We start from the raw sequence: 287,205 nt of genomic DNA on the forward strand, positions 1-287,205 counted from the left end.
GCAGAGATGGTAATTAAACCCATGAGGGTTGATGAGGTCACCAAGTAAAACACACACACACACACACACACACACACACACACACACACACACAAATGTACCAAGACTTCCACTCTCTTAAGTCACTGATACTTATAAAATGCTCTGCAAACTTTGAGGTGCTATAAAAACGCTATTATTTTCTCCAAAGAGTGAAAAAATACAGTTACTTATGTGTTGGCTCTTCCCCCAACTCTTTCTCCATCCTGCTCCTTCTGAACAAGCAGTGGTATTTCTAAGTCTACTTTACCCCCTTGGGTTAAGATCCCCAATCCATCTTGCTGATATGTGATGCATTTATACACAGACAGAAGCTGGGGCATCTGTGAGCATTCATGCCAGCTCCGTTCTTGGATATGGTTTCCTGTGCATTTCAAGACTTGTATAGTGTTACTCTTCACCCTAACAAGTTAGCAGAGCTAACTTGGTGCATATACATAAGGAATTTTTCCATTTCTTCTTCTGATTAAAGTCCTTTGGATTTTATTTGCAAGTCTTTGAGAAAATGCATTCTTACTAGCTATTCTTTGATGTGCTCCTGCCTATATTTTCAATCATGGTCCAGAAATCCAAATTCCATTCTCAGGCATCGTCTTCTTGACCAATTGTTGAAATTTCTCCCTTTTATGAAGCTCTTGTGTTCTGTGGGCTGCAGAGATGAAAATACCACCTGCACTCCTAAGGTTTTCTATTTCTTACCCAAGATTGTAATTTTTAAGCAATGTTTTCTGGGTTTCTTCAGGCGGCATCATTTGTGACCATATGGATCACCAGAATGAATGAATGAAAAATGTATTTATTAAACATTTATTACATGTCAGGCACTGTGCTATCTGAAAATAATAGTGCTTGCCCTCAAGAATCTTACATTCCTTTTTTTGGTTTTGTTTTTTAAAGAATCTTACATTCTTTTTTTTTTGGTGGGGGGGTTGGGCAATGGGATTTAAGTGACTTGCCCAGGGTTACACAGCTAGTAAGTGCTATGTGTCTGAGGCCGGATTTGAACTCAGGTCCTCCTGAATCCAGGGCTGGTAAGAATCTTACATTCTAAGAGGGAAAGATGATATGTATATCTGGAAAGAAAGGAACACACAAGAGTGTATGAATGTGATAGCATTCCTGGAGATGGCTGGGAAGGAGGGTGGAGGGCCCAGGTCCAGGCAAGATAGTCAGAGCCCAGAGTTCAGGATCAGGAGCCTGAGTTCTCATGGGAAGAATCTGGAGTGTTGGCAGAATATCCTGGAGATGACTAGGGAATGACATGGTGGGCCCGGGTCCCAGAAAGAGAAGATGAAAGCTCATTAATCAGAGCTCAGGGTGCCAAGGGCAAGAATTCTGGTGGGAGGAGGAAGTGAGTATGTAGGCAGTGTGGCTTGGGGATGGATGGAAAATGGATGGCAATTATTTGGTAAATTCTCTGCCACTGGATGTGTGCTCCAGGAAGAGAGCAGACCTTCCTGTCACCAGGTGGATAAAAAGTGATTTAAAAGAAATAGCAAGTTACACATAGCAGATCTGTAGTTTTATGGGCAATCATCTTTTTTATTACACTATGTTACAGAAATGCTTTATTCCACAAGCTAAAAATAAAATACTTGTTAAAAAAAAGTTGTCCTAGTACTTCATCAACCATCACTATTCTTTTCTCTTTCCTTTGACCCTGGTGGGAAGACTGCTCCCCCGTCAGCACAACTGGTGGACCTATAACCCAGAGCTCTGGGGGAAAGCAGCTGCTTTCACTTTAGAGACAGTTCCCCTTTAGCACAAGTCTCATCATTTTTAAAAAAATGGAAATATCCAACTTTTGCAGATAAACGAATATGCCTGGTGATGTTTAGCTGGAGGGGTGTCTACACAGCACACGATTCCAGTTTACCTCTGGGTCATCCTCACAGAAGGCTGAAATAAATGAGAAATAACTACTGCATTTCTGATTGACCGAGAGCTCATTAGATCTCTTAAATGGCAGCCCCACATCACAAATTGCTTATTCGACATCACTGAGAATCCCATTGGCACCTGAAGGCCTCCATGTCCAAAATGAAGATCCTCCTTCCTCCTTAATGTGCCGCTCTTCCAAACGTCCCCAGTCACCAATGTGAGCAGCTTTCACTCATTACCTATCACCCTCACCCTATACCATTATCCAATTGATTACCAAACCTTGCAGATTCTACCAATGCAACTCCAGAAAGCATTCCATTCTCCCCATTCCCACAGGCACTACCACTGCTCAAGCCTTCATAACCCCTTGCCTGGATTTATGAAACAATCTTCCATATGGGGAATGATAGAACCTTCCTAAAGCATAGGTATGACCAGTTAATTTCCTAAAAACAAACAAAGGAAAAAATAAAACACCTTCAGCATTTCCCTATGGACTCTAGGACAAAATATAAATTCAGCCTGGCACTTAAGATCCTGCACAAACTGGTCCCAAATGATCTTTCTACTTTTGCTTCACAATACTCCTCCCCATTCTTCATGTACCACGTGTTTTTGGCAGATTGAAAGATACAACCCCCAAAGTCCACATCCCATCCTTGCTCCCTCCTTGCACAGCACAAGACCATCCCCATGCCTGGAATATACTCATTCCTCACTTCCACCTCTCAGAATCCTTTTTATTCCTTTAAACCTCAGCTCTGGTTCCACCTCGTCTGTGAAGCCTACCCTGATGTTAACCATCTGCTGCCTCCTAAGATGACTCTGTATTTCCTTTTTCTGTATGGACGTCTTATTCCCACCCTCTACCCCTAAATAGAATGTAGGTTCCTTGAGGGTGGGGACTCCTTTTATTTTTGTATAGTTAGGCACCAGAGCCTGGTGCACAAAAAATGCTTAATAAAAAAGAGACTGAATTAATTTAAAGCTCTTGCACCTCAAACCTTATATCATTTGTTGGAAATCAGTTTGATGAGAAGTTTTAGCTAATAAGTAAAGGATGTTTCTTTTCAGTGCAATACTGACACTCAGACATTAAACCTCTTGGTTTGCACACAAATGCTACAGCTTACATATTTTATCAGTCAATAAAGTCATTTTAATTTGGCCAGCAGGTTTGCCAGAGCTAACAGGGTAATGTCAATGGCATATGATTATTGTGCATGTGAATATAATTATGTGTTATCTTTCCAAATCTGATTGGGTAAGTCTATGTCACAAATATCTCAATACTGACACGGAAGCATGCTATCTTATGCTTCAAATCCAAAAGTAATACGTTTTGAAATAAAAGACAAAGAGTTACACAGTATTTCCAATAGAGATTTTTAAGTCAAGACAAAGTCTTGATTTAAGTCAAGACAAACGTGATGCCTGGTCTGATGTCACTGGGTCATCTCTAATCTGCTGATCTCTAGAGTACACATCCAATCTGCTTCTATAATTTTCCTGCTCATTAAATCAACTAACCTACTTTTGGACAGTCTACCTTCAAAATCTAGCTATGATTCTGCTCAAAAGATTAAACACAACCCATAGATTCAGTAAAACAGCAGCTACATACCTCAACAACTAATTTTTTTCTATTTAACAATTTTATTTTCAGTTCTGAATTCTTTCCCTGAGCCCTCCCTCTTTCCTGCCCATTGAGAAGGCAAGAAAAACAAAACTCCTTACAAATATGTATAGTCATGCAAAACATTCTTGCATTAGCTGTGTCCAAAAATAGAAAAAAGAGAACAGTGTGCTTTCATGTGCACTCTGAGTCCATGAGCTCTCCTTCTGGAGGTGGGGAGCATGTTTCATTGTAAGTCCTTTGGAAATTCGACTGGTCACTGCATTGGTCAGAGTTCCTAAGTCTTTCAAAGTTCTTTATCTTTACAACACTGCTGTTGCTGGATACATTGTTCTTCTGGTTCTGCTCACTTTCACTCTGCATCAGTTCATATGCCCATATCACTTCACATCAAGTCTTCCCAGGTTTCCCTGAAACCACTTCATTCATCATTTCTTACAGCACAACGGTATTCCATCACATTTACATATCACAACTTGTGCAGTCATTCCCCAACTGATGAGCATCCCCTCAATTTCCAATTCTTTGCCACCACAAAAGCTGCCATAAAGATTTTTATACTTATGGATTCTTCACCCCACCTGGCCCTTTCACTAATCTCTTTGGGATCTAGTATTATCAGTATTGCTGTGTCAAAGGGTATGCATAGTTTAATAGCTTTTTGGGCATCGTTTTAAATTGTTCTCCAGAATGGCTGGACTGTTTCACAGCTCCACCAATAGTGCATTCGTGTACTTGTTTTCCCCCCATCCCTCCCGCATCTATGATTTTCTTTTTTTGGTCATCTTAGCCAATCTGATGAGTATAAAATGGCACCTCAGAATTGTTTTTATTTGTATTTCTCCAATTATTAGTGATTTAGAGAACTGTCATATGGCCATATACCTCTAAAGTTAAAAGCAAAAATGCATTAACCCTAGAAGCAGTATAAGTAGGAATTCAACTCCTTGTGTGGTTCAATCTAACAATCACTGATTGTTACCATCTACTATGTATAAGGCATTGGGGGGGAACACAGACAACAGCAAGACAATTCCTGCCCTCAATGAGCTTACGTTTTTTTGTAGGGGACACATTAAAGACACAGATTTAATATAAGACAACATAAAGATTGATAAAGGACCAAGGACTGAGGTGGTGGTGACCTGACTTAGGATCCAAAGACTTGGACAGATTAGAACGATGGGGATAACTGTCAAATCCTGTATGTTAGTTTTTTTTTTCTTTTAGATCAACCATACAAGTAAATTCTGGAGTTTAAAACCTGGGTAAACAATTCACGTGAAAGAGATGTGAAAGGTTTAGTGGACTATAAAGTCAAAACAAATCAAGAATGCGATATTGGCGATGAAAAAACCCAAGACAATTCTGAGTCACAGTTACGTTTTAAAGGGGGAAGTGCTACAGTCTGCTCTATTTTGCCCTGGTGAGATCTCAGTAAGGACTCTAACTCATGGGAGCTGATGATATCATAGATAGTGACTGAGAAGGGACAAACAAAGATGGCCCAACATAAAGACCTCAGGCATACCTATGCACAGACGGCAGGACAAAGATAATGACCCACTAAAAGAAATGGAGGAACAGCTAGCTAAGGAGGAAGAGTAGGGTCACAAACGCCCAGGGAAGAGAGTGTCTCGAATTGGGCAACAAATAGCTTGGTAAAGCTTAAAACCCTGTGTAAATATGAGTTTTCATTCTAGTCTGGGGAGGCAGGGGGAAGAAGCAACATAAAGGTTCAGGAATGAGTTTGATAGAAAGCCAACCTTCCCCTATTGTTGTAAGTGGTACTATACTTCAAGGCATCTGTGATCTTTGATGTGGCTATAATCTCCACCAGAATGCAGATGACAACCTCTCCATACCTTCTCATCCTGTGGGTATAGTCCACGTTCTCTTCTAAATTCTCAAAGGGGCTTGATTTAACATGATTTAACTCACATGGTGTGGGTACCCATTCAGCACTCAGGCTTGAGTGTGATCACTTGCTCCCATTACATGACTAGGCCACATTTTTTTTCACACAGCTCCTGGATGATATCCTGTACGCTATTTCTGGCTAGAGGGTGGCTCCTATTTACATCTACCATACATCTCTCCATTTCCCTTTGGGTCATCTACCATTTTGATACCTGAAAGGTTAAGGGTGTTCCATGAACCAGACAGCATCATTCAGAAAAGACTGGTGTTTTCAAAGCTAGGTTTCTTTCAGGAAACAGTCTGGGATTTGTTGAAAGGACTGGGCCAGATCTCAAATGCAATACAACCCACTCTCTCTACCCAGCTCACTGTGCATCTGTGGCATCAGTCCAGGACAACTGTACATGAGCTCAAAGGACTGTCCATCTAGATGCTTATCAGTCTGGATAACAGGCATTCTTCATCCCCTTGGTTTTTCCTGTCTGGCTTATTAGACTAAACTCTTTTGAGTGGTGGTATACCTTATTAGGAAGGCTTTGTAGTATTCCAGGACTTGACACAGTTCAATATAATGCCAGCAGAAAAAAAAAATCTGGAAGATTTCATCTATCGAGAATCCCTTTTCCAACTGAACGCTGTGCAGGACATCCTTCATGATGGTGGCAAATAACTTTGATGAATACATCTCCATTGTCTTATGACGTGTCAGACAGAAATAATCAGAGGGCTGTTGAGGAAAATTCCCTCTACTGATGCATGTGATAGACAATATGTGGCATTTTAACGTGTACATGGCAAACACCTTGGTGAGTCGTAAAGTCACATTTTGCTCTACTGAATCAAAAAAACAAAACAGAACAAAACACAGTGGGATCTTGCATTTTCTTCACCTTTCCATCCGTTGTGTGTCAAGGCAATAATGTGAACCGAACGTCAAATTATAACAGACAACAAATAGGAGCACACTAAATTCAGCAGCTCTCAACTGCACCACCAAAAGATAATTCACCACAGTCAAACGGACATGGCCCTTGTTCAATTTCTTCACCCACCCTTTTAGCCCCTCTGAAAGAAAAGAGGAGACTCTAGGAAGGTTCCTTGTGAATGTAGATCACCATTTATTGTAGTTCAAGAGTCAGGAATTGAACAGAGGACACTGTCAGTGGAGAAAAAAAAGAAATAGGAAAAGAAAAACAAAATTTTTTAAACAGGCTTAATTTCTTTAAAACACTTCGTGGTTTCAAAATCCTTTTTTCCCCCCAAAGGAAATTCAAGAATTCAAGTATTGTATGCAGGGGCAGTAATACAAAATCTTCTTGCGTGTGTTGCTGTATAGAAAAACACGCTTTTAACATTTCCCACACCCTTTCTGCTTTGGTAAGGCAAAGCCACAGACAGAAACTAGTTTTCAACATAAAAATGACCCCTGCTCCCAAACTCGCAAATTCAAGAGTTGAGGAATTTATTTACCCTCCTGGAGGTAAATAGGAAAGATTTAGAACTGTCCCTTAGCATAGTACATCACCAGTTTTAAAATTAAAAAACAAAAACAAAAACGAAACAAAAACAAACCCCAACATTTCATTTAAGTCCTGATGTACTCAAACACCTCCTTTTCTGCAGCTGTTTTCTTAGATTCCTATTTCAGGGCTTATTAAAAGGACCAGAGCAACAAGATTCTCTTCATTTAGTTCACAATAAAAAAAATTTTTTAAAGGGACATTTCAAAAGAAAAAGAATCCAAATCCTGAAGATATTTTGCCCTTTTTTAAAATCATGTGTCACCTAACACCAATTAAAAAAACAAAAAAAAAAACCCAAACCAAACCCAAATATGTGAATATGATATAAAAATACGATCCCAGGATTAACATTTTGTTGCAGGCACAGTTATTTCATAGAATATATGTGTTTAGAGGGCCAGGGGAAATAGGAGTTTATTTTCTCTCTTTTTTTTTTTTGCATCACTTAAAAAAAAAAAGGAAAAAAACCAAACAGCAGTGCAAGAGGGGGCAGGGAAAAGGAGAAAATAAGATTCTTTAGCAGCAAAATGTCCAAAGTTCTAATCACAATCAAATCAACGGATATCTGTTTGTAAAAAATAAAGTTGAAGGGATGCTGCCCAGATCCATTCATCATTGCTAAAATGTTACAGCTGCAAAAACCCCAAGTGTGACACTGAAGGACATGTTCTGCAACATGAGCAACCTCCTAATATGTCCTCAAGCTATTGACCATCTTTATCACTTAAATATATGTACAAGAATTAGGCATTTCCTCTCACTGATGTCCTTTCAGCTCTCTGCTGTAAGTCACTGCTGGTGGGTCCTCTGCATCCTCTGCCACCGCCATCCTTTAATGATTAACCAGCATCACTGCTGCCAAGGTTGCTTCTGCTTGCCTCAAGAGGCCTGGCTATTTCAGGCTAGAGGAAGCAGGGCAACCTAATGATCAGTGTTCTGTTTCTCTCTCATCCAGGCTTGGATTTGTTCTTTCAATTCTGGCACTAAAGGAAAAAAAGGCAAATAAGGATTAATGCTCCAAACAAGAGGATTTCTTCTCCTAAAGAATTATACCTACAGGCCTCCAAAACTGGGAAGAAAAAGCCATTCTTCTGATAGACTGTTTGGTGAAAGTACTAGGGAGGAAAAAACAGGGCTAGGAAAGGGAAAAGAAAGAGGCATTATGTGGCAAAGAACAAGGGGAATTTTCATGTCTGAGACCAGGCACTGCAGAGCTTGTGGAGCTGGTAGAGTTTAATTAATCTCCATTACAGAGGGGAATTTTATTATGATCTTCTGTAAGTCAACAGGTAGGAGAAGCTCAGCATGTTCTGCCCTGATATTGGCTCTACCCCCTAAACTGCTCAGTGAAGTAAGTACCTGGCTCCAGCATGCTCTCCGTCAGCATCTGTCGATTGAAGGGATCAGTGGGTGAATTCAGCAGGTGCCGAAGAATGATTGAGCGGTCCATGATGGTGCCAGAGGGCAACCTCACAGGGTCAGTCATTAGGGTGTCCATTAATGGGTCTGAAAAGATAATGATATCGCCATTAAAAACCTGCACCTAGCAGTACAGGGCACAAACGAGACAAGGATTCTTTCCCAGATACTGGAAAAAACAAACTTCAGAAGGAAACCAATTTAAATTTAAGTCTCTGTAATTAATCCAGTTTTGCACAAAAAAAAAAGAACTGGTTCAGATCATGTGCTTTGCTCTTTGGTGAAGAAAACTAATCTTACGACAGCTGCTGCTGAGAAGAAGGGAATATAATGTCAGATTCTCAAAGGCTTTGCAATAAAGATGATAGGAAAGGATCTTCACCATAGGAATTCTCAAAAATTTTCTTTTTAAAAGAGGAATTCTAATTTGTAAAAGGGCTATTTGGTTAGTCTTAAAGAGAATGGATTAAACAGGTCTTCTCCGGACCCAAAGGGTAAAAAACTAGGGAGAGGGGGTGAATGTTGCAAGAGGTCACTTTAGAGTTGATGGAATGAACAACTCCCTAACAATTCCGGCTGTCTCCAAATGGAAAGGCCTGATTCAGGATGGAGCGGGGTCCCCCTCTCCCTGAAGGTCTCTAAGCAAAGGCTGAACGCTCATTTGTCAATAGATCATAGAAGGGTTTTGTTTCAGATGTAAGCAGGACTATAGGGCCACTGAGATCCCCTTCAACTGTGAGTCTGTGAAATAAGACTAAGGGGAGAAGGGGAGAACACATTTAATGCTAAGGAAGCATTGCTTCAAAAAGAAATCATTGCAATTTTAAAAATGTCATAAAATATCTTTAAAAGTCACACAGCTATCACAAATAATTTCACTTTCATAGGAAACATAACTTGCCTCTGAATTCATCTGGAGCATCACTGTAATCAATTTCGGCCCGAGCATTCTTGGCCACTATTTCCTCCACCTTCTCTGCCAGCAGCTTAAACTTCTCTATTGCTATTGTGGACTTAATTCCTGCTTTGCGCATCTTCAAAATCACCTCTTCAAATAGCTCCTTGCTATATGATCTCTGAAAAGGAGAAATTTCCACGTAGGAGGTAAAGCAGATTCAATCCAACGTAGACTACCAGATTCAGAAAGTATTCATAGACAGAAATGTTCAGATGCTAGAAAGGGCTGTTCTCTCCCAATCAAAATCAATTCCTATTTCAGTATTTCACCTTATGTAGTTTCCCTGGATTTGAAAGGCTCAGACCAGGTAGATGGACTGGCTGCGGGAAATAATGGTCAAAACCCATTAACTGCTCCTTTGGTTTTGATAACTGCTTTAATTTAATCACATAAAATTCAGGCCATAATTTACTGACACGGATACAGACTACAAGAATAAAAGTACTAAATCAAGGAATCTCAAAGGCCAGGGCAACCTGGCTTAGAAGTACTTCAGCTGACATCTAACCAGGCAACGTCATTGAAACATTCAGAATGGCTTTATACCAAAAGCTGTACTCAATGGCTAACAGGCAAGAGTGGCTGCACCAGGCAGAGATGAACTAATCTCTGTGACAACTAACTTGTTTATTCCTATGACACCACCCTTATTGTGGAAAGGAGGAGGCATACATCTGTTTCTCCCCCTGGGAGCCGAATATCTTGCTGAAAAAATTAGCAAGCATGCAGTAGGAAGAATGCTGGGAAGCAGCCAGTTTGCTGCAGCAAACTGCAGGAAGCCAGATCCACTCAGAAAATTCTGCAGTCCCCATAGGCAGCATAAATCAATTTTTAAAAAAGCATTTTCTCTTTTATTTCCTGACCAAAAAATAAAATACAAAGGGTACAAGTTAGGGTATAGTGCATATTCTCAAGAAAAAGCAGCCTCTGCTTAGCTTTAGGGTGGTGCCACTCAACTTGGCAGTGTGGACTGAAAGGCTGAATCTCTTTTCTAAGAGCCCTCACTCGCATGTTCTCTAGTTTAGAAGTTTTCTTTTGAAAAACCTAATATTGCACACTTTCTCGTTATGCCATCTGATAAAAACATAACCAAAATCCTTGCATAGGTTTAACCTGAAAAAGGCTCAGGAGAGAAATTCTTACTGTATACTTTTGGAAAAACAATCAAAATTCAGAAGGTTTTAGCTTTCAGCTCAAGAAATCGTTGGTTTATTGAACCTGGAGTTCCATTATTTCTGATTCTCCCCTGTCTAGTTATTCATTGATCTATTTCTCTATTTTTAAAATCAATATCAAATGTTTTTGAGGACCACTTTTTTGTAAGACACTTGGAGGAGTGAAAGTGCCATCTCCCCATTCTGACCTTTTCTGTATTTCCTGTGATATTCTAGATAATCACTTTCTTCAAAGGAATTTAAAATTGAATTAAGTACTGTAAAGTATTCCACCCATAGTCTGACTGGTGTAGTAATCAAAGTTATAAATTAATTACAAGGGAGCTGCAAAGAGTCTTGCATCTGGGGTCAGAAATTCTGCATGGAAATCCCGGCCCTGCAATCTAAAAGTTGTGTGACCCTGGTCATTTCCTTTGCAGTCCTGCAGTCTCAGTTTCTCTATCTGTACATTCTCTATGCTGAATACAGTGCCTTACGGAAAGACTTACACGAACCAATACAAAGGTAAACTAATCATGGCCAAGAAACAATATAAACAGTGACCACAAGGACGTGAAAGGGAAAAACCACAAAGCAATCAACAACACACGTGGCAGAGTCATCCCTCCCTACCTGCAGAGACGAGAAGACACCTCCCTGCATTCCTGTGGGTGGGTGGAGGGGCTTCAACCCAACCACGAGAAGTAGCATAAAAGCATCCTACCAGAAAGGGGATCTCTACCCCTATCCATTAATTCTCACTCTCTGTCTCTCTCTCTCTCTCTCTCACACACACACACCCACACACACCCCACCCCCACCCACCCACACAACACCCCCCCCCCACACCCACCCACCCACACACAACCCCTCCTTGCAACAAGAAGTGGCATCAAGTAAAACAAATCAGCATGTGAGTCGCGTCTGAAAACCTAAGTTTCATTCTGCATCTCTGGTCTAGCATCTCTCTTTCAGGAGGCATCTCCACCAACAATTTTTTTAAAGTCACAACTGATTACTGCTTTGATTCAAGTTTTGAAGTCTTTCAAAGTTGTTTTTCTTCATAATTTCTTTATGCTTACTGTGTAAATTCTTGTTTTTCTCAGTCTTCCCAAGTTTCTTTCAATCTGTTATGTTTGTTATATCTGTTCAATCTGTTATCATTTCTTATATCACAATATTTGATTACATTTATTACATTTTTTTCAGTTATTCCTCGAATGACTGACAATTTCTTTGTTTCTAAGTTCTTTGCCACAACGAAAACTGCTGTTCTAGTGAATAATAACAGTCAACAAACATTAAATACCTACTATGTGCTATGCACTGTACCAGACACTGGAGATACAAAAAAAGGCCTAAGACAGTCTGGAGACAACATAAAAAGAAACCAAAGAGGTGAGGGAAGGCTATAGGGGCATGATGAAGTCCTGTAGCTGGGGTAGGAAAGGACCTGAGGAGGTTTCAGAGTTGACTTCATCTTGCAGCATTGTGAGTTTCTAGAGATCAGCCTACTGGGAAATCATCAGTGTCCTCTATGGTAGAGGACTAAGGAGGAACTCTCCAGTGTGTTCAACCTTCTCCCTCTCCAATAAGAGAGAAGGATGGGTCTCAAGGTCAGGGGTGCTGAGCAGATTTCAGAACTGTTTTCAGCAGGGTGGGAAATGATGAGCTGAATTCTCTAGTTGCCCTTTTCAAACAGAGGGTTTGGAAGGAGCTCCCAGATAGCCATCCCCTACTCCTTCCAACTGAGTTTCATGGTGGATTTAATCATGCAGACTGATGAGTTTCTAGAGATTATGAAATCCAAGAAGTCAGGCAGGTGGGAAGCGTTATAAATATTTCTGTACGTAAGGGTACTTTCCCTCTGCCTTTGGTTTTCTTGAAGTTTATGCATAGTAGAGCCATCACTGAGTAAAGAGCATGTACAGTTCAGTGCCCTTTTGGGGCACAGTTCTAAACTGCTCTACAGAATTAATGAATCAATTAAGAGTTCCACCAACGGCACATCAGTATGTCTGTCCTCTCCCAACTCCTTCTACTGCAGTCATTTTCTGCTTGTGCTATCTTTGCCAATCCAATGGAACCTGAGAATTGTTTTAATCTACATTTCCCTTATTTACAATGTAAATAAATAATTTAACATTGCCCTCATTGTCATTCCAAGAAATAAGCTCCTGCTATGTGCCAGGGATACAATTATTAAAGACAGTCCCTGCCCTCAAGGAGTTTACAATAAAAACGGAAGGAGAGGGAAGGACAGGGACTCAGGAAAGGGGCTAGGGGTGGACAGGAGTTGGGTGGGGAGGTAGGACTACAGGGTATTTTGTTCTGTGGAGCTGTAACCAGGCAGGGCAGCAGATGCAGGGTAGAGTGAGCTGGAGCATTTTTTTCATATATTTATTGACAACCTGTGTTTCTTCATTGGAAACTCAGCTGCTCATACGCATCACTGGCTTTTCTATGTGAGTCTGACTTGCTTTTGATGATTTTTTTCATTTACATTGTAGTCACTGTATATACCATTCCCTCGATCCATTTCCCCCCCTCTGCTTGTGTTCACACAAATCTTCCTAAGTTTCCCTGAATTATCACATCCATCGTATCTGATTGCATTGCACAATAATGCTTGATTACATTCACGTACCATAGGTTTTGCATTCTTTCCCCAAATGATGGACATACACTTTATGTCCAGCTCTTTACTAACACAAAAGTACTGCTTTGAATATTTTGGTATACATTGGACATCGATTCTATCTGGTTTCCTCAGTATGTAAGCCCGGGGCAAATTTGGGTCAACAGGTATGAACAGTTCCTGGGATCTGTGACTTTTAAAAAATATTGTTATTACTGTATTTCAACATAATTAGTTTCTTTTGTAAACTTATGCCTTTAAAAACATTATTCTAAGAAAGGGTTTGCAGGATCACCAGATTTAATACGCAAAAGATTCAGGATCTCTGGGATTTTCGTTTCTAGACACGATGGTTTATGAAGCCTCTGAGGTCTGCTAACTTGGAGACTATGTCATTTCATGGAGTAAAAAAGTACTACTTACAAACAGGTAATCTCTTTTCCATTGATGTAGATTCAAAAAAAAAGGAAATATGGGGGTTGATGAAAATGATTGAAAAATAAAAAAAAAAGGAAGTTCAATGATAGGGTAAGAAGGAGATGAAAACTCTGTTTCCGTTTTCGGTACAGATAGTATAAATGAATCCATATTCCGTGTCTTTTTCTGTGGGGTCTTTTAGTTTCAACAACACAAAAACCCTATCTCTTACAGCTGAATTTTTTTTTGTGAAAAAAGTGAAACAGTCTAACATATGCTTTTCTCTCATTCCTTTACCAAAACAAGCAGTTCTAGGAAGTAGTGAGGAGTTTCTTGCCATCCCAAAGGCTATAAACAGAAGCTATCTATTGTAGAATAGACTCTTTCTAAGGTATAGGATGGGTTAAATGACCTCTGACATGTCTGAGTTCTAAGACTCTGTGACTCGCCCCGTAACATACATGGGAATCAACCCATGAGCATGTGTACATGTTACTCATTACCATACTGATTCATATGGTACCATTTTGCCAACTGTCATTTAAAAAACCTGCTCCTCTTATTTTTAGGTGGAAAACCTTAAGAAAAGAACAAGTGAGTGACACACTGCCAGCCAAGAAGTGAGTAGTGAAGCACACAGGATACTGAGCTTTCTCAGTAAAGAGCTGGGCTTCACCCTCCAGTACTCACCTGGTCATCCGCAATGGCCTTAGCAAAGCGGGCACAGTCTAGCTGCAAGTAAATATCTGTCAATTGGTCCAAGAGCTTCTTTGGTTCAAACCCATATTTCTCAGGGTTTTCCACTTTCAGGTCGCGGCACTTGGGGCCACAGAGTTGCTGAAGATTAAAATTCAGCATAGCAGCCAAGCGTGGTCCAAGTTCCTAGAGGACCAAAGTAATATAGAAACTGATGGTGCTGAGAGTAGTGAGACAAAGAAAAAAAAAGGTATTCTGCATTTATGAAGGAGGGATACTATTAATCTTCGACTTTTACAGCAGCCGCATTCATTCCCCTCAATCCCTTTACTCTGCCCTCAAGCTGGAAAGAGACAAATCAATTTGTAATCCCCAATGACCGTACGAATGCTAATGTTCAGAGAGCTAGAAGCCTACATTTCTAGGGTTTCCAACCACCACCACTGAATGGTGACTATAGAAAGAGCAACCTGGGAAGTGAATACAGCAAACAAAGAATCTTTACTCACAGGTCTGAGGAAAGGCTTCTGGACTTGCTTGGTGAGAATATGAAACATATCCACCGTTTCTGTTGCTAGTGCAAGATACGAGCGAGACACACGCTCGTCCTGAGCGAGCTGAGACTGACGGGCCTGCTGCTGGTCCTAGGAACAGGCAACTAATGTCAAATAAAGTGTCAGCATCTCCCCTCTGTTACTCACCAAAAGGCCATGGAAATTCCAGAGGCAAATGAAGAGCCATTTCTACTCCAGAGAATTTTATCAGTTAATAAAAATGCCAAAAGTTTACTTTGACCATTTTGGAAAGAAATGTTTCTGTTATGATGTAGAATAAAAACAATATATAACTTTTCATTAATAATTTGGTTATGAAAATTCTTAGCTAGCCCCATGAAAACAGGACCCAGGGATAGAGACCATTTGCCCCTACTCTACATGGGCCTACAATGATTTTTTAATTCTTATATTTGCTTTCTATGGCTTTTCTCTTCCCTCCCTTCCTCTCCCTCAGGCTGTCACTTTTTCATCTCATCTCATCAGCCTGACTCTAGTAGACTTCTTGCATTTTCTAAACTGGACCTCCTAGTCTGCTATGAGTGAAGTAACAGCTTTTTGGAACTGTACATAAAGAGTAATTGGGCCCTGACTGGGAACCTAAGGGGCTCTTTCTATGAATAACGAATCTGACTAGGCATTCATCATAGCAAAGCAATCCTCCCAGTTCCTCCCTATGGATTTCCTAGCTAATGCCTCCCCGGAAGTGACTGCAAACTGCTCCTCTCCTCCCCTCCCTTCTCTGTCAGCCGAGGCCTGCCTCATCCTCTATGAGGAAATGGAGGTGTGATTTGACGAAAGCCCCTTAAGTGTGTCCCCTCCAACACTCTCTCCCCTTCCTTGGTCTGCAATACTAAGGAGGCCCTTCTCCTTGTCAAGGCCAGCCCCTCTGGAGGTTCTTCTCCTTAAAATCACACTCTCCATCCCATCCTTAGCCCTTTACTGGCTCCTAGTTCCACCCTTAAATAGATTCACTCGACCCTTCGGACACCTTCCACTGTTACTCTAGAAAAGGCTGCCTGTGCTTGGAAGGCTTTAAGCCCTCTCCTACTGTTCCCCCTTCAGTCTTCTGCAGCCTAGCTTCTGACCTCACTCAGCTAAACTACCCTCTCCAGTTACTGGAGATCTCTTAACTGTCAAATTTCTTTAATCTGTCAAATGTCTTTTTTCAAGCCTCATCCTTCTGGATTTCTCTGCCACATCTGAGAGCTGCTGCTCTCTCTCTTCTCCCTCTACTCTCTGGGTTCTTAGGACCCTACTCTCTACTGGCTTTCCTACTAGGTTCCCTCCTTCTCCAAGTGCTTTGATGGTTCATTACTGAGATCACTCCTTTAATGTTGGGTGTTTCCAAGGCTCTGTCCTGAGCCTCTCTATACTTTGTGTTCTGCTGACCTCATCAGCTCACATGTCTCTGAAGATGACTCCTACATCTATATATCCGGCCCCAGTTTCCTTTATGAGCATCAATCCTGCATCATTAACTGCTAATTAGACATTTCAAACCAGATCAACTCTTGCCTGACCCACTGCAATCGTGTCCTGAGAGAACCTTCTGCCTCCATTCTCCAGCCCATTGCTGCCCAAATCATTTTCCTTAAGCTAAGGTCTTGATCTTCAGCAGCTTCGGACCTTAGAGAGGTCACAAAGCCAGAATGGCTCAGAGATGGGGCTCATCCCCAGCTCGGGTTTCCACTGTGCTCTTCTGCCTCTCACTGCCTGCCAGAATCAAAATAATGAATCACATGTTTATGGGGCTTGAAAAGTTCACAAAGTCCTTCCTGCACACCATCAAACAAGGAGTTAGATAATAAAATGATCATTGTTCCCATTGTACTAATGAAGAAAAATCTCACTTTGACATCATGGTGGTCCCTCTCTTCCCATTCATGCAAGTTTAGAACAATAACTGAGAGACGGAACTGGGAGGGACACAGAAATGCTGAAGGATGAAGTTTAGACGCATCAGTGTTGTATCTGACTAAAGGTGATACACAAGTTATTTCTAATAGTCTTAATTAGCAGACCTATCGTTTCTTCCATCAGTACAATGAAGTAAACGCTGACAATATACATTCATTCGTTCATTCAACAAGGATTTATCGTGTACCCACTACGTGCAGGACACTATGGTTACTGTTGACCAGGACACAAGAAAACGTCCCCGCCTTCAGGGCACATACAAGCTAATAGAGACATGTATAAATATCTCCAGTGGTCATGTCATGTCTGTGTGGAGTGTTTGCCACAAAGGAAGGAGAGGCTGCTTCTAAATGGGAATGATGAGGCAAGCTGCTGTGGAGGTACGTGGAGGCCCGGCACGGGAGGAAGTACTTGAAGGGTGGGTAGGAGGGGGTGAGAGAATGACTGTTTATTCTAACTGGAAAAAGGGAGAAGGGCATTTGCATTCTAAGGCAATGAGGCTGAAAGTGCGCTGTGTGCCTGGCAAGTCGTTCCCATGGGCTGGACAAGAGGTTCCTACAGAAAGCTGGTTGGAAATAAGGTTGGAGCTACCCTGAAGGCTCTGGAAAGCCAGACTGATGGGTTTATACCAGGTTCCCCATGCCTGGCTTACACGTGGTAACCCAGATGAAATGGGGAACCACTGAAAGTTTTAGCTGGGAGAATAACATCTGGCAGAACTACGCAGAACAGCAGAAGGGTAAAACTATTAGAGACGGTGAGATGGGCCAGAAGGAGTCCAGGCATGACTTAAATGCATGAATCCTGACAGTGGTCATGCCAAAAAGGGAGGACACGCAAAGGTAGAAAACACCCAGCTGCATCTCATTTCCCATATTATTCAAAAGGTACCATTAAGTTGGGGGGGAGAGGGGGGAAGGGAACATTCAAATAACAGCAGCTAAATACTATGATCCCATCATGCCTGCAAAACTTTTACTGAACAAATCTTTTCTCCATTTGCCATAAACTCTCAGACTTGAGCTACAATTTGGCTCTGTCACAGTAGAATTCTTTATCCTCATTTGGAGAAATCTTTACAGATGTAGATTTAGCAGATGTCCCCAGTTTCCCACCAAGAGGGGACTCCAATTTTGGACAACAGTCTTGATACCATACAGAAACCCAATTCCAAAGCAGGTTTTGATGTGGAATAATACTCAAAGGCTTTGTGGGTGCATTGGTTTGGATCATCACATTAGAACAATTCTACTACCTCAGTGACTTAACCAAATCTATGTTAAAAGAAGCCTATGATGGTGGGAAGAGACAGATTCCCCTCATCAACAGGGCTTCTACATGGCACTGGGCAAAATAGAGGCCTTTTCCATTATTACCTTAATCTGAAACAAAGATCCATCCATTTCTGAATGACTACCACAACATTTTGAATATTTTAGACACATCGAGACAAGTGTGAAAAAGCATCAAATTCCTCTCCAGCAAACAGAATCAAAGAGGTGTGCTCTTTACTTTCCTTCCCAAATATAAGTCAACATGGTCAAACAATAAATTTTTCTCCAGAAAAGCTCTTTAAAAACTAACAGGCAGATAAAGTTTTCAGGATGCCTTCTGAGAGATCTCAAAAGCCAAATCGGTCAGTGCTCAGCTACACACCAAATCCATAATTGACTCAAATCAACAGGTGGTGACCTCCCAGCTGAACAGGTGAGGGAAACGAATGCATCATCTACAAAGAAGACCAGCGAGGTCACAGAAAGGCCACAGGGGCCTCTGGGGACACATCCTCACCCGGGGCAACAGGTCCCACTGTTCCTTGTTCTTCATTTCTTCTTGCACTTCATGGATCCGCTTCAAGGACTCCAGACTCTCATCCAACAAAAACGTTGTGTCATTTATCAGCATGTTTATGTACCGAACAAACTGCTTCCCAGAACTGGAAAAGCAAGCAAAATGCACACATGTTTACGTATCACCCCCAAGAAGCACAAAAGGCTCTGAGAGGGCAAAACAGACCTCCTCCAGAAGAACAGGAGCTACTCTCTAGATGGTCAATACTATTCCCTATGACATCATCATTCCTGGCACAAGCAATCTGAGTCATTCTTCACACAGTTCACAGATTAATTGCTTCACTGGATCTTTGTTTCTCTTTTTTAAAAATACGTAACTAACACGTGACCCAAACTTCTTATTGTACAATAGAGGCTCTAAGTTTGGGAAACATGGAAACATGTTAATACTCAACTGAGGCCCAAAAGCAAAAAATGTATGAGGAAACACTACTCATTATATAGAGGATAACAGAAAACTACCAGCAAAGACACTAACCAAAGTGATTAGGAACTTCAATGAAGTAATAAGAGAGAAAATTCACCTGCATCTCTATACAGCGCTAACAAAAACAAAATAAAATTCCATTTAAAGAACTAAAAAAATGCACAAAATATCCACCATTAACCTTCCATTCTGGGGTTACACAAGTACAAAATACACTTTATAGAAATGAAGGAAGTCTTAAATAATTGGAAACATTCACTCATGGTTTGGCCTGGCAATATAATGAAAACAACAGTTCTATTTATATTATTTTACAGATTTCACGCTCCGTCAAAGTGCCGATGCTTTATATAACCAGCAAACACAATTCATTTGGAGATACAAAAGGTTAAGAATCTAAAGAACGTAATGACAAGAGCAGGAATGAAGGGGCCATTGGCAATACCAGATCTCTTAAGCTATGTCTTAATGCAGCATTCATCTAAACTATTTGGTACTTGTTAGAAAACAGAACAGTAGAACAAAGTAGGTAAGTAGGACCTATTAACAAGTAAGCATGGTGTGTTTAATGAACTCAAGCATACTAACTAGATTGAGGACTCCCTATTTGAGAAGAACATTGGGTAAAGTGGAAAGAAGTTGGGCAGTGACTATCTTACATGACATCCACAATAAACTTCAGGTAAATATAAAAGGTCACATAGAAAAAAAATTAAGAGGTGCCTCACATAGCTATGACTAGTGGGAAAATTACTTAAAAAAAAAAACCCAACACAACTTTATTGCCTTTTGCTTTTAATTCAGTCAACAAATTACAAGGACACATGGTTAAGGAAAAACCAGCAGAGTGAGACTGTATCTGACACCATCTATGCTATCCTGCCCTGAGACTGCTGGCCTCGGGAGGTTCAGTGCCTGTTTTCTAGGACCACAAATGCCTTTTCTAATTACTTAGAACATGCCTTTCCATTTACACTGTCATAGTTACTGGGCAACCTCTTCTGGTTCTGCTTATTTCACTTTGCATCAATTCACAGAGAAAAGGATAGAATTCTAAACCAAAGACAGAGATGATTATAAGACGAGAAAAAAAAGGACAGGAATAACCATTTAGTAAGCATCTAATGTGTGCCAGGCACTGTGCTTTACAGATGCTATCTTATTTGATACTGGCAACAATGCTGGAAAGCAGGTGTTATTATAATCCTCATTTTACAGTTGAGGAAACTGATGCTGACAGAGGTTAAGTGACTTGCCCAGGGTCTAGGCCCAGCTCCAGGCCTAGGCCCTATCCACTAAGCAAACTGAGCTGACTGTAGGAGAAATACAAACTATCAAATATAGGAAAGAATGCTCCAGCTCACTCATAGAAATGCAAATATAAAACGATTCAGGGTTTTCTTTCATCTCATACAAACCCAGACTATACCTTAGGCAAAGACAACAAAAGATGGAAATGGCAAATACTGGGAGGGGCTGGGGAAAGACCGACTTCCCAGTGGACATAGTCGGAGCTGGGAAGAGTTCAAGAACTTTGGAAAGCAATCTAGAATCAGACTAGTAAAGACACCCAACTGGTCATACTTATTGACTCAATACTATCACTGACAGACATACGCATTACTCAAAAGGAAGTCAAAAACAAAGGGAAAGCCTCCATATGGACACAAATATTTACAACCACATTTTCTATGCTAACAAAGAACAGGAAACAAAGTATATGCCAGCTGATGGAGGAACGGTGGGACTAACTGTACCCTATGAATGTAAAAGAATAGGAATGTGATATTACTGAGTTGTAAGAAATGAGTTTTCGTGAATTCGGGGAAACTCGGAAGGACTTGTATGAAGTACAGAGGGAAGTAATTAAAACATCTGCATAATGAAAAAAAAAATTCTGAAAGACATCAAGACTTCTGAACTCTGATTGATACAATGATCAACTGTGGCATCTGATGGTGACTTCTGACAAAAAGGTGGTGTATTATAGGTGTAGACTGTGGTATACATAGTTTAATATGGTCAGTCTGAGGATTTATTTGCATAACTGTTCTGTTTTGTTACAAAGGAGAATTCAGTGGGGTTCATGTGGAGGGTGAATTCACTGGGAAACAGTAGTGATATTTAAAAAGGTATCAATAAAACACTGACTTTTTAAACAGGTATTACCCAGTCCTCTTTTGAGCCCATTCACCAGGGCCCATTTCTATGCTAAGCAGTCCAAGTGCAAGCCCTCCTCCCCTGACCCGGCTTCTCCTTCTGACCTGCCCAATTCTGGCCAGGGTGTCTGACTGGTCTCTAATGCCCAAACTTGACCTTCACCTCACTGCTCTCATTCCTCTCTTACATGACATCAGTTCCCAGTCCTACTGATTCTACTTACGCCATTTTCTCTCTCTCCATTTGTACAGCTGCCAACGCATTGCCACCCGCAAGAACTACTTTGAGGTCCTTCTCGCAGGTCTTACAGCCACTCACTCTTTCTTCCATCCATTTACACTATCCTGCTACCAAAACACTCTCTCATGCATGCTCTCCTTCATGGGAAAATACACTGCTATAGTTTATAACCACCTATGACCTTTCACCTTGTGTAACAGGTTCAATGGATATCAGTGCAATATGAAGTCTGTCCATTTATTAGCCCTCAAACTCATTACATGACCAGTCTTTTCACTTCATTTGAATGTCATTGCTGATAATAACTGTCTGCTACTTGTACCTATCATACTCTCCAGATTACCTACTATTTGGATTATTCTCAAACTTCTTTCTGTTAATCTATTCTCCTATGAACCCACTACTCCTCATCCGTGTAACTTTCTGAATAAAGCTGACCCACACATTGGCCTCTGCTCCCCATGGGTGTTGTTTCCTCCAACGGAAACTTCTCCTCCAATTCAGGTCCTGCCTTTGCTTTTTGTATTCCCAACACTTAGTACAGCCCTTGGTACACTTGGTAAAAATAAATGCTTTTTCATTCATTTGCTCACAGCCATGACATCCTAGGAGAACACTGGTGTTAAAAAAAGAAACTGGCATTGGAGGCAGGGAATGGATCAAAACCATTGAAAGCACGGAGTTCTCTCCTAATTAGTCAACTGTCAGCCCAGATCTAGCCCATAAGACCGAGTACCTTTGGTGCTCGCACATGTATTAATAATCAAAAGCTGGTAAAACAAAATCATCTCTGCTGCTGCATCTATCTAGCAATCTTACATGATCTTCATGTCAGCACATTTGTAGATACAATGTTGGAGGAAGGCCTTTAAGAATGCATTCTGCTCAATGAAGTCAAATGTGTGTGTATACATATACGCACTACACATACACACACACACACACACACACACGTGTATTATGTGTGTGTGTTCATTTGTAACCAACAAAACAATAAACCATAGGATTTTATTTCTGCTGTATCTCTATCAGTCAAATGGCTGACTGAAAATGCTGTAGAGAAGTGTTACAGATTATCTGGATGGTGGCATACGCCTATAATGCCTGCTACTAGGGAGACTGAGGTTGATGGGTCCCTCGAATTCGAGAGTTCTGAACTGCAGCGGGCTATCTGGAGGCTGCACTATATCTGGAACCAATGTGAGCTCCTAGGGGTATGGGGACATCAGGATGCCTAATGGAGGTCCTGAGGGTAGGGAACTAACCTAGATCAGAAGTGGAATGGGACAAAGCTCTCATGTCAATTAGTGGGATCAGGCTGTGAGTGGCCACTGCATTTCCAGCCTGGATGAGAGGAACTGAATCTCAAAAAGAAATAAACAGATAAACAAAGCTTTGCTCCTATTTTGATTTTAATATATGCATACAAGATCTTATAAAGAAAAGAAAGTAGGTATATGAGTCACAAATTATTAACATCTTTTTGATTTAAAGAACAATTTCTGGAGAGGAAGTTAATATTATTATCTATGATCCATTTTTTTGACATCTCCCAAGATAGCTTCAAAATCAATCTGAGTACCTTTAAAAACTGCGCTGCCTCCACGAGAGATTTCTTCAATGTATTTAACCAGAGTTAACAACTCCCCTAATTTCATTTGCACCATACCAGGTTCTAACGCTTAGTGTTCAAACGTGGTAGTTACACTATAATTGATGATATAATTACATCAAGTCTAGAAATGCTGGCAGATTTGTTCCATTTCAGATCGACTTCCTGTTCTATAGGCAGTTTTATCTGTAAAAGCTCAAGATGACAAGACTTAATTGGGTATCATGCCTTGCTTTCTACAGTGTTGTTTTCCCCTCCTTTTTTTAAAAAATTATTTTATAGAATACTACTTGTATTCTTCCATCATCTTCTTAGTAGTGTTTTGTAAATGAGTTTATCTTAATTAGTGTTGTCCTTGGTTTAGAAGAAGGGTTTGCTTGTGATGCAGTTTCTGGACTGTTTAGGTCTCCTCCTTGTCGTGATGGAACATTGCCATTTCTTGGAGAAGACTGACCAACTACCCATTTCTCATACTCATTGGCTTATTTAAATAGGTTAGGTTAAAGATTTCATCATTTCATGTAGCATCTTGTTTCCTTCTAATCTGGTTCGTTTTGGCTTCTGCACCAGCCAATGATCTAACTATACAGCTGATTCAGACAGAAATGATACCCATGTCAATTAATACACAGTCCATTTCTTCTTTGAGATTTTGTTCAGTGCTTGCAAATCTAGTATTCTCTTCTTGAATAAAATATTCATCATTTATGGGCATGAGGCTTCTGAATAATCTATAAATCTAAGACATCTTTTATTCCTTAATCACGAACCAACATTCTCTGTTTATCCCTTCAAAATGAAATCACATCATATCCAAGTGTATGTTGGCTCATTCGGACATTCTTGCCAAGGTCTTCATTCAATTTCTCTATTTCTTCACCCTCAGCAACAGATGCTTGCTGCCACTATCTTCATGGTGGTCCTTTTACCTATTCTCACTATGAGCACTACAAAGTAAGATGACCAAGTGTCTGTCCCATCAAATACTTCTCCTTATTCTAGGGCACACAATGAAACCAACTCTGCCCACTACCACTACTAGTACTATTGCTACTCCAAGGAGAACCTGAGTCATTCTTCCATTTGTCTAGAGCTACTTTATGTCTTATGATTTCCATTTTAAGGAGAATATCCATCCATCCATCCATCCATCCATCCATCTTTCAATAATGTATCATTTGTTTTTTATGTGGGAAATAGTTCATATTGAGGGTTCCAAATGTTTATGTTGGGAAATAGTCCAAAAACTATGCAACACCTAGCACTTTGCCCCATTTTCACCAACTATTGAAGTGGAAGAGGCCGGCACAGGGCTGATGGCCATTTTGTATTTTTATATGTTTCATGAATGGCAATGCCAAAGACTCTAACTTTATGGTGACCTACCGATGATGCTTTTTTCATCTGGTTCTCTAATAAAAACATTCTGTCACCAGGACTGTACTCAGGGATTTTCTAGCTCTGTAAAAGCTCTCAAGAGCTTATACTCCACTGGCATAGCCTTTGAAACCTAAAACCACCTCCATGTCACAATAAGACACAAGGATAGGACTTTTGTATTTCTGATAGAAAGAGAAATTCCATTAAAAATGCAGGTACGATTATTTCATTTCTGTGCCAAAATTTCAAGGGCTTGCTTTTGCCTTTCTTTCTGTACCCAATACTTAAGATCCTCCAAAAACTTTTCTCTTACTCGACTCACCAAAATTTTTTTGCTTTTACCTTCATAGCTTTGCTTACATCATAGTCTTAATAAATGTTTGCTGACTGAATAAATACCGATTGCCAGATAAATTTGATTTTATGAAGAGATTTGATCACATCATTTCTCTGCTCCAAAGTCTTCATTAGTTTACTACTTCTACTGAATAAAATTCAATTATACAATTTCAAGTTAGAAGGAACCTCAAACTTGGTCATGTAGACCAAGCCATTCTCCACAAAAAATACTTACTACAATACAACTAACAAGCAGTCAGCCCAACTCTGCTTTAAGACCTCTGGTGAGTGGAAGCCCCGTGGCCTCCAGAAGTGGTGGCTGCTTCCCCTCTAAATAAGCTTGAATGGCTGGCAAACTCTTCCTGATACCCAGCTTAAACCTGCCTCTGCAATGTCTATCCATGGTTTTCTTCCTTCACTCTGGGGCCATAAAGACCAAGTGTGATCTATCCCCTCAATCAGCTAGGGACCCTTCTGTGACTTAATGATCTGTCATGCTACTGTGTTCTCCCCGAGTCTTCCATGGACTCTCACAAAGGATGATCTCAAGACTATACCACTATTGTCATGGTTCTCTGAACACTCTCCATTTTTAACAGAGGCTTTTTCCTGAGATGTGTGGCTAAGAATGAGCTTAGTATTACAGATGCGTTCTGATCAAGGCAGATAATAGAAGCAATATCACCTCTTTATACCTACATACTATACTTTCTCTTGGTGAAGCCCAAAACTGTGTTAACTATTATGTGCCTGGCACAAAGCACACCCTTAATAAATACTTCTTGAACTGAATTCCATTAGATTACTTGGTTTCTGTGACTGGCTAATAGGATGCTCCATGTCCTGGCCCCAAACGTGCCCTTCTGGCCTTAAAAACATCATCTCTACTATGCCCACTCCCAAAATAAACCACTCTCTGGTCCCACAGCACACCAACGGATTTCCTGTGGCCTCTCTGGGTTACTGCAGTACACCAAGGCACAAGAGTCCTCCCACACCCTTATTCACTTCCTAATTTCCTACCCAAACTTTAAAGTCCAATGAAAAGGCCTCTTGCTGTATTAAATCAACCAGGATCTCCTGAGTCAAAAAGTACCCATTTCAGTTTATTTTATACCTCTCTAATATCTTTGTTTATTATAGTTGTGTGCATGGGGTATCTCACAGATCGTATATTCCATGACGACAGATACTCTTTCTTAACAAAACTTCCTCTTCCCAGCATCCAAAAGAACTCTTTGCAGAGAAACCACTTTAAAATGTTGTTAAACTGAACTAAAACGGCTTTTATAGTTGTTCAGCAATACAGTCCAAATTCAGCAATACCCAGAAAACTATGCATCATCTGAGAATCCCTCAAAATTGTTGCCAAATGAAGCCCAGACACAGGAGAATTCCTATTCAAGGTTTTCACGAGAGTAAAAGTTGTAATTCCGGAAATCCAATACTCACTTGAACTCTTCCATAAAGGTGCCATGATGGGCTATGTTTTGCCAAAGACTTTTAAAAATGGTGCTGATATGATATCGGATTGTAAATTTGTCATAGAACTCGCTGGTGGCTCCAGTGTGTTCAACATCTAGAGAAGAAACAGGGAAGGAAGGTGCAGTCAAGGCCACATGTTTTCATACAAAATCAGTTAGGGCTGCTACCATTTGAAACTTAAATATATAAATCTGCCAAAAGGCCCTTTATTTTAGGAGAAATAGCCAGCAAGTTTATCCTTCAGATCCCTATCTCTTCAAAACAAACAAAACAAAACATATCAGGATAGCCCAGGAAAATGAAATCAACGATAGCAATGAGGATTTGGTTTCATCTAGATAAAAACAATTTAGCAACAGCTAGAAACTAAACTTTTTCCTTCTTTTCTACCTCCTTAAAAAACAAACAAACAAAAAACAACAACAACTTAACATAAGCAATTCAACTGAACTAAGTCCTGCTCTAGTAGAAGGCACAGATCAGATTTATCAGTTGGCTTTTTTTAGACTATACCTGTGATTTCAGTCTATCAATAAACATTTATTAAGTACCTCCTATCTGTCAGACACTGTACTAAATGTTCCAGAAACAAAAAGAGGCAAAAGACAATCCTGCCCCTCAAAAAGCTCAGTCTAAAGGGGGAGACAATGTGCAAACACACATGCCAACTAGGTGCTCAGGGTAAGAAAACAACTCTAGCCCTGGAGATGGGAACCTGCTCTGCTCATCTGAAAGAGCGGCTTGCACCATAATGAAGTTAAATGACAAGCAAAGGGCCACAGAGTGAATGCATGTCCAAGATGAGCTACAAATCTGCGTGTCCTAACTCTGAGGTTCACTGAAGCTCACCTCTCCACCGACAGGTGTCAGGCTGGAGTAAAGATCAAGTTGGGTTAACTAGGTATTATTTAATCAATGAGAATGCTACTCACATTTATGAAACTACTTTTCAAATAACTTTTTTTCCCCCTGTAAAATATCAATCAATAATCATGTATTACATACCTACTATATGCTAAGCACTGTGCAAAGTGCCAAAAAGAAGTAAAAGATAGCCTCTGCCCTCAAAGGGCTTACAGTCTAATCGGAGAGACAACATTAAACAGATACATATAAAGAAAGCTACATACAGGATAAATACGAAATAATTAACAGAGGGAAGGCACTGGAATAAAGAGTTGGGAAAGGCTTCCTGTAGAAGGTGGGACTTTTAGTAGGAACTTGCAGGAAGCCAGAAGGTCAGAAGTAAATAATGATCAAAGAGGGAATGACCTAACAATCATGATATACAAATACTGCCGGAGCATAAGAAGTGATGAAGTGATGTGGCAAAGTGAGCATAACCCAGAAAACAAGGGCACAATGCCTAAAAGGCTATAAAATAGAAAAAACAAAACAAAAAGAACTTGTGAAAATGTACCTAGTTCTTTTTATTGTAGGGGAGGAAGGGAGAACAGGATGACAGGTGTGAAGTGTTACATATACTGCTGGCACAGGTAATGGTATTGGTTAGATCTGAATTGCCCCTTATCTCCCTGCCCCAACTCTACCTTCCTTTTTAAATCTTTGTTACAAAAGAAATGGCTCATTTGGTAGGGGAAGAGGTAGAGATATGTTTGGAAATGAAAGCAATATAAAATGAAAAGACAAAGAAAAAGAGGGAGTAATGTCTGGAGTTAAGGAAAACTTCTGTTTAAAAGAGAGGAAAGACATAAAACAGAGTGACTTACGTCAACAGCTCTGATATAAAGATCTAAAGATGCTTTTATGTACATAAGAACAACATGCCTACAAGAAGGATGCAGATATATGTACTTTATCAAGGGACGGGATAGCCTGGGCCCTGTGGACTCAAACAAGGTTTCCATCAGAAAGACCCATGAGAACCAGGATGGCCACTTCTACATCTTTTGCAAATCCACAGCACCTACCCATGGTCAATGTTTAATAAACATTCTCTCTGCCTTCCTTATTTCACTCCAACATACAACCAACCTCTATTACTAGCAACAGCGCACCAAGTCCCAAGTCCCATTAGCCACTGTTCTCAGTATGTTTATCTGGCCCTCCTTGTCTTTGTCTGAGTCTGCCTCACAGGGCATCCTCCTGTCAGGTAACCTGACTGGTAACCTCTGCTTTGCCAAGTTCTCTTCCACACTGTCAGAAAGCAAAAGAGTTCACAGATTAAGGCACAAAGCAACTGCTTTTTCTTCAAACAAACACACATACACACACTCTCTCTCCCCCATATTAGCCATGTTATGAAAGAAGATACGGACCCAAATGGGAGAAAACGCAAAAAGTGAAAAACAGTATGCTCCAATCTGCGTTCAGAGCCCATCAGCACTTTTTCTAGAAGTGGACAGCATTTTTCATCATGAGTACTTGATGGAATGGAATTGTCTTGGATCGCTGTATTGCTAATAAGAGCTAAGCTGTTCACGGCTGATCATCGCACAGCACTGCTGCTATTGCATACAATGTTCTCCTGGTTCTGCTCCACTATGCATCAGTTCTTTCCCAGTTTTTCTGAAATCTGCCTGCTCATCATGATAGTATAGTAATATTCCATTACAATCACATAGCACAACTCGTTCAGCCATTCCCCAATTGATGGGCATTTCTTCAATTTCAATTCTTTGCCACCATAAAAAGGGTTACTATAAATATTTTAGTACAAATAGGCCCTTTCCTCTTTTTTCTGGACCTCTCTGGGATACAGACCTAGTAGTGGTACTGTTATATCAAAGAGTATGCACAATTTGATTGCCCTTTGGGCATAGTTCCAAACTGCACTTCAGAAGGCTTGGATCAGTTCACAACTCCACCAACAGTGCAATAATGTTCCAATTTTCCCACATCTCCTTCAACATTCATTATTTTCCTTTTCTGTCATATTAGCTAATCTGAAAGGTATGAGGGGCTACCTCAGAGTTATTTTAACTTGCATTTCTCTAATCAGTAGTGATTTACAGCGTTTTTTCTATGACTATTGATAGCTTTGATTTTTTCATCTGAGAACGCCTGTTCACATCCTTCGACCATTTATCAACTGGGGAATGACTTGTATTTTTATAAATTTGACTCAGTTCTCTATGGGGCAGCTAGGTGTCGCAGCAGATATAGAGCAAGGGCCCTAAAGTCAGGAGGACCTGAGTTCAAATCTGGCCTCAGATGCAAGTCTTAATTGCCTCACAAAATAAAATAAAATAAAATAAAATTATATAATCAAAATTATCCATTTTACATCTAGTAATACTCTCTATCTCGTTTGGTTATAAATTCTTCCCTTCCCCATAGATCTGACAGTTAAACTATTCCTTGCTCTCCTAATTTGCTTATGGTTATCACCCTTTATGTTTAAATCATGTACTCATTTTGATCTTAACTTGGTATATGCAGTGTAAGATGTTTCAGTTTTCCTAGCAATTTTTGTCAAATAGTGAGCTCTTGTCCCAAACCTGGAGTCTTTGGGTTTATCATACACTAGATTACTATTGTCATTTACTACTGAGTTTTGTATATCTAATCTATTCTACTGATCCACCACTCTATTTCTTAGCTAACACCAGAGAGTTCTGATGATTACTGCTTTGAGATCTGGTACAGTTAGGCTATCTTCCTTCACATTTGTTTTCATTAATTCCCCTGATATTCTTGATTTTTTGTTCTTCCAGATGAACTGTGTTATGACTTTTTCTAGCTCTATAAAATAATTTTTTGGTAGTTTGATTGGTATGGCTCTGAATATGTAAATTTAGGTAGAACTGTAATTTTTATTACACTGGCTTAGCCCAACAATGAGCAATTAATATTTTTCCAATTATTTTGATCTAACTTTGTGTGAAAACTGTTTTAAAATTGTGTTCATATAGTTCCTGGGTTTGTCTTGGCAGGTAGATTCCCAAGCATTTTAGATTGTCTACAGTTACTTTAAACAGAATTTCTCTCTCTTGCTGCTGGCCTTTGCTGGCAGTACACAGAAGCCCTGACGATTCAGGTGGGTTTATTTTATATCCTGCAACTTTACTAATATCGTTATTTATTGCAATTAGCTTTTTAGTTGATTTCCTGGGATTCTCTACGTATACCATCACACCATCTGCAAAGAGTGACAGCTTTGTTTCCTTAGTGCCCATTCCAATTCCTTCTATTTCTTTTTCTTCTCTTATTGCTAAAGTTAACATGTCTAGTACAAAATAATGCATGACAGTTGTGACAATGGGCATCCTTACTTTACCCAGGATCTTAACGAGAAGGCTTCTAGCTTATCCCTATTACAAATAATGCTTGCTGATGATTTTATATTTTTGAAGTAGTATTTTATTTGGCCAAGCACTTCCTAACCGTGTCCTCAGTTAAGAATGGATCAGGTTTCATGCTACCCATTGTAGGCAACAGCTTCATTTTGCCACCCATGATGAGCTCTTGCATAAGGGAGTGGAAAGAACACCAGACTTGGAGACAAAAGACATTGCAACCTTGACTCAAACACTAACTTGTTATGCATGACCTTGGACTAGTATCTTAGCCTCTCTTCGTTGGTTTCCTTCTCAGTCTCTCTTGCTGGCATGTGCGCTGCATCCCTGAAGTTCAGTTGTATCCCAGGACAGAGTCTTGGGCCCTCTTCTTCTCACTGTCCAGATTCTCTCCCTTGGTGACCTCACTGGCTTTCAAAGCTCCATTACCATCTCAATATAGATGCACAAGGCTTCTAGAGACCTAGTCCGATTCTCACTCCTGCAGTCTAATCCCACCTCACCTGCTCCCTTCTGGACACGTCCACCTTGAATGTTTTAGAGGCATCATCAACATAACATGTCCAAAACCAGACCTGCTATCCTTCCCCCATGCCCGCCAGGCTTCTGAATGGTCTTTGGTTTTTCCAAGTGCACCATCAACCTTTTAGTCACGTTATGTTCACAACTTTAATTTTTCACTCAAGTTTCCACGTTTCCAATGTGTTGCCAAACTATATCTTCCCCATCTGATCGTCACCCACATCTGTCTCTCTCTTCCACGCACACAGCCACTGACCTAGTTTAGGTCCTCAGCAACTTTTGTCTGGCTAAGTGCAATGGCCCCTAACTGGTCTATCATCTCTCTCCACTCCAATCCATCTTCACCAGTTAAGTGACAGAGAGACAGTCCTCACAGCAGACCCCATCATTCCTTTACTCAATCGATGCAGTGGCTCCTTATTACCTCTAGGATAAAATAAACTCCCTTTAAAATTCTTCAAACCTGGCTCCTACCTTTCCAACTTTATTACATATTATTTGCAATTGACAATCCATTCAGACTGACCTTTTTCCTGTTTCAAAGATATAATACTCCATCTCCTATCTCTGAGCCTTTGCCCAAGCTGTGCCTCATGCCGGTTTTGCACTCCTCCGTCACCTCTACCTCTTGTAATCACTGGGCTTAAGTGATGAGTTCTATTTGAAACTGTTCCTGACCTTTTCTCTCTGCTTTCCCCGCCCCCACCCGAGCCCTGGGCAAACACTTGTATCTATTTGTACATATTGTTTCTCCTTAGAGGATTTGAGCTTCTGAGGGCAAGGACTGAAGAACTGCTTGGGTTTGTCTTTGAATCTCCATTACCTGGTGCACAGCAGGCGCTTCATAAACACAAATGCATCATGTTACAAAACTATGTATGCATAAAAGATCTATTCAAGTGCAAGAGAGACCGATGGATTTTAATGTAACAGTATGAAATCTTCAAGGACACAGCTTCAAATTTCACACAGGGGCTAACCTTTAAGAAACTAGCACCAGTCGAGTATTGGTGTGGCATAAAAGAAGAATATCTTCAACTATCTCAAATCTGGCCTCACACAGATAAGTAGTTGGAAAAGGGAATAGTATTTTATTTGATTTTTTTTTGAGGCAATTGGGGTTAAGTGACTTGCCCAGGGTCACGCAGCCAGTAAGTGTTATGTGTCTGAGGCTAGATTTGAACTCAGGTCCTCCGACTCCAGGGCTGGTGCTCTATCCACTGTGTCACCTAGCTGCCCCTGATTAAGTATTTCTTAAATATCTACTCTGCACTAGGAACTATGAATCTAAATTATCTTACCCAAAAAATTAACAAATAAATACTATTCCCTTTTCCAACTACTCATCTTTGTAAGGCCAGATTTTATTTTTATATTTCAACCAAACAACAGATTAAATGTAGAAGCAGATATGAGAATCTACCTTTCTTTTACTAAGCCAGACGTTAAAGAGACTGGCAAATATATAAAACAACGCTACTGTTCTCATAATTTCTTTTTTAGTTTGGAAATAGCTGCTTTTATATATATAATATATATATATATATATATATATATATATATATATATAATAAAGATATAATTAAATATTTTAGAAATTCATTGACTTTAATTTATAATATGGTAAATACTGATAGATCCTACAGAGTTCTCAAAAATTTTTACTCTAACTCTACTCCTTAATTGTGTTGTCCTAATAATCTTATGATATGAAGACAATCTTCCCTAAAGATACCTCCCTGCCTCTCAAACTTTCAACAAAGAGCTCTTACTAAGTCTTTTGGTGACACAAATGGTCAATTTATTTCAGTTTGAGGTCCAGTCTTCCACGGACATTGGACTAAATGAACTATGGAATCTGGTTCTTTATTCCTTGTTTCTTTGGAAGACCACTTTCTCCTCACAAATCTGGACTTACTTACTGATTGTTGTTTGCTCTCCCACTCAGCCTCTTCTTGAACTCAAAAAAATCACTTACACTGTTACATCAATCCCATGACCACATCCTTCCCTTCCCTACCAGCACAAGCCCCCGACCTCCATCAGTAGGCCACTCAGTTGAACACTCCCCAGGCCCTCACCACCCACGTACTCTAGTTTCTCTCTCTTATTGGTCTTTGGGCTTAGCTGGCTCGATGACCTTGGGATATGGTATAAATATGGACAGAGTGGCAGATTTAAGATCTAAATTAACCAGTTAGTTTTATGAGGAGAAAACCTGCTATAACCACAAACTGGATTCCAACTGTAGGTAGATGACCAGTAAATGTACACAGTGGGATCACAAGAGGACTGGGAAGTTCAGTACATTACTCAGGATAAAAACATCACCATGACCGGAAAAGAAACATGGTGCAAATGCCCCCCAAACAGCCATAAAAATTCCCAAATGAAGGGCAGTGAGGTGGCACCATAGTGGACAGAATACTGGGCTGAGGCAGGAAGACCAAAGTTCAGATCCAGCCTCAGACAAGTACCAGTTATGTGACCCTAGGCAAGTCACTTAATCCTGTCTGCCTCAGTTTCCTCATCTGTAAAAATGGGGATAATAACAGCACCTACATCCCAGAGTTGTTGTGAGGCTCAAACAAGGTAACGTTTGTAAAAAGCGCTAAGCACAGCACCTGGCACGTAGCAGGCACTATAAGTGTTAGCAATTGTTAGTGCGAAAAACACGAGAGATGAACTAACCCCATTAGAGAACTATAGACCACCTCACCTGTATAAAACTTCATCAGTGAGGGGACTAGCAGCTTGGTGGAAAGAGGGTGGTTCTCTATCATTTCAAAAAACTTCTGGGTCCGCGGCTGGACAGCAGGGTTGGTCATGAACATGACCTCCACCAATTTGGCCACCAGGTATGGATTCCGGATATAGTTCTGGTTGCACAGCATCACAACAAGGAACATGGCAATATCCTGAGTACAGGGCTCATACAGCACCTGAGGGGAGTATCTTAGCAGAGAGAAAAAAGAGAAACGGCCAATGAAGCCTCGCCATTGGTAGCTAGTTGGGGCGCAAAACACAAGCACGTAAATAATATTACCGAGCAGCTGAAGACCTACTGCGTCTATCAGTCAAAGCATAACTTCTTTACTCCTAAATTCTGGCACTGAAGTCAACTTATGATTCAATCAGGTAAAGAGAATGACATAAGTGCTCCTCACCCTCACAATGATTACTGAAGACAAAAGACATTCTCTTTCAAAGTTCTCTCTCCTTTCACACGTGAGGAGATTTGTTATGGAGAAGGTGGTACCTGGCACAAAACCGGAGAACCAACAATCCAAGTATTTCTAGTTCCCAGGCCTCCACTCCAAGGAGATTTATTTCCCATATCACCCTCTGTCTGTTGCCATCACCCAGCTCTCCCTCTGCCCCATCCCTAACTAGATACACTCACTCTCATCAAATCCATCCAAGTCTCCTGAATACACTGAGGTCTCTGCTACTGCCCTCAGAACTCTTGCTAGAGCTCACTCTAATACCAGGGCTGGATTTGTTTCCAAGATGGTCTGTCAAGGAAGCAGCAGGAAGTGTTAAGCATGAGATGGGAGTCAAAACTGAAGCTTGTAGTGCTGTTCATTGAATGCCGTGTAGTTTGTAGGTGTAAAATGAGTGACAGTGAGAGCCCATGAGACTGTGGAAATATCACTGAGGTAGGGCCCTTTTCTGTGCCTTAGCTGCTGTGGGATCCAGCACAAAAACTTCATCCGTCAAGCGGATGGGGTCTCGCTGGTGAGAAGCCAGACCTCAGCAAGCCGCTGTAAGGAGAACACTTGGCATATGGGCCAAGGGCTACAGCCATCTGAGCAGCACTAAGGTCAGAAATAGATTTTACTTACTGTACAATAAAAAATAAAAATTCAGCAACGTCTTCCACGTAAAACTCAGGCAATGCTGCAAACACCTTAGGGACATCTGGATTTAAAGGCAGTGTGATACTGTGAAGGAGAAAAAACACAACTTCAAACAAACACACACATATACAGCACAGGCCCAGAAATGGAAACAGCAGCTCCTCACCCGCCCCCTGCCTTCTCAGCACCAGCAGCTGTTGCCTCGACTGTTTTAAGAGTAGCTCACAACTAACAGAGGAGGCCAGAGGCAGGTCTGGTGACTGCCACGTCTCACGCTTAGACCCCCTGGAGCCCAGAACACAGGCAAGGACACAATCTTGGGATCCTCTGATTGTCAACTTATGATTTCTCTTGACCTCCTTCCAGGGGATATAAAGACACCAAAACAAGGTGTTTGGTTTTTTTTTAAAGAAATTATACTTAAACACATTGCCTGTGCTGTCCTTCACCTAGACAAGCTATTTAAAGGCCTAACGCCACAAACTTCCAGGATCTCTAAGTCAGACTGCTAATGACAAGAGAGCAAAAAGAAATCTGCCCAAAGGCAGGGTGTACTTACTGAGGATAGGCAGGGTCAAGGATACGCAGCAGCAGCTGGATAACGATGCCATAGAAATTCAGACATCTCCGCAGGAAGTTTTCGTCCAGCAAGCCTGCATCAGCACAGGCTTTACATCGCACCAATTTCTGCAGAAAAAGGGATGAAATGTGCTCACATACACATAAACAGGATGGCTTAGACCAAAGACATCAAACTAGGCATGGCCTGAACCACCGTAAAGTGTGCCTGTGAGATGTTTAACAAAATAAATAAAAATACAACACAGATAATGTTAATTCGTGGTTTTCTAAGTCAACAAGAAGCCCTGTCCATTTCTATTTGAGTCTGACACCTCTGGCTTAGACTACAGAGAAAGAGATTGGCCACTGAGAGACAGGAGCTACTTTCAACCCCCCCAGTGAGTTGTGTGTTCCCGGTTACTGTCCCAGTCTTTTGGGGCCTTGTTTTCTAAGCCTCTCAATCAGAGTTCTGCCCCTGTGACTTCACAGAGTCCCCTCAGGAGAATAAACAGCTCAAAAGCTAACAAATTGAAAGACAGTATTTGTTTATGCAGCTGTGATTTCCATTTCACCCCTTTCTCTAAATCTTGCTCTAATATTCACCATATTATCTCTATATTGCTAGGGTGTATTTGGGGATGAAGACCATGTAAGGACTTATCATCTCTAAGGAGGAAGTCTGAGGATTTGGCTAATGGAGCTGCTTCCAACCAGTGTGTGTATCCTGGCTAGAAACACAAGCACCTCATGTTGCTGGCCAGAAGTATAACAAGTTTCTAATCTTCAAATAAAGGTCAAAAAGGCCTGTCTAGTTAACCACCCATGTTTTAGTTATAACCAAGCAAGTATTTATTCAGAAATGCGGAGAAAAATTTATGCAGAACGAACAGAATGTGAATAAACACAAATTAACAGCAGCAGCTGAATACTAGGTGTTGGAAGACAGGCACTAGAAGATGGGGGAACCAGGAAGTGTTTCAAGCAGAAGATAGTGCTTGAGCTGTATCTGAAAGGAACAGGGGAACACTTTGAGGAATAAAAGTAAAGGAAATATATGTAAAATATGTGTGATTTAGCTATTTGTGGAAGGATTCACCTGACTCTATGGGCATGCAAATTTCCCTTCTCAATCAGTCCACTGTGAACCCTCTTAATACAGTTTAATCTGTAACCTGACTTAGTTTACCAACAGTGTCTGTTTATCCAGGTTTGTTTACTTAGGGGATATATGACACTATGATTCTTTTTAATTTTGTTAGGACATAGAAGATTGCAATACACAAAAGAATTTTCTTTCTCTCTGAGGTAATTTTGTCTATAAAATGCCTCATCTGGCTTCCTACAGCTGAAGAATGTTAAAAAGTCTTCCTTTAATTTAATCATTTTGGGAGTCTAGTTTTAGCCAAGTAAGATTAATATTAACAATAAACAATCATACAAGTATGAGAAATGGCAAAACATAATGTAATAAAAGGAAAAGGAAAAATGTCCATCACAATAAAAAGCAGACAATGGGGCCTAAAACAAAAGACCTAATCTTCAGCATGTGTAACTCAAGTATATATAAATAGAACAATTCATTAATTTAACAATTCTACATTAATCAACATTTGTTTTTATCCCTCAGAGTCGAGATGCAAAAAGCCACGAATTTGTAGACTGGGAAGCCCCACAACATAGGACCTATTTATTGACAAGAAAACAGGTCCCCAGAGAAGAGACTTGTCCACAGAATTGTGTACCCTGATCACCTTCGGGACTAAAGTAAAATTCATATTCTACTCATGGGAAATGGGAACCTTGGTCTTTGCTGGGGTCCCAGCACGAAGGTTACTAATTCTTTGATGTCTTAGGGACCTTGAGATATGATAAGGGGGAGACAGGGAAAGATGGAACCCAGGGCCTGAAGCAGCCTTCCCAGGGCTTCCAAAGACCCATTCTTCAGGTTAGGTGAGTCCGGGAGGCCCTAGGTCTTATCAAGTACAAAAATCTACATCTTAGCTGCTGAGGCTCGGCTCCTTTTGGTAGCAAAGGCCTGAATCTACATGTGTCCAACAATCAAAGCTTCTCTGGCTTCGAATGGAGGAGGGAACTCGTTTTCATTAGGCTGCCTCAGCTGCCTGATGAGATAATATACATGTACATGTCACGGTTGAGCCCCCTTCCCAACCGATCACAGAAATCTCCACTGAATCAATCATAAGTAAACAAAATATGAATAGGTCCTCAATCAATCTGAAAGGACCATAGGAGTCTTGTGGTCTTTAGATGAAAACAGATGAAGCCAACAGGAAATATCTTATGACTGGTTGAAGGAATGAATCAGGCTCCACGGGAGCTATGTATAAAAATGGCCATAAGGGACTCCTGAGGAAGAAGAATTTGTCTTCTGGGGGAGGAGAGAATTTTCTCTCCACCCTGCCTCTCCTTGACCGAACAATGGCCTTCTGAATTTAGAAAGGTCAGACAATCTGGAGTTTCCATCAATTTCAGTAGCAACGTTCCCAGAGCACAGGGGCTATGGCAACCTCTACACTGTAAGCTGAGACACATGCCAAAGACAAAGTAGACATGCTAAGGTCTCTCCAAGGACACCATCCCCCAGAGCCCAGCGGAAAGCTTCACCCAAAGGAAACTTCATAAGGACTCCTAAAAGAGAGAAATGACTGTCAGTATTCAGGAGCAGGGAGCACACACAAGCTAAGGTTGCACCCACTCTCCCCAGGGACCCTGTGTGCATCAGGGGAGAGCGTGTTCACACTCTAGAAAAATGTCTCCATACCCATAGAAGAAAAATCTGATCCACTCTACAGAATGACTATCATTTTACATGAACATACTCTGGTCTGAAGGAAAACATGATGTTACTGGGTAAAATTATACCAACTAAATAGTGCAAACCTTGAGTTGAGTTTTGCAACGTTTCAACATTTCCCGATGTCTAGTTGCCAGTGGGGAATCTTTCCACTGACTTTCGTTGTTTTTAAGATCTTCTACAGTTCTGTAATCGAAGAAAAAGCAAAAAAATCAAACAGAGGGAAATGTACTCATTTCATCTATTCTATCTGAATTAGGACATCAATCAGTCTGTGCAGAAAGTAGCATTTTATCATTTTATTACAGTGATATGGGATGGATGTGTGTGGGTGGGTCGGTGGGGGATATTCTGGACCATAAGCATTCAGTTTCCTTATTTATCTTCCTGGGATGAAAAGATTTCTTTCATCAAACATTAAGGCTCCGCTGCTTACTTACTTGCCAAAATCAAAAGACTGTGTTTTCAACAGAACTGTTTCCTTCTTTATTATCTTTGTTATTAAATAAAAGCTCTAAAAACTCTGAGCTGAGCTGCACACTTTATCTAGGTACAAGAGGCTAAGGGGAACAATTCCCTTTTTCCAAAAAAGGAATCTCCATGAAAAAACTTAAAGACATCCTCAAGGGATCGTGGAAAAAAATGAACATGCTGTTGCATTTGTGACCTCACTGATATGCACAGTACTAGCAGGGGTGGACTGGAACCCCGATGCAGCCTCGAAGCAGGCTCGGGAGGCCACTCACCATCCCAGGTCATCCCCCTGGATTCTCTAACATTATGTGGTACCAATAGAATGTGCAAGGTCTCCATCAACTATCTGTAGCTCCCAACCCATCTTCTTTTCTAGTCATAAATTTTCTTATCTTTTGTGCTGCTTTTCTTTTAAAAAATGTATTATAGATACTTAAAACAATTAACACTGTCAGTTCCCAATAACACCAACCTCTCCCAAAGAGAACCCTTCCTTTCAAACAAAGGAAAGGTTAAACAAACAAACTGATCCACTGGCCGCCTCTGACAACAAAGGCCTCATCAGGTACCTGCCCGGCACCATTCTCAGACAACAGGAAGGAAGGAGGCCTATTTCTCCACTTATTTCTAGAGTCAAGATTGGTCACTGCATTGATTGAGTTATTTTTCACCCATGTGGTTTCTCTTATGTGGGTTAAGGCAAGCTCTTGAGTAACTATAGCTCTCACTCAGATTCTGAAATATTAAGAGGGCTGGAAAAAATCAACACAAAGTTAGCTACAGACAGGGACATGTGGGCGATGTCACCATCTAGAGGGAACCCCTCTTCCATCTGGACTCTGAGCTGAACACTACCTCAGTGGTGTCAAAGGCAAAGAGAAATAAATCCCTGCCGGCCCCATATTGACTTGGACACCACAAATTAACAATGCTTGTATTGTACTGTATTTTTATTAAACACTTCCCAAAGACAGATGAATCTGGTGTGAGTTTGACACCTCTGCTCTAATTGACAGAAAATGCCTCTGAGGAACAAAAGCCACCCCCTCCCCATAATTTATGCCTCATTAAGAACTCTGATCACTAGCATTTTGTAAGTGCCTATTACCTGCAAGGTCCTTTGGAGGGTACTTCCTGCATTCAGAGAGCTTGCTCTACTGAGGAAATATAACCCGTTTCACATAAGGAAAACCACTAAGAACTAAGCATAGGGGTCAGGAAAAGTTTCTACAAGGAAGTGACTCCTAGGCCGAGTCCTGAAGACAGCATGGAAGTGAGAAAGGAGTTATGTGCCAGGCTCAGAGGGATGGTCTGTGCAAAGTCACAGAGCGGGGAGAGAGAATATTCAACTTAGGGGATGTGGGAAGGAGAGTAAGTCCACAAAGTGAGTCTGGAGCTAGATCTTATTTTATTTATTTAGTTTTTCAGTGAGGCAATTGGGGTTAAGTGACTTGCCTACAGTCACACAGCTAGAAAGTATTAGGTGTCTGAGGGCAGATTTGAACTCAGGTCCTCCTGACTCCAGGGCTGGTGCCCTATCCACTGCACCACCTGGCTGCCCCTTGCAGCTAGATTTTAAAGGGTCTTAAAGGTCAAGGTGAGGAAAGGGTATTTAATCCTAGAGGGAAAACGGAGCCATTGAAAATTCTTGACCCGGGACAATGAAATTAGTGTGCTTTAGGATGATTATTTTGGAAGTGAGGTGGAGGGTGAACTAGAGAGGAGCGAGATCAATTAAGAGGCTACTCCAACAGTTCATACAAAAGGGAACAAAAGGCTGAACTCAGGTAGGAGAAATATAAATGGAAAGAAGGCAACACAAATGGAAGAGATTAGAAAAAGTAAAACTGATAAGATTTAGCAACTGACTGAATGGAGGTGGAAGGGAAGGAGAGGGAACTGGGGAACAATTTCAAGATAGCAAATCTGGAAAACTGAAATGATGGTCACACCCTCAAGGGAAACAGGTGAGTAGGCTGAGGAGGGGAACAGGAATTTCATTACGGACATGTTAAGTGTGAGAGACAAACAGGACAGCAGGGGCATAAATCCAGTCACCAGGCTCTAATAATGCAGAGCTGGCTCCATCTACATAGAGCTGAACCTACAGGAGCTCATGAGTCCAGTGAGAAAGGATGGACGAAGAAGAGCAGGCAGCCCAGGACCAGCCCCCATGATCTCTTCAAGCCTTTCCTCACATCCTCTAAAGGAGATGCCTGCTTTCTATCTAACCCCCCTCTCCCACCAAAAAGTTGCGGTCATTTCCTAAGAACTGCCTCCCCATTTCATTCTCATGTCACACCATCCAGAAATCTTCCTCTAACCTCCTCATTCGTTGCATTCTCAGACGAAGCAGCAGCCACCCTGCTATACGAACCCTGGATCTCATACCCTTTCAATTTCTCCCGCAAACTGCACCGTTCTGATCCCCTCTTGCTTTTTTTATTGTCAGCATCTCTCTTGATAGCAGATCCTTCTCCAAAGCCTACACACATGTCCACTTTGGTCCCATTCTTAAAAAACTCCATTTGATCCTACCATCCCTGCTGTCTGCCATACTTTATCTCTCCTCTCCCTTCTGTGGCTAAACTCCTTGAGAGAAAGCTGTCTTCTACTACTTGAAAAAATAATATTTTCTTTCCTCAACCACCTCTTTAATCTACCTTCCAAACTCATCATACAACTGAAATTAGCCACCAAAGTTACCAATGATGTCTTAAAATTTTTTTTTCTTTTTCAATCAACAAAAAATCTGTCTTACCAATGATCTCTTTTGCAAAATCTAATGACTTTTCAACTCTCTCCCTTCCTGACTCCTCTACAGTCTCTGATACCATGGATCGCCATCCCCGCCTGAGTTTTCATGTCACTGATCTCTCCTGGACCTCCTCCTATTCCTTCTCAGTCTTGTCAGGCCCCATAACTGTGGGTGTCCCACAAGACTCTGTCTGGAGCCCTCTTTTCCTATCATGTGGCAATCCTGTCGACACCCACAGGTTCAATGAACATCTCTACGTAGAGCATTCCTAGATCTACAGATATTAGTCTCTCTCCTATGTTACAGTCCTGGGTCACCAACTGACTTTTAAACTTTTCTAGATGGATGTCTGATAGGCAACTCAAACTGAACATGTCTGAAACAAACTTTATTTTCTTTTACCATAAACCATCTTCTCTATTACTATCAAGGCTACTGTCATCCTCCCTCTCTTTTTTTTTTGTTTTTAGGCAGTTGGAGTTAAGTGACTTGCCCAGGGTCAGACAGCTGGTAAGTGTCAAGTGTTTGGTCTGAGGCCAGATTTGAACTCAGGTCCTCCTGACTTCAGGTGCTCTATCCACTGCGCAACCTAGCTGCCCCCCCCATCCTCCATCTCACCCAAGTTCACAAACTCATGTCATCTTGAATCCCTCACTCATGACACACATCCAATTCACTGCCAAACTTTGTCATCTCTATAGAACATTTACTCCTCTCTCCTCACACAACCACAATCCTAGGTCAGACCCTCGTCAACTCTTGCCAGAACTATTGCAATAGCCTTCTAAGTGGTCTCCCTGCCTTAAGTCTGTCTCCACTTGGCTGCCAAGGTGATTTTTCTAAAGCATAGGCCTGACCATGTCACCTCCTACTCCAGAAGTTTCCATAGCTCCCTATTAAAAATAAGCTTTTCATAACCTGGTCCTTTCCTACCTTTCCAGTCTTCTTCCCCTCCATGTTATCTAGGGTCCAGCCACACTAGTTAACTCATTCCTCTAACATGATGTCTGCTGTCTTGCCTCTCTGCTTGGGTACGGGCCGTCCTCTATGTCTGGAATGCTCTATCACAGAACGCTTCTTGCCTGATTTCCTTGGGAAATGGGATAATGCCATTCCGTTGTGTACCAGTGCTTTTGAGGTAAGGGAAGAGGTGCCAAATAAATCTGAGAATCATCTATACAGAGATGATAGTTGAAACTACGGGAGCTGATTAAATCACCAAGAGAAACAGTATATAGAGAGAAGAGGGCCCAGGATGGATCCTTGAGGGACATCCACAGCTAATGGGCATGAGGGAAGGATGGGTGGAAATCCATCAAAAGAGGAAGGAAGAGAACCAGGAGAGGTTGGAGTGTCATAGAAACCTAGATAAGAAGGTTTCAAGGAGATGAGAGTGACCGACGGTGTCAAAGGCTATAAGAGGCCAAGAAAGATGACTGAGAAAAAGCTATTAGAGTTGGCAATTAAGAGATTATTGGGAAGGCTGATTTTTGTTGATAAAAAAAGTTTAAGAAAAAATTCATGGGTAACTTTGGAGATGCTAATTTCAGCTGAATAATGAGTTTGGAAGGCAGACTGCGAATAATTAAGACAAGAATGAATGAGAGGAAAGGAAATGGAGGCGTCCACATAGATAGCCTTATCTAAGAGGTTAGCCAAGAAGGGATGAAGAGATACAAGACGAGTCCAGCTAAAATTCCACCTACTATGAAAAGTCTTTCCTGCTCCCCCTGAAGGTCTTTCCTCCAAGATTATTTCCAATTTCTCCCATGTGTTCCCTTCGTACATGGCTGTTTTCTTGTCTTCCGCATTAGACTGTGGGCTCAAGAACAGAGGCTGCCTGTGGCCATTCTGGCACCTGGGGCATTTAGCATGGTATCTTGCACACCGTCCTTAAGGAAGATGGAATAACTTTCCCTCCTCACTGCTGCCTCTTACAACCTGTGACTTCCTTCAAGATTCAGCCTAGGAAAAGGCAAGCGGCCTTGTCCAGGTTCCTCCAACTGCCAGTGCCTTCCCACCTCGGACTGCCATCTTCCATGTGCCAGATGGCGACACATCTCTACCATTATAACAGATGCGACTTGAAGACAAGGACTGTTTTCTGCCTGTCTTTGTAGTCCTAGCACTTTGCACAATCACTGGCACACAAAAGCATTTAATAAATGCTCAATTTGCATCTATACCCAGAAAAGCTATTAAACTGTGTATACCCTTAGACCCAGCAATACCACTATGACGTCTATACCCCAAAAAGATTAAAGATAGAGGAAAGGTGGGCAGCTAGGTGGTGCAGTGGATAGAGTACTGAGCCTGGAGTCAGGAGGACCTGAGTTCAAACCCAGCCTCAGACCAAACACTTGACACTTACTAGCTGTGTGACCCTGGGCAATTCACTTAACCTCAACTGCCTCACCAGAAAAAAAAAAAAGCAAAACAAAGATAGAGGAAAGGGACCCACATGCACAAAAATATTACAGCAGCTCTTTCTGGGGCAGCAAAGAACTGAAAACTGACAGGGTGCCAATCAATTTGACGAATGGCTGAAGAAGTTGTGTTAATGCAAATGTTAAAGAATACTATTATGCTATAAGAAATGATGATGGCTTTGATTTCAGATAAACCTAGGAAGACTGTATGAACTGATGCAGTGACATGAGCAGATTCAGGAGAACAATTTACAAAATAACAACAACATTGTAAAAACAACTCTGAAAGACTTGGGAACTCAGAACAAGATGAAGACTAACTATGATTACAAAAGAACCATGATAAAACGTGCTACCCACCTCTTGAGAGAGGAGTGATGAACTCAGACTGAGACATACTTTTTTTGGATATGGCCAATGTGGGAATATGTTTTGCCAAACTATTTATTCATGTTTGTAACAGGGACTTGATTTTTCTTATCTTCTCAATGGAGGTGAGATGGGGGAGGGAGAGGAGGATCTTCGTTTGAAAATAGAATACGGTTTTTAAAAATGTCTTTTGACTTGCTATATCAAGGAAGCTTATATGAAATATCATCATACGGATGGGAAAGGCTTTGGGAGAGGAAACATTCTGAGGTTGCAGTTTGCTTCATACTTCATGAAAAGCTTTTTTTTTTTTAAATAAACATATCACAAGCACAATCAGAGTTTTTATTTTTTGCAGTTTTGCATTTTATATCATAAAATGAATGAGAATTCAGACATGATGTCTAAAATGACAGATCACCTGAAATAACAATTTCCCCATGCAACATACTAACTTCAGGTATCATTTTTCAAATCACATTTCTAGTATATTGGTCATATGAACAAAAAGGAAATTGTTATAATTTTTATGGGGGATATTTCTAACAACCCATACTGAAACTTCCCCAAATCAAAAAGATGCTTCAGGTATCGAGATAGAAGCCTTTAAGTCATCGTTTGGAAAACGAACAACAAATATTAGAAGGCACTCTAAAGCAGGTCATTAAGAAACAAAGTTCAGTAACACAGTCGACCCAGGATGTCTTCCAAACCTTGCAGTTCAGAGATCACATTGGATCCTCTCTTCAGAGACTCTAAAGAGACTCACGGATATTCAATGGAAGAACTAGTGATCCTACAAACATCCTGCCTGTCAGAACAGAACAATGCACCAGATGATGATTAAGTCACCCTTATTCTTACTGGAGTCTGAATGCCTGTGGCCAACAAGTGTGCTGCAACACGGACACCTCCTATACCCAAGGTCATCAGGGACATGGATCGTGTATAGGAACACATGACCTAGATAGTGAGTAAAGCCAAAAGCAATAAACAGACGAGGCGGGCAGAGCTCTAACCTGTTAAGCTCCCGGATGGCCCGGAGTCTGCGTATATAACGACGACAGCTTGGCAAAATAGAGAGGTGGTGGGCATGCAGCGTAAGGAAAAAGCATTCTGTAGGGAATTTCGGCTCAGAAAATGGAGACTGATCTCCATCTATGGAAACATAAAAGGGGAGAGTCAATTTAAAAAACTAAAATGTATTTAAATACTTCACGCCTTTGCCCTTACAATTTCACTGCTATCACAGAAAAGTTTTTAAAAAGAATTATGGCATAATGGAAACAGTCCATCATATAGTCAGCTCTTCATTGAAAGACCCATCCCACCCCCACCCCCCTCAAAGACGGGTTCCAAAAAGATAACTATTAACAACATACCAACTCAGCAAAAAGTATTACTGCTAATAGAAAATTATTTAAGAAAATGTGAAAATATTGAAGTTAATTTAAGAAAATGAAACTAGATAAACATTAAAATGTCAGGTGACCAGTAATATTAGAACAAGATAAAAGTTCTAACAACCTCAGGGGCAAGAAACCAACATGATGGATGTCACTTACAAAGTTCAGTCATCCAACCAGTAACCTCCTCCATCGTTGCCTTCACTCGGGTCTCGTCGCTCGGAAGAACAATACGACACCGCGGATGGAATATATAGGTGGGATCTATCGTCTCCAGCTTGATCTTTGTGCTTAACTGCTGCAGCACCCAAAGGAAATTCAGCATAAATCCATCCGTAGATACCAACCGATCATCTGTCTGCGAAATAAGAAGAGATATACTGGCTCAGAACAGCAAAATCAAAGCCATGGTGCCTCCTGGCAAGCAGCCAACACTAGGGCTGTAGAAGAGAGTGTGCAATGTCAGCTGTTCGAGGCAAGTCTCCCACACAGTCTTATTCCTAGTTTACAAACAGAATAATCCAACAAAAGCTTCCACTTCAAGGGTCTTATCACTATTGCCCGGCTACCTTTGAAAAACCTTCCTCCCACACTAGGTTGGACTTTGGACCAAGTTCTCTGGTCGTGTGTTCAACTCTTACCTCTGTGTTGTATCGTGAGTGAAACGAGAAGGACATGCTGTCGACTTCTCATCAAGGCTCGAGGGGACAGTATGGGCCTCCCCAGACGTCCTTACCTGCATCTGCGCTTTCTTCATGTTGGCATTGACGATAGCTGCCATGTAACTGAGAGCTGCCTCACGAGTTTCACCATTCAGCAAAATACTATGTAGAATCTTGAACAATTCTTGCTGAAAATTGGAATGAGAATGAACAGATCAGTTGCCTTGAAGAATGAACAATTCTCCACCTACAACCCCTATAACAGAACGTGCTGAGAGCAGCACTCACAGTGGAGGTATTTGTCCATATCCAACTACATCATAAAAACTAGCTCTAGGGTGCCAAGAAGGGCGCCTGAGCAGAGGCAGACATGCCAGCTTTGAAGAGGGAGAGGCAGCAGAGTACTTCTACTGTACAAAGTCGCTTCTACCATCTGCTTGGCCCAACAAAGAAATAATAAGCATCACCACCAATCAGTGCGTGCACAACCCTGGGATTGCTCTCCTTGCCTCTGGAAGCGTGAGTCTAGGCTCTAGACAAAGAGGAGTCACACACTTTTCAGCACCGCGCTAAATTCACAAATGGGACCACGTGAGAGAATGTGAACGTTTCAACACAAACGTCTCAACACTGGAAAGGCAACTCAGCCTGCAAGCCCTCCAAGAGAACATCCTGGGAAAAGGCCAGCTCTTTGAGGGCAGGGACTATTGTTTCCCCAGGGCCTAGCATGGTATCTCGCATGGAGCAGACTACTGATGCTTGCAGAACTGAGTTTTTGCCATCATCCTGGAAGTTACTAAGAAACCACTTGGGCTTCTTTTGTAAAAAACTTCACTTGGTGGAACACTTACTCTGGCTGACTCCAAGTAATGCTGTAGTGACTGGCTGACCACTCGGGTGTTCTCTAGGGTAATGGCAGGCCCTGAGAAATACTTTTCAACCACCTTTGCCTGCAAGACAAAGAACATGGTCAATTTCCACGGAGTAACATTTGGAGGAGCAGGTCAATAACGTTCAGCCGAGAAGTACAGAGGGTCAGTGGTCAGGTACTCACATCATCCTCGGCAAAGACGGAGAGACTGAAGAAGGCCCCCAAATAAGAGAGTCTTTGCAACTCCCGCCCAGAACCTGGGCTTAAGGACTTCGGCAGCCACAAAGGCAAAGAGGCGACCTACAAAGACATTTGTAGATTCCAAGATAATTTAGATTCCATGGTTCCTGGTGCAGAGTAGGTATTTAAGAAATACTTATCAGGGGCAGCTAGGTGGCACAGTGGATACAGCACTGGCTTTGGAGCCAAGATGACGAGTTCAAGGTCGACCTCAGACACATAACACTCACTAGCTGTGTAAAGCTGGGCAAGTCACTTAACCCTAACTGTCTCATCACCCCCCCCAAAAAAATACCTATTGATTATTTAATAACACAGTATCATTACAAAAAAATTTATAATTACTCAATATTTGAAATTCAATCAAAAGTATCTGCTACTCAAGAAAAAAGTGCTTTTTATTTTTAACAGTTTTGTTATAAATTACTTATGAGTAGTTTTTAATAATCCTAGCTCACATTTACATACTGTTCAATGTTTAATCAAATGCTTTCCTTATAAGTAGCAAATATTCACATCATTATTTTAAGGAAAAGTTTTAGATCTGTGGTATGGTTACTGGGAGGAAAAAACAAACACAGAAACAAAAAAAACAATACTTACCAAACTACAAATGGGATGGGTTTTCCCAAACTTAATTTCACAGAGTTCACCTAATGCCTACAATTAAAATAAGATTTAGTCAAATATGGTTTATCTAATATATATAAACAGTTGCCTACTAAAAGACCCAAGCTACTCTAGCCTTGTTTATATCTTTAACAAGCACTAAGGAATAATAAAATGGATTCTGGCTAAAAAAAGGTGTTTCCCCTATATTTTAGATGTCAGAGTGGCTACCACTCCACGAAGGTATACAAAATTCCTACAAAGAAACTAGTAAAGCTAAACTTGAACTACATAAAGCCATGGATTCTGCCTAAAGCATTATCATGGCAAGAACAGATATACTGACTGGCATCTCTGACAAGTCTCCAAATTCTGCCTGAAACCTGCAGTTGCCCTTCCACGAGAAGCTTGTTTCCCCTACGTCATGGGATTACAGGGGTCGCTTAACACTAGATAAACCACAGTTGGGTGTCCTGATGTCAGCCAAAGTTTTAAGGGCTGGTGACCAGAGCAGCCTTTGCAGAGCACACATGCACAGTCACAATTCCTGCTAAGATGATCCGCACAAGTTGCACACCAACCAAGGCCACGCCCTCCTCTGGGGCAGGCGTCAATGATGGCACCTCATCACACTATTGTCCCCGGAACAGAGGCTTTTTGTCTTCTGATCAAGACCAGGACATTCTGTGGATATTTAACACCAAAAAGTCTCATCTGAAACAGCAAGTGAGCTTAAATTCACAAATGAAAAAGCTAAAACAAAAAAGAAAAGCTCCCTTTTGGGAAGGAAATGTTCATGTAATTTTAAAAAAGGAAAGAAAAGAAAAAGAAAACTGTTGTTTAGGAGGGTGCTTCCACCCTGAACTCCACGTCACATGAATGACTCCTTGTCTTGTACTCTTCAATGCCAACGACAGCGTCAATGATATAGCATGTCTTATGGTGAGTAATGTGATTGGACAGAACCACACAGCCTGGGCAGTGGTGGTGGTCCTTAACACAAAGACAGTACACAAGGACAATTTCTCAACAATTTCTCTAGTCGTATGATCCTTTTCAAATTTTAGCCTTTAAAATGACATTTCTGTTGTTTACTTCCCAGAAGGGGTCTCATAGACTCAGAGCATCTTGTTCAAACTCGTTTTGTAGAAGAAAACTGAGGCCTGACAGGTTTCCCCCAGAACATGCATATGCAGGAGCAAGGATCTGAACTCTGCTTTTCTGACACCCCATCTAGTCCTTCTCCCACTAGACATCTTGGGTTCCCTTAGAAGCAAGAGCCGCAGTTTCGTAAGAGGACAACAGAGCATGCAGGAGGAAGCCTTTTCTTATGTATATAAAACAAGCTTTTCTATTCAATGGCTCTGTTGAAATATTTTAATAAGCTGTTTGTAAAGGAGATTGTTTGACTCCATATTGACATCTTTTCAAATCTGTCTAATACAAAAAAGATTGCATTTCAAATACCAAAATATTTTTCTTCCAAACAGCCAATGTCACAAATTCCAAGCCTGGGAAATCAAGTTCTCCTCTTGGTGCCACCACTTAGAGTCAACCACAATCAGATGAGGATTTAGCTGACAGATCTGAGTATGTTGCACAATACTTTCTAAGAATTGTGCAGAAATACAGTAGAAAGGTAATGTCCTCTGCATGGAAAATAAAGTCTGAACATAAGGCTTCTATAGTGTCAAGTCACAAATGAAGGTGGCCCAGAGAGTTATTCTGAGGAGATTAGGAGCAAAAATATACTTTATAAATATGAAATGGAGTTATTCTCTAATTAAAATCATGATTTGCTTTAATTTGTGCTCAGAATAGCTTGTAACGCTAAATCTGCATTCCAAACACGTTATGCTCATTACCAGGTGACTCAAGAATTTAAAGTCATTGTAAGTTGCTTTTTTCCTCCTATGAAAAAATACATTTCAGTAGTAGCTCAACTCCTCAAACATTTCCCGATTAGGGACATGAGCAAAGTGCTATCTTCTGGGCTGCTAATGCACTCCCGTCATTCATCTCCCCACACGCCAAACATTCTGAAAAACCATACCAAATTATTTTAAGTTCTAATTTTAAACTAAGGAAAACAAGCAAAGATTAATTATCAATGAAAGGAGGGAGTTGGTAATATCAAACATAATCTCTGGGAAAAGAAAGCCATCTAGTAAAGGGTTAAAAATAAAGCTTTACCATAAGGGGGTATTTAAAGTAGTCACTATCAAGGGAGCAGTCTTTGGCAGCAAGAGCCAAACCTTGTAAAATAGGGATAAAGATCTGAAAAAAAAAAAAAAAGAAAGAAAAAGCACAATGTTAAGATAATGCCAAAACTGGAACCAGATGCATTCCATAAAGCCCCTTTTCTGGGCCATGGTCCTTAGCATACAGATAAGAGCAGGGCACCCCCCCACCTGAGTGACGCTCAAGGCTCTCCTCTAACAGGGCAGGCCCTGGAGCTCAGGAGCATCATGGAGTGAGCCAAGCCCACCCCATTTTCTCTGAACTCTCGGAGCCTCCTACGGCACATAGCACACATCTTTATCTTACTGTAATTTTCTGCATGCTAGTTTTATTCCTTCTGCTACAAAAAGTCCTTGAGAGAAGGGACCACAACCCAGGAGTCTCTGAATCCTCTAAGTACCTGGGGGCTCAAAAGACTCTCGTGGAACTTGGACCTCAACAAATGCTTCTCAGTACTTGACAAGTATGCGCTGGTTAAATGAACAGATGGATGGATAGATGGATGGATGGCTTTAATGCCCTTTAGATGCGCCTTCCAGGGGAGGACAGATTTCGTCCCCTGCCAACCTCACACAAAAGAGCCAGCTGAGCAGTGCTTCTATAGGTCACCTGACCAAACCATATGTGACAAAATCAAAGGTGTTTTGCCCACATTTCCTTAGATTCATGGACTTGGAGGAAAAAAAATGCTTACCAAGAAGTTGAGTTTCCCACATTTAATTCTGTTCATTTTACTGATTCAATTTGGGGACAGAAACAACAAAATCAATACCAGATCTACCCTATTAGTTTAAATGTCCAGTCCAAAGAAATATATAGCATAACAAAAAGGAAAACATAAAACCACATTAGAATAGCCCACTTTTGAAAAGAGTGAAATGGATACTGTCACCTGATAACTGTTTTGGGGACTGCACAAATTTAAGAAAATACTTCCCTAGAACATCCTGGGCATATGGCCACTACAAAGTTTATTCATCACATCTTGCCCTAAGGTTTCAATACAATCATTTTTAGTTGGAGCCTAGTCAAGACTATCAATGAAGAGTAGAAAGCACTGAAACTGGGTGTTTTGTAGCCAAGGTCTAAACATTGATGAAGTCAGAAGATATAGTCTAGGAGCTTGCAAGTAATACCTACCATAACCTTGGAGAATGAGACAATTCTCTTTCCTAAGAGTTTTGTCCCTCCTATCTAGTAAGCCCCGTGCCCACTCATCTTCTTGCAGGCTTTTAAAAAGCAGAGTTTGACAAAGGCTCCTCTGGTTGGCACTGTCCTTAAGTGATTTGGAGACGGATGGAAGCACAAGCTGGAGCTCAAGTGTTTAGCTTAGTAGCTACAATTGAACCAGCTAGAGTAGAAGGAACATATTTTTGTAATCATCTAAAATGGCAAGCTAATACTTACAATCAAAAAGCAAATCTCAAAAGGGCAGTTAGGAAGAAAACATTCAACAGCTATTTCATTAAGATCATCAAGAAAATCCTAAAGAAAAGCTAACTCAATAGCACTGTTTACATTTGATACTCTAAACTAAACTCAATTCTAGTAAAGCTTATCTAAGGAAAAGGGCAAAACAGATTTATTTCCCACTTTAGATTTTTAAAGCATTTGTTCCTATTTTTAAAAAAAATTCCTCCTACGACTTTGAAGAAATGCTATAGCTGTTAAATCCTGAAAATAATGTCTAGCCAACAGTGGTTTATGTTTTCCCTCAAACGTTAAAAGAAGAATTGGACTTTAATGCAAAGATTTTACAATTCAATCTAGCCAATCCCCTAAGTCGAAATTGAGAAAAACCTTCCCAAGCCACATGTATTTCAATTTACTATTTATTGCCAAACAGAAATTAATTTTCTAGAGAAAAAAAAATTCAATGATAAAATAAACAAGAAAGCAGCACCATTTAAATTACAGCAAAACTCTGGAGTTAAACTCTGGGCTAAAAAGATCTGGTCATCAAAAGTTTTAGTTTTCTTAGAGAAAAGCTAGGAAAAATATCACCGATTATTGAGCTGGTTTTGATCACACTTATAAAGCTGTAATAACCCCAGACAAAAGTGAGAAACACAACTCTAGTAAAGCTTGTCTCTCTATATTATTTCATAGTATATACATAAGCTGGTTGCTTGCAAGGAATGAATTTGATTCCTTCCTAAAGTTCCTTTATCTGTTAGATGAGGTTCATTATTCATCAGGCTCCTCTCATTCCTGTGACCCAACAAGATTAAACCAATAAGTGATATGATACAAGATACACAAACAAAACATACGTGTACACAACGTTTCAAGTTAATGAACATTGTTACCTCTGGAATTTTATCTCCCAATTTAGAAATACATAGAGCCCACAGTACCATAGTTCCACAAAACCACTGGGGAGAAGGACCCTTGTCACTGACTAAAGGTAGAATTATCCTCTACACAGATGGGCAAGGTTAACAGATTAACTGCACTGGGTGTGTCCCCCAAGGCTCTGTCCCCGACCCTCTTCACTCTCCATTATCGAGCTTCATGATCCATCATCCCCCACGGGTTCAATGAGCATTTCTAGGTAAATTATTCCCAGAATGATATACCTAGCTGTGGTCTCAGTCCTATTTCAGGTCTTCATCATCAACTGCTTTTCGGACATCCTCGAATGGATATATTGCAGGTATCTCAAACTTAACATGTCCAAAATAGAACTTAGGATTTTGCTCCCCAAACTCTCTTCTTGTCAGCCTCCCAGTTGCCCAGTGATATCCTAGACTCCTGACTCACAATCATCCCACACACGTGATCCATGGCCACAGCTTGTCATTTCTTCCTTCACAACTCTCTTATGATGGGCGGCTAGGTGGCGCCATAGTGCATAGAGCAACAGGGCTTGGAGTCAGAAAGATGCCTCTTCTTGAGTTCAAATCCAACCTTAGGCATTTACTAGTAGTGTGATCCTGAGCAAGTCATTTAACCCTGTTTGCCTCAGTTTCCTCATCTGTAAAATGAGCTGAAGAAGGAAATGGTAAACCACTCCAGTATCTTTGCCAAGAAAACCCCAAATGGGGTCATGGGGAGTCGGACATGACTGCCACGGCTCAACAGCAGCACCTCCTACTCAGAGCCACCACCCCAGCTCTGGCCCTTGTCTCTTCACCCTGCCCAGAGCCTTGGTCTTGCTTTCTCACCTCCCCCCACTATAATTCATCCATCATTTAGTCGCTAAAGAGATTTTCCTAAATGATGATGTCAAGACCTGCACTCAACAAACTGCAGGGACACTCCAAGCTCCCACGTGAAGTCCTCTGACATTTCCAGCCCAAACGACCTCCTCCCCAGGCTTCTCACACTTTACATCCTCCATCATTCAGCTACATCAGCCTCCTTGCTCTTCCTCAAACACAACACTCCCACCTTCCTACTCGACATCCACTGGCTGCCCCCGTGGCTAGAGCAGGGTCCTCCCTCCTCGCTTCCTTCACCACTTACCTCCAATCCCATCTTTCCCAGTCCCCTTCCTTCCACTGCCCAGATGCTGGTGCGCTTCCCTCTACTTTGTAGCTATGCTTCACGTACCTTGTTATTTACCTATCGTCTACTCCTTTCAAATGGGACAGCCTTAAGAGCAGGGACAGCAGTTTGGTCTATCTTTGTATCCCCTGTGTTTAGCATGGTGCCTGGCATACTTAATACATGCTTGCTGACTGACCTGATTATGCCAATCCAGGGTGACAAACAGGACAATGGATCCCTTTGTCTGTCCTAAGCACGAGTGGACTGTCACCTCTGAGAGCAACTTAGAAGGAAGAAGAAAAATAGCCTGCTTTGGGAGATGATGCTGTGTGTTACTAATTCTCAGCAAACCTTTTTGACTTCGAAACGTTCTAATGGAAAGTGCTCACTCTCCAACACAGGAGTGTCCATCAAAAACCAGCCAGGCTATGGCTCTAAACCTGAAAGCCCCCGAAGTCTCTTACTCTATCAACACTCTGTGCTTTCGTAACACTTTATACCATGATATCTTAAAAGGGCTTACAACGAGAGCAATATTATGGCAGAAAAGGCCACTGAGACATCAATATCACACCTAGGCTTCAGATCATTGGGCTAATTTGTCAACAGGAATGAAGCTTTCTCTGAACTGCAATTATCCTACCTTATGGTATCCTTGATACACGATCATATCACTGTGTAACCCTGAATGTATTTGATCCTTCTCAACAATCAGATTGCAAGTTACTCGAACAAAGGAGATCTTCTTTACTGTTAGATGTGCCTCTGAGATCACTTGCCTGAGGACATGGGCCAATGGACCCAAACACCCCCCTTGTTTTTGCCTTGGTAGCCTTAGCATTAAGTGCAGAACCTTGATTATTATAAGCACTAACAAGTATGCAATGAATTATGGAATTCGAGATCGTTTTACAGAAGAGGAAACTGATTCCCAGAGACCTTCTGTGACTTGTCCCTGCTCCCAAGGGGCACAGGGAGGCAGCGCTCCGCCACTTGCCAGGTGCATTTTCCACTCTGCTATGATGGTTCTTGGAATCATTCACAGTGCAACCTGGCAGAGGTGACACTTTCCAAAGGAAATTTGTGGACTGCCTGATCCAGCTCTCAATTCAGTAAACATTTACTAAGCACGTGATGGGTAAATGGGAAGACAAAGATGGAGAAAGAGAGCCATTACCTTCAAAGGGTTTATCATCCAAAAAGGAAGAAAGGTTATAGGTAGCATGTGGTACAGGCAAAGGGGGAAGAGCAAAGAGCAATGGCTCTAAGCTGGGATGAGCAAGGGGCTTCTCAAAGGAGAAGGGTATTTTTAAAATCCTGATCTAATAGTAAAATGTCTCTCCTTCCCAATGCAAAGAATAACTGCTAAAAATTCTTTTTGTACAACAACCACGTGATTTTCACTCTTCCCATGAAAGAAGGCTACTCATTACTGCGTATCTGGAAATGCTGCACACGCCCCATCCCATCACTCAGCAGTCAGGGTGCCCACTGAAACAGCAGAGGCCTCTCACCTGTTTGAACACTTCTTCATCCTGGTGGGTTGTTCTCACCAGCTCTTGGATGAAACCAAATGGGAGGTTCCTACACAGCATATAGGGTACCAAGAGAGACTGCTGCTGCATGGACCTTTATGCACACAGAAACCAAAAACAATGAAGGCCACTCATTATGATCCAACCAAAGATTACAAAATCTCATGTTAAAAGAAATAGACTTGGGTTTTTAGGTGCTAAAAATCTCTGGATAGTCTATGTTGGTCATTTAAAAGAAGACTCAGGAAAACCTGCTTTCTACCCGTATACCTATCAACTTCTCTGTGCCTTCTTTGGTGAAGGGTAATGGAGGTTTTCAAAACAACCAATGTGTCTTCTCCCTCTAGGAAAGGGAAAGGAAAAAAAAGGAAGGGGGTGATAGGAGGAGGGAAGGGGAAGGCAGAGGGGCAGAGGGGAGCGAGGTGAGAGGAAAGGAAAGAAAGCCACAGAACTTTTTTTTTTTGCAAGGCAATTAGGATTAAGTGACTTGCCTAGAGTCACAGAACTTCTTCCCAGATGTAGTTTATTAAAAATGAAGCACTAAAATTTAACTTTATGCCCATGAACCAGTCAGAGTCTTGGAAAATTCTGGGAAACATCAATAAGTAATTGAATTCATCTGTATAAGCCCCCTGTCTATGATACTAAGGAGCCTATGCATTTCATTTTTTACCAGTATTTAATTTTTAACAGACTCAGCTCACAGAATAGAGCGTCAGATTATAATTTTTTTTAAGCCTACAAACACCAAACATAGGAACACAAGAAAGGAGAAGGCAAAAAACTTTTACCAGCCAAAAGCAAGAATGAATTCTCTCAATCCTCATCTGAAAACGGGGGAGATGAATGGACACTAGCATATATTTAAAGCCTCTCCTGACACTGTGCACTCTAAGGGCACATGCTGGATGATATGCTCCAGCTACTGCTCCTGTTACTCAGAGAATGCAAGCCACTTTGAATCACGGCCTGAGCAAAATATAATGAGATAAAAGGCTAGGTAGGGGAAAGGAAAATTATATTCCATAATTAAATGTAAATAATTTGAATATTATTTAATGCTTTGGTCCATCCATGCCATCATCTTCTCCATTACTGGATAACCAAAAGCTGACCATGCCTGACTCTACAAAAAGTAGTCTCTGGCTTTGGGAACTATACAGTTCTTATTTTAACCCATGCTCATTCTATAGCTTTAAAAAAAAACTTTTTTTTAAAGGCAACTGAGGTTAAGTGACTTGCCCAGGGTCACACAGCTAGTAAATGTCAAGTGTTTGGTCTGAGACCGGATTTGAACTCAGGTCCTCCTGACTTCAGGGCTGGTGCTCTATCCACTGCGCCATCTAGCTGCATCCCCCCTGAAAAAATTCTTGACTCAATGATTCTGATATATTCCAAAAGGCCAATCTGTAGTTATCTTAAGAAGGTGTTACAAAGCTCTCAAAAGAAAATGAATTTTAATTTATTTCAATCTTTCTTTTACATATGCCACAGACCGCTGGGGAAAGAGGTGAGCAAGCCTGGGGTTGGAGGGAAAGACATAAAATAAAACCCAGGAATCCCAGGATTTTAGAGATGGAGAGGTGCTCTCCATTTATAGAAGGAAAAATCATTAGAGTTCAGCGAGGTTCCGTGGCTTACTAGGGCTTACAGCTACAACAGCACATCAATTCCCAAAAGGCTGCAAGTTATCCAAGTCAATGGCACTAATTCTCTGTTAGCCCCCCAGGAATTCCCCAACGCTCCACACCTTGGCTGCGTTAATGAGCCCTGTAACACTAACGCAGCGTGGGAGATGCACTGTGAGCGGATGTTACTCAGTAACTGGCTGACCGCCGGCTGGCTGCACATCTGAAAAAGAAAGGTGGAGGGTGCTATGTCAGAGACAAACGAAGTCTTTTTTACACTGAAAACTGTCCCAAGAAAAATGCTCAAAGAAAGGAAATTTTTTCCCTCCCCTATTTACAACCAAAGGAAAACACTCTGCAATAAAATCTCCTCTGATGACAGAACTTCTTGCTGCCCAGATGTCTACTGTCAGGGGAAGGAATGTGCAGAGCACAGCAGAGTCATTCAATCTAGCATCACCCAGTCCCAGACCCACAATGTCAAAGAGTCTTCTTGGACTCCCAGAGCTAGAAATGACCTCTGTGGCCAAACAGACTAATCCATATCACATCCCACTGGGCCCTTCTGTGGGTACAAACGGAGTGCAGCAACAGCCCATTTCTTCTGCAATCTAAAACTAGGAGGGGCATCGAAGGTAAGGGAATGTCCTTAAAAACAAGAATCTAAGAATGTCTGAGCATAGCGGGACCTCTGGTCTTTAGTCTCACAACACTTGGACAAGAATCCCTTCCGTAAAAAAGACAAAAGAGAGCCTCCAGCCCGGGTCTGTCTTGGACAGCTCTCACAGTTTGCCCCCTCTCCTTCCACCTGCACCACTTCTGATTTCTCCGAGCTGGGGCCCCCCAGCTGAAACAAAACAATTTAACTCTTCTTCCAGTGACAGCTAGGAGAGAGCTTCTGCCATCAGGTCTGGAGCTCTCCCCACTCCATGCCAATGCTGCCCATCATACCAATCCCTGGATTTGAGGGGCCCAAGGAGGAAGGGGCAACCACTTAATGTTTAGTAAGAGCATGTTTTGTTCCCTATCAGAAATCTCCAGGGCTCTAAATTCTTCTTGAGGCTGACAAAGCAGCACAGGCAGCTCTTCTGCCAGTACACTGCAGCCTACCTTTGGTGCTTTTCTTTCCTCTATTCCAACTCTGTCAAAACATTCGATGAGGTAGTTCAGCATATCTGTCTCCTTGCATGTTTCAATGGTGAAATGGTCACTGCAGGAATCAGAAGCACTTGCCCCACCAGAGGCTCCCAAACTTGGGAAATAAAGGCAAGAAGAAGAAAAAGAAAATTAATCTTCTTTATCCCATCTTTTTGATCATATTTTGTTTCCACAGCAGAAAGCCTGTTAGATTCCCTGCAGATCACACAAAGCAAAAACCACCATGCCACAACAACCCCTGGAATACCTTGTTTTGTGTGTTCCATAACAAACCCGTGGCTGCATTTTTGGTCCACTTCAAGAAGAAACAAGAAGGCATGTAGGCCTTCGATCACAAGAATCTCAGCTTCATCACTGCTGAAGGGGGAATGTTTACAGAAGCCAAAGGCCAGGGCTGAATAAACTTCTAGTCATCCAGATGCTGAAAACCCAGTTTGGAGTCACCGGAAGCCAGGCTTCAATGCTAACACTAGGCTACTTTCTGTTTGGAATGAAGCTATTAGGGGGTTGTGGATGGGAGACACAGTACTAGAAGAGTCTTAATTTCAACTCCCATTCTCTTCATTCCTTATCAAGCTTGGAGATTAGTAACTTTTTCTTATCAGTAAGTTGTGAGTTTTACATGTGGTATTGAGTGCCCAGTATTCAAAAAAAATTTCAACAAATCATAAAGCATTGTGTTGTGAAAAGAGCAAGGGGTAAAAATTAGAAGATCTGGGCTGTACAACAGCTAGGTCATTTAGCTGCCATGTCACACTGGGTCTCTGGACATGCAAGTATGTTCTCTAGCTTCAGTTGATTAATAAGAAAGAAAGTTGTAAGGAAGAAAGAAGGAGAGAGAGAGAGAGAGAGAGAGAGAGAGAGAGAGAGAGAGAGAGAGAGAGAGAGAGAATATATCTGCTCTGCTTATCTCATAAAGTTGTCAAGAGATAAAATGAGAAAAATGGATGGAAAAGTACTCCATAAACTGCGCAGCACTATAAAACGCAAGGAGCTTCCAAAGAGATCCAAAATATACCATGGATTATTGTGGGAAAAGGCAAAAGGAGGCTAGACCATTAATCAGCAAACCACAGACCAAGTTTTCTTTTCAATTCAGAAATTGATTTATTGATCTACATTGAAGGCACAAAGGTTAATGCTGATCCAGGAAGAGGCCAGGAAGAATAAAATAAAAAGGAACTGACAAATCACAATATAATGCAGAACAAAACCCAAAAAGTCTGAGAAAAGCTCCTGAGTGGCAAAGCAAGGTCAGAAAAGGGACCTTGTACATATCTGCACTTAGAACTTTAAAGTGAACCTTAGAATGGGTCTGGGTTTCTAGGAATAAGTATCCGAAGACAGTTCCAAACAAAGAAGATGACAATAATCCCAGTTTTGCATCTGAGGCTTCGTAACCCCAGTTAATTTGATCTGTAGTTTCAGGAATTACTGCACTATCTCAGTAAAAAAAATACTGACTTGACTGACAGACTAAAGAAGCAGGCACATATCCACTGGCCAGTCACCCTAACTGAGAATGTAACTGGGTGTGTTAACCATCTGGCTTCCTAAGAGGATTCTTTTCCAGCAAAGAGGATGAATCAAAAGAAAACCCTGAAAAGGGCTGCAGCATTCTTCCTTTTGCTCTTTATGTCAATGATTTCTGGTGCAGTTTGCCAGAGCTGTGTGTGTCTGTTTGGCAGTCTGAGAGCAGCGTCTCCGCACTGCAAAGAAGCACGAGATGAATGAGGGGAGGCGGAAGGTGGGAGAGGGGGAGGGGCTTGGCCGAGCACTGGCAGACCGTCGCCAGCCGGGGCTCTCACACAAGAGCGCGGTGCCCTTCTGCCTGCTCTTCCACATTTGGGGGAACAAGCTTGCAACTTTTTGTCTGCTCTAAGGCACTCCTGAAGAGCACTGCTCGATGGGCTTTCCTGTGCACCATTACACGATGAACAGGATGGAGAAAGAAATGTCTTTTCTCAGTTTCTATAAAATAGAAAACTAAAAGTAGGTCCTCAATGACTTGACGTCTGAAGTTTGTAGAAGTACTTAAGTTCTCCTGACCTTTCTCATTGGTGCCCCCTTCTCTCCTCTGGCACTGCCGCCACCCTGGGCTAGGGCCTCACCACCTCACACACCTGGACTGCTAAAACAGCTGGCGGTTGTGTCTCTGCCTCTAATCTCTCCCCGCTCCAGTCTATCCTGCAGGCGGCTCTCAAAGTGATCTTCCCAAAGCGCGGGTCTGGCCATGCCATGCCTTCTCCCCCACTCGATAACCTCCAGTGACTTGCTACTGCCTGCAGGAGCAAACAGAAAACCCTCTGTTTGGCTCTTTTTCTGCCCTTACTCTCTTGTTCCACCTTATTTCTCTCCCCACACTCTATCATCCAGTGACACCAGCCACCTTGCTGCTCTGCACACAAGATGTATTTTTCACTGGCTGGCTCTCATTCCTGCAATTCTCCCCTTCTTCATCTCTACCTCCTGACTTCCCTGATCTCCTTTAAGTCAACTCAATTTGTACCTTTTGCAAGGTCTTTCCTGGTCCCTCTTAATGCCAGTTCTTTCCCTATGGGATTATCACCAATGTATTCCATTTTTTTCTAGTGTGTATGTGTTTTTTTCTAGTTTTTAGGTTGTCTCCCCTATTAGATTGTGAGCTCCTTGAGGGTAGGGCCTGTTTCTGTCTTGCTTTGTATTCACAGTGCTTTAGCACAGTACCTGGAACTCAGGAGGTGCTTAATAAATGCTTGTTGACTTGAGTTGCTGGGTGACTTGTCCCTATTCCATTTTACATGTTTATCAATGATTTCGATGAAGGTAAATCAAATTTGGTGATGACACCAAATAGAGAGGGATAACAATAAAATGAATATTAGATTCAGAATCCAAAAATTTTTTGACAGGATAGACATTGGGCCAAATGAAATAATATGAAATTCAATAGGGGACAACTGTTAACTTCTAATATTTGAGTAAAAAAAATTAACACCACCAGTATAAGATAGGTCTAGGCATGGACAGACAAGAGTTGTTCAGAAAAGGATTTTTTTTGGTGGAAAGCAAACTCAATATTAGTCATTATTGTGTTGTGGAAGCAAAAGACCCTAACACAATTTTGTGCTAAAGGAGCTGCACAGGTTCCAGGAATACTTACTCCCATCAGATGAGACGTGATGACGAACATCAGGTCTCACCTGGAGGTTTTTTGTTTTTTTTAGTCAGGAAGACACAGCTGAAGGAGCTCACTGAGAAGCTGGAGAGTGGTCAAAGAGCAAGAGGAGGGTAAAGGAGCTGGAGTGCATATCTTCTGAGGGCTGGTCGAATGGTCAGGGAATACTTAGCCCGAAGAAGACTCAGGGGACACGTGAGCTGTATTCGGGTATCTGAACAGTTGTCACATGAAAGAGAATCTGCCCACATTCTGTTTGGACCAGAGAGCAGAACCAGGAGTAACAGGAAAAAGTTGCAAAGAGATAACCTGGGACTTAATGTCAGTAATCAACGAGAGCCTTCCTGGAATGGAATAGGCTGCTTTGAAGGGAGTCAAGCAAAAGCTTGATTCAAGCAAACCACTTGTCAGGATGTGATACTGGGGAATTTCTTTCATGAATGAGTTGGGCGAGACGGTCAATGAGCTCCTTTTCCTCTTCTGGGATTCTATGAAGAATTCATGAAAAACTTCTAGCTTTAGAGTCTATGTCGTAGAGAAGGTCTGTTGTCAGTGAGTCGTTTCAGTCACGTCTGACTCTTCATGATCCCTTCTGGGGGTTTTCTTGGCAAAGATAGCGGGGCGGGGAACGTGGAGAGAGTAACTGTTGCCAAGCATTTTTAAAGAGCTTTTATATGAAAACTGCTCTGTTTGGCCCCTGATAGCAGAACCAGGAACTACAGGTGACAGCTGTAAAGAAACACACTTAGTCTTGACTTATGGTAACACTTCCTCTCAATGAGCATTATCCAAAAGTCCAACGAGCTGCTCTGGAAGGTACATGGACTCCTGTGCATTGGGGATCTTTGAGCAAAGACTGGATGACCACTGCTTGGCTTTGCTCTAGAGGGGATTCCTGTTCACATCCAGTCTGAAGTAGCTGGCCTCTGAGGTCCTGTTAAACTCCGAAATTCTGGGACAGCATACTTTCCTGTGAATAATCACCTTCTAAAATACATATTTTTAGAAGGTTAGATTTTGTACATCAATTTTTTCTCAGCACAAGTTACATCTGCACTTTTTGGCAAGTTGAAGCTTTATGAATGGAAGTTATAAAAGAAAAAAAAACTCAATGTATTTGCATGTCACAAATCACAAAAACAATCACCACCAGAGCAAGAACAGCAGTTTCATATCAAAGACCTGCTCTGTGTTCTTCTAATTCCCCATTCGCAGAAGAGAATGGTATCTGACATTCAGACTCCCACCATGCAAGATCCAGGCAGGGATAGGTCCCTTTCCATTTCTTCCCAACCAAGAACTGGACACATTTTCCTCAGGATAAGCATCTGTCACATCACGGGGTCTAACTTCTGGGGACAAGGAGTGTCTCTACACTATAAAGCTCCTCTTACCTAGGATCTTGAATCCTTCCTAATATGATGTCACTGTCCCTTCCAATCCTCTTTCCTTTACTTAGTTTGACTGGACAAAAACAGAGGTAGACAGATGCTCAAGTGACTTGATTCACATTAGGTAAAAATCTTTAAAGTGCCAATTCTAAGGAAAAATAATAGACTTCACTGGTCTTGCCAAATACTGCTTTAATACAATCGGTGTGACTTCTAGCTATTCCTTTCAATCCTGCTTCCTCTAAACCCTGAGAGCTGGCAAAGACACTAGTTTCTAAGGCTGTAAAGAAGATCAAATCCCACAGCACTCACAATTTATTCATAATGAAAGTTTGTTATTATCAGCATCTTGCTGAAAAGTCAACGGTTATCACTAAACACCTACAGAAATAGTTACCAGGCTGCATCTCCACAAAGGTCAATATTCCTCTAGATCAGGGCTTCTTAAACTTTTTCCACTTGCAACCCATAGTTTAAGAAGCCATGCAGGCTTAGATGATGACTGTGGGAATTGAATTGGAAATACGGCCAGCAGCCTGGAGGCCCTACTATTCCTAGGATCTTTGGCTCAGGGTCTGGGGCTGATTCTATCAGGGTCTGAGGGAAACTAGTGGTTGAGGCAGTGGCACCGAACATGCCACCTCCAGTATCTTCTCCTTCAAGATGCCTTGCCTCTTCAGTTATGTAGGCTTGCCCTTTCTCTGGTGGTAGTAGTACTAGTAGTAGTAGTTTATGGGAACAACTGGCCCCTTCTCTCCATGGATGGCTTCCCTGGATGATGGCTTCAGGAGCCAGGCTGGAAGTAGGACCAATGGTCTTTGCATGAAATGTTGCCAAGATATTTACACAGGGATCTAACACATATCTAAGAACAAGAATTACTCCACATTGGCTAAGTAGTCAAAGGCATGAACAATTAGCTAAACAATTTCAAAGCACTACATGACCATGTGAACTACTGCCACTAATCATAATAAGAGTCAAATCCAAGCAATGTGGAAGTTTTCCCTCACCCCTGGCAGATTGGCAGAGGTGAGAAAAGATGGGCATAGTCAAGGCTGGATGGGTCATGGAAGGATAGGCCCACTGTAGGAAGATTAAGGATTGGTCTAGGAATTCTGGCAAACAATTTGAAATCATACTAACAAAGCACCTAAAAGATCTGTACCTTTTTAACAAGAGATCGCACTGGTGGGCACAGATGCCCGGAGAGGTGAAAAACAGGAAGAACAATGCCCACGGACACCCAAATATTTATAGGAGAACTAGAAACCAAGACGATCTCCCATTGCTGGGCACAACAATGGAGGAACACATTGACCGTGGTTTTGTTGTTCAGTCGTGTCCAACTCTTTTTGGTTTTTTGTTTTGTTTTGTTTTAAATTTTATTCATTTTATTCTGAGCTTAAGAAATAAAATAAGCATTTCCATAACACAGTAGAATAAAAAAATGACTGTACACAAAACTGCCAACCTATTATATACAATTTGGTGCTCCTTTTAAATATATAATCAAGCTACCGTGTAACTTTTTCCCCCTTCTGCCAGCCCTAGAGATGGTAACCCCGAGATACAAATATATCTATCTATATGAATCCATTCTCTGGATGCAGGCAGTGTCTTCCTTCATATATCCTCTGGAGTTAATCTGGGTATCTGTAACAGTCAAAATGACAGTTCCTCTGAGTCGTTCTTCAAACAATGTCTCTGTTATTGTGTGCCCCGTTTTCTTGATTCTACTCATTTCACTCCTGACTGTTTTGTGCGAGTCCATTCACGTTCTTCCTAACACCGTCGAGCTCACAGCTTCTTACAGCACAGGAGCATTTCACTGTGCTCACACACCACAACTTGTTCGGCCATACCCCATCGCAGGTTTTCTTGGCAGAGATACTGCAGTGGTTTGTCACTTCCTTCAACAGCTCATTTTACAGATGAGGAAACTGAGGCAAACAGGCTTAAGGGACTCGCCCTGGGTCACAACAGCTCATAAGCATCTGAGGCTGGATTTGATCTGAGGAAGAGGAGTCTTCCTGATTCGGGGTCCAGCACTCTGTGCCCTGCACCACCCACCTGCCCTAACTGTGGTCTAATGTAATGGAGTAGTACCAGGCTAGCAGAATCAATGCGTGTGAAGAATTCAAACAAGTATGGGAAGATACGAACTGATGAAAAATGAACGAAGCAGAATAAGGAAAGTAACACACACAAAGAGAACAATATTAATGGAGAGAACAAAAAATTCTGTGGTCTAATCTAATGCTCAAGTTCAGCCTGGAAGACAGCAGAAATGCCCTCCTCCCTCCTTCCCTGCAGAGGTGGGAGGCTCTGGGTACACTGGACACAAGGCCAGACTCCAGCGAGGCTTGCCTGGCCGAGCAGAACTGCCCTTTTCCCTTTCTTTTTATTCACTGCTATAAAAGACAGGCTCTTCACATAGGAAAGGGAGGAACAATATAACAGGAGATGACAATGATGTAAAAACAAATGACACTAATGAAGAGGGAAGAAAGGAAGAAAAACCACCAAACTATTTTCCAAATAAAACAATAAAAAACTGAAGAGGTCAATGTCCAGTTTCTCTGTAATGCCCAAGCAAATGCAATTAACTGCTGGCCTCTCTGTAGCAATACAGGCTGGCAGCTTTCTGTAACTTAGAGCCTTGGAGAATTACCTACAGCAATGGCGTTAAACTCAAAATGAACCCGTTGGCCACCAGTCTGTCCTTAAGGATCCCCGTATGTTGCAGACTGACTTAATTTTAAAGTGTGATGTCATGTGTTTATCACACTTTTATTTATTTTGCTAAAATATTTCCCAACTGCATTTTAATCTGGTTCTGGCCCACTTGGGAGTATTGTGGGCTGCAAGCAGCCTGGGATTTGGTGGCCAGGTGAGACTTGAGGCTAAGTCTTTCTGGCTAAGTGACCGCTTCTGGAGAGAACAAAACAATTAAAGCCGACTGAGATTAGACTGACCCAAAGGAGAAAGGGAGAAGACACTTCCTCATACTTCTTCATAGAGGCAGGGAAACAAAGATGTGGAGCACTGTATGTCATGTCAAACTTTTTTTTTTAAGTTCATTTGTCTTGTGAAATTTTTTTCTTTCTTTTAAAAATTCTTAGTTTTAAGAGAATACTCTCTGGGAAGAATAGAGGAGAGATACAGTAAGAAAAGTAGTTACTACCACAAAAAAATCAATAAAAATTATTATAAAAAGAAAAAGGAAAACAAATGTTCTAGCAGAACAAGAAGAAATTTAAGAAAGTTCTTAGCATATGAGTCCTGCCCCCCCTCCTTTTTTTAAAGGCAATTGGGATTAAGTGACTTGCTCAGGGTCACACAGCTAGTAAGTGTCAAGTATTTGGTTTGAGGCCAGATTTGAACTCTGGTCATCCTGACTTCAGGGCCAGTGCTGTATCCACTGCACCACCTAGCTGCCTCGAGTCCTGCCCTTTTGCTGGGGGATTTTGGATTTTAAGTGTTTGGGGTTTTTTTTTATTCAAGGTATGAGATATGACTGAGCTGAGGGGAGTTAAAAGTAACTGCTTCTTTACAGGGGTTTGGGAGGAAATACATGAATGACTTGACTCAACTTTTTTCTTCCCATCAATTAGGATCATAGAGCTAGAGCACTCCCCAGCACCCAGCACCAGGATAACTCAAATCCGTTATTAGAGAGAATGATTGTTACACATCAACAGGGATGAGGTAGGGGAAACATTGCTTCTAAAGATAATTTATCTGAACTGGAGTAACAAGAATACTTATAACAGAGACCATGCACCAGGCCATGGAAAGTGTATTGATTCTGCTGAGCTTTTACCTCATGTAAGCAAGCTGCCAGTTCTCTGTGAATTTATGGGTGAGACACACTGAGCCCCACACAATTAACGGTCTCTGGAGCCAACCAATGACCACTCCACAGCCTCCTCACATTCCCTCTTAATGCTTCTTTGCAACAACCAGATTTAACTAATCTGACTTCTACCTTATTGCTGACACAACTGTCTTCTACTTATAGTTTCAAGTCATTTTTTAGACAGTGGTGACAGGTGAATATTAACTTTGATGAGAAGAAATCTTCACTTAAGGGCAAAGTTATGGGTTAGTAGGTTAATAGAAAAAAGTTCTTAAATAATTTTACCAATAGAAACAATTTTTTTTTTTAAATGACTGTCTGGAATCTCAGGGAAGAATAACTAAAGAAGTCATGAAATGTATTTTAATTTATATTTCTATTACTGAAGTGAATGGCTTATGTGAGAGGTTCTCATTTGACCACAAATGTACTTTTAAAGAACCTTTAAAAAAATTCTTGCCTCCTGTCGATGTTGGCTTATTGTAACCCATGCATTAGAGGACTCCTTAATCGACTGCCTAAACACAGCTTGAGAAAAAATTGGCCAAGCTCTTCTTCCCCTCTGCTGTCAGTGGCTATTTATGCCTTTGTACTGTCAAGAGAACATGGCTTCTAATTTTTCACATATCTGATAGACAACAAAAAAGCTTCCACAATAGCTAGAAGGTTTGCTTATTCCATCTCTTCATGTTTTGTAACTAAGATAAAGCGCCCGTGTCGAGCTGTCTTTCTTATCTGCAGACACATGCACTAGCTCCTCATTTGTTCTCAGCACTGGTTTCTACACACACCTCACTTCCTCCACCAGCATGCCTTCCCAGCACCCCTAGAGCAGGGCTTATGAAGTGAAAGGTTAGTTCCTAAGTGCCTCTGCATGCAATAAAGCTCCATTCCTCTGATACCTGGACCCAAACTGGACACAAGCAAAATCATCATCACCACCACCTTCATCCTCATCCTCATCATCACCATCACCATCTTCATTTTCTTCATCACTACTGTCCCCAGACATATCAGAAAGCGCGAGGAAGAGGAAGGAGAAAGGATGGTCGTACGGACTACCACAACAAAAGTAAAACAGTGCCATCAGGGAGCGCAGCAAAGAAGGTAACAGAAAGTCTGGCAACAGCTTTTCCTCTGAACCACGAGAACTGTTTCCATCTACATGCAAGCACTAAGGTCAGCCAAACTGTGGAAATACGAGGCGCACACATACAGAAACTTACTGGGTGAAGAGAACTGTGACCCTGCTCATTAAGGAGGTCGTATTCGCATGCAAACACACACATATTAATAAGCTTCGGAGTTAGGTCGGCCCTTGTCTTTAGTAACTCGAGAGAAGGGATATCTGGCCACAATAATTCAAGGGTAGTTAACCCTAGAAACGAGCTGCTCTCAAAGCGAGATGCACTTCAAATCAATACTCCAGAAGTTAATCTAAAGTGATCCACTGACTATCGACATTCAAATTCTATGCTGATCTTCTATGGAGGTTAATTTGCCAACAACTAAAATTTCTGCAGAAGAGAACAGAATGAGGTCTACAAGGAAAGTATCATGATTCTGCAGGTCTCAGCCCTATGACATTCTCAAATCAAGGCTGGCAGAAGCATGGGATCGGGGATTAGAGCCTACCCAATTAGTTAGCCACACAATGAATTAATTAAACTCAAAACAGAAAAATAAGATGCTTGTATCTAAGGTTAGTGCTAAACCAATTTTTCCAAAGTCTGTTACTGCCCAGTCCCCAGCACTCCACACAGACAACTCTCTTCTGGAGAAAATACCTAGAAGGAATCCTTAGGGCAGAGGGACGCCTGCTCACGGGACCTGGAGAAGCAGGAAACAAGGGTGGGCCCATGGCTGTGGGTCTTTGTCTGGCAGGGCTGGTCGACAGGGCAGGCGGGCTTGGTGAGCTAGATAAAGCTGACAGGCTCGAGGACCTCGGGGTGGGAGAAGTCGAAAAGCCCCAGGGTGGGGCCACAGTGTAAGGGCGATACCTCGGAGACGAAGCCTGGCTTCCTGAAGGGCTTTCTCCTGGAATATGAGGACTGAGCGAAATGGAAGGCACAGAAATTGGAGCGGCTGCATCGGAAGCTGAGGCACAGGAGGAGCTCGTCACTGGCACATAGCTTGAGAAAGGGGTATTGGGAGTTGGACTAGTGTCATAGAGGCTAAAGGAATTGTTGAAAGGAAAAAAAGAAGAGAAAGGGGAAGAAAAAGGCAATTGAAGAAAGAAAGTAGGAAAGACTACACACAATACAGGAAAGCTCACTTTCCAACATCACCTTTCCCTCCTCTGTGGGCCCATAAAGCAAGGGCCACGCCTGTTTTCACACCTGAGCCTTGGGCATGTATCTGCCACGCATACGCTCGTAATGGGTTAAATGCTGGACAGCGTTAGATTCGACGTTTCTAATTCCTACATCCAAAGCTCATTATACTAATCAGACACAACATCTGTTTCCCAAAACTTACGCTTCTAATGGCCTAACCACAAACCAGAAAACCATGAGAAAAGATGGATTACCTCTGGTGACCACATCCACCCTTATGAGCGTGAGACCTCAGCCAACCTCATTAAAAAAGAACCTTGAAAGACAAGTTCTTCCTGTACATCATTCCTAGCTAGGTTTGGTTCAGGGTGACATTCAAATGGAACCATGCTGACCTGGACAGCGAGCTGGCACTGAAGGAACCCACGTTACAGAACATGGGGCTCGTTCCTGGATTGGATCCCGTACTAAGCATCAGGTTTCTGTCTGGCGACCGAGCTGCGGTTGCAATCGGCTGGGACGTCGCCGTCAGACTGGCAAAAGGATTTTCATCTCTGGTTTGAGTGGACATCATTAGCACTTCCATTAAAATCTGGCCAATCAAATCCTTAAAATCAGAGAACACTGTTGAGAAAGCAAGACAGAGGAGATTAGGGTCTGTATCACAGACCAAACACGGAACGACAGGAAATCAAAGTCACAGACAAAATAAAGTCCGTGTCACAGGCACAGGTTCCAACTCAGCGGGGGCTAATGATCAGTCACCACCAACGATGGAGGCACGGTTATTGGACTGCAAGAAAAGCAGACTGCCAGAAACGTTCCTTACCCTCTCGAGTCCATCAATTAATGGCGAACTGCGTGAGAAGATGGTTTAAGTCCCTAAGATTTTAGCGAGCACAGATGGAGACTTTATCCTGCTTTTTCACACTCACCAACATCCCATCTTCCTTGTACCTGAAATGCTTTCTTTCCTTCCCTTGGCTTACGTATCAGTGTGTTCATACTATCCGATACCCACTGAGGTTCTAACCCACGTAAATACTCCATGGTTTACCCATACACTCAGATCTAGTTATTAAAAAGTGCTTGTAAATAGAATATGGCCTCAGAACTACCAAGGTTTGTCAGGTGAACAGTGACATAGCAAATATTCTACTATTATGCTGACCAGGACTGAAAATTGACAGCTGCTGAGCTCAATTCTGGAGCCTAGGCTAAAGAGAAAAGCCCAGATATTAGAGAGAAATTAGACTTGCAAGAGGACAGAAGGATTTTTTTTCTTTTTGCCTTGGCAGAAAGCCAATCTCCTCTCCCAGGAAAAGCAGCAAGATGAGGGAAGAAAATATGCTTGGAAATCATAGAAAAAAGTTTTCCCTAATAATCCTCCCCTACCTATATTATCATATATGGTAACTAGTTAAACGTAGGGAAAAATGCTGAAAGCCAGTCTTTGATGGCTAATATTGATTATCTGGAGATCCAGGATGGGCTAGAGCTAGAGGACAGACAACAGGCCTCGAAGTCAGGGAGAGCAAGGTTCAATTCCTATCTCTAACACATACTGACTGGGTGCCAATGGATAAGTCACTTAGCCTTTAACCTTTCAATAACCCAGTAACCAAGTCGCTGACAATTTAGGGCAGAGAACAGTCACTGATTTACATCTGTATGTTAGGAAGTATCTGGCCCAGGCATTCCTACTCTGGTGAAATTACAGATCTGAGATGGGACTCTCCCCACAGTTAAAAGAAATATGGATTGCTTTGATGGAAGAAATGGTTAATGGAAAGGAAAAAAATTGGAATCCCAATAACACTGTATCAAATTCTACCAGTTCAACTAGTAAGTTGTATTGAAATAGTTTTAACCCAGAGTCCAAATCATGTCCTAAGAGATCCTTAAGAAAATAGAGATGACACCTTTTAAGCAGTTCAGATGTCATTTAACAAAATGCTGCAAAATAAATTCATGAAATGATGGGCCTTCTAGGGATATACATGGAGTGACAGATACTGAGGATGATGAAGACCATTAATTTATTTAGATGTAGATTTCTTTCACAGGAACCAAAAGAAAGTTTATTTTTTACGTTTTTTTTATTCTAAGTATATCTACCAATAAACAATTCAAATAAGCAAAATTTAAAAGACTGCATATAAAACAGAAAACTCAAAACTATTTACAATTCGTTTCCAAAAGTCTGTTAACTTTAACAAAACAATGACGCGATGAGAAGCAGCATGATGGCGAGGATGAGGACTGTCCTCCAATTCCACAAGACCTGGTCTCAGGTGCAGCCTCTCCCCTGTGCTGGCCATGTGACCCTGGGCAAGGCCTTTCATCTCTTTCTGAAGGACTGCCAACCTGCACTGGTGGATGGAGGTCCCCACATCAATAAAACCACCAGTTCAGTCCCCTCACTATAAAAAAAGTCCTGTTCAAAAGACGAGTTTATTAACAAGACCAGGAGAAAGGAGGAGAAGCGAATGGTTAATATGGCCTCAGCAGCAGATAGCTCTGCTGCCAACAACAAATGCCAAAAACCTGGGGCAGCTGGGTGGTGCAGCGGATACAGCACCAACCCTGGAGTCTGGAGGACCTGAGCTCAAATCCAGCCTCAGACACATAACACTTACTAGCTGTGTGACCATGGACAAGTCACTGAACCCCACTGCCCAGGTGGGGAAAAAAACCTAAGAGGTAAACGTAGATAACTCAGCACGAAAGTAACTCTCAGATCCTGCCTTACTTTATTACAATACACTGAAAGATAACAAGACGGAAATCCGTACCTTCTTTTGGGTTCTGCTTAAACTGTGCAGAAAGTGAAGTCAAAAAGATGACGTCTCTGTCCCGGTCTTTCCAAGAGACACGAAAGATCTTACAGACCAGCTGCAAGGCCTGTTCTTCTGATACCTCAGAACCTGAGGAAAGTTCCTTTCAGGAAGGAGGAAAGAAATATTTTTTTTTGGCATAAATTTCAAACGAAGTTTTGTGAAACATGAGTCAAACATTTCTATAAAGAATAACATTTTACACAAATCAAGGACATCATTAACAAAACACAAAAAAGAAATCATTTAAAAACATTAACTGACTGACAGAAGGAAACGATCTCATAAAGTTAATTACTATAACTTGGAGTTCGCATAAAATCTAGAGCTCCACCATTTATAACATATTCTCTGGGGGAGTATGACAGGATAATGACATCATCAGGCAATATTAAGGGAAAAAAGACCAGAAAGGACCTATACATTCCACTCACCCACATGTTGTACATATTTTCTCATCTCTAAAACAGATCAGCATTCTGAACAAAACCCATTTACCACTAAAAAGCGAAATATAACCCTTTCCTGACTGCTTAACGGCAAGGTTTGTGGGGACTCATACAGGGAAGTGGTGATCATTAATAGGCAAGAAGACCTTGCAGAGAACAATCCTAACCAAATCACTCACGTTTGAATTTTTTTAGAGTTATAACCAAGAAAAGCTAGAGTTAACAGGGCATCTGAATTTCAGCAAATCAGACAAAAAGCATCCTCTCCCAGGTGGAAGGACCTGCGGAGGTTATCTTCTTCCACTCATGCTGACCAGGAATCGCCTCTCTAAGAACCCTAAGAAGCAACCAGCCAGTCTTTGAATGAAGAACCTGAGGGAGGGAGAGAAGGAAAACCAACAATTTCCCAAGACAGCTCATTACACTTTGGAACAGTTCTAATTATCAGCAAAGTTTTCTTTACTGTCAAGGTGAAGCCTATCTCTCAGCAACGCTCAATCATTTTTTTCTAGTAAGTCTATAACCTCTGAAATGACAGTGCTCAAATGCTTTAAAAATTGCTATTGCACGGCTTCCCCAATCTCCCACTGCAACCTACCTCTAAGTCTTTTCTTTACAGGGCTACAGAGGCCAGCTTCCTTCAACCAACTTGTACCCAGCATGATCTAAGACCCACTGGCTTCCTGGACAATCAATGTGGTATGACTAAACACTATACTCTTCCACTCCACATATGGGGTGATCGAGGCAGAGTATAACAGCAATGTCTCCTACCTGCTTTCCAGACCTATGCCTCTCTTAACGAAGACCAAGATTAGCTGTTGTGGCGGCTATATGACACAACTGACTCACAATAAGCTTGTAGTCTAGCCATACCATTCTTCATCTTGCAAAGCTGATTTTTTTAGCCACATACTCCACTCCATCTAATGCTTGGTAAAGCTGATTTCTTTAATCCAAATGAGAGACATTAAATTCACCCCTAACTATCTATTATTTTATTACATTCAACTGAAGATCCTAACCCATCAAGATCTTTTTTGATCCTGACAGTTATCACCCTACACTCTATCTTCCTAGCTTTGGGTCACCTACAAATCTGACACCCATGCATTTATGGCTTTATCCAAGTCACTCATAAAAATACTCAACAGTACAAGCCAAGCACTGTCCTCTGGGGAAACCAACTAGAGACTTTCTTCCAAGTTGTCACTGAACCATGAATGAGTTCTCTTTGGGCTCAGTCACTCAGCCAGTTCTCAAGAGACCCAACTGTACTATCATGTAGCTCACATCTCTCCATCCTATCCACAGGAATAACATGAGAGACTTTGTCCATGCTTTGTTGAAATCTAGATAAATACCATCTATTCTCCACCATTCCCTTGACTTACAAATCCAAGAACCCTGCCCAAAAAAGGAACGAAATCGATTTGGCACAACCGATTCTCTGTGAAACCAAGCTAACTTTGTGACCACTGCTTCCTTTCTTAGACGCTCATTCATCATCCCTTTGGTAATACGTTCTAGAAATTTGCCAGCAATCAAAACCAGCCCAGAGTGTGCAGACTCTAATCTTCCTTTTCTGAAAATGAGTAACACATCTGCTCTTCTCCAGACCCTCAGCACCTCTCTTATTCTCTACAATACTTCAAAGATCATGGATAGCAGCACAGCTAACATGGACCAGTTCTTTGGGTGTGCTGGAATGTACCTGTTCTGGGCCCAGTGATCTGGACTAGTCAAAAGTAGCTAGGTTTTTGGAAAGACATGTATGGCCTGATGCTGACTGAAGTGAGCAGAACCAGGAGAACGCTGTACACAGTAACAGCCACGTTGTGCGATGACTCATATTGACAGACTTAGCCCTTCTCAGCAATGAAAGGATCTGAGACATCTCCAAAGGCCTCACGACAGAAAATGCTATCCACACCCAAAGAAAGAACTATGGAGTTTGAATGCAGATCAAAGCATACTATCAGCTATTTTTTTCTTCTGCTGTGTTGTTTCCTCTTTCTGGTGGTTCCTCCTATTGGTTCTAATTCTTACCTACAACATCACTAATGTGAAAATATGTTTAATAGGAATGTATATGTATAGCCTATATCAGATTGCATGTAGTCTTGGGGATGGAGGTGAGGAAGGAGGGGGAAAAATTTAAAACTCAAAAGCATATGGAAGTGATAGTTGATAAATCAGAATAAATTAATTTTTTTAAAAAGTAGCTAGGATTTCTCTTATTTTCTTCACTTATCTTGGACTTCAGCTCCCCATATCAGCCACTTTTGTTCCATTCCTTCCAAGCTTTTTCCTTAGCAGAGAAAACAGAAACAAGACAAAGGGCTATGTGGTTGTGTTTTATCTCATTCACCTCAAGCAATGGTCCTATTCCTTCTTGATCCTCCACTTGCTGCATACAGCCAAAAGGACACTTTCTGCTGGCTTTGGCTTTCTGTTCCAGCCTCAACTGATTCTAAGATTTACAACTCTCTCACTCTTTTTGAAAAGGCCATCAAGGTTAGGTGACTTAACTAGGGTCACACAGCTAGTAAGTGTCTCATGTCTGAGGCTGGATTTGAATTCAGGTCCTCCTGACTCTAGGGCTGGTGCTCCATCCACCACGCCACCTACCTATTCCTAAGATTTACAACTTTTAATGCTACCCTTAGAGGATAATGACAAGTTTTTGTATTCGTCCTGTTACCTATCACTGCTTCCACTAATTATAAATGTTTTAGAAAAATCTAATTTGACCAATGAGTTTCCTATGCATCCACAGCAGTCTCTTTAGACGATGCCCCCTTACCTCCTCTTTAGAACTGTTTCTCTTCACGTCTTCATGAATTAATTTTCAAGAGTTTCCCTTCCCTCCTAGGCTGACCACCCCTAAAGAACACGAGGCTATGGGATTCTACCCCGGCTCTCATCCAATCTCTATGGACTGGAATATACTGTACTTAGTCACATCTGCAGTTGGTTAAATGACCACACACAAAGAGCATTCTCTGATGAAAGGGCTGAAGACAACCTGGAGAGAAGTCCCTAGCAGGGTGCCACAGAGCCCTGCCCTCTTCAACCTCTTTACCCATCACTTGGATGAAGACATATAAGGCATGCTTATGAAATATGCAGACGACAAAAAGCTGGGAGATACAGCTAACAAGTTAGATGTCAAAAATCATGAGCGGGGGGGGCAGCTAGATGGCACAGTGGGTAGAGCACCAGCTTTGAATTCAGGAAGACTTGAGTTCAACTCTGACCTCAGACACCTGCCACTTCCTAGCTGTGTAACCCTGGGCAAGTCACTTCACCCCACTGCCTCACACACACACAAAAATAATAATAATAATCATGAGCTTAAAATATGATCTACCCTGAGAGGTAAGTGCTATTATTATCCCCATTTTACAGCTGAGGAAACTGAAGCAAGCAGCAGTTAAGTGACTTACTCAGGGTCACACAGCTACAAAGTATCTGAGGCTGGACTGGAACTCAGGTCTTCCTGACTCCAGGGTTGGGGCTCTATCCACTGCACCATCTGCTGTCTCTATATCTATTAGTTCATTCCTAACCATTTCCTTTGTGCTTCCAGATCAAAAGGCCCCCTTACTTTTTTCTCCTCAAGATAAGATGTAATATCTTGGTATAAAAAATTAATATAAATATAAGCTTAATGATTGTAGCGGGAGAGAAGGAAGGACTGGCTTCTTCAATCTTCCTGTAACAACTGGGATATTCTTTGCACTTCTGTGCCATCTTGTCTCATAGTCATCATAGACACGATATAGTTCCCGGTCCTACCCACGCTCCACACTGTAAGTCCTTGATGGCAAGGGCAAACAAATTTTCATGCTTTTCACTCCAGCACCCCCAAGCACTTAAGGTTTCTTACATCAGACTACATTAAGATAAATATGATGCACGCAGAGGTGAGGATAAAGAACAGAAGGGGGCAAGGAGAGAAGAAAAAGTAATGAATGGATCTCTATGTATCATACATCCCTGCCAGCATAAGTGTTAAATGGTACAAAAGTACTCCAGTTAAGGTTCTATTCCAATGGCAAATCATTGGGGAGTACAGTGAGCGCCAGGGTCTTCAAGTCTGTGCCAGCAGAGCAAAGCCTTTTTTGGGTTCGACTAATTTAAAAAGGCTGCGAGTCCAGGCCTGATAATGGACTTTGTCTTTTGTCTAAACATTGGCCTAGCTAAGCTCAGAAGGGAGCGTCACCAGAATAATTACAGACGGGTGATCTTTATTTGTGACAGTAACCTTAAAGACCCATCTAATAAACCCGAGCAGAGCCCTCATTGGCACTGCTGGAGTGAGAAACCGCGTTGTTAAAAAAGAAATTTTATGTTGTGGGCTTACTTGGTTTTCTTTCTGTCTAAAGTTAAACTGATAATAATTTTTTAAAACCAAATTGGCATCCAGACTGAGAGCCAATTTTCTTTGAGTCTGTGATGATCACCACAGATGGAATGTTGTCAAGAAAGGTGAGAAAGATTTGGGCAAGCTGGGGCACCTCCAGGAAAGAGTAAGCAGAACAATGAAGGACTCAAAATTGTGTCAGAAAAGGAACAGTTACTGAAATGGGGAGCATTTATTTATCTTGGAGAAGGGAAGACTCGAGGGGGCGAGGATATCTGTGTTTATGGCAATTCTTATATACAAAGACAGAGTACGCAGAGAGTAGAGAAGGCTGGCCTCAAAACCACGGCCACCTGGCTTCAAGTCCTGACTCACCCAAGTCACTTGACCTCTCTCTCACACCTCCAAGTAATTCTTTAAAACTATCATTTGCATTGGTAGAGGTAGTTTCCTCCTCTAGGAGTTCCTTATCAATGAAATCAAAAGTGTGAATTGCATGGAAACTGAATTACATGTACACTTTGTAATTTCACACGTTAGTACTGTGGATAGAAATTATAAGGGAGGCAGACTCAACATAAATGATACAATTTGACCCAACATAAATAGCACATTTCTAACAATGGGAGCTATTCAAAAAGAAAATATGTTGGGAGGTGGCAGCTTCCACATCACCAGACGCTGGATGCCCCCTATCAGGCAGGGCTCCCGTGTATGGACAAAAAGTTTTGAGTACCTGGACCCCAAACTAAGAGTTTATAATACTTTCATCCCTGGACAGAATTATCATTCATTTATAATTATAATTCCACCAAAAAACCCTTGCATTTTATTAATAAACATTGTTTAAAAAAAGTCTTGGGCAAGAACTGTAGATCTTAAGGTCACAGGTAATGGCTTCATAATTGCTACCAAGTGAGGTGATGATTTCAGAAGGGAAAGGTAGTTCAGTGTTCGCTGGTTATAGCACTTTTTAGCTTCTTTTGATCTTGTGATTAATTGAACTTTTTTTATTTTAATAGTAATCCACCTGTCCTGTCTTCCATTCCTATCCCATTTTTCATCATCAATAACTCCTTAAAAACAGGTTGGGCTGTCGTTGTTTTAGAAGTATGTCATATATTTTCCATTTTTAATTTTTCTTCTAGCTTTCATTAACTTTGATCTTTGCTTCAAGTGGTCTGAGTATGCAAAAACTACTGATTCAGAAATGACACACACATCATTAGTCATTTCCAGTCCCACATTCTGCAAGAAACCCTTTCCAAGTGGCTTTATTCTTTGTGCCTTTTCTCTGAGATTATCTTCAACTTACTCTCTATATGGTTACTTGTATATTGTCTCCCATATCAGACTGCGAGCCCCATGAGGGCAGGGATTGGTTTTTGCCTTTCTTTCCATCCCCAGCACATATCACAGTACCGGGCACATAGTAAGTTCTTATTAAATGCTAACAGACTGACTTACTGTCATAAATTATATTCAATTTCATTTTTAAAAGGTACATTTGAGATTCTCCATGCCCAGTATTTTTAAATTATTTTCTTGAACTAAATATACAGGAGGTAAAAGCATGAGGTCCTAGGTAATAAACACATCTTTGGCCTCTCTTACTCTTTACATAGGAAATGTATTTTTCACCCTCCTGATCTATCCTCGCCTTTGTCACCAAGATCAAATATGTTCATCTGGTCTGAGGGGCTGACTGAAGTCTTTTGTGAATGTCTCTCATCTCTCCACTCTCTTCAGGAGATGTCAGCGCATCACCCATAATTATCTTATTGGTGGGTCTTGGTCTGGTTTAGTCTTTTAGGAGAGAGGAAAGCAAGGAATTGTCTAATACCAACCCCAGAATTTTAGAAAGCAGATTCCAAATGTGGCCGAGAAAGGTGAAGGAGGGTCTATGAACTAAAATTCTACAGTTAGTGGGAGGGATAGGAAGCTCTCAAGAATGAAGACCTGAAGATATAAAGGCAAAATTCCTATGATGAGAAAAGGTGGGGATGTACATGAAACACGGATGTACAAGAAACTAAGTGACCAATTAAAAATGTTTAAAAACACATAGAAATATGGAACCGAGGGCAGATGATGGAGCATGAAACCTCATGCCTAAAAAATACTGTCAGGTTTATAAAGCGGTTTAGCTAGATTATGCTGTTTGGTTATAAGAATATGCTGTTATCGTCATCCCAGTTTTCCAGCTGGAGCAGTTAAGGATCTGAAAGATTAAGTGACATTCCCAGGCTCACAGGTAGCAAGTATCTGGAGCATTATCCAAACTCAAGTCTTGCCAGCTCCATGTCGATTTCTCTCTTCGCTGTGCACTGCTACCGCTCATACACGGACAGTGTACATACAATTAACAGAGACATGGAATGGGCCTGTAACAACAGAGCCAGAAGCACTAAAACTCAAAATGATTTGAGACTGAAGAGCCAAGTGAATGACAACAAGAAAGAAATGTGTTCAAGAAGATACCGGGCTCCTACTCAAAATGAATAGTATAATGGCAATGGACGGTGAAAAGAAATCAGAGGTGGCCAACTTTTGTTTTGATTCTGTTTTTGGTTAAAAATAAAAAAGACAAATAGTTCTGGATTAAAAAGAACAGAATAAACATGGGCAATACTGAAAGAGATGCCCAAGCTAAGCAGGGCAGCAGTAAGAGGAAACACCTAACTGCTCCTGAACAGTTTAAGACCCCGGAGAGGGTGAACAACACGCCTGAGATGCCAAAATTGGCCAGCAGGAAGGATGAGCTACTGCCACTGCTTCCCAATGAGAAAGAGAAACTGGGGGGTGGGGGGGGTGCAGTAGCATGAGGGAAGGGCAAACACTGCCCTCATTTTCAGAAAACGGGGAGAAGGATTTGCGAACCACAAGTTGCTGCATGTGACTGGGATTCTTGACAAAATTGGAAAATGTATTATATGAGTGATCCTTAGTGAAAGCCTAGAAAAGAAAGTGGTGATCACATTAAGAGCCAGCAGGGCTTCATGATGAACAGGTCATCCTTGCCTCACCTTTCCTGACAGGCTTCCTCCATGGGTAGGTTAAGGCAACTTTGTGCCGTTTTTGTAAGGAGACAGACAGGCTGAATGACAGACTGAGATGACCGGATGGGGGCCCAAGAGTCATTGTTAATCCTTCAACATCAATGCACAAGTGGGCCTTTCGAATGCCTGAATCTGAGCTTACTCATATTTTTCTCAAGGACCTAAAGACATAAGCAGCATGCTTATCCAATTTTCAGGTGACATAACGCTGAGAGAACTAGAGAGACTACATGAAAGAGGAAAGATCAAAAAAGATCCTGACAGGGTAGAATATATGGTCAAATCTTTTAGGACAAAATGTAATCAGAACAACGTATAAAGTTCATGTTAGTATTTTTTTTAAAAAGAGAGGAAAAAACCTCCAAAAGCCAAAAATGGAGTAGGCGGTTCTAGGCAATAGTATTTTTTTTTTAAATGAAGAGCTTTAGAAGATTTTAGTGGACCACAACTCAACATAAAGTAGTACTGTGATACAGCAGCCCGATAAGCTAAAGCAATCTCAGGATGCGATAAGCAAGGAATTATGCCCAGAATAAAGATGTTCATCCTCTTGTCTTGTACTTAGATGAGGCCCTATCTGGAGGAGTGCTGGGCTCAGTTCTCAACAGCTGAATAGTCCCAGAGACAGTGAGGGCCCTTTGGAAGAGGACACTGAGGGGGCCATGACAGTTGACGTTAAGTAATGGGCAGTCTAACACAGACTAAGGACTGCACTGGTTCTCCTTGGCCCCAGTGGGGAGAATGAGCAACATGGAGTATAACTGGCAGAAAGACAGCTAGGTTTAATGCCAGGAAAAACTTCCGAACAATTAGAGCTGCCCCAGAGTGAAGTGGGTTGCTCCTCATCAGGGACAGTGCAGAGGGATGACGGACTGTTCAGATAAAGCTGGACTAGATGGCCTTTCAAACTCAATGATTGTGGGCTTGTACTGAAACTCTCCATAGCTGTCAGCACAGTTACTGAAGGGAAGAGACAAGAAATTATCCACAATAATTTTCTGGCACATATATATTTTTAAACATTTTTATTTAAAGTTTTGAGTTCCAAATTCTATCCCTCTATCCCTTCCTCCCTTCCTTCCCCCTTTCCCTGAGACAGCAAGCAAGCAGATATAGGTTATACATGTGCAATTATGTAAAACATTTCTATATTAGTCATTTTGTACAAGAAGACTCAAATAAAAGAAGAAGAATGAAAGAAAGTGAAAAATAGCATGCTTCAGGGGAAACGGGGGAAGGTGAAAGGCAATGAGTGAATCTCATTCTCATCGGATTTGGCTTAAAGAAGGAATAACATACACACTCAATTGGGTACAGAAATCTATTTTACCCTACAGGAAAATAGGGGGGTAAAGGCGACAAGAGAGCAAGGGGATGATGGGGGGGGCAGATTGTGAGAGGGGGTTATCAGAAGCAAACACTTCTAAGGAGCGACAGCATCAAAAGAGAGAATAGAATAAATGGAAGGGGGTAGGATTAAGGGAAATATACTTAGTTTTTCACAACATGACTACTATGGAAGTGTTTTGCATGACTATATATGTATTACTTGTATAACTATATATGTATAACTAGTTGCTTGCCTTCTCAATGAGGGTGGGTGGGGAGGAAGGAAGGCAGAAAATTTAGAACCCAAAGTTTTAAAAACAAATGTTTAAAAAAATTGTTTCCACATGCACCTGGGAAATAAGATATATAAGAAATGGGGTATAGAAATCTATCCTGCCCTACAGGAAAACTGAAGGGGAAGGGGATAAGAGAAGGGGAGGGGGGATAGAAAGGAGGGCAGATTAGGGTAAGGGGTATTCAGAATGCATGCCATCTTGGGGTGGGGGGAGGGATGAGATGGGGTGAAAATTTGGAACTCAAAATCTTATGGAAGTGAATGTTGAAAATTTAAAATTAATTAATTTTAAAAAATAGCACGCTTCAGTCTGTATTCAATCACTAGCTGTTCTTTCTCTGGAGGCGGATGATGTGTTTCATCATGAGTCCTTTGGGATTGTCTTAGATCATTGCATTGCTGAGAACAGCTATGTCATTCACAGTTCTTCATCAAACAATCCCATAATAATTTAATTTGGTGGATGATAGGAATATAATTACCAGGTATAAACTAACACTGAAAGAAATGTTTCTTTCTCACAACAAAAGGTAATAATCAGTTATCAAAACATGAACCACTCATGTATTCAAAGAGGGCTCCCAAAAAAGGAAATCTACTAATAAAAGGGCCATCATCAGCCTCTCCTACCTCCTATACCTTCCTCAGATTCTTCAGCAGAGACATTTCTTCTATTTTGCTATTGCCTCCCACCAAGCTTACCCAGGCTCGATTCTTAATCTGCCTCCTCACGTTATGATAATAGGCATTATCTACCAGCCTGTTCACCTGATAAAGGATGTCTCTACTTAGCTCCAAGAAAAGTCAGCTTTGGGGGCAGCTAGGTGGCGCAGTGGATAGAACACCGGCCCTGGTTTCAGGAGGACCTGAGTTCAAATCCGACCTCAGACACATGACACTTACTAGCTGTGTGACCCTGGGCAAGTCACTTGACCCCCACGGCCCAACCAAAAAACAAACAAAACAAAACAAAAAAAAGAAAAGTCAGCTTGTAAAAGTCAATCAAATAGAAGCCTGAAGTACAGAATCCCTGACCTGGAGGGACTTGAGATGTCAGAAAGTCCAACCCAAATATGAATGCCCTCCCCAACATCAACACGCTGCCTTTAGATCTCCAGGAATAGAGAGCTTTTAAAACTGCCTGTTCTGGGAAAGGAAACGCATTAAATCCCTTCTAACAGGGCACATTTAGCTATCCCAACCTTTTTTCACAAAGTAATTGACTTAGAGGAGCTGTGGTTGTGTGTTTCTCCAATTCTATATAAAAAACATGGCATATAGTACAGAACAGCTGAAGGACACATTGGGTTTCTCACCAACCTTATCAGAGAGGGTCCTTTTTTCTCTGCGATCATTTTCATCAACCTCCATATTTTCAATTCCTGAATCTACATCCACCTGGGACATGCTTTAGGTAGAAAGAAAAACAATTAACCTTAGGAGATCCAGATAATTTTTAATACCACCTTTAACTGGGAATATGTTCAAAATCAGAAAAAATTATTTAGATAAAAGAACTAAAAGGGGAACAGGAAGATTTAGAAGGACATGTGGCCATTTACAACACTGGCCAGTAGGCGTTTTTATTTCATCTCTTGTTCTCAATATCACATTAAAATTGAAGCAGACAATCAAAATGGTGAACACTCATCTTTTCATTTTAACTGAGGAAAATGACCGAAAATCTGGACTTTCTAGGTTTGGACTAAGTTTGCATAATTTACCAACACAATGTGAGCTCCTCGAGGACAGGGACCATCTCTCACTATCTGTGTTTCCCTGCTTCGCACATAGTAGGTGTACAACATATGCGTGCTGACTGGGGCTCCTAGCTCCTCTTCAGACATACACAGACCGCCCACTGACATTACTGAAATGACCACAAGCCAGTTAAGCACATATATACGTGCATGATACATAACACGTGAGTGCTAAAGGAGACAGCTAAGGGCATAATGGATAGAGCACTAGGCTTGGAATCAAAAAGGCCCGAGTTCAAATCTTGCCTCTTATATTGAACCAGCTGTGTGACTCTGTTGTGCAGTTGTTTTTCAGTTGTGTCCAAGTCTTTGTGACCCCAGTTGTGGTTTTATTGGCAGAGACACTAGAGTAGTTTGCATTTCCTTCTCAAGCTCATTTTACAGATAAAGAGCCAAGGCAAATAGGGTTAAATGACTTGCTCAGGGTCACACAGCTAGTTAAGTGTCTGAGGCTGGATCTGAACTCAGGACAATGAGTCTTCCTGATTCCAGGCCTGTAACTCTACCACCTAGCTGCTCTCTGTGACTCTGAGCAACTCACTTAACCTCACTCAGCCTCAGTTTCCTCAACTGTAAAATGGGGATGATATTAATAACAACACCTACCTCAGAGGGTTATTGAGAGGATCAACCGAAATGACACATGTAAAATTTTAAACACCTCCCCATTAATTTCCACTGTTCTGCACATCTGAATGAACTCAACGAATTTAATTAACTTTTCCTCGCCTCAAAATCAATTTGCCCAGGCTCTCCAGGGACAAACTACGCAGCTCTGGTTAATCTGAGCAGGTACCACACCGCCAATGTTGTCTGATACCCAATAAGCAACAAGGGTCCGCAGGAAGCCCTCAGACAACAGGAAATGCTCCACAGGTGTTGAAATCCTATAGCCCCAAATCCCTTCAAATACACGAAGGGCTGTATCTTGGGCAACTGCCCCACATTCAATAGTAGCTTCACTCTGATGAATTAGAATCTTCTATGTCTACCTATAAAAGTGCTTACCTGGATATGCCAGTTCTATGGATAAGACAAAGGTATACTGTATAAAAAGTCAGTCTGACAGAATGATTACCAACATCACAAACATTAAACAATTCCAACATGCATAATTAAAAAAAAAAACACTTGCTATAAAGCTTGGAATCTGCTATAATGGTTAAGATGAAAGATCTTGTTCAACAGTTATCCATTAACATTTGCCCACAATAAGCAGGATCTTTCACCATCCTTTCCAACATTTACCAGCAGCACTATTTATTGCATGCACATGTGTCTGAGACTACTCAGAGGAAACAAGGCAAGGAGTTTAGGGAGATTTCCTTATAAGGATAGCAAAGACTTGGTATTTCCCACAATACAATAGCATTATGGAAAATGTGCCTCTTTTTACCTTTTCTCGCAGGAGACACTGTCGATATCCATGCTCTGTGACCGTGAGAGAGACTGTGACTGTGTTTCAAGGCTATTAGACGGTGAGCTGCTGAGTGAACTGACTCCTTCACTGCTCTGGCTTCGATGCGTGACTCCTAAAGAGGACAAAGGATGACACCGAGAACACAATGTTAAAATAGCAGAAGAGCTTCACCAATTTGATTCAAAGTGTTATAAAACTCAACAAAGAACAAATTTCCATCAAGTATTTTCTGCTGTCATTTTTTGTAGGAGGAAAGAACTGGAACTAAAGATGCCCACTGACTGGGGGTGGGGGAATAAACAAATGTAATGGTGTAAGACTCTTCTGTAAGAAATGATGAATGGGACAAATAGAGAAAAGCCTGGAAAGATCCACATGAACAGATGCAGGTAAAGAGGAGTAAAAAAGAACAATATACACAATGACCACAACAACGCAGACACAAAGAACAATCAGGTCTACTGAAAGTTAATGCTGAAAAATTACAAAGTAGAAGCTGAGTCTCAAAGAGAAATGAGACACCTCTGCCCCCTGTCTTTTGCCGGGGGTAGGGGCCACTGGTGTTGGAACCCCTTCAGATTTTTTCAGTGTACTGTGATTAGTTTTGATGATTTTTTTTAACTCTTTATCATCTTTTTCTTTTAAAAATAAATCCTTTATAATATGGAATGGCTCTCTGGAAGGGAGAAAGATATAGGAGAAATCTTATGTAACGTAAAAACAAAATGCATTAACTAAAAACTTGTTATTTAAAAAAAGAATTGTTATTCTGTCACCTGAGATGATAGTTACTGCAATCACCCAGGAAAATACAGTGGCATAACAACATCACCTGTAAGTTTATTTCATGCCTAAAATCATGGGAATTCAGTTACATCAGCACAGCACTTATTTTTTCCCAATACCCTCTCCAAAAAACAAAGTATTTTAGAGATAAGAAAATGGAAGTACAGAAATGGCAAGGATACCTCTCTAACGTGACCCCTTTTCTGCCTTCCCTCTGCTAACATGTTTATTCTGGTCCTCAATACCTCTCTCTCACTTAGATTATTGTAAGAGCCTTCTGACTGGTCTCCCTGACTCAAGTCTCTTACTAGGCCAGGTCATTCCAGATGCTGCTATTCAACAGACCCCACTGCTTTCCTATCACATCTGGGATGAAACAGCTTTTACAGCCATACACGACTAGGCCCCAACCTATTTTTCTGGCCTCACTGGGCATTACCTACACTCTCTTGCAATCTGCTCTCTCCAAAGCTTGGCTGCCATATCCAATGGTTCTTTCTCAAGCCTCATTCTCCTTGACCTCTCGGTAGCCTTTGACATTGTCGATCTCTCTCTTCTCCTTGACACTCTCTTCTGTCTACTTTAGGACACAGCTCTCTCCTGGTTCTCCTCCTGCCTATCAGACCAGTCCTTCTGAATCTCCTTTGTTATATCCTCTCCCACATCATGCCCTCTAACCATAATTGTCCCTCAGGGCTTTGTCCTGGGGTCCTTTTCTCAGTCTATTCTATTTTACTTGTTGATCTCATCAACTCCCAAGGATTTAATTACTATCTCAATACTCAACCTCTTATCTCCAACTGCCTTTCAGACATCTCAAACTGGATGTCCAGTAGACTTCCTATACTCAAAATGTCCAGAACAGAACTCATTATCTTTCCCTTAATCCCCACCCCCCACCCCCACTACCCTCCCTATTACTATAAGGGTAACACCATGCTCCCAGTCTCTCAGGCTTGAAACCTAGGTGTCATTTTAGACTCCTCACTATCTCTCACCCCCATATCCAAAGCTGTTACTAGCGCCTGTTGATTTCATCTTTACAACCTCTCTCAAATATGCCCCATTCTCTCCTCCGATACTGTCCCCCCCCCATTTGGTGCGGGCCTTATCACTTCACACCTGGACGATTGTAATAACCTGCTGGGGGGGTCTGCCTCAAGTCTCTTCCCACTCTAATCCAAAGCTCCTTAAACTGTGGGTTGCACCCCATATGGGGTCACATAACTGAATGTAGGTATCACGAAAAATTTGGCAAAAGTAAAAGGTTTTTGAACATGGAATGACCAAAAATTAATTCAAAATCAAATGTGTAATGAATCCAAAGTGTTTCTGGCAGCATCTGCCTGTGTTACATTGCGCGACTTTACTACAGCCTTGGTTCTGAACACACAACATGCGCACTTTGCACTGTGCGTGCCATCACGCCACACAATGCCAATGAACACTGCCAGAAATGCCTTGGCTGAGATTTGAGATTATTGTATGTTATGAACTGTACTGTTTTTACTATACATACAAAGTTTTCTGCTCTTATAGAAACATAAGTTTAATTGTGGAAAATAAAGACTTTTAATATTTTTCTACCATCATTCCTTAGAATGTAAGTATCGAATTAGCATCTTTGGATTGTACTGTGTTAGAGTGCTTGAGTTTTAAAATTGCAGCTATTTCCTTCTTTTACAGAAACATAAGTGTTTAATTGCTGCAAGTAAAGACCAAAGCCCTTTAATGTTTCTCTACCACACTGCTTATGTGTATGTAAGTGTGAACATCAATTTTTAAAATTAAGCACAAACAAATGTGATTTCATACACTAAAGGTAGTATTTATTTGAGAAATTATTACCAATATGTATTTATATTTTAGAACAAAAATATTTTTGGTTGTGGATAAGTGGCTAAATTTAGACAGAAGAGGTAAAAATACTGATGAGGCAGTCTTTGCTACCAGGTTGTGGCACACCTAAACTGACAAGAAAATATGTCAAATCATTTCTGCAATATGGATTTACTTCTAATACTGATGATGATGTGGAAAAACCTCTTTGCTTAATTCATAATGAAGTTTTGGCTGTGGAAAGCATGAAACCAGCCAAACTAAAACATCTTAATACCAAGCATGCGGTGCACTGCAATACACCAAAGGAATATTTTGAAAAACTTAAAATCTTCAAATGAAGGAATGATATTTTGAAAAATTTAGTAGTGTCAATGAAAAGTATTTGCTTGCATCTTATGAAACGTATTTGATTGTAAAAACTAAAAGGCCCTACACGATAGGAGAAGATCTTGTGTCACATGCTGCTATCAAAATGTCAGAAACAGTTCACAGGAAAAAATATGGAAATGAAATTCATAAAATTCCTTTATCAAATGATACTGTTTCCAAAAGAATTTCTGAAATTAGTAATAACCAATTACAACAGCTTATTACCAGGCTTAAGGGCAGCCAAAGTTTGCAATTCAGTTAGATGAAACAATATTTCTACGATGGCACATTTGTTACTTTATGTAAGGTATGTTTATGAAGGAAGCATACATGAGGAATTATTGTTTTGTCATCCTTTGGAAGGGCCCTCAAGAGAAGACAGACATAAATATATATGTGTGTATGTGTGTGTGTGTGTGTGTATATACATATATATATATCTTAAAGACGATGAATTTTTCACAAATGAAGGTTTATGGTGGAAAAATTACGTTGGGTTCTGTACAGATGATGCTGGAGCAATGATGGGTGAGAATGTTGGATTTGTAGCAAAAGTTAAAGCTCGTGGCAATGAACTTATCACTCTTATTCACTGCATGATCCATCAGGAGTCACTCACAGCCAAAAAAATATCACTAGAGTTAGATGTTGTGCTTTGCAGTACCATCAAAATCATTAACTTCACTAAAAGCCAGGCCCTTAACAGTCATTACAAAAGCTTATTATTACATGCAGAGGTAAAGTGGTTCTCAAGAGGACAAAGTTTAAACAGATTACTAAATTGAAAGATGAAATTTTATTTTTGATTAAGCAGAAATCCAATTTTATTCATTTTTTTTTCATGACCTAGGGCTTTCAAAACTGTTATTTGTTGGATATTTTCAAAAAACTCAACGATTTAATAAACACACTGCTTCAAGGAAAAAATATATTTATGTTAAAAGATAAAAAAGGAAGTTTTACTAAAAAAGTTAACATATGAAAGAATAGGACGGAAAATGGTTCTCTAGAAATGTTTACAGCTACAGACAATTTGGTAATTGAAAATAACCTTCCCAAAGATTTAATTGTTAAGAGTTATAATTGATCTTCTGAAGTGCCTGGAGACAGTTTCAGAAATACTTCCCTTCAAATTCTGGTTCTAAAAAACGAAGCTGGTTTCATAAACCAACTCAATTGAAATAAAAAATATCAGTCACCTGCCATTAAAATTTTGTTCAAGAAGAATTTGATGAGTTACTAAGCGACAAAGGTTTAAAACTTTAGTTTCCTAAAAAATCATTACATGATTTTTGGCTTAGGATTATTTCAGAGTTTCCAACAATTTCTGAAAAGGCTCTTAAACATACTTCTGCCATTTTGTACTACATATTATGTGAAGTGGCGTTCTCAGCACCGATTATAAAATCAAATATATATTGATTATAAAATCAAAATATTGATCAACTCTGAAAAACAATGAAGATGCTCTACATCCTACAGTATCAAATATTCTGCCAAGATTTAATTTTTTATGTAATAAACAAGTACATCCATCTAATTAGTATGCAAATTTGCTTCTTCTTTAATACATGGAAAAATTATATGTACAGCAAAGAACTGTTTTAAAATAAATTTCATTATGATTTATTTTCAATAAACATTTGATTTGTATAGCTATTCTATGTACCTATATATCCAGGACTGCAGAAAAATTTCTTGGGAGAAAAGGGTTTGAGAGTGGAAAAAGTTTAAGAAGCCCTGCTCTAGTCTATCCTCCATTCAGCTGCCAAAGTGATTTCCCTCACGCGCAGATCTGATCACATCACATATCTCTCTCTCTCTCTCTCTCTCTCTCTCTCTCTCTCTCACACACACACACACACACACACACACACACACACACACTTTTCTCCTTCCCCTCCCCCACCCCTACTCAAAAAACTCCAGTGGCTCCCTATCTTTTCCTGGATCAGATACAAAATCCTCTTTGGCATTCATGTCCCTTCGAAGCCCCTTCCTCCCTTTCCAGTCTTCTTCCACTTTATTCCCTAACGTGTATTCTTTGATCCAGTGACACTGCCCCGCCTCCCATCTGCTCCAAGAAAAAGACACTCCATCTCTGCTGTCCTCAATGCCCAGAATGCACTCCCTCTTCTACCTCCACTATTGACCCCTCTGGCATCCTACCAGTCCCAACTAAAATTCTACCTTCTATAGGAAGTATCCCTTAACCCTTCTTATCTCCAGTGCCTTTCACCTGTTCATTATTTTCGACTTACTTAGTATACAGCTCTCTTTGTAGATATGTGCTTGCATGCTGCCCCTCCTGCTCCCTGAGGGCAGGGACCGTATTCTGCCTCTTTTTGCATCCCTAGTGTTGAGCAGAACATCCAGCACATAGTAGGTGCTTGGTGAATATTTACTGAGTGATCCAGAAAATCTGGCCATCTCTCTGTTCTTCATACACAACATTCCACCTCCCATCTCCTTGTCTTTGCACTGGTCATCCCTCCTCCCTGGAATACCCTCCCTTCTTATCTCTGCCTCTTCCTTTAAGATGTAGCTCAAGTACCATCTCCTGCATGAAGCTGTTCCTGAGCTTCCCAACTGCTGCTGGCTCTCGTCCCAAACTACTTTGTATTAAAACTACTTTGTAAACATTAGGTATTTAGAAAATTTATAACTATGCTGTACATGTTTCTATGGTTTTTTTCCCCTCCTCCATTAGCCCCCTGCAAACAGGGATTGTTTTATTCTTTGTACTTGTATTCCCCGTACCAAGCACAGTGCCTGACACACAGTAGGTGCTTCATAAATACTTGCTGAATGACTAGTGGCTACAGTGCCTGCCCTGATTTCCCTGCCTCTTTCAAGGCAGAGGTGTGTTTTGTTATCTGTTGCCAGGACAATTACTTCCTTTCTGGGTTCTCTCATCTGCCATGCTGAAGTTACTACTGTCCATAGTCGCTGTAGTTCTCCTTACTTCCCTCTGCATCGTGTTCCTCTCCTATTTGTCATTTTTTCATATTTTTGGATTTCTGCTCTCTGGTGACAAGGTACAAAAATATTTGCAGTCCATCTATACGGTCCTGGCAACCACCCTTCCCATCAATGAGCTCCAGAAGCTCCCGACCACCTCTGGGACCAATCTAAAGTCCTGATCTTGGCATTCACTTCCTTCCATTGTACTCAGCAAGGCAGCCACAATGGCCTACTCACAGTTCCTTGAACATGACACTCAAGGCTCCTGAACACCCTCCCCTCACCTCTGCCTCTTGGCCTTCTTGGCCTCCAATCAAGTCTCAGCTCGAAGGCTTCTCTCCAAAAAGGCCTTTCCTGGTCGCTCTCTCGACCCGCTACCTCCCCAGCTGATAAGATTTCTCTTTTATATTACTTTCCATCCACTATATAGATATAGATATAGATATAGATATAGATATAGATATAGATATAGATATAGATTTATATATATAGATATAGATATATATTTATATAGATATAGATATATAGATATAGATATAGATATAGATATAGATATAGATATATATTTATATAGATAGATAGATACACACACACACACACACACACACACACACACACACACACACACACGTGATCATTTCCATATAGTTTCTCTTAGTAGAATGTATGCTCCTTGAGGGTAGGCTGTTTTTTGCCCTTATCTGTGCATACAAACCTTAGGACATATATTTACAAGCTCGTCCATGTCCTCCCATTACTTTAGCACAGGGAATCCACCTAATGTACCAGGGGCCTTCTTTGCTTTATCTTAACATCGCGAGGATTTAGTGGAGCTCACCTGATGTCTACTGGCTATCCCTGTACACAACAGGTGCAGGATGACAAGTGGGGAGCTCTGCACATGACATCAGATTTGGTGGGTGGGTTGGTTAGTTCTGCTGAACTGTACTTTTCCTTCTTCCTTTTTTGCTCTTTGATGTAAGGGATGGGTCTTTGGAAGGGGAAGTAGGAGGTATATATTAGAAAACAAAGACAATATAAAAATAAAAGATGTAAATAAAAATTTGAATTTAAAAATTGTTTTGGGGCAGAGCCAAGATGGTGGAGTAAAAGCAGTGATTTGCTTGAGCTCTTCCCCAAACCCCTCCAAATACCTGCAAAACATGGCTCTAAACAAATTCTAGAGCAGCAGAACCCACAAAAAGAGTGAAACAAATTCCCAGCCTGAGACAACATGGATGGTTGACTGGAAAGGTCTACTGTGCCAGGCTGGGAGAGGAATGCAGTTCAGCTTGGGCCAAGCTGGGCCTCAGCAAACCTGGAGCAGTCCTTAGGGGAATGAATCAAGGGGAGCTGTGGAGGTTTCCAGACTTCTCGACCTACAAACACCAAAGACAACTTAGAAGGTCAGTAGGAAAGGTGTGTCTGACCATGGTGAGAGAGGAGCTTGGTCTGGTCCCAGTCCTGGCACAAACCCGGGGTGGTGGCTACTTCTGGAGCTCTAGGTCCACAGATGGAGGGGAAATCGAGTGGCTGATCAGAAGGGGATTGCAGGGATCTCTTTGCTAGTACTGAGGCAAGATACTCTTGCTTTGCCCGTGCTTGGATCTGGGTCGCAGTTCTGGGTAGCGGTCTTAGGGCAAGGAGGAGCGCTAGCATGGTGAAGCTTGTGTCAGTGGAAGAGAGGAAATCTTCCTCATAGTTCCAAGGCAGAAAAGAGTGCTTGTGGTCAGTCACAGACCAGAGCACAGGCCAGGAAAGGAGTAAACACCTCACCCTTGATCATACCACTGTGGAAGAACAGAAAATTTACAGGTATCTACAAGTATCTCTGAAAACCGCTGCATAAAACCCCTGAAGCTTGACACATGCATTCTCCACAGTGGAGGCAGACCCCTACCTTAGCAAAGAGTTTAAAACTCAAGTAATCGGCTGGGATCATGAGCAAGCAGCGCAAATAAAGTCAGACCACAGAATCTTTCTTTGGTGACAAAGAAGATCAAAACATACAACCAGAAGAAGACAACAAGTTAAAGCTCCTACATCCAAAGCCTCCAAGAAAAATATGAAACAGTCCCAGGCATGGAAGAGCTCAAAAGGGATTTTGAGAAGCAAGTAAGAGAAGTAGAGGAAAACTGGAAAGAGAAATGAGTGACACAAGAAAATCATGAAAAACAAGTCAACAGCTTGCTAAAGGAGACCTAAAAAAATACTGAAGGAAATAACACCTTAAAAAACAGACTAACCCAAATGTCAAAAGAGGTCCAAAAAGCCAATGAGGAGAAGAATGCCTTAAAAAGCAGAATTGGCCAAATGGAAAATGAAGTCCAAAAGCTCACTGAAGAAAATATTTCCTTAAAAATTAGAATGGAGCAAATGGAAGCTAATGACTTCATGACAAACCAAGAAATTGTAAAACAAAACCAAAAGAATGAAAAAGTAGAAGACAAGGTGAAATTTCTCATTGGGAAAACAACTGACCTGGAAAACAGATCCAGGAGAGATAATTTTAAAATTATTGAAATACCTGAAAAAACTGTTTCAAAGTAAAGAGACATACCTAGGTTCATCTGAAGAACAGTGCTAGCTTAAACTATGTGTGCTTAATAAAATACAAATTACAAAGTGTCAGAATTGCAGTGTAGTGGAATAAAACTTCTTAAACTGGGTAATTTCATTAAAGAAAAACCATACATTCTAAATGGGAAATATGCTACTTTAAAAGAAACAATGTGATAAATTTCATTCCTGTCAAGTTTTGCTCTTGATATTTCCATATTTCCTAAATAAGTCTGGGTGTTAAGTGAAAATAAGAAAATCAGGCCAAAAACCGTTTCTTAAGTTCTAATGATAACCAACCTGCTCTATGCTTATGACAAAATCACATTATTTTCAGCTCAACAGAACTAACCAACCCATCAACCACATCGGACATTACATCCAGAGCTCCCCACTTATAATCCTCCACCTCTGTATTTTTTCCTCCTTTCACTTTCATCCTTTGATGTAAGGGATGGCTCTCTGAGTTATGATAACTCTTCCCTCTCCTTTTAACATTTCATTTCAAGGCCTTTCTAGGAGATTTAACTTGACTAAGTTGAAAGGCATCTGACCCGGTGGATATAAAGACAATTTCAGAATCAGGCTGACCTGTTTAAGTCCTGACTGTGACACACACATGCTGGATTGATAACCATGCTGACAAAACACTTCTATAATTATGACATTTGAAATCTAAGATAAATGTTTTACAAATTCTCCATTTAATTTTAAAAGTTCATCTTTAATACTTCACTACATAATCTGATCAGTGTGGATAATCCCTCTAGCTATGCAGATCAAAACCCCTCCATGATTTGGGAGACTGTGTATGGATGAAAAATTCCTCTCTCTTCCTTCAGTGAGCCTGGTCAGGAGTTTCTGAATCTAGCTTGGACAGCCAATGGGAAATTGCAATGTCATCTATTATCTGGCCCACAATGGAACTGACCAGACCTTAACATTTACAGGCGTAGGTTCTGAGCATCCATGGGCAGGGCAGCTTCATACCCTGAAGAACTATCACAGCAGGACAAAGCTAATTTCAAATTTCTTAGGATAAAACAGATCAGATGTGCAGCATTTTTGAAAACAAAAATGCTAAACAAGAGCATCATTAACTTAGTAAACTGAACGCTAAGATTTATGTACAGATTATAATAATGAATTAAAAAGTTAAAAGGCTCAAAGAGCTAACATTATGCAAATATCAAATATCAAAGTATTTTATTTGGCCCATATCATACTCCCAACCTCAAAATTGTTTATAATTTCTATATTCTATGCCTTAGCAGACACAGGTCACCTCCTAATTACAGTAATGAGTTCTTCCCTCAAAAGAGAAACAGCAGATTCCTAAACATTGTAAGAAAAAACACTACTGAGAAAATACATTAAACTACATAAATTCCTCTCCTTATAGTCTATGTGACAAATTCGTATGCAACCAGCCAATGATTATATGCAGGTGATCTTAGGAAATCCAGATGTTTCAAATGGGTAAACTGGCCATTCCTGTCTGACTTGAAATCTTTCTCTGGTCTAGTTCATTAACACAATTTATTATACACCCTGCCAGGTCAAAAGAGAGGACCATAACTTGATTCATTAGTTTTAAAATCAATTTTATTCCATATCGACTCAAATTTTCTTGCCATTTTAAATTCCTGATAAACCAGCTCCCTCCTTAAAGCTAAACTATTTGGGGGCAGCTAGGTGGCGCAGTGGATAGAGCACTGGCCCTGGAGTCAGGAGGACCTGACCGGCTTCAGACACATAATACTTCCTAGCTGTGTGACTCTGGGCAAGTCATTTACCCTCAGTTGCCTCTCTTTTAAAAAAAAAAAATTAATTAAAAAAAAAAGCTGAACTATTTGGAAATTTTCTCAATCCAATGAACTAACCTACGAACAATCTCAATCCTGGAAAACTGCTAAGGAAACCCCCTTTCTTCCCACTTGTGTGACCTTTGGGCAAGTGTCTCTGGGCCTTATCTGCCAAATAAAGGAGGTGCACTAGACTACATGATCACAGCTTTAGGACAGTAAAGGACTTCAGAAGGCACCTTGTCCAACACCTTCATTTTGCAGATGATGTAATTTCAGGCCAAGGATGTTAAATGACTTCCCCAAATACACATATGGAAGCAAAATGGCAGACTTAGGATTCAAACACAGTAACTCTGAATCTAACTGCAGACTTTTTTTGTTGTTCACTCATTTTCCAGTTGTGTCTTGACTCTTTGTGACCCCATTTGGGTTTTTCTTGGCAGAGATACTGCAGCAGTTTTCCATTTCCTTCTCTAGCTCATTTGACAAGGTTACATGACTTGCCCAGGGTCAGAGTGCTAGTGTCTGTGGCTGGATTTGAACTGAGGAAGATGAGTGTTCCTGACTCCAGGACTGGTATTCTACCTACTGTGCCACCTACCTGCCCCAACTTCAGACTCAGATGACCTTTAAGATCCCATCAGTTGTAAGGCAACTCATATAGAGAGGGACCATGAGATAGATTGATCTAGATTACATATGGATCTATCAGTCTCTCCACAATTCCAGGAGCACCTGACATATCTGTGTGCTCTTCCGAGTTTACATGGGGAGCAGAGAAGGAGAGAGGATGGGAAGAAGAGGGAAAAGAAAGGAAGGGAGTGGGAGAGAATATCGCATTACCTAGTTTCAAAAGGAAGTAAGGATGTGACTAACTAGCTGTGTGTCACCTCAGGACATTTATTTAACCTCCTCCTCTTCTGTTCAATGAGGGGTCTCTAAGGTCCCTGCCAGCTCTACTGCTATAGGATTCTAATCAAATTCAAACAGGGATGAAAATGACTTGCTGTTCTCACCACAAATTAAAGTGTCTTACTCATACCTGAGTTTTTCAATCTATCCCTAAGTCAGTATGATATTACGTGTACCCTACTTCTAAATTTTCCTCTACATATGAGGTAGGGTGTGGGGCAGGAGAATGGAATCTTTCTATGCCTATGACAATTAACAACTCTGTGATTTGCTACACCTTCTACTTAATCTGTACGTATCTTGTATTTACCTATTCATACACGTCTCTCCCACTAGAATGTAACCTCCATGAAGGGAGGGACTATGTCTGTTTATCTGGAACACAGTAAAAGCTAACTGACTGTTGCAGTCCTAAAAAGGTGCCTACAGCCTGTGTGACCTCTGCCAAGTCCCTTAACTTCCCAGGCCTCAATTTCATCACTCTCCTGGCTTTGCTTCTGATGTTCCTGGCTTTGATAACCTGGTTACAGAAGTACCTTCACTGCGCACCCCAAAACCTCTGTTTGTGTGCTGTTTTCTCCCAGAAGAATGTAAGGTCTTTGAAAGAGGAACTGTCTTTTTGGTTGTATTTGTATCCCCTGGGCTTAGCATAGAGCCTAGCACACAGTAAGTGCTTAATAAATGCTGTGAGGCTCTTGGCATCTGAGGGCTCTTCCAGTTCAGTCCTTGCTATTCAGAAATCTAGCATGTGTGTGTCACAGTCAGGGCTTAAACAGGTCAGCCTGACTCTTAGATCAGCTTTTTATCCACCAGGTCAGATGCCTCTCAACTTGGCCAAGTTAAAACTCTTAGAAAGGCCTTAAGGTGAAATGTAAAAAGGAGAGGGGGGAGTTATCACATATTAAACATAAAAGGGAACAGGAAGGGGAAGGGCACATGCATTTATGTGCCACCACTGGGCTAAGTGTTCTACATTTATCTCATTTGATCCTCACAATAACCCGAGAGAGGAGGGTGTGCTGTTATTATCCCCATTTTTAAGGTGAGGAAACTGAAGCAAACAGAGGTTTAAGTGACGTGCACAGGGTTACGCAGCTAGTAAATATCTGAGGTCAGATTTGAACTCTGAGAGAGGCTGTCAGACAGCACATGGATAGAATGTTAGACCTGGAGTCAGAAGACGTGAATCCAGATGGTAGCAGCACCTCCCTTCCAGGGCTGCTGTAATGATCAAAGGGGAGAAGAGCTGCAGGGAGCCTAGTGCAGCTATGGCACACAGCAGGCGCTAGGGTCAGGGTGATGCTTCCTTATTCCAGGCCTGATGCTCTATCCAATCTGCCCCCTAACAGCCTCCAAATACTTGATAAGAGGCTCTTTCTAAGTACTAAAAGAGTCAGTGCTAAGAAAAGGTATCCTTAGCTGCAGCAAGAAGCAGGAAGCCTTTAACTTTCCCCCTCAACGCTAACACCTCCCCGTTATTGATGATCTCCAGCTGGCCCCGCCTACAGCTTGCTTGTACATGGCTCTTCTCATGTTGTCTCCCCAAAAGCCCCTGAGCTCCTTGACAGCAGGGACTGTTTTTTGCCTTTCCATGAATCCACAGAGCTTAGCGCAATGCCTGGCATACAGCAGGTCCTTCATAAACGCTGGCTGACTTCACATAACTTGTTGATGAGGGGAACAGGGGCTGACTCCAGGCAGTTTCCTGCATAAGTAACAGCAGTCATTAAAAGCCTGCGCAGCCTCTACAGGAAGGCCCTAAACAAGCACGGGTGTGCGACCAAGACCCTAAAAGAAGCTTCTGCTGCTGCTGCAGAACAAAGTGCAGTGCTGCTCACGCTAAAAAATACTTTTTACTCATGCACACACCAGCAACAAAAATCCACATTCTTCCTACTTTAGCCCCTCTCCTCTGCCTCAAAAGAACAAATGAAGCATTGATTGGGCGCTTACCGTGAGCAAAGCCCTGTGCTAATCACTGGCAATGCACACAGAAAAAAAGACAGTCTCTGCCCTCAAGGGGCTTCCACTCTAAGGGGAAAGATAACACCCAGGGAAGGTTTCAGCTACAGATCAGCTGGCAAGGTCACACAGACCTTAGCGTGCAGTGACCAAGCAGATGTTAATGCCTCTTATTTCATGTCATTTCTGATAAAAATCATCATTTTCTGATATGGACAAGGCCAAAGACTTTGCAGACAAGAGCTCTCTGTTCTGGGTCCTCAGCAGCTTGGGCTGAAGTGCCTGCAAGGGCAGCTGCCAGGAACAGCGGATGGGCAGATATCCACAGAGGTTACTTCCCAGGATGATGGCTAAGGGAACAGGACCAGAAGCACTGCTGTCCCCAAAACTCTGGGCTTAGGGACCTGGGCCATCACAGTGCGGTCTGAGCGGAGATGGCGGTACACTGGCTATACCTAGTCCATGCTGCCTCCTGCATCCCCCTGAAGGTGCCCATGCTCCCTCACCCAGGCTGGACTGCCGCCCTATAAGTGGCAGCTGAATTGCAATTAGGGGTATGGCTGTTCCCTTTTTCACAAGAGTTGCTTCACCAGATGAAGGCTGGGAGAGCTATGACAGAAGATGGGCATTGAAAGATGGTTAGAATTTGGATGGCTGTGGGGGAAAAAAGTTCAGGAGAAAAACGTGAATAAATACTAAAGGAGAAATCAAATTTAAAAAAAAATGAGAAAAGCAGAGTGTATGCCCATTAAAAAAATAGCTTAAATGGGTCCAGGTTATTGAGGATCTCTCATATATCAAGCAGGATAATTGGGTCTTAATATGGAAGGGGCAATGCAGAAAGAGGTACTGGGGAAGTGAATGAGTAGTAGCAAACATCTCATATACCTTAGCAGAATAAAAATATATTGTATGGACAGATTACCTACTGACAAATGTGTATTCTCATGCTGACTTGCCTGTAATAGGTACTCAAATATTTGTTATAATGATTGAAAACACTGAAATAGTGTTATGGGAAGCATTTATACTCAGCTGGCACTTATGCAAAACGTACCAGAATGGGTGAGGGTAAAGACGCCACTCAGGCTCTTAGAGTGTGAGTGACAGAGAGAGTGAGAGTGAGAGAGAGTGAGAGAGAGAGAGAGGGAGAGAGGGAGAGAGGAGAGAGAGAGAGAGAGAGAGAGAGAGAGAGAGAGAGAGTGTGTGTGTGTGTGTGTGTGTGTATCTATCTATACATATATATATACATATATATACATATATGTATATACATATAGATAGATAGATAGATAGATAGATAGATAGATACACACACACACACACACACACACATATATAAAAAGTCAGATGCCAGGGTAGCTCAAAGAATTATTCTTCCATTCAAATTATCACTAGAGGATCTTCCTCATACATATTAAGTGGCACCTCATTGGTGCCACCTCTCACCCATCAGATTGGCTAGGATAACCCCCAAAAAAGGAAAATAACAATTGTTGGATAGGGGACAGGAGAGCAAATGCATTAATCACTAAGAGCTGTGAAGTGGTCTGGTCATTCTGAGAAGCAATTTGGAACTATATCCCCAAAATTAATAAGCTGTTGCTACTCTTTGACCCAGTGGTAGCAGCAGTAGGCTTATATCTCCCCAGAGAGATTAAAGAAAGAAGAAACGCATCTCTACATACAAAAATATTTATAGCCACTTGGTATAGTGGCAAAGGAATAGAAACTAAGGAGGTATACATCAACTAGGGAATAGCTGAACATATTATGGTATGTGAATACAATGACACTGTACTGTACGAAATGACAAAAGGGATGATTTCAGACAAACCTGGAAAGATCTCTATGAACTGATCCAGAGTAAAGTGAATAGAACCAGGGGAACAAGGAAAAATAGGAGAATAACCCAAAAGAATTCAACCACCAAAGGGTTGGTAGCTCAGAGTTGTTTTAATTTGCATTTCTCTAATCAATTGTAATTTAGAGCATTTTTTCATTACTATAGATAGCTTTGATTAGCTCAAGTGAAAACTGCCTGTTCATACCCTTACACTATTTATCAATTGAGGAACGGTTCTTATTTCTATAAATTTGACTCCATTCTTTATATATTTGAGAAATGATTTCTTTATCAGAGAAACCTGCTATAAAATTTTTTTCCATTATGATTACTATGTATTTCCCGCCATCATATTTTCCCCATTTCTTCTTCTCTCTCCCTCCCTCCCCTTTCACCCTATTCTCAAAAGTGTTTTGCTTCTGACTTTTACCTCCCACAATCTGCCCTCCCTTCTACCAGCCACAACCACTCTCTCCCTCTTTTCTATTATCCCCTTCCCCTACTACTTTCCTGTAGGGTAAGATAGATTTCTAAACCCAAATGAGTATGTATTTTATTCCCTCTTGGAACTAATTCCAATGAGAGTAAAGTTCATGTGCTCCCCTCACCTCCCCCTCCACTGTGAAGCTCTTTCAAGCCTCTTTAATGTCAGAAAATTTAGCCCTTTCTCTCTCTTCCTTTCCCCTTCTTCTAGTGCATTCCTTTCTCATCTCTTAATTTTATTTTTTTTCAGACAGTCTTCTCATCATGTTCAACTTGCCCATACCCTCTGTCTATGTATACTCCTTCTAACTGCCCTATTAAGGAGAAAGTTTTTACAAGATACAAGTATCATCTCCCCCTTAGGAATGTACACAATGTAACCTTATCGAATCCCTCAGGATTTCTTTTTCTTGTTTACCTTTTTGCACTTCTCTTGAATCTTGTATCTGAAAGTCAAATTTCCTATTCAGTTCTCATCTTTTCATCAGGAATGCTTGAAAGTCTCTATTTCATTGAATATCCATTTTCCCCATGAAGGATTATACTCACTATTGCTGGGTATATGGGATTCTTGGTTATAATCCTAGCTCTTTTGCCCTCTGATTCTTTAATGTAGAAACTGCTAAATCTTATGTTATTCTCACTATGGATGTGCGATATTTGAATTGTTTCTGTCTGCTTGCAATATTTTCTCCTTGACCGACAAGCTCTGGAATTTAACTATAATATTCCTGGGAGTTTTCATTTGGGGGATCTTTTAGGAGGTGATCGGTAAACTCTCTCAATTTCTATTTCATTTTCTGGTTTTAAGATATCATTCCTTGATAATTTCTTAAAAGATGATGTCTAGGCTTTTTTTTTTAATCATGGCTTGCAGAAAGTCTAATAATTCTTAAACTATGTTTTCTAGATTTACCAGATCATTGTTTTTCCAACGAGATAGTCCACATTTTCTTCTATTTTTCATTCTTTTGATTTTGTTTTACTGTTTCTTGACGTCTTAGTTTTAATTCAATTCTAATTTTTTTTTGGTGAGGCAATCAGGGTTAAGTGACTTGCTCAGAGTCACATATCTAATGTCACATATCTAATAAGTGTCAAGTGTCTGAGGCTGGATTTGAACTCAGGTCCTCCTGACTCCAGGGCCAGTGTTCTATCTACTGCACCACCTAGCTGCCCCACTTGAAGCATTATTTAAAGCTGTTTGGAGGAGTCTGATAGAGAGCTCAGGTGAGTTCCTGCCTTTTCTCTACCATGTTGGCTCTGACCTTGATTTTCCAAAAAATTCTTGATAAAAAAATCAGAGTCAATAAAATACTACTAAGCACACACATACAAAAGTGTAATAAGGAAAATTACATGGTGAGTTAATCATATATTTAAGAGGAAATACAAGTTGTACATAATAGAGATTCATATTTTGTGTACAGTCCTCTATGTCTGTTCTACTGTGTTTGTAGAAATTTTTGGTTTATGTTTATATTCATGAATATAATAAATAAAATAAAGTCTAAAAACTGTTAAATATGAATGAACTAAACAACCTGATAAAAGAGAACAAAGTGATAGAATGGTTAAAAAAAAAGCCAACAACTTCTTGCACAGGAAAAGAAAATGTAAAAAGTAATGACAATGAAAGAAATGGAAAGGTGAAGATTCAAAAAGAAAATGGGAGACTGAAACAAAATTTACCAGAAATCAAGGGAAAGTAAAAGAGCAAGGACTGCAATCATCGTATCAAAGTAAAGATAGTGGCCCGGCTGGACATGGTCATTTCTCTCCCACCCCACTCCTTACTCTCTGGACTTGATAGCACAAAGTCAGCTTCACTCTAACCCTGGAGAAGTCTCCATCCAGGTATTCCCCCCTCCTCTGATGAGCCAGTGCCTGCCTGGAACATCCACTTGAGGAAATATCCAGGTCAGCCACCCCTTTCTCTGCTGGCTCCACTTCTGGCTCAGGAATTTTACACCTCCAACCCTTCACCATCTCACCTTTCAATCGAGGTGGCCCTGTTCTCTAATTGTTGTGCTCTTCCCTGAAACCTCCGTATGAGGAAGTATTCAGTCTGGTTGTGTTTACTTCTCTTCCAGAGGCACTCACTCTTCATACTTTTTATACCTGACCTCTGAGGGTATCTCCACCTGCCAGCTTTTCAGTTCTGTGACTCTAGGGCTAGTCACCAAATTTGTCTGCCTCAATTTCCTCATCTGTAAAATAGGGATAATAATAGTACCTACCTCCCAGGGTTATTATGAAGATAAAACAAGGTATCTGTAAAGAGCTTTCAAGACGTTAGAGTGCAACATAAACGCTAGCTGTTATTGGCAAATTGTTGATGTTTTGCATCTGTGTGGTTTTCATGTCTTAATACACGCTCAGTTTTTGTAAAAGTACCACGCAGAGGTACTTCGAGGTTTACGTATACATCGAAGATGTCAAAAACTGTTGACGCTGATTAGTCTGGCCTACGGTTCCTCCCCTTTTAAAAAATTTTGTTGTAAGGGATGGTTATTTGGTGCAGGGGGGAAAATTGGTAGAGAAATATACCATTTAAGAAAATAGTAGCAAAGTGGGAGAAAGGGGTGGATGTTACAGAGAGTTGTGGACTGACAAGGGTACACCCCACCTTTAAACATGATGTTTTTTCACAGAGCCAGCAGCATTGTATTAGTTTCTACCTACTATGTTACCATGCTGGCTCATATTATGTTTGAGATTTGCACTAAAACCCTCAGTTATAACATCATTAGGGGTGCCTAGTTATGTCATAGTGGGATAAAGCTAGAACTAGAAGGGAGCTTGGAGGTCATTAGTAAAATCCTTGTTTTAGAGGCGGGGAGGAAACTGAGACCTAGAGAAATAAAGTGACTTGCTCAAGGCCACACTGATAATAAGAGGCCCAACTGGGATTCAAATACAGGTCTTATGACTCCAAGTTTTTTTTTTAAAAAGAAAGAAAATAGTAGCAATAAAGCTATTAAAATAGATACAAGGCACAAATTATCATAAAAATAGAGAAAGAAAACACTACCAAACTCCTTTTATTAGTCAAATTTTGTCTTAATACTATAAATAAACTAGGAAAGAACAAGCAAAGAATGACTACAGGCCAATGTTATTAGTCATTACTGTTTCAAAAATATTAAATTAAATCCTAGCAGAAAGACTGCAGCATGTATTAAAAAAAATTATCAACTTGGATTTATACCAGAGATGATATCAAAAACAAGACGCAAAAGCATATGATTATATCGACAGGTGCAGGAAAATACTGAGACACAGTATAATGCTCATTTATACTAAAAACTCTACAAACCATTGGCACAAAAAGAACTTTTTTTAAATATGAAAAAAGTATGTATCTAAAGCTAAAAACAAGCATTAAACGGAATGCAGAAACACTACAAACTTTCCCAATTAGTAGAAGAATAAAGCAAGGATGCTTCTTTTCCTCCCTAGTGTTTGACATAATTCTAAAATGCTAAGAAAAAAATAAAAACAATACACAAAGAGACAAAAACATCTCAATTTGCTGATAAAATGGTGGTTTATAGGAAAAATTACTGAGAATTAGTAGAAAAACTGAGACAGTTCATCGCTTCAATGAAAGCTGCAGGTTCTAAAATAAACTCACAAAAATCAACAGCACTTCTATATAGCAATAACAAAACTCAACAGAAAATCATTGAAATGGATACCCCTTTCAAAATAACATAAAAATACATAAAATATATGAGCCAACCTACTATGATACAACCAAGATCCATAAAGAAACAACTAAAAAACATTCTTTAAAGAAATAAAGAATGAAGAAAAACCATTAGCAGCTGTAGAGAACAGGGAATGGAAAGGGGAGTGACTATCGGCAGGGAAATAGTCTAGGCAAAAGATGCTGAAGGTCTGAAGAATGTTGTTATCTCTGTGCAGAGAGGAGACACACAAAAGAGATGCTGTGGAGGTAAAGCGGACAAGTCTTGGAAACTGACTTAAAACGGAGAATGAGAATTCAGTGAAAAGACAGCAGTACTCTACAGGGAAGTGAGGCTGGGCAGGTGGGCAGGTGAGCCTAAGAGCCCAGGAGAGCAATCAGGCTGGCAAGAGCTCAGAGATGATTGAATCCACAGAAGCTAATGAGTTCGGACTGTCCTTTATTCTAGTCTCATCTCGCTGCTTCTTGACTTTGAGGAGCCCCGGGATCTCTATTTGGCCTGTGCCGCAGAACATTTATATCAGTGACCTGAATAAGCGGCTAGAGGGAACACTCATGAAGTCTGCAGGCAGCACCAAGCTAAGAATCACTAACAAGGTAGTCTTACAGGCTTTGGGCTAAATCTAGGAAGGCAAAATTCAATCCGAATAAATGTCAGTCAATAAGCATTGATTAAGCGCCTCCTATATGCCAGGCACTGCTGAGCACTGCAGACACAACAAGAAGCAAAAGACAGTCCCTGCCCTCAAGGCGCTCACAGTCAGTGGGAAAAACAACAAGACAGATATGTACAGACAAGCCATTTGTGGGAAATAATTAAGAGAGGGGAGGCACTGGAATTAAGAGGGGGAAAGTTTTCTGTAGAGGATAAGATTTTAGTTAGGCAGGAAACCAGAGATGAGGAAGGAGAGCATTCAAGAAATGGGGACAGCCAGAGAAGAAGCTAGAGATGGAGTATCTTTCTCTCGGAACAGTCGGGAGGTTGGTGTCACTGAGCTGTACAGTTATGTGGAGCGAGTAAGGTGGAAGAAGACTGGAAAGATGGCAAGGAGACAGGTTATTAAGAGCCGTGAACGCCAAAGGATTTTGTGTTTGATCCTAGAGGCAAGAGGGAACCACCGGAGTTTGAGTTGAAGGGTAATACAGTCAAGCCTAAGGAAAATCACTTTCAACTCCATAAATAAAAGATAGGAGACAGATGAGAGCAGAAAGATGGACGGACAGCAGTTGTTCTGAAAAGCAGCCAGAGCTTTTGGAAGACTGAAGGAATCAGCAGTGTGTTACGGCAGTCAAAGAAATGGGTTGGGCTGCATTAGGAGAGGCACTGCTTTCAGGAATAAGATGATAACCTCACTGCACTCTGGCCTGGTCAGACCTCAAGAGGAGGACTGTGTTCAACTGTGGGCACCACAGTTTAAGGATATTAACAAACTAGAGAGTGAGGAGGACAACCAGAAGGGTGAAGGGCCTGGCTCTGTGTCACATGGAGACTGATTAAAAGACCTAGGCATGTTTATCCCGGAAAAAGAAGACTCAGGGTGGACATAACAGCTGTCTTCAAATATCTGAAGGGCTGTCATGTGAAGGAGGGATCAGACTTGTCCTGTTTAGCCCCAAGAGAGCACAACCTAAAACAAGAGGCGGAAGATGCCGAGCCACAAACTTAGGCTCAATATCAGGAAAAAGTTGCTAACAATGAGAGCCATCCTAGAATGGAAGGGGCTGCCTGGAGAGGAGGGATCCCCCCTCCTTGAGGATCTTCAAACAGAGGCTGCATAGCTACGTAATCACTATCTCCACCATCACTATATTTTAAATGTAACAGCTCACGTTTACATCGTGCTATTATCCTCAATTGAGCCACAGAGGTTATGCAACTTATCCACATGCTAGTAAATGTCTACATCAGGATCCCAACTCAGGTCTCCTGCCTCCAAGCGCAGGGCTCCACGCACTGTGCTACTCAGCAACCATGTCATAGTATGGGTTCTCTTTTTAGAGAAAATGCTGAGATTTCTTCCAATTCTCAAATTGTGATTCTGTGACTGCATTAATAAAATATCACTCCACATACATATTTGCCCCCTTATCCTTAACAAGATCCATCAAAATCAACATCAGTTTTTATGTTTACAAATGTTTTAACATTCTTTTAAAAAAAAGTTCTGAGTTCCAAATTCTCACTGTCTCCAGTCCCTCTGCCACATGTTGAGAATGTAAACAATATGATACCCATTATACATGTGAAGTTCTGCAAAATATATTCCCATATAAGAAATGTTGCTCCCCAAAAACCAAAAAAAAAAGTATAAAAGTTTTAAAAACTATGTTTCAATCTGCACTCAAAGTTCATCAGTTCTCTCTCTGAAGGCAGCATGAGTCCTTCGGAATTATCTTGGATCATTATACTGATAAGAGCACCAAGTGCTTCACAGGTGATCACTGTTACAATACTGATGCCAGTGCATAATGTCCTGCTGGTTCTGCTCACTTTATCTTGTATCAGCTCATGTAAGTCTTCCGAGGTTGTTCTGAAACCATCCCCCTTTGTCATTTCCTACAGCACAACAGTATATCATCACAATCACATATCACAACTTATTCAGCCATTCCCCAATTGATGGGCATCCCTTCAATTTTCCAATTCTTTGCCACCACAGAAAGAGCTGCTATACATACTTTTGTACACATAGGTCCATTTCCTTTTTCTCTGCTCTCTTCAGGATACAGACCTAGTAGTGGTATTGCAGGGGCAAACACTGTGCAGCTTTATTGTCCTAAGGGTGTAGTTCCAAACGATTTCCCAGAATGGATGGACCACTTCACAATTCCACCGCCAGTACACTGGTGTCCCTGTTATTCCACCTCCCCTCTAGCATTTGCCACTTTCATTTTCTGTTATGTTAGCCAATTTGGTACCTCCGAGTTGTTTTAATTTACATTTTTCTAATCATCAGTGATTTAGAATATTTATTCATATGACTAGATAGCTTTGATTGCTTCTTCTGAAAACTACCTGTTCATATCCTTTGACCATTTGTCAATTAGGGAATTTCTCTTATTTTAAACAAATTTGACTCAATTCCATACTCAGTATATATTTGAGAAATGAGGTCCTTTTATCAGAGAAATTTGTTGTAAATTATTTTTATGTTATTTTGTTGTCTATGGTACTTTTTTATATATGTAACTCAGTTCCCTCTATTAGGGTAGTTAGCTATAATTTTTTTCCCCAGTCTCCTCCTTTCCTTCTAATTTTGGCTTTATTGAGTTTCTGCAAAAATAAACAAAAAAGAATTTTCTAATTTCATGTAATCAAAATTATCCATTTGGCTTCTTGTGATCCTCTTTACCTCTTATTTGGCCATAAACGCCTCCTTTATCTATAGATCTCATATGTAATTTCTTCCAACCTTGCCAAATTTGCTTATGATAACACCCTTTATGTCCAGATCATGTACCCAACCTGACCTTATCTTGGTATACAGTATGAGATATTGGTCTGTGCTTAATTTCTGTCATACTGCTTTCCAGTTTTCCCAGTATTTTTGTCAAATGATGAGTTCTTGCCCCCAGTAGCTTGGATCTTTGTGCTTTATCAAACCTTCGATTACTGTGGTCATCAATTTCTATATTGTGTGCTTAATCTATTCCATTGATCCATCATTCTATTTCTAAGCCAATACCAAAATGTTTTGATGATTACCTCTTTACAATATAGTTTGTAATCTAGTACTACTAGATTGCTTTCCTTCACTTTTTTCCCACTAATCTCCTTGGTTTCTTGACCATTTGTTCTTCCAGATGAATTTTGGGGTTTTTTTTTAAGCTCTATAAAATAATTCTTTGGTATTCGGTTTGGCACAGAATAAGTAAATTAATTTCTGTATATTGGTTCAGTCTACCTATGAGCAATCAATATTTCTCCAATTATTTAGATCTTTACGTGAAAAGTATTTTATCACCATGTTCACATAGTTCCTGGGTATGTCTTAGCAGTAAGAATCCCATGTATTTTATACAGTCTGAAGTTATTTTAAACAGAATTTCTTTCTCTAACTCTTCCTACTGGGTTTTCTTGGGTTTTGTTGGTAATATTTAGAAATGCTGGTTTATGTGGGTTTCTGTTACATTCTGTAATTTTGTTAAATTTGTTCATTGTTTCAACTAGTTTTGGTTTTTTTTTTTAGCAGAATCTCTATAGAGTTCTCTAAGTATACCATCACATCATCTGCTAAGAGTGAGCTGTTTCCTTTTGGCTTATTCTTATTCCTTCAATTTCTTTTTTTCTTATTGCTACAGCTAGCATTTCTATTACAATAATGAATAACAGGCATCTTTACTTCACCCCTGATCTTATTAGCAAGGCTTCTAGTTTATTCCCATTACAGATAATGCTTGCTCTTGGTTTTAGATAGATACCATATAATGTTTTTAAAAAAGAACAGGGGGTAGGGGGAGGGGCCAGCTAGGTGGCATAGTAGATAAGAGCTCTGGCCTTGCAGTCAGGAGGACCTGAGTTCAAATCTGGCCTCAGATACATGACACTTACTAGCTGTGTGACCCTGGGCAAGTCACTTAACCCTGACTCACACACACACACACACACACACACACACACACACACACACACACACATACACACACAAGAAAAGATCCAGAGGCAGCTAGGTGACTGAGTGGATAGAACACCGGCCCTGGAGTCAGGAGGTCCTGAGTTCAAATTCAGCCTCAGACACATAACACTCACTAGCTGTGTGACTCTGGGCAAGTCACTTAACCCCAAATGCCTCAACCCCCCAAAAAAAAACACTTTGCAAGAAAAGATCCAATTATTCCTACACTTTCCAGTATTTTTAATAGGGATGGATGTTGTATTGTCAAAAGCCTTTTCTGAATCTATTAATATAATCATGTGATTTTTGTTGTTTTTGCTAATGATGGTCAATTATGGTTATAGTTTTCCTACTATTGAACCAGCCAAGAATTCCTGATATAAATCCCAACTGGTCAAAGTATGTGATCTTTCAGATAAACTGCTGTAAACCCCTTACCAGTATTTTATTTAAAATTTTTGCATTAACATTCATTAGGAAAATTGGTCTTTATTTGTTTTTGCTTACCCTGGTTTAAGTATCAAAGCCATATTTGTGTCATTGAAGGAATTTCACAGGATGCATTCTTTTCCTTTTTTCGAGTAGTTTATATGAATAATTGTTTAGGATTTTATTTAAATATTCTATTTCCTCTTCTGCTAATCTGGGCAATTTGTATTTTTGAACATATTTATCCATTTCATTTAGACTATCAGTTTTATTGGCACATAACTGGGCAAAATAACCACTAAAAGTTATTTTAATTTTATCTTTATTCATGGTGCATTCATCCTTTTCATTTTTGATATTGGTGATTTGGTTTTCTTTTTTTTTCCATGAAATTAGCCAATGGCTCATGTATTTTATTGTTTTTCCCCCATAAAACTTGTTCTTTGTTTTATTAGTTCAGTTTTTTTTAACTTCCTATTAATCTGTTCCTTGATTTGCAGGATGTCTATTTTGGTGTTTAACTGGGGATTATAAATGTGTTCCTTTTCTAGTGTTTTTAGTTGCATGCCCATTTCATTGACCTGCTCGTTTTCTCTTCTATTTATGTAAGTGTACAGATATAAATTTCCCCCAATTACTGCCTTGGCAGCAACCCACAAATTTTGGTGTGCTGTCTCACTGTTATCTTTAATGACTTGTCCTTTGACCTACTCATTCTTAAGAATTAAGATTATTTACTTTTGAATTAATGTTTAATCTATGCTTCTAAGGCTCTTTATTAACTGTGATTTTTTTTGCATTATGGTCTGAAAAGAGTGCATTTAATAGTTCCGCTTTTCTGCGTTTGTTTATAAGGTTTTTATACACTAATACACGGTCAATTTCTGTGGAGGGGCAATGTACAATTAAGAAAAAGGTATACTTCTCTTTAATCCCATTCAATTTTCTCCATAGTTCTACCATATTTAACTTTTCTAAAATTCTATTAATCTCCTTAACTTTTTTTAAAATTTATTTTATGGTTAGATTTATCTAGTTCTGAGAGAGGGTAAACTGAGGTTCCCCAACTAGTATAGTTTCACTGTCTATTTCTTCCTGTAACTCATTTAACTTTTCCTTTAAAAATCTGAATGCATATAAGTTTAGTATTGATATTATATGTCTATAGTACCTATCACTAAAATGTAATTTCCCTGATTATCTTTTCATTAGGTCTTCTTTTGCTTTGTCTGAGATCATGCTTGCTACCCCTACATTCTTTACTTAAATTGAATACTCTGAATATTCTGCTCCAGCCTCTTATTTTAACTCCATGTCTTTCTGTTTCAACTGTTTGTGTTTTCTTGTAAACAAAATATTGCTGGATTTTGGTTTCTAATCCATTCTGCTTCCATTTTATAAGCAAGTTTATTCCATTCACAGTTGTGACTTTTAACTGTGTATTTCCCTGTATCCTTCTCTTTTTTTTTTAACCTTATCCCTCCTCAAATGTCTGCCTTGCTTACACCACTGCCTCCTTTAATCTGCCCTCCCTCTTACCACTCCTTCCCTTTTCCCTTAGACCCTTCCTCTCCTATTTAACTGTTTGCTAAGATGGATTTCAAAACCCAATTCAGTGTACATTGCGTGTGTGTGTGTGTGTGTGTGTGTGTGTGTATACACACACACACACATATTCTTCCATCTCTGAACCAGTTCAGTTGACAGTTTCAAGTGTCGTCTGCTCCCCCACCCATTGTAAAAATTCTTCCTTGCACACTTCTTTTATGTGAGATAATGTTCCTTGTTCTCTCTTCCCCTTCTCTCAGTATGGCCCACTTTCTCAATTTTCCATTTTTCTTTTAAGATCATCTCAACATAACAGATTCACACCCATGCCCTCTGTCTAAGTAAATTCATTCTAATTCCTCTAATGTTGATAGAGTTTTTAGGGTTACATGTATCATCTTCCCATCTAGGAATGTAAACAGTTTAACCATGTTAAGGTCCTCATGACTTCTCACTCTTGTTTACTTTTTTACGTATCTCTGTAAAACCTGAAATAACTGGGGAAACAAAGATTTAAGCTTCTGAATATATGAATTTATTATGCAATGCATGCCAATTGCATAACAAATAGGGACGAGGCCTCCTTGGGTTGGCAACTAGACCCTGAATATGAGGGAGACAGATTTGAATTAAAAGGATATAAACCAGGATACAAGATTAGGTAATCTGACTGGAGGAATGATTAGGATCTTTTCAATTTGGGAGGGGGAGAGCAAACAGGTACAATTCCCTGAAATCAGAAAGAGGGGTCCCACTCCCCCAAAGTATTCAATCAAAGGAACAAGGAAACAGTAACTGACTTATTAGTACAGGGCCAGTTTTCAGATAAAACATATGGATCGCTTAAGATGTATACAACTGTGAGAAAACTCCTTCCATCAAGCTTCAGATCTGACTGGGTCTCTGGTCAGCATAACCTACATCATTAGTTAAAGAGTCTCTAAGCAACAGGTAGAGATGGTCCAGCTTTCTAGCCATGCTGGGCTAGACTCAAACAATGCAACAAAGTTTCCTCACAGGGGCACCTAGGTGGTACAGTGGAAAGAGCACCAGCCCTGAAGTTAGGAGGACCTGAGTTCAAATTCGGCCTCAGACCACTTACAAGCTGTGTGACCCTGGGCAAGTCACTTAACCCCAATTGCCTTTAAAAAAAAACGTTTTCTCACAATTTCATAATTGAATATAAAAGGAACTGAGCTATAGCCAGAAATAATTCACAAGATGGAGTCAATATGGTCCACTCAATTTCCACATCTCTCGAGTCTTGTGTTTTAATGTCAAATTTTCTATTCATATCTGGTCTTTCATCAGAAATACTTCGAATCCCCCTATTTCATTAGGTCTGTTTCTTCCCTAATAGGATTATACTCGGTTTTGCTGGGCAGGTTATTTTTGGTTGTAATCCCAGCTTCTTTGTATTCCAAGCCCTCCGCTCCTTATCATGTGATCTTGGCTGCAGCTCCACAGTATTTGGAGTGTTTCTTTCTGGCGAATTGCAACATTTTCTTCTTGACCTGGAAGCTCTAGAATTTGGCTATAATACTCCTGGGAGTTTTCATTAGTTGTTTACATTCATGAGTTTGGATTCTATTTCTATTTTGCCCTTTAGTTTTAAGATATCTGGGCAATGCTCCTTTATAATTTCTTGAAATATAATTACTAAGCTCTTTTTTTTTTAATCAGAGCTTTCAGGTAGTTCTATAATTCTTAAATTATCTCTCCTCAATCTATTTTCCATGTCAGTTGTTTTTCCAATGAAATAGTTTACATTTTCTTCTTTTTTTTGCATTCTTTTGACTCTAATGTCTTATAAAGTCACTAGCTTTCACTTAACCAATTCTAATTTTTAAGGAATTACTTTCTTCAGGGAGTTTTTGTACCTCTTCAACCATCTGGCCAATTATGCTTTTTAAGGAGCTGTTTTCTTCAATATGTTTGTGCCTCTTTATTCAAGCCTTTAATTCTTTGTAATTTTTTTGCATTGCTTTCATTTCTTTCCCCCAATTTTTCCTGTATCACTCATATTTGACTTTTAATTTTTTTTTCTGTTTTAAAAAAATCTCTTTAATCCTTCTAGAAATTCTTGTTGCACTTGTGACCAATCTACATTTTCTTTGAGGCTTTGCTTATAAATGTTTTCGTGTCATTGTCTTCTAAGTTTGTGTTTTGAGCTTCCCTGTCACCAGCAGTTTTTTGTGGTGAGGTTCTTTTTTTGCTGTTTGCTCATGTTTCCGGCATATTTCTTGACTTCTGAATTTTCTGTCAGAGTTGCTCTGCTCTCCTAGGGGTGAGGGGATCGGGGGGATGTCACATTCACAAGCTTCAGGTTTTTCTGTGCTACTCTTTTCACAGGTAGTTCTGGGGGACCTGTGAGGTTTTGGTGCTTACAAGGGGGTATGAGCGAAGCTAGGTGGTGCAGTGGCTAGAGCACTGGGCTTGGAAACAGAAAAACTCATCTTCCTGAGTTCAAATCCAGCCTCAGATATTTACCAGCCCTGTGACCCTGGGGGAGCAAGTCACTTCACCCTGTCTGCCTCAGTTCCTCATCTGTAAAATGAATCGGAGAAAGAAATGGCAGACTACTCCAGTGTCCGTGCCAAGAAAACCCCAAATGGGGCCATGAAGAGTCAGATGTGACTGAAATGACTGAACAACAACACCAAAAGCGATGTGATATGGGGAGAGATACGGTCAGTGTTCTCCTGGTCTGTGCTCTGGTTCTTACTCAGGTACGGCCCCCTGCTCTCGCTCAACCAGAACTCCTCTCCTCCCTGGAACTGCAACCTAGAACTAGGGCCTCTGCTCCCATGCACCTACAAGCACTCCTCTCTGTCCTGGGCTTCCTCCAAGGCCCACCGTGGGTGTCATCACTGCTGTGCTGAACTGTGTTCCCAGCAAACCCTTGTCCCCATGCCACAGACTTCTCCTTCTGACCTAAGTTGTCACAGGCTGGAAAAATGTCTTGCCTTGACCTTTCATTGGTTCAGTCACTTTAGAATTTGATTTGACATAGTATTTCAAAGTTATTTAGAGAAGAATGTTGGGAGAGTTTGGCCGGACTGTTCCCTTTCCTCTACCATCTTGGCTCTACCTCTCGATCAGTTCTTACCTCATTTACAACTCACATTTACTCTTTACCCCGCAGGGAAGTTTTTGAACCCTCCTCAAATTTTCCCAGCACACTGTGGATTTTTCCTTTACCCTTTCACACTCTAAATTATACATACATACATACACACACACACACACACACACACACACACACACACACACACAGAGTCTCCTCAAATGGAATAAAAGTTTCTTGAGGTTAAAAGGTATGTTATTTTTCTTCTCTGTAACCCCTGTTCCTAGTTCACAGTAGTTGCTCAATGAGCATTTTTTTTAATTCAAAATCTGAATTTACTTGTCTTTACACATCCTTCTAAATGAACAGCAATAAGCCTTGTACCAATCAGATGCTTAAATATTTGGTGAATAGATGGCTCTAAGTTAACCCTGTATTGTATACGTATTTACTCAGAGGTGAAGGTAGGAAGGGGAAAAGACTTTATCTTCACCTTTAATCATCAATGTGAAAATTTCAGTAACCTTTACTCTAGCAATGCTTTAAATTTAAAAAAAAAAATCACAGACCTAAATAAGGAAGAAGGAAAAACCTCAAGATTTTCTAGAAAAAATACATTAACTAATCCATACGACTGTCACAACTGCAGAAGCACCACAGGATGATTCTCTCATCACCAATCTATCTCCATAGTTTAAAACTGCAGGCTCACCCCTCTCCTTTATGTTTTATGGCACTTTTGCACAGACTATATTATATTCTTAAGCCACCTTTCCCCCCCTAGTTTTTACATTGACTCTGAAACTAAAGAAAACATGCATTTTTACGGATCATTGTCCATGTTTTACAGATGAAGAACAGAGAAGTTCAGAGATTAAGTGACTTGTCAAACATCACATGGCCTAGACTTTCCATGGAGCAGAAAGCGGACTCATCCTGACAGTACCAATAATCTCACTGGGGATAAAACACTTAAAAAATCTCCCTCTGACATCCTTGCTCATATACCAAGGCAAGGACTACTGGTCACGCTTGCAGGCATGCTACGCACAATCAGCCAATAATCTATCAATCACTAAGAGAAAGCGTGATCTCTGAGGGTAGGGATCGCGTTTACAACAGCTTTGCAACATCCGAGCTACCCAGGCATACTGGCACGGCTGTACTCAGCAGCCACTGAGGCTGCTTAATAAATGACTGTGGAAAAATGTACTGCAACTCTTTGATAATTGAAAAATGAGCCACTGGAGTGTCTGGCCATTCTGAGGGCTGGCTCCTAAGACTCGAAGACAGAAACAAAATTTGTTAAGACAAATACGGAAATCTATTGGCCCACAACTGCAAAATGAAAAAGCTTTAAAACAGTGTCTCTCTTGGTACTATTTCTCCAGGAAAAGAAATTAATTTTGAAAAGCACTATATTGTTTGTCTTCTCAATGAGGAAGAAGAGGGGGAAAGGAGAGAAATGAGCTCAGAATGAAGAAAAAAACTAAGATTATAAAATGTCTTTACATGGAATTGGAAAAAGTAAAATATTTCAAAAGTTAAAAAAAAGAAGAAAAACATTATACATTTGGTAGATTAAAATGAACTTTTAAAGACACAATGTTAAATGTATTTAGCAGGTCGAGGCTTTTAAAACAGCAGTAATATTCCACTGTGAATGGAAGCGTATCACAGCAAATATATTTTAAAAGTATACAGCATTTCAAGATGTTAATCTTCATTTACCTAGAATCTGTCAGAGAAACTATACTATTTGCAGATGTAATGAAATACCACGGTCAAAATTAAAAATTCCTTTCCAGGATTAAGCTAAGGCTCACCTGATGCACCTATCGGGGAGGTAGCTGGGGTCATGTTGTGGACATTTAGACCGAGATTATGGGAAGGGCCTGGGGCTGGTGCTGCTACAGGAGGGCCTGGTGGGTTTTCTCTCTGTGGAGAGGTAAGTGGGGTAGAGGGCTGTGAAGTCTGTCCACCAGCAAGTCGAGCAAGGCGCCTCCGTCGGATCTAGAAAACAAAGATACAATTTTTAAAGGTAATAAAACTCACTTCCCTTTACACAGCATTTGAAATTTTACAAACTGAGGCATATAAGTATCTTAACTGGTTCTCATAACAAGCATCACTGTCCTTATTTTATAGATGAAGAAGAGAACAGCTCAGAGGTTAAGTGACTTGTCAAACATCACATAGCCTAGACTTTCCAAGGAGCAGAAGACTGATTCATTCTGACAGTACCAATAATTTCACTTGAAATACCAATAAAACACATGAAAAATCTCACTCTGATATCCTTCTCTGTATAAGGGGTAAGGAACTACTGGACATGTCTGCAGAACTGCCAAGCACAATCAATCAATAATCTATCAATCAATAAACATTTATTAAGCACCTACTATGTGTCAGGTACTGTAGTAAGCATAGGTCACCAGTTCCCTCTACCCTTGTTCCAGGAGATTCGCTGAGGATTATCTAAGTAGCTTCACAGTAATCTGCATGTCCCTACATGAGATAAGCTGAGAAAAATGAACACATCCTAACCAGCTAGGACTGAAATAGAAGTACAAAGATGTTCTTTGAGGGCCCCTTTTTTCTTAAAGCTAGTTATACTATGGCCTTCCCAATCAAACAGCTTAAAATGTGTTAATTAGCCCCTACTGACTCTCACAAGTCCTCCGCCCGCCGTTCCCCAAGACTCTATATTCCCCTCACCCCAAGGAAAAGCTACAGAACAGATGGCATCTCCAGTAGATCAATGAAGAAAAAACGATTAGTATTTTCAGATAAACTAGAGCATCCACTAGTGAGTTAGACTTGGAAATCACAGTGAGGCTATTAGAAGATGAAGACATGAGAAGTGTTCCAGCCACACAAAACCCTTCCTTACTTTGAAGGGTGAAATGTCCTCCCCCACTAGCCTGGTAATATATAGGAAACTGCATATGACTCTGTTGCTTCATTTTCTGTTATTTATTTTGCTAGAGTTTTGTCAGTTAAAAGCTTTACTATTTGATTTAAAACTAACTTAGTCTGTTGGTAGAGAATAAACCCAATGGGGGCCTCGATTTATATTTGCACAATTAAAATTACCTAATGAGAGGTAACTGGTCTGGTGGATAGAGGAATGGTTTTGAAACTGGTAATTCTAGGTTCAATTCCCATCTCTGATATATAAGCCATGTAACTATAAGCAAGTCACTTAGTTTTTCTCAATACCCCACGCAAATCCTTAAAACTAATTTGCAGAAAAGCTACTCAGATGCATAGATGAAAAGACTTTCCCTACACAGAAGCCATCACAAACCTAGACTAAGAAGAAAAAAAGATTACCCAAAACACTCCCCCGCCTCGACCCGAGGTAGCAAGGTCTTCCCCAGCTGTGTGGAAGCTTTGCTCTACACTCAATCTATTGGTAATGCAAACCTTCAGGAGGAACTTCCAGTGGGCCAGGCGCCCTCACTGAAGAAAGATGTTTATACCAATCATTACAGTCGAGCTGTCATTTCATCTCACTGTTTTTCAAAACCATAAAGAATTACAGAACACTAGTTAAGGAATTTTTCATCCCCTTTGACTCATCAATCCAATTAAAAGGCTTATAGTCTGAGCAGGGTAGAGATAGGAAGAAAAAAAGTCTATCAGTGCAAAAATACTCATAGAAGCATGATCTGTAACAGCAAAAAGCTGGAAATTATGTGCCCAATGGCTGAATATCTTGTGATATGTGAATATTCACATTTTAGCATCACTCAGGACGACAAACATTAAGATTTCAAAGAACTGTGGGAAGATAGAGTGACTGTATTAAAAGAAAAAAAACAAAACAAACTACCTGTTATGTGTGAATCTCTATACACACTCGGACAACAATTATATAAATGAGGACATCATACAACAAGATTGAGGCTAAACTTTATGGACAATGTTGGTGCTTTCTATGTTAAAGTTCAGCATAAAGCATCCCAGTAAACTACAAAAGTAGAGAATTATAGTCATAAACCTAAAGGTAGGTAGCTGGCCCAGTGGAGGTAAAGTGATAGACCTGGAGTCAGAGCTGGCTTCAGATTCCTACTAGCTATGTGACCTTTGGCAAGCCATTTAACCACTCAGCCTCAGTTTCCTCATCTTGAGAGAGAATAATAGCCCCTAGCTCCCAAAATTATTGTGAAAATCAAATGAAATGCATTGGAAAGTGCTTTGCAAACCTTCAAGTGTTTTTATAAATGCTGCCTACTATTTTAATAAATATATTGTTATAAACTGGGCAGCTAGGGGGCGCAGTGGAGAGAGTGCTAGACCTGGAGAGTCAATTAGACTCATCTTCCTGAGTTCAAATCCAGCCTCTGATACTTCATAGCTGTGTGACCCCGGACAAGTCACCTAACCCTGTTTGCCTCAGTTTCCTTATCTGTCAAATCAGCTAGAGAAGAAAATGGCAAACTACTCCAGTATCTCTGCCAAGAAAACCCCGAATGGGGTCATGAAGAGTCAGACATGACTGAGATGACTAAACAATCACATTATAAAACACTGCTTTGTGTAGTTCTACTTAGTGGATGCCAAACTGAAACAAAATCTGAACACAGGTGATAAACACAAACATACATCCAAAACACAAATCACACTAATCACTGAGAAAGACAACATAAAAGACAAGCCTGTCACCACACACTTTAATAATCTACTGGAAGGGTGCCCTTCACAGCAATGTCCAAAATAGAGTGACTGGACTTAACAGAATGAGAGGAGAGGGGTGACATGGTCCATTAAAGGCTAGTATGGTAACAAGGATAGTCAGACACAAACCCAGGAGAAAAGAATGACTCCAAAACCTTTATAGGTAAAGCCTCAAAGAAAAACACAGCTTCATCACAAGTTCAATCAGAATTCTTAGAAGAGATGAAGAGTTATGAAATGTTTTTACCATCCATAAGTTCAAAAATATTTATAGCAGCTCTTTCTGTGGTGGCAAACAATTGGAAACTGAGGGGATGCCCATCAACTGAGGAATAACTGAACAAGTGGTATATGAATGTAATGGAATATTATTGTGCTATAAGAAACGATGAAGAAGATAGTTTCAAAGAAACTATGAAGTGATGCAGAGTAAATTAAGCACAAACAGGAAAAAAAATTATATAATGACAATAAGCCTTAGGAACTCTCATCAGCAAAATGAATAACCATGATTCCAAAGGTCTGATGATGAAACTTGTTACTTATTTCAGAGTGCAGAATGAGACTTTTTTGGGGGACACAGTCAATGTGAAAATTTGTTTCATTTGACTATATACATGTTTGCCTTTTTTTTTTAAACAGTTTCTTTTCTTTATCAACGTGGGAGGTGGTGGAAAGAAAAGATGGATTTTTGCCAACTGAAAAAAAAAACACAACTTATTTTTAAATACAAGGTATATGAACAGGTGGTCCCTGAGAAAGAAACAAATTATCACTATCTCCTTGAAAATATGTTGAAACTTTTAAAAGAAAGTACCTTATACCCACCAAACTAGCAAATATGGTTAAAAATGGCAAATTACAGAACTTCCTGTTGTACCTATTTCCACTTATAATGAAGAAATAAAACACTGTTATAAATGCGGAAAGTGGCACTGCTCTGCAGAAGATATCAGTGGAGGGGCGTGATGGTTTTTACTTAACGCTTAGTCTTCGTCAGAAACAAAAGCATAAATAACTGCTGCCCTGTTACAGAATTCTCTGTTATTCTAGAATGAGGTCTTTTTAACCAAGATTCTCTGCTCCTTCCACATATCTAATACGTGATATTCTTGAAGATACAGTAATATCTCAAAGAATCTACTGAATCAAACATTAAATTTTATTTATCATAGTTTTTCACGTGTCTCAAAGTCCAAATAGAAGATGGACTCCAAATAAAGAAGGTTCTCCAAATGCTCCTGTTTGAAGATAGTTATCACACTAATCACACTAGGCCCACAGGACTCTTCAATGAGCCACTGAATCTATGGACAATCAAAAGAGACTGGCCTAGGAATATACAGAGAAAACACAAAGTGAATGAAGAATACCCAGGTAAAGACAACACTAAGTTACGTGGTCTGCTCACCCGGACGTCATCATCGGTACGTGCAAATTTGGGGCAGGTACTACGGGAAAAGAATGATCTGGGATAAAAAATGAAAATCAAGAGACTGAATCTAGATCACATGTGGGAAACTATAAATCATTCAATGATTACAAGTGGTTTGCTGCCACAACATTTCTAACAAAAACACTTTTCCAGCGACGTTGCATGGTTTTGAATCACAGAACAGGACAATCTCAGAAGAATCACTTGTAAGGGATCCAAAGAGGCAAAGACGTAAGAAGGATGTGATGCATATGAGAAATGGCATAAAAGATAGAACCAAAGAAACATCTGTCTGGGAAAGGAGGTGGACACATCAGCTGAGGAATGGCAGCTGGGGAAGACAGTAGTGGGCGTGGCAGATGCCTCAGCTCCCTCCCGTGTAAAATGAGGGTGATAACAGCACTGACACCTCCTGGGACAGTTGTGAGGCCCAAAGAGATCTTATTAGGAAAGCACTCTGCAAACCTTAAAGCATTACACAAATGCCAGCTATTATGAGTAGGCAGCAAGGAGGCACAGTGGATAGAACACTGGACCCAGAGTCAGGAAGACCTGGGTTCAAATCTGGCCTCCGATATTTACTAGCTGGGTGACTCTGGGCACATGGCACAACCTGTCTTATTCAGTTTCCTCATCTGTAAAATAGGGATAATAACAGCACCTACTTCACAAAGCTGCTGTGAGGATCAAATGAGGTATTTGTAAAGGGCTTCACTACACATGCTAGCTACTAGTACTACTTCCCCTATGTTCCCTTTAAGTATGGTGTAGCTTCTCCACTAGGATCATTGTGCTAGGATCTGCCATCCTGGGCTTTGGATGAAGATGCTGGAACCAGCCACTGCTGTCCCTGAGACACTGCTCAGATGCCAAAGAAAAAGGCCAAATCCTCTCTGGGTCCTCTGGACAAGGGGTGGAGGAGGAGACTCAGGTTTACTGCTCGCACTCCTCAAGAGAACCCTCCTTGGGGACTTGGTGGGAGGTTCCTACCACAAAGCTGCTCCAGACACAAATTCCCGGCTAGCTTCCTGGTCTTACACAAGGGAATGACCAAGTTCTTCAACCAATCCATCCAGTTAATTGAACAGATTTCAAAGGCATTAAAATGATCAAGGCCTCTTTTCACTTATTCTAAAGCCTATGCTTGATTCCGGGTAGGTAGCCTGACCTTGTTCACACCTCTTTAAGGTCTAGACATAGCCCCTCTTCACTTACTTTAAGTAGGGTGGGCAGAGGTCATTGACTAGGCAAGGGGTGCTTCACCTTTTGTGTGTTCTGGACCCCTATGGCAGGGTGAAGAAGCCTAGGTATCCCTGCACAGAATTACATGCTTTTTTAAAAATTCCTAGTTGAAGGATACATTTTGATTAGGGGCTGATGCAAATAAGTATGTAATTCTTTTTCCCATTTAAATTCACAGATCACCTAAAATCTAGCCATGGGTTACTTTTTTCTTTTCTTTTTTTTTTGAGGGGGGGTGCAGGGGTGTCTGAGAAACCCAGGATACCAGTCCCTAATTTAGGGAGACCCCCCCCATCCCTACATATGTAAATCCCTTAAAGTGCTATATAAATGCTAGTTCTAATTATTAGGGAAGGGCATAAGCATTTATGCACCAGATACTGTTAAGCACTTTACAACTATCTCACTTGATCCTCAAACAACCTTGGAAGGTAGGTGTTGCTATTATCCCCATTTTAGAGCCAAGAAAACTAAAGTGAACAAGTAAATTACTTGCCCAGAGTCACATGGCTAGGAAGTGCCTGAGGCTGGACTTGAACTCAGGTCTTCCTGACTATAACCCCAGCAACCTACCCACTGCACAACCTAGCTGCCTCTCGAGAAAAGGAGCCAGACCTTCCCCTAACCATGATCCTTCTAGTGTCTGCTGAAGGAACGCAGAGGCTGGGCTATGACACTCCCATACTCCACGAAACAATCCTTGCACAGACCAGCAATCTCCCACTTCTAGAGTCTGCACTTTCCACTGCATGGCCTTTTCTCCAGGCTCAGGGGAGAAGAGCAGTCAGACTTCATGACTTCTATTTTCTGCTCCCAGAATTCCCTGAGGAAAGGCAGCAGGGGGCTAGGCCGGACTTCCTTCTGTGCCAGCAGTTGGCACCCACCCCCAGCTGCCAGCCTCACCTCCCAGCACTGATGGGGAGAAGCTCCAGCGTACAGAGGAGCAGTCTTCCACCTTACCACAGGCTTCCCATCTCATGAAGGTGGAAGGTCAGTGGAGAGTTGGGCTTCCTTCTCCCTCTGCACCCTTTCCTGCCTGGTCTCCAGCCTTCCAAAGGCAGGGGAGCAGCGAAAGAGGGACTTGCATGACCATCTGCTTGTGCTGTGTGCCTCCCAGCTTGTGCCGCCCTTGTCTCCTGCCTAACTTCTAGGTTCCTTTGGGAAGAACATGCCTTTCATTCAATGATACACATTCTCACATCTAACCATATCCGATTCCATCACAGTGATTCTGAATGCCCAGAGGTCCTCGCCCAAACATCCTTCCCCATCCCTCACCATCCAATGCCTTATTCCCATTCCTCTCAACCCTCCCGCCCCAAAGTTCCAGACGCCACCCAGCCCTTTCACTGTGCCACATCCAGAACGTCTGTTCTAGAGGCAACAACATCTTGTCCTCTCCCCCATGGCCCAGCCTCCCTGGCCGCCCTTTCCAGGACCAGCTACACTGTCCCTCATCCCCTTCAGCTCACATGGGAGTTGGACTACTCTTTGTTCCTCATGGTCAATTCCAGGTTCTCCTCAGTTCACCATCACGCAGTCACCCCCCCTCCAATAAGGTTCTTACTCTTCATGTCTAGTACTGTTCTTTACAGACTCCCAGGTCACAATGACTCACAAGTTCTCTCTCTCTTCCCTTTCCATTCCAATTCCCATCTGTGCCTCAGCCTCCCACGTACCCCCTGGGGTTGCCCCCACACACACTTTCCAGCTTCCTTTTGTGCAGTGTCTTCTCCCATTAGACTGTAAACTCCTTGATGATAGGGATTGTCTTTCTTTTTTAGGAGTATCCCAAGTGCTTTGCAATGCCTGGCAAACAAGAGGTGCTTACTTAATAAATGTCTAATGAACCGAACTGAAATTCCTGAACTCCTGCCCTCTTACCAGGGGACTTTAACATACATACCGACTCTCCTTCAAACACCCTCACCTCGCAGATCCTCAACCTACTCACTTCCCATGACCTACTCCTCTACCCACCTCAAACCACACACCGAGATAGTCATCACCTTGATGTTGCTATCACCTACAAATGCACCACCACCATGTGCAAGAATTCCAAAATCCCCCTGATTACAATCTACTGGTTCTCTATTTCTCCTTTTGCTTTCCCTTGCCAAACCCTGTTCTTTATCTGTAGCCTTCAATCCCTTAACCCATCAATTCTCTCCCAGGCCATCTTCCCTGCACTAATCACTCTTTCCTCTTTACCCCATCTTGACCCCTTGGTGAGCCAATTCAACTCTACACTGTCTTCTTCTCTCAAGTCCCTAGCTCCCCTATCATTTCACCAACTGTGCTCAACCCTAACCCTCAGCCTTGGATCACCCACTTGGATCACACACATGCTGCTGAACAAAGGTGGAAACATTCACACAACCATTCTGACTGGATCTACTACAAATCTGTATTACACAACCTCAACTGAGCCCTCACTACTACTAGGACCACAGATTTAGGGTTTCAAGGTACCTTTGTGGTTGCTGTTTTTCAGACATGTCCAATTCTTCATGACTCCACTGGGGGTTTTCTTGGCACGGATACTGGAGTAGTATGCCATTTCTTTCTCTAGTTCATCTGACAGATGAGGCAAACAGGCTTAAATGACTTGTCCAGGATCACACAGCCAGTAAGTGTGTGAGGCCAGATTTGAACTCAGGAAAATGAGTCTTCCTGACTCCAGGCCAGATGCTCCACTGCACCAACTAGCTCCTGTCAAGGTACCTTAGAAGGCCTCTAAATTCAACCCCTCATTTTATGGATTTGACAACTAAAGCCCTGAAAGATTAAAGGGCTGAGGTCACACTGATAACTGGTAGAACTAGGAGGCAAACAGTTTCACTGATTCCAAATCTAATGTCCTTTCTCCTATTCTACATGGCCCCTCTCTTTCACGTTTGGTAGGAAGAGTAAAACAAAAATAGTTTACAAAGGAATGCAAGTCAAGAGATGCTAATCCAGTATCCCATTACCCTCAATAACTTCTACTAACTTGGCTGAGATGAAATAAATTCCCAGAGAACTTTAAGAATTTACAGATGTGACTGCCACAAGATTGCTGGGGATCTCTGAGAATGAGACTACAGAATTCTCTCCCAATTTTGGGGAGAATGGCACTACTCTCTCCTGGTTCTTCTCCCCTCTTCAGGCCCCTTTGCTGGATTACCAATCAGCACATGGACATTCGCCAGGCCTGGACCTTAGGCTGCCCCCTCTAATCTCTCTTGGTATTATTATCTCTAAGAAGATGATTCAAAGGGGCAGCTAGGGGGCACAGTGGATAGAGCACCAGCCCTGGATTCAGGAGGATCTGAGTTCAAATCCAGCCTCAGACACATAACACTAGCTATGTGACCCTGGGAAAGTCATTTAACCCCATTGCCTAGCCAAAAAAAAAAAAAAAAGGAAGAAGAAGAAGATGATTCACAAATTGATGAGACTAGCCTATCCATCATCTTTTTCTCCCTCTCTAGTCTCATATCAAAAACTACCTGCTGGACATCTCCCCGATGTCCCAAAGGCATCTCAAACTCAATGTGGCTCACAGTTACTGAAGTTTACTACTTTTGTCTTATCAGGCGCCCAATCAAGCCGCCGCTGCTTCCAGAACATCACCAGCGTCGATTCCCTTCTCCCCACTTGCATGGCCATCACTGTATCGTAGGATCTGTACACCTTTCAACTCAACTCTTACAACACCTTCCTGCCTCTCCCCTCTCCAGTCCATCCTCCACAGCTCCAGTGATGTTCCTGAAGTGAAGCTCTAACCACGTCCCTTCCCTGTTTGAGAAGTCTCCAGTGGCTCCCAGACTGCCTCAAGAAAAAAATATTCATTCCTATGGTTGAGATTCCAAGTCCTTCACACTCTGGCTCTGCTCTATCTTCCCAAGCTGATTTCCCACTTCACTTAACTGGGTGAATGCTGTTGTCATCGGAATAGAGGGTAAGCTTCCTAAAGGCAGGGATTTGTCTCCATTACCCTTTCCAGTCCTAGGCTGGTATATCACTTAACAACTTAACAACTGATATTCTCACTGAATTACTGCTCCCTCCACACTCTACTGTGTGATCCAGCCAAACCAGACTACTTTTCCCCTACAACAAAAACTTCACTCAACTGCCTCAGTGGCTTTCATTCCCTACACCTAGGAAACTTCCCCCTACCTTCTTCCCTTGTCAAATTCCTACCCATCCTTCAAAGTCCAAGCCAGGCCTCCCCTCCTCCACGACCCCTCCACTATTCCCATCCCTAAGGGTGTCACATAAAATGTCTCCGATGCAATGTCCTCTTTTTCCTAACAATCACCTGTTTTATATAACTTGGAGAGGAATTTAAAAGATGGACATATTCTTTAATTCATCATAAAACCAAACTGATCACATTGGGCATGAAGCACAGCTTGGATGAACTTTGATGAACATTTTTCTAAGTCTAGCTGTGATTACAGTCCTTAGTTTTCCACAGTTTAAATCAGGGGAGTGCTTAGTTAGGTTCATCTCCATCTCTCAGATAAATTTCTAAATTTTTCATAACATCTGACATGGTACAAAGTCATGTTACAATATTCTATCTCCATTGGGAAAGTTATTTTATTTCCAAAAACTTCTCCCTCTTGGTATATCAATATGTTAATCAAAGTTCATCAATCTCTTGATAGGGATAAGACTTCCAGTCCCATTGGAAGATTCTGTTTCATAGCCTGATGACGCTGCCCAGATCTTATAGATTCACCTAGAGATCTCCTAGCAATACTTTTTGGGTAGCCTTAAATGAAAAAGTGAGTTTCACAGTGGAAATTACACCCTTTTCCCACCTTTGCGTAAAGCGATGCGAAAGTGGTTGCCTTACCTATGACAAGTACTTTTTTCCCCTCACACCACTGGTGAGAGGCTGGATTTTTTTTACTTGTCTTATGGCTTGTTCTCCCAGCATCTAGAAGTCCATTTCACACATGAGAGGAATCGGTAACAACTATTCTTCAAACTGCCAGGTCCTTCTGAAGGTTTGTGCTTCTTTTCTGAAGATCAATTAGGGGTTTTTGCAGAAATGGGTTCTCAGTTCTCGTCATTTTGCTTCGGGCTTTGATAAAACTGAGCCTTCCTCACACCAACAGCGGCTCCAATATCTTTAAAAGCCCTTCTGTAAGAGCTACAATCCTTGAACATTTCCTTGAGAGTAATAGTCACTCTTAAAAACCACAGTATTAAAAACAAACAGAAACAGTAAGATGCATATGTCTGGCAGGCAGGCAAGCATTTGTTAAAAGTTTACAGAGTGCCAGGCACTGTGCTGTAGGGACATTACAAATACAAAGACAGTCAGTCACTGCCTTCCAGAAACTTACATTCTAATGAAAGAAGATAAGAGACAAAAGGGAGTTAAAAGGCTGGGGGGAGGGTAGCAGGAATGGTGGCAAAGTCCATAGAGTCAAAAGCACAACAGGAAGGGGAATGGAGCAAGGCTGGCCTGGCCTGGCCCCAAAAGGGAGGCCACAGAAGGAATTCACCAATGGGAGAAGGGGGCCAGTAATGGCATAGGAATGTTCCAGGAATGAGACAGCAACTATGCTGTCCTAGAGAAATCCACCAAATCAGAAAGGAGCTCAGCCAGGAGGGGATGGTATATGGCGCAAAATCCAGCACTCAACTAACAGAGAACTAAATCATCCCCTTCAAGCTTCACTGGGTCAAGGGCAGAAGTTCCTGAGCAAGCCTAAGGTCAGCAGGAGTACCCACATGTTAACAAATGATGTCACAAAATGAAACCATTTCAAAATTATTGCTTGTCCCAAGTAATTAGCACACCACTGGAGATCTACATAAAAAAGATGATTCTGATAGCAGTATAAAGGTTGGAGGAGGGGAGACAATAAAGAATTCTTAGGTTATGACAACAGTTGAGGCACCTGGTATCAATGGCATACTAGAGAGGCCACAGGAAGAACCAAGAGGAGGGAGTGGATTCAGAACTGCAACTGACAGGCACCAGGAACTGACTAGACACGAGCTAAGGAAGAAAGGAGAATCCAACAGAAATCCAAGATTATTAATGGAGGAGCCATACAACGGTGAGAAGGAGCAGCAAAGGCCAGAGAAGTGAAGATAAGGATAAGGTTTTTGACAACCAAAGGAGCCCACAGAACATCCAGGTAGAGATGACCTGAGGGCAGCAGGAGTGCCAATTTAAAGAACTCAGAAGAGAGGGAGGGTCCAGAAATGGAGATTTGATAGTAAAGTACAAAAGGTGATAGCTGAAGCCCTAAGGGTGAAGAGACTGCCAAGTGACTGCCAAGTGTAAGAAGAGTAGGAAAGAAGGCGGGTTATAAAGGTTTTAAAAGCCAAATCGGATTTTATATTTGTTCTTTAAGAGAGCCCCTGGAGTTTATTAAATGGGGGCAGGGGCGACACTTTTAGAAGATCACTGGGACAAGACGGGATGGGAGAACCAGGGCAGGCAGAGCCACCCGCAGTTATTGCTATAATTCAGGTCTGACGCAGTAAGGGCCTACATCAGGGTGCCTTGCTGTGTGAGCCGGGAGAAGACAGTGTATAAGGCGAATCTGTGAAGGCAGAAACAACAAAACTTGGCAACAAACTGGTTCTGTAGGGTAAGTGGGAGGGAAGATTCCAGGATGATACTGAGGCTGTGAGCTTGGGCAATTGGAACAGGGTGGTGCTCACCCAGTGCTGAGCACAAGGGGGGTTACGTTCTTGTAGTACAGTAAGCTGTCCAGGTCAGCCACTTAACTTGCAGGCCTTAAGGGGAATAGGACTGCTGTCTTCAAAAATCAAATGGAAGAGGAATTAAGAGTTATTTTGCTTGGCTGAAGAGGACAAACTGAAGCAGATTTTGGCTCCATACAAGTACAAACTTGCTAATAATGAAAGCTGTGTAAAAACAATGGCTGCTTTAGGAAGCTGTGAACTCCACATCACTGGAGGTCTTCAAGGGTAGGCTGCGTGATCACTTTTCTAGAACATCCTAAGTAGGTGAGTGTCATTATTCAGGTAAATTTTGGACTGGATGACCTTGGCAGTCCTTCCTAACGCTGAGATGCTATGATTCAGTACAAGTCAGCAATGTGACGCAGCAGCCAAAGAGCCAATGTGATGGGGAGCTGCATTAGCCAAGGCTGCACCCCGCTTCAGGGAGGTGCGAGCACGTCCGCTGCTCTGCTGTGCTCCAACCACCTCTGGGTATCACGTTTTCGATGCCACAGGGGGTGCCAGGGTGGTAAAGTAGCAAGATTAATGGATTTGGGGCTACTCTGCCACTGATGAATCGTGTGACTTTTGGCAAGTCCCTCCTTCCCCTCTCTGGGGCTGAGTTCCCTCAACTGTAAAACAAGAGGACTGGACTAAGTGGTCTCCCAGGTCCTCTTCAGCTCTCAATCTATGACGCTGTGGCCAGTGGCCAGAGGGCAGTCATCAAGACGATGAAGAGACTCAAATCCAGGGCTGGGGCAAGCAGACAGGGCTTAGCCCAGAAGAGAGAAGCCCTAGAGTGGGGCATGGGATAAATGCTGGGATTTGTGAAGAGCTGTCAGGCAGGAGGGGGAAGCAGATGTGTGTTCCTTGGCCCCAGGAGACAGAGCTAGGAAGAACAAGGAGGAGCTGACAAGAGACAGACTTCAGCACAACCTATGGCAAGACTGCGCAGCAGCCCGGCAATCCCAGGGCCACACTCCCCTGGGACCCAATGGGATCTCGGTCACCTGAGGCCTCAATGCAGATGCTGGACGCCTATTTACTAGACGCCACAGAAATAACCCTGACCTAGAACTGGGGAGACAGAAGGACCTCTGAAGTCCCTTCCTATACACAGATCTGTTTTGCTTTACTTTGTTACCAGGGAAGGCTTTTATTTGGGCAGGAAGGGGGTACAGGGTGTGTGTGAGATAGTGATAGAGAGAATTTTTTAAAAAAGGAAAGACAAAAGAGTATCAGTGGAATATTCAAAAATGCACAGAAGAGGGCAGAAGGACCCAGACAAGCAAGGCTCTGAAGTGGAGGATGAGGCTGACAACTGGGGCAGCTCTGCCTCGTTTAAGGCCAATTCACAAGCAAGTCAAGATATCACCCATTTAGAAAACTGCTGTACATAACAGGGATTTCACCGTTTTGTACACCATTGTCTTTTTCTGTTCTTTGTATGTGAAAATTGTCATGCTTTCAGTATTTTTCAAGTCCATAATAAAAATTTTTTAAAGACCTTTAAAAGACCCTCTCAACTCTAATTCTAGAAAACCTATGAATGAGAACATCTAAGTGGACTTTCTTATGAAAATTAACATCAAGCAGAATGAATAATAACATATAGCTCCTTAAGGTTTACAAAGTACTGTCCTCACAATGACTCTGAGTCAGCTAATACAAATCACTGTACTCATTTTACTGATGAGGAAACTGGGGCACAGAGAAATTAAGTGACTCCCTCCCTGGGTCACACGGCTAAGTAAACATCCAAGCTAGGACCTGAATTTGAGTTTTCCCCAAGACCAATACTTTTTTCATTACACTATGCTGACCCACTTCTCTAATATGACTTCAACTCTAACCTGAAAGAAAAAAAGGACATTATTTTAAAATTGGAAAAAATCTAAGGAGTGCTAGTGGGTAAATACAAAGCCAACTGATTATGTTATAGTATTAGAATCCAATATTTGAAATCTGATCTGTGGAAAAGTTGGCTGGCAAAAGAAAAAACGATTCCAAATCCTCTCCTGGCTCCAGGTAGCTTCTCCAGCTTCCCAGGGATTCTCTACCTTTTCATCTTCATCTCTCTCTTGCCCTCTCCCGGGACCCTTCAAATCCCAGCTGGAACCCCACCTTCCACAGGAAACCTTTGTCAATGCCGTGCTAGTGCCGTCCCTTCAGTCATTCTATCCAGTTTATCCTGTCCATATTTTATGTGTAAATATTTGTTTGCACGTAATCTCCTCCATTAGAGTGTGACTGTCTTCAGACCAGGGCCTATTTTTGTCTTTGTCTTTGTGTCCTTAGTGTTCAACCAGGTACCTAGTACACAGCAGGCACTTAATAAATGCATAATGACTACTGACTGACATGGCCAAGGTAGAAATTCATTTTGCTTTACTATGCGTATTTGTTACTAGGGTTTTGTTCCTCTCTTTTTTTTTTTCTTAATTAGAAGGATATGGGAGAGGAAGAGAAAATAAATGCTTGTTAATTAGAAAAAAATACTTGTTAAAAATAAATGACGCAGGGGCAACTAGATGGCACACTGGATAGAGCACCGGCCCTGGAGTCAGGAGGACCTGAGTTCAAATCAGGCCTCAGACACATGATACTCACTAGTTGTGTGACCCTGGGAAAGTCACTTAACCCTAATTGCCTCGCAAAAATAAAAATAAATTAAAAATAAATGACCCAACAATTCTACTACTGGATTTATAATAGCCTATGAACCTCTCTGTACGACAATATTTATAGCTGAATTATTTGCAATAGCAAAAAAAAAAAATGGAAACAAACTCTGTGCCCAATGATTGGGAAAGAACCAATTACATTGTGCCATGTGAACATAATGGTATATTACCACCCTAAGAAGTAAGGAAGGCGAAGAATTCAAAGAAATGTGCTAAGACTTACACAAAGCTATGCAAAGAGAAGAAAACAGGTCCAAAAGAACAACACACAGGAATGGCAACTATGGACAACGCTGATACTGCTCTGGTTGAGTGCAAGATATGAAGTAAACTGACTCTCAAGGTTCACCTCATACGTGGTAATTTGTAATGGTAAAGACAACAAAAATCCATCAGTGTGGAAGGTCTGGGCAAAGGCAGGCACACTGTGACCTGGTCCAGCTATTCTGGATATTAAGACCCAGTAATCCCACTCCTGAGAAAATATAGCCCAAAGGGGTAGAGACAGAGGTCAGACACAAAGATCCAACGTAAAACAACCCATCTGTAGCAACACCTTTTCTGGACATGCATGTGCTGGAGAATAGCAGGAAAAAAACCACGGTGAATTATTATAACAGATTATTCTTAAAAAATTAATACTTTCATATGTGTTTTATAAATTGTATGTATATTGTTTTCACACACACATGCTAGAAGGCAAGATCCTGGAGGGCAAGAACTGTCACTTATGTTTTGGTGCCCTTAGTAGCAGGCACAGTGTCTGGCCTAACAAATTCGTGCCATCTTTGTCATTTCTTACTCAAAGAAACATTGCAAGATTTATATGAACTGATGCAGAATAAAATAAACGGAAGACAAAGAATATAAATATCTGTAAAAGAAAACAGAATTCTGAACTACTGTAAAACCAGCAAAGGTCCTGGAGAAGAGGTAATAAAACTAACCAATTACTATGGGCAGGGAAGCAGCAGATGCCTAGGACAGAATTTTGTTTACATTTTCTGAGAGTCACTGTATCCAAGTGGTTTCCCTTAACTGTTACTTCTTTGTTACAAAAGTGACATTTGGGTGGGATGGGAGCAAGAGGTACAGAAATGAATGATGCAAAAACAAAAGGCATCAATAAAACTTAATTTTAAAAATTATTAAAGATGCCCAGTCTTTCTTTTAAGAAACAAGAATAACCAAGCCATACAGCTCCACATAGAAATCATTGGCAATCATGGGCTAGGTTTCTGCTTAACCGTTTTCAAGGATTTTTTCATTTGGCTGATTTTGTATGCTTTCTTAAAAGAAAATTAATCAATAAAACAAGTTTCTTTTAGAAACTGTGCAGTGCAAGCATAACCCATATCAAATTGCTTCGAGGAATGGGGGCAACGAGAGAATTTGGAACTCAAAATTTTTATAAATGAAGGCTAAAAATTGTCTTTACGATGTAATTGGGGGGTGTTATTAAAGGAAATAAAAAACTGTGGTGCTTTCAATGATGCCAGAGTGCTTGCTAACACAAACGTCTGTCATGTTCACATCAATATTCTTACACTGACAACAAATTATTTCAAATCACAAAATACCACACAATCTCAAGTGACCCAAAGGCCAAAGGAAAGTTAGAAGGTAGACACAACCAAGCTGGAAGACATCAGCTATTTGTCATACAAGAAGTGGCAGTAAAGACTTCATCAAGGATGCTATGACCACAACAGAAGGTAAGCCTGTCAGATGCTGGGAATACAGTATAACATGCACATCCCTGCACTCATCTGGCTACGTGAAATGTTAAAAGAACCAGAGAAAAACACGTGAAGAGGATTCGCTAGGCAGGAGATACAGAAAGATATGGGTAAGGACGCAAGGAGGGAGAATACCCCGTCTGATGAGATCACAGACCCACTAAAGTTCTGAAGTATGGATAAATTGGGCAAGAAAATACGCTGAATCAGTGCAAACCCATTACTATCCCTGGGAAAACAGGTCTAAGCACATAGCCTAGCTACCGAGATCCCACTACCATGGTATGTGAAAGACAGTAAGTATGCAGTATGTAAACATGCGGTTAGTCGTGATTCCTTAGTAGGACTCCTACAGAGATCAACCTTAATCAAGTTCTATACAACAATTAATTCACTGTGAATACTCTACACCAGACCTTCTATCTGCAGTGTTCTGCAATTTATAAAGTGTTTTTATATACATTGTCTCACGTGGTTTCTATGAATAGAATGACATTAAGTGCTTGTCTTAGGGCTTCAAAGGCAGAAAATATGAAAACTTTAAAAGAGTAAGAATTGGGTTCCAAGAAGAAGTCCCATCCCAAAATGTTTACAATTCAATGGTCTAGTATAGGCTAGCCCTTACACATCTTGACATTTAACAGTACTGTCACACTTTCACTTGGTTAAATCACGATTTTACAGAATCACATGATTGCAGACGTTGTATTCACTGTCTCGGCTGCCATATTACACCAGTCACTGACTGAACTTTTAGTCCCCTAGAGTAGGCTCTGTAGGATGAACCGCTCTCTAGCCACAACTCCCCCTTTACTGTACTAAGGATTTTTTTTAACCTAAGTGTAAGATTTAACATTTACCCCCCATTAGTAGCAAGGTACCATGAGGGAAAGACAAGGGGCAGCATGGGCCAGGCAAGTCAAACCACCAGCAGCACCTTTACCACCATCTCCCCTCAGATCTCAATGGTGACAGCCCAGGACCCTAAGCCCAAGAGCCTTGGGAAAAGCACTGCTTTTAGCCCCATGCTCAGCAATCATCCTGGAAAGCAGCCCCCAGGGAGCCCCACTGGCAACAGCCCCAGCTCCTGAAGACCCATAAAAGAAAGTTCTAGCCACCAAAGTCCTGGGCCCTGAAAGGGGGTTCAACAGCAGAAACTCACATGCTGATGGGTCTGCCTGCCCCAAGTCTCTCTCCACTCCAATCCGTTCTCCATTAAGTCACTAAAGTGATTTTCCTAAAGCACGGGACTGACCGTGTCACCTCCTTACTGAATAAACTCCAGAAGGTCCCTATCATCTCCAGGAGGAAATACCAAACGCTCTGCTGACATCTAAAGGCTTCAGAACGCAGCCCCCTCCTACCTTTCCAGTCTTCTTACACCTTCCTTCCCATCCACACTCTCTGATCCACTGCCAATGGCCTCCTACCTGTTCCACCACCAAGACCCTCCATCTCTCAGCTTTGGGCATTTTCTCTGGCTGTCCTCCAGGCCTGGAATGCTCTCTTCTCTCCTCAACTTCTACACTTCAAATTCTGACTAAAATCCTACCTTCTTCAGGAAGCCTTGCTCAACCCCAACCCCCCAAACTCTAGGGCCTTCCCTCCCTTAATTATTTCCTAGTTATCCAGTCAGCTTGCTTTCTGTGTATTTGTTTGCATGTTGCCTCCCCCATTAGACTGTAAGGTCCCTGAGGACAAGGACTGTCTTTTGCCTTCCTTTGTATTCCCACTCCCCCTTTAGCACAGTGATTGGCACATAGTAGGCACTTAATAAATGCTTACTGATTCACTGATATTACCATTTTATCAATGGAGATGACAGTAACAAGAGGCATGACCATGTGCTCTGCCTCTCCACCCTAAGGATCGTGAGATTCTGCCGTCTAACCTGCAAGTGAAAACTACTCTGCCTCTGCCATTAGAATGCCCTGAAGAGCAAAGACTACTCTTGTTAAATCAGCAAAGAGCCACAGCCCAGATCTCCGTGCAAGCTGATACCACACCAGAGTACTTCCGAGTCTGTCCATTCACTCACTTCTGGATCTATCTAACTGCCCTCCAGGCCAGCCTGGATCTTTTCACCATCTTTTCCATAAGATTAGCTTAAGCCTTTACCAAATGCTCTGCTTTTGCCATCTCTCTTCTGGACCTGATGTTTTAGAACATGGGTCCACAGTGAAGGATTGATTTGAGAACTATTTGCTACTAACTGTATCACTGAGAACCCGTGCAATGTCAAATACTACCATGACTGAGATGCAACAAGCTACCATCAAAAAACAAATCATCTATGGCATGGCAGAAGCTGTAAGAATGTCTCACGCTCAGGCACTAGATTCCAGTCTCCAGACAGCTCCTATCCAAAAATCCTATGCCAGATTTTTTTTAATTAGAAGAAATCATTCTGAAATGTCATTTCTAAGTTAACAATGAATAATCCTAAAATCATTTTTCTCAATAATTTGGCAAAAGGTAGATTTATATCAACATATCTGTGATTTTAAATTTCTCTCCCTGCTTTAATACTCTAATCCAGGGGTGAGGAACCCGCAGCCTCAGGGCTACAAGTGGCCTTCTAGGTCCCTAGGTGCGGCCTTTTGACTGAGCCCAAGTTTTTCGAACAAATCCTTTCAATAAGGGGATTTGTTCTGTGAAATCTGGATTCATTCAGAGTGCTGCACTTGAGCACCTGCAGGGCTACATGTGGCCTTGAGGCCGAAGGTTCCCCACCCCTGCAATCATTACAAAATATATTTGTTAGCCTTCCTTCCTCTCATCATAGCCCTTGCTTTTTATACAACCTCTTGAACTACAGAGACAACTGCTATAAACTAATAATAGGTAACACTTATTTAGTGTTTTAGAACCTACAGAGATCTTATAAACATTCTTGAACCTCCTAGTTATTAAGAGGAGGTAGGTATTACAGGTGTTATTATTCCGTTGTTTTGGTTTTTTTACAGTTCAGGAAACTGGGACCTAGAGAGATCATGTAGCTTGTCCATGGTCACAAAATAAGGTCAGAGGTGGAATCGGAACCCAGGTTTTCCTCCATCCAATTCCAGAATTATACAATACTATTCACTCCTTTTCCTATAATGATTTAAAATAAATATTAATTGAAAAATCAAAACATTAAAAACTTCTAAACAGAACAGTTTGGAGATGACAGAATAAGATGTAACTTGAATGAAAAATGCCTATTAGGGGAAAAAAATCTTTCCTTTAAATATCTCTGATAAGCTATCCCAGATATATAGGCCAAAAAAAAAAAGAACAAAGGATACAAATGATTAACAGCTACATGAAAGATTGCTCCAAATCACTAAGATGAGAAATGCAAATCAAAATCATCTGAGGTTTCACTTCCTATGAGCAAACTGGTAAAGATGTTGTTTGTCCTTTATTTCTGAAGAGGACCAATGACATCACAGTGTAATGTCTTGACTCCTGAGCCAACTGGATTTAAGTGAGGCAGAACTGCACAAAGTCATCCCCCTCGTGCTCTGCTCCAGAGCCATCGAAGTCCAGTGATGACAGAAGTCAGGAGGACTCACAGCGGATGACCGTGGACTCTGATGTCTGACAAAGGTCTAGGCGCTCCTCAGAGCCTGCTTCAGCAGCCTTCACAGCCGCTGGAACAAAACTGTTCTCATCTGCCCATTCTGCCAACTAAAGTCTTCAGCTGCTTAGACAGAAAGCCCCCTAACCCTCAACCTCGTTTAGCCTGTCTGCCAAGACAACTTGCTGGGGTGCGGCCACTGGGCATTCGCCAGCTTCGTGGAGCCACAGGTGAGAGCTGTAACAGGCTGGATACCAAAGGTGGATGAACAGCCCTGAATAGGGTTTGCAAGTCCTCATGCCAGAGGTGCTGGTCTTCCTTGAATGCCCATACACATTTATTAAGTACCTACTATGTACACAGTATATATAACACAGTGCCCGGTACATAACAATAAATGCTTATTGGTTCAACTTCAATAGGAGCTAGAGAAAATAAATATGAGGTACATCTTACCCTCAAAAAGATTACAACCTAAGTAATAAGACACATGCACGTATAAGCACAATACATATTAGAGCATAATAATGCCAATAAATGCTATGAAATCAAACGGGAAAAAAAAAACCAACAACTGAAGAAATCAAAGGTCCTTCCCAACAAAAAATGGTCAAGCATTAGGTAGCAATCAATGGGTTCCTAAGGAAGGAAATGACATTAAAAAAGGAAGATTCGTTTTCACAACTGTGTTGCTCCCTTTTGTCCCTATGGTCCAGAACTATGAAACTGTATTGCTGTAGGGAACTGCCCACCTGGGGCAGCCAGGTGGCTCAGTGGATACACTGCCAGGCCTGGAGTCAGGAAGACTCATCTTCCTGAGTTCAAATCTAGCCTCAAACATTTACTAGCGGCATAACCCTGGACGAGTCTGTTCACCTCAGTTTCCTCATCTGTAAAATGAGCTGGAAAAGTAAGTGGCAAACCACTCCAGTATCTTTTTTAGAATTAATCATATATTTAAAAAGGAAATACAAGCTGTACATAATATTCACATTTTGTGTACAGTCTTCTATTTCTGTTCTACAGTTTTTGTGGAAATTGTCTTATTTTATGTTTGTGTTCAGAATTAAAATAAAAATGAAGTTTAAAAACTATTAAATATGAATGAAACTGATAAAAGAGAAAAGTGATGAAATGGTGAGTGGAAAAAGCCAACAATTTCTTGAACACAAAAAACAAATATAAGAAAAAGATTGTGAAAACAATAGAAAGATGAAGATTTAAAAAAATAACAGAGGGCGGAAACAAAAATTGCCAGGCATCAAGGGAAAGCCAAAGAGCAAGGGCTGCAATCGCCCTGTCAAAGTAAAGACAGCAGCCAGGCTGGACACGCTCACTTCTCTCCCAGTGCCACTCCCTACTCTCTAGACTTTACACTGCAGCCTCAGCTCCATTCTAACAAAAGATGGGGAGTGGTATGTGTTGGAAGAGCTGTGGAGAGCAAAGCACACTGATACACTGTCGGTGGAGTTACGAATTGTTCCAACCATTATGCAAAGTTATGTACAATTACGCTAACAAAGGGGAAGGGAGTAAACATTTATATAGCATCTACTATGTGACAGGCACCCTGCTTTTAATAATAATGATGATGACATTTATGCAGTACTTATTATGTGCTGGGCACCATGCCTTACAAATACTATCCGATCCTCCCAAGGATCCTAGGAGGGAGGTGTTATTATTATCTCCGTTTTCCAGATAAGGAAACTGAGGTAAACTGCGGTTAAGTGACTTGCCCAGGGTCATACAGCTAGTAAATGTCTGAGAGTAGATTTGAACTCAGGTCTTCCTGACTCCAGGCTAGAGCTCTATCTATATCACTACCAGGTCAAAGGCAGAAAGGTCCCGCACTCACCAAAATACTTATAACTAAAATCTCTTCTTTCACAAGATGCTTTCCCCAACCTCTCTTTAATTCTTTAATTCTAGTGCCTTTAATTCTCGTACACAGCTTGCTTTCTATTTGTTGGAATGTTTTCTCCCTTGTTAATTATAAGTTCCTTGAGAACAGGGATTGCCCTTTGTCTCTTTTTGGATGCCCTGCAGTTGATCAATTGATCGATTGATAGATAACAGCATTTTTTTCAGAAGCAAAGAACTGGAAACAGGATGGATGCCCATAAACTGTAGAACGGCTAACACTGTGGAACAAGATCATGGAGTCAGAGATTTGGAGCTGCAAGGGAACTGAAGAGGCCATCTAGTTCAACCCTCTAATTTTACAAATGAGAAAACTGAGGCACCAAAAGATGAAGTGATTTGTCCAGGGGTCACAGAGCTCAGAAGCATGTGAGATGGGATTTGAACCCAAGTCCTTCCTGACTCTTGAATCCCTCAATCCCCCTATCCACTGTCCCAAAATACCATTCATTACATGAACAGAATGGAATATCCCTGCACCGTGAGAAATGACCATAAGATCACAGATGTAGAAGTGGACGGTACCTCAAAGGTCATAAGGTCCAACTTGATTTTACAAATAAAGAAACTGATACTGAGGAAGGTGAAGAATGTGAGAGCCCACCAACAAACCCAGGCCCTCCGCTGGCAGAGCCGCAGCTTTAGAGTGGCCACTGAACAGGAAAAATACAGAAAAGCCCTGGAAATCTTACATGAGCTGTGACAAAATTCAGTCAGCAGAACCAGGAGGAGGGCCTACAAAATTACTTCAACAATATAAATGGAAAGAACAAAGGTTTGAAATGGAATACTGTGTAACTGTAACAAGCAAGCGTGACCCTGAATAAGGGATAAGAAAATGCATCTCCCCCATTGTGGAGGTAGAACACTGCAGATACTGTCAAACTAGGCTGACTGGGCTGGGCTGGTTAAACTGCTCTTCTCTTGTCTTCAATCAATCAATAAACATTTACTAAGCACCCACTATATACCAGGCACTGTGCATAAGCCACTGCCTTGTTCTTCCTTGTTATGGAGGACAGATCTCCAGGTAGTGGAGAGGGAGGAGGAATATGTTAGAGATGATGTCGTAAAAATATATATATGCATGTCAACAAAAAAATGTTAACGCCTCTCCTTTAACCCAATTTCTTCACTTTATAATCACCTAACTACTAAACTGATACTATAAGCAACTTTTCTTGTTTGATTTTTAATTAGAGCAGGATCATCTATAGAAGCAATCACCAACTCTGAAGAGTCAATGACCTAACAGTGTGAGAGAATGAGAGGGCAGACTGAAAACAGATGTAAGGGTTGCTTCCTCTCAAAAGAATGGAAGTGCCTCGAAGGGAAGGATGGTTTTGTTACTGTCTTCTTATCCCCGGCATCTTGCACAGAGCAGGCAACTACCAAATGTGAATCAGCTCCAGATACCAAACCACAAAGGCTTACACAAGTGCCAAAGGAACGGCCAGTATCCCTTGGGACTGGAGAAGAGAACATGTCTGACTGGAAGAAGGGGCAGCATCTGAGCCAGTCTTCAAGAACTGGGAGGCTATTCATTGGGGGGGAGACAGAGAGAGAGAGACAGCAGCCGATGGGGGATGGGGCCCTGTCCAAACAGCCGAGCAGGGACAGCACGGTGGGAGCAGAGGGCACGTCGGAGAGGGCTGGGCAGTCTCGATGACTGAGACCAGATGCCACTTCTCAGCTTCCCCAGGAGTATGATGCTGCTCTACAAATGGCCTGTTTGAAAGGTCGGAGGCACAGGTCGGGGCAGTCCTGGCTTTCAAAAGGGTAAAGTACCATATCACAATTTCCCAATCTGACTCCCCCCCCCAATAAGCCTGCCCTATTGCAGGGGAGTTTTAATACCTAAGTAAATACACTGACCACTGTGGTTAAAACAGCCACACGGAAGCCTTGTTACAACTAACCTTACAGTTTACTGCTTTCTTCTGTTCACTATGGTGTAATTCTTTGTAAACTATTTAAGGAACTCTGAGGGAGCTACCACAGCCCTGCTTTACGAAAATCATCTTCAAGAAGCAGAGAAAAGGGGCAGCCAGGTGGTGCAGTGGATAGAGCACCAGCCCTGAAGTCAGGGGGACCTGAGTTCAAATGCGGCCTCAGACACACAACTCTCAGTAGCTGTGTGACTCTGGGCAAGTCACTGAACCCCAACTGCCTCACAAAAAAAAAAAGAAAGAAAAAGCTGAGAAAGGAATCTGTGTAATTCCTTTTAGATACAACAGGAACAAATGAAAATGAAATACTTTTAAGTTCTTCATGCATGTTATCTCATTTAATTTTCACAACAATCCAGTGGGGTAGGTGCTATGTAAAATATCTCCATTTAACAGATAAAGAAATTGAGTTCCAAAGAGCCTAAGCAACTGACTATGTGCCAGAGTCAGAATTCAAACCCAGAAGTCTCTGGACACCAAGGTCAACTGGACAATTAACGTTAATGACTTCCTGCCCGGTCTCTGCCACAGCAAAAAATGCCTACCAGTCTGAAAGGAACGGAAACGTAAAGTACAAAGCAGGAGTCAAGAGGTGACGTGACAAGTCCTAAAGAAAAGGCTGCCTGTCAAGCCAGGAGCTAACCTGGACCTCCCTGGTAAATACTCAAGACAATGTCTGCCAGCCAGGCAACTGGTGTCTATCAAGTGCCTACTGTGTGGTGGGTACTGGGCCAAGTGCTGGGAGCTCCTGGAGAAAGCAGGGACCGAGTGGTCTGTCTGGAGCTTTTTGAGGGCCTTTCTCTGTACTCCCCACGCTTACTCAGCACAGTACCCAAGGCACAGCAGGCAGTAGTAGACCACCAGGTCTACAGAGCTAACTGCTCCAGCTAATTAGACGGGCAGACTGACAAGCAGAGTTCTCGGGCATCTTCAAGGGATCATTTAAAAAAAGAAAACCCGTGACACATTGGAAGATTGTGTTGTTGCTGTTGTTTTTAAAGAAGATAACTTTCAGGTCCCCGAGGTGAGGAACTTTTAAAATGAAAATAACTGTGGAGTTCAGCTCAACCTTCCCACCTTCTCATCCAAATCCATCCCATCTCTGAGAACGAGGATACACGAGGAACCTTCATTCCCTCCTTCCTAAAGAGTTACCCACCCAAGTTTGTGGGAAGTCCAGGTTCCCCCACAGGGGAGCAGCCCTGCGGCAGAAGCACAGCTTTTCAATGCCACCGCCCACCCCACCCCCACACATATTCACTATACTCTATCCCCCGCTCATTCACATACACTCAACCTTACACACTCACACATACTCTGTCGTAGTCAATCTCACACAAAATCACTGACACTCAGTCACATATATTTGCTCACATTCTCTATCACACACATATTCACTCAGTCCTACACATACTCTATCACACACTCATACATATTCTATTACATACACATTCACTCTCAGTCTGTCTCACACACATACACACTAACAATACTCAATCTCAGTCTCACACACACACTCAGAATACTATCACACTCAGTCTCAAACATATAGACACAATAACTATCACACTCAGTCACAGACACATACACTCACAACACTCTTATCACACAATCTCTCACACTACACATAATACTCTATCACACACTCAGTCTCACATACACCTCAGAACACTATCATTTCAGTCAGACACAATATTCTATCACACTCAGTCACACACGGACACTCACAACACTATCTCATGCTCAGTCTCAAATATACACACACAATACTCTTACCACACAATCTCACACATACACACTCAATACTATCACAGTCTCACACACAACACAACCCCAACACTTACACAGACTCCCAACACAGAGTCAACACTATCACACACTCAGTCTCACACACATACACACTCCCAAAACTCTAACACACTCATTCACACACATATACACTCCCAACACTATCACAGGCTCACACATATAGTCATACATATACTTTCTCAACACTCTATCACACATATACTCCTATCACCCTGTGTCTCAGTCATACACATATACACACATCCCTCTATCACCCAGTCACACACACACACACACTCCCAACACTCTACCACACTGTCTCACACACATATACACACACAACCCTCTCAGTTTCACACACTCAGTCACACACTCTCCCAACACTCTATCACTGTCTCATACACGTGTACACACACAACACTGAGTCACTCACACATATGCTCTCAATGCTGCGCGCGCACACACGAGATACTCTATCACACTGTCTCACACACGCGCACACACACACATCGCTCTTGTGTCACACTCAGTCACACACACACCACTCTCCCAACACTATCACTGTCACACATGTACACACACAACACTCAGTCACACACACATGCTCTCAGCGCAGCACACGCGCGCACACGAGATACTCTATTACACTGTCTCACACACGTACACACACACACAGCTCTTGTGTCACACACTCAGTCATATACACACTCTCCCAACACTCAATCACTGTCTCACACACATAACAGTCACACACACATATGCTCTCGGCGCGGCGCGCGCACACACAAGATACTCTATCACACTGTCTCACACCCATGTACAAACACACCACTCAGTCTCACAGTCAGTCACACACGTACACACACACCACTCTCAGTCTCACACACTCAGTCACACATATACTCTCCCAGCGCACACACACACCACTCTATTCCACTGTCTCACACACACACACTCTCACTCACACTGGCCCTCCGCCTCACCTCATCAGCGCTCAGCTCCTCCATCGCTTTCCTCTTAATGGTGAAAGGCGTCGGGGAAGGGGGCGTGGGGGCCGGGCCGGGCCCAGGTATCGGCGGCTCGCTGCACGGGGCCGGCCGGGCGGGATCCCCGACGGGGCGCTCTCAGAATTGCATAGTCAGAGGAGAGGAGAGGAAGAGGGGCCCCCGAGGAGCTGCGCCCTGGGCGGCCAGGGGAGCTCCGCCTGGGCGCTGAGGCCGCCCGCGCCGCTGGGGGCGGGAGGCGCCCGGCCCGGCCCGGCCCGGCTCGCCCGCCGGGCTGGCTCCTCGTGGCGGCCGCTGCAAGCTGCACCCTGGGAGCTCGCTCGCTCCCGCGCCCCTCGCCTCGCCCAGGCTCGGCTCGGCTCTGGCGGTCCTTTGGGCCCCGGCGGCTGCGGGCTGCGGGCGGGATGAGCGCCGAGGTACTGCGGGGCCGGAGCCTCCCGGACAGCCTCTGACCCTGCCGCCGCTGCCGCCGCCTCCTCGGGCAAGGCCGGCCGCCACGCCACGCCACGCCACGCCCCGCCCCGCCCCGCTCCGCCGGCCTGTGTGCCCGCCCGCCCGCCTGCCTGCGCGCCAGAGCCCCTCCGGGGGCCGGGGAAGGGGCCGGGAGTGCGGGTGCGTCGGGCCCGAGCGCGAAGCCGCCTACCCCTCCGCCCGCCGCTGGCCCCCCTGGCCCCACCAAGGATTATTCATCAAAACAACAGGGCGGCCATCTTGGAAAGGGATCACGTGACCCCCGCCAGGGAGGCGGGGCTCCCGGCCCCCGAAGGAGGCGGCCAATGGGAGCGCGGGCCCCGGCGCGCCGGCGTTCTTTTTCTCCGAGTGGCGTGGGGCAACCCCCCCCTCCTCCTCTTCCTCCTCTCCACCCTTCCCTCCTCCCTCCCCAGCTCAGCCACAGCCCCGGGAGGCGGGAGGCGGGAGAAGGAGAGAGGCGGGCGGGACTAGGAAAGGGGGCGGGAAGTCGGACGGACGGCTGCCATGGCAACCGCGCGGGGTCGGGCGGAGGCAGGGCGCGGGGACGTGGACCGGAGGAGGCGGAACGAGGACCAGAAGGAGGCTGGGGCTGGGCTTGAGACCGGGGCCAGGGCCCGAGGCTGACACAAAGGGGGCCTGACGGGGCCGCGGCCGGGGGCGGGCTGCGCGTCCGCCTACGTACACACCCCAACAAGCGCACTCCCCGGGGCCAGGAAAGGGGGCGGAACTCTGAGGAGCGCCAGGCTGCGTGTCCTCACGGTCTGCGGCTGTACTCCCCCACGGCCAGGGGGGCGGGGTGGAAACTCGGCTGAGGGGGCCCCGACTGTGTCCACCCCGCCCATGGACACACACAAATAACCCTCGTGCTCACAGCCCGGGCCTGGGAGGCTGGAGCTCTGAGAAGGAGTGTGTGTCCGCGACCGGATTGTGTCCTCAGTCACACGTACACACCAAGCCCTGATGGGGGACTGAGGGCGTGCCCTCACGGCTGGATTGTGTGCACACCACCCACACACACACAAATAGTCCTCATCCGCCTGACAAAATGTGTGAGATATAAAATGCTCAGCCCGGTGTGACTGACAGACCGAGGCCTATGGAGAACCAAGCTAGATTGTGTACACAGCAACACACACACGCAAATACCCTATGGGGGGAGCTCTCAGAAGGATAGCTAGAAGTCAGACTGTGAACAACGGTCACACGCAGAAAATAGCCTTGATCACCATACACACACCCAAGGACTTGTGGAGGGTAGCCGGACCTAGGAAGGGCCTGTATGTCCCCGTGAATCATGTTGTAAATAAATCGGCCCCTTACACATACTTGTAAATACCCTGTTACCATACACTGACCACCAGAGTGGCACTCCGTCTTTGAAGGGTGGAGCTACATGGTTTCACAATCAGATTGTGTACACACCACCCACGCACTAACACAACCAACATCACTATGCACGCAAAAATACAATTCATTGACATACACAAAAAATACATCTTATCACCATAAACGCAAGTACACACTCTTTACCATATGCATACCACCATCACATACCTCACCATACCCACGTTGCCCTCACCTTGCACAAATACACATCAACGCATCCCCTCACTATACACACACCTGCCACTCCACACATACAGATCCATTGTAGATAATCACATACTTATTACACACACAGACACAGATATATTTCACAAGTAGACCACATGTGAATATGTCCCATCACAAACTAAACAAAATGCATACCCTTTACCATGCACACATACTAAGACCACCATTTACACACACACAAAGATACAGCTCATTATATTGCACGTGCTCCTCCTCATACACACAAATACACACACACACATACATGCTATAGTCATTCACTTAACCATAAACACACCCCATTGTGCACACTCTCCTCACCATATACCCATACATTCTCTCACCATCAACACAAACACACCTCAATAGACACACGGTTACTTTGCCATACAAAGTCAAATACACTTATTGTACAAACACACATACACACCCTGCAAATAAATCTCATTTCTAGAGGCATTCTCACAGCAAATGTCTCACTGTTCACAGTCTCATCTTTTTTCCCGCCTTGGTCTGCTAAGCTCATCCATCTGTTCTGAGATAGCTGACTGGGTGTGAAAAGATGGAACACAAGCAGAATTTCAGCTAATTTGACTTCGTTGACTTTGTAAGAAAACATCTTGGTTGAGCCATTTGAATACATTCAGAAGATGATTAAATATGGGAACATAAAGTAATAGAATAATGGAAAGTTTTAAATCTCTAGACACACAGTTCAATTGATTCCTCATCCCAAAACAATGAGTAGAAGCAGGGAGATCAAGAGCTATGTAGACAAGCATTTCCTGATAGACATGTGTATCTACACTGACATATGGAAAATACAGTGTTTTTGCCAGGATTGACTTCCAAGTTTTATCACATACAAAGAAGGTATTTGATTTCTTACCTGATTGTAATTTTTAAGATCATGTTCCAGAATTGGAACAGTTACAATTCACTTCATATAGGCTTAAATTTAGTAACCTGACTGCTAGATATTTAAGGAATTTGTGAGTTAAGGAGGCAGCTGGAGGCTTTGTAAAATATCTGCAATCCAGGAAAAGAATTCTTTTATGAAGAGATTATCTGGAAAACTATTTAAGTCAAGTAGAGTATTGCCAGTAATTATGTGAAAGCAGCTTTCACCCTTGAATTGTCAAAGTTTTGTATAAAATACAAATACAACCAATTGATTTCAATCTGATGTAACCCATGGTTCAGGACCCCCACCCCCACCCCAAGCACTGGCCTCACACAGAGTGCATCAGATTTCAGGGACTTCTCCCAAAGGATTATATTTTCTCTTTGACTTGTTATGCCCCCACCCAGAGTTTGTTCAAGAAATTAACAAATAAAATTCCTGTTTAGATTTCTCCAGGACAGCAAAACCCCTAGCTCCTGTATTAACACTCAAGGCAAAAAAATTGCATGTTAGGTAGAGGACAGCCCTTATTTCACCCTGAGGAAAATGCTGAAGGTGCAAAGGACCTATAGGTACCATTAAACAAATACAGAAAACACTCACAATAGTTCATAAACTCCTCTCAGAATGTAATTGAACATGAAGCCATCAATGGCAGATCTGAAAACTGGACTAAATTACAAGAGATAGTAGAGCAGGACAAAAAAATCCCTAACTATTTTTATGATAGATTGTGCAAAAAGTGCTGAGTGATATGCAAAATTAGACCCATTTAACCCTCGAGATGCACACATCGTTAACACACAATTTGCTAATCGATCATGCCAGAAATAGAAAAACAATTCCATAAAAGATGCCCAGGATGGCCAATGTAAGAGCATTGCCTTATATGTCTGTGAAGGAAAGGATAAAGAAGAAAAGGACAAGGAAAAGGTGAAACCTAAGGTGCAGGAGCAAACCATCCTTGCTTCTGTACAGGCTGTTTCAGAAGCTCCTGCACAGGCTATTTTGAAGGCTGCTGTATGGGCCATTTTGGAAACTGTTGTGCAAGCTGTTTCAGGGGCCCTATAAAAATGCACAAATCATGTGAGTGTTTTTACTGTAGAAAGAAGGCCCATATCGTCCAAGACTGTAAAAAGAAACAATGGGACCTCAGAAACAGAAGGCAGAGTGACTACAGAGACTACATAGAAGTTCCCAGGGTAGCTTTGCTGCATGAAGGCATAGGGTATGAAAAGAGGGAGGGGCTGTGGATTCCAGAGATTCTTTTATTTTCCCTGAACCTGATGTCCTAGCCTCTGTTATTCCAGTCCATCCTTCTCCTCAAAATGGTGTCACCCTTAAAGCTGGTGACTTACTCTGTGATTGCTTACTGGCTAATTTGGATTGCACCTCTATTGGGTCTTTAAATATTGTTGGGGTCTTGGGAAAGCCTCAGAATGTTCCTAGATTATCCTATCACACAGTATCTGTTGACCCTCTGCCTGCTGAGCACTCTTTCCTCCTCATACCCAAATTCTCTATAAATCTACTGGGGCAAGATCTCCTATGCAACCTTAGAGCTACTATTTCCTGTTCTCCCAATGGTGCTCTGTCCTTGCAGATAACCGAGGACTCCTTTTCCTTATTCCTCATTCTCGTTCATAATGACCCAGAAATGGTCAGGGATACATTTAGCATCTCATCTGATATTTTAGACTCCCTATGCACCTCGACATCTTCAGATGTGGGACTTCTGAAATTTGCCATCTCTATTTCCATCAAAATTAGAGGAAGCCCTCCACCATCTAGTTTGAAATACTCTTTAACCCAAAGAGGCTATTGAAGGTATTTCACTCATCACTGACTAAGGGATCATGGTGTTGTGGTACCTTGCAGCACACCAGTCCTCCCTGTTAAAAAGCCTATCCCAAGTCCAGATGGCAAGCCTATTTATCACTTTGTACAAGATTTGAGCACCACTGATGCTTATGTTATTCCTAGGTATTCAAAGGTGTCCAATCCTGCTACTATCATTTCCTCAATCCCTTGCTTATGGTAATAGATATTTGCTCAGCACTTTTTATAATCCCCATTCACTCCTACACCCAATACCTGTTTGCCTTCACCTGGAAAAACACGCAATGGATGAAGACTCATCTGTCTCAAGGGTGTGCCAAGAGCCCCATTTTATTCTCTCAAATTTTACAGTAGGATTTAGTGTCTATCACTCTCAAGGGCTCCTCTCCGATGCCTCCTGCTAGCAGCTCTCAGCACCTGAATGTGCCAAGAGGTTAGTCATCATCTCCTAATACAGCTTCATCAGAGGGAGTCTCTACATTGAAAGTCCACTGGTGCCTTCGATAGGTGGAATAGCTGGGATTTGTTTTGGCTGCTAATTCACATTCTGTCTCAGAAAACGCATTCAGGCCATCCAGTAGCTCACTGCACACACCACCAAGCCACAGTTGCGTGCCATCCTCAGAGTAACCCAGCACTACAGACAGTGGATTCCTTCATTCAGTGCAATAATTAAACTTCTTGTCTGACTAAAAGCTCTGTTCCATATCCTTTGAAGCTTGATCATCAACACCTTTCCGCCCTTTCAGACCTCAAAAAGAAGTCATTATGGGCATCTGCACTGGGATTCCCAGACAAGGTAAGTGCTCTCTTTTTGTACAGAAGCAAAGCAGGGGTGGCTTCTGGCATCCTTGCTCAAATATTTGGATCCACTCCACACCCAGTAGCTTGTTATTCTACTCAGTTTGATTCTGCAGCAGCTGGAGCACCTCCTTTTTGGTAAAGAAGGATTGGAATTTTGTTTTTGGTGCCCCCTTCATGGTGCAGTGCCCCCATAAAGTGGAAGCCCTCTTACTTCATCACCAAACTCAAGAGACTTGCCAGACATGAAATGATCTTTCTTGGTAAAGAAAACATCACCCTCAAGCGTCATGCAGTCTTCAACCCTGGCACATTGCTCCCCTATTTACTAGTCGCTGGGGAGCTATTATATGATTGTGCCTCTCTAGTAGGCATGGCTGAAAAACCTTGTGATGACCTTTCTGACACCCCTTTGCAAAATCCTAACTTTGTTTTGTATATTGACAAGTCTTCTCTTAGAAGAGATAGTACTTACTACACTGGCACCATCATTGTTTCTGACTCTGCCCCTGCTTCACTGCCCTCTAATCTCAGTGCCCAGGATGCTGAGCTTGTAGCCCTTACCCAGGCATCCCAGCTAGCCAAAGGGAAGGAAGAGTGCCACTATCAGTACTGACTCACATTATACATTTGGCGTCTGCCATGTTATTAGAATGCTTTGGCCACGGAAAGGTTTTTTGACATCTGCCGGTAAGGTCATTGTTAATACAGATTTTGTCAAAGATCTCTTGTGTGTTCTGAAACTTCCCACTGCCCTGGCCATTGTCTACTGTCTTGCCCACACTGGTGCTCTAAAATATTGACAGTTGTCTTAGATTCTTACATTGCTGAGAAAATAAAAAATAAAATAAAATAGCAGCTCCTGAGGGAAATTGTTCCCCACTGCAGCCCTCCAGCACGTATTGATTCCGACAAGAGCACCCACTTTACTGACTCTGTCCCATTCCGAATTTACTTTGATCTAGGAGTGGTTCCTAGACTTCACATACCCCAACATCCCCAAAGTTCAGGCCCAGTTGAGTGTATGAATAAAGAACTTAAAACTATGGTTTCAAGTGGTGTACTGAGACCCATCTAAGCAGCCTGATGTCCTTCCCCTGGCTTTATTCTATCTGTGGAGCAGACCATGGGGGGAATTACATATATCTCCTTTTGAAATGCTTTTCAGGTACCACCACCACACCCCCAATCCAAGCAAAACCTTTCCCCTCAGTATACACATCCTTACTAGGAGGAGATATTTCCAGTGCATCCTATATAGAAGAGCTACAAAACTGGCTATCATAATTTCATGATGGAGGAGCTGCAGAACAGACTGAACCTTTGGACTTTTCACTCCTCAATTTTACATCCAAGAGATATGGTCTACATCAAGAACTTCCAAGGGGCAGCTAGGTGGTGCAGTGGATAGAGCACTGGCCCTGAAGTCAGGAGGACCTGAGTTCAAATCCAGTCTCAGACCAAACACTTGACACTTACTAGCTGTGTGACCCTGGGCAAGTCACTTAACCCCAATTGTCTTAAAAAAAAAAAAAAAGAACTTCCAATGGAACCATGGAACTGAACCAGCTTGGGAAGGACCTTTCTAACTGTTGCTGACCATCACAACAGCAGTCAAAATCAGAGAAAAGGATTCCTGGATATATTGCTCCCACCTGAAATCTGCCTCCCATATCAAGTCATAATTTTTCATTTTGTTTTCTTTCCTTCATTCATTTTTCCTCCCCAGCCCACTCCCTGTAGAGAAGCTAAAAAGGCTTAATGTTATTAGTAGCCTCCATGGAAAAGAAGGTGAACCTTTGCACCACCTCAGAACTGGACCTCATGAATGTTGGGTTTGTCATCACATCCACCAAAATGACCCTGATCCATGAAAGGTCTTTCCTCCTACTGAAAATGAAATGCTCCCATAGCTGGCAGCTGATCTAGACCATTGTCCTCCACCTTTAAATGGGGCTTTTTATGTCTTTTGCCTAAACCACTTGCAATCTTAATGCCTCTAATAAAGAAGTGCCAAACTATTTGGAAGCTAAGGATATTACATTGCACCCCTTCTTGAATAACCAAGTTACTCTCAAATTCAATGGGTCTCTTGGTGCTGTCAAAGCTAGGGCCATCTTGCTTAGAGTTGTTACTCCTCTCCCAAGCTTCCATCTTTGTGTGACCAAGGAGAGAGGAACTAACATTACGCGAGATTTAGGAAGGACAGCAAACTGCACTTATAGTATTCCCCTCCCTAACATTACCAAAGGGGATCCATTTATCTGTTCCAAAGTAACAGCGACAATAGACTCCAATATTTTCCCTTTGACCAACCTTACCTACAATGGCACTAGATGTGTCATGGGTAGAGTTAAACTTTCACCTTCTGAAGTCTCATGGGGAATGGTGACCCAAGGCCAGTTTTTCATTTCTAATGACAGGGCTTACTCGCCTCTTTCCCCAAATTGGCATGGTACCTGTGGAATTGCCTATTTGACCCCTCCAGCCCCAGTCTTTGATCACCCTGTTGGGCTCCTGGAAAAAGAGTCTACTAGAAACCTGTGGCATGGTGGCCCGAATGCTAAAAAAACAAAAAGTAAGAGGTCCTGTCCGCTAAGGATGAAGTTGCAATAGAGAACCTTGTAAAAACGAACAACAATTCTATGAAGTTTTTGTGGTTGTTCATTTCTTATATGGGGATCTCTATGTTAGAGCAAGCAACTAGGAATCTCTCTCTGAAAATCGAAAAATTAGTCCAGGCCACAAGTGCATTCATCACCTCCTTACAAAGTAAAGTAGATTCTTTGGCCCAAATGGCCTTGTAAAGCCACATGGTCCTAGATCTCCTTACCGCCTTTCAGAAACAAGCCTGTGCTATGCTCAATCAGTGCTGCTGTTCTTCTATCAATAAAGCAGGTGAAATTGTAACGAACCTTAATGAAGTACAGGTGAAACAACTATCCTTCACAAGTGACCTGTAGTAGAATCCCTTTTCTTGGTTCACTTGGCTAGAAGAGAATGGTCTGAAAGCTACCCTTGGTGAATGGGCCCGTATTGCCCTCTGTCTGATTATTCTTTTCAGACATCGCCTTCATTGCTGTGTACAAGCCTGTTCCAAACTAGGCCCAGAAAAGTTTGTTAGTGTGCACTGCTGATCATGACTATATTAAAAATCTTATAGAACTTACTTACAAATGAGTGATCCATGGGAAACGTGTTTCCCATGGATCAAAGGGAGGAATTGAGAAAACAAAATTGATTCGATTCCTTAATTCTATTTTTGTAATTCATTCTATCTGTAGTTGATGTTATCCTGTATTTTCTATAACTGCCGACGTCCCTTTCTTTGTTTCTGAGTTAAGAAGTTTGTAGCTTCAGAAGTTCAGCCTTCTTCTCTGAGCTAAGTTGTCCCACAAACAACCCTAATTCGAAGAAACATTATCTCTACACATCTTATTGTCCTTGCACAATTAAGGTGATCTGTTGTTGTTGTTTTAACTAAGGATCCTCGTATACCCAGGTACAATTAAGGGATATCTGTTATACTGGCTAACGAGCTTTGTAAGATCCACATGGGTACCAGGAAATCTATTATCTCTGTCCCCCTAACAAGCCCTGAAGGATGCAGATGAGCTCCATAAATCAATCAGCCTTCCTTAATGACAAGGAGGGCTTGTTACTAGACCCACATTCTCAATTTCCAATCATGTTATCCCCCACATCAGTGATGCTGCCAATCACATTGTTTTCTTTAGGCTTTGGACCTAATCATAACTTATTTCCTGCTTATGAAACCCTGTTCTTTGTTCTGTGCCTCCCAGAAAGACTATAAGAAGACTAGCTTACCTCACCTCATGCCCTTGGCTAAGGAGGAAGCTAAGATCCTATTTATTGGTGAATTCATGCTGTATTAATAGATCATGCTCACAGGTTTGTGTCTCAGTTTACCTTAATTTCAACAAATACACATTTTTAGCCCGCTCGAATTATTAGATAGTTTTTCCTAAACTGAAGCCTCTCTGCAACTCCCTCTGTTGGGTATTGAAAGCATTTTTTACAACCTAGCCCCCTTTCCAGACTTCTCTCTTATCCATTATGTCTTTCCACATATTCTACAATTCAGCCATACCAACCTTTCTGTTGTTCCTCACCTATGACACATCATCTCCCATCTCCGTGCCTTTGCTCTTCCTCATGCCTAGAATGCTCGTCCTCCTCATTTAAGCCTCTTGGAATCCCTGGTTTCCTACAAGAGTCAGGTCAACTGCCATTTTTGCAGGAGTACTTTCTCTTGTACTTTCCCCACTGCTACCACCTCCCCACACTCAAAGTTTACCTTGTATCTGCTTCATATGCGTTTTGTCCTAAAGTCTGAAGATAGGTAGTAAATGAGTAAAAAAAAAAAAAAGATGTGGCTTGGCTATTTAGTACCCTCTGTAAGCCTGAGAAAGGGGAAACTCCTCAGGGTCTTCAGGGTTTTCTTGACTGATGCTATCTACAACCTTCTCGGTTGAGAGAAAGACTCCTCTTAGAACACAGAGGAGAGATATGAGGAGCTTCCTAGTTCTCTGACTTAGGAGCATCATTTGCCAGAAATAGGTTAACACTTCATTAGCACCTGGGCAAGGGAGCAGATCTGGAAAGCTGTAGAGGTCAGGCTTTGTGCTGCTATTTCAGTGAAAGGGTTTAACGCTGCTGGTTTTTAAAAATAAACCTAACTCTGCTTCAGCTGCCAGAGAGGAACAGAGAAACAGCTTTACCTGGTAGAAGAGCAAAGAGGTTTAGAAGAGGAACAGGTGACAGGTGTGGATTGTTCCGTAAAACACTGATATCCCAGTTGTAGTCTGGAGTCATGAGTTGTACTGGGCATGTGGTTTTCCTCCTTGTGTGTCTCACTGCTAGGTTTCTTTAAGTGGATGTCCACTTTGGGTTTCTACCTACTGTCTTAAATCTTATTAGATTCCATGAGATCTTGCCTCTGTTGTGCTACTTCCTTTCAGCTCATCCATGTACTTTGTGGGGGTGACTGGAAGGGCTTTCCCCCCAGGGTACTGCTACCAAGGTTGTGCCTGCATCTCTTTAAAGCGCAGCTCATGAGCCCCCACCAACGTATTTATCTTTGGCTGGTCTTGCCCTGCTTTCTCAAAGAAGACCAAAATGGCATCACTATGGTAGAGTCAAGGTACAGTGTGTCCACGCGTGGATGATCAGACCAAGATGAGCTCAGAAGGCTCTAGGCAGATTGGGCACAAATAGTCTATGTGAATATTTGGGGTGGGATTCTCCAAATTTGCCCATCTCATATTTCTTTTAAGCTACTTCAATTCTGCTTTGCTCATAGAGTACAGCACCTTGTTTGATGAGGGCACGCCATACTGGGATGTCCTGTGCTATTGTCTCCCATGTCACACAATCAATTCCAAAGTTCTTCAAAGAGACCTTCAGAGCCTTGTATCACTTCTTCTGACCACCGTGTGAACGCTTGCCTTGTGTGAGTTCTCTGTAAAATAGTCTTTTAGGCAAGCAGATGTTTGGCATTCAAGCAACGTGGCCAGTCTATCAGAGCTGAGCTCCTTGAAGCAGAGTTTGATTGCTTGGTAGTTTAGCTCGAGAAAGGACCTCAGAGTCTGGCACCTTATCCTGCCAAGTGATCTTCAGAATCTCCCTAAGACAATTCAAATGGAAGCAGTTCAGTTTCCTGGCATGGTGCTGGTGTGCTATCCAGGTTTCACAGGCATACAACAATGAGGTCAGTACAAAGACTCTGCAGACCTTCAGTTTGGTAGTCAGTCTAATACCTCTTCTCTTCCATGCTTTCCTTCAGAGCCTCCCAAACACTGAACTAGCACTGGCAATGTGTGCATCAACCTCATTATCAATGTGTACATCCCTGGAAAGTATACTGCTAAGGAAAGTGAACTTATACACAGCATTCAAAACTTCTCCATTTGCTGTAACCAATGGATCCACATATGACTGGTGTGGTGCTGGCTGATGGAGCACCTGTGTTTTCTTGGTGTTAGTTTTTGGGTCAAAATTAGCTCAAGCAGCAGAGAATTGATCTGTACTTTGTTGCATCTCAGTTTCAGAGGCTGCATTGAATGCACAATCATCTCCAAACAGAAAATCATGCACCAGTGCTCCCTCCACTTAGGTCTTGTCTTGTACCCTTTTCAAGTTCAACAGTTTCAGCAGTAGCCGACTTTGATTATAACGTCATCCTCATTGTTAGTTCATCTTCATTGAAAGTATTTGACAACATGGCTGAAAACATCATGCTGAAAAGCATGGGAGCAGGCACACAGCCTTGTTTCACTCCATTGGTGACTGTGAAAGCATGAGAGCATCATTCATTATCCAGAACCTAAGCAAGCATGCCATCATGAAATTGATGTACAGTACTGATGAACTTCTTGGGGCAACCAAATTTTGATATAATTTTCCATAAGTCCTCATGACTGACAGTATCAAAGACCTTGGTCAGATCTACAAACGTTGTGTACAGACCTCTATTATGCTCCTGGCATTTCTCCTGGAGTTGTTGAGCAGCAAACACCGTATCAACCGTTTCTCGGCCCTTTTTGAAGCCATGCTTGCTCTCAGGTAGATAACATCTTCCAGGAGAGGGATCAGCCTATTAAGGAGGACTCTGGCAAGAATCTTGCCAGCAGTGCCTAAGAGAGAGACCCCTCTGTGATTGTCACAGGACAATCTATTTCCTTTATCTTTATAGAGACGGATAATGGAGGTGTCCTTGAACTCTTGATGGATAACCTCCTCTTGCCATATAACCTAGAAAATTTCAGTCAGCTTTTCTATGAGCAATGGACTCCCCACCTTGTAAATCTCAGCTGAAATAGAATCAGCACCAGGTGCTTTGCCACAGGAAAGGAGCCTAATGGCCTTTAAAACCTCTTCTTCAGTTGGAAGTTTGGCTAGAGAGGGATTGACTTCAACCTGAGGTAAGTGATCAGTAGCTTCAGCATTGATTGATGACAGTCTGTTGAGAACACAATAAAGTGTTCAGCCTGTTTCTCCAGGATCATGTCCTTATCACTATTCAAGGTGACTCCATCAGTACTGAGTAGTTGAGATACACCATAGATCTCTGGCCCATAAATAGCCTTTAGGGTCTCATAAAAATGCTTTGGATTATTACTATCAGTGTACAACTGAATTTCATCTGTCTTCTTACTGAGCCAAGAATCCTACATCTCTCTAAGCTTCACCTGTACTTTACTTTTGATGGAATTAAATGCTGCCTTCTTAGAGACAGATGAACTATGCTGCTGGTAAACCCTGTGGAGTTCTCATTTTTCATTTAGCAGCTTCTGAATTTCCCCATCGTTTTCATCAAACCAGTTTTGACGTTTGTGAGTATTCTGGCCCAAATGAGCCAATGCAGAGCTGTATACCAAATCTCTGAAAGCTGCCCACTCTTCTTCTGCTCCACTGTTGCCAATCCTGTGTTGACTGAGCTTTGCCTCCAAGTTAACTATGAACTATTCCTGCTCAGAGACATGCTCTAATCTATTGACATTAAGTCTTCTGGTAGTCAAATTGCTTTTGGGAGTATTCGGGGAGTACTAGTACCTCTGGTGTGAGTGCTTCTGATCCCTTTTCAGGGCTGTTTTCCACCTTTGGTGTCTACTTGATCCACCTAACTTTCACCTGTGGCTCCAAGAAGCAATAGCATGTGCAGTGGCCACACCCTGGTAGACCATTTCAGGCAGATGGGTTAAACCAGGTTGAGGATAACCAAGGGATCTCAAATCCATTGGTAAGTTAGGGGAGTGTCTACCTCAAGCATGTGAAGTCTTCCCCTGGTGGAATGGGCAGATGAGAATAATTTGTTCCAATGGCCATGAAGGCAGCTGAAGCAGGCTTATCACTTGGTTAGACATCAAAGAGGCCAAGGCTATCCACTGCATCTGGAGCCATAGCCAGTCACCTTGAAGCTGGACTGTGACGACTCTGGAAGAGAAAGTGAGCCTCACTTAAATCCAACTGATGCACAAATTTACCGGTTAATGGTTAACTAGAAGACAACTCATTCAAAGCAAATACATCTACTGAAATAGAATAATAACAAATGTAACAACAAAAAATTTCCCCCATAAACCTGGGGTACACTTGCCTACAAATATCTGTAACTTCAGTGGGAGGATTCAACACATATGTACATGCACATACACAGAATACTTGTGGCCAGTGAATACATAAAAGGTCAGTTTGTGCCTCTGAAACTACATAGCTGCTGCTATCTTCTAGTGATGTTATAATACAGCTCCTTGAAGACCTGATCCCTGCTTGGCTATCTTTACTTCAAAGGAAGAGCAGATGTTGCTATTAGCTTAAACTCCATGTGAAGAGGTCTAGGACTTTTGGGGTGCTGCTGGGGGACACCCCAAGATCGCGGTACCAGGCCCTGTCTGAAAGAATTCAACTCAAATCTTCTTCTAGCCAGAGGAATTTATTAGTGGTAAATCGCAAAGGCCAGGTGATACCCGTAAGGACAAGCAGCATGAGAAAGTCTTGGCCTTTTGGGCTTGAGATTCTCCACACCTGAATGGGGGCCAGGGTGGAATTTTTATACACTGAAGTAACTTTGGGTGGCCAGAGAAGGGGGCTGGGAAAAGGGTCTAGGTGAGAATTCTGATCGGAAGGCCTGAGAGATTGAATAGACAATGGGAATAGCTAATGGAGGGAACAGGAAGGCAGAAGTTTGAAAGGCATCTGCACAAGATCAAAGGGTGGGGCTAGGACTTTCAAAGGGAGATAAGGGGAGTAGGCAAAAGGGAGCCAGATTCTTTTAGGGCAAGGGGCAAAGGTGCATCTGAATAAGATTAAAAGGTGAGGCTAAGGCTTTCAAAGGGAGATGAAGGGCTGGGGACTGTAGACAAATGGAGGTCAGATTCCCTTTGGGGCAAGGGGCGAAGATCTCAGTTTGGGCCACACCCCATCAAGTTGACTTTTTCTTCCTAAGGCTCTTTTGAAAATTTTTCTTTTTTCATTATGAGCTTAACAAATATCAATACACGTGAACATTTCCATGTGGAAAGAGATATAGAAAAAGAGGCTTGTAAATTAAACCATATATTTCTATTATGTACAGTTTTTTTAAAAGTATGTATTACATTTAACATGGAAGTACTATCCCTCCTTCCAATTGTTTTTAAATGTTTAATTGACACCCTTCACTTTCTTTACTTTTTCTATCACTATCTTTCCCCCATCAAGCCTTCCTTCTCCAACTCTACCCAAATGCTCTTCATTTTAACAAATAAGTAGAGTTAATCAAAATCAATTTACACATTGGTCATGTCTGAACATGTATATTTAATTTGGCACTTATTTTGTTGTAATTCTTTAGTCATTTTCAGTCTTTGTGACCCCATTTAGGATTTTCTTGGCAAAGATACTTCTCTAGCCCATTTTACAGATGAGAAAATCGAGATAAGCAGGGTCACATGACTTGCCCAGGGTCACACAGCTAGGAAGTATCTGAGACTGGATTTGAACTCAGGTCTTCCCGACTCAAGACCCAGGGGCTCTATTCACTTTGCCACCTAGCTGCCCCTGGGCACCTATAGTCCACTACTTCTCTGCCGAGAGATGGGAAGGATGACTCATCATTAGTCTTCTAGAGTAGTGACCAGTCATAGCATTGATCAGAGTAATTCAGTCTTTCAAAGTTGTTTTCCTTCATATTATCATTATCATTTTGCAAATTATTCCCCTGGTTCTTCTCATCATATTCTGCATTAGTTCACTCAAGTTTTACCAAGTTTCTCTGAATCCATTCCTTTCATCATTTCTTGCAGCTCTTACATCCAATTCATGTGCAAGTCAAGAAATTATCTTGGTCTTCTTTGAAAACAAAGGACAAACTAACAGCACAATGGAATCTCATTACACTCATCTATAATCATTCATTCAGCTATTCCCCGAAGAGATGGGCACCTACTTTGTTTATAATTGTGTTTTCTCTCCCTCATATCTTCTTCTACTTTTCCCTCACTTTACCTTCTTCACTCTCCTCTTTACAAAGAAGATGGCGGTAGAAGGCAATGTGACCACCACTAACAATCCAAATGAAGTGTTCTGATGTCACTTCTCCGTCACTCTTCTTTTACCCAGCTAGCCCCTGGTCACTGGTTCCTGTGCTTTCCTTCTCTCCCATTAATCCCCACCTTCTAAAATTAAAATTTGTCTGGCTTCTGATTATTCCCTCCCTGGCCTTCCTTGTAACTACATCCTTTCTCTTAAATCTCCATTCTCTTTCCCTGTTCCCAACAGTTAACTTGTTTAATAGATTTCTACCCCTAACTCTGTGTATGTGTGTGTTTTAAGCCCCATTTGCCCAGTTCAGGTAAGAGTGAGGTTTATGATGTGCCTGTTCCCACAACCTTCTTCACACCTATATACTCGTCTGTTCATGAACCCTAATTATGAAAAATAATAAATTCCTCCCTTTTCTTTCTCATTTTTTCTCAATTTACTCTGCTTTGCCTCTACATCCCATCTTCTCTTAAAACCAGCAAGGCAGAACCAAACTACCCTCAGGCTATGTTGTTTGTCTTCTTTTTGACCTTTGAAGGGAGTAGGATTTTCAAAGGATAGCCTCTTCTTTCCTATTGGACTCATAAAGTCTTCTTAATAGTTTAGTCCCTTTCAATTGCTTAAATGTTCATTTTTTAAAAGGTTTTTCCTGTCTCTTATGTTTATTCTTCAAAGATCCTACCCAGCTCTGGCCTTTTCATTAGGAATGCTTGAAAGTCCTTCTCCCAGTGCTAAGCTCATTCTCTCGGGTAGGGTAAAAAGAAGAATGAAGCATCTTTGTCTTTGTCCTATTGTCATTTATCACAATCCAGTCCAGTCCAATCCTATCCCATCCACTCGGGAGCAAGGTTTGATCTCTTCTTTCCTCCAATAAGGCTCTAAAAGAAAATCCTTTTTTTTGTCATTTCTGGCATTCCCACCCAGCCTCAGCTCCTTCTAAGCTTTAGGCCTCCCACCATTATTGTTATAGGACCATGCCATTCCTTTACGAGCATCTTCGGTTACCTACCCTTGCTGCAATCTTCTGCACAAATCTTTTTTGAGATATATATTTATAATTAATTTATTTATCTTTAGTTATCAACATTCACTTCCATAAGAATTTGAGTTTTAAATTTTCTCCTCCCACTCTTCTCCTCCCCCCCTAAGATGGTGGCATGCTATCTGTTATAGGCTCTACTTATACATTCATATTAAGCATATTTTCCCATTAGTAATGATGTGAAGAACAATTAGAACTAATGGGAGGAACCACGAGAATGAAGCAATAAAACAAAACAACAAAGGAAGAGACCAAATAGTATGCTTCCATCTGCATTCAGACTCCATAGTTCTTTTTTTTTTTTTGTCTAGGCAATGGGGTTAAGTGACTTGCCTAGCTAGTAAGTGTTACATGTCTGAGGCCGCATTTGAACTCAGGTCCTCCTGAATCCAGGTCCAGTGCTCTATCCACTGTGCCACCTAGCTGCCCCTCCATAGTTCTTTTTCTGGATATGGAAAGCAATTTCCACCATGAGTCTTTTGGAGTTATCTTAGATTCTTGCATTGCTGTGAAGAGCCAAGTCTATCAAAGTTAGTCATCACATGATGTGGCTGTTACTGTGTACAGTGTTCTCCTGGTTCTGCATCAGTTCATGTAAGTTCTTTTTTAAGATCTTGTCCTGGAAACATCCCTTCTTGGGTCTCTGTTCTCTGACCTTAGGCTGGGAGCATTCATCCTTGGATCTCTGGTATCTGACTGGACTGGGAACATCTATTTTGGGGTCTCTAGTCTCTGACCTGTGCACAGAAATTTGTGGGCCAGCACATGGCACCCATGTGTATTTCTGTTTAAAGGGAGCTGTTAATAGCTCCTGGGGGAACCCAACTATAATAATAATAATAAATAATGATAATAGTATTAATAATAGCTAACTTTATATAGCATTTACTATGTGCCAGGTACAATGTTAAGTGCTTTTTAATTATTATTTCACTTGATTCTCACAACAACAGTAGGAGGTAGGTGCTATTAATATCCACATTTTGCAGATGAGGAAACTGAGACAAATAGAGGTTAAGAGACTTTCCAGCATCACACAGCTCATACACACTCAGATACAGGAAACATCTGAAGCCAGACTTGAATTCAGGTCTTCCTGACTCCAGGCCCAACTCTCTGTCCACTGGTCCACCTAGCTCTCCCCCAACTCCTCCTATTGCTAGAATCTAGGTTTCATCTGTTATGCTTCCACCTGTCATATAAACAAGGAAAAGGAGGGAGAAAAGAGGGTGGCCTTTCAGCTCTTTTTTGTAGGCCAGTGGGCAGAAATAGCTCTTCTGATGAAAGTCCATCCTCCCAAGTGTCCACAGTAACAAGCAGGCTCAGTCATTGAAACCTGTCCATTAGGAAGTAGTGCCAAATCAGTCAATTTATCTTGGGATAGCCCCAGTCTCTAAACCTAATAAAGCCTTGTCTAGGAACAGTGCTTCTTTTTTTTTTTAAATTAATTTATTTTGATTTACCTACGATCACATCCATATGCTTTTGAGTTTAAAATTTTTCTCCCCCTTCCTCCCCACCACCCTCCCCAAGACGGCACATAATCTGATATAGGCTATACATTTACATTCCTATTAAGCCATATTTTCACGTTAGTGATGTTGTAAGTAAGAATTAGAACCAATAGGAGGAACCACCAGAAAGAGGAAACAAAACTCAACAGAAGAAAAAAAAATAGCAAATAGTATGCTTCAATCTGCATTCAAACTCCATAGTTCTTTCTTTGGATGTGGATAGCATTTTACATCACGAGGCCTTTGGAGATGTCTTAGATCCTTGTATTGCTGGGAAGGGTTAAGTTTATCAATATTAGTCATCACACAACGTGGCTGTTATTGTGTACAAAGTTCTCCTGGTTCTGCTCACCTCACTCAGCATCAGACCATACAAGTCTTTCCAGGTTTTTCTGAAGTCAGCCTGTTCATCATTTCTTACAGCACAATAGTATTCCATTACATACATATACCACAGCTTGTTCAGCCATTCCCCAATTGATGGGCATCCCTTCAATGTCCAATTCTTTGCCACCACAAAAAAGAACTGCTATAAATATCTTTGTACATGTGGGTCCTTTTCCCATTTGTATGATCTCTTTGGGATATTATTGCTGGGTCAAAGGGTATGCACATTTTTATAGCCCTTTGGGCATAGTTCCAAATTGTTCTCCAAAATGGTTAGATCGTTTCACAACTCCACCAACAATGCATTGGTGTTCCAATTTTCCCACATCTTCTCCAACATTTATCATTTTCTTGTTTTGTCATGTTGGCCAATCTGATAGGTGTGATGTGGTACCTCAGAGTTGTTTTGATTTGCATTTCTCTAATCAATAATGACTTAGAGCATTTTTTGATATGACTATAGATGGCTTTAATTTCTTCTTCTGAGAACTGCCTGTTCACATCCTTTGACCATTTATCAACTGGGGAATGACTAGATCAGCACTTCTTAAACTGTGGATTGTGACATGGTTTAAGAAGTACTGAAGGAGTCATGAGTGGAAAAAGTTTAAGAAGCCCTGGTCTAGGTCCTCTTAATAAGATGCCAAAGGACATGTCCATTGTGTTTTAGTTTTCAAATTTTTATTGATATCTTTTATTTTTATATCACTTTTACATCCCAGCATATCCCTACCCTTGTCAACCACCCAGAATTTTTAAAAAGAGAAGAAGCAGCTCAGCATATATTAACACACAGATCAATCAAACTTGACAGTATATGAAGTGTCCCACATTCTCCAATGCCCCAGTCCACCAGCCACCCAGTTCCTATAAGGTACAAGAAGGCTCAAGAAAGCAAACACTATAAGGAGCCCTTATTCCCAACCTTCTTGTTAATGCTACTATCAAAAATTAGAGCTTTCTTCTCCTTTCTCCTTCCCAGTTGGAAAATAATATTTTCTCCCTCCCAGAATCCTTACCCCTGCAGCCTCTGTTCCACTCCCAACGTTTAGACCACTTAGGCATAGTCATAGACATGGCCTCTCACACTGCTTGGATGAACAGAGAGCTACCAACTCAATCCTTTTGGGAAGATTAAAGGTTACTAGGCCTTATCATCTGCCCTGCTGACATACCCTTCAGACCCCAAGACATTGCTATGTGATATACTGGTATACCCAGAGAATTCCTAGACCTTGTCATTTGCCCTGCTGCTGAACCCTAAAGACCATCAGACCTTTCCCTCCAACCAGTAGGTGAACCCTTCTATATATGTTATCTCCCAAACTGGAATGTGAGCTCCTTAAGAGCCAGGGCTGTCTCAGCTTTCTACTTGGATACTAGCTTTTGAGACATGGTAATCGCTTAATAAGTGGGGTTTTTTTTTCATTCATCCAATAATGGAGGTCTGGCATATGCCCAAAATGCCTCAAATGTCATCTCCACATGGAAGATGTTAGGGAGAAAATGGCATCTCTCCTCCTGCGAAATGTTAGGGAAATGCTTCTCAGAGAATTGTGATGATGTGGGAGGAAAGTGCGTCGGAGAGATACACTACAGAGCATGTGTAGATATTCTGTAACTGGTTCCAGTTGGCCAACCACATGAGTCTCTTGGCCTAGCTTTGCAGGCATTCAAAAAGGCACGTATTGGCCACTTTTGGCTTAGCCCTTAGCATGATGCCCGGCACATATTAGGCAGTTAATAAATGCTGGTTGACCAGCTGACTGCCTATCTGCCTACCTAAGAGTTTTGGGGGGAGCTTGTCAGCAGGTGAAAGAGGTAGAGCCTATGACCTTTCACATTGCAGATGAGAAAACTGAGGTCACACAAATAGTAAATGATAGATCCAGTTTAAAAGACTTTGGTCGTACATGTTGAAAGAGAAAATTCCCTCAAAACCCATTTTCTCTTTTACAAGCTACGAATTCCTTGTCTTGTCCCAGTTCATTGTTTCCCTCTTCTAGACCACCTTGATGATGGTTGATGGGTGACTGGCCAGACACATCTGAGCTAAGTAAGAAAGAGAAATCATAAGGAAATCATACGGTTAAACTGTTTACGTTCCCAAATGCAAAGTTGATATAAATAATTCCTACGAACTTTATCATTATTTGGACAATTTTAGAAGGAATCTAAATAGATAAAGGACATGTATGTGAGTCGATTATGTTGGGATGATCTAAAAAAAATGAAAGGAGGAATAAGAGAGATGCACTGGTGGGGAGGGGAAAGGAAGAGGAAGAATGAGGAAAATTATTTCACATAAAAGAGGTGCACAAGGAAAATCTTTTACAAGGGAAGGGGAAATGGCAGGGGCAATGTTTGAACCTCACTCTCATCAGAATTGGAAGAATACACACTCAGTTGGGTAAAAAAAAAATCTATCTTATCCAACAGGGAAGTAAGAAAAGAAGGGGATAAGAGAAAGGGGTAGGAGATGACAAAAGGGAGGGGGATTAAAGGAGGTAGCAGTCAGAAGCAAAATAGACTTTGAGGAATGACAAGGTACAAAGAGAAGGACAAAATGGAAGAAAATAGTATGGCGAGAAATGCATCATTAGTAATCATAACTGAGAAGAGAATAACAGAATGGATAAGAAATCAGAACCCAACAATGTGTTGTTTACAAGAAACACATCTGAAACAGAAAGACACACACAGAGCTAAAAATAAGAGGCTGGAGCTGAATCTATTATGCTTCAACTGAGGTTGAAAAATTGAAAAAAAAAAAAGGCTAGGATAGCAATCATAATCTCAGACAAAGCAAAAGCAAAAATAGACCTAACTAAAAGAAGGGAAGCTACATTTTGCTAAAAGGTACTACAGAAAATTTAAAAAAAAATTACAGCAAGTTTCTCTGATAAGGGCCTCATTTCTCAAATAGGTAGGGAATGGAACCACTTTTATAAAACTAAGAGATGTTCCCCAATTGATAAATGGTCAAGGGATATAAACAAGCAAATTTTCAGATGAAGAAATCAAAGCTATTTGTAGTCATATTAAAAATGTTCTAAATCGCTATTGATTAGAGAAATACAAATTAAAACAACTCTGAGGTACCACCTCACATTCTGATTGGGTAACATGACAGAAAAGGAAAATGACAAATACTAGAGGAGAGGTGGGAAAATAGGGCTGCTAATACACTGTTGGTAGTGTGAACTGATCCAACCATTCTGGAACTATGCCCAAAAGGCCATAAAATTATGTCTACCCTTTGACCCAGCAATACTACTACTAAATTGCTATCCCAAAGAGATCAGATGAAAAGGACCTATTTGTGAAAAAACATTTATAGCAACTCTTTTTGTTGTGGTAAAGAATTAGAAATCGAGGGGATGCCCATCAATTAGGGAATAGCTACTAGTATATGATTGTGATGGAATACTATAGTACTATAAGAAATGACAAGGGGGATGGTTTCAGAAAAAATTGATGCAGAATAAAATGAGCAGAACCAAGAAGTCATTATACACAGTAGCAGTAACTGTAATGATGATCACCTGTGAAAGACTGAGCTACTCTAACCAATACAATGATCCACAACAATTTCAAAGGACTCATGATGGAAAATGCTATCTGGATGATAAGGTCTAGAGAGAGAACTGATGAACTCTGAGTGCAGCTTAAAGTATAGTTTTCTTTTATAATTTTCTTTATTTTTCTTGCACTTTTTGGTCAATATGGCTAATGTGGAAAATGTTTTGCATGATTTCACATGCATAATTAATATCATAATGCTTGCCTTCTCGATGGGTGAAGGTGGGGCTGGAGGGAGAAAGAAAAGTTGGAACTCAAAATTTGAAAAAAGAACGTTAAAAATAATTTTTTTTTGAAGACAAAGACTACAGTCTTCAAAGACAGAATTCTGGGAGCTCAGAGCACATACTCTACTAGGTTCCTTAGAAGAAATTCTGCGCAGTCATGAGAACAGGCTCTCCAAATAGTCCTGCAACCTCAGAGCTAACAAGAATTTGAGTAGGCAACAGCAATAGAGAGATGGGGGATATCTTCTGAACCATGTAAAGGAATCAATGGACCAAGCTTTATGCGCCAAACTGAGTTGTTACTGGCCAGCTAGGGGAGTTCCCAGATGAAATGCCAAGGAACAGTAAGAAACCAAATCTTAATGGGGAAGAGCAAAGGCAGGCATTTCCTTCTCTGATACTAGAAGTTATGAGTTTATTGACTGAATGACTGACCTATGCAGTGCAGGTACAGTTAAGGGCGCTGATGAGAAGCAGTATGGGCTACTGGCATTGAAGCAATTTAGGTGGTACAGTGGCTGGATTGGGCCTGGCATCAGAAAGGCCTTAGTTCAAATCCTGACTCAGATACATACTAGTCGTGTGACCCAGGGCGAGTCATTTCACGCCTTTCAATCTCAGTTTCCTAAGCTATAAAATGGGGGTAATAACAACACTTTACAGTAATGTTGTGAAGATCAATATATTAAGGATTTGTATACCTTAAAATACCATATAAAGGCTAGCTATTTTTCTACTAAATGGAACACTGAACTTGATTCAAGAAACCCTAATTTCAAATCCCCCTTATGACCTTTGACTAGCTGTGAGACTCAAGAAAGTCAATTTCTCTGAGCCTCAGTTTCTCTATGAGTAAAAACAAAGACAATAATAACTGATGTAGAATAATACCTATAGGACCTACATAACAGGGTTGTTGTGAAGTTTGAATGAAATAATGTAGAAAAGCATTTTGTATAATTTTAAAGTACTATGTAAATCCAAGTTATTAATTTAATATTGTTTTTTTTTGTCAGAGAATTTTTCTTTTAAGATTTTCCATTACCGATAAACATAAGTATTTTGATAAGTTTACAAGGGTACACTGCCCTTCCCTTTCTCTTTCTGTAGTCATAATACAGTTTGTGAGTCTTTAGGGGTTTTTTAATTGTAAAATTTAAGAAGAGAAAGCATATCTCCAATCATATAAGCTATTTCCTGGGGGCCCTTGAAGGATTAATACCAAAATACTTCATTCTGGGATTCTGCAGTCTCATTTATATGCCCCGTGGCGGATGTCCCACCGCTTCCCTGAGGGCAGCTTCTTCCATAGTTCCCTAGATTCAGACCTACTTAGCCTATGTTTTTCTATGCTCAGTTTCCTCCAGTTATCTTTATTGCACCCCCTTGGACCATACAAAACAATTGGCTTCCTTTGGGAATCACCAACCACCAGGGCCTTCAGGCAAAATAATTTGCAGAATTGCTTGAACAGTGAGAGAAAGTGTGTTGTATTATAATTCCAGTGACCCACGGAAGGCCAGAAAAATGGAGCTGGTACCAAAGGCGGCATCCTAGCTCTAGAATTGGAAGGGGCCTCAGACATCATCTTCTTCATTTTACAGAGGTGGAAAATGAGGCCCAGAGATAAACCACATACAATTCTCACTTTACTTAGGTGGATTTTTCTGTAATGGAAAGTGGAGAAGGGAGGCAAGAAGGTAGCCCCAGGGTAGAGGGATGGGGCCTGCACACATTTCAGGGATTTGTGGGGGCCTGGCTGGAATTAAGAAAAAAGAACATGTGGGCAGGTGGGCAGACATGTGAGGCCAGACATGGACAGAGATAGGAGAGGATCCATAATATGGGGACAGACAGCAGGAAGGAATGAAACACAGACGAGGTGGGGGCAAAGCATGAAGACAGGTGGGCAGAATAGAACGAAGGTCTCCTCTGCCCAGACAAGTCTCCAGTCCAGCAATGGTGGTCTCTCCTCAGTTGTAGAGAGGGCAAGAAGGCTGAGGGTTGAGAAAAGGCCATTCGATTTGGCAATTAAGGGACTAGCTTGAAGAGAGCAGGTGAATGATGGGGCCAGAAATCAGACTTTAGAGAGTTAAGAAGAGATAGGGAGAGATGGAAGATAAGTGAGAGGATAGGGATGGTAGAGGGGACAATCCGCTGGAGAAGACATGACAGAATAGGATAAATTGTGTATGTAGAGAAATGTGCCTTGTGCCCCATGGGGAGAAGACGTACGGGTGTTGAGACCTGAGGAAGAGGGAGCTCTTGGCAAATGGCCTCAGTTTTATCAGTAACATATGAGGTTTTCAGCTGACAGGATGGGGGTAGAGGGCATTGAGAGGTCTGAGGAAGGATGCAGAGGAAGAGCCCCTGTGCTGGGTGGCTTAATGAGCTAATTAAGGAAGTTCAAGTGCAGTGGTTATATGGCCTGGGAGAGAACTGAGAGGGTGAGGGATTGGAGGTCATGGCGAGGATGAAGAACAGGGTTTGGCATCATAAGGCAGAGGGAGAGGTGGAATGACAGCAGATGTGATCAGATAAAGGGATTTCAGAGTTCACGGCAAGAAAGTGGTGCATTCACGAGTGATGGCGAGATGCAGGGTACAACCATCTGTATAGTGGAGGTGGGGGGGGGGAAGAGTAGGCTATGGGAAATGAGTAAGATGAAGGAAAATGTGGGAGTATTAATCTGTATGTTAAAGCCCTTAGTATAAGGGCAGGAGTTGGGGAGAAGAGAAAGATTGGGATTCAGGAACTGAACTCATTGAGGAAAGAAGGGAAGTATCCTGGAGGTTGGTTAAGCACCTGCTATGTGCCAGGCAGTAGGTGGGGGGGGGGCTTGGAGTCAGGAAGTCTCACGTTCCTGAATTCAGATCTGCCCTCAGGAGCAGCTAGGTGACACAGTGGATAGAGCACTGGCCCTGGAGTCAGTAGGACCTGAGTTTGAATCTGGACTCATATACCTACTAACTGTGTGACTCTGGGCAAGTCACTTCACTCCATTTGCCTCAGTTTCCCATCTGTAAAATGAACTGGAGAAGGAAATGGCAAACTGCCCCAGTATCTTTGCCAAGAAAACCCCAAAAGGGGTCACAGAGAGTCGAACACACTTGAAGAACAGCAAAGCTGAATGTGCCAGGTACAGTGTTAAGTGCTGGGGACACAGATGAAGGACAGTTTCTGCCCACAGGAAGCCCACAGTCTAGTGGGGGAGATAACCTGCAAACAACCTTGGGCAAACCAGATAAAGACAGGATAAGATGATTCACAAAGATTGCTCATCAATCTGTCTTTGGTGGGTTGGGTACAGCTGAGCAGAACCAGCCGCATTGCCATTTTACAAGGGCAATTCTATGCCTCCTCTTCTCCTTCACAAACTCAAAAAACAGCAGAAAAAACCCCCAAAATGTCTTCAAGGTTACCCAGAAGATTGCCTGTGGTTGTGGGCAGCCACGTGGAAGCAGGATTCTCTGATAGTCAATAGTCAGCCAACATTTATTACCTACCTTCTAAATGCCAGGCACTGTGCTAAGCACATGTCTCCTCTCGGGTTTCTCTGAAACTGTCCTCTTTATTATTTCTTACAGCACAATAGTATTCCATCACATTCATATACCGTAACATGTTCAGCTTTAATGTATTTGTTAGCTACTCCCTCAGTCTCCAATTCTTTGCCACCACAAAAAGAGCTGCTATAACAGGGAGACAAATAGGAAAAAAAAGACAGTCCTTGCCCTCAAGGAGCTTACAGTCTAAAGGGGAAGCTGAAAGAGTGGAGTGGGTCGGGGAGGGGTGGAGGTACTAGATGTAGGGGGAGAGTAGAGATGTCAGTGAGAGAAGCCAGGTGAGGAGTGAAGAGTTGCCTTATCTGAGATCTCTCCTTATGGAAGCCTTATGGAGGCAGAGGGTAGTAATGAGGCAAAGTACCCAGGCTAATGAGATCTTATAGGGTGATGAGATTATCCCAATAACAAGCTTCCTTGGGCCTGGTGAAGAAGTCAGTGGGAGAAGTTGAAAAGTATTGCAGCCAGGTGAGAAATGAGTATAAAGGTCTCATTTCTTTTTTTTTTTTAATTTTATTAGTTTATTTTGATTTATCAACAATCACTTCCATATGCTTTTGAGTTGAAAATTTTTTCTCCCCCTTCCTCCCCACCACCCTCCTGAAGATGGCACATAATCTGATATAGGCTATACATTTACATTCCTATTAAACATATTTTCACATTAGTGAAGTTGTAAGTAAAAACTAAAAACCATAGGAGGAACCATCAGAAAGAGGAAATAAAACTCAACAGAAGAGAAAAAAAAATGATAGCGATTCAACTTCCATAGTTCTTTCTTTGGATGTGGATAGCATTTTCCATCACGAGGCCTCTGGAGATGTCTTAGAGCCTCGTAATGCTGAGAAGGGTTATGTTTATCAGTATTAGTCATCACACAACGAGGCTGTTATTGTGTACAAAGTTCTCTTGGTTCTGCTCACTTCACACAGCATCAGACCATACAAGTCTTTCCAGGTTTTTCTGAAGTCAACCTGTTCATCATTTCTTATAGCACAATAGTATTCCATTACATTCATATACCACAGCTTGGTCAGCCATTCCCCAGTTGATGGGCATCCTCTCAATTTCCAGTTCTTTGCCACCACAAAAAGAGCTGCTATGAATATTTTTGTACATGTGGGTCCCTTTCCCATCTGTATGATCTCTTTGGAATATAGCCCTAAAAGTGCTATTGCTGGGTCAAAGGGTATGCACATTTTTATAGCCTAAAGGTCTCATTCTAAGACGAGGAAACTGATTCAAATTTATAAAGAATAAGAGCCACTCCCCAGTTGATAAATAGTAAAAGGATATGAAGACTGTCATCAGGGGAAGAAATTCTAGGTATCAATTCCCCAAAGCACTGATAATTAGGGAAATTAAAATTTAAATAGCTCTGAGGTACCACCTCACTCTTAACAGATTGGCAAAGTTGATTAAAAAACAAAAAGAAAAATGGCAAATATTGGAGGGGCCATGGGAAAATAAATATATTAATGTACTTTTGGTGGAACCTTGAACTGGTCTGACCATTCTGGAAAGCAATTTGGAACTATGCCCAAAAACCTATTAGCCTGTTCATATCCTTTGACTCAGCAACACAGCTACTAGGTCTTTACCCCCACAGAGATCAAAGATAAAGGGAAAGAACCCATATATAGAAAAATATTTATAGCAGCTCTTTTTGTGGTGGCAAAGAATTGGAGACCAAGGGAGGAGCCAACGAATGTATTAAAGCTGAACATGTTACAGTATGTGAATGTGATGGAATACTATTGTGCTGCAAAAAATAATAAAGACAGTTTCAGAGAAACCAGGGAGGAGACAACATAAAAAATAATTAGGTACGTACACAATATATAGAGAGTAGAAAAACTAATCTCAGAGAAAAGGCATTAACATCTAGGGAGACTGGGAAAGGCTTCTTATAGAAGGCAGGATTTTAGCTGGGACTGGAAGGAAGCTTCAAGGTGGTGGTGAGAGGGGAGAGCATTCCAGTCATGGGAGACAGAGAAAATGCCCCAGAACCAAGATATGGAGTGTTTATTTAGGACAAACATCAGGCCAGTGTGACTGGATCACAGGGACAAGTACGATTTCACTTTCAAAGGGAGGAGAAGCAACAAGCATTAATTAAGCACCTACTATGCATAATCACTGTGCTAAGTGCTTTACAGATATTATCTCATTTAACCCTTACAATAACTCTGCAAGATAGATGCTATTATTATCCCCATTTTATAGTTGGTGAAACTGAGGCAAGCAGAGGTTGAGTGATTTGCCTAGGGTCACAGAGCTAGGAAGTGTCTGAGACCAGATTTGAACTCAGGGCTTCCATACTCAGGCCTGGCATTTTATCCACTTTGCCACCTAGCTACCTCAAAGGCACATATTGGACCTATGTTCTCTATCACCATTATCCTCTTCCTCCAAAGGCTTTCCATCAAATTCAATTCTACCCCGAAGAGGCTTTGTCATTGCCTTGCCCTATTTTCTCTTGAGAAGAAAGAATCCTCATTAGAATCCAGAGCATCAGGATAAAAGGGAAAAGGGTTAGAAGATGAACATTTGTGGAAAGGACAAGGACACTTCTTCATTTAATGAATAAACGTTTACTGAGCACCTACAGTACAAAACTGAGCTAAATGCTTTGCAGATTACAGAGAGGAAGGGACGAAGCCAAGATGGTGGAGAGAAGGCAGGGACTCATCTGAGCTCTTCCCAAGACCTCTCCAAATAACTTCAAATAATGCCCCAAAACACATTCTAGAGCGGCAGAACCCACACAACGCCAGGTTGAAACAATTTTCCAGCGTAAGACAACTTAGAAGGTCAGCAGGAAAGGTCTGTCATACCACAGTGAGTGTGGAGGACAGTCCAGCACGAGCCACACTAGCACAGACCAGGCCCCAGCAACCTGAAGCAGGCCTTAGGAGCCACTGAATCAGCAGCTGCTGTGGCTGCGTCTGGAGTTATCGGCCCACATGTAGTAAGGAGGTCAGAAGTACCTTACAGGGGTCTCTTTGATAGTACCAAGGCAGGATGCGGTTGCTTTGCCCATACTCAGATCTGGGTTTCAGTCCTGGGTGGCAGTGCCAGGGCGAGGAGGAGCACTAGCGCACCAGAGCTTGTAGCTGCAGGAGAGCAGGAATCCTGGTCATAATTCCAGGGTGGAAAAGAGTGCTTGTGGTCACTCGCCAAACAGAGCACAGGCCAAGAGAGTAGGAAACAAGTAAACACACCTCTCCTTAAATCATACCACTTTGGAAAAACTGAAAACTTACAGGACCCTAGAAGTATCTCTGAAAATAGTTGCACAAAAAAACCTGAAGCTAGGGACAGTGTGCCCTCCACCCTGGAAACAGAGCCCCACTTTAGCGAAGAGTTAAAAGTTAAGTAACAGGCTGGAAAAATGAGCAAACAACAGAAAAAAATTCTGTCTATGGAAAGTTGCTATGGTGACAAGGAAGAGCAAAATATACACTCAGAATAAAGCAAAGTCAAAACTCCTGTATCCAAGCCTCAACGGAAAATGTGAATTGGTATCAGGCCATGGGAGAGCTCAAAAGGGATTTTTAAAAACAAGTAAGAGAGGTAGAAGAAAAATTGGGAAGAGAAATGAAAGTGATGCAAGAAAATAACAAAAAAAGAGTCAACGGCAATATTGAAGAAAATAACACCTTAAAAGACAGAATAGGCCATATGGTAAAAGAGGTACAAAAATCCAGTAAAGAGAAGAACACCTTGAAAAGCAGAATTGGCCAAATGGAAAAAGATATACAAAAGTTCACTGAAGAGAACTCCTTAAAAAAGCAGAACTGGCACAACGTTGTGTGAGGATCAACTATGATAGACTTTAGCTCTCCTCAGCAATACAATGATCCAAGACAGTTCCAGAAGATTCATGATGGAAAATGCTATTCACATCTAAAGAAAAAACTATTCAGTCTGAATACAGATCAAAGCATACTATTTCCACTTTTTTGTTTGTTTTTTCTTTCTCATGGTTTTGCCCTTTTGTTCTGATTTTTCTTTCATAACATGACTAATGAGGAAATATGTTTAACATGATTGTACATGTATAACCTGTATCAGATTGCTTGCTGTCTTAGGGAGGCGGGAGGGAAGGGAAGGAGGGAGAAAAATTTGGAAACCAAAATCTTACAAAAATGAATGTTGAAAACTATCTTTACATGTAATCGGGAAAAAAATACTATTAAGGGCAAAAAAAAAAAGGTAGAATTGGCCAAATGCAAAAGGAGGTACAAAATCTCACTGAAGAAAATAATTCCTTAAAAATTAGAATTGAGCAAGTGGAAGTTAATGACTTTATGAGACATCAAGAAACAATAAACAAAACCAAAAGAATGAAAAAATAGAAGACGATGTGAAATATCTCATTAGAAAAACAACTGACCTGGAAAATACGTCCAGGAGAGATCATTTAAGAATTATTAGACTTGGGGCAGTGAGGTGGTGCAGTGGATAGAGCACCAGCCCTGAGTCAGGAGGACCTGGGTTCAAATCTGACCTCAGACCAGACACTTGACACCAGCTATGTGACCCTGGGTAAGTAATTTAACCCCAATTGGCTAAAAAAACAAACAAAAAAAGAATTATTAGATTTTCTAAAAGCCATGATCAAAAAAAGAGCCTAGATATCATCTTTCAAAAAATTATGAAACAAAACTGCTCTGATACTCTAGAACCAGAGGGTAAAACAGAAATTGAAAGAATCCATTGATCACCTCCTGAAAGAGATTCCAAAATGAAAACCCCAGGAATATTATTGCCAAATTCCAAAGCTCCCAGGTCAAGGAGAAAATATTGCAAGCATCCAGAAAGAAACAATTCAAGTATTATGGAGCCATAGTCAAGATAGCACAAGATTCAGCAGCCTCTACATTAAAGGATCAGAGGGCTTAGAATATGATATTCTGGATGGCAAAAAAACTAGGATTACAGGCAAGAATCACTTACCCAGCAAAACTGAGTATAATCCTTTAGGGGAAAAAATAGATATTCAATGAAATAGAGGACTTTCAAGTATTCTTGATGAAAAGACCAAAGCTGAATAGAAAATGTGACTTCCAAATACAATATTCGAGAGAAGCATAAAAAGGTAAACAAGAAAGGGAAATCATAAGGGACTTAATAGAGATAAACTGTTTACATTCCTACATGGGAAGATGATACTTGTAATTCATATGAACTTTCTAGACAGAGGGCACAGGTGTGAGTTGAATATGATGGAATGATATCTAAAAAAAAAAGATTTAAGGGGTGAAAAAGAGTAATGCATGGGGAAAAAGGGAAAGGGAGAGGAATGGGATAAATTATCTCACATAAAAGAGGAAAGAAAGAGCTTTTCCAGTGGAAGGGAACATAGGGGAGATGGCAGGGAACACTTGAACCTTATTCTCATCAGAATTGGCTTAAAGAGGGAATAACATACATACTCACTTGGGTATAGAAATCTATCTTACCCTACAGGAAAGTAGGAGGGGAAGGGGGAAAGGGAAGGGGGGAGAGTGGTGGTCATAAAAAGCAGGGTGGATTAGGGGAGGTGGTGGTCAGAAACAAACATTTTTGAGGAGGAAGAGAGTGAAGGGAAGGAGGAAATATCATAAACAGGGGGAAAATAGGATGGAGGGACATACAGTTAGCAATCATAATTGTGAAAAAATTTTTGAAGCAAGTTCCTCTGATGAAGGCCTTATCTCTCAAATATATAGAGAAATGAGGCAAACTTATGAAAATAAGAGCTGCTCCCCAATTGACAAATGATAAAAAAATATGAATAGTCAATTTTCAGATGAAGTAATCAAAACTATCTATAGTCATACAGGAAAAAATGCTATAAATCACAACTAATTGGGGAAATGCAAATTAAAACAATACTGAAGTACTGCTTCACACCTATTAGGTTAGCTAACAAGACAGAAAAGGAGAATGACAAATGTTGGAGAAGATGTGGAAAAACTGAGACACTAATGCACTGTTGGTGGAGTTGTGAGTTATGTAGAGCAATTTGGAACCATGCCCAAATATTTAAAGCAGCTTTTTTTTTGGTGGCAAAGAATTGGAAATGTTTTCTGATGGATGCCTATCAATAGGAGAATGGCTGAACAATTTGTGGTATATGACTGTGAGGGTATACTACTGTGACATAAGAAATGATGAGCTAGATACTCTCAGAAAAACTTGGAAAGACTTACATGAACTGAAGCAAAGTTAAATGAGCAGAACCAGGAGAACATTGTACACAGTAATAGCAATATTGTAAGATGACCAACTGTGAATGACTTAGCTATTCTCAGCAATATAATGATCCAAGACAACTCTAAAGGATTTATGATGAAAAACACTTTCCATCCTCAGAGAAAAAGCTGATGAAGTCTGAATACAGAATGAAGCATCCTTTTTTAACTTTCTTTATTTTTCTTGGGTTTGTTTTTTTGGGGTTCTTTTTGGTTTATGCTTTCTTTTACAATATGACTAATAAGAAATATGTTTTACTTTACTACATATGTATAACCTATATCAAATTGCTTGTCTTCTCAACAAGGAGGGGTGGGAAGGGAGAGAGAGAATTTGGAACTCACTTTTAAAAACCAGTGTTGAAAATTGTTTTTATATGTAATTGGGGGAAATAAATAAAATATTAATTTTTTAAAAAATTTAATTAAAAAAAAAACCAGGAAGGGGACATTGCACCTACCCACCAGGAACCTACAGTGTAGTATTGGAAATGGAATTTTTTATTCTGTACTGGAATAATTTTATATTTGTCCTAGTTAAAGAGACTGGTTTATAAGTCATAGAGACTTCCCCTTCCATGCCTTAGTTAGATACATTTAAGAAGTTTATTGAATGAATCAATGAAAATGCAGGTGTAAGGAATAGCCTAGATCAGCAAGAATAGTGCCAAATAACAAGAGAATTAGGAGAGCACCGTGGCAGAAAACTCAAGGCAGGGAAGAGTTCCAATTAAGGAGTTACCATTGGCGTCATAGGCAGCAGAGTATGCAATGTGGATGAGGAATGAGAAGGCACTATTCAACATGGCAATGCTGAAGTCACTGGTGACCTTGGAGAGACCAGTTTCAAGGGGGGAAGAGAGAATAAGAGGCTCATAGATCGAGATCTGTAACTTCAGAGGTAATTGAGTACAGCTCCTCATTTTACAGATGAGGAAAGTGAAGTCCAGAGGGGTTATTATGTGTTTTGCCCAAGGTCATGGCAGAAGTGAGATTTATCTCCAGGTCCACTTAGCTCTTTTTAATCCACCACACTGCCTGACTCAGGTTTCCTGGTGTTAAGGAATGGGTGAGACCAGTTCTAGCCTAATTCCTTGTTGCATTTTGTATTATGAAACTCAAGCCTAGATACTAGAAGCTGGGGTGGTTCTAAGCACAGTCATGATATAGGTACAGTTTGTCTTAGGAACCCTGTTTCCTCTCCTTTTAGCTTATGTCTCTCCATTTTTGCCTTTTATTTACCTTGTGTTAATTTTGTATGTTTGTAATACTCCCTCTGAGCTACTCCCCCAGCTTTCACTCACACTTGAGGTCTGAGTCTCCAAGTTGCTGCCATTGCAGTGGCCTGATACCTGCCCCTCAGTGATACTTGAGGAGATCTAGAATCTGGATCTCGGCCCCTTTGTAGCTGAAGACTGCTGGCACTGTGGTCGGAGGGGTGCACTTGTAGGTTGCTGCTTGTGAATACACGCCAAACAAAGGACTGAGCAGTGTTGACGTTCCCACCAATGGAAACCCCCCAAGTCCAATTCAAGCATCCTTAGGTTTGGTGACATCACACCCTTCTCCTGGGCCATCACTCATCCACTGCACCTTTTAGGATGATGAGTTCTTGACAAAGCTTAACAAGACAGGTTTAAGGAGCCCCAAGTTGTGTGTGATGGCTTTGTTCTTTTGAGTTCAATCCATCTTGGCTTCAGTCTTTGTACTCTTGGCTAAGATTCCACCAAGCCATTTTTACAGTCTCCCTACATTTTTGGGCTCTGAATGAGGAATTCCATTTTGTATAAAATGTATGTAGTTCATTAAAGTATTCATGAGGATTTTTTTGCATTTATTTGTACTTATATATTCTTTGGGGGGGCAAATGTATAATGACTTATAAGATAAATTGTCTACTATAATGAAAAAAAAAAAGCTTCCACCAAGCCTGACTTCCCTAGTGCTGCCTGAAGACTCCCCCATCTCTGGAGGGGTGGCTGCTCTGTTAAGTTCTAGGGGGTAGCCCTATGAGGCTGAATTCCTCAACTGTCACTGATGAGCCCCCAGCTGTGTGCTTCCCATTAATAGCCACTAATGCCATCCTTATGGGAATGTGCATAATGCCACTGATGAAGTAATTCCTCATGTGGAAGAGTCCAGGAAAGCCTGCTTCTAGGAGAGTCATGCTGACATGTAATGGGAATGCCTGGTTAGACTATAGCACAAATACAGATGTTCTATAACTGATCCCAGTCTGCTAAACATGTAGTGAGAAGGTGGCTTTGACTGACTAGGATGCGTTCAAAAGGACCTTGACTTCTCTCTGTTTGTCTGTCTCTCTCTCATTAACAAAATTTGTGTATCTCTTTGTTTATCCATTTTTGTCCTGAGCTGATAGCATCTGGTGAGAGATAATGCTGACATAAGGGCCTCTGGGGCCAACATGTGGCCTTCTGAATATAGCCTAACCCTAACCCTAACCCTAATGCATCAGCCACTGTGCTAAGTGCTTCACAATTATTATCTCATTTGATCGTGTCAACCCTGTGCAGTAGATGCTATTATTATCCCCATTTTATAAATGAGGTAACTAAAGCAAAGTGAGGTTAAGTGACTTGCCCTGAGTCACACAGCTAAGAAGTACCTGAGGTCCGATTTGAACTCAGGTCTTCCTGACTCCAGGCCCAGTGCTCTCTGCACTATGGCACTACCTAGCTGCCTTGAGGACTGTGAACATAGTCCTTGGTTCTTGACCTCAGCACTTACTCTTTCATTTTAGGTGAAAGAGATCAGTCCAGGGCTCTGAAGTTGCTTAGTTTTGAAAGGTCAGGAGAAGGAGCCTAGCAATTGAGTCCAGTCTGGGTTTTGCCACCAGCCCAACATGGATGCCCTGAGGAATGAGGAACAACCTTTAAGACCCAACCTGTTGGTAGCTGAGATGAGCTTCATCTGGCCATCAAGGCACATCTGGGTGGAACTTAATGGGAGCAAGGCTGTGCACAAATTGTGTTAGGTCTGGACCCATTGTCCCTAGAGACCCCTGTGACCCCAGGTGATGAGGGGGAGAGGAAAATGTTTATATTTCTGTTCTTGCTAGATCTTCAAAGTAAATGTCACTTTGGAAAGGCTAATTGATGTTAATTGATTAAATGGAATCAGGGTGCTAATTACTGGCAGCTAAAGGGGCAGAGGCAGAGAGAAGCAGCTGGAGCTGATGGCAGTGGAAAAAGATGCTCCATCCCCCAGGGTATCCTTAGAACCCCGAGGGAGCAATGTAGCCAGCCTGGGTCAGTGAGAGTGAGGCCAGAGACACTGCATTAGCTCTAAGCACAAGTGTTTACTCAAAAGATATAGCAAGAACAATACAGGTACAAAACATTCCCCTGTATAGCCCCCCACAAATGCATATGGTGTCCATGGGAAGAGTGGCCTTATGCTCAGAGTACAGTGGTCCGGGGCACAAATTCAGGAGACATCTATGGCAAAGGCAGCTCGTAACTCCTCAGACTATAGGCTCTGGCAGTCCTTTCTCTCTTGGTAGAGTTCCCATGCTGGATTCTTAAGCTCTGTTCATCCCCTAACATGACTCTCACTTGCCAGGGCAGCTCCTTGAAACTGCTTTTTGCTTTGGCTGACTGTTTCTCTACATCCATCTGGAATGTGTGCCTTGGCTCCCCAGTGGATGAAATATTTGCTACTGGTCCAATGTTGCCCCTTCAAAGCTACCTGGCTGATGTGAAGGGCGAAGAGGAGAGAGGGAAAAGGGCTTAATAGCGTCTCTACTCTCTGACTAATGCTGGTTTTATGGGCAGGTAGGTGACACAATAGATGGAGTGTCAAGTCTGAAGTCAGAAAGACTCTTCTTTGTGAGTTCAAATCTGGCCTCTGATCCTTACTAGCTGTGTGATGCTGGGCAAGTCATTTTACCCTGTTTGCCTCAGTTTCCTCATCTGTAAAATGAGCTAGAGAAGGAAATGGAAACCACTCCAGCATCTTTGCCAGAAAACCGCAAATGGGGTCATGGAGAGTCAGACAGGACTGAAAAATGACTCAACAACAAAGCAACCCTCAGTGTTAAATTGATTTATTAACACTTTATGATTGGATCCTCAGCCTTTTTTGACTACATCAACTAAAATAGAATGGGGAATTCCTTCTCATACATGCACGCATTATTGTCTCCTCTGATAGAATGTAGAGTCCTCGATGCAAAAGATTGTTTCATTTTTGTCTGTATCCTTAGTGCCAAGCAAAGTGCCTGGCACGTAGTAGGTGCTTAATGAATGTGTATTAGTTCTGCCAACCTTCAGCCCCCTTGTTTCCCAGCTGATTTTGAACTAATCCTGAATAAACTGCTTACTATTACGATTTGCAATTTTCCTAGAGTGGGGGTGACAATCTTTGTAACCCAAAGAAATTAATCTCTAATGATGAAGTTTTATAACTTGTAATAGACAAAAAAATCCTTATTGGGGACATTATTCCCATGCAAATGACAATTCTTTTTAGCAACAAGTGAATTTAATAACAGAAATTATAATATGGTTTCAGATGCTGGCGATTCTTATAGGAGATTTTACTTCAAAGGAGATAACTATCTCTAAGGTACGGAATTTTAATATTTTTGGTGTCATGGGCACCTTTGGCAATCTGGTGAAACCTGTGGACCCCACCTCAGAATAATGTTTTTAAAATGCATAAAATAAAATAGAGGACTACAAAGGAATCCAATTCTATTGCAACACAGTTACAAAAAATGTTTTTTAAAATCCAAGTTCAGAGACCCCCAGGTTAAAAGCCTCTGCTCTAAGGTAGGATTTGGGAAGGCGTCTCCTAATGTGAGCGCAGGAATCAATATAAATTTAATTTGATTTCTTGGGCGCCCTCTGGTGGTCATTACTTACTTACCTGTAATTTATATTTATCAATTACCAATTATTATATATAATATATACATATAAATTACATATAAATATGTAAAATTATATGTGTATATACAATGTAAATTACCAATAATTTATAAACCAAAATTTACCTAGGAGAGAGCAGGTTCAGAGAGATAAATGGTGGGGTCAGAATCCAAGTCACAATCTCTCTGAGCCTCAGTTTCCCTATGTGGAAAATGGTCTTAATAGTACTTAATACTTAATAGTACTTCCAACTTCTATCTCACAGGGTTACTCTAGAGACAATGCTGCTTAAAACTTTGACTCTGCCTTTGGGTCCATCCAGCTGTGATAGGTGAGCTTGTAAAAATAAAAATAATTTTAAAAGACTTTATTAAGGTGCCTAGGTGAAAACAATGTGCAAGTCTGGAGGGCTGGGTCTCTGACCAAGTACAAAGAAATGCATATACATCTCTGACTGAGTCTACATCCCACTTTTCCCTCCCTCTTCAAGATCCCACCACTGCTCTCCACAGCCCTGCCTCCTCTCCCAGATGACTTCACTTCCAACTTTATCAAAAGAAGAGATGTCGAGAGTTCTCTCATTTTTCTTCCTCTTCACCTCAAAACCTTTGTGTGTCCTTCACTCTCCTTCTCTTCTTTGATTTGATCTCAGAGGATGAGCTGGCCCTCCTCCTCCCCAGGTCTAACCAGTCCGCTTAAGGCTTTGATCTCTTCTGCTCTCAGAGCTTGATCCTTTGATTATTCTCTCTTTCATCTTTAGCCCCTTCCTCTTTCAGGGCTCCTTCTCTATTACCTATTACCTGGCTCAGGGCTCCAGCTGTGTGATCTCATAGTCGTGATCCAGTGGGGCAGGTTGCAACCCATTCATTATGGACCCTTCACATTAAACTTGCGCCTGTGTTTTCCAATAAATCCACCACAGCGGGGTTCACCCAAGGTGCTGGGGCTCAAGGCTCTGCCTCCTGACTTTTTTAAAAGCACCATTCTTCAATGCTGCCATCCTCTCAAATTACTGTCCAATATCTCTCATTCTGTTCACAGCTAAACTTGTTGAAAATAAAACCTCCACTTATACTTGTTCACCTCATCACTGCCCAGTCATTCCTTTGTCCCTATGGCTTCTGACCACACCACTCTACAATCATCAAGCCTTTAATGCCAATTGCATGCCAGGTGATGGACAGCTAGGTGGCACAGTGGACAGAGCGCTACACTTGGAATCAGGAAGATTCAGCCTCTTGGGTTCAAATCTGGCCTCAGATGCTGTGTGATCCTGGGCAAGGCATGTAACTCTACCTCAGTGTCCTCATCTGTAAAATGAGCTATAGAAGGAAATTGTAAACCATTTCAGTTTCTTTGCCAGGAAAATCCCAAATGGGGCCACAAAGAGTCAGATGCAACTGAAAGGATTCAACAACAACAGTAACAATGAACACCAGGTACTCGATACAAAAACAAGAATGAAACAATCCTTCCAGGTATTTACAGTCTGCCAAAGGGAGCTAACATGTTTATATCTAGGTAAATGCAAAATAGATTCAAGATAATTTGGAGTGTAGCATCCCACCTAGGTGGGCTTGGGCTAGCCCAGTGACACTTGAGATGGCTAGGAGACTCCTGATTGACTGGGAGACCTCTGAACCCATGATCACGTGTGTAAGGAGACAGAGAAAGACAAAGAGGGATGTATAGACAGGGAGAAGGGGAAAGATGGGGAAAGGGAAGAGAGACTTTGAATGGAGGATGGAGGTCCCCAAGACTCAGGTATGTGGGGATGAGTCAACATGAAGGTCAAGACCCAAGAAATTAGCAAACAAAAAAAAAAGGTATTTGAGCAGCAAATATAAAGCGTCTCATTGGGAGTCTGAGAACCAGGTTTCCAGTCGCACCTCTGTCTCATATGTGGCCCTGAATGAGTCACTTCTTTCTCTGGGCCTCAGTTTCCTCATCTGTAAAATGATGGGGTTGGACCAGATGGCCTTTCTATCTATGATCCTATGATCCCTTTGGACCCCTCAATTGATAAACAACAACTAAACACTTAAGTTGTTTAGAAAATAGTTTATTATACCTGGCCAGACTGAGGTTGTGACAGTATACGGCAAGGTTAATAAGGAGAGTAGGCGGGGAGACTTCTGCTCTGCAAGTATTGCCAGGTTGGTTGGCATCAGCTCAGTAGGAGCTACAGGTCTCCTCAGGGTGGATGTACAGTCTGCATTGGCCTCCTCCCTCAGGCTCTCTGGAATCTCTGTTTGCATACGTGGCCTTCGCAGAACATTTCCTGGAGGCAGACGCAGAAGGGAAGAAGGGGTTTGGGGGAGGGAAGAAAAAAGGCTGAGATCAGCACTTCTAACACGATCTCTTCCCTGAGATCTTAGAAGGATTAATTACCAGCTCACCAAGCTGGGCCACAATCCAAGGTGCCATAGGCTTTAGACAGGAGCTCTGTGGGGTCTGAGCAAAACATATTGCAAGGTATATCTCACCTACCGTTAAGTGGTTCTGCAATGAATAGGTGAAAGCTTCAATAGCAGTGAAGATCCTTTGGGCCCATCACAGGTTTGCATAACAGGATTTTATGACTTTAGAGTTTGGAGACCAAATACTATTGTTGTTTTTGTTTTTTAGGGCTGGAGGAGGTAATCAAAGATATTTCTAAAGCATGAGATTAGTGTAACCTAGCACAGCGCCTTGCACATGGTAGGAGCTTTAAAATGCTCATTATCGGTTGAGCTACAGTAGCAGGCCCACATGAGAGCAGGAAGATTCCTACAGAGACATAATAACAGAGACAGAAGTAGCCTCAGAATCAGCAGGCCCTCTGCCCCATACTGGCTGTGTGACCCTGGGCAAATGGATCAACGTCTCAGGGCCTCAGGCATCTCTGTAAGACTTTTAGAATTGCTGCTCTCCTTTGATGGAGGGAGTGACACCCTCCTCACTGGGAGCTCCTCATATTAATGAAATCCCAATAAAAAGTTGTTGGCCTATGGTCCTGCCTCCAGAAGGCTGAAGGTGAGACTCATGCCCTGCCCCCACAGGGGGGTAGGACTATGGGTACAGAATGAGGCCTACATGGTCAATCTGCTAGTTTCTTTTGCTTAAAGATAATTCTGTGTTATAGGGGAAAGGTCTATGGGGCAAAGGGAAAAGTGAGGAAGAATATTAAGGAGTTGTGATGTAAATAAAAATAGCAAATGCAACAGTGAACACAGTATTTGGTCTGCTGCTGCATGCTGTATTTGGGTAGGTTGTTCTTTCTTTTTTTGGGGCGGGGTGTTGTTTTTTGCCTCAAGGTGAGGAAAGGTTGCAGTCCTGCCTCTGACTCACACGGGGCAAGTCACTTCACTTTGGGAGGCCCAGGCAAACCTCTAAGTAGGTGCTTCCCAAAATTTTTGGTTGGAGGTAGGGAGGAAAAAGTAGTGTTTATATAACACTTGTTATGTGTTAAGGAGGCTGCTAGGTGGCGCCATAGTGCACAGCGTGCTGGGCTTGGAATCTGGAAGGCTCATCTTGAATTCAAACCTGACCTCAGACACTCACTAGCTGTGTGCCCCTGGGCAAGTCACTTCACCCTGTTTGTCTCAGTTTCCTCATCTGTAAAATGAGTTGGAGAAGGAAATGGCAAACCGCTCTAGGATCCTTGCCAAGAAAACCCCAAATGGAGTCACAAAAAGTCAGACACAACTGAAATGACTGAATAACAAATATGACAAGCATTCTGCTAAGCACTTTATAAATATTATTTCATCTAAGCCTCACAACCCTGAAAGGTAAGTCCTGTTATCATCTCTATTTTGCAATCGAGGAAATGGAAGCAAGCAGAGGTTAAGTGACTTGCCCAGGGTAACCCAGCTAGTCAGTATCTGAGGTCAAATTTGAACTTGGGACTTTTCCGACTCTAGCCACACTACCATCTAACAGTCTGTAGCTGTTTCACTATCACTTTCCACTCTTAAAAACTGAGGACCCCCCCCCAAAGAGCTTTTCTCTATGTGGGTATATCTATGGATATTTACCATATTAGAAATCAAAGTTTCTTATTATTGTGAAAATAGTTTTGACCTGCTGGAGCCCTTGAAAGACTCCCAGGGATGGACCACACTTTGAGAGCTATTGCTCAAGTGTTGCTGATCCCCGACGCTGACACTCGTACCAGAGGCAGGGACTAGCCCATAACTCCTCAAGGGCAGGGGTTGTTTGTTTGGATCTGCGGTGTCCCAAAGAGCATCAGGCAAACACTAGGCACTTAATATGTGCACATTGATTAATGATTATGATTTAATTGATTAAACCATGAGTTTTCTTAGCAGGAATTTCCTATTCCAATGAAATCACTGGTTGGGAGGGGGAAAAGAAAGGATATGGAAGGGGTAGAGAGAAACTAGAAGTAACCATCTTGCAATTTAGGTTAAAGTTTTTCATTCTGTTTTCACATAGCCCATATAGCGATCTATCTTTATGGCAGGGATTTTTGACAGCGTGTGTGTGTGTGTGTGTGTGTGTGTGTGTGTGTGAACCCTCTGGCAATCAATCTGGTGAAACCTATAGACCCCTTCTCAGAATCATGTTTTTAAATTCATAAAAGACAGGATTGTGGTGCAGTGTTAGAGCACTGGCCCTGGAGTTAAGGAGGACTTGAATTCAAATCCAGCCTTGGACGTTTTCTAGCTGTGTGACTTAACCCCAACTGCCTCCAAAAAAAGAAAAAAAAAAGACATAGGATTACAAAAGAAACCAAAAGGTGGTGAAAATAACTGTGATTTTTCCCATCCAAATTGTTGAGCCCCCTGAAATCTATCCACAACCCCAGGGAGACAGGGGACGGTCCATGGACCTCAGCTTGAGTAGGTCTGTCTTCCAGCAAAAGGAAACGTAATTCACAAATACCAGGTGTAATTCGTCCCCATCAATCCAGTGGGTCCAGCCTCGGTTCATCTTTTCCCCCTTCTGGACACAGGTGAGTCTATCATTGTCCCATGTGACCAAACTCTGTAGGAAAAGAGAGGGTGAGGTTTGGTCTGGGGGGCATGCTTCTGGGCCAAACAGCTCTTGAGTATCAGATAGCAGTGATTTTTCCGTTCTTACCTTGCATTTTCTGTTATCTAGGCCTTTGGTATCCTCATCAAATTCTTCTCCAACTTTAAACTGGACAAGGTAGTTCCGGAAGGTGCTGAGCGTACGGATAGTGAAGTTGTCGCCATTTTGTCTGATCACTTTCTGTGGCTTCACCATCTTCGCTATCTTCCGTGTGGCGAAGTCAATGCCTTGAAAATAAATGAAGAAAAATCTCAATCGCCAATTTTAGCTGATTTGAAGGCAGGTAATAATTTGGCAGCTGACTCAAAAACATTCTAGGCTGTTCACCTCCAAGAGGGTCAGGGCAATTTGTTGCCAATACCAGATACTTGTGGAAAGTTTCAGGTCTCACCTCTGTCAAGAGATCATCTAGTTAAAATGGTTTTTACATGTAACTGGGGAAAAATAAAATATTAAATTAAAAAAGAGGTCATCTGAGGGAAAGCAAGTGAGAATAGATGGATAAAGAATTCTGAAGAGGCTAAAGAGCAGGGGTACTTCATCTTTTTTCACATCCCAGGCCCCTTGGGTAGTCTGGTGAAACCCATGGACCCCTCAGAATCTTGTTCCTAAATGCACAGAATAAAATGACAGTGTGTCTTAAAAGTCTTGGTGCAGCTTGCACTAAGACTTTTGGAATACCTTGTATACAGGATTACAAAGGAAGTCAATTCTATAGAAATATAGTTGTCAAAATATTTTTAAAACAATCTCATGGACCCCAGGTTAAGGACTTCAGCCACAGAGGAGGAGCTCAGGATATGTTTTGAATATAGCAGATCACAGGGGACAGTGTTTCTGGCGGACAGAAGAATCTGGCATTTCCCCTACCAGATCTCTGGAAACCAGGAAGCTATGATTACATTTTGAGAAGACACTTTCTCCTATCATCACCACCATCGTTATCACCATCATCATCTCCACTGCTACCACCACAGACATCGCCATCATCAGTCATCATCATCACCAGGTCTAGCATTAATACAGCACTTCAAGGCTTCTGGAGCACTTTCCATATGTTAACTCATTCTCATTTGGAAGGACAGAGAGAACAGACATCTCCTGAGATATGAGCAACATCCCTGGCTTTTGCTGTTTGTCTTAACTTATTAATATAAATTCACTCAGTAATTTTTATTGATTTTTGTTTTCACATCTGGGCTGGAGTTTCATTTTGGGATTTCTTTCAGGAGATGATCAGTGGATTCTTTCAATTTCTATTTTATTGTCTGGTTCTAGAATATCAGGGCAGTTTTCCTTGATAATTTCTTGAAACATGATGTCTAGGGTCTTTTTTTGATCATGGCTTTCAGGTGGTCCAATAATTTTTAAATTATCTCTCCAGGATCAATTTTCCGGGTCAGTTGTTTTTCTAATGAGACATTTCATGTTATCTTCTATTTTTTTTATTCTTTTAGTTTTGTTTATAGTTTCTTGATGTTTCATAAAATCATTAGCTTCCACTTGCTCAATTCTAATTTTTAAGGAATTATTATTATTATTGCTTTTTTTGTGAGGCAATCGAGGTTAAGTGACTTGCCCAGGGTCACACAGCTAGGAAGTGTCAAGTGTCTGAGGCTGGATTTGAACTCAGGTCCTCCTGACTCCAGGGTTGGTACTCTATCCATTGTGCCACCTAGCCACCCTGAGGAATTTTTTTTTCTTTTGTTCTTCTTCTTCCTTTTTTCTTTTTTTTTGGCTAGGCAATGGGGTTAAGTGACTTGCCCAGAGTCACACAGCCAGTAATTGTGAAGTGTCTAAAGTCAAATTTGAATTCAGGTTCTCCTGACTCCAAGGCCAGAGCTCTGTCTACTGTGCCACCTAGCTGCCCTGGAATTATTTTCTTTAGTGAGGTTTTATACACCCTTTTCCATTTAGCCAATTCTATTTTTTGATGAGTTCTTCTCTTCAGTGAATTTTTGTCTATCTTTTTGCATTTGGCCAATTCTGCTTTTCAAGGCATTCTTTTCCTTACTGGATTTTTGTACCTCTTTTGCCATTTGGCCTAGTCTCTTTTTTAAGGTGTTATTTTCTTCAGTATTTTTTTGTGCCTCCTTCACCTAAAGACTTTTTTTTCATGATTTTCTTGCATCACTCTCATTTCTCTTCCCAATTTTTCCTCTACTTCTCTTACCTGATTTAAAAAATCCTTTTTGAGCTCTTCCATGGTCTGGGACCAATTCATATTCTCCTTTGAGGCTTTAAATGTAGGAGTTTGGGCTTTGCTGTCTTCTGAGTGCGTGTTTTGATCTTCCTTGACACCATAGTAACTTTCTATAGTCAAATTTTTTTCCTGGTATTTGCTCATTTTTTCAGCCTATTTCTTGCCTTTTAACTCTTTGCTAAAGTGGGACTCTGCTTCCAGGGTGGAGGGGGCACTGAGACAAGCTTTAGGGGTTTTGTGCAGCTATTTTCAGAGCTAGTTCTGGGGATCTGTAAATTTTCTGTCCTTCCAAGGTGGTATGATCTAAGGAGAGGTGTGTTTACTACTCTCCTGGCCTGTGCTCTGGTTTGTGAGTGACCAGATGCACTCTTCTTCCCTGGAACTGTGAGGAGGATCTTTGCTCCCCTGCAGCAGCAAGCTCTGGTGCGCTAGTGCTCCTCCTTGCCCTGGGACTACCACCCAGGACTCTGACCCAGATCTGAGCATGGGCAAAGCAATAGAGTCCTGCCTCAGGGGTAGCAAAAAGCCCCCTGTAATCTCCTGTTGTTTTTTTTTTTAAAGGCAGTTGGGTTTAAGTGACTTGCCCAGGGTCACACAGCTAATAAGTGTGAAGTGTTTGGTTTGAGGCTGGATTTGAACTCAGTCTCTTGACTTCAGGGCCAGTGCTCTATCCACTGTGCCACCTAGCTGCCCCTTGTAATCTCCTTCTAACCAACTGTTCAACCCCCTTACCATCTGTGGACTGAGAGCTCTGGAAGCAGCTGTTGGCACTGCTGATTCAGTCACTCCCAAGGCCTGCTCCTGGTTTGGTGGGGCCTGGTCTGCACTGGCGTGGCCTGTGCTAGACTGTGCTCCACTCTCATTGGAGTGTGATAGACCTTTCCTGCTGACTGTCTAAGCTGTCTTGGTCTGGAAAATTGTTTTACCTCCATCTTTTGTGGGTTCTGCCTCTCCAAGAATTGTTTGATGGCATTATTTAAAGGTGTTCATAGGGGTTTGGGGGAAAGTTCAGGCTAGTCTCTGCTTTTTCTCAGCCATCTTGGCTCAAACCCCTACCCCCCCCCCAACACACACCCCTTAACATTTTTAAAAATTTTGAGTTCCAACTTCTCTTTCTCCCTCTAACCCCTCCTCACCCATTGAGAATGCAAGCAATATGGTATCAATTATACATGTTAAGTCCCATATATGTGTATGGAGATACATATTTTTATATATATACCCCCATCAATATATAAAAACAATATACATATACATACATCAATATGTATACAACAACACACATATGTGGGGGAGAGATATATTTGGAAATTAAGGTGCTATAAAATATACATATATGTATATATACTCACACATATATATACATATTTCCCTTAGTACAGTGCCTAGCACATAGTAAGAGCTTAATAAATGCTTCTTGCCTTGCCCCCTTCTCCTACTTAGCAAGGTATGTCTTATAACAAAGATTTTTTGAAAGAGAAAAAAAAAATTCAGAACCTCTCCCCCCCCACATACCAGCCAAATCTATATACTTTTTAAATATACTTAAATCTTTTTTCAAAGCATGAAGCAGTTTTCTCATAGGTATGCAATAAAGGACATAAATCTGTTAAAATATAACTTAAGGTGCCATCCAGTTTTGTTCCATTGGCTTTCTTCAGCTGTTAGCAATGATGCTACTTTAATTAGCTACTTCTGGCCCCTAGGTGGCACGGTAGACCTGTTAGGTGGATGACAGGACCATCCAGGTGTTGAGCCTAGGAGCATACGGCCCAGGCAGTGATCTGTATTAGTCTGGCCTCACCAGCTAGACTGTAAGCTTTGATCTAATGGAGACCAGCTATTCACGCAGGTGTTAGTCCAGAATTTACCAGTTTGGTGATGCTTGTTTGCACTTGGCTCTTATGGAACACTTACGGAAAGAGTGGGAAGAAAAATCATCCATTTTGCATCATGTGGGACTAAAGTGCAATGCGCAGGATTGAGCTGCATCCTCCAGGATTCTGGCGGCACTTTGAAACAATGGGATGCTTGTAACCAGCCCTACTGTGCTTCTTGCTTAGTTTGAGGAATGAGAGACAAACAGGGGTCTGATCTCCTCCATCTGCAGTCAAAGCTGCCAGTCCTTTTGTTATTCTATTTACCTTTGGATTGGGTTTACCCACCACCATCCCTCACTTTGTCATCTGTGTCTTATGTTCAATTACAACCAAGAAAAATCTAGTGGTTGCCAAATCCTCATTTGGTATGATTTATAATGGCGGCTCACAAGTATGCAGGAAGAGGTTTTAATTCCTTTAGAGAGATGGGAAACACATTCCTGCACTCCTGAGCTAAGGTGCTGAGGGTTGGGAGTGGGTAGTAATGGACGTGGAATCCATATGCAAGTCCCACAAACAACGGAGGGTCAGTAATATCATGCCTGTAGGCAAGAGAATAAGTATTCATATAGTGCCTACTATATGCCAGGCACTGTGCTAAGTGGTTTTTTTTTTTTCGTTTGTTTTTGCAAATATTATTTCATTTGATCCTTGAGAGAACCCTGGGAGCTATTATTATTCCCATTTTATGGCTGAGCAAAATGAGGCGGATAGAGGTTAAGTGACTTGCCCAGGGTCACCCAACTAGCAAGTGTCTGTGACTAGATTTGAATTCAGGTCTTCCTGACTCCAAGTCACACACATTCATGCACCCACCTACACTGTCCTATCTAATAACAGCACATGATTAAGTGGCATGAGTGGTGTGGACAGAAAGCACTCTTTTTAGGAGGTTAGAAGAAAGAAGGAGGTCACTATGGCTGAATGTGTTACAGTTCATAAGTAGGGACAGAAAAGGGTTGGTGGTATCATGGAATTCACGTAGGTAACAGCATGGCACAGTGGAGAGACTGCCAAACTGGAGTCAGGAAGATCTGGGTTCAAGTCCTGCCAGGATGCTGGGTACCCAGGAAGAAATCCCTTTAACACTCATTGAGGAATGGCTCACATGCATCAGTGGATGGAATATCCATTCTCTGCAAGCTGCTCACACCAATGAAATCATGGTCCTGGACCCAAAACCAGAGCACTAGTAGAGGTGCTGAAATCAGAATTAAGGAGCGATATTTGAGGGAATAGGGAAACAGAGCAGCCTGGCTCAGAAAGGGGGCCCTAAGTTAAATGAAATCAAAGAGCAAGACAAGGGAGCCTTGATGCTTTAAGGCTTGCAAATGACTTTAAAAGTATTTCATTCAATCCTCACAATAACCTTGGGAGGTAGGTGCTAGCATTATCCCCATTTTACAGATGAGAAAACTGAGGAGGAGAGCCAGGATCACTCAGGTCTTCCTGACTCCAGGTCCAGCACTCTGTGCGCTATGGCGCCACCTAGGTGCCACCTTAAAAGTTTGGCCAAAGAGTTTGGACTTGTTTCTGGAGTGATTAGGAAGTGGAAGTATTGACATAGGATCTCCAAAATACCACTTAAGAATTGATGTTTATGCCCAAAGAGATCAAACAAATGGGAAAAGGACCCACATGTACAAAAATATTTTGAGCAGCTCTTTTTGTGGTGGCAAAGAATTGGAAATTGAGAGGATGCCCATCAATTGGGGAATGGCTGAGCAAGTTGTAGTATATGAATGTAATGGAATACTATTGTGCTATAAGAAATGATGAACAGGCTGACTTCAGAAAAACCTGGAAAGACTTATATGGTCTGATGCTGAGTGAAGTGAGCAGAACCAAGAGGACTTTGTACACAATAACAGCCACGTTATGCAATGACTAAGATTGTTAAACTGAACCCTTCTCAGCATTACGAGGATCTAAGACATTTCCAGAGGCCTCGGGTTGGAAAATGCTGTTCACATCCAAAGAAAGAACTATGGAAGTCGAATCGCTCTCACTTATTTTTACCTTCTGTTGAGTTTTGTTTCATCTTTCTGATGGTTCTTCCTATTGGTTTTAATTTTTACTTACAACTTTACCAATGTGAAAATATGTTTAATGGGAATGTAAATGCAAAACCTATATCAGATTGTGCGCTGTCTTGGGGAGGGTGGAGGGGAGGAAAAGGGAGAAAAATTTTCAACTCAAAAGCATATGGAAAAAAAAAAGAACTGATGTTTATACATAGCACTTTGAAATTTGCAAACATTGCATTATTTTATTTGAGCCTCACTACATTTCAGTGAGGCAGATATAGCTGGTAGCTAATTATTTTCTTCATTTTACTGATGGAAAAACAAGAACTGACAAGTTAACCTGATTTTCCCAAGGTTACACAGCTATTAAGTGAGGCTGTCTAGGATATAAACCTAAGTCTTCCTGATTCCTGGTCCAGGGCTCTATCAACCAAGTGCATTGGGTATCAGAACATATCTACAAGCTGGGAAAGCTTTTGGAAGCATTCAAATACTTCTAATCATTACCTAGGTAGCCTAGTGGTGCAGTGGGTAGAGTGCTGGATCTGAAGTAAAATATACCCCATACACTTTCTAGCTATATGACCTTGGGCAAGTCACCTAGTTTTCTGCAGAAGCTTAGAAAAATAGCAGGGAGAATACAGGAGCCAGATTGTTTGCGCAGCAGGTAAATGACTCCCTATTCAAGAACTAAATCAATCTATTATAGAATTTGGATTTTTCCTTTGTCACCCACCTTGGTCTTAGAGACAACTCTTCCTCCTCTGCAGTTTACCAATAGGTATCACATAGCTGTGTTCTTAACCTGTGATGTATTTTATGCCATTATTTCTTAACAGCAAGCTTTGGTAGCCAAGCAAAACTAAAAATCTTCACCTGATTTTTAAAGCTTCACCATCTGTACAAAAAGCTAGGTGGGAGCCAGAAACTCCACAGGGAGGAGTACAATTTTAATAATGTCTCACATTTCATGTCAAAGAAAGCATAAAACCAAGACTCTCCCTGCCCTTGGAGAAATAAGTCTTAGCTTCATTTTTTAAAAAGGTCAGGGGAAGAAAGAGGAAATGAGATTAGGTATTAGCGAGTCCATCAGAACCAGGAAACCTTCGGCTTCCAGTTAGCTAAAGCATTTACGTTCATAGAGTGGGAGAAAAGGGTTTGTGACGGGAGTGGGAGGGGGAGGGGGACTCAATCCTTTTTGTATATTAATTCATCAGTTTTTTTAACAGCAGACAAAAACTAAATTAGGCTAAGCGTAGGAAAGATGTGGATTGACTATAGTAACAAGAGCGATGTGCTCATCCACATTTCATTTAGAAACTGATTCAAGAAGTTATTTGGGAAACTAACAAGTTGGTCAGAAGACTTGTGCCTTTCACAATCAGAAAGTAAATAAAATACCTTTTAAAAAGCTGTACCCTAAAGCAACATAATGACGAACTACACTATTTTAGAACCTGGATGATCCCACAGACTATAAACTTCTAGAAGGCAGGGACTTTCATTAATTTTTGGTCTCTCTTTGACCCAGAAACAGGTACAGTTTCTGATACAAAAAAGGGAGCTTAATAAAGGTTTGTTGGATTGGATTCAAGCTTGATTAAAAAGTCAGCTCCAGTATTTTCCTAAAGAGTCATCAAGAGAGGTAACTGTCAAAAACGGGAGGGGGGGAAAGGGGGGAGAAGAGGGAGTTGGATTCCAAGGGGGGTGTGTGTGTGTGTGTACTCTGACTCACTTAGGATCAGAGATTTAGAACTGAAAGAGTCCTCATAGGCCATCCTATCAAAATCCCACCTTTTTGTTAGATGACTTGCCTCAAGGTCAGATAAGTAATATGTAAGTGTCAGGGAGAAAATGTGAACCTAGAATCTCAGATTTTAGATCTAGGGCTCTTTCCATTGTAGCATAATGCAATCTCATCTATTTATCTAGAATCTAGGTTTTTATCTAGAATCTAGATTCTAGACGATAGATAAATAGATACTTCATCACAACCCGAACCTAGATCCTTTGTGAATGTTTTCCTAAGCCCTCCAGAAATTAGATAAGGGCCAAAGTACAGAAGATGTCAGGTCTGTTACTAGCCCAGAGCAAAGAAAGGCAGATTTCAAACAGTAGCATGGAAAAGGTCAGGAGAGTCAGAGGCCGCTCACCTGAGCTCTCCGTATGCCCTGGGTGGAAGCAGACCGGCTGGCACCCGAGTTGCTGCCTCCTTCATGGGCTACTTTCCCCTAGGCTAAGAGGACACATCGTTTGTTTAAGAGAAGACTGGGTCCTTTTCAGCTTTTAAAAACTCTAAGGGACTAAGCTCTCCTGTGCCCCCCACTAGGGAGAGGAAGAGAGAGACAGAGAGAAAGACAGAGAGAAACAGAGAGAGAGTGATTCGAGACAGAGACAGAGGGACAGACAGAAAGGAGACAGAGACAGAGAGACCAGAGGAGACAGAGACAGAGAGACAGAGGAGACAGAGGAGACAGAGAGAGAGACAGACAGATGAAAGAGGGAGAGAGAGAGAGAAAAAAGAAAGAGACAGAGACTGAGAGAGAGACAGAGAGACAAAGGGGAGGCTGGAACGAGATCATTCATCCCCTTACGCCCTAACGCTTGGCAAGGTTAGCGCCAGGACCAGAGGGTACGCCGAATGGGTTACGCAGCTGGGGACCAGCACTTCCAGAGTGCCTCCACTCCCACTTCGAGCACATCCCTCCCCCCACTCCCCTACCTAGAGCAAGCATGTAGTCCTCGAAGTTTTCATTGCTGACCATGTTCCAGGTGCCACTGAGGTCCACGGGCATGGCTGGGGAGCAGAGCGGAGCCAGCCGGCCGAGCGCGCGCGTGTATAAGCGAACTGAATGACACCGGCAGTGTGGGCTGCGGGTGGTTCAGCCCTATATGGGAGTGTGGCGGCGGGGGCGTTACGGGGAGGGAGGAACATCGACTGGGAGCCCCTGGGAACAGGTGGGCACGGTGAAAGAAAGTTGGAACTGGGGCAGAGCAAAGGAGAGGAAAGTTCAACTTGGCTGTGAGTGTAGTCACTAAGGAGTTTGGACATCCTAGGAGTTAAGACCACTTCTCCCTGGCCTCCTCCAGAAGGGAGCTTAGGACCCGCGATGGTGCCTGAAAGGAACACAGGTATCAGGAGCCCTGGATTTGAATCTCCCTTTTGCTACCTACGGTCTTTGTACAAATAATCCCTTCCCCTTTCCGGGCTTTAGTGTCCTCATCCGTATATAAAATGAGGGAGATAGACGAGATGGTCTCTAAAGTGGCTTCCAATTGGAATGTTGGTATGTTGGACAGAATGTTGGATTCAGAATCTGAGGAGCTTGGCTCCAATCTCCTCTGCCTCTATCGGAAGCACAGGTGGGTATCTGTGTGACCTTGGGCATTGCTGTAAATCAGACTTGTACCCTAGACCAGCACTATTGGAGGGGCCATAGAGATAGAATTCTAGTCTGATACTCCTCTTGGAGATATGTGAAGGAAGGAGAAAGCACCCAGCCCCTGCTCTTCTGCCCTCCCTCTCAGGAAAGAAATCTCAGTCTTCCTTAGAGAGGTGAGCCAGATTCCAGAGAGATCTACCATACCACCTGTGAGCTGTATAGTTTTTACGTTTAGGCAAGCCATGTGTGTATGTATATATGTATGTGTGTGTGTATGCATGTATATATAATATATATATACATACACATATCTTACATGGCTTATTTGCAATTCATTCAACAAGCACTGATTAAATACTTATGTTCCAGGCATGGTGCTAGGCCCTAGGGATGCAAAGAAAAATGAAACCATTTCTGCCCTCAGGGAGCTTACATTCTATTTATTCTATAAAACAACAGGCACATGGACAAGTAGACACAAGGCAATTTCCAGAGGGAGGGAACTAACAACTTAGGGAAATCAAGATAGCGTTCCTTTAGGATGTGTTTTTTTTTAATTTATTGAGGTCCTACTATGTGCAAAGCCCCATGTTAGGTTCTTTGATTGTTCAGTGAAAGGCTCTCTGAAATCTTGTGTAACAGTTGCTCTAACCTCACTCTCCCAGAGGGAGACTGGCTACATATTCCCATCAAGGCTCTAGGGGGTAGCCCTGTGGGGTTAGGAGTATCTTTCTCTAATGCTAGCGTACTTATTCCAATCACTATTAGCTGCCAGTGACCAGTGGCACAGTTCCATTTCGTCAATGAACAGAAATTACCTTTTCCACAGGGATGTTTACTTCTAAGATATAGCCAGAACAGAATAAGTACAAACATTTCTCTCCAACACCTCAGGGTCATACTCTTTCTTACGCCACTTCAGTCTCTGGGGAGAGTGTTCAGATTAAGTGCGGTTTCTATATAGTATTGGATCCACCAAGTTCACACCCGAGCATGGACTCTGAGATATCCTGGTGACTCTCTTGACTATTTTTTTTGTTTGTTTTTTGCTGAGGCAGTTGGGGTTAAGTGACTTGCCCAAGGTCACACAGCTAGTAAGTGTCAAGTATCTGAGGCTAGATTTGAACTCAAGTCCTCCTGACTCCAAGGTCAGAGCTCTTTCCACTGCACCACCTAGCTACCCCCAAGACCCAGATTCATGAGTCATATTTTTTTTGAAGTTTTATTTATATATTTTGGGTTTTTTTTTTATCATAATCATTTCCCAATGTCACCCATTGAATGTCTTCTGATAGGAAAGGGAAAAAAGTAAAACAAAATTGACCAATAAAGCAGTCACAAGTATCAGTGTATGTGACATTCAGAACCTTGCTTCCAATAAGATGATATTCATAAAATGCTTGGCGCAATGTCTGGCACAGAATAGGTGCTTAATAAATACCTACTTTCATAAAGACATTTGCCTTCCTTTAATTCTCCAGCGCCCCCCACATCTCCACAATTTTTTGAAGATCGATGACAGCAGTCATATTTGCCATCCATTTTAGTATCCTAAATCCAGTGATTTGAATTCCTTGGTAGTGAGACTCAGATTTGGAATATAATATTCTCTTGCTGCCCATTCCAATTTTTAAAGAATGACATCATTAAGGCAAGTAAAAAATTATTAACTTCTTTACTTTTGGCTGAAAGAGCTACATTAGGTGTCTGGATAATTGAAGTTTCCCATTACTATTATACTGGTGTCTCCATGCCAGACTTGAAATCTATTTTCTGAGCTACTCATCTATTTTCTTCTTTCTGTCCAAGCAGTCTGTATTATTCTTTTATATATATATATATATATATATATATATATATATATATATAAATTTATTTATTTTTAGTTTTCAACATTTACTTCCACAAGATTTTGAATTCCAAATTTTCAACCCATCTTGCCCCTCCCCCACCCCAAGATGGCATGCATTCTGAATACCCCTTCCCCTAGTCTGCTCTCCCTTCTATCTCTCTGCCCCCTTCTCTTATCCCCTTCCCCTCCTATTTTCCTGTAGGGCAGGATAGATTTCTGTACCTCATTTCCTGTATTTCTTATTTCCCAGTTGCATGTGGAAACATTTTTTTTAAACATGTGTTTTTAAAACTTTGGGTTCCAAATTTTCTCCCTTCCTCCCACCCACCCACCCTCATTGAAAAGGCAAGCAAGTCAATACAGGCCATACATGTGCAGTTATGCAAAACACTTCCATAGTAGACATGTTGTGACAAACTAACTCTATTTCCCTTAATCCTATCCTGCCCCCCCATTTATTCTCTTCTTTCTTTTGACCCTGTCCCTCCTCAGAAGTACTTCCTTCTGATTACCCCTTTCCCAATCTGCCCTTCTCTCTATCATCCCCTGCTCTCTTGTCCCTTCCTCCCCTATTTTCCTGTAGGGTAAGACAGATTTCCATACCCAATTGATGTGTATGTTATTCCCTCCTTAAGCCAAATCCTATGAGAATAAGATTCCCTCATTTCCTCTCACCTTCCCTGTTTCCCTCCACTGTAAGAACCTTTTCTTGTCTGTTTTTGTGAGATAATGTACCCCATTCTACCTCTCCCTTTCTCCTTCTCCTAGTATAATCCTCTCTCACCCCTTAATTTTATTCTCCAGATATCACCCTTTCATCTTCAACTCACCCTGTGCCCTCTATCTATCTATCTATCTATACATACATACATATAATTTTTTCCCCTCCCACTACCCTAATACTGACAAAGGTCTCATGAGTTATAAATATCATCTTTCCATGCAGGAATGTAAACAGTTCAGCCTTAATAAGTCTCTTATGATTTCTCTTTCCTGTTTACCTCTTCATGTTCCACTTGAGTCTTGTATTTGAAAGTCAAATTTTCTATTCAGCTCTGGTCTTTTCATCAAGAATGCTTGAAAGTCCTCTATTTCACTGAATGACCATTTTTTCCCCTGAAGGATTATACTCAGTTTTGCTGGGTAGGTGATTCTTGGTTGTAATCCTATCTCCTTTGCCCTCCAGGAATATTATATTCCATGCCCTGCAGTCCTTAATGTAGAAGCTGCTAAATCTTGTGTTATCCTGATTGTGTTTCCACCATACTTGAATTGTTTCTTTCTGGCTGCTTGCAATATTTTCTCCTTGACCTGGGAACTCTGGAATTTGGCTACAATATTCCTAGGAGTTTTCCTTTGGGGATCTCTTTCAGGGGAGATTGTGGATTCTTTCAATTTCTATTTTGCCCTCTGGTTCTAAAATATCAGGGCAGTTTTCCTTGATAATTTCTTGAAAGATGATGTCTAGGCTCTTTTTTTGATCATGGCTTTCAGATAGTCCAATAATTTTTAAATTCTCTCTCCTGGATCTATTTTCCAGGTCAGTTGTTTTTCCAATGAGATATTTCACATTGTTTTCTAATTTTTCATTCTTTTGGATTTGTTCTACTGCTGTGTCTGATTTCTCATAAAGTCACTATCCTCCAATTGCTCTATTCTAATTTTTAAGAAAGTGTTCTCTTCAGTAAGCTTTTGGACTTCCTTTTCCATTTGGCCAATTTTTCTTTTTAGGGCATTCTTCTCCTCATTGGCTTTTTGGTCCTCTTTTGCCATTTGGGTTAGGCTATTTTTTAAGGTGTTATTTTCTTCAGTATTTTTTTGGGTCTCCTTTAGCAAGCTGTTGACTTGTTTTTCATGATTTTCTTGCATCACTTTCATTTCTCTTCCCAGTTTTTCCTCTACTTCTCTTACTTGCTTCTCAAAATCCCTTTTGAGCTCTTCCAAGGCCTGGACGATTCATATTTTTCTTGGAGGCTTTGGATGTGGAGCTTTGACTTTGTTGTCTTCTTCTGGTTGTATGTTTTGATCTTCTTTGTCACCAAAGTAAGATAATATAGTCTGACTCTTTTTGAGGTTTGCTCATGATCCCGGTCAACTACTTGAGTTTCAAACTCTTTGTTAAGCGCATTCTCCAATGTGGAGAATGTACTGTCCCAAGCTTCGGGGGTTTGTGTAGCTGTTTTCAGAGATACTTGTAGGGACCTGTAAATTTTCAGTTCTTCCAAGGTGGTATGATAAGGGGCAAGGTGTTTACTCCTTTCCTGGCCTGAGCTCTGGTCTTTGAGTGACAGGCCACAAGCAGTCTTTTCTCTCTTGGCCTCTCCACCGTCACTACAAGCTCCACTGCCAGTGCTCCTCCTCACCCCAGGACCGCCACCCAGAACTGTGACCCAGATCCAAGCATGGGCAAAGCAAGAGATTCCTGCCTCAGCACTGGCAAAGAGATCCCTGCAGTCCCCCTCTGATCAGCCACTGGATTCCCCCTCAGTCTGTGGGCCAGAAGCTCAGGACATAGCCACTGCCTCAGCACCCACGCTCTTCGCTCTGGAACTGGCTCTGACCTAGCTCTTCTCTCACCGAAAAAACAGACTTTTCCCACTGACCTTCTAAGCTGTCTTTGGTGTTCGTGGATTGAGGTGTCTGGCAGGCACCACAGCTGCCCGTGATTCAGTCCTCTGAGGCCTGCTCCAGGGTCGCTAAGGCCTGTGCACCCACTGAACTGCGCTTCTCTCCCCGCTCGGTGCAATATGCCTTTCCGATCAACCATCCAGGCTGCCTTGGGCTGGAAATTTGTTTTGCTCTGTCTTTTTGTGGGCTCTGCTGCTTTAGACTTTGTTTAGAGCCATTTTTTTTACGGGTATTTAGAGGGGTTTGGGGGAGAGCTCAAGCAAGTCACTACATTCACATGCCATCTTGTCTCCGCCCCATGAGTCACATTTTGACCTCAGATGAGAGGGGTCCAAGGCCTTTTCCCTTTCTGCTTTGTCTCTTTTCTCTCTACAGAATGTCACCGGGCAGAAAGGAGCCAGCCAAAAGAAAAGGACGAGGTTCTGGTCAAACATTGTGCCCTAGGTCACACAGCTAGTGAGTATCATGTGTCTGAGGTCACATTTGAACTCAGATCCTTCTGACTCCAGGGCTGGACTAGATAATCTCTGAGGGCCCATCCAACACTGAGATTCTGGGAAAAGGAACCTCAATTTTAAATTCTGGGAAATAGAACCTACATTTATATTCTGTGCTCCTATTAGCAGAAACTCTGACCCCCTGGTCCATCTCATTCCTTCTCATGCTGTTTTAACAGTCAAAGTTCATTGTCATTTCTATCTTAGACATCAGAGAGAAGCCCTCTTTTCATTCTGCTCCTTGTAAGGAGGTTTGGTGATTTCACATAAATGTATACAAACACATATATGTACACACACACACAATACATACACGTACATGTAATGCACACATGCCTATATAATACAGACATACATACACATATGTATATATTATATATGTAATCACAAGGTCTTAGTAATGAAAAGATGCAACTTAATTACTAATTTTCTTGTGATCCAGTGAGTGCATATGACTTATGCATTTGGAAATGGATTACCCAATCACCTGTGGCCAAATAAATAAGTGCATGACTTTTCAAGTGTTGGAGGTCCATATGTGTTTGTCCAGGTGTTGCCATACATTGATCTCTACACATACAAAACTGAACTACTCACTGAGTAAATGCAGATAATGTTTGCTTGATTTTGGAAACTCCTGTTCAGAGAATTAACTAGCAGCAGGCAATGGAGCTTTGTCCCAGGGCGCCAACATTGGCAAAAGGCATGCTTCTGTCTGGGAGCTGCCACCATCTCTTCCTAAGTTCTCCACTAACCCATGTTGCCACAACTGTTCCTGCGTCACCACTTCTTTCTTCAGGCTCACTTTATTCCATTATTCCCATTGTGGCAAAGGTCAGAATCACTGGAGGACAGGCTCACTCCCAGTGTAACAACCCAAGGTTGTTTTGTCCTCGTGAAAACTGTCTCCTTCCCCCTCTACTCAAATGAATTTGCTTTCAATACAAGTATCACTGGTTTTATCTCTGCCCCTCCTAAGTCCATATAGCACAGGAGGTAAACACGAATCAAGCAGAATGAGCAAGAATGGGTTTATGTTGTATTTGGTCACAATCATTTTCCTCCTCAGGTGTGATAATCTATTGGTGTATGGCTAGCAAACCTTGTCCTTCTCCTCTTGGAATCACTGTGTGTCAGGCTGTGTGAAGCAAAGGCTGACTAGGTGAAGACTCCTTTTCTCTGCTACTATTATCTATCCTCTCATCCCCAGTCACCTCGGCACTAATCCCCTTGGGATCCCTTATCCAGTGGTCCCTTATCCGGTCTGCTGTCCTTTTCAATTATATCCTCTCTCACACACCCCCCCCCCATATCCAATTAGTGGCAACGTCCTATTGATTTTACCTTTGTAACGTCTCTTGGATACGCCTCCTTCCCTCCTCTGACCCTGCCTCACTCTGGCACTGACCTTCATCATGTCACACTGGAACACTGCAATAGTCTGCTGGGAGATCTGCCTGCCTCAAGTCTCTCCCCGCGGTAGTTCGCCCTCTGCTCGATTAAATTACCAGAGTGATTTTTCCTAAAGCACAGGTCTATGTCACTCCCTGCTTAAAAAAACTGATGTCTCCCTATTACTTCCAAGATCAAATAGAACACCCTCATGTTTAGGCTTTTCAAAGCCCTTCATAGCCTGGTCCCTTTATACCTTTCCTTCGCAGACCTACTAGACCTCACTCCCCACCATATCCTCTGCGATCCAGTGACGCTGGTCTCGATGTTCCTCACACAAGACACTCCATTTTCTCTGTAGCAATCTAAGCTTATTTGGAATTGATGCTGGTTTGAAAGAGATTATGAAGCGAGTGAAGTACTGGATTCAGAGTTGCGAGGGTGCGGGTTTGAATTTTGCTTCAAACGCTCACCATGTGACCTTGAGCAAGTCAATTAATCTCTCTGAGCTTTAGATTCTTCTTCATGAATAAAATGTGGATGACACTGCTGTCACTATCTGCCTTCCAGGTTGCTGGATGAGAAGTGTTTCACAAACTTTAAAATGAAATGAGGCAATACATACTGTGCACTTAGGAAGATGTACTTAACAACGTTTGTGTGGATGCATAACTGGAGGCAAAGAACATTTGAAGTATAATTAATATCATATCATTTTAGACTTAGTAGGAAGGAGAAGGAGGAGGAGGAAGAGGAAGAGAAAGCAAGAGGAGGAGGAGGAGGAAGAGGAAGAGGAGGAGAAGAGGAAGAGGAGGAGGAAGAGGAAGAAAAAGGAAGAGAAAGCAAGAGAAGGAGGAGGAAGAAGAGGAGGAAGAGGAGGAGGGAGCCGGTATTTATAGAGCACTTTAAGATTTGCAAAATGCTTTAGAAACATATCTCATTTGATCTACACAACCCCAGGAGGTAGAGGCTATTATTATCCCCATTTTACAAATGAGAAAACTGAGGCAGAGATTAAGTGACTTGTACAGGATCACACTGCTAGTGAAATCTGAATTCATGTCTTCCTGCATCTAAGTGTAGCATATAGTATTCACTATACTACCTCAACACATTTTAGAATGGGAAGAGATCTTAAAGGCCACTAAGTCCAATCCCCTTGTTTTACAGATGAAGAAATTAGGGGTCATAGGATGGAAAATGATTTATCCAAGGTCACACAGCTAGTTAGTGGCAGTCAGGACTCAAACTCCTAGTCCAACGATCTTTCCAATATATCATGATACATTTTAAATGGGCATCCTTTGAAGCACAGCACCCATAGGAGATGCCACCTCCTCCAGAAAGCTTTTCCTGTCCCCCTCAATGTTCTCCCCATTAGAATGAGCATGTATCTATTTCGTACTTTTTATCTATGTTGTGTGGCCCAATTGAATCTAAGTGTAGTGAATGTACAATAAGTCCCTAAATGTTTGTTAAATTTTATTAGATTGTTTTTAGGGAAGAGTGGAATGGGAAGTCAGTGAACATTTCTCTAATGAGAGGTAAGGTTTTCATTTTGAAGAGCCCCAAGTAGCATCATATAATCCCTAGACGGAGGTTGTTAGCTCTCTCATTAACTAGAGATTCATTCCTTGAAGGTAGGGTCTGTTGGGTTGAAAGTACTGGAATTGGACATTACTCAATTGTTTAAAGAAAAAGAACCATGAACTCTGACCAGATTTCTGGGACAGTGGTTGGACTTATTTTCATTCCTGATGACCATGTATAAGAGGATGTTGAGATATCGCACGTACTTCCTTTCCCTGCCCTATTGTTTCAAAACTTGGCCAGAACACGAACAAGCTGCAGATATAAGTAGCAGTTTTAGTTGAGCAGCTTGTGGCCAGCTTCAGTAGAGCATAGCTGAAGAAATAACATGGATCACAGATCTGGAGCCAGCAGGGCCCTCAGAGGCCATCTAATCCAGACTCCTTCATTTTAGAGGAGAAACAGAGGCCCAGAGAGGTCAAGTGATTTGCCCAAGGTCACAGAGATAGTAACTGGAAGAACTGGGACTCAAACCCTGGTCCTCTGACTCCTAATCCAGGGCATTTTCCTAGTACATTTCCTCACTCTCTAAACTGTACCCTATTATCCTGAAGCCAAGTTGGACTTACTCACAGGGTCATATTAAATGCTCTGGAGTTTGCTCATTTGAGCCTCAACAGCCACCCTGTGAGGTATGTAGGACTGATGTTATTCCCATTTTATAGATGAGGAAATTGAGGCTCGGAAAGGTTCAGTGAGGTAAGGAGTCTTTCACACCTCTGCAATTCAGGCATGCTTTCTCTGAAGAAACAAGGGCATCCTGGCCACATTCCCATCAGAGATCTTGCTTTCCCTTGCCCTGAATACACCCCATCACGCTCTGCTCTGCTAAGCAGTCCAACAATAACTCTTCCTGGACTTAGGTAAGGCTTGACTGCTGTCCGTGCCTGAAGGTGTAGTTCAGCCACTTGGAGCCTGATGTCAGAACAGCAGCAAAGGATCAGTTAGGCTACCTCCCGTGGGCATCTGCTGGTCTAGTTCAATCTGTCTTAAGGAGGTTGAAATGATGGTCAGCCTCTATCCTGGATGCATAATATGTTAATTTAATTATTAGCTCTTTTTTTTTGCCTTTTTTGGTGAGGTGATCAGGGTTAAATGACTCGCCCAAGGTCACACAGCTAGTAAGTGTTAAGTGTCTGAGGCTGAATTTGAACTCAGGTCTTCCTGACTGCAAGGCCAGAGCTCTATTCACTGTACCACCTAGATGCCCCTAATTATTGGCATTTTGCTGTCCTTTGGAGCAATGAGTGATGATTAGAGCCCGGGGCTTACTCTCATACAGCATAGTTTGAATCACTGAAACACTGAGTATCTGAAGTGGCCAAGGACCTGATGACATCATCCCTCATCCATCCATCTCTTACAGGAGAGGAAGCTTGGGTTCAGAGGGCACCAGCTAGGGCCCAGTGTTCTTACTACTCTACCATGCCGCTTCTAATTTCAAGGAGGCATTGACAGACGTGTCATTTAAATTTTAAAAGGTACTCTTAGGGCACCCACAGAAGAGGGGGTGACATTTTCCAGATCTGGTTAGCCCTTCTATAAGCAACAACAAAAAGAAATCGCTATTTCAGAGATGAAAATTAATTATCCTTGCCTTTGCACTGAGTGGCATCAGTGGCAGGTGAAAGAGATGAATGCTATAAGCCCATGATTTCTGGAATGAGCATAAGAATGGGACCAGATCTGGATTTAACAAGATTCTGAGAAATATTTTCAAGGAGCTAACTTCGTGACACAAAAGGTTTCCCAGTGCTTTGAGAAGTGTGAGTCAGAAAGTCTGTGGTGTCTGTTGTTCATTTTTGTGGGAAGAAGAGGCAGGGGTTGGGAAGGTAAATGAATCTTACCCAGTGGCAGACAGCAGATGATGGGAGGTGATAAAGCCCAAATTATTTTTCTAATTTTCTCAAAATTTTGATAAAATAGAATTCAATTTATTTAAATCTGTATTCAAAATCACCAATTACATGAGTAAACAACATACATATGAAAATTTTTCTGACATAAGACTACTCAGTTTATCCCTACCTGAATTATATAATTATGAAAAAAAACCTAATAATCCAGCAATATGACAAACAGAGCCTCACAAACTCACATTATTCCCACTGTCCTTTGATATAATTTTGTTAAAAAAAAAACCGACTTATTTTCCCTTCTCTCTAAATGAACTTGTGACATTCATTAATACTCATTGCCCTGTGGACATAACTGTTACAATCTCCATTATTTAGACGGGAAACTGGCCTTGAGGACACTCAAGGCTCTGCCATGCAGTTAGCAACATCCTGAGGTAATGAGCTTGGCTGACGTTCCTGCTCCACAATGTGTGCTGATGTCCTAGAAACATCCCAATAACAAGGTAATTCCAGCCTGGCAAAGTCTTTTGAAGAGGTCATGCAAGCCTCACATGGAGTCCCAAGGTCGACACATTCAGGGCTTTCCATTGGGGGCTGTGTGAGACGGCAGAATTTTCTCCTGAGGTCTGAGTAACAAAATTTTTGCTCCACTGTGGCTTTGGAGTTGAGAAGAGAAGCGGGAGAGGTGGAGAGAAAGTAGTGAGCGTCAGTGTTCTGTTTCTGAGTCTCATCTAACTCCCAAATGATGAGAGTACATTTATTCTCAGGGCAGAAAATCAGAGGTTATGATTGGACAGCTCCTGCCTCTTCATGGTCAGAGCTTCTCAATGTCACCTGCAGGCAGGATTCATTTTTCACTGGTGTGATGGGGACCCAGGCAAGAACACAGCTGTAGTGACTCAGCCTAGCAGATCAAGAAGTAGGTGGCTATCCTGAGGCCCCGAGGCCTGTCCTTGTAATGGGGGAGGGGTGTGTCCATGGGCCACAAACACTTGGTGTAGTTTATGAGGAGGAGGTAGTTGACAGGTCTAAGCTCTTCGTTTCCCATCTTTGTTTCAAGCTCAGACCAGGCTGAAAGTGCAAAAAAGGCTCATGATCCCAGGATATTTTTTAGGAAACCTGAACTCTATTTCTTTTAGTTCCATCATAGCTGGAAACCACTGTTAGGAAACACCAAGACTGTGCCATGAAAAGCCACTTCCTTTCTTCCTTTAATGACTTTGGAGACTTACTGAGTTTTCATCTCTAACAACCCCGAAAATATGCTAGTGTTTTTTGAACAAAGTATGAGCTCACATCCAGGACAACAACCTTTGACTTCATTATTTTATGAACAATAATGTTAATGAAAATAATTTAATATTATTCAAATTCCTATGAGAAAAACAAAACACAAGAAAACAGAATGCTACAGGGATACAATAGGAAATGTAGGTGATATGAAAATAAAAGCTATCAATCAATTAAAAAAAAGAAAACTGAATACAGTTCAAATAAATTTGTCGATTATCAATGGGAAGTTAGGGATGTTCAAGGCACTTCACCAAACTTATAAGGCTGTTATCATAAATATTATCCCTAGGATATATTAGGAACATTAATACTAATTAAATTAAATGCTTTTGGGATAGCTAAATGGTATAGTGAATGGAGTGCTGGCCCCAGAGTCAGGAAGACCTGGGTTCAAATCCTGTTTCATATAAACATACTAGCTGTATGACCCTGGATAAGTCAATTAACCCGTCTAATTCAGTTTCTCCCTCTATAAAATGGAGTTAATAATATCAATTACCTTACAGGGGTGATGTGAAGATTTAGTGAGGTAATATTTGTAAAGCTTTGCAGACCTTAAAGTGCTATATAAATGCTAGCTAGTATTGTAATTATTTCCCCCATTCAGACCTATGTTTTATGCACATGGGACATTGCAAGTATGCAAGCGCCTCTCCCTGACACACACAGGCGTCAAGCCCGTAACTGAACAGTCTTAAAAAGAGAGGAAGAAGGCAGGAGATCTGTCCAGCATTGATTGCGTGGCCAGCAAGGATCACAGATACAACTCAAACTCGGGTCTTCTCACCCCAAGGCCAGCCTCCCACCTGTCCATGCCATATAGTGTGTGGATACTAATTCAACATAATCTTCCAGTTATATTTTTGGCACAGCTGTGGATGTTCAATGGAACTTTTTTCAAAGTACTGTTTTAAGAATCCTGTTCTTGAGTCACTCTGGACTAATCCAGGCTACTGAAACCAGAGGGGTTTTAGATAGAGCAATGGTCTGCTTTTGCTTGGCTGAAATAGTCAAACCAGGACCCCAAGTTCAGCTTTTTAGTTGCAACAAACATGGCATATCCCTTATTCTGTTCATTGGGTTTTGGAATCTCTCATCCTGAAGCCAGAGAGCATCCTTCCTGATGAAATGTACTGGGGCTGCTAGATGGATCCGTGGAAAAGGTAAACATCATGGCTCAGGCAAAGCAAACTAAAGCTAAAAAATTATTTCAAACTATGTCATTCACCGTAGGCCAAGGTAAACTTTAGATAAAAAAGCAAAATGTGATTTTTATTATATTCTAACTTTTAACTCTTGTTTATGAAACAAGATCATCTATGCTAAAACCTGAGTCACTTCACCTTCAGGGGAGGCATTCCTGAAGGACAGCCGTGGCTAGGGGCTCGCCTACTGCTTGGCTTTCAGCAAAGGGGCCAGGATACAGCCTGTGTTCCTGTCCTCGCTCTCAGAGCTGTAGAGATTGTGCTTTTCAATGTACTGCTGGACAGGCTCTGGCACCAGGTAGCGAATGCTCTGGCCTCTCCTCAGAGCGCGTCGAATCTTTGTGGATGAGATGTCATTGGTAATCCATTCGTTCACCAGGTGAATGTTGTTTCTGTGTTTCCAAAGAATATCTGACTCATAGATAAATTTCTCGGCATTATTTCCAGACCGGGTGATACACACGAGCCCATACTTTCCCACGATGGTGGCAATATCCTCCAGCTTCCACAAGTTGGGGACACCAAAAGACTCCAGAAAATCTGCCCCACACAGCAGCTTCAACTGTGGCGGGCCTGGGCAGAAGAACAAAAGGATGGTTTTTAATAGGAATTTCTCTGTCCTCTCCTACCTCAACAAAGATCTTTCCTTAGTTTCTCGAACAGCAGCTGGAAATGGGGACTTGGTTTACCCCTCACACCAAGCACTGACTGCACTCCCCACACACCTATCTATGCCCTTCTCCACTCTCTCTATTAAACCAAACAGGAAAAAGGAAATCGCCGACTGGGTGCTCTGGGCTTTGGAAGCAACTCCGTGTTCCTTCCAGTCACAGGCCCAGCTGCAAGGTCCAGCCAATGCACTAACCCTTTTTTTGTGATGCTGGTTTCTTTTCACTAAGATCTTGGGCATCTCCAGTCCTTTTCCTCTTTCCTCCGGGAAGTACCGGGGAGGCAGAGTCCAGCTCGCTATTGTCAGAGTTCCTAGCTTCCAATCTCTGTTGATGGTAGCTGCAAACAGAACGAGAGAAGATTGTGACACACAGACAGAAGCACTGTCTCCTCTCTTCCCCAGCAGGCCCCAGGTCAAAGGCTGCGCTTGTTTTTACCATGCCTCCCAGAGCACCTTATATAGTCTGATCATCACTGGAACTTTAACAACTGTTATTCTATCTCATCCCCAGCAGTAGAGCCCAAGATGATGCCAGTAACAAAACCCTCCTCTCCTGACTCAGTCTCCTACTGTCTTTATTAGACTACTTGAATGCCAAGATGCAGAGCAGGGCAGGAAGACCGTGCAGAAAGAATGCACTCCCCAAAGTGCTGCGCATTTATGGCCCCATGACCCAGGACGGGGCTGGCAGAGTCTTCTAGCTGTGTAGGTGGGGAGTAGGGAAGTGGGCAGGAGGCTCTGGTATTTTTAAAGGTGTAGCCTCGGGTGGATGTCTGTGCCTTATGTCTCTGCCCGGTCTGGTCCCTGCTCATGCTGCTATCAAAGTCATTTTCATAAAGTGCAGGTCCGACCAAGTCACCCTCCTCCTTATCAAGCTCCATTGGCTCCCTACCACCGCCAGGACCTGCACCTCCTTCTCCCGGCCTCCCCTCTGTGATTATCTCCAATTTATCCTGGCTATATCTTGTTTGTATACAGTCGTCTACATGCTGTCTCCCCCATCAGACTGGGAGCTCCCCAAGGACAAGGATTGTGTTTGTCTTTCTTTGAATTCCCACTTGACACACAGTAGGGGCTTAATAAATGCCCTGCTAACTTGAATTGACTTGCAGCTGAAATAAAAATCAAAAGGGATTAAAATACTCAGAAGAGAGCAGAAGGAAGTTTCAAAGGCAACAAAATCAGGGCCATGCTGGAAGTGCTGGTAACTTTAAAGAGATGCACAGTTTCATATACGATCTTTTTTTTCATCTTTGCATGTGGATATTCGTGCTTGTTTACATTTATCATGTTGATAATAAATTAAAAAAAAACTGTTTAAATCAACGGACTTGTCCTGCAAATTCCTCCATTCTATACTGTGTGACTGGAGGCTCTGAGGGTTAGTTCTGCTCAGCTGTTTTCTCTCTCTTTGTACTTTGTTACAAGGGGTGGTTCAATAAGTAGGAGAGGGTGGGGCATACATTCAGAAATTAAGGCAAAATAAAAACAAGAGCTATCATGTACATGCTTACTCTAAAGCCTGAATGAGGATTCTGGGGGGGGGGTGGGGACAGGATGGCTTTTGGCTGGGCTCAGGAGGGTGGGGGCAAAGGTGACAAGACTAGAGTCTGAAATTTGAGATCTGCGGCCCAAAAGCAGGATGGGGGCTCTGCAGGAGGAAAGGAGGAGAATCATGTATCCCGAATGCTTTCATCCAAAGACAGTGAGGCAGAAGGTAGGTGGCCTCTCTGCCAAAGGGCCTAAGTCACAGGAAGAGGGAGATAAACTAGGAAAGAATCATCTTTCTTCAGGCGATAAGAAGGTGAAGACAACCCTTCTGGGCATAAGAAGGGTAGAGCCGAGAGCGGCTGGAATTCTACAAGTCACTAGTGGACAGTCTTGGGTGCAACAGATACCAACAACAAATTATCTGGGTGTGGAAGGAAGCGTGAAGCCCCCAGGTGTGGGCCTCTGCACAACTATGTGAAGAGCGAGATGCTTCAACTGTGGAAAGCCCACATTCCGAAATTTCTTCAGGACACTGAAGATTAACTGTACACTGAGACTGTATGTGCTGGCCTGGAGCAGACACAGGGGGATGCCCTTGAAGAGGCTGCAGAGCCCCAGGGGCTTGGTCTGTGAGAGGCCCAGAACGACCGGGAACAGGGCGGGCTCTCGGTACCTACGTGAGCACTTTGGCCGTCTCTATCCACTCCTTATGAAGACTTTCCCAGGTGTCTACCTCCAGCCATTTGGAGGTCTGGGTGGCAAGCTCTGCCATCACAACTCGATGGTGGGCACTTATGAGTCCTTTCTTCTTATATGCATCACCAACAGGGGAAATGATGCCTTTAATAACATTATATTCTCCTGGGTAACAGAGTCAGAATGAAGAACAGTTAGAATTTTTCATGCAGTGCAAGTATTTTGTGGGCAAAAATTCTGTCACACCCTGGTACCACATCATGTGATGAAGCGATCCCAGGTGCCAGACCTCTGCCCTGCCAGTTGGGCTCAAGCACTGGCAAAGCTTACCAAGACGGAAAGGCCCCAAGTCAGGGCCCAGCAACAAAACCATGCATCTGACACAAAAAGTCCCTGGAGCACGATGGGGTCACAGCTAGTCACAAACTGTCTTTTAAGACATGGAAGGGCTGCAATCTATATTGGTGGAGGGAGTCCCCCTACACACTGATAAAGGAATCCTTCAAGGAAGCAGGAATGGTGAACAATTTTCTTTAAATGGTACAACTCTTTTACTAGCCTTTGAACTCAGTGAGAGAAGACTCTTTGACCAGCATAAAAGACTGAAGAATAAAAGGAGTCCATAAGATTTAGGCTAGGATGGGGCTCAGAGACCATCTCAGTCCTTCTATCCTTGTTATTTCACAGAACACAGCGATTTGCCTGAGGCCACACAGCGAGCTGCTGGTTCTGAACACAGGGCTTTCTTCTGTCCTCCTGCACTGCGCCAACCCCCAACCCTGTCTACCCCCGACCCCTGACACTGCAAAGCTGCAGACACTTCCAGCAGCTCTCCTCCTTGGCTTGAGAAACAGTTCGCCAAAGGATTCCTTTGAAAGGACCAGACTCTTACTGCTTGCTGGAGTTCAGGAATCTCTGATTGTGGCTGTCACTTACGTGATGACCTGACTCCCCTGCACCCCAAGAACAGCCAGACATCCGTGCTTCTCTAGCAGTTAGAAGCCGTGTGGGGAAAGACATCAGTTGATCTCACCCGACTGAGGGCTCCCTCTGCCAGGGTTGTGTCACTGAAACACACACACACACACACACACACACACACACACACACACACACACACACGCACGCACACACACACACACCCCTGCAGCCTCCCTATCCAAACCCACAGAAACACATGGGCTGCTATCTGCACAGGTGGCAGGTTAGAATCAGGGGACTGATGGCCCCGGTGCTTGAGGACTTTATACTTCATGGTCATACAAGGGGCCTCCTCAGTTCAGTAGAGGAGCCTTCAGAAAATGCCTGCTTTCCATTTTCTACTTGAAATAAACGTGAGAGCCAGAGAAGGCCTGCTTGGAGGAGACTCCCGGGGAGGATCTGTTTTTCTCTTTTAGTTAAATTGACACTCTTTGTCTTTCTTTTTACAGTCCTGTTACTTCTAATGACTCCCATTAACCTGATCACTTCCCTTCTGCCCCACACACCCTTCCTTCATACAGTCAAACAAAGCCAACCCATGCCCTAGCTCTGTCCCTTTGGAGCCCCCCCCCCCCACAGAGTGACAGGCTGGGGGCATGTTTCACCAGCGATCCCCATAACTGGTCACTCTGCTGACCAGAATCCCTCAGGCGAGTCCTGATGGGGTAGCTGTCAAGGGTTCACTGTGAACAGGTCCACCCTTCAGCCCAGCGCCATGGGACTCTCTTCCTCTGATTTTGCCAAGTACACTATAAATTGGATGTGAAGGGCAAAATCCATGGCTTGGTGCCTTAAATCAATTAATTTCATTCTGCAAAGTAGTTCAGACAAAGGGTCCTGAAGCCAGGACCCATGAATGTTCAGGGACTGAATGCTGTTAAGGCTCTTCTATTTCCCCTTCTCTAAAAGTATAATAAAAAACTAACTGGCTGAGCTCAAGGAGCCTTGGGGTCTATTTAGATGACAGGTGTCTAGAATACAGACTATTTCTCAGTAGTTATTAAATGTATTAGAGATGCAGAACCCAGGACTACATGAGGAATGAAGGAGAAGGTCATGAGCAGCCAGGGGCCTCCCACCTGTGTGCACTGTGCAGATTGTCCCCCAGGCCTGAGACACATTTTCACCTCCTGTTTTCTTCCCCAAATCCTTTTCTTCCTTCAAGGCTCAGCTTAGGTATCACCTCCTCAGGGCAGCCTTCTGGCACTGGCCCCTCTTTCCCTACCAACTGAAAATGCTGTCTACCCCATACATCTTCCCCAAGTATCTCTCTGAATGCTTGCCTCGCACCCATCACCCACCTGGAATTATACTTGTTTTATGCCCACACTACATGAGAATATAAATTTCTCAAGAACAAATACAAATCCTTCTTTTGCATCCTTTTCGGCACCAAACCAGTGCCCTGCCCACTAGACCAGACTGAACCTGTGATTTCAGTGGTATGAAACTCCCAGGGAGGAAATCCCTTCACCAATGCAGATTACCACTTGCTCTGCAACTCAGAGCCTCTAAGAGGGAGGCTGGGCACCAGAGTAAAAGTACTGGCTCTGGAGCGATAGGACCTATGTTCGAACCGCACCTCTGAGGCTTACGACCTTTACAATCTCCCCTTCTCAGGCCTTGGTTTCCTTCTCTGTAAGAGGAAAGGGTGGGGCTGGAGGGCCTCTGAGGCCCCTCCCAGCTCTTGCACTGTGAGCCTGTCACTCTAAGAGCTGTCGGGGGCATAGAGAGAGTCACACCATCAGGATGGGTCAGAGATAGGCTTGGAGCCATAGGCAGCTCTCTCCCCACTCTGCCACACTTCCTCTCACCTCACCCAGAAGAGACTCTCACTGCTTGCTAAAGGTGTTTTCTGTGATGAGGTGATGGCATTTGAAGGCTGGGTGGGAATTCGACAGGGGAAGAAAGGAAAGGGAGGGATCCTAGGTCTCAGGCCAAAGCATGAGCCAAAGCTCAGAGGTGCGCAAGAACAGAGTGTGTCTGGGGAGCAGAAGCGTACAGTTTGGCCCGAGCAGTCTGTGCAGGGGACACAATGAGATGAGGTGGGGAAGGTCAGGGGCCGCCAGGCTGTGGTGGGCCTCAAAGCCCTCCTCCAGCAGCACTCAGGGCCACAGAAGACTTCTGAGGGAAGAAGGGCTCCACCTGGGCCAGAACCCCAGCAATCACATGGGCAAGGACAGCTCCAGCCTCGGTGGGCTGTCAATCACCCCCTTACCTGTGGCATTCATGTAGTCTTTGGCCAGCTCAAACAATCTCAGGTGCATGTTGGTGATAGGATTAAAAGAGCCACAGGCCAGAAGGACCACCTCTGTTCTGTTTTCCAAATTCTCCATTACTGGACCTATACAAGCCACTAAGGTATGAAAGAACAAACAAGGCTGGTGAGGAGCGACACCAGGCTGGGATTTCTCTTTAAAAAATGACAACAGGGGCAGCTAGGTGGTGCAGTGGATAGAGAGTTGGCCCTGGAGTCAGGAGGACCTGAGTTCAAACCCGGCCTCGGTCATATAACACTTACTAGCTGTGTGACCCTGGGCAAGTCACTTAACCCCCATTGCCCAACCAAAAAAAAAAAATAACCACACAAAAACGTGACTTCAGCTTTGTAACTTGTGAGACTGTCTACACTGACTCTATGGAGGGGGAAGGCTGAGGCCCAGTCACTCCTTCTTTCTCATTTTCTGGGGTCTCATCAACCACAGCCTGGCCATGACTGGATGACTTTTTTGGCTGTGTCCACCTATAAAAAAAAGTACAAAAGGATCCTCAAGGGGAAAAGTGACCTGAGCAAGTAGTTTCTATTCATTTTTATTTTGACTTTAAGCAACTTAAAAAAACCCCCACTGGATTCTGAATTTTATTTTAATCAATCAATTAACAAGCATTTATTACTAAGCCAGGGTTTCATAATCTGTGTGTTATCATGGACTCCTTCAGCAGCCTGGTAAAACCTTTGGCTTTCATCTCAGAATGGGGTTTTGCAAAAACTCCTAACTAATGATGCCCATTGTTGTGATGAGCGTGTTTGGGGGGGGGTCGTTGTCATCTTTATCCCTTACTTCATCGCCAACGGCCCCAATCACAGTGTTATCACCACCATGCTAGCAGCTGGGACTGTGTGTGGCTACGTCTTTTGGCTGGTGGCTATTCTGGCCCAGCTCCACCCTCTGGCCCGCAGTCACAAACCACATGGAATATCATGTATTACTGGCCTCAGGGAAGAGGATGATCTGTGCAATTCTCTGTCATCTAGGTAAAGCAGGTAAGTGCTCTAGATATTAAAGCACCTCTTAATCCAAAGACTGCCTTAACTTACCTGTCTGGAGATCAGTTGCCTTCAATATTTACACTCTATTTGGATTTTTACCTCATTCTAAAGTTCAGCATTTTTTTCCTCTTACATACTTTTAAAAAATTGACTCTTTATCAGACTGCATGCCTATCTGATCTAAAGTTCATCTCGAATACACCAAAGAAATGTGTCCTCTTCTGATGCAGAAGACTGGGATTTTAGTGAGGTGGTCTATGCCCTCCTCCTGCCACCATTTACTGCATTAAAAACAAATGACGTACCTGAGACTCCTGCAGCAGATGAGCGGCTATGGTTTTGTTCCTCACCAAGAGATCATGGTCAGAAAATGGACCCTAAAGTGTGGGAGCTGTATCAAGCTGTATTTTCCAAAGAATTTAAAATTAAATTTCTATCTCCCTTTGAAATAAATTATTTTTTTTCTCTTTCAACAGAAAAAAAATTACAATGCTATGAATTTCTCTGCACATATCATTATTTTTCTCCTTTTGTGTTACTGCTTTGGGGGAGATGCTCCTAATTGTAAAGGCAGAAGAGGGTCTTTCTCTCTAGTTCCTCATTGCCAGAGTCAGGAGACTTCGTTCTGAATCCCAGTCCCAATACTTACTAGCCAGATGACCATGGGCAAGTCTCTTCATGAGCTTTAGTCTCCTCATTTGCAAAATGGAAATAATGACACCAGCACTACATACCTCCGAGAGTAGTTGTGAGGAAAGTGCTTTGCATGGACCTCCTCTCTAGGATTGGGGCAGCGATGTGGCACAAGTGGATAGAGTGGATTCCCTGACCTAGAGTCGGGAAGACCTGAGCTCAAATACGGCCTCAGACACTTACTAGCTGTGCGTGCCTGGGTGAGTCACCGAACCTCTATTTGCCTCAGTTCCTTCTCTGTGGGACACATGGGAGAAGGAAATGGCAAACCACTCCAGTATCCAGTATCTTTGCCATGGACGGGTCACAACAAGTTGAACATGACTTAACAATGACAACCTTTTTATATTTGGCCTATAAAAATAGGCTTTAAAAATCATTAATCTTCAGAAAGACTGAACCAGGAGGCAGAGCCAAGATGACAGAGAAAAGGCAGAAACTTGCCTGACCTCTCCCAAATTTCCCTCCAAACAACTTTAAATCATACTTTAAAATGAATTCCAGAGTGGCAGAATCCATAAAAGGACAGGGTGAAACAATTTTCCAGCCAAAGATAACTTAGAAGAACTGTAGAAAAGGTCTGTTTTACTTGAATAAAAGGGGAGCACAGTCCAGGGCAAGCCAGTGGGAAGTCCTAGCCCCAGCACAGATCAGCAACTGAGGGTGCCCGGAGCTGGCGAAGCAGGCCAGCAGTGAGGACTCCAGCTCCTGGCCAGACAGCCCCAGCGCAGCAGATATAATCAGGCCCGGTGACCCTGGCATAGCAGGTAAGCATCCAGGTCCCTAGCCCTTGGCACAAGAAGCTTGGGACAGAGCCCCCTTATCCCGGGGAAGAGCTCAACTGTAAAAATCACAAAATAGACTGGAAAATGAGCAAAAACCAAAAACAAACAAAAAAACCCAAAAATGCCTGACCACAGAAAGCTACTAAGGCAACAGGGAAGATCAAGACACAAACTCTGAAGAGAACAACAATGTCAAAATTCCCATATGCGAAACCTCAAAGAGAAATATGAATTGGTCTCAGGCCCAAAAAGAACTCCTGGAAGAGCTCAAAAAGAATTTTAAAATCAAGAGAGGTAGAAGAAAAATTGGGAAAAGAAATGAGAGTTATGCAAGAGAATCATGAAAAAAAGTCAACAGCTTGGTAAAGAAGCACAAAAAATGGAAAAAGCTGTACAAAAATCCACTAAAAAACAGCTCCTTGAAAAATAGAATTGGACAAATGGAAAAGGAGGTATAAAAGTACATTGAAAAAAATAATTCCTTAAAAATTAGAATGGGGTTAAGTGAAAGAAAAAAATTCCATGAGACATCAAGAAACAATAAAACAAAATCAAAAGACTGAAAAAAAAACCCAGAAGAAAATGTGATATATCTCATTGGAAGAAACAACTGACCTTGAAAATATATCCAGAAGAGATAATTTAAAAATTATTGGATTACCTGGAAGCCATGATCAAAAAATGAGCCTCAACAGCATCTTTCAAGAAATTGTGAAGCAAAAATGTCCTGATATCCCAGAACTAGAAGGTGAAATATTAATTTAAAGAATCTACTGATCACCTCCTGAAAGAGAACCCCTAAATGAAAACTCCCAGGTATGTTATAGACAAATTCTAGAACTCTCAGGTTAAGGAGAAAATACTGCAAGCAACCAGAAACAACTGAAATATCAAGAAGCCATAGTCAGGATTACACCAGATTTAGCAGCTTCTACATTAAAGGATTGGAGGGCTTGGAATATGATATTCTGGAAGGCAAAGGAGCTTGGACTACAACCAAGAATCACCTACCCAGCAAAACTGAGCATAACCCTTCCAGGGAAAAAAATAAACATTCAGTGAAATAGAGGACTTTCAAACATTTCGGATGAAAAGACCAGAGATAAACAGAAAAGTCAAATGTCTAATACAAAACACAAAAGAAGCATAAAAAAATAACTAGAAAAGAGAAAAAAAATTATTCAATAAGGTTAAACTGTTTACATCCCTACATGTGAAGATGATACTTGTAACTCTTAAGAATTGTATCACTATCAAAAAAGAAAGAAAAAAGAATTGTATCACTATTAGAGCAGTTAGAGGAAGTATACATAGATACAGAGAGTGCACGTATAAGTTGACTATGATGAGATGATATAAAAAATTAAGGAATGAGAAAGAAGATTGCACTGGGAAAAGAGGGAAGGAAGAGGTAGAATGGGATAAATTATCTCACATGAAGAGGGACAAAAGACCTATTACAGTAGAGGGAAAGATAGCGGGAGTCAGTATTGCTTGAATCTTACTCTCACCGGATTTGGCTCAAAGAGGGAATAACATCCATACTCACTTGAGTGTAGAAATCTATAGGGAAGTAGGGAGGGGACAAGAGAAAAAGGGGAGGCTGATAGATGGGAGGGCAGATTAAGGGAGGCGGTAATCAGAAACAAAACACTGTTGAGGATGGAAAGGGTGAAGGGGGGGAGGGAGAAGTATAAACAGGAAAATAGGATGGAGGGAAATATACAGTTAATAATCATAACTGTGAATGTGAATGAGATGAACGGAATCTTGTTGTTTACAAGAAACACATTTAAAGCAATGAGACACACACAGAATAAAGGTAAAGGGCTGGAACAGAACATATTGTGCTTCTACAGAAGAAGAAAAAAAGCAGGGGTAGCAATCATGATCTCAGACAAAGCAAAAGCAAAAATGGATCTGACTAAAAGAGATAAAGAAGGAAACTACATCTTGCTAAAAGGTATCATAGATAATGAAGCAATATCATTACTAAATATATACGCACTAAATAGAATGGCATCCAAATTGCTAAAGGAGAAATTAAATTAGTTATAAGAGGAAACAGACAGTAAAACTATACTAATGGGGGACCTCAACCTTCTCCTCTTAGAACTAGATAAATCTAACCACAAAATAAACAAGAAAAGAGTTAAGGAGGTAAATAGAATTTTAGAAAGTGAAATACGATAGACCTCTGTAGAAAACTGAATGGGGAGAGAAAGGAATATGCTTTTTTCTCAGCAGTACATGGCACCTGCACAAAAATTAACCACATATTAGGGCATAAAAACCTCACAATCAAATGCAGAGAGGCAGAAGTGTTAAACACATTCTTTTTAGATCATAAAAATTACATTTAATAAAGGGTCACAGAAAGATAGATTAAAAACTAATTGGGAACTAAATAATCTAATCCAAAAGAATGAGTGGGCCAAACAACAAATCATAGAAACAATCAATAATTTCATTAAAGAAATTACAAAAATGAGACAACATACCAAAATTTATGGGATGCAGCCAAAACAGTACTTAGGGGAAATTTCATATCTCTAAACACTTATATCAATAAAAGAGAGGAAAAGCCAATCAATGAATTAGGCATGTAACTAAAAAAACTAGAAAAAGAACAAATTAAAAATTCCCAATTAAATACCAAATCCCCAAATCAAAGGAGAACTGAAAGAAAACCACTGAATTAATAAATAAAACTAAGAGCTGGTTTTATTTTTTTAATTCAACAATAAAATAGACAAACCACTGGCTAATTTGATTCAAAAAAGAAGAAAACCAAATTATTAGTACCAAAAATGAAATGGGTGAATTTATCACCAATGAAGAGGAAATTAAAGCAATAATTAGGAGCTATTTTGCCCAACTGTATGCCAAAACATCTGATAATCTAAGCAAAATAGATGAATACTTACAAAAATATAAATTGCCCAGATTAAGAGAAGGGGAAATAGAATACTTAAACAACCCCATTTTAGAAAAAGAAATTGAACCATCAATGAACTCCCTAAGAAAAAATTACAAGGGCCAGATGGATTTACAAGCGAGTTCTACCAAACATTTAAAGAAAAATTATTTCCAATATTATATAAACTATTTGGTAAAATAGGTGAAGAAGTCCTACCAAATTCCTTTCACAACACGAATATGGTACTGATACCTAAATCAGGAAGAGCCAAAACAGAGAAAGAAAACTATAGCCCAATTTCTCTAACGAATACTGGTGCAAAATTTTTAAATAAAATACTGGCAAGGGGATTACAGCAATTTATCACAACGATCATACACTACAACCAGGTGGGATTTATATCAGGAATGAAAGGCTGGTTCAGTATTAAGAAAACTATCAGCATAATGACCATATCAATAAGAAAACCAACAGAAATTATATGATTATCTCAATAGGTGCAGAAAAAGCTTTTGACAAAATATAACACCCATTTCTATTAGAAACCCTAGAGAGTATAGTAATAAACGGACCTGTCCTTAAAATGTTAAGTAGTCTCTAAAACCATCAGCAAGCATTATCTGTTATCAGAATAAGCTAAAAACCTTCCCAAAAACATCAGGTGAAGCCCATTATCACCCATATTATTCAATACTGTATGAGAGATGCTAGCTATGGCAATAAGAGGAGAAAAAGAAATTGAAGGAATTAGAATATGTAGTGAGGAAACAAACCTATCACTCTTTGCAGATGATATGATGGTACACTTAGAGAATCCTAGAGAACCAACTAAAAAAATAGCTGAAATAATTAACAACTTTAGCAAAATTGCAAGATATAAAATAAACCCACATAAATCATCAGCATTTCTATATATTACCAACAAAGTCCAGCAGCAAGAGATAGAAAGATAAATTTCTTTTAAAATAACTGTAGGGGCAGCTAGGTGATGCAGTGGATAGAGCACCGGGCCTGGAGTCAGGAGGACCTCAGACCAGACACTTGACACTTAACTAGCTGTGTGACCCTGGGCAAGTCACTTAACCACAACTGCCTCACCAAAAAAATAAAAAATAATAACATAACTGTAGACAATATAAAATACGTGCCAAGACAAACCCAGGAACCATATGAACACAATTACAAAACACTTTTCATATAAACTCAGACCTAAGTAACTGGAAAAATATGAATTAATCATGAGTAGACCAAGTCAATATAATAATGATAACAATTCTACCTAAATTAATTTACTTATTCAGTGCCACGGCCAATCAAACTACCAAAAATTATTTTACAGAGCTAGAAAAAATCATAACAAAATTCATCTGGAAGAATGAATCAAGAATGGTCAGGTATATCAAGGGAATTAACAAAAACAAATGTGAAGGAAGGTAGCCTAATTGTACCAGATCTCAAACTGTATTATAAAGTGGTAATCATCAAAACTATCTAGTACTAGCTAAGAAATAGAGTGGTGGATCAGTGCAACACTGGTAGGTACACAGGACGGAGTAGTAAATGACCATCGTCATCGAGTATTTGATAAACCCAAAAACTTCAGCTCCTGGGACAAGAACTTACTATTTGACAAAAACTGCTGGGAAAACCAGAAAACATTATGGCAGAAACTAGGTATAGATCAACATCTTACACCATATACCAAGATAAGGTCAAAATGGGTTCATGATTTAGACATAAAGGGTGATACCATAAGTAAATTAGGGGAGCAAGGAATAGTTTATCTATCAGATCTATAGAGAAGTAAAAAATTTATGACCAAATAAGAGATAAAGAGCATTACTAGATATAAAATGAATAATTTTGATTACATTAAATTAACAAGGTTTTATATAAACAAAACCAATGCAACCAAGATTGAAAGGAAAACAGAAAGCTGGGAAACAATTTTTACAGCATATCTCTGATAAAGGCCTCATTTTATAGAGAATGGAGTCAAATTTATAAGAATACAAGTCATTCCTCAATTGATAAATGGTCAAAGGATGTGAACTGGCAGTTTCAGATGAAGAAATCAAAGCTATCTATAGTCATATGAAAAAATGCTCTACATCACTATTGATTAGAGAAATGCAAATTAAAACAACCCTGAGGTACCACCTCTTATCTATCAGACTGGCTAACATGATAGAAAAGGAAAATAATAAATGTTGGAGGGCAGTTGGGAAAACTGGGCGACTAATGCACTATTGGTAGAGTTGTGAATTGATCTAACCATTCTGGAGAGCAACTGGGAACTCTGGCCCAAAACCTTTAAACCGTGCATGCCCTTTAACCTGTAATACCATTCTTAGGTCTGTATCCCAAAGATATTTAAAAAGAGAGAGAGAGAGAGAGAGAGAGAGAGAGAGAGAGAGAGAGAGAGAGAGAGAGAGAGAGAGAGAGAGAGAGAGAAGGAAGGATCTTTGTTTTTGTTTTTTTCCAATATAAAACATTTACTTTCGAGGGGGTAGAGCGCAAACAACTAGAGTGAGGAGATTAGGATAAGCCTCTTGTACAAGGGGCATTTGGAGTCTCTTTGATGGCAGGGATCCTCCTATGCAGGCAACTGGAGACCACTGAGAATCATCAAAGAAAATGAGCATGCTCCAAAAGGGCATCAGCTTCCTTATTCCCAGAGGCTCCTTATTGGCCCTCTCTTCCCAAGAAAAAAGTAGCCTCAAGCATACCCAAGAACTAAACCATTGCAGTCAAGGCTGTGTTACTTCAGGAGAACACAGGTGCCTTTGTGACCCATTGTTGTTTTGAGAAGATAAACACAATTCAGAGAAAGCAGGATATTTGTAGGGGCAAGACTAGGCCTTGTGGAATCTCTGACTCCCCACCCCCTCCATCCAGGTTCAAGAAAGCTCCCATGACAACCCTCCTCTCCTGAGCCATGCCTTGGGTACATACACCATAGGAACAGACCTCCTTATGGCAAGGCCAGGCCCAAAGGCATTACTGGAACTAGCAGCTTTCATGACTCCATCTATTTGAAACTCTTGTTTCCCAGGTCATCCATTCCCCAGGGGGGAAAAAAAAGGGAAACCTCTGAAATATAGAAAAGATTATTGTAGAAGGGATTATTTTCCTAAAGCCAGTAGAATTTGATAGCTACATGGTTCCTTCCAATTCAGATTCTGTAACAAGCAAAGCCGACCAATCATGAAACTTCATTTGTAAAAGGTAACACGATGCATTTCAGGAAGGATAACCCTATCCCTAAAATATGTTATGAGTGACTGCCATGGATTATTTGCTTTGTCATTTGTACACATTCATTGTCTATACAACATGTGTATTTCCCATCTTTGTTGGTGACAAAAAATTTATACTCTAATAAATTTTTAAACGGGAAAAAGTCAACTAGTGTCATTTTAGTCCTCACCTGCCACAATGCTTTGCACTTAGTAAATGCTTTATAAAGCATCTGTTGAGGAAGATAGCTTATGATAGTACAGTGAGATTTCTCACTAATGATTAGAGAATTCATGTGTAGTGAGACACAGCTGTGTTGCATTAGAAAACAAGAAAATACCTACTCTGTGATGAAAGAAATGCTTTATTTTAATTATTATATAAGACAAATACTGTCTCTTTGTTTATAACCATCCCATACATTTGGAATAGTGGCATTCACTTCTCCTAAAGTTGTCAGGTATAGTTTGTGGACTTATTTTAGATTAGATTATTTAATACATACACATATGCATGTATGTATGTATGTATGTGTGTGTATAAGATAATAATCTGATCTGTTAGGATCTATGTTGATGTCACAGGGTGAATTAGATTTTCTCTACTCCTAACCCTTTTTTCATGTCTTCTTTATGTGTGGGACAGCTATCCTTATTTCCAATAAATTCAGAGGCTTCTCCAGGTAGAAGGCAGAAAGGAATTTTTATTACGATCTCCCGAGAAAGGGCCACCCACACTGAAAAACCTCTCAGTGTCAGGGTGCCCTGAACACAGATACAGCAGGTTTTTATAGGGCCCTCTCCAACAGTTCATCTCCCCATCCCCCAAGCTTGAAGGTAAATCTTCCCGGAGATAGTGACAAACAAACAGATGTGGTTATCTTGAAATGTTCAAATTCTGCAAATCCCTGCAAAATTCCTGTTCCCACCCCCACCGGGGTCCCCTGCAGACGCGATATAACCATTTGTTCACACAGTTGGGCAAAAGGCCTGTATTTTGAGTTGAGATTTTATGAGGGGTTTTCACCACATGCCATTCAATCCCTCCTCTCACTGGCTCATTGAAAACCCCTCACACCACTCCCCATACACTCCCTTCACTATCTCATCCTCCATCTCTGACCCATCTGACCTGATTCTGTATCATCATTTTCTTGGATCCCTCTGCCCTAACCTCTAATCGAAGTAATTTTGAGAGAGAATCCTCAACTAACCATAAAATTTGTCTATCATGTCTTCTTCGTTGCCTTCTTTACTTCCTCACTCTTTTTCTCATCTGAATTCTTCCCTTAACCATCACCCTTTAAAATATGAAGATGATCTACGAACTGACAAATCAAGGGGGCAGTCCCCTTTTTAAATGCAGATATAGAGACCCAAAAGAAAACAATATTGCAATTGTCCCTTTAAGATTCAAAAAGGCTTTTCCTATACAGCTGTCTGGCAGGGAAGAAGTCCTCCACTCTATCGCTGGTATTTGTTCCAGCCACCTCCAGCACAGCATCTCAGCATATTCTTCTTCTTGTCTTCTTGTAGGAACCAGCTTTCTGTCCATCCTCCTACAAAAGTGACCTTAGCACAATTTTAAATTACCATTTCTAATCCTTATAACCCTGATCATTTTTACAAACTCAAAATTGGAACCATGGCCAGTCATCATGTTTAAGAAATTCACATCAGGCCTCAGTGTCTCATACTTTACATTAATCCATTATTAATTTCCTCAACAGGAGGATGAGATTTCACCAAGGAATTCATAGCAGGCTCCAGTACATACATAAATATATTAAATAATCAATTTTAACACAGTACATATAAGATCTTAAACTTTTAGTCATGCCATGTTTCTTTGATGGCATTTACAAAATACACCACAAGCCATTCTTCTTTTAATGTAACAAAACCCCAGACAATGATATTAACCAAATAACAAACTAACATTTTCACAAGCCCCTGACCTATTGTCTCTATGCCATTACCAAGAATTAACGAACTCTAACTTATACAGGAACACACACAGGAACACTAGTCCCAGTTCTATAGTAACCTAAGATTTTTCATAATCAACTATTTTAGTAAATTTGTTACTGTATTTGCAAACCTTCTGATTATAGAAACCTGCCGCTAAGAGATTTATGAGCCTCTTAGTTAATGTATATATATATTTGAGACTTATGATAAGGGAACAATATTTCCCCAACTTCCTGTCAACTCCAGGCAGAGTGTTATGTCAAACTGCAAACTGCATTGAGCCAGGCTTAAAGTCTGCCAGGTGTCATAGTGGGGAAATTGAGTCAGGAGAATCCTACCTCAGCCATGCAGAAAAGTCGCTCTCCCAGCCTTCCCATGAGAACACCTTCTTGCAGCTCATAGGTGCAGCTCACAAACCTCTTTGCAGGTTGCTGATGTCACGGATCAGTAGGCCCAATCAGTTCTTTGTTAACCATACCTGGAGTTAGACTCAAAATAATAGTTCATTAACAGATTCCAAGGTCTTAGATAGCAAATTCCCCTCATCAGAGTTTCAGGTGTGACTATATTCTCACATTAATTAGGGAACATCTCCAAAGTGAGCTCTAAGTAGCTTACATAACTTCCTACACATGTTATGGTTCCTAATAACATCCAAGTAAAATCAAATTTCCATTAAGATCATAAGTTGCTACTCTAAATAGATTTACCTTTCTGTTTCTCAAGCGTATCTATATCTCTCAAACCATTCTTAATCTGAAAGAATGAAACACCTTCAGGACTCGAATCTTATACATATAAGTTCAAATAGTAATTTTAGCTCTTTCTAGGCCATGGAATGAATTCAGATCAAAACAGTCAACACACACACAGATCAATTGCCAGTTTTAAGTTTTAACTTTAAAACAATAACCAACAATCTTATAATTTTCATAAGCAATTTTCATAATTTTCATAAGCGATAACTAAATTGTTTTAGCTGTAGCATAAACAATAAACTTCAGATGGCAACAACTGTGTTTCCAGATCATGTAAAATTATTGATAGAAGGATGGGCTGGTTTCTTTACCTTGACCCATCCTTCTCCAGGCTGTAGCTGCTGCCCCTCTCCCTCCTCCCTATAACCAGGCAGGGGAAGAAACTCCTTAAGGATCAATCTCAAAAACTTCCAGAATCTGCTAAGACATTTTAGCTGTCCTATCTTTTTCACTTTTACATCCACCCCTTAAAAACATAGAGTGGGGCACTGAACTTTCAGACCTTCATTCTTGAGACCAGTGTCCTTCTTATGCTACCTGAAGCTCAAAAACTGTTCCTCTGAAAGTACCCATTTAAGGCAATTCAAGGACACAACATCCCTAGGAATGAAACTTAGAAAATTCACATTAAATTCGGACATAGCTGTCATCAGTATCAAATTATTGCAACAAATTAGCTTGCAAAAGGAAATTTAGTAGGCCCTCTGAAAGAATATCAAAGATTTCATCAAAACATCTTCTTCATAAAAGTATCTCCTTCTCTTAAAAACAGCTTACAATTTCCTAATTACCACTGTCAACCTGAACATTGGTTAAAGAGACCACAAGTTAGTGATAAGTAACATTCCACCCTGACTCAGGATATCTGGGTTACTCAGTTTCATGGTCTCCAAATGTTTAACCTGAGCATGAGAAAAGAAATTTAAATAAGATAGGCAAATGTCAGATGCAGGACATCTGGGTCTCCTTTACCACCATCAAGGTAGTCTGGGTTAAAGGCCCAGTGGTCATAAACATAAGAATGCTCTTGATCAGCATTCTTAGCTCACTCAGGAAGAAAAGATTAGTTCAGGTTTTTGGCTCTTATTGGGGCTCAATTGATCTTAAATGATTATCACCATAAAATTCCTAGTTACCTAATTTCTTTAGTCCAGAGGTGTCTACAATGGGCCACTTAATCAGTAAGAGTTCCACCTCAGAAAACTCCTGCACAGGATTGATAAAAATTATGAGATTTTACAAAATCTTTCTTGGCATAATTACATAGTTTCTTTACACACAAAAATACTTCTACCAGTAATTCACTTAAACAGTAACTCCAAATAGCTTAGTTAACAATTTTAAACTTCATAGGTGAGAGCCAGATAATCCCAGTTAAAACCTTCCTTTCAACAGAGAAAACTTTTAAGTTCTCATGTCTGAAACATAGTACTTAAAAAGGAAATGTTACAGAACAGGGTCATATAGAATACCCCAACAGCCTTTACCCATTCCTTTTTTTTTCTCTTTTCTCTGAAGGCACAATTCTTAATTTAACATTCTAGGTTATAAAATGAATTGCTCTTCCAACACCATAACTAATACAATTGCTTACCAGATTACATCACATAAGAAAAATTCAGAAATATGTAAGCAGTACATCAAAAACTTAAAACAGACCCAATAAAGATCTTTCTTTCTTTCTGAACTCTTTCATCAGGTCCAGTCTCCTGGGGCCACTCCCACACCACTAGACTGGCTTTTCTTTATTATCTATGGGGTCTGATAGCCTCAGGCCACATCCAGATGCAACCCCAATGACACTACTTGGCCTAAACATCCCCAGGCAAGCTAGTATCTGCCAAAAGAGCCTGGCTCATAAATCCCCCAACAAACCCAATAGCTAGCCTAAAGAAGGCCTGGGTTGAAAAACATATATATGTACACATATTTTTCTATTTTTCCAATTTCTAATTGAGGCCCTGATATGACAGAACACCTCACTAATTCCAAATACATATCAATAAGTTTTTCCACAATAAAATGTTTGTACCACAGGGCATTCGCTATAAAATTATTTCCACAATTGTAATAAATTTTGAAATGACCCATTATCAATTTAGAAGGATGTACTTCTAAGTCATGTTGTACAGAAAATCATTCATCTCATCATTAATAACTTTAAACCAGCATACATGTTTATAACAGTCAAGATTTTAAATGAAAATCTACTATCATAGCCTAATAATCAAATATACCTCACTAGGTATTTAACAGTTTCAAATTATCTCATTTTCATCATTAAAGATAAAGAGACATCTCCACTCTTTATCACTAAAAACCCATTCCAGGCCAAGAGTTACTTGAACACCATTTCTACCTCACAATGGTCCCTCAAATTTTACAATCTAAGAGTTTTAGAAATACAATACAATTTAGAAATATAGTAATAACTTAAATAATAAACTTTAGATAATATCAATTACATTTCCAAATTATCATATACAGAAATTATCTCTCTTATTACTCTTAGTACTTTTCACAATTACATTAAATAATAGTGCCACTTCTAACATATGCATTGTATTAAGCATTCTACAATCATCATTCATTTTCTTTTCCATACTAGCCATTAGGTTTTTCCTTTACAGTACAGTAAACTTAAATCCAATCAGATCCTAATTTATAATTGCTATATGTGATAAACATTTAAAAACATTTTTGTTATAAATCCAATACTCTTGGACCTTTAAAACAAATATTCTCCACAAGTTTATATATTCCCTTAAAAGACACGTGTAACTAATTCCTGCTTTAAACAATTATCTCCCTTTTTTCTTTCCTACTTCAAAGTTAACTGGGCTTAATCACTTTTCTTCCCTTATGCAAGGAAATCCTCTAGGTTCCAATAAGTATTTGAACAGCCTAACAATCTCCAATCACAATGACCTGCAAAATTTTAGGAAAACACTCTCCCCAAATAGTTTTTATAATGTTAAAAATCCCTATTTTTGTAATGTTAAACACATTGCTCCCATACCGTATACATTGGAGGAAGGGATAAAGATAGCCATTCAAACTCTTAGCCTTCAGATCCCATTAAACCTGAATTCTAATCCTCAACCTTTTTCTTCTCCCATCTTGGGCTCCTTATCAGTTGAAGGCTGCTTGCTGGCCTTCCACTAACTTCTGAGATTCTCTCCTTTTTGATTCTAATCTCAATCTCCTCCAGAAAGCCTGAGGCAGGAGGTCTTTCCCACTGTTCCTTTTCCAATCTCAGACCTCAAAGTTACCCCAAAATTTTTCTGGGAGACACAAAACATCCATAGACAGACAGGGTGTGCACAATCCTACTTCTAACCTTGACCGGTCAAAAGAAACTCATTTTGTCCCAGGTTCCCTCTTAGACTGTTCATTTTCCCATGGTTCCAGAGTTCTCATCCCCTCAGGACTCACCCAATCTCACCAAACTCCTTTTAGGGGAGCGGGAGCCTTACGGACTCGAACCACATAGACGTTCCTCCCTCCTCACGCAGGTCACCCAGGGGTCACCAGATCTTGGCCTTGGCTGCCTTACGGACTCGAACCGCTTAGGTGCCAAGGACACACGGGATCTTGCTTCCTGGGTCTGTGTACACAAACTTTACGTGACCATAAATCAGTTTTCTTTGCGGACTGTCTTCGCTAGCACCGTTGGAGCTCTGCTTGTTTTCATTTCTGCCTTCCCCGAGTTCCTCTCTTCAAGAACGGTTTACCCAACTGCGGTGAGTTCTTCCCACAAGATCCAGGGACCGCTGGGGAAAAAATTCCCAGTGGGTATCTGCCCGAGGATCCTCATAGGGACAATCTCCCCCAGGCAAGAAAAATGTCTCGGTGGGATCTCCAAAAGCTGTGTGGGACAGCTATCCTTATTTCCAATAAATTCAGAGGCGTCTCCAGGTAGAAGGCAGAAAGGAATTTTTATTACGATCTCCCGAGAAAGGGCCACCCACACTGAAAAACCTCTCAGTGTCAGGGCGCCCTGAACACAGATACAGCAGGTTTTTATAGGGCCCTCTCCAACAGTTCATCTCCCCACCCCCCAAGCTTGAAGGTAAATCTTCCCAGAGATAGTGACAAACAAACAGATGTGGTTATCTTGCAATGTTCAAATTCTGCAAATCCCTGCAAAATTCCTGTTCCCACCCCCACCGGGGTCCCCTGCAGACGCGATATAACCATTTGTTCACACAGTTGGGCAAAAGGCCTGTATTTTGAGTTGAGATTTTATGAGGGGTTTTCACCACATTCCATTCATTTATGATATAAATTACATTCTGTTTGCTAAAACAAGGATGCTTTGCAACAATATACAGTCAAGGAAGGATCTTTGCACAAAAATATTAAAACAGTTCTTTTTATAGCAACAAAAAATTGGAAATTGAGGGGATGACCATCAATTGGGAATGACTGAACAAGTTGCAGTATATAATTGTAATTTATTATTATTATTATTATTGTTATTTTTGGTGAGGCGATTGGGGTTAAGTGACTTGCCCAGAGTCACACAGCTAGGAAATACCATGTGTCTGACGCCAGAATTGAACTCAAGTCCTCCTGACTCCGGGGTCAGTGCTCTACCCAGTCCACCACCTAGCTGCCCCTGTAGTACATGACTGTAATGGAATACTTTTGTGCTATAAGAAATGATGAGCAGGCTGATTTCAGAAAAACCTGGAAAGACTTACATGAACTGATACAAAGTAAAGTAAACAGAACCAGGAGAACATTGTACACAGTAACAGCAATACCGTATGACAATTAACTGTGAATGACTTAGCTATTCTCAGTGATACATTGATATGAGATAATTCCAAAGGAGGCTGATGAAAAATGCTATCCACCTCTAGAGAAAGAACTGATGGAGTCTGAATGCAGATTGAAACATACTATTTTTCACTTTCTGTATTTTTTTTCTTTGGGTTCATGTGTTCTTTTACAACATGACTAATATGGTAATATATTTTTTATGATTGAACATGTAGAGCCTATATCAAATTGCTTACTGTCCCAAGGGTAGGGGGAAGGTGAGAGAGAAAATTTGGAACTCAAAAAAAATTTTTTTAATTTTTAAAAAATTTTTATTAATTTATTTTGATTTATCAACAATCACTTCCATATGCTTTTGAGTTGAAAATTTTTATCCCCCTTCCTCCCCCCCACCCGCCCCAAGATGGTCCACAATCTGATATAGGCTTTACATTTACATACCCATTAAACATATTTTCACATTAGTGAAGTTGTAAGTAAAAATTAAAACCAATAGAAGGAACCATCAGAAAGATGAAACAAAACTCAACAGAAGGTAAAAATAAGTGATAGCAATTTGACTTCCACAATTCTTTCTTTGGATGTGAACAGCATTTTCCATCCCAAGGCCTCTGGAGATGTCTTAGATCCTTGTAATGCTGAAAAGGGTTCAGTTTAACAATATTAGTCACTGTATAATGTGGCTGTTATTGTGTACAAAGTCCTCTTGGTTCTGCTCACTTCACTCAGCATCAGACCATATAGGTCTTTCCAGGTTTTTCTGAAGTCAGCCTGTTCATCATTTCTTATAGTACAATAGTATTCCATTACATTCATATACCACAACTTGCTCAGCCATTCCCCAATTGATGGGCATCCTCTCAATTTCCAATTCTTTGCCACCACAAAAAGAGCTGCTACGAGTATTTTTGTACATGTGGGTCCTTTTCCCATTTGTTTAATCTCTTTGGGATATAGCCCTAGAAGTGCTATTGCTGGATCAAAGGGTATGCACATTTTTGTAGCCCTTTGGGCATAGTTCCAAATTGTTCTCCAAAATGGTTGGATCATTTCACAACTCCACCAACAATGTATTAGTGTTCCAATTTTCCCACATCTTCTCCAACATTTATCATTTTCCTGTTTTGTCATGTTGGCCAATCTGATAGGTGTGATGTGGCACCTCAGAGTGAACTCAAAAATTTTTTTAAAATAAATGTTTAAATTGTCTTTACATGTAACTTGGGGAAAAGTAAAATATTATATATTTTAAAAACCTGAACCAATCTTCAATGCCACCCATGAGACACACTTGCTTCCTCACTGATCTAGCAACACTGCAGCCATTGAACAGATAAAGCTCAGAGTCCATCAGTAACTGAGCAGAATGATCCTGAGGACAGTCCTCTTGCTTCCAGTTCAGGGCTCTTTTTTATGAAGGAATAACAACAGATCAGCTCGGAGGGGTGGCTTGGGGCCAGCCCGGCGGGAGGTTAGGAATGGAAAGTTTAACCTCAGCAGACAACAAGTAGCAATTGAAGGTTTCTGAGTAGCGGAACCAAGTGATAAATGTGGTCTTTCAGGAAGGCTCATTTTGTAGGAATACACAAGACAAGAAGGAGAGAGGCTGGAGACAAGAACAGTCAGGAGGCTCCTGTGTTGTGAAATGAAAATCTGGGGTGGTGGTAAAGAAAATGGAAAGGAAGGGGCAGAAGAGAGGCCTTTCTGAGGAAGAATCGACATTCGTTCACCTGACAAACATCTACTTATTTTTAAAATTTTTTTAAATTTTTAGTCAATTGGTGTTAAGTGACTTGCCTAGAGTCACATAGCTATTAAGTGTTAAGTGTGTGATCTGAGGCCGGATTTGAACTCAGGTCCTCCTGACTTCAGGCCCGATGCTCTGTCCACTGCACCACCTAGCTGCCCCTTTTTCTAATTTTTTTTTAATTTTTGACAAACATCTACTGAGCCCTCTGCTGTAACAACAAGTAATTCTATGGGATTTTAAAGTCCACCATCTCCCTGGGGCCTCACGTCCTGTGAGGTACAGCCACAAGGATTATTGTTTGTTTTACAAATAGGAAACAGACTCAGACAAGTTAAATGAGATGCCCATGGTCACAATGCTAGCATCAAAGGGAGGGTTCTGAGGAGACAGCAGCATGTTATTAGTGTAAAAAGCACAGGATATGGCGTCAAAGAACCTGGCCAGATTATTTAATTTCCCTGGGCCTTAGGTTCCTAAACTGTAAAATGAGGGAGCTGGATGAGAGGCCCCTAAGATCTCTTCCAGAATCAGATCTATGACCCTATGAGCCCAAGCCTTCCTGACCCCAAGTCCTGCCTTTTACCCACAATGCCAAGAGAAGTACACAGCGCTCTGAAGATACCAAGGTACACAAAAAGGATGAGTGCTATTTACACAGCACTTCAAGGTTTACAAAGAGTTTCACTTACTGATCATCGAGACAGAGAGGGGTTAACTGCACAATGGCCAGATATCAGAGGCAGAATTTGAACCCAAGTCTTTCCTGACTCCCAGCCTAACCCTCTTTCCTTAGTACCATACAGGGTGTGGGCAGAAATCAATGAGACCATTTTTAATCATTCTTTCCTGTTGTTGTTTTTTTCTTCTGTAGCTTTTAATGTTGTTCATGGTAGAGCACTTCAGACATTTTTCCCCAAAAAATATTACTACTGGTAAGAACAGTCTACTTGATGAGGTTTCAGATTTTTCTCTAGTCTTTTTGGGGATTTTTACTAGTAAATGTGGATCAGAACTAGAAGAACCACGGTTCTCCAGAATGTTCTCTGAATGCTCTCTCATGATCCCATGGCATAGTGGGAAAAGTGCTGGACCTGGAATGAGAGGCCACAGTGTTGGGTCCTGGTCAATTCTAGACCCGCTCTGCCATGCCACCTCCACTTGGACCTTCTCCTCCATCTTGGTTCTACTGTTCTTGGAGAGGTTGGCACCTGCCTGATCTTGCTAGTAGCCAGGCCTCCTCAGCACCCCCCAGATACTCTGCCACACATGCCATTAGAATGTGCTCTCTTTGGGGGCAAGCATTCCCAGTGTTCATCACAGTGCCTAGCACATACTAAGGGCTTAATGTTTTATTGATCAATTGGTCACTCTACCTTGACCTTGGTTAAGTCACTTAACTTCTCTGGGCCTCAGTTTGCTCTTCTGTAAAATGGGAGGGTTGGATATGATGACCTCTAAGATTCTTTAGCTCTAAACCTATCCTATCTGATCAGTATCTTATTTAGTTTCAAGTTCCCAAATCAGTAAGGTATATTCAACCTAAAACCAGCCCCAACACTGAACCTTTTTTTTTTCAAGGTTTGCATTAACAACTTGGCTTCCTTCATGTATGTCTAAAATCTACCCCCACCTGCTATGGGTGCCTCATTACCATTCTCCTAACTCTCTTCTCCCTGAAATGTTTTTTGTCTTCTTTTATGTTATGGCCATTTCTGGAAACATCCTCCCCTCTTACTCTCCCTAGATTAAATTCTCCATTTTACAAAGAAAATAACACTCCATACGGTGACCCCATCTGACAGTGTGTATAGCATTCTGTTACCACTCTCCTTTTCTAATGTGTAGAGAGAAGTGTTTCATTCTCTCTCCTCTGGCACCAGGATTGGTTTCCACTCCCTTGGAATTCATTCCTTTTCCTTTCTGTGATCATTTCATGTATGTTGTTGTTTGTCACTGGACAATACTCTTCTTTTAGTTCTGCTTACTTCATTCTACACAGGTTCATACAATCTTCCCAAGTTTCTCTGAACTATTCACATTAGACATTTATTTCCACATAACATTCACATATCAGTTTCTTTTTTTAGTCAGTTTATAACTGATGGACCTACTTAAGTAGGTCCAATTTCCACTGGAAATTGGACCTACTTAAGTAGGTCCAATTTCCACTGGAAAAGAAATTAATGGCATTAAATCAGGCTTGCTGGAGCAAGACTGTGGCCAATTGTCTCCTTCTGGCTCCCATGGCAACCAAGTCATGGATTAAACCTTCCCGGGCAAACTGAACTGCATCATTCCCTGTCAACAGCTGACTGCACTTCTAAGTGAAGCTGGGAGGGTAGGGGATGAGGGCAGGCCAACTGAGTTGACTACTGTCACCTGAGCCAGGAGTGTTCCAGCTCTGCCTGTCACAAGCTTCTGTCACTATTCTCAAATGAGAGTCACTGAGAAGCATAGCCAGCCTGGGAGAGCAGAAACCATGTGGGAAGCCTCCATCTGACCCCCAAATTGAGGACAAGGAATGACTCAAGGGACAGGGATTTCCACTCACCTGAAGGAGAGGCTTGGGTAAGGCATAAGAGATAGGTACCTGGGTTCACGACCTTGTTTTAAAAAAATGTTTTGATAATTATATTTCAATATAAGTGGTTTCTCTTGTAATGCTATGTATTTTACTCTATTTAAAAACATCTGAGAAAGAGTCCCTAGACTTCACCAGACTGCCCAAAGGGTCCAGGATGTCACCAGCATTATGAGACCTCCTGACCTTAGAGGCTTAACAACAAGGCTTTGGTTTCTCCTTGCTCTTTTAGGTGTTCAAGGATTATCTGAGCCATGATTTACTTTACTTTGGTGCACACAGCCTATCACTTACACCACTGGCTTCCCAGACCCACCCGTCTCAGGCTCAGTATCTACTTCTAAACTATTGACTACAGCAGGGCTTCTTAAACTTTTTCCACTTGTGACCCCTTTCAGCACTTCTTAAACTGTGGGTGGTGACCCCATATGGAAGTGCTGGAGAGGGCGGAGAACATGCCTAAATATGGAAGAGTTGTTATTTCTTTCTGAGGCATTAGCCAAATCAAGTTGCTCGATAAAAAATTACTGAGATTCAACCATCAGGCCAGAAAGTGTGAGGAGAGAAAAGGGACCAGAATCTTTATTTGTCCAGTTCTCCACGTGACAGTGCAGCATGTTCACAAGAGGCACCTATATTTAGGAGGAATTATTAAAGCAGTGCCTCATTTTTTTTTCAAAGAGAGCAGAATTTAGGCATCCAAATGAGGGCTGTCTTATTCCAAGCAGTCTGCCTCAAGGGCTTCCAACACATGATTCAGAATATCCTCCATGGTGGCTCCTTTGAGGGCGTATTTAATTTCTGCAAAAACCTGGGTCTCAGAGCCAAGTCTGGAAAACAGGGAGGCAGGCAAGCTAGGTAATGCCCGTTCTGAGTCTGAGTGATTTTGTTCTAATGCTCATATACTTACTCAGAAGTCAATTTCTGAAGAGGAGTTCCAAAAATATCTAGAGCAATGGCAGTACTGCTGAACTAAATGTATTGGCCAAGATGTTTACACTCCACATGTGCATTTGGAAATTACGGCACACATGTGTCAAAAATAAATCAGTCTTGTTTCAACATTAGTAAAAAAAAAAGTTGGGGGTTATAGAGAGTTTATACCACTCAATTCCCCTAAAAAAACCCATTCCAATTGCAAAGGGTCTGAATGACATTACTATGTCATCTGAAGGCAGAAAGGACAGAAGTGGGCAGCCCCAGCCCCGGGCCCAGGGAGTCTTCAATTAGATGAAATATATCCCAAGTGTACAATGACAAGCACATCCTGACAATGATTTGTGTTCTAGTTCTCAACTAGAAGCTCTCTTTGGAACTGTGAGAGAAAAACTCCCTTAGGAAGAAGGCCTGACTGTTGCTACAAATAACCTAGAGATCCAGGTTTGTTTCCAAGGCAGAGTTAGCCACACTGTGAAGCCAACAGGATAGACTTTAGACATGGAATCGTGGCGAGGCTGCAAAGAACAGCCACAGCATTTTCACACTGCACTCACTGCCTTGTAACAAAACCCAAAGCTGGTTTATGAGAGATGATCTTACCCCTGAATAAGTAATGAACAAACTGTATTCAGCCAGGTGATCATATTCTTCTCTGGACTGGCCATTCTGCTCCTTCACTTCTGGGTCCTGTTCAGGTAAGCGCTTTCCCAGCCCCTGCAGCTGATGCTACTGTGTGTGGGAGTCTGGGCACCTCGAGGCTGAGACCTAAAGCTTGTCTTACCTGTGGAGGAGCTGTGACTCCCTGAAAAGAATTTAACTGCAGCCTGTCCCATGGTTTCTTCTCCTGGCTCCAATCAGATCTAGTCACCTCTTTGAAGATAGAAAATGATTCATACAAAATTTCTAACGTTAAGTTTAGGTGGGCTAGAGGAGGGTTGGTTTAAGTATAACCTGAGAGCAAGGCCTGCTTCTTAGTACATCCAAAGCCATTAAAAATGAGACATTGAGAGAAGTTCATTATTACAATCTCTGCATCCCCTAGGGACCAATTCCTGCCAGTGCAACATTAGCTAATGTCTCTAAGGGCTGAGGGTGACCCAACCAAAATCACAGAACAAAGCTCCCCCCAAAGATCCTCTGCCAGAAAACTAGAACGAGGCCAATGAGGGACTCGGCCACTAAATCAATGAAGACCAGGATAATCTGATGCATTTTACACTGTGCTCGGCATCAAGAAAGTGTGCACTGGTAATGTGGGAGCTCAAAAGACCAGACCTAGGACCTACCTCAGACAGAAGAAAAGGCTCAGCTCTTTTAGATGCCTGCAAAATCAGCCTAACTCGGAACTCGGGAGTTGGATGAAATGACATCTCATCTCCCTTCCAGCTTTCAATCTATGATTGTCGCTGCAGAAGATGGACAATTTAAAACAGGCTCATGGCACCACAGACTGAGCAGTGGGAGGGACTTGAGAAGTCACTGTCCAATCCTTTCATTTTGTAGATGAGGAAATGAAGCCAGAGTCACACAGGTTACTACCAGTGCAGGGCTGGGATTTGAACCCAGGTCCCCATCTCCAAATCCAGCACACTTTCTACTATATCATCCTGTCTCTCGTATCACTGCTGTTACAAAGAAAATAAAATCATTCCCTCATCCAAATATCACATTAATGTGAATTGGAAATACAGAGCAGCATTCCCTCACATAAATGTTTCATATTCAAAGCAGTTTGGTTCTATGAAATAACCCTCTTGTGAGTTGTGGGCTATCTCCACCCTTACTAAAGGTGGGGGTAAAAAACGGACAACTGAAAACCCAGCTGCCCAGAGCTCCAGACAGAATAGAGGCTAGAGAGGGGACAGTAGCTCCCAAGTCACTGGTGAGCCTGCAGGTTTGGGGATTAAATTGTCATGTGGCATGCTGATTTCCAGGCCCAGGTCTGCCCACTACTGCAGCCAGCCCCTCCTCTGCAACCTGGTGGTTAACATCATCTTTGCTTTCCTCACTATCGGTAAGTTCTTGACCATTCTAATTGAATACTGAACTACAGGGGACAAACAGGTCATTTCCTGGGTACTACTCTGTTTTCCCAGAACTGACGTACAGAAACAAAATTAGCTGATTGCATTTCCTCTGTATGTGTGTGCAGATACACATATACAGACATAGAAACAGATATATGAGGTGAATCTGCACTGAAGGAAACGATTATAAGCTAAGCTGTCCTCATCACAGCCCACTGTTTGCCTCTTTTCCTTTCAGGCCTGGCTTTGCTCCTCACTCAGGTGGAACCAGGGCCCAAGGCCCTGGGTGGGCTCTTTGTGGTTTTTGGTGTCGCCTCCTTTGCTGAGGGAGTCTGTACTATGGTCTTCACTGCCTTGGCCTTCAACTGTGTAAGTTTCTAAAGGAGAGTGCTCCTAAAGGTTCATCTTAACCTGAGTCATGTAAGAAATCCTACAGGCAAACGGTTCTTCCCATTCTTCATATGTGGCCTCCCTTTCCCATCTCTGTGCCTTTGCATTGGCTGTGCTGCCTGCCTGGAGTGTACTTCCTTCCTCCCTCCTCATCTGGTAGATGATACGTGGTAGATGCTTGTTGACTGAAAAAAGGAAATTATGCCACTAGAATATTCAGGGCATACAAAGAGCAAATGCTTGTATGTGGAGAGATGGGGATGACTACTCAGACCCATGTCTTTATTTATTTATCTATCTATTTATTTGTTTGTTTATTTTTGGTGAGGCAATTGGGGTTAAGTGACTTGCCCAAGGTCACACAGCTAGTACATGTCAAGTATTTGGTCTGAGGCCGCATTTGAATTCAGGTCCTCCTGATTTCAGGGCCGGTGCTCCACCCACTGCGCCACCTAGCTGCCCCCCCATGTCATTATTTAAACAGACTTAATGGTGGTAGTGGTGGTGGAAACCACAACACATTCAATTTAATAATTAAGGGATTTTTATTTTTAGTCTAGAGCAGTGATTTCATCAGTACAGGTAACTCCTTGTGTGAGAATTCCCTCCACCCATACTGTTCAGCAACTCATCTGCACCTTATTGCCTTAGATGAGGACCTAAGGGGCTCAATGCGTGTGTGTCAGAGGTGGGACTTGAACTCTTGTCTTCCTGACTCCAAGGGCAGCCCTCTATTCACTATATCACACGATAATCGAGGGACTTTTATATTAGTGGTTTAAAATTCCATATTCCTAGAATAATCTAAAAACCACTTATGGTATTGGCAAGAAATTAAATTTGTGCTTAGTCTGACATGGGAGTAAATTTCCTTTATCTTGCTTTATCAGCCAAAGAAATATCAATTAATCTTCCCATAGAAGCCGCCACTGATGCTGATTTTCAATGCTAGATGAAGGAAAAGAATGCTTCCTCACAGGCACTTTCTTATACAGGAGAAAACCACCCCTGAACTTTACCACCTGTCTCTGCTCTTGTCAGTTGGCAGCCTGGTGTCTACAAGTAGGTGTCAATACCTGTGGAGGGCCCCACTCTCATCAGGGATGAGTGGACAGACCATGGGTTATGGACACTTCAGTAGGAGCACCTGCCAAAGTGGAAGCAGGCAAGCCAGGGAACACCCTGATTCTTTTTACATGGAACTACAAAGGACAAAGAATTATGGCAGACTGGGAGAAAGCCTCCTTCTCACATTCGTTGCATTTCCATTGTTAAAGATCTTTTTTTTTCCTCTCTAGTGTTCTTCTCCATCACGGGGCTGATCTGGCTGGCCAACGTGGTTTCTCCAGGCCTGGGGCTGAACAAAGAGCCAGCCACGGGCATCTGGGTCAGGCCGCTCTCTCGTTTTAGATAGCTGTCTCTGCCAGGTCGGGCGACGACCACAGATTTTTGCTGGCAGCGTTCCCACCAAAGTCTCCCATCCCATTTCTTTTAGCAGAAGAGATGAGCTAATCCTTGCAGCAGCCTCAGGGGACACACAGTCCAAACTGGGCATCCAGAATACCAGGCTGAGTTAGCTTTAACTACTCTCTCACAGGCAGTGACCACAGGAGGCTGATAAACAGCTGCACTCAACTCGGGGATTTCTGAAACATCAACCTCACCCTCAATACGACCATTTTCCCAAATACTCTCAAGACATCTGTTCTGCTGTTCTGTATCTGTTTTCAGTTCAAATAAGTTGGCAGTAAGGGCGTGGGGACTGCTTGGAGCACAGACCTCACCCTAGCATCAGCTAGACGTATTGCTATGGAAACAGCTACCAAAAAAGAGGAAGAAGGAATCGGTAGCATTTTTGTAAAAATGCACAAAGCTTTAGTTTCTAAAGAACAAAATGACTCAGATTGGAGGTTTTAACAGGGTCAAACTGTTGCATCTAAAAAAAAAATCTGGAGACTTTGGGGATGACAATAATCCCAGGCACTAGACCAAGCACCATCCCCTCCCCCATGGGGTAAAACAGCCTTTCTGCATCTCATTATCTAATTGTGATCTTCTAGAGAAAGCAGGTCATTAAATTGCATCATGGCTAGACTTTTACTCCCTCTGTGTCTGTTTACAAATTTGGGGTTATTAACAGGAAAGACCTGGTTATGCACACACATCCCATCTTTACTGTTGTTAACACTGGCTAGCTTGCTCCCTTTTCTTCTGGAAATGTAGCAGGATACATTTGCCAGGAGGAGGAGGAAGTCCAAGACTACAACGTAATAAACATCATCTAACCTGGTCCCATCTGTGACTATAACAGCACCTCAGTGACTAGGGAATCTCATAGACCATCCAATCCATTTTCCTTCATACTGGCGTCAGTTACTGCAGGGGGGAGTGGGTTGGCTGTTAACATTTATTTCCCAGAAAGAGAACGCTACCACAGCAAAAACCCTACCAGGTCACCTGAAATTGGCAGCCCAACATAGCTAAGAGTGCAGGTCTTGGGGTTCAAATCCAGCCTGAAATAGCCATGGGAGAATCACTAAAACCCGAGGGGCTTTTGGCACATTGCCAGACCACCTAACACAGAGACGCGCTGTTTCTGGGAGAAGATACTCAGCAATCCCTCTCATCCCACCAATACGGGTGGGAGCAGCCTCTTCCAACTGGCTAAATAGCCAGAAGAGGAATGTCTTGAAAACTACAGGACAGGGACAGTCTTGTTCTCCTACCTGCATCGTCCAGAGGGGGATAAAGATCCGAGTTCACTCACAGCAGGGATGCCATGAAGTGAGCTGATGAGAGCGGGGAAGGGCTACCTTCTCCTGCTCTCTCTCTTTAGACTCTGTGCCCCCCCCCCCCGAGAAAAGTACCTAAGGTTTTGTTCTGGTCTGTTCCATTTGTCTTTTCAGTTCCAGGCACAGGCAATGGAATCCTGGAATCCCCATGGAGACCTTGGAGCCAAGATTCCAGGCTGCATATGCAGCCATCCAGTCCAGCAGGGAAGCCCTGAGAAGCCAGGATACCAGGGACTCAAGCCCAAGGGGAATTCTGGACTTGGAACTTGGGGCTGTGCTATACAGGAACTGAGCTAAACTGCAAGCCTACTGAGGTGCTGAAAGGCAGGATTAAGCCCCCACATACCTGGGAAATGAATAGTGCTTGGTAAAAGCTAATCTGACTGTTACATGGTTAAATGGAGCTGGGGAGCAGGAATTCGCCTCCAACTGAGGGTGCACCATTAATGGGGCTGGTGTCAATGGCAGAGAGCCTAGACACCCCTAACTTCCTCTTAATAGTGCTGGAGAATTATGGGGGAAAGATGAACTGGAACACGCCTGGCCTTCAGGCAGTGGGGGCCAGAGTAGAAAGTGCCACATTATTGATGGGTTATAGTCACAGCCAGACCTTCCAGACTGATGAAATCATAAGTCCCTGACATACTGACCAACTCACAAAGTAATAACTAAGAGTACTGGATGATAAAATTAGATCTTATATGTCACTGAGTCTAGCCCTCCCTTCACTTGATCAATGAGGAAACCAAGATCCTGAGAGGTGAGTGACTTGTCATGAAGATGGCAAGGACAGCTGGAATTCCCAGAAGTCCTGAGATTCTGAAATCCTGCTGGTCATGCTAGCCATGCTCTCTGCCCACTCCGAAATAACCATCAGCTAAAGCATCCCCTTTTAGCAGAACCTATTTGAAAATAATAACCCTGCTATAAATTCTATTTTAAAATCAGAACTCTCAGCAACAAGGGGAGGGGGGGATAATGGACAGTCTCTGCAGGTTGCTTTGAAAGGTCCAGTAACTTACGTCAGTATTGTTTTCCCACGAAATATATTCGTCCCCCTTGGCAGAAAGTCTGCTCAACATTTCTAACTGAATTTTATCCTAGCTTCAGAAAAAAAAATAGCTAATGAAATTCTACTTTTTAAATTGGGAGTACATAAGTCTAACAAATTCAACTTGAGATTTTACTTTAAACTACAAACGTCAGAGATTAGCAGCAAAACCAAGGCATCTCAGACTTACTGAAAAGATGTGCCTGATAATTAACCAGCAGCAGTGGGAGAGCTGCTTTTAATCAGATGTTTTCCTCTTAGGCCCTGTGGCATCTTACACACTTTCATCATTTCTGCATCAAAATCAAGACTCTGTTTGAGCCGACATCAGATTCAGTAAGCATCGTTCTTATTTTATTCTACTGATGCCTTAGAAACCATGACGTTTTCTGACACGAGTGAATGTTAAGGCAAATAAAGATATGTAAACTTTTTCTAACACAAAAGGCATGAGTCTCTGTACTGAATCTTTAAATACATTTTAATAAGTCTTATTTTTATGGATATCTTTTATTTTTACATCTGCTTACGTGGCAGAGTGGACATAGCGCTGGGCCTGGAGTCAGGAACTTGAGTTCAAATCTAGCATCAGACACTTACTAGCTGTGTGACCCTGGACAAGTCACTTCACCACTGCTTTCCTCAGTTTCCTCAACTGTAAAATAGAGATAATAATAGTACCTACTTCCCATGGCTGCTGTCAGGATCAAATGACAGTATCTGTAAAGTGCTTAACACGGTGCCTGATATACAGCAGGTGCTACATAAATGCTTCTCTCTCTGTGTCTCTCCATCTCTCTGTCTCTTTTTTTTTAAAGAATTTTTTAAAGGATTTTAAGGGATTAATTTATTAATTTATTTTGATTTATCACCAATCACTTCCATAAACTTCTGAGTTTAAAATTTTTCTCCCCTCCTTCCCCACATCCCTCCCCAAGACAGCGTACTATCTAATATAGGCTATACATATACATTCCTATTAAACTTATTTTCACATTAGTCATGTTGTAAGGAAGAATTAGAACCAACAGAAGGAACCAGAAGAAAGAGGAAACAAAACAAAACAGAAGGAAAAAAAAAAGATCAAATAGTATGATTCAATCTGCATTCAAACTCCATAGCTCTTTCTTTGGATGTGGATAGCACTTTCCATCATGAGACTTTTGGAAATGTCTTAGATCCTTGCACTGATGAGAAGACATAAGTCTCTCAAAGTTAGTCATCACACTGTGGCTGTTACTGTGTACAACGTTCTCCTGGTTCTGCTCACTTCACTCAGCATCAGACCATACAAGTCTTCCCAGGTTTTTCAACTTGTTCAGCCATTCCACGATTGCTGGGCATCCCCTCAATTTCCAATTCTTGGCCATGACAAAAAGAGCTGCTATAAATATTTTTGTACATGTGGGTCCTTTTCCCATTTGTATGATCTCTTTGGGATACAGCCCTAGAAATGCTATTGATGGGTCAAAGAGTTTCTCTGTCTCTTGTCTGTCTATCTGTCTCCCTCTCTTCCTCTCTTTCTCTCTCTCTCTCACACACACACACACACACACACACACACACACTCAATGGAAAGGATCCCTGACATGTGTGACTTCTACCACTTCTAATTTGCAAACTGGCATAATCCTTGTTGGAGAACACTGCCCTTTGTGCCACTTGTTAACATCTCTGGGATATAACCAAGTAGAGAAAGGTTACTTTTTTAATTTTATTTTTAAAAATACTTGTCTGTTGATACTCTAAATGTAAAATCCTTATCCAATGACAAACACTACTGGACAAAATGAATGGTACTCATCTTGACATTTTGTTATAAATGACACCAGAATGCAGAAAGACACTGTAGCTAAATGGAAGGACAGAGAGGAGGCAAAGCCAAAATGGAAGAGTAGCAGAAGCAGGAGAGTGTGCTCCTCACTTCAGAACTCCTCCAAATAGACCTAGAAAATGCTGAGTCCTGGTGGGGGAATCCAAGAAAAGGTTACAGTGAGTCCTTTTTCCACCCCAGGTTAGCACAAAGCGATGGAGAGGTCTGCAGACAACTACTATGACAACTACTATGAAATGAAGAAGGTGATGGTTTCAGAGAAACCTAGAAAGACTTGTATGAATTGATACAGAGTAAAGGGAGTAGAACCAGAAGAACAATTTATACAGTGAAGCAATGTGATAAAGAAAAACAACTCTGAAAGAATATTTTGTGTGTGTGTGTGTGTGTGTGTGTGTGTGTGTGTGTATAAAAATAACTCTGTCAAATATATAAGAACACATCATTCTCCAACTGTTAAACAGACAAAGGATATGAACAGGCAGTTTTCCAGTGAAGAAATAAAAAGAGTTTATAGTCACGTGAAAAAATACTCTAAATCATTATTGATTAGAGAAATGCAAATTAAAACAACCTTGGGATATCATTTTACACCTATCAGATTGGCTAAAATGATTGAAGGGAAAGTGACAACCATTGGAGGGGATGAGAAAAATCAGGACACTGTTGGAACTGTGAAGTGATCCAATCATTTTGGAGAGCAATCTGAAATTATGCCTAAAGAGTTATTAAATTGCCTATACATTTTGACCCAGCAATACCAATACTAGGTCTATTTCCAAAGATGATTAGGGGAAAAGGAAAAGAACCTATATGTTCTAAAATGTTTACAGCAGCTTTCTTTGTGGTGGCAAAGAACTGGAAATTGTGGGGATGCCCAGCAATTGGAGAATGGCTGAACAAGTTGATATGGTACATGATTGTGATGGTATATTATTGTGACTGTACTACAAAAAATGATGCACTCAATGATCTTAGAAAAACATGGATAGATTTGCACAAAATAACGAAGAGAGAAAAGAGCAGAATCAAGAGAATGTTTTATACAGTAACAGCAATACTGTTTTAAGAACAACCCTGAGTGACTATATCATTCTGACTATTATAAATACCCAAATTAACTACAAAGGACTTACGAAGAAAAATGCTATCTGTATCCAGAGAAAAGAACTGATATAAGAATGATTCTACATATACATGTATACATACATACATACATACACACACTTGTGTCTAACGGTAGCCATCTCCAGGGTGGGAGAGAGAAAAATAAAAGAAAAAATAAAGTTACATGATTACTTTATTATATGTTTAAAAGGAATAGCATGATAAATGTAGCATTTGTCATTCTAAGCAGTCTCAAAGAAACTAAGTTTGGAATAAAGGCAAAAGAGAAATAGGCCTAAATGACCTCTTTAATGTTACCCTGACCTGTGAATAACTTCTTACAATGACACGTTATCTGAGTCCTGCTTTAATAACACTGCAAAACATTATAACAGTGAATACAAATACAAAACACTCCTTACAGAAATAGAAAGACCTAAATAACTGGAGAAATCTTAATTGCTCCTGGGTAGGCAGAAGCAATATGATAAAAATGATACAAACTAAATCAATTTACTTATTCATTGCCATACCAACCAACTACCAAGGCATTACATAACTTACACGGGGGAGCAAAAGGTCAAGAATCTCAAGAGAATAAATAACGAAAAAAAAGAGGAAGGAAAGGAACTTGGTGGAGTCAGTTCTCAAACGATACTACATAGTATTAGTCCTCAAAGCAATTTGATTCTGTTTCAGAAATAGAGAGGTCAGTTAGTGGAACAGACTAGGTATTCAAAATGCAGAAGTAAATGAACACAGTAAGGCAGTGTTTGATAACCCCCCCAAAACCCAACTATTAGGGTCAGGACTCACTAGTAACAAAAACTGCTGATAAAACTGGAAAGTAGACTAGCAGAAATTATATATAGAAATATTTCATACGATATACCAAGATAAGGTCCAAATGGATATATGATTTAGATATAAAAGACAACATGATAAATAAAAAGAGCAAAGAAGAAATTACCTTTCAGTTCTATGGATGGGGAAGAATTAATGACAAAACAAGGAACAGAGAAGATCAGTTGATAAAATATAGGCAATTTTGACCAAATACATTTTAGAGGTTTTGCAGAAACAAAACCAATGTAGCTATAATTAGAAGGGAAGCTGATGAATAGGGAAAAAATCTTTAGGATGTCCTCTCAGTCACTGCTGGCAAGATTCTTGCCAGAGTCCTCCTTAAAGCCTGATCCTTTACATGGAAGAAGGTCATTTACCTGAGGGCCAGCGTGGCTTCAGAAAAGGCCAAGAAACGGTCAGTATGGTGTTTGCTACCCAACAACTCCAGGAAAAATGCCAAGAGCAGAACAGAGGTCTGTACACAATGTTTGTCAATCTGACCAAGGCCTCTGATACTGTTGGTCATGAGGGCTTGTGAAAAATTATGCAAAAATGTGGTTGCCTGGAGAAGTTCATCAGCATCATATGGCAATTTCATGAAAGCATGCTTGCCCAGGTTCTGGATAATGGACGATGCTCTGATGCTTTCCCAGTTACCAGTGAAATGCAACAAGACTGTGTGCGTGCTCCCACATTTTTTAGCATGACATTTTTAGCAATGTTGTCAGATGCCTTCAATGAGGATGAACATAGCATCAAGGTCAACTACTGCACTAATGGTACGTGATTTAATTTGAAAAGGGTACAAGCCAAGACTAAAGTGGAAGGACAGCTGGTATTCGATTTTTCATTTGCAGATGACTGTGGACTCAATACAGCCCCTGAGGCTGATGTGCAACAAAGTATGGATCGATTCTCCGCTGCTTGTGCTAATTTTGGCCCAACAATTAACACCAAGAAAATACGGGTTCTCCACCAGCCAGCACCACAACATCCATACATGGATCCATTGGTTACAGCAAATGGAGAAATGTTGACTGCTGTGGATAAGCTCATTTAACTTGGCAGTACACTTTTCAGGGATGTACACCTTGATAATGAAGTTGATATGTGCATTGCCAGAGCTAGCTCAGTGTCTGGGAGGCCTTGAAGGAAAGCGTGGGAAAGAGGTATTAGATTGCCTACTAAACTGAAGGTCTACAGAGCCATTAGGCTGACCTCATTGCCATATGCCTGTGAAACCTGGACAGTCTACCAGCGCCATGCCAGGAAACTGAACTGATTCCATTTGAATTGTCTTAGGAAGACTCTGAAGATCACCTGGAAAGATAAGGTCCTGGACACAGAGGTCCTTTCTCCAGCTAAACTGCCAAGCATTCAAACTCTACTGCAGAGATTGATGTTGTTTGAATATCAGATGTATATTTGCCTAAAAGACTATTCTATGGAGAACTCACAAAAGGCAAGTGTTCACATGGTGGTCAGAAGAAGTGATACAAGGACACTCTCAAGGTCTCTTTGAAGAACTCTGGAATTGACTGTGTGACATGGAAGATAGTGGCACAAGGCCATCCAGCAGGGTGTGCCCTCATCAGAGAAGGTGCCGTGCTCTATGAGCAAAGCAGAATTGAAGTAGCCCAAAAGAAACAGGAGATGTGCAAATTTAGAGACAGCTGATCAGCCACGGTCGGACACACTCTACCTTGGTTCCAACATGGTGATGTGATTTTGGTCCTGTTTGAGAATGAAGGATGACAACCAACCATTTGTAATAAGAGTTTTATTTTGGTTTGTATTTATTTTTCAATGGAGAGGGACTGGGTTGGAGAGACAGAAAATCAATTTTTGTTAATTGACAAAAGTAAAATTTAATTTAAAAAACATTTTTAAAAGTTTGTGTTTGTACAATCAGATCACTAGCTTGTCAGATCAGAGCACAGGTCAAAATTAATGTGAGGCAGGAATGAATAAAGGATGTATAGCCTGCAATTAAAATAACTCCAATATGCCCTATTTAAATGAGTCATTGACATAAAAAAGGGAAACATATACATAAAAAGGATGTCAAAATCAATTACAATAATTTCAAACAGAAATTTGCTAATATAAATCAATTGCTCATTAATGAGACCAAAAGAACCTAAAAACTACTGTAGCAAATACTTGACTTACTTGTCAAGTAGACAGAGATGCAGCCAAAGCCAAAACTGGTTTAAAATATGAATTCATTTATTAAATATTACCGAGAAGGATGGTAGAAGATAATGAGCAGTAATCGCCTCATTAAAAAAAAGCAGTGAAGGGAAAAAAAACACTTTAAAGAAACTTTATAGAAACTAAGCAAGTTATTTTGAAGGCATTTAAGGATGAAACTAGAAAAAAGATAACAGAAGAAAAGATAGAAAAGATCTGCAAATATTTTTATAAGTCTTTACACCATTCAAGGAAATTGTAGCGAACGGCCAAACTCTAACTTTTCAGAGTTGGCTATGCTTCTAGAAAATAGAGCTATGACACTGAAGAAAAAAAGTATGGGAAAAGCTGCTAGAATAGACCAAATAGGGGCAGCCAGGTGGCACAGTGGATAGAGCTCCAGCCTTGGAGTCAAGAGGACCTGAGTTCAAATCTGGCCTCAGACATTTCACACTTACTAGCCGTGTGACCCTGGGCAAGTCACTTACTCCTGATTGCCTCACCAAAAAAAAAGAAAAGAAAAAAATAAAGAATAGAATATACCAGATATACAGAGTTCTGTGCTGGAGATAACACAATTTTTTTCAAGGTATTTAAGGCCCAAAGACACCAAAGGCCTGGGGAAAAAAAAGAAAAACCAAAAACAAACCCAAACAAAAAAACAAGCCAAAACACTTCAGATTGCATTGTTAGTTAAAAAAAAAAAACCAAGAGAATATCAGTAATGATTGACCCATATGACTAATAACCCATCTACATGAAATTTTTATGAGAATTTACACACTTATTGAAGGCAACCTAGATAAAGATATTAGAAAGGAAGGAAACAGGCAGGCTTTCACAAGCAATATTCCACAATAGATCACATTTTTATCATAACACAATTGACTGGAAGATGTAGAGAGTATAACATCCCACCATCTATACTGTTTTGTTTTTGTTTTTTTTTTTCAGTATTTTTAAGAAAGTATTTGATTCCATCGAGCACAACTCTGCTGAGATCCCTTGAAAGACACAGTCACAAAGACAATCTTCTCCCATGACTTTCGATTATTACCATGAAGTTCAACGTAAAATAGACAGACACATGTTTATCGTTATCATGGAGGTAATCCATGTTGGAATCCAAGTTGGAGAGGGATTCCTTATAGACAAGAAGTCCTTCAGATGCTGCTTCTCGCTGGTGACATTGCCTCAAGCTCCAGAACAATGAAATCCTAAATGAAATCTATCATCATTCTGAAGAGTCTGGGTTAATCAGCCACACAGGCAAAATCAAGTGGACAGAAAATTGCTTATTGCTAAGACTGGGATAAGCAGTTGAATGAAGAACCCATAAATCTCCTCCATTAACATATCCATAAACATCTATATATATCCATTAGATTACATATGGATTATAATAGAATATATATGTAATAGATTATATATATAGATATATATAGAGAGATATATAGATAGATATAGATATATAGATATATATAGATATTTAATACATGCACTGCAACTGGACAATGAATTAGGACCGAAACAGAAGAGGTAAATTGGCTGGATTGTCTTTGGGAAACTGCAAAATTCTTTTAATGACCCTAAGCTTCTTCCTAAAACAAAGGGCCATCTTTTTAAAGAACGACATTCTGATGCTCAGACTCTGAAGAACTGAATTTGAGGCTCATTCAAAGGGCAATGGAGAGCCACATGGCAGCTGTGAGCTATATCACCAATGAGGAATTACAGGAGAAGTAGTGAAGGGCATCAAAAAGACACCTGAGGGAAAAAGACTGACTGGTCATGTGGGATAGCCCATAGACAGGCTTGGAGTACCACTGCTTGAGATGTTAGAAGAAAGTGATAAATGGTGGGTGGGTGAACAGAGTCCCCTGCGGTCAAACAGGATCAGCAGCAGGCATGGATGGGAATACCCTCTTCGATGAGATCAAAGATTCATGAAAGATTTTTTTTTAAACACTAAATTCAATCACTAAAAGAAGAACTCACTGATGGGTTCACCCAAACACTTAAGTATGGAGCCAATGTGGAATTTTATCCTTTATTAAAATACATCTTAAGTTTCCTTTAAAAATAGTGAATGAAGGGGCAGCTAGGTGGCACAGTGGATAGAGCACTGGCCCTGGAGTCAGGAGGACCTGAGTTCAAATCTGGCCTCAGACACATAACACTTACTAGCTATGTGACCCTAGGCAAGTCACTTAACCCCATTGCCCAAAACAAACAAACAAAAAAGTAAAAATATTGAATGAAGCATAAGAACAGAAGAAGCTGGAATGAATGAGGAAGAGAGTTTTCACTCCCTGAACCCTCTAAAACTTGCATCTTCCCCTCTCCTAAGATGAGACTCCTATAGTAAATGACAGAGGAAAATCAGGAGAAAGTCAAGGCAGGAACCTGTTCTCTCTGCCATCCACTAATTAGCTTCTCCCTTCAAACTGATAATCTAGTTAGTCCCCTGTCATATAAAACTGTTGCCAGGGAACCTTCAATGGTCAAGACTCAGATGGGTTATCATTACCAACAGAACTTTGGGGAGGGGGGGGTGGTACTCTTCCTTTCCCTTGTAGGGAGACAAGGGCCTGTTTCAAGGAACTTGCAGACTAACGAGCCCTCTCTCTCACTGTAAGGAGGTAATTCTCTGAGGGTCTTTGGACATGAACACGTCTGGCATTTGTGGATCCTAGGATTTAGAACAACAAGGGACCTCAGAAATCACAGGAATTACCAATCAATTACCAAGTATTTATTAAGCACCAGACCCTGGGCTAAACGCAGGGAATTCAATGGTAAAACTTAAGTAGCTGTTCACCTCTAGAAGCTCACATTTTAACTGAAGAGACAATCGGTAGGTACATAAATAAGTGTAAATACTATACATAAAAAACTGGAGGGGTGGGGAAGGCACTAAAAACTGGTGGAGTCAGCAAAGACTGCTGTAGAAAGACGACGTACTTCAGTGAAGTCTTGAAGCAGTCCAGGGATCCCAAGAGGCAAAGGTGAGGTGGCAGTGCATTCTGGGAGACAGCCTATGCAAAGGTATGAAGGTAGGAGATGGATGTCATACATAAGGACCGAGAAGATGGCCAATTTGAATAGAATGTACACTGCAGGAAAAAAATCATATCAAGGCATACATACAATAAAACTAGAAAAGAAAGACGGGGCCAGGCAGGGAGGGGCTGAAAATAACAGAGGAGTTTCTACTTCATCCAGGAAGCAGCGGGGTAACAAGACAGCATAGCGGGCAGGGATGGTCAGACCTAGGTGATCACTCTGACAACCTGGGGATGACAGACTGGAGAGGAGAGAGACTGGAAGCAAGGAGGCCAATTAGGAAGCTTCAGCAAGAGTTCAGAAGAGAGGTGTTTGAGATGGAACCAGGGAAGTGGCTCTGTGGATGAGGAGAAAGATGGATTTGAAGAGGCAGAAACAAGCTACGGTAACTGGCTGGATAAGTCCAGGAAGTGAGAGTGAGGAGGCAAGGATGACAAAAAGGTCATCCTTGGGGGCACGGGGCAACCTATCCCCCTCATTTTAGAGATGAGGATCAGAAGGTGCAATAGCTTAGTGACTTGTCCGTGGTGATACAGGGATATAAGGTCAGAAGAAGGATTTGAACTGAGGTCTCTCAACTCTAATTCCAGCCCTATTTCTATAGCTACGTCACATAGCATAGGAAAATCTGCTGTTCCTTCCCGAGGAGCCAAGATTCCTGATGCCCTTCCACTTTTCAAAACATCAGTAGGCCTGACGGCTAATCATCCTGCTTCTTACCTTAACCCTATTCGTGTCATCCAGTTGACGTGAATAGTTTGGAAATTAACTTCTTATTTAAGCATGATCTACTGCTTCTGTACTGAGCCAATACTTACAGGAAACAGTGATTCATTCAGAACACAACGTCACAACCAGCCACATAGATTCTGGGCCATCCTGGGTGAGCCACCCCTTCTAACAATTAGGTACTCTCTCCAAGGCTAACTCTTGACACACATCACTTCAAAGTAACACTGAGTTACAAACGTACATTTGGGGGATTTGTTTTTACACTTCTATGTGTTAGGGGGGGCATGAATCCTACTTTACAACACAATGTAAAACAAATGGCAACAAACTTTGGTCACAAAAGCCTGATCTGATGATTTATAACACCAACACTTCTTTCATTACAGTAACAAATTTTTTTCCAGTTTTTAATGAAAGATTAAAACATTTGAATTGAAAGGTGGCGCATATATAAATATACATACATATATATTATATACATATATAATATGTGTGTGTGTGTGTGTGTGCACAAATGTCAATGTTGGAGCTAAAATACAATTCATTTTGATTCAACACAGCTGGTGTTTTTAAATACTGTGGTCAACAATACATTTATCCCACAGGTATGAGATTCTGAAGATGGCTCCACTGCTTTTCTAACAGGGCTCTCAGGGAAGATTTCTTTCCATTGTTTCAGGAAGCTCTAAGTACTCTGGGCTATATTTCTATGAGGATAAAATGGGGTCCTTGATTTCATTGCTACGATTTGAAAGGCCCTCTCTTTTCAAGGCTTAGTGGCTAGAGTTCTGGGTCTGGATTCACTTAGATCTGCGTTCACATTTTACCTCAGACACTTACTAGCTGTATGCTCCTAGGAAAGCCACTTAACCTCTTTCTGCCTCAATTTCCACAACTGTAAAATGGGGATAATAACAGCACCTCCTTCCTAGGGTTGTTGTGGGAATCAAAGGAAATATCTGTAAAGCACTTATCACACACAGTAGGTGCTAAATAAATGCTTATTCCTTCCTTCTCCTCTTTATCTCTTATGACCCTTTTTGGAAAAAAAATCACCGAGAGCAACACACTCAAAGCAGACGTTGAGCTATTACAAAAATTTCTCTAGCCCAGAAATGAAGGCTCACAAGGCACAGACTACTATTATTTTATGGGCATCATAAGCACCCTGAGCTCACAGCAGTAGTATGCTCACAGTAGGTGCTCCATAAATGTCTCAAAGCCTCACTCCAATGCCCCATCATGGTATGGTGATAACCTAGGTTCCTGCAGTTTAGATCTACTCTAGCAGATGGTAGCATGCTACAAAAACTTCCAGTCAGGTCCTCCACAGGCATGTCTTTCATCTGAAGACCACCCCAGCTAAGGATGGAGAAGTTCATCACCAAGCTGACTGCAGGGGGATGAAATCTGTTGGCCACAGCAGTTCCTGAAAATACCCTACCAACTAAGACACTGAGGAAGAATGAAAGGAGTACGCAGACCAAGGAAGTCAGGAGTCCTGATGCCAAGAAATACTGACGCGTGCACTGCAGGCCAGACAAGGCCCACTGAGGAGCCAGCCGGTCTGTATTCCTCAGAACTAACTCCAACCCACGGACCCATAGTTCTGAGTGTCTATGGCAGGGGAGGGGAACCTGTTGGTCCATGCCCACCCACCCAAGCCCACTCTGTTTCTTACCTCCTCCTTCCCTAATCATCTCAAACCGTGCTATTATCTTTCTAGTTTCAATCTACTTCTACTGCTGGCCCAAAGCTTTCTCTGAGCTGCCTTGGTCACCAAAGAATAACAGCACTTGTCCAATAACAAAAATAATTGACATCTATAGAGCTCTTTAAAGTCCACAAAGAACTTTACATATAATCTCATTTGAGCCTCATGACAGCCCTGCGAGATGGGTATGAAAGGTATTATTGTCCCCATTGTACATAAGAGGAAACAGATTCAGAAGTTAAGTGACTTGCCTCTGCTTCCATTAGCTAATAAACATCACAGGGATCTGAACCTGGACTTCCTCACCTATTCATCATGGTCTAACTCTCCTGACCCTCCAAACTGCAGACTTTCCTTGCTCCCTCAGCTTCTACCACTGTTAGTAAATCATTTTTCAAACTACTTCCTGTTTCCTTCCTAGACGCCTGGGTTTCACCTCTGATTCACTGCTTGAGGTGAGATTCCTAATTCACTCTCTCCCAGCAAGTACTAGGCCACATCCCTTAATTACTACTTAACTCTTCATAAATTTAACCGCCCTGTAAATTTTTAAAGGATCTCTCATTTCCTCAGCAGGATTTAGATCCAATGTATCTTCAGCTAAATAGATTAACAATAATAATAATAATAACTGCCATTCATAATACTGCTTCAAAGTCTGCAGCGTGGTTTACACATTCTTTTTTTCTTCTTCCTCCCTACATTTCTCTCTACCTCCTCTCAGTTTTTGTCTTAACTTTTCCTATCTGTGTTTTGTTCAGCTTTTCTTGATCTCTCCTTGTGTGTCTTTTAAAGTCTGCCTGGCTCTCCTCTGCTGTTTCCATTCCTGTCTCCCCGTCTCTTTGTTCTACTATAGTTTCACCTGATCCTCAAGACATGCCCCTGGAGTACGCGTGACACACGTTATCATCTCTTTTATACAGGAAGTGTAAACTGGCGCTCAGAGAATCTAAGTGTCTAAGAATCTAACAGGCCCTAGGAAGGTGTGAAGCTTACTCAGGGAGGCAAAGGCGTTTACCCAAAGTCACAAGGCTAGAGAAGCTGGAATGAAATCGGAATGTCTGGATGCCATGCCCAGCACCCTCTCCACGCTGCCAAGCTGCTCTCTAATCATTAACAGATGTAATTAGAATTCCATGAAGGGCAAGTTCTGACCACTAGTGCGGTACCAAAGAAGACACTCTGGAGTGGAGAAGAACCGAGGGGAGGGCCGTATTTAGAGATCTTCACAAGAACACAAGCTTACTTACTTACAGGGAGCGCTGCAGCGGGATGCTTTAAAACAACGTCTCCCGATCTTCCCCCGAACCTGGTGCTTTCTCCCAAGTTACCTCCCATCTATTTTTGTACCTACGTATACCCCTTGTAATCTAACGGGCTGCAAGCTCCTTGAGGGGAGAGCCTGATACACCTGTGTCCTTGTACCCCCAATCAATCAATCAACATGGTGATAACGGCTTCGCGACCTGCCCTGGAAGGCAGGCAGACCTGGGTTCCGGCCCCACCTCTGCCACAAGACTGGCTGGGGGATCCGGCCAAATCACCCAACCTCTCTGTGCTTTAGACGATTCTCCAAAGCACTGAGTGGCACTGACGGAGGTCCGCCGGCGTTGGTGGAGGGCTAATGAAATAACCGCTTCCTGGTCTCCACATGCCAATAAAATGTCGGAAGCGCCTGCTATGCGTCAGGCAGGGTCCTGAGCGCTGCGCGGAAGCGCCGTAAGGATAAGAGCCGTTTGCGCCTCCAGCTCTGGGTCACACAAATGGCAGCCCTCAAGGCGCTTACACTCTACTCTGGCCTCGCGCCGCGGCTGCGCTGGGCTAGCTAGGGTGCGCGCGCAGCCCCCGCCGCTGATTGGACGGCGGCTCGGCCTCACATCCGGGCTCGGAGGGAGGCACCCCATCTCACCTCTGGGGACAGCGCTGGCGGCGGCTGCTGCGGCCGCGGCGACTGAGTCGGCGGCTCCACTCGGCGTCTGGCCCGGCTCTTGGGCCCCGAGGCGGTTTAACACAGCATAGCCACAGCTGCGCCGCCCATTGGCTGCCCCGCCGGAAGTGCGTCAGCGCGCACGCGCAGGAAGGAGCGGGGGCCCTGCCCGGGGCGGCCTTCCCGCTCGCGTGGCCGTCCGGCTGGAGCCTCCAGGTAGGCGGGGCCGGGGTGGGCTGGGCTGCTCGACAGCCGGGGACCCCATTCCCCCCCAATGCCCTTGGCCCCGAGCCATTCCCGACGTAGTACCTTCTCTCCGTGCGGTCCGAGGCAGAACCTCCGTAGGGCGGCGGGAGAAGCCGCAGGGCCCATTCCGTCTCCCTTCTCCGCGCCTTTACCCAGGCTGGCGCCTATGCCTGGGGCGCCTTCTCCGCTCCTGCTCGCTCCTGCCTCCCTTTTCCTTGTAGCACACTTGGCGGTGCTTATAGTGTCACCCCCGTGGAGCGTAAGCGACTCGGAGGCAGGGGCTGTCTCATTGTCGTTGCTGTGTCCTTGGCACGGGGCCTCGAACACAGTTGGCGCTTAATATTTGCTTTTCACTCAAGTTAGAGAACCTCCTCTTGAGGCCCAGCTCTGCCACTGAATGCCTGAGGGACCTGGGAGAGGTCACTTCACCTTTGTTTTAACATTTGTCAAAAGAGAGGGTTAGGCCACGTGTATGGGGGGGGGTCTCTTCCAGCCCTTTTGCCCCTGGAGGGCCTCAGACGCCCCGCTGTGTGACCTTGGGCAAGTCACTTCACCACTGCCTGCCTCAGTTTCCTCATCTGTAAAATGGGGATAATAACAGCACCGACTCCCGGGATTGTTGTGAGGATCACATGGGATAATAATTACCTGCTTAGTATAGTGCTTGGCACATAATCATTCAGTTGTTTTTCAGTCGTATAAGATTCTTGGTGAGCCCATTTGGGGTTTTCTTGGAGCGGTTTGCCATGTCCTTCTCCAGCTCATTTTACAGATGAGGAAACTGAGGCAAACAGGGTTGAGCGACTTGCCCAGAATCACACAGCTAGTAAGTGGCTCCAGGCCAGGGCTCGGTCCGCTGCCCACCTCATACAATAAGAGCTGTGTAAACGTTAGCTGTTAATGTAAACTGTACAATGGGGATAAGAATAGCACCTACGGCCCAGTGTTGTTGTGAGGATCAAATGAAATAATATTTGTAAACCGCCCAGCACAACACGTGGCCTCGATGGAAGTTAAATAAATGTTAGGTATGTCGTTGTTACTTGGTGAGCTAAGATAGAAGAAAGAAGCTTTACCTTTATCTCAAGGAGGACAGGAAGTATAGCGGAGGTGAGTGTAGAGGAGGAGAAGGATTCAACCACTTGCTCCCCTGGGGCCCCATCTCTATTAGGCAGAACCTCAGATTTAGAGCTGGAAGGGCCCTTAATAGCTAAGATAGTGGTCAGCCGCCTGGCCTCATCCATCCTAAACCTTTTTTTCTGGCTTCATTGCAACCTTGCATGTTTCCATCTGTTTTCCCCAGACTTTGGTCTCACTTTCCTCTCTTCAGAACCTGAACGCTGATGAGCTAGTTCAGTTTTACCTGGTGCCTGCCCTAGGATCCCTTATTCCTCTGTTGTCTTCCGGGATGGCTCCTGGTTCCACCTTTCCTGCTTTTGTTCTGGTCCCAGATAGAGGAAGTCAGAGGATCCAGCCCAGGCGGCTGATAAGCACTGAGCTGAGGATATAAAGAAAAAGCAGAAATGGGCCCTGCCTTCAAGGAACTGACATTTTATTGTGAGACGTGACTGGTACATAGATGGGTACTTAGCAGATGCTAGGTAACATTTGAGGGGAAGGCATTAACTAGCCTGAGGAAGAAAAAGAAAAGCCTCTGGCCTTAGCTGAGTTTTGTGTAACAGCCTTACAACAGTTAGTTCCTTTTAAGCTGAAGGGTAAATATAATGGTTCCCTAAGGTCCGCTTGATTTTCTCCTGTTTAACTTCAGGTAGTTTGTTTTAGATGAAAAGTCTGAATGCCTAATTAGGAAAATTCCCAAGACCTAGGCATGTTTTGAGTTTTGTCTAAACTTGTATTTTTCTCTCTCTTTAGTTAACCCCTGGCCTTTTTGTATTTGAGGCAAAATTTCAGTTTGTTAGAAACATTTGGGTAACTAAATAGCAGATTATGTTATAATGTCTTTGGATAGACAGTCACGGCAGGGTGGGGGCGGGGAGGAAGGAGGAAGTGTTAAAGGGCTGGGTAAGATGGGGAAAGGGCTGCCCTTTTCTTGAGACTTAGCTCAGACAGTCTAAGACATGGGAAGAGCTCTCCTCACTATCTCCCCTCTCCACAGCCCAGTGTGCTTTGCTCCTCATAGGTGTACTACAGATGTCAGGCTCGGCCCGTCAGGGTCTCGTCCTCCAATTCTGAGATGTACAAATTGCATAAGAAGTGACTCAGTTTCACACAATGATTTTGATTGTCAGTAAGCATTTATTAAGCACCTACTGTGTGTCAGCCACTTCACTAAGCACTGGAGATACAAAGAAATGTTTTTCTGAAGCACAGATTTGACCATTTCACTTCCCTTCTCAGTACATTGCATTGGCTTCCTCTGACCTCTGGCATCAGATATAAACTCCTTTGGCATTTAAAGCCCTTCTGGCCTTTCCAGATGTTTTATATGCTGTGGTCAGTCCAGCCACACAGAGCGCTCCCATGCCCTTCTCCTTGCAGCCCTGCACGCTGGCTGTCCCCCATGCCTAGGGGTCAGCTTGGTTTTTTCCTCCTTCCTCACTTCTGCCTCTTAGAATCCATTGCTTTATTCAAGACTAAAACCAAGGACCACTTTCTGCTGCTGGTGCCTTTCCTTCAGTGTTATCTTGTGCCTTTTTTGTATGTATTTTGTACCTATCTGGATGTGTTCAGGATGCCTCCCCAGGAAGAGGTCCTTGAGAACAAAGATTGTTTTCCTTTTGTCTCTTTATATCTATGAAGCATGACATATGACACATAGTAGGGGCAGCTAAGTGGTGAATGGATAAGTGCTGGGCTTGGAGCCAGTCAGGAGGACTGGAGTTAAATCCAGTCTCAGACACACTCTAGCAGTGTGACCCTGGGGAAGTCACTTAACCCCCAACTGGGGGGGTTCATTTTACATATGGAGAATCTCCAACATACTGAAGTGAACTATCCAAAGTAATTCTCTCTTGGTGATTTCCTCATGAAGCCAGCTGCCACTTCTGTGCCTCTGTCTCCCGTTACTACACATTCAACCTTCTTCTTCCTGAGCTTTAGTTCTTCATTCCAGCCGCCTACTGGACTTGCCTCTGGCATGTCCCATCCCAGGTTTCTCAAAATCAGAATGTCCAAAATATCATATTTTCTTTCCCCGTAAACCCACCCCTCCTCATCCTTGTCCAGACCTCCCTTTATCACTCTTCTCCTGAAACATTACAGTAGCCTCCTCATTGGTCTCTCCACTCTGTAATCCATCCTCCCCCCGAGCTGCCAAATTGATGCTCCTAAGCCATTTCCCTGGCTCTAGAATCTTTAGTGGCTCCCCATTGCCTCTGGGGTAAAGCACCAGCTTCACAGTCTGACCCCTCCAATCTTTCCAAGCTGATTACAGGTCCCTGACCTTCTGTCAAGCTTACATCCTTGCTGTTTGCTGTAAGCAGCTGCCATCTTCTCTCCTTTCTTTGTGCCTTGGGCTTGTGACTCAGGTGCTCTCCTTTCTCCTTTCTCCCAGTTCCCTTTAGGCTTCATGCCACCTCCCTCAAGAGGCCTTTCCTGATTCGCCCTGTTTATGGCTCCCTGCTGGGCCACTTGGTTTTTTATAGCCTAGATAGATAGATAGATATCTGCATATGTGTGTATGTCTCTGCAAAAATGTCCCCCTCCTCCCCAGTAAAATGTGAGTTCCTTGAGGACAGGAATTGTCTCACTTTTGTAGTTGTCTTCCTAACATAGGGCCTAGTGCATGATAGGTTCTTAATAAATGCTTAATAAAGCACACTTACAATAAAACCAAGGAATAATCTCTCTCCTTTTGCCTTTGCTTACATCCTGTGCCCTCTCTCTCCTTTGCCTGGTGAAGGCCTATCTTTTCAAGCCCAGCCAAAATGCTGCCTTCTTCAGGACGCTTTACCTGATCATTAATGACTAACCGCCCCCGTACATAAAACTTTGTTTTATCACTCTAATACATTGAATACCGTCACACTTTCAAGCTTAGGTCAAGGACCAAGTCTCTCATCCATAATTTCTAAAGTCTCAAGGCCACAGGTTCCTCACCCCTCTTCTAAAGACTCCAGTGCTTACCTAGCGCAGTGCTCTGTGTGCTGAAGTAGGCCCTCAAATGGTGGTGGTTGTTCATCCAAGTCCCTTGTACCCACGTGAATTTTTCCCCCCTCTTCCACCATCCTAGAGTGGAAGAGGCCCTTAGGGACCTTGGAGCCCAACTTCAGCCTGATTCAGTACAACCTGGAAGAGTAACCACTAAGCTCTTTTAAAGAAAGGCTTCCATTTGTTGGCTCCAGAGAGAGTCTGAAACTGACAGGCTTGGAAGTGAGCACTCAGTCCCCTGAGGTCCTAAGGAACAATTTCTCAGGGCCTGAGTTTCAGATGAAGCCAGTGGGCATAGGACAACAGTCTGAGACCTGAGACTTAGGCAGTTGGGATGCTCTGTTACTTTAGAAAGTCAATCTTGGGGTTTTGATGAAAGTTGTAATGCTTTCACTGAGTACTAGGGGGTGCCCTTGAATTGCTTTCTTCTGAATTAGTCTAGATCAGAAATATTTCATCATTTAATTCAATAATAATAATAATGGCTACTGTTTGATAAATAATTATTGAGGGAGTTTCAAAGAAAGTCCTGAAATTGATTCAGAAAATTCAAATATTGATCCTTTATGACTTTTATCCAGACTTTCAGTTTCATTCAGTAATTCATTAATATAAACAATTGGAGTAGGAAATGGATATTTCTAGACATAACAGATTAAGTACCATATGTAGCCATAGCATTTCTGTATTAAGTTTGACTGAGATTGTCCTCATTTACATGTTTTGTGTATTTTACATTGTCCTCATTTACATATTTGGTGATTGCTCTAATGCAAATTTTTAAAAGCTCAAGTAGAAAAAATGGATTTTTAATTATAAACTTCAGAATAATCTTGAGTGATTTGAGTTCCCATTTCTAACCCACCTAACAAAGGCATTCTGAGCTGAACTCTGTCATCTCCAGAATGACTTTGGACTGGTCACATAATGTGTGTCTGAGATTCTCCTTACGTAAAATGAATAGGTTGGAATAGATGGGCTCTCAAGCCCATTCCAGCTCCACATCTTTCTGAGGCCCTCTCATGTATAGGGAAATATGAAGTTCTTTAATTATATGTGAGTTGGTATTTTGTGTACCTCGTTTTATGCAATGAGTTCTTAGAATGTGTATAAATTCAATTTATAAAAACTCACCCAAGCTAGTTTGTCAATTCCATTATGAACACTGACTTATCTCATTGTTTTATATGCTTGGTATCTCAATCTTTTTTTTTTTGTGGATGGGGTTTATTTTTGCCACTGCTATTCAACTCTTAGCATCCCAATTTATGTTCTTTAATTGACCAACTCTTTGAAACTTTATTTCCCGTAAACAACAGCAGGAATCACTTAGCTAATTTTAAATTTAATTCATATGTAAGATTAGTCTGATCAGCTTTGTTCTCATTTTCTAGGTACATTTATCCATCTTTCTATGAAAAATTAAAATGGCTTCTAGAGGAAAGACAGAGACAAGTAAATTAAAACAGAACTTAGAAGAACAATTGGACAGACTAATGCAACAGTTGCAAGATCTGGAAGAATGCAGGTAGTATTAACAAGATTTTGCGTTATTACAATGAGAAAAAAATGTTTGAGCTCCCCAAACTAGATTGTAAGCTATTTGAGGGTAGGAACATGGCACCTGAGCAGGGACATAGTAGAAAAGGCCCAGATAATCAGGAATCAAGACACGGCTGGCCCAGGTGTCCTCCTTTTAATGGAGGCTCTGGGAGGAGCCAGAGATTCCTCCTCAGGGAGGAATGAAGCAGAGCTGTGAGGGCGTGGGATGCTTGTAATGTGAGGCATCCAGGAGCGGAAGGAACTTCCAGGGTGAAGAGCTCTCAGCTGTTTGTCACTGTGATAGAAAAGCTCCACCTTCAGTAATGATACCATTCAGAAATCTAGGGAGGTCATAGATAGTCTTTGTCATCTCATTGACTCCTATGCCTTGAATCATCGCCTGCACAGAGAGCCACTCCTAAGCTTATTCCTGAACTCTGTTCCCCAGACAGAATGGGGAACTTCTGGGTGGGCTCCTCCTGGACAGACTGTAGAGATCCAGAGTGGAGTCATTGCCACCCTTAAACTTGCCTTCCTCAGCCTTCCCTGTTCCTTTGGAGGGCACCACCATCCTCCCAGTCACCCAGGTTGATAATAATGTAGACATCCTTGACTCTTTTCTCTCTATTCCCCCACAACATCTCTTATATTCTTTCCCCTTCTCCATCTACAGACCCACCACCCACGGTTAGGCCTTTCTCATTTCTTACCTGAAACACTGCAGCAGCCTTCTCATTGGTTTCTCTACTTCCGTCATCTTCTCTGGGAAAAGTTCAGTGGCTCCCCATTGCCCAGAGGACACAGTGTAAGCTCCTTCATGTGGCATTGAAGTTCCTCCACAGCCTGGCTCCCAACAAACTTTCCAGCCTTCTTTTATAGCACTCTGCATTCCAGCCAGACTGGACAGTCGCTGTTCTCTGAACTCTGCGTTTACCTACTGCTCCATGCATTTCCGTCCAAGCCATGCCTCCTCATCTCCAGCTCCCACAAACCGCACTTCCTTTAAAGCTTAGCGCAGACCCTTGCTTCATCCCCTTTCCTGCTCTTCTCTGGGTCTGCAGTGCTTCCCTCCTCAGTCTGCTTGCTGAAGTTCTGCACCTTCCGTGAAGCCCACTTCCAACACCAGCTCCTTCAGGAAGCTTCTGCTGATTCTGCGCCATGGTTCTGATCTTTCCGCCGGGATCTCACATAGCAACACTTTGTGCCCTTCGAATACATTGTGTCCTAGTTACGTGCACTTGTGTCACGTCCGTCTCTGAAATGGTCAGCGTCATTAGGGCAGTGACTGCTTTTTATCTACGTGTTCTAGTTTCCTCTGGGCTAGCACTTTCAGTGGGCACTGAAGAAAGCGTTGTTGAATTGCGCGATCTTTTTTAAGATTAAATTTTATTTTATTTTTAAACCCTCGTCCTCTCCCTCCTACCCTCTAATTGAGAAAGCAAGAAAAACAAACCCTTGTTACAAACATGTAGAATTGTGCGAAACAGGCCATGTCCAAAAACACATTCCTCAGTTTGTCCACGGAGTCCATCCCCTCTCCATCAAGAGATGGGCAGCATGCTCATCTGGAATGGGGTCGTTATTGCACTGACCAGAAGTCCTGAATCTGTTAGAGTTAATTATCTCCACGATGTTGCTGTTATCATAGAAACTGTGTTCCTGGTTCTGTTCACTCCACTCTGCATTAGTTCATACAAGTCTTCCCAAGTTTCTCAGAAACCCTCCCCTTCATCATTTCTTGCAACACAGTGTTTGAATTGAATGATAATTTACGTAAGTAATAATGTAGAAGCCAGTCCCTGGCTCCAGGTACCCTAGTTGTCAGATATTATTATACTACCAATAAAAGCTTTTATTTGTACAATACTTTAGAAAGCATTTTCATATGTTATCTCCCTAAATCTTCACAGCAACCTTGAAGAGATAGCTAGATTTGAAGTCATAAAACCTGATTCTGCTGTGAAAAATAAAAATGTTAGACCGGATGACCTGTAAGATCACTTCCAGCTCTACATCTATGATCCTTTTTCTTTTTTTTTTTTTTTGTTTTTTATTTTAACATTAAATTTTTTTATTTTATTTTGAGTTCCAAATTCTCTCCCTCCTGCCATCCCCTACCCTACCTATTTAGGAAGGCAAGCCATATGATACCATTGCACATCTAAAGTCATGCAAAACATATTTCTATATTATCCATGTTGCCAAAAGGGGGGAATAAAAAAAAACAAACAGAAAAAATTGCTTCAGTCTTCACTCCGAGTTTATCAGATTTCTCTCTGGAGATGGATAGCATTTTCATCATGAATCCTTTGGACTTGTCTTGGATCATGGTGTCGATCAGCATAGCCAAGGCTTTCACAGCTGACCATTGTTACAATATTGCCGTTGCTGTGTACAGTGATCTTCGGGTTCTCATTTCACTTTGCATCAGTTCATGTAAGTCTTCCCAGGTTTTTCCTGAAAACATCCTGCTCGTCCTTTCTTATAGCACAATAGTATTGCATCACAATCATGTACTACAACTTGTTCAGCCATTCCTTCATTGATGGGCAGCCTCTCAATTTCCAGTTCTTTGCCACTACAAAAAGGGCTGCTATGAATATTTTTGTACACATAAGTACTTTTCCTTTTTCTTTGCTCTTTTTGGTGCATAGACCTAGAAATGGTATTGCCGGGTCAAAGAGTACAAATAGTTTCATGCCCCTTTGGACATAGTTCCAAACTGTTCTCCAGGATGGTTGAACCAGTTCACAACTCCACCAACAGTGCATTAGTTTCCCAATTTTTCCATAGTCCTGCCAGCATTTGTCATTTTCCTTTTCTATTACGTGAGCCAGTTTGATAGGTATGAGGTGGTATCTCAGAGTTATTTTAATTTGCATTTCTCTGATAATTATTTTGAACATTTTTTCATGTGACTACTGATAGCTTTGATTTCTTCCTCTGAAAACTGTCTATTCATATCCTTTGACCATTTATTGATTGAAAAATGGCTCTTATTTTTATACATTTGGCTCAGTTCCCAAATATTTAATAAATGAAGGCTTTATCAAAGAAGCTTGCTATAATTTGGAACTATGCCCAAAAGGCTATAAAACCCTGCATACCCTTTGACCTAGCAATACTAATACTAGGTCTGTATCCCAAAAGAGATAGAAAACAAAAAGGAAAAGGACATATATGTACACAAATATTTATAGCAGCTCATTTCTGGAGGCAAAGAATTGGAAATTGAAGGGATGCCCATCAGTTGGGGAATGGCTGAACAAGTTGTGGTGTGATTATGATGGAAATGATGAGCAGGATGCTCTCAGAAAAACCTGGAAAGACTCGCATGGCTGATGCAAAGTGAAATGTACTGTGTACAAAGTAACAGCAATATTGGAGGATGCTCAGCTGTGAATGACTAAGCTATTCTCAGTAATACAGCGATCCAAGATAGCTCTGAAAGACATATGGTGAAAAATGGTATCAATATCCAGAGAAAGAACTGGTGGTGTCTGAATACAGATTGAAGCATACTTTTTTTTTACTTTATTTTTCTTAATTTTTTTTGGTCTGTTTTCTTTCACAACATGACTATTATGGATATGTTTTTCATGACTACACATGTATAATCTATATCAAACTGCTTGCCTTCTCAGTGGGGGGGGTGAGGAGGGAAGGAGGGAGAATTTAGAACTCCCAGTTTTAAAGGTGAATGTTGAAAATTGTTTTTACATGTAACCAAGGGAAACTAAAAGATAAAAACAAAGAAGCTTGGTATAATAATTTTCCCCCCAGTTTCTTGCTTTCCTTCTAATCTTGGCTGCATTGGTTTTGTTTGTACAAAACCTTTTTAATTTCATATAATCAAAATTATCCATTTTACTTCCCATGATCTTCTCTATTTCTTGTTTGGTCATAAAATCTTTTCTTATCCATAGATCTGACAGGTAGTTTTTCCTTGCTCCCCCAGTTTGCTTATGATAATCACCCTTTATGTCTAAATTATGTACCCATTTTGACCCCCTCTGTCACTACGCTGCCCCCCTAGTCTACTAAGGATGCTTAGATGAGAACTTTCCCTCGGCCATCCTGCATGTTGATGTGCTTCATTACGTCTCTTTCAGAGAAGAGCTTGAAGCAGATGAATATGAAGAAACCAAAAAAGAAACTTTGGAACAGCTGGGTGAATTCAATGATTCGCTGAAGAAAATTATGTCTGGAAACATGACTTTGGTAGATGAACTAAGTGGGATGCAACTGGTAAGCTGTCTTAAGTGTTTGGAAGTATGTTGGAAATGAAGTTGTGTACATGTGCTTTTATTGGTGCGGATTCTGGCATATAGCAATTGATTTCTGTGTATACCAAGCAAGACAGTCTGTGCTTCCAGATGCTCCCGTCCCTTGTCTGGGAGAAGAGCTCTGTGATGTCTGGTAGGCAAGCAGAAATGCCATGGGAAAGATAGCCCCGATCCGGATGGAGAGCTGCCGGGCTCTCGTAGTCATTGAGGCATCTCTGAGATAGATGTTGTCATGACTTTGTGCCTCCTTGTACTTCCAGGCCATCCAGGCGGCCATCAGCCAGGCCTTTAAAACACCAGAGGTTATCAGATTGTTTGCAAAGAAACAGCCAGGGCAGCTGCGGACAAGATTAGCAGAGGTAATGTGGGCGCTTTATCCGTGTAATCCTTGTTTGTTCACTTCTGCTCCTGCTCCCAGGTTTGCCCAGTTTGATGTTCTGGCTGTAGAAGCTGACACCAGAGATTTTCTAACCAATCCAGTACCGTGCTCCTCTCTCATGAACTTTGCTCCTCTAATGCCCCCCTCAGATGCTCTCTCCTCCAGAAAGCCTACCCTGTAGTAGTCATCCACTTTCCTGCCTTAGTTCTCATGGTGCTTTGTTTTCTAACTCTGATGCCCATAATCGTGTGATTTTGTATATTGAGGTTATCTCAGTCCCTTCGTGAGGGGCTATTGGTGCTGGGGTTACCTATCTATTTATTTTTTAATATCTTAACCCCTTACTAATCTGTAAGCTCCATGAGGGCAGGGGCTATATGTTACCTAAACTTTCTCTCTCCCTTAGCAACCTAACACAATGCTTTGCTCACATTAGGCACTTTATAAAATGTATGTGTGTGTGTGTGTGTGTGTGTGTGTGTGTGTGTGTGTGTGTGTGTGTGTATGTATATATATATATATATATATATATATGTTATGAACATATTATATATGTTATTATGTTTTGTCTCCCCCTTAAACTATCCAATAATTAACTTTGTTGAGTAGTGACTGTTGAAAATAAAACTCTGGAGGGGGCAGCTAGGTGGCGCAGTAGATAAAGCACCAGCCTTGGAGTCAGGAAGACCTGAGTTCAAATGTGGCTCCAGACACATAACACTCACTAGTTGTGTGACTCTGGGCAAGTCACTTAACCCCAATTGCCTCACCAAAAAAAAGAAAGAAAGAAAGAAAATAAACTCTGGAAAAGTAAGAAGGTAAGGTAAATGAGAAAGATTTGAACACGAAGGCGATGTGAATACAAAATTTATCAGTAATTTTTTTAAAAATTTACTCTCCAAAATAACATCCCTAGGGGTGGCTAGGTAGCATAATGGATAGAGCACCAGCCCTGGAGTCAGGAGGATCTGAGTTCGAATCCAGCCTCAGACACTTACTAGCTGTGTGACCCTGGGCAAGTCACTTAACCCCAATTGCCTCAAGGAAAAATTAATAATAATAGTGTTCCATACCTAACAAAAAGAAAAGATACCCAGGAAGTTCTCAGATGTAATAGGATGGCTTTTGTCTCTAGTCTACCCCTAAATCTAGAGTTCACAAGCTTTTCACCTATGGAGCTCCTGTTGCAACTTCCAGTGGTGAGGCATTAACAGTGTTCCTTTATACTTACACAACATCTCCTCTAAGAATCTCAAAGAACTTTACAAGTGTAATTAATGACACCCAAGAAGTATTCCACTTGTTTTATAAACTTCAGTATACCTGAGGTGCTAAAGCCAGTTAAGTTTTTGGGCACCTGGGGAAAATTCAGCCATTAGAATGGTTTGAAATAAGTTCCAAGAGATCGGATTCCAAATTGCCCTTGTCAGAGCTGGAGAGCACATTTCAGCCAAATGAAACGAGTACCCAGGGAGTGGTTGTTGTCCGCCCCACAAGACTTTCGGTCTGCTAATTTTCTACTTTGTAGAAACCTGGCATCGCCCTCACAGGGGCTGGCAGGGCAGACCTTTGTCAGTCACTGCCATGTGCAGATCCTGGCCCTGGAACAGCTCATCTTCACAAGTAATTTATCCACAAAGTCTTTTTTTTTTTCAAATTAGAACTGAAAGCTTGGCTGTTTTTAAAGAAGCTGCTAGAGTACTTCCTCCTTGTATTTATCACTTTTAGATGGACAGAGACCTGATGGTTGGAAAACTGGAAAGAGATGTATACACCCAACAGAAGCTGGAGATACTGACCGCCCTGCGGAAACTTGGAGAAAAGGTACCACCATGCCAGGGTTCAGTGCTTTTAGCACAAAGGAAAATGTCATCTCTTTGTCCCAGAGTGCTAGATCAAAGTTTTCCTGCCTATGATTTTACTTCTGTGGGATAGAGGGGTTAGGGCAGGGGTGGGAACATGCAGTCTCAAGGCCTCATGGGGCCTTCTAGGTCCTTGAGTGAGACCTTTTGACTGAATTCAAGTTTTACAGAACAAATCCTTTTATGAAGGGAATCTGTTCTGTGAAGTTTGGATTCAGTCAAAGGGCCGTACTTGAGGACCTGGAGGGCCACATTGGCCTCAAGGCTGCAGGTTCCCCATCCTTGGGTTAGGGAATAGCTCCCCACCCATAGTCTGTTGCTCCAGAAATATATAGCTATAGATAGCGGGGAAGGGGAGGGAAAAAGAGAGGGAGAGGAGCTAAATTGTATGATAACCTTCTAGAGCGAATGATTCCCTCCCTCAGTTCCTTTCTAATGGAGTGCGCTCTAGCCCTGAACTGAGTCAGAAGAGGCTTCGGTTGGAGTCTTGCCTTAGGCCTTTGGTGGTTGGGAGGCATCGGTCTCAGCTCCCTGAGCTCTGTAATACAGACCATCATGCAGAGAAGAGTAAATGAGATACTGTGAAGTGCAAAGGTCTGAGCAGCCCTACATGGAACACTAAATGAATGGCAGTTCCATGGGTCTCTACCTATGGCCACAGTCTGCTTCAACAAAACACGGTACAGGGGCACTCTGCCATCCTGGTTATTTCAGAGAGATGGAACTGTAAACACTGAGCTAAGTCTGGATTCCAGCATCAAAGCCACTGACCCCAGCTTCGTGCTCTTCCCCTGGGAGAAGCTTCCCAAGGGTCTGTCACATTGAACAGAGCCATGCATACACACACACCTACCTTAGAAACCTGGGCTTATGACATCTACCTCTTCACAGACTGTTTTTTTCCCTTTTGCAATAGCTAACTGCCGACGATGAGGCCTTCCTGTCCACGAATGCAGGCGCCGCCCTCAGCCAGTTTGAGAAAGTCTCCTCTGACCTTGGTGAGTCTCTGCCTCTTTCCAAGGCCCCAGAGTTGATCACTTCTCTCTGCAAGTACGGTGAGGCAAACCAGAGTCCCTTTCCCTGAGGGCAGCATCAAACCTAAATTGTTGTCTTTTCAAAATTGATCTCATTTCCCTTCTTTCTGAGAGCCTTACTGGAGATGCTGCTGCTGTTCTGGAAATGAGGCCTTTTCACCACCACATATTCCCAGCATTCATGAGCACATCACTGTAAAGTGAAGTGGGCTAAATGATTTCACTTCAGTTTTCCTCTTTCTGCGCCCCACGTCTGGAGATTGGGAAGACCCGTTTGCTTACATTTCCAACAGTGAGGATTCCTGCCTCCTGAGTTCTCTTGCCATAGTTGCATCATTTGTGGCTAGAGATTTAAGGTCGGTGGAAGGCATAGGAAGACATTGTCCAAAAGCAGGCTGATTCTTTCTCCTAGCACCATGTTGATGTAATAGTTCCCAGGCTGCACACTCTTTAAGATAGCCTTAGGTTATTTATTATCTGCCTTCTTCCTTCCTTAGGCTCTGGGGACAAAGTCCTCGCTTTGGCAAGTTTTGAAGTAGAAAAAAACAAAAAATGATGAGTTGCTGTGTAGAATCCCTGGGCATTGGTCATGGTACAAATGGCACGTTTCTGTTTTCTACTGCGGATCTAAAGTCATCTCTGAAAATTCTAGAGAACCTGGAGCCACATTAACAGCATAAGAAAAGCATAATGGAGGCGTCCTCTGGCCCTGTCTACGTGCTTCACGTGTGTGTGTGTGTGTGGGCAGCGGCAGAAAGATGTGCCTCATGGATGGATGGATGGTCTCATTAAAACACACACACACACACACACACACACACACACACACGCATGCACGCACACGCACACACACACACACACACACGCCCCTTACTTTAGAAGGGTCTGTCTGTGGAAGGGGGCAGAGATGAAGGAGGAGGTCATGTCTTCACCGAGAGGCTGAATTTCTCTACATCTCTGCTTTTGTTGCTTATGCTGATGTTGAATGGAGCTAACAGTAACAAAAGCTTCTTTCCCTCTTCCAACTATCCCTTCTCTATGGGCTTGCTGGTCTTTCCATGTCCTTAGGGCTTCCCAACTCAATGGAGCTCTTAAAGGAGTGAGATGATTTGTTCAAAGTTAGTGGCACAGTGAGTCAGGATTAGAACCCAGATCTCCGGACTCCCAGTTTATCTCTTCCTACTACACCATGCTGCCTTCAGTGCCCCCTAAAAGTGGTGTCTATATTTATAGAGTCTTACTCTATACAATTTAAGAAAGGTATTTGTGGAAGCATGGCTTTTTTGAAAACTTTGTATCCTAGCAAAAAACGGAGCATCCCAGCAGCCTGTCTGCTCTCTGTATGAATGGAAGCCATTGTAGCTCTGAATGTTGAGCAAGCAACAATGGGGGCCCTGTTGGGGGGAGCCTCATGGAATCACCAAACCTCCCATGTTGTCTGGCCAGGGAATCAATGGGAAACAGCACCTCGAGGCCTGCCCTCTGTGACCTGTGGCTGTGACCCTGGGCCCGTCACTGGGAGCTGCCCCTCCCTCCCTGGTATTCCAGGTCTGTGGCATGAGCTGTCGGGAACAAGGCACCAATGCCCATCTTGCCATGTTGGCGTGTGTGTGTGTGCACACACATGTGCTCTTTCTCACTTCCTTGTCTGGTGCCATTCTTGATTCTGTTTCCCCTACTTTCTTTACACATCACACAAAACAGCAAATATCTGTGAAGCTGTCTATGTATTTTAAACTGCTCTTTTATTCATGGATGGGAAATTCCACCTTAGGTAGAAATTGTGCCGCCTTCTTTTTTTTTTTGAGCTAGGCAATCAGGGTTAAGCGACTTGCCCAAGGTCACAGAGCTAGTTAAGTGTCAACTGTCTGAGGCCAGATTTGAACTCAGCTCCTCCTGACTCCAAGGCCAGAGCTCCATCCACTGCACCACCTAGCTGCCCCCGATATTATGCCTTCTTTAGCACTAGTAATAGGAGTCCTTGTTTTCTGGGGTTCCTGGTTTGTGGCTTTTAGCCCCGCTTACCTCCTGTCTTCCCTCACAGACGCCCCACTCCGCCACCTGATGAGGTTGTAGTTCACTGCACAGGAGCACCTGCTGATCACCATCTCGTGCTTCCATCCTCTTCCTTTCACGGCAATCCCTCAGCAGTCTGCTTTTTTAGTTATTATCTCAGCAAGAAAATGAGGAACAGATGCTGTCCAAGCCCCTTTGGGAAGGGGCTCTGGGGACCTTAAGCCTAGTTTTTTGTTTTGTTTTGTTTTCAAACTAAGTCATGACCTTCTAGGACATAACTTGGCTTTAATCACGTGTGTTTTGAAGCTGATTTTCCTTTAAAGTGACCTTGGTTAGACATCTGGTTGAAGTGACCGAGTTTGTAGCGCCCAGAAAAACAAGAGGCCCCGTGGCCCCGCGGGCTTCTCTCACCTGAGGCGAGCTCTCGACCACTGGCAAATTTGACACCTCTTCCGAGATGTCCTTTGGGATGAGCGCTCCCCAAAGTCTGCCCAGGGTGGAATGTAGTAGGAAATCATTGGAGAGAGAGTGTATCCTTAATGGTTCTGTCTGTGCTGTGGAATCTGCGGGCGATCTGGTGTTTCCTTAAAGGAGAGACCTTGACAAGTGAATCACATGCTATGCAAACCATAGTCATTAAATACTTTTTAAACTTGAGCCAGTTTCTGTTGCTTATCCGTGTCTACCCTCGGGGGTGTGAATCAGTTATTTCTGGGGGAGGGGAGTCGGATTTCTTGTTAGAAGACAACTTGCTCCCTTTCAAAGTCTAAATGTGACTCGGACACCTCCCCCCCACCCAGCATTAACTCAGGACCCTCAAGCTGTGTACTTCCAGGTGTCTCAGCTGAAGGAAGGCTTGCCCGTCTCATTCCCCAAATAGGCTGGGTGACCAAACCTCAGTCTTTTGTGTTTTTGCTTTTTTAACAACACGGCATTAAAAGATTTTGTCCTAGGGGGTTAAACGAGGGTCAGGGAAGGGATTCCGGCAGTAGAGTCAGAGGTCATGGTGAGGACAAGGTCAGAGCCTGGGGAAGGGAGCCTAGCAAGATTCAGGCTTGTTGTTGTTAGGCCTGTAGTTGAGGATACGCCACGAGGGAACAGTCATCAGGCCCTAGACAAAACACTGACCAGCCCTGGCTCTGGAAGAGGATCTTCTTACAGTGCCTAATGCTGGGTTTGAAATTACGGAGAAAATTCCAGACCCTCCAGTCGTTCTGCCTGGAACATTGCAACCACCTCCTCATCTTTTTCATTATTATTATTATTAAGGCCAAAGAATTCTTGTCTTCCTTTCCCTAATGTTTTCCAGCATTAATATGTAAATGTAAACATCAGCATTCCCACAGACCTCCCAGACAAGCCCTACAACATAATTGCTTCCAGTCTACGTGGCCCTGGAAGGGCTTGGGGCATTGAAGAAAAATAAATAATCCAACAACTAGGATTTCACATTTCTGTTGATCTGGAAATAGACTTAAAAAATCCCAGTTGTCTTAACAGTTCCTAAAATGAGACCTGTCTTATTCCAGCAGCCTGGTGCCCAATAAGAAATGTCTCCTGGTCACACTTAGAGCAAATCAGACTAAGTGCACTGTTTAAAGGGCTTCAAACACAAGGGACCCGAGATGAAGCTCTGGGGAATGTATCTGTGAAACGGACGTAGGGGCCACTGATCCAGGCAGCAGAGGATGGGGAAGGGAGAGAACGGTAAGGCTGTCAAACCCAAGCTTCCTCACCCTCGGTGGGCGTTCTTTGAGTTCTGATCCCCCCACCAGACTGTATGAGGAGTTTGGTGCAGGCAGAATCGAGGGCCTCACCTTCAGGCCTGTCAAAAGCTTCTGGTGATGATTGTGACCCTAACCTTGGAGCCTCCCTTGGAAGCTCTCTGGGCTGCCGCAGCTTCATCCCTAGCCATGATTTCAATGCAGACAGTCACCTGTGTCTTGGATGGTTTGTTTCTCCTGTTTCTTCTTAACTCTCCAGCCAGCATTTATTAAATGCCTGCTGTGTACAAGACACCATGCTGGACGTTGGAGATGCAAACAAAGAATGCAAATAGTCCCTTCTCTCAAGGAGCTTCTGTGGGAAAGGCAGTCTGCTATAATAGAGTTGCTGGCCTTGGATTCAGGAAGACTTGAGTTCAAATCCTGTCTCTGTGATTTTCATACTCGCAGTGTAACCTTGGACAGGTCATTTCACTTCTGAACCTGTTTTATTCCTCAGTGAAATAGGAATGATAACAGCTTTTGTGAGGCTCAAATGAGGTAATGTCTGCAAAGGGACCGACAAATTTTAAAATGCTGTATTCGTGGTACAATACAATACAGTTATTGTATCCATTGAGGAGAGGTACATAAAACTTCCCTATCTGATAAAAATATTTTGGGGTTGGGGACAAGGAGAAGGGAAAAAATTTGTTTTTCATCAATTTCAGATTCTTAAAAAGTGATCCCAAGGCTGAGAGACCTTCTGCTCAGGTGAAAAAAGTCGCCATTTGCTCCATCTAGCCTAGCGTCCTGCCCCTCAGCACTTAGAAGCCAGGGTTATGCTGGGCGAGCTAAGTTGAAAATTGAGGCAATTACTTAAATGGGAGCCGAAAGATCCAGGTAATTCAGATGAAAGCAGCTATTTGGCCTAATCCAAATTACTGCCTCCATTCTGCACTTGGCTTTGGCAGTAGGCTTAGAAAATTTGGTTCTTTCACTCTTCTAGCTGAAAAAAGAAAAAAGCCTACCAACCCAAGATGGCAGACTAGCTCCTCCTCTAGAGCATCTCAAGTTTTCCATAATTCTCCCTTATGTCTGATGATGATGGCGATTACCAAGTTGGACTGATCCAGTGAAATGATTTGTCTTTACTCAAGAAAGAAACAGTGATCCTCTGGGGGCAAGCAACATCCCAGCTTTTCTTAGCCTGGGCCTGGCAGGCCCTGCCTCCCACACATTTCCAGAAGTCTAAGCAGTTTGTCCCGGGTCAGGAACATATCATGGTTAGGAATTAGTGGCTCACCAAGGACCCCTGGGTTTCTTCCTCTTCAGCTTTCTGTATAAATGGGCACCCGCGGGCATCCATTTATAGCAACAGTGGGCAAAGACCACTGTCTCCACTGTCCATTCCCCTAAGAAAAATGAGACCTCAGACAGCTTTCCAAGTCATGTTGTTCATTGCTGGGTATGGGAGGAGGTGGGGCAGAGGAAGGAAGTGACTGACATGAGTGTGCCCTGCCTGATGTGCCAGGGCCTGCTCTGGGAGTCTGACTGACTCCATGGCATAGCTGCTGCCCATGAGGTAATTTCTGACCTCACTCACAGCACTGCTCTTTGCCAGCTTAGGAGAGCTAGGCTGCTAGGTGGTACAATGCATGGTGTGCCTGGCCTGGAGTCAGAAAGAATCATCTTCCTGAGTTCAAATCTGGCACTTACCAGCTGGGTGACCCTAGGCAAGTCACTAATCCCTGTTTGCCTCAGTTTCCTCATCTGTAAAATGAGCTAGAGAAGAAAATGGCAAACCACTCTAGTATCTCTGCCAAGAAAACTCAAAATAGGGCCATGGAAAGTTGGACACAACCAAGATGACTCAACAACGACAGTGCCATATAGCAAAGCCAGAGAGCAACGACAACACTGGGTGTATAGATAGACCTCACAATAAAGAAGGGGTCTGTGGCTGTGGCAGAGCTTGCCGAAACTTGTGAAAGCAGTGTTGCTGAAGATAGTCAAACCTCTGTGGGATGGATGGGAGCAAACTGTATCTTGGGAATGAGAGTAACAGGTGACACAGTAGATAGAATGCTGGGCCTAGAGGCAGAAGACCTGAGTTCAAATCCTATCTCAGGCACTTCCGGGGCAAGTCCCTTCACCTCCTTTTGCCTACATTTCCTCTTCTGTAAAATGGGGGGTAATAATGGCACCTCCGTCACAGAGTCATGAGGATCAAATGAGATAATATCTTTAAAGCACTGTGCAAACCTCCAAATACCATATAAATGCTAGCGCCTATTACTAATGCCTGCAGACCCCTTGGTCTAAGATTATTCCTCTGTCTCTTGTCCTTGTGACTCTGCCTTTCTTTAATCAGCCTACTAAGAAAACGCCATTAGGAGGATCTTGTATTTCTTAAGTTACTTTGGAAGCATATTCCACAATCTAGATGGAGGATGTGGAAGCTCCCTCTATTCTAATCTATATTCTGTCGCCAGTATCACCCCCTTGACCTTGGTCAAGGTCAAATCACTTAGCCTTTCCCAGCCTTTTGTGGGGGTGTTTTTTGACAGCTTGTTGATGCTACGGCATTGGGGTGTCTCTTTTTAACATCCCATCCGTTCCCAACGTCTTCTCCCCTAGTAGAAAATAGAACCCTGCCTTCTGACAGAAGCACAGTTAGGCAAAACAAATGGGCATGCTGATTACATGTGACAGCATACCCTTTATCCTGGGTAGTCCCTACCATCCGCCTCCTGAGGTCAACACCAGTCATTATCTTGACTGGAATTCTGATGTCTTTCAGTGTTATTTTCCTTTACACCGGGAGTTCTTAGCTCGTGAGCTTAAATAGATAGGCAGGCAGATAGGTAGGCATAGATAGATAGACAGGTAGATAGGTAGACATAGGCAGACAGGTAGACAGGTATAGATAGATAGGTAGATAGGTATAGACAGGTAGATAAATAGATCAGTGGATAGATAGGCAGGTAGACAGGTATAAGCAGGCAGAGAGGCAGATAGGTAGACAGATCAATGGATAGATAGGCACACAGGTAGATAGGTATAGATAGGTAGATAGATAGGCAAATAGGTAGACATCAATGGATAGATAGATGGGTAGATAGGCAGATAGATGAACTATATTTCACTATAATTCCTTTTCTTTATCACCCTCTGTTCACTTAAAACCATTCTGAGAAAGGGGTCAGTGTGCTTCCTCAACCTGCCAGAGGGGGCCATGACATAAAAAAGGTTCAGAACCCCTGCTTTCTATTCCTGTGGTTATGATGGAAATACTTTTCCAGGTTCTGCTTACATTGCTCTCTATCCATTCATGCAAGTCTCCCTAAATTCTTAATATTTGTCTCTTCATCACTACAGTAGGGGAAGCTAGGTGGCATAGTGGGTAAAGTACCAGGCCTGGAGTCAGGAAGGCTTATCTTCACAAATCTGTCCTCAGACACTGTCTCATGGTGTATAACTCTGGGCAAGTCATTTCACCCTGTTTGCCTCAGTTTCCTCATCTGTAAAATGAGCTGGAGAAGGAAATGGCAAACCACTCCAGTATCTTTGCCAAGAAAACCCCATAAGGGATTACAAAGAGTCGGACAAGACTGAAAAATGACTAAACTGAGATGTCACAAGGTTTTCAGTACATTCACATACCCCAGTTTGGTCGGCCATGCACCAATCAATGGGCATCCCCTCTGTGTCCAGTTCTTTACTGTCACGAGAAGTGCCACTATAAATATTTTAGTATATATGAGGTCTTTCCCTCTGCATTGGACCTCCTTGCAATATTCGCCTGAATAGTGCTTTAATAAGGCTTTGGGGACTCCTACCTCAGTGTCCTGCTCTGATGCCTCCTCATGGCCTAGAAGTAACCCTAGGTTCTCAAAGGTTCTGCCAATGGAGCTTAGGCCTTGGCAGCGTCTGCCATGCTAGAAAGGCTTTGAATGTGACCCTGGCAGCAGAGCCAATCTGTTTCCTGAGGACCAGCATAGCTAAACTGTGGAACAGTGTGTCACCCATAGGCTGGTCCCCTGGTGACAGATTCTTTGGACAGGGCAAATATGGGCATGAAATATGGGCATCTTTGAGCAAAACAGATAAATTTTTGTGAACTGCTTTGAAATTATATTGTATGATTGTAGCTCCTTTGCCAAAGGGGAAAAATTAAAAATAATTAAAAAAAAAGAAATTATATTGTAAAAATGTGTCTTGTATTGCTTACATGTTGTCTCCTCCATTGAAATGTGACAATTTTTGCTTTTCCCCATATCTGCTGAGCTCAGTGTAGTGCCAGAGACATAGTAAACTCTTTAATAAATACCTATTGAAATTGACTAACATGACAAAACAGGAAAATGATAAATGTTGGAGAAGATGTGGGAAAATTGGAACACTAATGCTTTGTTGGTGGAGTTGTGAACTGATCCAGCCATTCTGGAGAGCAATTTGGAACTATGACCAAAGGGCTATAAAACTGTGTATATCCTTTGCCCCACCAATAGCACTTCTAGGGCTATACCCCAAAGAGATCATAAAAATGGGAAAAGGATCCACATGTACAAAAATATTTATAGCAGCTCTATTTGTGGTAGCCAAGAATTGGAAATTGAGAGGATGCCCATCAGTTGGGGAATGGCTGAACAAGTTGTGGCATATGAACATAATGGAATACTTTTGTGCCGTAAGGAATGATGAGCAGGTGGATTTCAGAAAAGCCTGGAAAGATTTATATGAACTGATGATGAAGAAAGTGGGCAAAACCAGAAGAACATTGTACACAGTAACAGCCACATTGTGCAGTGACTAACTTTCATAATAGACTTGGCTCTTCTCAGCAATGCAAGAATATAAGACAACTCCAAAAGACTCATGATGAAAAATGCCATCCACATCCAGAAGAAGAACTGATGGAGTCTGAATGCAGATGGAAGCAGACTATTTTATCTCTTTTTCTCAAAAATAAATAAATAAATGCCTGTTGACAGACTGACAATAAATAAGACAGGCATTATCTTCTTTCTGGCTGCGTGGCTTTGTATCCATTGTTCAGTTATTTGGAGGCTTCATTTAGTAATTGTGGGAAATGAAAAATCACAAAATAAAAGTGAGCAGGGAAACAAAATAAAAATTGACCTGCCTAATACAAGAGCCTGACTTCTTTATTTCAATATAATTGGTTTCCTTTGTAATCTTATGTATTTTATCATATGCATTTAAAAACATTATTCTGAGAAGGGGTCCATAGGTTTTATTCTCCTGCCAAAGATTAAGACCCCCAAAAAGTTAAAGCCCTGTTTTAGAAGAACCCTCCAGCTCAGTTCTTCTTTCCATGGTGGTGCCTCAGGGGAAGACAATCACCCTTTTACTTTTATTTCCTTCTAACCACCTAAGATGAGTTGCAGAAATTCCCCAATGGCCTAAGACATGTCAGCCGAGAAAATGTAATTTGGCTTGGTGGGGATTTGTATGTTAATATTACAGTCTCAGCAGGGTGTCATTAGCATCAGCGATGGTAGGCAAATTAAAATTGGTTCCTTTATCTTTTTCAGATACCACTGCCCCTTTAGCATGCTGTTTCTGTAAGCCTCCCATTCTAAAGAAAGTCTCAATGGAAATTGTCTGCTTAAAGTTCTTTTTAAGAAAAAAAAAATAAGTCACAAGTGTCACCGGCATGACTGTCTGAGGGCTTTCTATGTCCTCTCTGTCTTCCTCATTTTCCTAGGGAAGCTTTTCTGCTTATTAGCAACCTAAGTGCCCCTCTCTGTTCTGTCTGTACTTAGCCCCCAATTAGTGAGATGAGCAGAAATGCTCCCATGCTGAGCACTCTGCTGGCAGCACGGAGGAAGCTGACATTTCTTCTTGGTACAAGCTATGTAGGCTCCTTTCTGTCCTAGGAGAGGCCCTCAATAGGTTCAGCCTACCCCCTGGAGTCTGCAGCTATTTCAGGCTAACCACTCATTAGAATCAGTTGGAGAGGATGGCAAGGGCTTTGGGGATATTCGAGTGAATGCCTCCAACTTGAATTCAGCTAAAGAAGTTCATCTCTTCGCCTCCCTCAGCCTCCGCTTGCCACCCCCTTCCTTGCAAACAACACATTGATGGACTCTGCAAAGCCCCATTTCTATTAAAGGACCCAGTAGTGGTTCCCTAACAGCCAAAACCAGATGCAGTGGAACCACCCAATTGAAAGTAGGACCCAGAATCTGGGACAGAAGGAAGTCAAGGCTTGTCTTGCTTTTTCTCATAAAGCATGGCTTATATTTGGGTACCTGGGAGAGAATTTCAGATCCCCAGGGAACAGAAAACAGCATCTCTGAGCACTAAGGATGGGACTCCCACTAGTCAATGCCAATAACATGAATATCTCCACATTTATATGGCGGCTTAGAGTTCTGTAGAACTTATGTGAGCCTCATAACAACCATGTGAGGTAAGGGCTATTAATAGCATCCTTGTTTTATAGATGAGGAGAGTGAGGCTGCAAGAGGTTAGGGGATTCGTCCACGGTGACGCAGCTAGTAAGTGTCGAAGTCAGGATTTGAACCCGTGTTGCTGATTCCAACAAGAGCACTCTGTCACGATACCACGCTGCTTCTCTGGGTGTGATGGAAGCCCATCCCAAGCCAAATACGAGCAGTCCTTACAGAAAATGGCTTCGCTGGATTCAGAGCCAAGTGTTTCCTGCTATCCAAAAGCTGGATACTCAGAATCATAGACTTAGAGCACCTCAGAGGCCCTTGTGTGCTATTCCTTCATTTTTACAGATGAGGAAACTGAGGCAAGGGCAGCTAGGTGGCACAAAGGATAGAGCACCGGGCCTAAAGTCAGGAAGACCTGAGTTCAAATCTAGCCTCAGACACTAGCTGTGTGACCCTGGGCAAGCCACTTAAACCCTGTTTGCCTCAGTTTCCCCATCTGTAAAATGAGTTGGAGAAGGAAATGGCAAGCTATTCCAGTACCTCTGCCAAGAAAACCCCAAATGGGGTCACAAAGGATCAGACATGATTGCAATGACTAAACAACAGATAATGTTACGTAGAAAGAGGTCAAAAAAAGACATCCCAAGCCCTAGCGTTCTGCGAGGAGAGAGTTGGCTGTTTGTTAGCCGTAGAGCCAGCTGGGCAGTCTTAGGGAGGGGTGGATTTCTGATTTCACAGATGTTAGTGAAGTGGCAGTTCTGTCAGAAGGAGCTGGGTTATCCGTGGGGAAAGACTTGGAATGTGGTGAGCTACCCAGTGAGCTTCAGAATAGATAAAAAATAGTTCACATTTGCACAGTGTTTACAGTGTCAAAACCACTTTCCTCACAAAAACCTTGGGAGCTCGGTGGTATCAGACATCATCCCCATTTTATAGATTGGAAAATTGAGGCCCTAGGGAGTAAAGTGTATTGCATAGAGTCAAATGGCTAAATGTGTCTGTGGCAGTATTTGAACCCAGGTCTCTGGTAGCTCTTTTCATGACACTAATCCTGCTCCTCACATCAAGATAGTCCTAGAGGGCAGCTAGGTGGCGCAGTGGATAGAGCATGGGCCCTGAAGTCAGGAGGACCTGAGTTCAAATGCGGCCTCAGACCAAACACTTGACACTTACTAGCTGTGTGACCCTGGGCAAGTCACTTAACCCCAATTGCCTAAAAAAAAAAAAAGTCCTAGAATTCTGAAATGTGCAGAATAAGGCTAGACCCATCTTTAGTGTTGCTATCAATTATTCAATCAGTAAACATTTATCAAATGCATAGTATGGTTCCAGGCATTGGAACAGCTCTGGGGAAGCAAAAGACACTCCCTGCCCTCAGGGAAATCCCCGTCTAAAGAGGGAGCATGTGAACAACCAGGTCCCAACAAGCTTGTACAGGATGAACTGGAAATAATCAAGAGTGGGAAGGTGCCTGAATCACTGTCATAAAATTGTTGGCCCAAATGACTTGACATAAAGAAACTAGCAGAAATGTCGAGACAGCCAGGTTAACGAAATGGACCATGAATGCAGCAGGTTTGAGGAGCAGCATGGCATGGGATCACAGATGTCAGCTTGGGAAGGGCCTCAGGGACACAGGGGACAGAGTCCTAAGTTTGGGCTCAGGAGCGCCTCTGTTCAGATCTGGCCTCTGGCCTTCGCATGGACAAATCATTTCATTTCTGAGCCTCAATTCTTCACCCAGCCTCCATTTTACGGATGAGGAACCTGGGCCCCAAAGAGGTTAAATGACTTGGCCAAGGTCATATACTGTAGATAGGAGGAGATGGGATTCACACTCAGGTCTTCTGACTCCAAAGCCATCCTTCTTTCTCCTGCACCAGCCTGCCTAAGGACTTGCTTGAGGCAGTCAGCTAACAAAAGTCAGAGGCTAAATTGGCAACTGCGGGCCCAGTCGCTATGGTGGTGGTGGTGGTATTCAGTTACTTCAGTCATGTCTGACTCTTCATAACCCTGTTTAGGGTTTTCTTGGCAAAGGTCCTGGAGTGGTTTGCCATTTCCTTCTCCAGCTCATTTTACAGATGAGGAAACGGAGGCAAACAGGTGAAGTGACTTGTCCAGAGTCACACAGCTAGTTAAATGTCTGAGGCCAGATCTGAACTCAAGTCTTTCTGAATCCAGGCCCTGGGTTCTATCTATCACCTAACTGCCCTCTTTACTAAGGTGCACTCTTTCTGCTATCATTGATTGCCAAAGGGAAGGAAGATTCCAGCCTGGTGTGCATAGGAAAGGAAAGCCAGGAGGGAAGGGAGGGAAAGAGTCACCTGTCACTTGCTGCTTTGCAAAAAAAAAAAAATGTCCTTGTGAGTATAGAAAGCCTGAGTTTGGGCACATACTCCAGAGAGAGAGACTTTTTTGTGTCCACCTTCTCCCCCTTACCTTTTGTCATCATGGCATCTCAATAACCATCCACATGAGGGGAGAAGGGGAGGCAGTTTCATTTTCAAATAGCTTTTTGTCAGTAATTTACTCTCCTGGGTTCTTTCTTTAAAAAGTATAATGAAGCTCTAATTCTTTGACTATCAGGTACCTTTGGCTCTTTCCCTTAGTGCCATATCTTGTGCTAATTAACATGGTGCCAACAGGAAGATCCCAGTGCGACGCTTCCTGCTCCTCTCACTGCCTGTGCTGGCTTTCATGAATTCTCATTTAAATCATTAATCATCATTACAGGCTGCTGTGCCTGGTGCAGGAGGAAAGCTGGTAACCACCTCAGATCTCAGGGTATTTGCTCCATGCCTGTCCCTTTTTGCATCCCTTTCATGTAAAAAGTCTTCATTAGCGGGCACCGGGGTGTAGATTTGACTCAGCCTTCCCCTTTGGTGTTTCTTAACTATAAAGCAAGGACCCTCCCCGCCTTGCTTTACCAGCTGGGAGTGAATGCTATCAAGGGAAGTGATTTCTGGGCAGAATGGTAGGACGGTAGAGGGGGTGGTACAGGACTGTAAAGCTGAGAAATTTATTTGGACGGAATGATCTCTGTTGAACAAAGATGAAAAGTCTTAATATTACAAGGCTGCACTCCAATCTCAGCCTCCCCAGTTCCTGGAGCCCTAGGTGGAGACAGGTAGCTTATGCTCTGTTATTCCAGTAATCCTCTAGTAATGCCAGATAGTATAGAGCACTGGACCTAGAGTCAGGAAGACACACTTACTAGCATTGTGACCCTGGGGAAGTCACTTGACCCTGTTTGCCTCAGTTCCCTCATCTGTAAAATGAGCCAGAGAAGAAAATGGCAAATCATTCCAGTATCTTTGCCAAGAAAACCCCAAATGCGGTCATGAAGAATTGGACATGGCTGGAAAACAACTTGATCAACAGCAATGCCTGTGGATCTGTGATCTCATTGGGCTGGGCCTGCCTGTCCCTGTGCATATCATGGCCCATCATGCACCGCTCTCACCCACGTCCCCGATCCGGGGGTTTTATCTAGTGGGCTAGGTAAAGAGGCCCATCCTCTTGATATTGTGAGATGACCGATGGACCTTCGGGCGAGGCTGTTCATTAGTTATCCTTTGTTCTGCCTCTATGACTAGTCCATCATCTTTTCTGGATTTATGTCTCTTTGAAAGCATCTTTAACACATGCCCACTTCTCCAGTATAACTCCTCATTTGTCAGGTGGGCTGCGTCCTGCCATGGAATTCTCTCTGTGCCCCGATATAGCTGCTATCCAGAGTGATCTATCATTTGTGCCCAAACTATGGGTCAGTCAACAAGCATTTATTAAGCACGTACTATGTGCCAGATGCTGCTGAGTCCTGGAGATACAGAGAGATGCGAAAACCCATTCCCTGCCCTTACAGAGCTCACATTCTGATGGGGAGACAACATGCAAACTGTCGTGTCCATACAAGAAGGAAGGCATGAGCGGTGGTGATAGGGGTGAGGGCCAGGTGGGAGGAACAGACTGGGGAAGGTTTCTTGAAGAGGTAGGATTTTGAACTGAGTCTTGAAGGAGGCCAGGAAAGCCAAGAAGAGGGGGAGTTGAGAGGGAGAGCATTTCAGGCATGGGGTCAGATGGTGAGTGAAAGGGCATCGAGTCTGGATACCCCATTTCCAACGTATGTGAGGAACAGCAAGGAGGCCAGTGTCACTGAATCTTAGACCATATGGGAAGGAGTAGGAAATAAAGAGTAAGAAGGCAGGAAAGGTAGGAAGGGCCCACCCAGGTTGTGAAAAGCTTTAAAAATCAAATGGGGGGCAGCTAGGTGGTACAGTGGATAGACCATCTGCCCTGGAGTCAGGTGGACCTGAGTTTAAATGTGGCATCAGACACTTCATACTTACTAGCTGCGTGATCCTGGGCAAGTCACTTAACCCTGATTACCTCAAAAAAAAAATTTGTTTTATATTTGAACCTGGCAATAACAGGGAGTCCAAGGAGTTTTTTGAGTTGGAGAAGAGGGGGTCACATGGTCACACTTGCACCTAAAGGTCACTTTGACAGTACTTGTACCTATAGTCACCAAATACAGGACAGTCTACCTGAGTGCAGCATGGAAGGAATTGGTTATTTGCAATTCATTTAAACCAGCCTTTATCAAGCAACCATTAATAATACTACAGTAACAGCTAACATTTGTATAGTGCCAACCAAGTGCTGAGCACTGCACCCAGTGCTTTGCAATTATCATCTCATTTGGTTCTCAGAACAACCCTGAGAGGTAAGTGCTATTATTGTCCCATTTCACAGATGAGGAAACTGAGCCACACAGAGGTTAAGTGACTTGTCCAGGACCATACTGCTAAGAAGTATCTGAGGCTGGATTTGAATGCAGGTCTTGCTCATTCCTGGCCTGGTGCTTTCTCTACTACACCAGTGCCAGGCACCGTCCCAGGTGCTCGGGACAGAAAGACAAAATTAAATATGTCCCTGCCCTCAAGAAGCTTACATGCTATGGTATGTAAGACTATCAGAATCATCTCCAGAGAAAACAGTGACATTTTCTGGGTAAGTAGGAAAGAATCCTTTCATTCGTACCTTCAGAGAAGCTGGTAGTTTCTGTTGTTAATCAGTCACGTCCAGCTCTTCGTGATCCTATCTACGGTTTTCTTGCAGAGATACTGACGTGGTTTGCCATTTCTTCTCCAGCTCATTTTACAGATGAGGAAACTGAGGCAAACAAGGTTAAGTGACTTGCCCAGGGTCACACTGCTAGTAAGTATCTGAGGTTGGATTTGAACTCAGGTATTCCTGACTCCAGATCTGGCACTCTATCCACTGCACCACCCAGCTGCCCAGATGGTTTCTGACCAGCCAGTAAATTTCTTGTTCTCAATTCATTGGAAGACTTCTCCCAGGGAAGGAGGAATTCAGGAGTCTGAGAGCCTTTGATAGCTGATATTCTGAGTATTTTTGACTCCAACATGAGGTTTCAGGTCTGACTTACTTTTACTGGGCAGGCAGAATGTTTTAGGCACTGCAGACTAAACACATTCACCAGAAGTTTTATTCTATCAAAACATTCAGCCAGATAATGAATAAATATTTCTTGATCCTGTTTCCAGGCTCCACTGTGGTACAAGAAGGGTTCTGTGATGTCGGTAGGTACCAGTCATCAGAGGCTACACATACCAACGCTCTGGGGCTTTGTGGGCAGAGAGCCAGATGTTCACAGCTGCACACAGTCCATTCATGACACAAAATATGTATATTCACTGATCTACAAAATGCTTTCATCATTGTGTTTAATAATTCCTTGTCATCTCCAAAGTAAAAGCAGGTGAAAATTATTTGCCAAGGCAAAGCTCAGGAGAATGATACGCTACCAAGGCCTCATTAATTTGTTAGCTCCTTAAGTCTCCTCATCAGCATGGGTCCTTAGAGAAAGCAAGGTAGCCAGATTTATGCAAAAAGGAAACAAGATGACGAATATGTATACTGTGACCAAAAAAAAACCTTTCTAGCTTGCTGACTAGTCTGCCTGAATATTTTAAATTAAACGCTTGTTACATCTTAATTAGTGTAACTCCAGGACTATATTCAGCCTGAATTCTTTACCTTCTCCCCTGCTCCCAAACTAGGCCCCTCTCCCTGTCCTGTGCCTGCCTGCCTGCCCTTTAAGGGCAGAGAAGGGGGCTCTTTACATAGTAAGAGCTAAAGGTCACACTGTCCACACAAGGCCCTCCCTGCCTCCAAAATAGCTCCTGCAGCAGCCTGCCTTATTAGCAGCCTCCTCTCTTGTTTGGCTTGAGGTTCTACTAAGTGCAGCCAACCACTCCTCTGGTTTAGATAACAAAGGGACATTGTCTCCAGGAGGCATTGTTAAAGCGTGCTGTGCTTGCAATACCTGGGACGGTGCATTAACAAGGACACCTTGGGAAGCTGGTGAGCCTCATTCCGGAGGTATGAAGTACAGAGTCAATGCAACAAACATTTATTAAGCACCTACTGAGTGCTAGGCCATGGTACTAGGCGTACAAAGACATAAAGAAACAGCCCCTACACTTGAGGAATTTACATTTTACGTACAATGTCAGCCCAAAGTAATCTGAGGTTAAGTGTGGAAGAGACACCAGCGGATGGAATCCAGAATCCTCTTTCTATCTGTAATCTGTGGGGGCCTTGCCTGGATTGTCTGGCTGAGTGGCTGAAGGTCACCAGCATTTTATTAAGCAATCAGACTCATGTCTAATTTTCTTCACTGATTTGTATAAATGGAATGTATTAAACTAATAATCTGAATTATAAATTTGTTGGTGTGGGTTTGCCCACTTTTTAGTCCCTAGGACCCCTGTAGAACAAAATGCTATTCTAACCCTGTGGAAGGAAACTCCTAATTACAGATGTAATCATGAAATTCAGTGATAATCCCCCAGTAAGGTGGCCACTACCCCATGTATGATAATGAAGTCACAGTATCAGGAGTCTCCTCCCTTCTTCTTCTTTTGTTCCCCCATTTCAGGGGAGAGAAATGAAGGTAGTAGATAAACAGAGAAGTGTAGGAAGAAGGTTGGAAAAGGAAAGGAGAGAGTATTGTTTGTCTATTGTTTCCCCAGTTAAACTGTAAGCTCCTTGAGGGCAGGGACTGTCTTTTGCCCCTTTTTTAATTTCCAGAGTTTAGTAAGTATTGATTGGTTGATTAAGTGCCTGCTATGTGTCAGGCACTGTGCTCAATGCTTTACAAATCTCATTTGAGCCTCACAGTAACCCTGGGAGGTAGGTGCTATTATTATCCCCATTTTACAGATGAGGAAAATGAAGCGGACAGAGGTTATGTGACATGTCCAAGTCACACAGCTAGGAAGTATCTGAGGCTAAATTTGAATTCAGGAATTCAGGTCTTCCTGATCTGAGGCCCAGAGCTCTACCCACTGCACCACCTAGCTGAGATGGCAAAAGGAGGAAGAAAGAGGTGATGGGTATAAAGGGCATTGAGCTTGGCTGCCAAGTTATGTGCCACTATCAAATTAAAATATTGAAATTAAGTTCTGGAGCTGGACAGCCTGCATTCACCTCCTGTCCCTGGTGGTAACTACCTATGTGACCTTAGGCAAGTCATTTAATCTTTCTAGGCCTCAGTTTCCACATGTGTAAAATAAGGGGTTTGAAGTAGATGACCCTGAAATCCCTTTAAATTTAGAACTAGGATCTTCTGACTATATATACCTATAGACATCCCTCTCTCCCTTATTGTTGGAGGGATGGGGGGAGGAAAAGGAGTAGACATGAAAAGTCTAGAGAGGGCTAAAAACCCTCAAGAGTCACACATTGTTAAGATCTTGAACATCTATCATCTAAGTCCAATTTTTATATATATATATATATATATATATATATATATATATATATATGTATACACACATACATGTATATGCACACATATATACAACATATATGCACATATACATATATGTGCATATATGCACACATATATGCATATATATGTATACATGGAAGCTGAGACCTACTTACCTAAGATTGACACTCCCCCCCACCTCAACTGTCTAGCTTTGACAACAAAAATAACTAGGCCCTCTGTAACTAGTTATTGCCTTGAAGGCAGCAAGGAGCCACTGTCCCTGGCTGAGTTCCCAGAGCTCATTATGGGCAATTTTTACTGAATAAATCCCCAAATCTGTAAGCCCAGAGAATATTCAGTCATTACCACCCGTCAGTCATGACCTTTCTGGACCTACAGGGCAATGCTGGAATCCGAGGGGAAAGGACAAAGGACCATTTTAAAATATTAAATCTTATAAACACACATTTGTAATGCTGGGAAATTCTACTCTCAATGAATGGTCTGTATTTAATCAGTGATTAGTCCCAATGTTACTGTGAAGATTACAGTGAAGATTCAAAGCTTCTGGTGACTGGGGTGACCAATTCAAATCTTGCCTAGGGTACACAGGATTCTGGCCCTAGTGATATTCTGAGGTATCCAGCATTTTCCCATGTTCTTCAGTTATATGCACCGGAAAAATCCCTTCTCTCCTACTTATATTTAGCCACTGGTGAAATACTAGGATTAAATTTTTTACTAGGAAGCATCTCTTGCTGGCCCCTTCCACTGGGTCAGAGAGCTTAGGGTTGAAAATGGGTCTTAGAGATCACATGAAACCCAAGTTCCTTACTTTGCAAATAAGGAAATTGGGGCCCAGAGAGGTTTAAGTGACTTGCCTGTGGTCACACCAGTGGTAAGCAGAAGAGCTAGGATTCAAACCAAGGTCTTTTGCCTCCATATTATTATTTCCTTTCCATTACCCCTGGTCCCAGCAACTTAACACTTGTTAAGTCTTACATTTCTTTGTTTCTTTGTTTCTTTGTTTCTTTCTTTCTGGAGGCAATCATAGTTAAGTGACTCGTTCAGGGTCACACAGATAGTAAATATCAGAGGCCACATTTGAACTCAGGTCCTTCTGACTCCAGAGCTGGTTGCTGTCACGCCTGTGCCACCTACCTGCCCCCTTACTCTTCATTTCTAAAACACACATTTGGAAATAGATTTCTCCAGACACTCCAATCATTAGGGCTAGGATTGCCCCAGACATTTCCATCCATTAGGCTGAGAAATAAAAAGTTTAGTACTCACCGAAGACAGAACTGAGAATATTACTTGAAACAATTTCCTCATATTCCCCCCATAGCAGAGGTTCTTAATGTTTTTGGTGTCATGGATGCCTTTGGCAGTTTGGTGAAGCCTATGGAGCTCTTCTCAGAATTGTGATTTTTAAATGCATAAAATAAAATGTAATTATATTGAAATAATTATAAAAAAAAATTTAAGGAAGAACTTCACAGAACCCGGGCTAAGCCCCCCCAGCCCCCACCACCATGCACATTTGATGGTCTAATTGCTCCAAAGGAAACAGTTAGGAACTCAAACATATGAACAATGATATTAACACGAGTACTTGGCAAGGCAGACAGTCCTGATGAGAAGTAGGTCACATCTCTGAATGCTTTGTAATTGTCTGTTCCAGGCTTATGGGTCAGTGAACCCTAGAGTCAAAGGGCTCCTTGATTTTCCTAGTCTAGGTCCCAGGGTTGAAATCCTAGCTATAACATGCCCCCAAGGTGATCATTGACCCTACCCTTGGACACTTTCTGTGTTGGGGGACTGTACCTACTATGTCAGTTTATTTCACTGTTAGAACAGCTCTTATTGTTAAAAAGAGCCAAAGCTGATCTCTCTATAACTCTTCCCTCCCTCTCCAGTGGTCCTGTTTCTGCCCTATGCAGCCAAACAGAACAATTCTAATCTCACTTTCACATGCCAGCCCTTGATATATGTCAAGAAAACATGTATATTTCCTTCGCAGCCTGTGGTGGTGAACAGGAGGCTGCACGTGGCAGGTTCCAAACTTTTCTGTGACACATGTTATTTGAGAGACAGGGGACAAAGTCATTTAACCTCAGCTTCCTCTTGCTGTTTGTCCTTCATTTTGGAAGAGGACCAATGACATCATGGTGATTTCTTGACTCATGAGTGAACTGAATTTAAGTGAAGCAGAGCCGGACAAAGTCGTCAGCCTCACTCTTTCTTCAGAGTCATCACAGTCCATCAAAAGGACAAAAATCAACAAGGATGTAGTGGATGACCTTGGTATCTTTATTTTTATATATTTTTTTGATAGGCAATTGGGGTTAAGTGACTTGCCTAGGGTCACACAGTTAGTAAGTATCAAGTGTCTAAGGGCAGATTTGAACTCAGGTCTTCTTGACTCCAGGGCCGGTGCTCTATCTACTGCGCAACCTAGCTGCCCCCTCATTTTGGCGTCTTTGATGTCTGACCAAGCTCTAAGTGCTCCACACTGCCCATTTCAGCTGCCTTCATAGTCATTGAAACAAACTGTTCTCATCGGTCCATTCCACCGGCAGAAGCCTTCACATGCTCGGGGTAGACATCACCAATGGGTTTGAGACCCTGTGGTTACTCTCAACTTGGTTTAGCCTGTCTGC

The 287,205-nt window shown here is 41.9% G+C and overlaps 5 protein-coding genes across 9 annotated transcripts; 2 read left to right on the forward strand and 3 right to left on the reverse strand.

The window, feature by feature from the left end:
• Positions 1-6,573: 6,573 nt before the first annotated feature.
• Positions 6,574-142,154, reverse strand: UBE4B (ubiquitination factor E4B). 3 transcript variants are annotated; one of them, XM_020974176.2, is made up of 29 exons: positions 141,947-142,153; positions 115,077-115,263; positions 84,324-84,459; positions 82,488-82,575; positions 71,625-71,769; positions 69,225-69,453; positions 68,341-68,727; positions 67,456-67,611; positions 58,096-58,237; positions 57,108-57,208; positions 55,337-55,451; positions 50,283-50,366; positions 48,084-48,140; positions 47,424-47,540; positions 47,221-47,319; positions 46,444-46,557; positions 45,867-46,065; positions 45,321-45,459; positions 38,358-38,457; positions 35,455-35,582; positions 34,881-34,979; positions 33,755-33,990; positions 26,222-26,348; positions 18,550-18,694; positions 14,794-14,928; positions 14,279-14,470; positions 9,323-9,497; positions 8,362-8,508; positions 6,574-7,985 (listed from the first exon to the last, which is right to left on the reverse strand). In XM_020974176.2, exons 1-29 carry the CDS (start codon positions 141,968-141,970, stop codon positions 7,924-7,926), a joined length of 4,065 nt encoding a protein of 1,354 aa, XP_020829835.1. In that variant the 5' UTR covers positions 141,971-142,153; the 3' UTR covers positions 6,574-7,923. The 3 variants fall into 3 exon arrangements, with proteins under 3 accessions (XP_020829835.1, XP_078001809.1, XP_020829844.1); XM_078145683.1 differs by lacking the exon at positions 50,283-50,366 and having other exon boundaries at positions 141,947-142,154; XM_020974185.2 differs by lacking the exons at positions 67,456-67,611; positions 68,341-68,727 and having other exon boundaries at positions 141,947-142,143.
• Positions 142,155-181,114: 38,960 nt separating this feature from the next.
• On the reverse strand, positions 181,115-193,100 carry RBP7 (retinol binding protein 7). The gene is made up of 4 exons (XM_020974197.2): positions 192,941-193,100; positions 184,157-184,335; positions 183,959-184,060; positions 181,115-181,349 (listed from the first exon to the last, which is right to left on the reverse strand). Exons 1-4 carry the CDS (start codon positions 193,011-193,013, stop codon positions 181,299-181,301), a joined length of 405 nt encoding a protein of 134 aa, XP_020829856.1. The 5' UTR covers positions 193,014-193,100; the 3' UTR covers positions 181,115-181,298.
• Positions 193,101-203,472: 10,372 nt separating this feature from the next.
• Positions 203,473-253,222, reverse strand: NMNAT1 (nicotinamide nucleotide adenylyltransferase 1). Its single transcript, XM_020974211.2, has 5 exons — positions 253,112-253,222; positions 211,974-212,111; positions 208,756-208,939; positions 206,783-206,925; positions 203,473-206,490 (listed from the first exon to the last, which is right to left on the reverse strand). Exons 2-5 carry the CDS (start codon positions 212,089-212,091, stop codon positions 206,102-206,104), a joined length of 834 nt encoding a protein of 277 aa, XP_020829870.1. The 5' UTR covers positions 212,092-212,111; positions 253,112-253,222; the 3' UTR covers positions 203,473-206,101.
• LOC110199399 (uncharacterized) lies at positions 227,049-237,281 on the forward strand. The gene is made up of 6 exons (XM_078146226.1): positions 227,049-227,135; positions 232,744-232,852; positions 235,305-235,464; positions 235,716-235,846; positions 236,863-237,091; positions 237,166-237,281. The coding sequence occupies exons 2-6, from the start codon at positions 232,766-232,768 to the stop codon at positions 237,279-237,281; spliced, it is 723 nt and encodes a 240-aa protein (XP_078002352.1). The 5' UTR covers positions 227,049-227,135; positions 232,744-232,765.
• A 29-nt stretch (positions 253,223-253,251) lies between the features above and the next one.
• Positions 253,252-282,454, forward strand: LZIC (leucine zipper and CTNNBIP1 domain containing). Of its 3 annotated transcripts, none has more exons than XM_020974291.2 (7): positions 253,252-253,345; positions 258,880-259,013; positions 263,140-263,275; positions 263,574-263,672; positions 265,421-265,516; positions 266,471-266,552; positions 282,309-282,454. In XM_020974291.2, the coding sequence occupies exons 2-7, from the start codon at positions 258,913-258,915 to the stop codon at positions 282,437-282,439; spliced, it is 645 nt and encodes a 214-aa protein (XP_020829950.1). In that variant the 5' UTR covers positions 253,252-253,345; positions 258,880-258,912; the 3' UTR covers positions 282,440-282,454. The 3 variants fall into 3 exon arrangements, with proteins under 3 accessions (XP_020829950.1, XP_020829955.1, XP_020829963.1); XM_020974296.2 differs by lacking the exon at positions 282,309-282,454 and adding an exon at positions 267,086-269,261 and having other exon boundaries at positions 253,256-253,345; XM_020974304.2 differs by lacking the exon at positions 282,309-282,454 and adding an exon at positions 268,633-269,261 and having other exon boundaries at positions 253,256-253,345.
• Positions 282,455-287,205: the final 4,751 nt, after the last annotated feature.

The sequence above is a fragment of the Phascolarctos cinereus genome, unplaced genomic scaffold, assembly GCF_003287225.1.
Source record: "Phascolarctos cinereus isolate Bilbo 61053 unplaced genomic scaffold, phaCin_HiC Scaffold_726;HRSCAF=1367, whole genome shotgun sequence".
Taxonomy (NCBI): domain Eukaryota; kingdom Metazoa; phylum Chordata; class Mammalia; order Diprotodontia; family Phascolarctidae; genus Phascolarctos; species Phascolarctos cinereus.

What these genes read in the sequence shown, in the direction of transcription:
- UBE4B (XM_020974176.2), bottom strand. Translation starts at nt 141,970, where the DNA reads ATGGAGGAGCTGAGCGCTGATGAG. An exon ending in CCCATCCCATTTGTAGTTTG is followed by an intron (nt 47,541 to 48,083) that starts GTAAGTATTGTT and finishes ATGTCTTTGTAG; the next exon opens with GTCGCCTCTTTGCCTTTGTG. An exon ending in TGGTTGGATGACTGAACTTT is followed by an intron (nt 45,460 to 45,866) that starts GTAAGTGACATC and finishes ATGTTTCCATAG; the next exon opens with ATGGAGATCAGTCTCCATTT.
- RBP7 (XM_020974197.2), bottom strand. Translation starts at nt 193,013, where the DNA reads ATGCCCGTGGACCTCAGTGGCACCTGGAACATGGTCAGCAATGAAAAC. An exon ending in TAGATAACAGAAAATGCAAG is followed by an intron (nt 184,061 to 184,156) that starts GTAAGAACGGAA and finishes CTTTTCCTACAG; the next exon opens with AGTTTGGTCACATGGGACAA. An exon ending in ATGGGGACGAATTACACCTG is followed by an intron (nt 181,350 to 183,958) that starts GTATTTGTGAAT and finishes GTCTGCCTCCAG; the next exon opens with GAAATGTTCTGCGAAGGCCA.
- NMNAT1 (XM_020974211.2), bottom strand. Translation starts at nt 212,091, where the DNA reads ATGGAGAATTTGGAAAACAGAACAGAGGTGGTCCTTCTGGCCTGTGGC. An exon ending in AGACTACATGAATGCCACAG is followed by an intron (nt 208,940 to 211,973) that starts GTAAGGGGGTGA and finishes TCTGTTACCCAG; the next exon opens with GAGAATATAATGTTATTAAA. An exon ending in GAGACGGCCAAAGTGCTCAC is followed by an intron (nt 206,926 to 208,755) that starts GTAGGTACCGAG and finishes TTCTGTTTGCAG; the next exon opens with CTACCATCAACAGAGATTGG.
- LOC110199399 (XM_078146226.1), top strand. Translation starts at nt 232,766, where the DNA reads ATGATTTACTTTACTTTGGTGCACACAGCCTATCACTTACACCACTGG. An exon ending in TCAGGCTCAGTATCTACTTC is followed by an intron (nt 232,853 to 235,304) that starts TAAACTATTGAC and finishes AATAGAGGCTAG; the next exon opens with AGAGGGGACAGTAGCTCCCA. An exon ending in ACAAAGGACAAAGAATTATG is followed by an intron (nt 237,092 to 237,165) that starts GCAGACTGGGAG and finishes TTTCCTCTCTAG; the next exon opens with TGTTCTTCTCCATCACGGGG.
- LZIC (XM_020974291.2), top strand. Translation starts at nt 258,913, where the DNA reads ATGGCTTCTAGAGGAAAGACAGAGACAAGTAAATTAAAACAGAACTTA. An exon ending in CAAGATCTGGAAGAATGCAG is followed by an intron (nt 259,014 to 263,139) that starts GTAGTATTAACA and finishes CGTCTCTTTCAG; the next exon opens with AGAAGAGCTTGAAGCAGATG. An exon ending in TGCGGAAACTTGGAGAAAAG is followed by an intron (nt 265,517 to 266,470) that starts GTACCACCATGC and finishes CTTTTGCAATAG; the next exon opens with CTAACTGCCGACGATGAGGC.